The sequence below is a fragment of the Mugil cephalus genome, chromosome 1 (genome assembly GCF_022458985.1).
Source record: "Mugil cephalus isolate CIBA_MC_2020 chromosome 1, CIBA_Mcephalus_1.1, whole genome shotgun sequence".
NCBI lineage: Eukaryota > Metazoa > Chordata > Actinopteri > Mugiliformes > Mugilidae > Mugil > Mugil cephalus.
The window spans coordinates 44547902-44829849 of NC_061770.1; the positions used below are offsets into that span (position 1 = coordinate 44547902).

The window sequence follows — 281948 nt, forward strand, 5'->3', positions numbered from 1 at the left end:
AGCTTTTATTGGATTTTGTTGGGTGTCAAATAAACATGGAACTGAGAAGCGTTGTGCATTTTCTTTTATTTAATTGGGCATACTGTGAACATGGACATCTATGACGTTGTCTATTTCATATTGTCAAATGGAATTGAAAATATATACACTCATACATTATTATGGCATTCTGGTGTCGCCTTTCACACGGTTCTCAATCAAATGGTTGAACATATTAACACAACTAGACTAAACTAGACACAGCTAGGTTGGAGGGTTGGAAACTGACATGCTTGTTAGGTTAGGTTAACTAGTGTTCAGTTTTTAGTTTTCTGTGTTAGTCACATGAAATGAAAGAACTGCCATATTTTCCAAGTTGTGACCAGTACACAGTATTTTTAGTATTTTACATAGTGTTTCTGATTCCTGAAAATCAGCACAGTGGTGGGAGCTTCATTTTGAGGGGAAGCTTCTCAGCAGAAAAGCCTTGATGGCAAAGAGTAAAGTATTTATATTTATTTATTCATTTTATAGACACTGTAGATAGGTAGATCTCAGGATAGAATTAAATCCTCCCGGCCCTGACTGATGATGTCACATTCTATTAGTCCCTCACTGATGATATCACAGTCCATTAGACTCTCACTGATGATGTCACAGTCCTGTGGTACCTGAGCATTCCGGAGGGGTATAAATAGCTCACGGAATTATTTCACATTCAGTTCGTATTCATTACTTTGACAAGACAGTCGTGACTACTAGCGCTTTTTCTGAAAAGACATTTTCAAGACCAAAACCTCGTTTGCGTGATGGCAACAAAGACACCCAACGCCATGGACCAAACAACCAGTCCTCCTCTGACTAGAGTGGACGTGATTCACCACCTGGTGAACTATTACTTCGGGATCATGGAACCGAAGCAGTGGGCCTTTTTGCTCACAGGAAACCCTGACGACAAGACCAGGTACTTCACTTATTTCTATAACTCTTGTAAATATTGTGTATATTGTATGTATGGTGTTGAGTGCTCGTACATTGCTGCTGCAACTGCAAAATTACTTCCCACTATCATCTATATATAACTATCTATCTATCTATCTATCTATCTATCTATCTATCTATCTATATCTATCTATCTATCTATCTATGTAGGTTCATTCTGGGACAGCTGTTAATGGACTTGATGGACATCATGCTCATCACCCAACCAACGCTGACAGAGGAGGAGATGAGTAGAGTTCAGCCTTGGGAGCATCTGTCATCTAGTTTGGGGGAGACACTACCTCAGACTCTTCCTCAAGTCCTGGCTGTTCCAGATAAGGTCTTTCGTCAGATCTTGGATTCTCTGAGGAGAATCATGTACAGAGTAGCGGCAGTCGGGTGCATCAAGTGCATGGTCTTTGCCAGCCGTCACCCGACCCCATATGTCCAGTACCGCACTGAAGTCCTTACCATGGTTAAGGAAATGGTCGACCGCACCATTAAAATGCTGTGCTCAGAGCACAAGAGACTGATGAGCACAAGTCATCGTCTCCATCTGAAACTGGTCATTTCGACTCCAAGACTCCCTGAACAAGACCAAGAAGATGTGGAGTCAAGAAGATCTGGAGTCAACAACAAGTAGGACAAAATGTTTCATTTCCTTTTTGCACATGTATTATTTATCTTATGCTTAAATGTTTTACCTTATTTTATATTATATTTACTTTGTCTCCATATTGGAAATAAACTTCTTCTTCTTCTTCTTCTTCTTCTTCTTCAAAGCGACGACCCAGAGAGTTTCGAGGAGAGACCTCATCCAGACCTGAGCCAGACACCCGACCTGACAGACGTCACCCCTGTAGACGTTTGTGTGTCTCCGGACACAGCTTCCGTGTCCGCCTCTGCATTAGAAGACGAATCTGGACACGAGGACATGAGAGTGAATGAAAAATCCTTTGTGAGCAGTGTGACAGAGGAGCTGGTTTCACGGACCCTTAAAAGGTCCAAGATGACCTCCGCTGCAGATTCCCTGCATGACATCCACCAGCGGCTGTTCACCAGAATCTGGGATGAACTCGAAAGCAAAGGTATGGTGGCCCTGAAGGTCAAAACACAGCAACATAATACTAACGCTGCATGGTATTACATGTAAGTTGTCCTCATGCTGAAAGTGTGACTTGTGCATATGCAGGGCCACCGTACGAAGGTCTTCACGTCAACCTGGACAGGTTGAAGAACGTGGACAAAGCCATTTACAAAGACATCCTGAAAACGTCTCACTGCTCCAAGACGACCCTGTGGATACGTATGGTCTCAGGGGATCCACAGATTGAAGACGCCATCGTGTCTTCACTGAAAAACCAGCTGAAGAGACAGTCCCAGGAACCTGGTGCCATCAAAAAATTCTTCACGGCAATAGGCAGAATTTTCAAGAACCGCCCAGCCAGCCCCACAGTACTGGTGTTTTAAAGTGGAACATCCACATCATCATTGGTAAATAGTTTTTGGACATATTTACTGTTATATATTTTACACATGCAAACATCTATCTGGTGTTTCTATTGTTTTACCTTGTTCTATTTTCTGTAGTTTACACTGCAACACCTTAATTTCCTCACAGGGATAATTAAATCTTATCTTATCTTATCTTATCTTATCTTATCTTATCTTATCTTATCTTATCTTATCTTATCTTATCTTATCTTATCTTATCTTATCTTATCTTATCTTCCTAGACGAATCCACCTCAGAGCTCAGGCAGGAGGTTACCCACTTCTCCTCCCCTTCCCCTCCACTGTTGCTGCTAGTCAGAGAGCAGTGGAGGGGTTGGCTACTTCCATCTGGGGACACCTTCTCCTCCACTAGTTGCTGCAAGTCAGAGAGCAGTGGAGGAGGGGGTCACCTAAATGTGGGGACACTTCCTGTTCCTGCCTGTTTGTGGGTTTAACTCTGCTGGAATCCGCTGGACGGAGACCAGTGGAGCAGGAGGACGCCTGCAAACAGGTCAGGACTGAGCTCATGTCGTCACCTGGATGGACACCAGTACCACCTGACATCTGGAGGGCCAGGGGTCCATTCCCTGCATCATCTGTTCTGCTGCTGCTGCTGAGGACTTCTCTTCATCTGCTACCTGTTAGCAAGATAAAAAAACAACAACAAAAATTTGGTTGCATTTCTCTTTATGTAAAACAAGTTACATAAAACCTGTTACTGAAAAAAGTGGTCAAATTAGAGTAACATTACCAGCATCACTGAAGAGGACATACATATAATGTCATTCTTGATATGATTTCGACCCAGTTAGGACTGAGGAGACGATGCAGCTGCTCCTCAACAAGTGAAGTTAGAAGGGCCATAATATCAGAGCTGCACACACATGGACAAATTATGCAGCTGACATGGCAGCGACTCATAATTCTTTCCACAATGTGGACACGAGCACATGTTGTCTGCTTTCGAAGCGCACATCACCGTGTCTACACTTCCACGTAGCTGATTCACAAAGCCTCATTTCTTGACTGGTAGCGAAACAACCAGTCACATCAACTTGTATTTTAGCACCGGTTCTGTCCAATTAGAAACAAGAAGTGTTGTCCCTACCCAGAAATGTTGTGTTCTGACCTTCAGGGCCACCGTACTTTTCACAGCAAAGACATGTGTGTAAAGCTGCTGTATAGATGCTGCTACATGGTTGAACATTTGTGGCAAACTGGATTTCATCCAGCGTTTGCAACGCAGATTAAATTGCACAGGTGTTCCCAATAAAGCGTTTTAGATTTAACTGCAATTCAGCTTAGGAAAAAGACGAGAGGACAACTTATAACTTACACCAAAGCCGGTTTATCTGTGGGGTTGTGACTGATTTAGACTCAGTTATTACAGGTTTATGGGTATGAACACCCTACACATGGCTAACCTAGCAACAGTAACATAGGAAGTCAGGAGCCCCCTGGTTGGAGGTGAGCAGCATGCTGTGCTGTGTGTGCTGTGTGTACCAACTAGGTCACACGGCTTGGGAGGTATTGAAAAAAAGAGACAATTCCTTATAGGAAATATAAGGAAAGTAGGAAAGTCTTTTCCTTAAAAGAATCATATAAAATAGAGTGTGCATACAATGGGTGTAAAAAAAAAAAGGTGTGTGTGGTTGGTACTACATAGGAGAACTATTCTGCATTGCTTTGGAGTCAATAGGTCACATGGCTTAGGAGGTATTAAAAAAAAAGACACTGTTACTTATTTTGAATATCTGTCGAATATCCGATATCAAACCAACTTCACCTCGATGTAATTTATGTCAATATAGATAGAGATGACCTAATTTAATTGACACATAACTTTGCCTTAGTTACTACTAAATTATTGGCTAGTGCGCTAATTTCATGATGATGACAATGATGATGATACTAAATAGCAGTAAGACTAGTTTAATTTTCACCATTTTGAGACCCTGCAGAGCCTCTATGAGTCTGAGGACCGCTTCAAGATCCCGTATGTAAATGTGAAAAATGTGAATGTCTACCAGTGTAATTATCACACAGAGTTACTGATTTTCATCTTGACATTTTGTCTGATCTGCACAGATTTGTCAACTACCTGCGGAGGAAGGCACCAGCTCCTGGCGCGCAGATGGAGAACGCTGTCCGCTATGTCCAGAGACAGAGACAGAGGCAGAGACAGAGATGGAGCGAGTGCTGCAGCTACCACCACCACAGCTACAGCCAACAGCAGGAGCACCACCACCACCTCCACCTCCACCACCACAAGCAGCAGCAGCACCACCACCACAGCCTCTATCTCTGCTCGGCAGACAAGCAAAAGTGCATTGCAGTATGTATTTCACTTTGCAGTATTAGAAGTATTTAGTGTGCTCTTTGCTTTTAAGGTGCTATTTAAATGACATAAATTTACTTGCTGTGCTGTCACTTTTCAGATTTTCAGCTTTTGTCAGCAGGCGACGTTCTCTTTCTGCAGCGGAAACCACGGCCAAGGTCAGGAAGCTGGCAGCCCTGAAGCCTGTGGTTCCAGGTGAGCTACAGTTCAGCATGTGTGAAGTACAGAACTTTGACTCCTGTGTTCTCCATTGACTTGATGTCTCCTTTCTTGTTTTTAATTACAGCCTCCTTCAGACCAGCTCTTCCGCCCAAAACTAACAGTGAAGCAAATATTGAGGAGATGTTTTGTTTGTACCAGAGAAAAACCTGAATTCATGTTGACTTGTCTTTTCCCTTCTATAAACATTATTAGAGGACATGAGACTGGAGTCTGGACGACATTAAACCCATTTCATCAACATGTGGTACCTTATGACCACTGAGAACCTGGAGTGCCGTCAGTGTAAGGAGAAGGTTGGAGGGTTTTCACAGGGCATCATACGGCAGCTGCCACCCACTTACAGAATTACAAACATGTTACAACTTGATCTTTGATGTGTTTCCGTGCTGATTGGGTTGTGTTTTGTTGTTGCAGGCTGTCCTGTGACCAGAGGGTGATTGTACAGCTGAGGTCTCGCACTCTTGGCAACAGTGCCAACCGGCTGTACAACACCCTGCGGTAGCTGCATTCGGAGGCCTGGATGTGGAGAGTGATCCACTTCCTCGGCGCGTGCGAGGTAGTTTCTGGCTTTTTGCACCATGAAGGGGCAGTTTCCACCAACGCCTCCAATGCCGCCTGTGCCACAGCTGCTCTGGCTGTTTACTCTCTGCAGCTTTGACGTGCTGTCACGGCTGGAGGAGTACAGGCCAGGATCACTTTCACCTTCGGGTCCATCCTGAAGATAGATTCAACCAAAAAGCTGAGAAATGTTTTCCAGTGCCTATTACACTTTATTCATCATGTTCTCACAGCTGCTCTGACGCCACAACTCTGTGTCTTTATGTCCAGGTGACGAAGAAGCTCGCAGGTACCGCTTCAGACATGGCCGCCTGGGTTACCAACGTTGGTGACAAGTACAGGCTGGTCCTCATGAGTGTCCTCAGCTGCTCCGAGGACTCTGTGGCCACCTTAAGCACGTCCTCAATCAGAAGAGCCAAAGGCTGCTTGGCCTTCAGATAGTTAGGCACCGCCCTTTAAATTTGAGGACCCAGACGATCGACCAGTACCGTTCTGGAGAGGTCTGCCGCCGCCGCCACCCCCTCGTCTTGTATGTGACGGCACACTCCCTCCTCTCCCTCCAGCATCCAGCGCCACTGCCCCGTCTGCCTTTGCTGCTCCACTTCCACTTCTTGGACCAGTTCGTGTACCGAGGACAACCACTTACAGGAAGAAGGAAGGCGGGCCAACAGGAGACTGGAGCCGCCGGCAGGCAGCACAATACACCTGCAAGAAGTGTGGGCAGCCGAAAAAGCTTGACACTGGTCACACTCGCATCACATGTGTGTCATACTGTGCTGCTGCCGGTGGAAAGACTGGAGGAGTGGAGGGAGGAAATGAAGAGGAGGCAGCAAGACCAGTGACGTGTCCTGGTTGTATATATAGTTGTGTATGTATTGTAAATAAACCTTCTTTGTTTGCAGCTTTGTCGTTTATGCACTTTATTTGTAATCACATTGATCACTTGAGAAGAACAAATCCAGTAACCTCTGCTCTGACAATACAAAAATACATATTATGTTTGTTGTTGTTATTATTAATGTTATCATTATAATCTAAATTGAACAGCCTCAAAACTCCTAATTTTGCTGAGGAGTTACAGTCTCTTCAGTCTGAAACTGAATAAATGAAAACTATATTACAATAAAAATAACAAGACAAAATTAAATAACAAAACCATAAAACAACATTAATAATAATAACTTACAATAACATAAAACATAACATAAAATTAGAAGCTAATAAATAAATAGACAGATCTCTAACACATCTTTATAAGAAATTCAAAGAGTCCAACAGAATAATAAATAAAGACAAATAGAAGAGCAATTGAATAAGATTGAAAACATTCAGGATTACGCTGTAAACGTGTTCTTTGATCCAACGTTTGGTCACACAGTGGGACAACTCAGAAAGACACAAGCATGTTAATAAAGATATGATATTCCTTTATTCATTGAGAAATTCTCATTGTTAACAGCAGCAGAGACTTTTTTTTTTTTTTTTTGAAAACCTACACCAGTCAGGCATAACATCATGACCACTGTCCTAATATCATGTAGGTCTCCCTTGTGCCCCCATAAGAGTTGTGACTCATCAGAGAATGGATGTGTGTCTTCTGAGGGTGTCTTGTGGTGTCTGGAAACACAATGTTGTTACCTGTAGTCACACATCCACAGCAGAGTTGGTCACCCCTGTGCACTGACACATTTTAGTTTAAATACAGGAAGTGCTAATAAGGCCGTACCAAGAGCCTGTTACAACAGGGGGGGATTAGAGTTATTAAGTTTAAATATTTTGTGTATTCCATCAGGTTTAAATTTGTTATTTGAATATTTTGGGTTTGATTTAATCGTATGTTTATCTAACTGGTAGACAAACTCTCCTGTGTTGTTATTTTGTTGTTAGTTAATGTGTTAGTGTTTTATGTTATTCCCTGTGTGTGTACTTGGCCTGATCAGCCACTATATAAGTCCTCTTTGTTCTCTGCTCGTTCGGTCTGTTGAGTTTTGTTAAATTGCTTTACTATGTAGTCGCCTGAGTTCAGTTTTGTTTATTTGACCTATTTTACGGGCTCAGAACCTGAGGTCTGTATCACGAAGCAGGATTACGGACTTAGCGAGGTAACTTCAGGGTTAACCCCACATGTTTCCGGTATCACGAAGCTGGATTCATTCTTATCGAGGTACGTTACCATGGTAACCCACTCTGAGCGTCTCACCTGCTTCGGGTCAGGGTAACTTTCACGGATTGATCTGAATCCGGTAAAAGGCTCCGCCCACCGGCCCAATCAGCTGTTCGGGACGGGATGGCGTGTCCTTTCATTGAAGACCCGATTGATATTGGAGCCCAAATCATTAGAAGAGCGTTACAGCGTGAACGCATCTTCCAGGATCGGTCGGATCCATTAGACCACAGTGATGACTACCTCTATGAGAGGTACGGGTTCTCACGGCCCAGTCTGACGTACCTCTGTGAGATCCTGGAGCCGTATGTTGGCCGTGCGACCCGCAGGAGTGCAGCCCTCACGGTCCCGCAGACCGTGTGCATCGCTATGCGGTTTTACGCCACCGGCAGCTACATGTACTCCGTCGGAGATGCTGAGCGTCTCAGCAAAAGCACCGTCTGTCGAGCCGTGCATCAAGTGTCCTCCGCCCTGACAAACTTGACTGATGACTTCATCGTCTTTCCGGGACACTTGCCGATACAGCAAATAAAAGAAGGATTTTACGCCATCGCAGGTGAGAGGAGTTCTGTTAAATTTAAGACTGTTAAAAAACATGTTGGCCAAGCTCATGTTTTAATAAACTTTGTCTTATAAATGCATTTTGATCAAAGAACCTGTTTGATTTGATTGATTTTATTGAAGTGTTTATTTCGAATATGAAACAACATAATAAAAAAAGACAATAAGACAAACATGAGATATAATTATCCCCGGAATAGGAAATATTTGTGTCGTCTGCAAACAACACGAAATGCAATACGTTAGAGATCTTACATATGTCATTGATGTACAAAATGAAAAACTTAGGGCCCAACACTGACCCCTGGGGTACCCCACAAACACAGAGAAACACAGTCACCCAATTTCACAAACTGCTGTCTCCCGCTTAGATAAATTTTCACCCAAACAGATAGATATGATACCTGTTTATGACAACGTTGACAAAAAATTATTTAAATATTTAAAATGTATGTATTTTTACCACTCACTCAGGGAAACGCATTTAAAGAGACTTATGGTACTGATATATGTGAATGTAAATGTTTGGCTATTTACAATTAAACCTCATAATCTCATGATGACAGTAATACTGATGAGACACCAAAGGGACTTGGTGACACTGACTCAGAGTCGGGTCTATTCTTTAATCCACAGACCATACTAGACTACGCGTGTGGACTTGTAATGTAGCACAGTGAATGCAGCTCACTCTTACCACAGGTTTCCCCAGGGTGCTCGGGTGCATTGATGGCACCCTCATCCCCATCTCTGCACCTCTGGGTGATGATGAGAGGGATTACATTGACCGACATAATGGCCGCAGCCTCAACGTGCAGGTAAATATGAAGAAGAATATTCTTACCGCTGCATTTTGAGATGCTTAATTGGCAAATATGCATTGTTGCTGCAGTGATCAGTGTTGTGGTGATGCGAGGGGATTTCTGTTGCCAAATGTCTCTGCAGATGACGTGCGATTTTAACAGCATCATCACCAGCCTTGATGCCAAGTGGCCTGGCTCTGTGCATGATTCTCGGATTTTTCACGAGTCCACACTCTTCCAGAGGCTGCAGCAGGGTATTGCAATTGTACATTGCGTGATGTTGTGTTACAATATGTGCTTCAAGCTGTGATGGATCCTGTCAGTGTTCCTTTCATCTACAGGAGACTTCAGTGGAGTGCTGCTTGGAGATCGGGGGTACGCCCTGCACCCCTTCCTGATGACTCCCTACCCAGACCCTGAACCAGGACCTCAGACCCGTTTTAATACAGCCCACAACAAAACCAGGGTTAAAATCGAAAACACCTTTGGCCTCATTAAGGCCCGCTTTGCTTGCCTGCGACGTCTGAGGGTGGTCCCAGACCGCGGTTGTAAAATTATTGCGGCATGTTGCGTGCTCCACAACATCGCCACCATCAGAAAAGAGAGAGAGCCAAAGATAAACCCCCAGCCCCCTGATACTGTGGACCCAGTCACACTAGAATATCCAACTGGCCGGGCAGTGAGGGAGGCCATCACACAACTATTTGAATAAAGAAAGAAGCTGTTTTGTTTTCCCCATGCATTTTATTTAACATATTTTCAGGATAAAACACATTAGTGATGCTTAATGAAGGTGTTTGAATTAAGAATTGAAGAAGGTGTTGATAACCTGAACAATAACGTCTTCCTGTCAAATAGTACTGTTTACATTTATCAACGTATGATACGTACGAACCAGTGAAACATGAAGCATACAGATTAAAGCACAGAACGTGTATAATCTAATAATCTCCTATTGCAGGAGAGGAAATGTCACACTGGCCTCCCCATGCCAGTTGTGGTTGATACATCACCTTTTTTGATTCCCTGTTAAACCTCATCGGTCTGCTCCCTCTGAATGTGGAGGCTTGGGGCTCAGCTTCCTGCTGCAGTGTCAACACAGCAGTGGCAGCAGTGGGTTATTAAATATTGAACACTTTAGTTGTCAACCCCTGTGTGTAGACCACTGCAGTTTAGCTACACCCAAGTCTCCATATTCCCACCATCTGTTGATGTGCACAAGTTGGACTGTACGAAACAAGCTAAGGTGATACCTCCACAGCTCTCTCAGAGGACACAGACAGCGTCTCCTCATGGCCTAGGTCCACCACCTGTAGAGACAGTGTACAGCAGGAGCCACCCATTAGCCATGTGCCAGCAGTCACGGGTCATATGCTGGTGTGTGACAGGAGTGTGATACTCCTCTATTAGAGACACAGTTTCAGATGGTGGCTCTGTCACCACCACTGTCTTTGTATCTCCATCACCTGAGAGGAAAGTCGATAGACCTGTGTTAGTATGGGTGCTATGAGTGTTCTGAACTGTGTGTGGTATAATATGGGACTGTGACACAACACAAATGTACATGTAAACAGATTGACCTCATCTAAATCGCCAAAGATTTGACACGGACACATACTTTCAACATATTTGGAGGAGTTAGCTCCGAAGTCATTTGACACCCCACCTTCCACCCCGTCCACTGTGGGGCGACCCTTGTCATTGGCAAGGGGCCAGCTCTTCTGCAGAGGTGTATACAGGGGCAGGAGCTCTGATGCCTGTCTGCCTCCAAATATTTTTCTTCTTGTTTGCTGTAACCATGTAAATGAGAAGGGGAAATGTTACACTGAAGCTGAGCCTATGGGATGGATGGGTTCAGCTGGATAGGTTGGGAGTAACTCTGGGTAAGCTGAGCTCATTTCGTGATACAAGCCTCTGATTGCTTGTTTTTTTGTAAATTGCTTTTCTCATTTTTTTGGGTAAATAAAAGACTTATTTTTCTACCTGTGACTCCTCATGATTTGCAGCTCGGCCCCTCACAGGCGGCCTTAAGGTCTTATGGGGAGGGGCCTCTGTAGCTCATCCCACAGATCTCTTGATCATATTGGATCGAGTGACTTTGGAAGCCAAGTCAACACCTTGTGCTGTTCTTCATGTTGTTGTTTTTTGTTTTTAGTTGCTCCTAAAGTGTTTGTGTGTGTGTGTCTGTGTCAGGATGCATTACATTGTATTTGATTGTCACAAGATGATCATTGTTATTTATTTCTCCTGTCAGTGGTCTTAATGTTGTGGCTGATCAGTGTAAAATCAATAGTACTAGAAACTCACATCCTCTACAATAAAAACAGACTTGAGTCAACAACTCAGGTGCAAACATTTCCCAGTAGAACACTGTATTGTCACAAGAAAGTCAAAGTTATTTACGTCACTTTTTTCTTTGTTTGTTTTTTGTAGCTCCGCCCTCTGTCTCTGCTTTATGTTGCCCTCAAGTGGAGTGATACTGATATTAACTGAACTATAATAAGCATGCAGGTAATGAGTGTTCAGTTTTTAGTTTCCTGTGTTAGCCCCATGACAGACTGACAGACCGTCCATGGTGTAGCCCTGTAGCCTAATGACAGCTTGGATTGGCTCCAGCCCCCTGCCAGCCTCTAGAGCAGGGGTGCCCAAAAAAAACTTAAGGCCCAAAAAGCCCAAATAGTGTGGGCACCCCTGCTCTAGGGGATTAAAGGTTACGGATAATGAATGAATAAGTGAATTTATTAGTAGGATAACCAAAGGATCAATTAACTACTGAAAAAATAATTAATAGATTTATCACCTAATCAAAAAACATGGTTTTGATAGAATCGATTGATTGTAAAACTTCTCACTTTTATCGTCCCTATGTGGCCCTGGGATGATTATAAACTAGTAGTAATAAACAAAAATCGAGAAGCAGTTTGAAGCCTTGAACCTTACTCAAGATATCATCGTCATCATCATCGTTACTATCAGGGGTGTTTTCACAGACCTTCACTCTCTTGTCTGAGGCAGAGCAGCACTGCCAGTGACAAGTAAGCTGACCCTAGGGAGGACTGAAATGAAAGAACTGCCATATTTTCCAAGTTGTGACCAGTACACAGTATTTTTAGTATTTTACATAGTGTTTCTGATTCCTGAAAATCAGCACAGTGGTGGGAGCTTCTCAGCAGAAAAGCCTTGATGGCAGAGAGTAAAGTATTTATATTTATTTATTCATTTTATAGACACTGTAGATAGGTAGATCTCAGGATAGAATTAAATCCTCCCGGCCCTGACTGATGATGTCACATTCTATTAGTCCCTCACTGATGATGTCACAATCCATTAGAACCTCGCTGATGATGTCACAGTCCTGTGGTACCTGAGCATTCCGGAGGGGTATAAATAGCTCACGGAATTATTTCACATTCAGTTCGTATTCATTACTTTGACAAGACAGTCGTGACTACTAGCGCTTTTTCTGAAAAGACATTTTCAAGACCAAAACCTCGTTTGAGTGATGGCAACAAAGACACCCAACGCCATGGACCAAACAACCAGTCCTCCTCTGAATAGAGTGGACGTGATTCACCACCTGGTGAACTATTACTTCGGGATCATGGAACCGAAGCAGTGGGCATTTTTGCTCACAGGAAACCCTGACGACAAGACCAGGTACTTCACTTATTTCTATAACTCTTGTAAATATTGTGTATATTGTATGTATGGTGTTGAGTGCTCGTACATTGCTGCTGCAACTGCAAAATTTCCCACTTCACGATGAATAAAGCATCTATCTATCTATCTATCTATCTATCTATCTATCTATCTATCTATCTATCTATCTATCTATCTATCTATCTATCTATCTATCTATCTATCTATCTATCTATGTAGGTTCATTCTGGGACAGCTGTTAATGGACTTGATGGACATCATGCTCATCACCCAACCAACGCTGACAGAGGAGGAGATGAGTAGAGTTCAGCCTTGGGAGCATCTGTCATCTAGTTTGGGGGAGAATCTACCTCAGACTCTTCCTCAAGTCCTGGCTGTTCCAGATAAGGTCTTTCGTCAGATCTTGGACTCTCTGAGGAGAATCATGTACAGAGTAGCGGCAGTCGGGTGCATCAAGTGCATGGTCTTTGCCAGCCGTCACCCGACCCCATATGTCCAGTACCGCACTGAGTTCCTTACCATGGTTAAGGAAATGGTCGACCGCACCATTAAAATGCTGTGCTCAGAGCACAAGAGACTGATGAGCACACGTCATCGTCTCCATCTGAAACTGGTCATTTCGACGCCAAGACTCCCTGAACAAGACCAAGAAGATGTGGAGTCAAGAAGATCTGGAGTCAACAACAAGTAGGACAAAATGTTTCATTTCCTTTTTGCACATGTATTATTTATCTTATGCTTAAATGTTTTACCTTATTTTATATTATATTTACGTTGTCTCCATATTGGAAATAAACTTCTTCTTCTTCTTCTTCTTCTTCTTCTTCTTCTTCTTCAAAGCGACGACCCAGAGAGTTTCGAAGAGCGACCTGATCCAGGCCCGAGCCAGATGTCCAACCTGACAGACGTCACCCCTGAGAACGTTTGTGTGTCTCCGGACACAGCTTCCGTGTCCGCCTCTGCATTAGAGGACAAATCTGGACATGAGGACATGAGAGTGAATGAAAAATCCTTTGTGAGCAGTGTGACAGAGGAGCTGGTTTCACGGGCCCTTAAAAGGTCCAAGATGACCTCCGCTGCAGATTCCCTGCATGTCATCCACCAGCGGCTGTTCACCAGAATCTGGGATGAACTCGAAAGCAAAGGTACGGTGGCCATGAAGGTCAAAACACAGCAACACAATACTAACACTGCATGGTATTACATGTAAGTTGTCCTCATGCTGAAAGTGTGACTTGTGCATATGCAGGGCCACCGTACGAAGGTCTTCACGTCAACCTGGACAGGTTGAAGAACGTGGACAAAGCCATTTACAAAGACATCCTGAAAACGTCTCACTGCTCCAAGACGACCCTGTGGATACGTATGGTCTCAGGGGATCCACAGATTGAAGACGCCATCGTGTCTTCACTGAAAAAACAGCTGAAGAGACAGTCCCAGGAACCTGGTGCCATCAAAAAATTCTTCATGGCAATAGGCAGAATTTTCAAGAACCGCCCAGCCAGCCCCACAGTACTGGTGTTTTAAAGTGGAACATCTACATCATCATTGGTAAATAGTTTTTATAGTTATTTACTGTTATATATTTTACACATGCAAACATCTATCTGGTGTTTCTATTGTTTTACCTTGTTCTATTTTCTGTAGTTTACACTGCAACACCTTAATTTCCTCACAGGGATAATTAAATCTAATCTTATCTTATCTTATCTTATCTTATCTTATCTTATCTTATCTTATCTTATCTTATCTTATCTTATCTTTTCAGACGAATCCACCTCAGAGCTCAGGCAGGAGGTTACCCACTTCCCCTCCCCTTCCCCTCCGCTGTTGCTGCTAGTCAGAGAGCAGTGGAGGGGTTGGCTACTTCCATCTGGGGACACCTCCTCCTCCACCAGTTGCTGCTAGTCAGAGAGCATTGGAGGAGGGGGTCACCTAAATGTGGGGACACTTCCTGTTCCTGCCTGTTTGTGGGTTTAACTCTGCTGGAATCCGCTGGACGGAGACCAGTGGAGCAGGAGGACGCCTGCAAACAGGTCAGGACTGAGCTCATGTCGTCATCTGGATGGACACCAGTACCACCTGATATCTGGAGGGCCAGGGGTCCATTCCCTGCATCATCTGTTTTGCTGCTGCTGCTGAGGACTTCTCTTCATCTGCTACCTGTTAGCAAAATTAAAAAAAAACAAAAAAAAAACAAGAAAAATCTGGTTGCATTTCTCTTTATCAACAACAAGTAACATAAAACCTGTTACTGAAAAAAGTGGTCAGATTAGAGTAACGTTACCAGCATCACTGAAGAGGACATACATATAATGTCATTCTTGATATGATTTCAACCCATCGTGACATTAACGTGTCCCTCAGAACCCTGAAAGTTAGGACTGAGGAGACGACGCAGCTACTCCTCAACAAGTGAAGTTAGAAAGGCCATTTTAATGGTGATGGATGAACATGAAGACTGAGGAGAAGGTAAACACAGCTCCACAACTGATCAGGTGATTGGGCTAGAAAGCATTTTTACAGGCTCATTTAAGATATTTAAAGTAAGTAGACGCTGGGATATTTAAGTGAGGCACTTTTACATATTGACAGATGTTGGCAATAGCATTTATAGGCCCGTAAATGGTGAAAATAAGACATTTATTTCAACACAGCACATCTGCCCCATAGGATTTAACTGTAGAATCTTCCCTCTGATGTATCTAACATGGCGCCCATGGTTTGAGTTGGCCAGACTCTCTAATATACGGCTCTGATCTGATCATGCATTTAGCTCCCCCTATTGACCAGAACCAGACGTTGCAGTCTTGGAAGGCCTGACTGTTTTTATGTTTTTGTTTTTTTACACTTTGGGTCCTGCTGCAGATTATCACTTCACTCTGGACGTCTACGTATCCGAGCATCAGAGTAATTTGATGCCTTCACTGACCAGCTGACTAACTGGGACTGATCCTGTTCCTGTGGGAAAGACTGCAATTGAAATTCTCATTCTTCATTTTTTTCCAGGCGTCACGGAAAGGGCGTAGGTAGGTCCGCTGTTGCTGAGTTGCTTCATCAAAATAAATAATCCAAGGATGATCTCTCAGGGCAAAAATTTTGTTTTGTGTTTGAAAGTAAGTCATTTACCAAAGTCCTGATGTTATCCCTATGGTCACGAACAACTGGTTTAAAATAAAGAAAACTAAAGAATAATTCCATTAATGAACAATAAATGTTTTTATTGAGATGTACACTGATTCATATTTCCTTTCCCCATTTTATCTGAGCTCTTAAATAACCCCCGCGTCCGATTTCCAGAGCGCACAACAGTGCAGCATCTCGCCATCAAAATAAAGGTCGGTCCGGGTAATGCCGGGTAAATGGCGCACACACAAGTCGCAGCGCAGACATTTGACGCCGCACAGAGCGACGCTTCAGAAGGAGAAACGAAACGGTCTGGTGTATGAAGCAAAACTTGGCCCCTCGACAGGTTCTTGTTTGTCGTTGACAGGAGATCCCCCGAGCATCTGTCCAAGTACCAAACCAGACAGAACATGCGGTAACACATCCGGTAGGATTTTCAAAGTAAAGGCTTGAGTGTCTGAAGCGTCTCAAATGTTTTGAATGACAGACAGTGACGTACCATGGTGGGTGTTGATGTATTTGGTTGTTAACAGGCCCTGGTCAAGTGAATGTCTGGTGGGCTTCACCCACGGATGAATAAAAATAATAAAAGGCTTTTGTTTCTTTTGAAAACATGCATAACATTAGCCTCTGTGGCTCGTTACACTGACACTTGATCAGTTTGGGATGTAGTGAATTTGGAGGCTAGGTCAACACCTTGTGCTGTTCTTTAGTTGTTCCTGGACTGTTTGTGTGTGTGTCAGACTACATCCTGGGTGGGGATGGCTGCCGTTATGAAGGAGTGTCATTGCTATGGGGTGGGGGTTTCCTGGTGTGGTCTAGGTGGGTGCTGCATGTCTACATTGCACTGCATAGGATTATCACATCATGATCATTGTTATTTACTTTTCCTGTCAGTGGTCTTGATGTCGCGGCTGATCAGTGTAACTTTTGTAACTCCGCCTTCTGTCTCTGTTTTATGTTGCCCTCAAGATTGGTCGGACTGATATAAACTGAACTATAATAAGCATTGAAACCGGTATCTGGCTGCTGCATCATTTCCTGGAGTCAATGAGAACCCACAACATCTTTCACAGTCAGTCACAATCTTCTCCATCACTTCCTCACATCCCTGTATGCGAGTAATTTGAATACAGTGTTGTTCTGCTAGACAGGACAACAAATAAAACTGCTGGAGCCTGTTGATATGTTGTCATTTATACCAATCAACCGCATCGATTTGCAAATAAAGACCTCCAAATCAATCGTTAAACAGACTGCCAAGGGATTCCGGTACCTAATAGAGATTTATAACCTAAATCAAATTTGTAAAGCTGCAAATGTTGTATTATCCACAATGGGCCTGAAACACCTCCATAGCAGACATGCAACACATTCAAAACAACGAAAGGAAGCCCTCTCTTATTCCTGTATCTAATAACTAATAACCGTTAAATAAACACACTTTCACGGATGACAGATTATACATTAACATCTTTCTTTTAAAAACATAGCTGTTAATTTTAAAAGGAAACCTGGATCGGAAAACAAACTTTAACCGCCATCCCTAATCTTATCTGTTTGTTAAGGCAAAGTAATCTGGAAATAGCTGTCTCACTGGACAAACAGAGATTTACTGGAAAATACCTTGACCTACAAACAGCTTCGATCGAGTCACCAGTGGTTACATTGGAAGAGATTTTATTTAAAGAAACAGACTGTCAAAAGGTAAAAACGCGACCGACCACCGCAGCGTTTCGTTGCTTTTATTTTGAAGGCGGCCCGTAGCATTTCCGGTGCGCGCGCTGCTTCTCCCGTCCGGCTTGACGCGCCTCTCCTCCCTGTCGCCTTGCATTGGGGTGAAGCTGCATAAAAGCGATTCCATAATGCGGGCGTGAGGTTCTCCGCGTAGTAAACGGAGGGGGATCCAGCGGGAGGAGGGCAACCGGGCTACACCGACCACAGGCACCGGCCACAATAAAATGTCGAACCGAAAGCACCGGGACAACCAGGAGATCTGCGCCCGCAAGGTCCGGGAGCTGGCCCAGTCTGGAGTAAACAAACACTGCTTCGAGTGCAACCAGCCCGGGGTGACTTACACCGACATCACCGTGGGCAGCTTCGTCTGCACGTCGTGCTCCGGAATGCTGTGAGTAAAAAAAAAAAAAAAAAAAAAAAATACCGCCGCGCCTCCGGTTTTTTTTTTTATTTACTGCTCGTGTAGCATCAGCAACACTGACAGATTAAAAGTAGCAGGCCTAAGATTTCACCACCATGCACCACCCAGATATCCAGAAATCAAATGCATTCTTTTTATATTTTAAACAGGGGATTGTTGGTGCAAATGCGGAGGATGTGCGCACACATTAATTTACGCAGTCTCTCTCTCTCTCTGTCTCTCTCTTTCTGTCACACACTCTCTTTCTGTCTCTCTGTCTTTCTCTCGTGCGTGTCTTCCAACAGCTTCACAAACGACAGACCGCTAGTTGGTCATTTTCCAGCTCTGACTTACGTTTCATTTCGTCATGCTGCAGGTTTGACACTACCCCCTCTCTCCCTCCCTCTCTCTCTCTCTCTCTCTCTTACTCACTCTCTCTCTAGGCTCCAGTGTGTGTGTGTGTGTGTTGTGTGTGTGCGCGCGCGCACGCGCGTGCTTGCGTGTGTGTGTGTGTGTGTGGCGTGGTGTCACATTTTGTTCTGCATGTTCAGTCCCAGCACCCCTCAGGAAGACGACTTTCAGCACTTTAGCGAGGGCTATTGCGCAATAACTTGCACATGTATCAGCGGTGTCCCACTTTGTGTCCCCGGCATGGAGAAAACAGGAGGCTCCCGGTTAAAGAAAACAAATGTCTTGTCACAAGGGGTGTGTGTGTGTGTGTGTGTGTGTGTGTGTGTGTGTGTGCGCGGCACATTTCCCCACAACAAATCTTCCCTTAAATTCACAATCACATGTCAAACACCGCCCCCCCCCCACCTGCTCCGTCCCTCTCTTGTTGCCCCAGAGGTGAGGACTGACAACAGATCTTCACGTCTTTCGCTTTCTTGTTTCACTCAGCTTTCCTCCCTTATGTCCCCCCCCCTGTGTCCCAGGAGAGGCCTCAACCCTCCCCACAGAGTCAAGTCCATCTCCATGACGACATTCTCCCAGCAGGAAGTGGAGTTCCTCCAAAACCACGGCAATGAGGTGAGCGATGTTCCACCTGGGAGCAGCGGCCGGGACGCACGATCCGTTGCACCTGTTTTGCCGCTTGACACGGAAAAATAAACATGCATTTTTTTCAGGGTGCTTTCGCCCTTTTCGTTGTTGTTGACTCGCTCAAGTTATCTGAGGCCGTTGGTCTCTTGTTTTGTTTTCGTCTAAGTTCAGGTTTAGGCGTCTCTTTCTGGGTTTTTATGGAATATGAGACGCCTCCTGGAGGCTGCCAGTCAAGCCAGTCTTTGTGGTCGGGCTTTTCTTCTTGGCAAGAATGCTACTGTCCCACAAAAACCACACTTTATTTCCTCTCTGTCTCTATGTCTGTGTGTGTGTGTGTGTGTCTGTGCACAAAACTGGTTCCCAACCTTATTTGAAACCAGGACGCTCCTTCTAAGAGATTTCAAGCTTAAAATGACTCTAACTCAAATTACCAAAATGTTTGTGCCAGGTGCAGGAAAGCTTCCTTTTAAATTTTAGTTATGGAAAAGTGTTAAAAATGTCACACTGTCCTTATATAATACGGGGTCAAATTGTTTTTTTTTTTTGTCCAGTCCTCACAGTTACTGAATAGTCGCTGTAAATGATTAATCCTATATCAATTATATTTTAGGACTGTCGGAGGTCAGTAGCAGCTTAAAAACATTCAATTCAGGTCATGGAACCAATGTATGGAAGAGGATTAATGCCACTGAAAAAATGAAAAAAATAGTGTTTATTTTTTTTCCAGAGAATTCAGGAGAAAAATCTTGGAAAATGTGAAAAAAGTCGCTCTAAAATCTTTCTTTGACGACAAAACTGAATACAGGAAGAAAAGTCAAATTAATTGTGGCACTAATTGCCCTCCGTACGAATCTTACTGCACATACTCACTAGAATTAATCGTTGATATTTGTTGCTTATTCCTTATGTTTGGGTAATTCTAGATGTAACCTCCTTTTTATGTACTGAAATGTAATCGTGTTTTTACAGTAGAAATAAAAAAGGGGGCGCTCCACTGCACCCTCTTTGGGGACCGCTGGTGTGGGCAGCACTCACTCCTGAGCTCATATCACAGCCTGTTTAATCGCGTCTGGGCCGGTGCCCGCTGTTCCTTATTAGCTTGTCGCTGGCCTGGATGTTTGTCCGTGCGGTGGTGGAGCTGTGCACGGTCCGGGTTTTTCTCCTCTTCATCCTCTGAGAGTGATCCAGCCAGTGGTGATTCACTGCCAGTATCATTCGCTGCACTCCAGAGTCTCTCACTGGAGGTGAATCACTGATGAGAGGCTCTGTTTTTCGAGAGATTCTCAGAGACTCGGCTGTCAAACAAAGGCAGGGATTGTAGTTTGATGGTGTACTCGATAGCAATTAGACACAGACACTTCCCGCTCGCTCTGGCTCAGCCTGTTGTGTTTAAAGTCTTTTTTTTTTTTTTTTTTTCCCGGTGTTTACATGTGTCCAGGTCGGGAGGAGGACGTGGCTCTGTGTGTTTGACCCAAAGGCAGACGGCTGCTCCGACATGAAGGACTCTCAGAAGTTCAAAGAGTTCCTTCAGGATAAATATGAGAAGAAAAAATGGTGAGAATTTGTCTTCAGACACGAGCGAAGATTAAGATGTGAAGAGGGCTGCGGCTGATGATTATTTCGACGACTTGATGATTAGGCTCCCGCTTATATTATCTCTTATTAAACCACCTAATTATTCAGAAACCTTTGAAAAAAAAATACCCATTAAGTTAAGCTGTAGCGGTTACTGCTAATTCAAGACATTGTTTCAAAAATAAAGATTTATATGAATATTACTGTTGGCATGCTGCCGTTAGCATTTAGCTAATGGCACCAATGGGACTGAGAACATGTTTCATTATTTGGGGTTTAGTGAAGCTTTCCGGGGATATTTATGAGGACAGTTAATGCCGCGGAATCACTTTATGGCCCCGTCTTTTGCAGGCACTTTTCCAAAAGTAAGAACCGGAGAGATGTGGAGGGTCCTTGGAGTCCGGGGGTCCAAGCTGTGCCCACTTCCCTCGGCCCCCTAGCGGGCCAGCTGCCTTCCCACAACCTGCCCCCCAACGCCCGATCAGCGAGGCCACTGGTGAGAGGATAAATGTGTCTTAACTGAGCGCGAGGTAGATGGTGATGGAGATAAAGTGACAGTACAATAGCGGCATGGGGTTGAAAAGAGGAAGTGAAAAGAGACAAGTTGCTCAAAGAGAAAATGGAAGGGAAAGAAATGACCTGAATTCACTTGCAGAGGCAGGAACTGATGGGTCGGACGGTCGGAGGGCCAGGTAGCCTGGACATCAAAGCCTCCGCTTATGAATTATTGAGAAAGGATGAAAGAGACTCACTCTTTCTCTTCTGTCTCTCGTCCTCTAGTCTCAGTCGCAGCTGCCGTCGTGGGATCGAGCTCCCACCATCTCACCCGCCGACATGCGGACGGACGTGTTCACCGCTCGGCCGTCGCGCTCCCAAAGCTTCAGGGACCCTCCCCTGAAAGGTCGGCGGAGGTTCATCTTTGTCGGGGGAAGCGACATTCGTGGCAAAGGCCTCGTCGTTAACTTTCCGACTGTCTCCGTTCAATGCAGATCCCGCTCTGTGTGGGATAGAAAGGCAGCGGCCGGGATCTCTGTCGTCGGCGCTGGGAGGTCAAGGCCACGCCCCCTCATTCCCCGCACTTCCTCGGCCCTCAGGTGCGCCCCCCACTGGACACGTTCTTCACAAATTTTAGCCTGGGTTGCTGTTGTGTCAAGTGTGTCAAGTCATATTATTAGTTTTTAAAGAAAATGTTCAAATATGTAACCACCTCAATAAGAGCAGACTGGTAGAGGGCTGGTGTAAACATTTAGTTTAAAAAAAGCTTATTCTGATTATAGTTTTGGGGCATGTAAACACAAACACACTTGAGTTGGACTCTCTAATCAGGGTGATTTCCATCCGGTTGACTGATTATTGTTGATCGCTCTATTCTACGAGCCTCTAGCTGGGACATTTGACACCGTGTTGCGATGTCATCAGCCATGACACTCTCCTCTCATGGCTGTTGCCTCTGAGTGTCACTCGGCAGAACTAAGAGAGAAGGAGCTGGTGTTGGAGACATATTTGTCCGCTACAGTCCGGAAATTGGTTAAAAAAAAAAATTCCTCCATCGTGATTCACATGCTTTTCATCAATAGCGGAAATTCGGCGGACTGCTCAGCCGGCCACAGATGACAGCAGTTCCATGTGACACCAGTGACGTTTTCTCCTCTGTTCTCCTCCCTCGATTCCTCCCATGTCTTCCTTTCTGTCTCTGCCTATCCTATCTGACCTCGTAGCCAGTAGCTCTTTCAAAAACCACTTCACTTTAGGTAAGACACGGCACCAGCTGACGCTTCTGAGTGTGTGCTGAATGGCTGAGATCGATGAGCTCTCCCGCGCTGTGCCATTCGTAGCGGATGGCCGATCTATCGGGGTTTGCCCCGCTGTGCATGTGGCTTTATTTCGGAGGGCTGTGAGGAAGAGACGCGGCCGTATTCGTTTAGCTGCCCGAGTCACGCCTGGCCAGTGTCACATACCGCAATTGGGGTCAATATTTTTCGCCATCAGTCAGGTTTCCCACTTCAAAGCTCGGATCTGAAAGCTGGAAGGGTCAAAGACACAGCACGCACACACACACACACACACACACTGTGTCCTCAGAGGAAAAAGTTTAAAGTAAAGCTATTTTTAGGAGCTGCTGCTGCCGCCGCCCCCGTCAGCAGAGGCCTGCTGATATTTCGCACCACGTTGGCGGTGAAGCACTTAGAAACTATGTAGGGCGCAGCTGTAATCCCACGACACACTTTAACATCCCAAACAAGTATTCTAGGAAGTTCAGGTATGCTCTCAGGGATGGGCGCAGCCGCTATCTCCACAGCCTGACACTGAAAACATGATCGCATCCAACAAGCACGCGGCTTGACTTGTGTATGCTTCATATCAACCTGCATCAAGTCAAGTCTGGTCTGGTCTCTGACTTCAAACAGAGTTGCGTTTCATTTTCGTTCCCATGCTAACGGCCTACGGGCTCATGCCAGCATGCTTTGCTGCTAATGTTTGCTCGCTACATGTTGAACAGTGTAGCTTCCTGCCTTTGTTTTACCATCTAACAATTGTGTCTAAGAACCTTTTGGCCGACTGCCACAACTTTCATTTATTTATTTTTTTAACGCTAATGCTTAAAACGACAACACACGCTGAGCTTATCCTGCCATTTACAAGCCTTGCAGCATGATAACATTAGCGTAGCATGGGTTCGTTTGCCGATGCTTCCCGTCGTCTCGCTCCAAGTTTGTCAGATATATGTGTGTCAGCAGGAGTAACGATATAATTTTTATTATTTTTGTTTGAATAGATAAGAGTGAATTAACAGAATTAGGCTTCACGAAGAATTTCTTTTATTAAATTAATTGGAAAGCCTGGAGCTTTGAGTCGTTTTGCGTGATCCTCCTCAGTGGATGTTATCAATGAATTACTTTTTATTTTCTGAGCACTTAAAAGACTTCTTGTCCACATTGGATAATTATCTCACTGTTTTGTGTGAATAAGCGTTTATTGCTTTGTTGTGGTTCAGGTATACAAATGTTTAACTGCTGGTAATTATTATCAGTAGTGATATGTTTTTGAAACAGGAAACATGCAAAGTTTAAGCAACACTTGAATGCTTCACAGGAAGCCTTTTTTTTTCTCTCTCTCTCTTCGCTCTGAGGTTTTAATCGTGTTTTCTCACTCTCAGGTCGCACAGTTTCGGCCTCAGGGGCCACAGGACCCTTCAGGGCCTTCCCCAAGTCTCTCAGCGTGGACTTCGGAGGTCTGAGCCACCCCCAGCAGCAGACTCTGCCCCAGTCTCTGTCTCAACCACAGCAGCAGCAGCAGCAGCAGCAGCAGCACCAGCCTGCGGGTGTGGGCCAGACGACCCCGCCGGTCGGCAGCTCCAACGCCCAGGACAGGTACGCTGCTGTGTCACACCTGGACAGCGTCTTCTCCGACCCGCCCCCTGCTGCAGGTAGGAGATATTTTGAGGTGACGCTTGTATTGCTCACCTGCCGTAAATTTGTTGGGTCTTCAACAGGGGGTCCGGGACCCATAGGGGGTCCGTGGAAGTGCTGCACATTCCATCAGTTTTTGGGGTCCTTGAAAAACATTGCAGATATCTGCTTTAGGAATAAGAGGGCCTTTTTATTTTGTCAGCTAAAAACCGCTAGCTTAATAACAACAGAAATGAATGAACATTTACGTAGCAGAGCTTTGTTTTCCCCCTTTTTCTGCCTCATTAATCATCTCACAACCTTTCAGATTAATCTTGGGGCTCTCAGAAAACGTTGACCTAAACTTCCAGCTGTATAGTAAAGAGCTAAACTTAGCTTCACTTTGACCAGCTACGTTAGCAAAATGCTACGTGCGCATTACTGCTTTGCCTTTAATGAGGAGTAGTTCAGTGTAACAGATAGCTAGGGAGTCAGGGGGGAGAGTTTGAGCGTGCATGTGATACAGATTGTCACGGGCAGCTCAGCTCGGTTGCATAACATCCTTACTCCAAATGCCAAGGCTTTCAGCAGCTGAATTATATTCATTGTGCTTGCTCCAGATCATGTACACGTCTTAATCAAAGCGCCTCGCTGATTCGTTTTAAAACCGGCCACGTTCGTCCGGCGATCCAAGCCGTCCGGTTTAATGCGCGGGATTCATGTGAGAAGCCCTCGAGCTTCCTGCGAGGAGCGTTCTTGTTTTCCTCCTTCATCACAGCCTCCCCTGCCTGCCCCTGAGTACGGAGGTTATTGATTTTCTGCCGCGGCTCACTTTGATTCATATCAGGCTGAACACGGAGATGATATTTAATTTAGTGCATTTGTAATTCCTTTCTTCTCCGATGACTGGCAACAACAGCTTGGACTCTAGTGAGATTTTCACTCATGTTTCCAAACAACAGCAGCACTTGATGTCTTAAATTAGGCCTCATTTCAGGCTTTACGAAATGCTTGTTTGCAGCTCCGCCTGGTGGCCCCCCGCAGTACAACACGCTCTTTGGCAGCAGGCTCTCGTCCAGCTCCACTCCTGCCAGGTAGAAGACAAAAACTGTCGAATCAGCTTCTGTTTAACCTATCAACTCATTAAACAAACAAAAAAAAAAAATCCTGCGTGTGGAAAAATCTAAAGGCCACATTCTGATTGATCTGCTTTTTATTTATTTTTTTCCAGCTCCCCCGGTGTTGATGCTGTCTCCGGCTCCCAAAGCTTTGCAAGTAGGTACCGATCACAGACTCGCATTGATCCCTCCTGCTAACCTGCACCATAATCACATGCAGTTCCTTCATCTCTGAAGCCTCTAATTAGACTGTGAGACTCAGAGCGGTGTTGGTTTAAAAAGGCAGGAATGTACCCTGTTAACCCCACGCACTGTGAATTATCTCCCTGTCTCTTCCCCCCCCTCTCTCTCCCCGTGTGTCTCAGATTTCCCCAACCCATTCAGCTCCGGCTCTGCTTCCCAGCAGCCTGTTGCCCTCTCCCCCAGTAACCCTTTCAGCAGCACCTCGGGAGGTAAGCCTCGCGTCCACGCTCTCGGACGTGTAACCCCCCATACTCTCTGGTTTTAAAATGTTATAAAGTTTCTGCCTCCAGTAGCTTCATGTTAACCAGTTTACACACATATTTTTTTTAAGATAACACTCTCGCATCACAGTTTGTGAAGGAAGTCTTGTTGTTTTACAAAGCCTTATATCATAGGTCTTCAACAGGTGGTCCGTGACCCCTAGAGGGTCCGCGGAGGAACTGCAGTGGGGTCGCAAAATCTTTGGTTGATAAGATATTTTTCATATATTTTTTTAATTTCCTGCTACAAATTTAAATTTCTTTAAATACACATTAACCTGAATCCAACATATCTTAGTAAAGGGATAAAGGATAGATTAATAATGAATGCAAAATGATAATAATGATAATGTATATTTATAAATAGCACTAGGTTGAGTTTAATATAGAGCACATATAGTAGGTAGGGGGTCCCTACTTAATCTCTCCATCAGTTTGGGGGTCTTTGGCCTGAAAATGAAAGACCCCTGCCTTATTTAAACCCTTACTTTTAATCTTATAGTCCTCATGAAACCTACTTCAGTGGACTCTCCCAAACGAACAAAGCTAACATTATGAACAGGTGAGATTAGCGCTCACGCCATGATGTTTCTCTGTGATGGGGTTATGATAGAGTCATAATCATCATGGAAAGTGATGCCGCCTTTTTTTTTGTTAACTTCCCAGCAACATATTTATCTAGTTAGCAGCTTACCGGGAAGACACAGCTTGACTCTGCGCCACCATCTGCTCAGCTGAGATGTGCGCTAGGCTACATCTGCTGCAGACGGTGCTAATAAGAGTTTTGCAAACGACGAAGTTTCTAACCGTCAACCATCTATTAGGCAAAGAAGTATCAATATCTAAAATATCAGGCAAGACTGGTATCGGCGCATGTGGTCCAGTATCGTCCGATAATATCGGTCTGCAGATATATCAATCAGGCTTCACACACTTAAAATGACACGTTTGTCTAAATATTCAAGACATAACTGCATCATATACATCCATAGCGGACCAACAGCTTAAATTAACAAGATGTACGCTTTGTAATATGATCCAACTGATTTGTGGTTAAGAGACAAATACGTAAAACTAGTTGTAAAAAGTGTCTAAAATAATTTCAACTTCCTCGAAGAACAGGAACAGGACAGGAATCAGTTATGATTTAATAAACTATGATAAAAATTAACATTCCTACTTTTTATATCTGAACCAAAGTTTCATTATTAGATTTCTGAGCTCCTCTATCATCTCCGTTTCAGTTATTCATCCGTTTTATGTATCCGCTGCTCATAGCTGCCTCACGCCTCCTGTGGCCTCTCGGTGTAACGTCGGTTCATTTGATGCCAACTGTTTCCCACATAGACTGACATGATCTCCGTCTGATTTTATTTTTTTTTTCTGCTCTCCAGGTGACTCCAGTGCGTTTGTCACCTCGCCCACCTCCGTTTTTCCCCCGTCTGCCTCCTTCCCAGCGCCCGCTACCCAGAATGCATTTCCTCATGAGTCAGCTACCAATCAGGAAACCAACGGTGAGATTTCTTTTCATCTTGTATTAGTCATAGTCGCATGGATTATGCAGACATTGTATTTTATTGAATTGACGGATCCTCTGGGGATGTCGGACCCCCTGATGAAGCGTTTTTTTTTTTTTTTTGGTCTAAACGCCACAGTCTGACTCCGTTGTAGGTAGATCTTTGATGTCGGTTTGGTGTGTCTGTACCTTGAGATGACAAAGACCCACTGTTGTGATTTATTGTCTCATTTATATCATTTACATACACACTGATGGCAGTCAGTCTGCTACTGTAGCCGTGTGTAGTGCATCTGAACGCAGAGCTCACACAGAGACGCCTCACCTCCTGTAGTTCAATAGCTTGAAGACAATGTGTTTGCAATTTACGTTTGAGTGTTGACAACAAACCATATTTCACTGTAATGCCCCAGCGCTAAACCAAAACAACGCGTCACACTGTGAAAAAGGCGTCCTCGCTAGACTAGATTTGGCTCTCCTTCAGCCACGTCTTGGACGGAATCATAGCCGTGCCTCCCTTCGTGACGTCCACCACTCGCGCGCTCGCTGCTGATGAAATCGCTGAGAAGCCGCGATGCACCGACGCGCGGCAAATGTCTCATTATTTCTACGGTGGCCACCAGCAACAGGCCAGGAATACCAATCAACACGCCCAGAACAGAGCTGCTGCTGGAGGCCCGGAGGCTCCGCGGTTTCTGGTTTCAGCGCCTTCTCCACTGAACACGTTTTTTTTTTTTTTCTTTCCTTCCTTCTCTCGTGTCATGTGTGTTGCAGGTTTTGCCTCCTTCCCCACATCCGAGTCTCAGTCCAAAGTCCCTCGGCCGATGTCGGTGAACCCGTTTACGGTGAGTGCCCGCGCGCTGCCTGGAAAACTAGTGGCATATTTTGGCAGAGCCCTCGTGTTTCTGTGAACTCTTTTAACGAGTCCTCGCTGTTGCTGCCTCTCGCTGTTGTCCTACAGGGGAATGTTTACCCCAGTCGGGGGACGTCGAGAAACCCTTTCATCTGATCCCCGCCCCCCGCCCCCTCCTTCCTTCCTTCACCCAACTATCCGACTCTGGGAACCGAGGGAGAAGTGAACTTGAGGAGTTGCTGCCATTTCAATGCCTCTGGAGTATTCTCAACCCCGTCGGGGAGGTCGCTCCCTCCAGCCCTCCCTCTCCGTCTGTGTTTACGTGTTTGTGGAGGAACAAAATGGTGCGAATGTAATTAAGAAAAGTAGTGTGTGTGCGAGAGTGTTGGCCTGCCGTGTTTGTACCACATGTCAAAAAAAAAAGAACAAAAAAAAAAGATGTCTGTGTGCCAGTAGACCCCCACCTCAGGACTCTGTGGGAGTCACGAGTAAACGACGCCTCTATGATTTCTTTTGCAGAAATTCACTCTTATATTAAACACACACACACATGTCGCTGCTGCTATTTTGCTTTTTATCTCCTGCATAGAAGAGCAAAACAAAAAAAAAGAAAAAAAACTAAAAAACAGCCCACCAGTTAAAAGCGTTGTCTCCTTTCTGCTTTAAAAACTTTTTGAGTCTCTTTAATGGACCACAGTTGAGACTCCGAGCCCTGCATCACGAGTTTCCTACAGATGGTTTTAACAGCCTTAACTGCCTCCTGATGCATGTGAATTAGAAAGATAAGGTGGGCTTGTCTCTATACTGTGTGTGAGTTGTGTGACTGTGTGCGTGTGTGGAACTGGTTTGTTTTTGTTTTTGTTTTTTTGTTTTTTTTGTCAGGAAGGATTATCTACGTTTCCACTCTCAGGCTGCATGCGCTTGGAGGGCGAAGAGGAGATGCTACTGAATGTAAAAGCAATTTCAGAATAACTCATGTATGTAAAGAAAAAAAAAAAAGAAAAGAAAAAAGAAACTCGCTTCATGTACCAGACCAAAACCTTTACTCGCTGTTTTTTTTTTCTTGTCAGTTAATATGTAGATAATTTCATCCTATATTTTGCCAAAAAAAAAGAAGATTCATGTAACAAAGTATTTGTAATGGCAAGTATCCATGTTCATAAAATCAGTTTGTTGCTTCTTAAGCCAGGTTGACTCTTGTTTGTTTTTTATTGCTTTGTAAGAAAATCATAAAACCCAACGACACAATTAGCTGCAATGCATTTCCCAAACAGCAGGGGTCGCGGGGTGTTCAGTTTTCTCTGACCTCGTGCGCAAGGTTACTTTTGGATGCATATTGCATAACAGCATGCATACTGCATAGACACAACGCTAGAAAGCCTTTAGAGCCACTAAAATAGAATCTGTTTGAAACATTTATTGGAAATCTTAATGAATTCACATCTACAACACTCTTATTAATAACCCATAGCTAAGGGGTGGAGGTTTCACTGCGCAGCCGGACTGTCCAGACAGATAACAGAAACACACACAGGCCGAGTGCAATAAATAACCTGGAAATGCCTAATATATCCAATTACAGCATCTTAATCCGGGATCATTCTATAAAAATTACTGGAAGAGATTAGGAGATTATGTGACCCCTTAAATTTTATTAATGTGGTGTGACCTTCAACATCATTTATCAGTGATTTTATTTTGTTAGTAATAGAAATTAATCTGCAGCGATAATGTGTCTGCATTTCCAATAAAATAAATAAATACATTTAAAAAAAAAAAAAAAAGCACGGGGGGATTTTTGTTTAACAATAAATAGAACAGGATGGACTCAGAGAAGCGCCAAGACTGAAATCTAAACCCATACACACAGGCTGGAGGGGCTGCTGCTTTCAGGGGCTGTCGGACATGCGGGGCTTGTTTGTTTATTGAAAGCGGCGTAGTTAAACGGAAAAGAGGAGTGTTAAATGGCAAAACGTAACAAATAAGTAATGCAAATATTAGTGGAACAAAACAGAAGAATACTGTTTTATTTACATGTTGACATGAGGGCTGATAAGAAATGTAATAACGATATATAATTACATATTGGATGTCACGTGTTGTTATTTAGTGAACTAAACCAGTTTAATATCCAGTTTTATTTAATCTCACGTTAATGTTTAGGTCCACCAGAATTAGTGACTATATAAAGTGAAGTTTTTGCATTATTACTAAAGTTAAACTAGTGACAACTTTGAATTTCATTTGTCTACAATTGAAATCATCGCAAACTGTTTCTTTTTTTTTTTAAAAGTTTACCCCACTTAAGCAAAGTGTGAACACGTCGAACAGGTACTGCATTATTATTTGATCCTTTGACCTGGTGTTGTTTGTACCTTTGAGCTGACGTGATATATAGTCCTAAAAACAAAGCCACTGGATCTGAAGTGAAATTGAGTGACGCATAAACAAACAAACAAACAAAAAAAAATGAATAAAAGTGGTTCTATCTTGAGCAGAGAGTTAACAGAAAGTCGTTTGAACACATAAAATATTCAAATTACACAATTTAAGGGTGGATTCATGGCTTGAGTTTTAATGTATTTTAAAAAGAAAACACCATCAATAAGTCACCCAAAGGTAGTAATTGAACACAAATGATGCATTAGTTTTATCATTTTCCAATAATCTTTAATTATACATGCACATTCAACGCTTTAAGCTTAAATATTATATTGTTCTTCAGTCTGTGTGTGTATACAAATTCACGCATTACTGCATGGTGCAGTTATTTCCAATACTGTGTGCAGGTCAAACTCTAATTTTCTAATCTAATCTACTTTCAATCATTTTACTAATATTTCAAGTTTTGATTCAGTTTCTAGTCAGCATTTCAGTGACCTGTGTTGTTTTATCATTCTTTGCTTTTCTCGACGTCGCTGCTTTTATGTTAATGAGATTTGGAGCCACCGTTTATCACTAAACGGGGGTTAAGGGTGGTTCAGACGCAACGGCACACACAACTGTCAACGAGGTGGGAGGCGCGCTGTCGGAGTTTGGGGCCGGTCCTTGAACGCAGCGTGTTCCAGAGTACTAGTAGAGCGCTGAGTGACGGAGTCCTGCTCCACGGACACGAGAGCAGAGCAGAGCCGAGCAGGGCAGGGGTGGGGGGACAGACGGACGAGACGGACGAGACGGACAGCCAGCGTGCAGGAGGATGGACTGCGTCCTCTGCGATGTCCACTAAACGGGATTATAACCGCCCCGACAGCTCCTGAAAGCAGCAGCAGTAATAGTAGTAGTAGTTGTAGTGGGAGAGTGGGGGGGAGCTCCGCCGCATGTGCTCGTCTCTGTGCGCCTGGAAAACTTGGCTCTGCACCGGCCGCAAGAAAAGGAAAAGCGAGTCCCCCTCCTCTCCTTAAAGGAAAAAGGAAAAAAGAAAAGAGGAAAAAAGAAACCACGGGAAGCGACGATAACTGCAGCCGCAAACGGACCCCGGGCTCAGGGTTTGACCTCCGGGACTCTCGGCAGCAACAAACCCGACCGACCTCTGCCTCCCCTCTCACATCTCACATGCCTGCGTTGATGTGGTGGGAGAGAGGGAGGGGAGATGTTTGAGCCACCTCGCTAAAACTCGCAGAGATACCACGGGGGGGACAGAAGCGCGAGGAGAAGTTTTTATTTATTTTCGCCGGTGGAGTGGGTGGGAGGAGGGGGGGGTTTAATCGAAGCAGGAGAGCATCATGGAGAGCCAAGCGGCCGAGCAGCCCTGCTACGAGGACGTGCGGAAGAGCGGCTACCTCCGCAAGCAGAAGTCCATGCACCGGCGCTACTTCGTGCTCCGCGCCGCCTCAGAGCGCGGTCCGGCCCGCCTGGAGTACTATGAGAGCGAGAAGAAATTCCGCGGCAAGGCCCCCGTCCCGAAGAAAGTGGTGGCGCTGGAGACGTGCTTCAACATCAACAAGCGGGCCGACTCCAAGAACAAGCACATGATCGTGCTCTACACCCGCGCCGAGAGTTTCGCCGTCGCCGCGGAGAACGACGCGGACCAGGACGAGTGGTACCAGGCCATGGTGGAGCTGCAGTGCAAAAGTAAGACGGAGACACACATACATTACGCGTGCATGCTCCGGTGGAGGGGGGGACGCGCGCGCGCGCGAGAGAGAGCGTGCACGAACACACACACACACACACACACACACACACACACTCGTGTGTTTGAGGCTGTGCACGAGAGCAGAAAACGTGGCAGTGGCTGCAGAAGCGCAGCTTGCAGCAGCAGCGAGAAGCGCACTGCAGATCAGGACATGTTTCGGGTACAGAGCTCTGGAAGACGCGATTATTTAAAACCCCGCCGCAGCTTGCCAAGTCGAGTTTACATAGTTTGGGTCTGTGGCGTGGGTGCCATCGTTCTGCCCCCCCCTCCCTCCTCTCTCTCCCCTTTTCAAAATGCTTCGGATGCTTGTCTGTCGTTTTTTCTCCCACTTTTAAAGCGGACCGGGGCTGTTTACAAACGGGGCCCCTCTGCGTAAACACGGGGCTTCACGCCGACTCTTATCCTCCCCGCTCCTCCTTATCACACCGGTGTCAGGCTTTTTGTGTTTGTTCCCAGACTCCTCGGGCCTTCTCTTCTGCGTGGGCCTCGGCTGTGTGCGAGCTCTGCCTCCCCGTCCCAAACTGCTCAAACACACCCTGCCCTCTTGTTTACCCCCTGCCCGCTTTTCTGCTGACACTGCAATATTACACCAGGCATCGATCCCAGAAACCCCCCCAACCCCCCTCCCTAAAAAGAAAGCTGCACCAGGTTCAAGCACATAAACACATTGACACCTCTCAGCCGTGACTCATTCATTAAGCTCTAATATTTATCTCCTGATGGAGGAGTGATGAGAGAGTGCTTCAAATGTCCTCCCCACGAAAACCAAACCAAAAAAAAAAAAAGAAATTATCACCCATGTAGACCCCTTCTCCCCAAACGGTGTCCGTCTATCAGCCCGCTGTGTAAACACAGCTGTCTGCGCAATAGTGGTGAGCACAGCAGCTTTGAATCACCTGTTCGGCCCTCCTCCCACCGGCCACCGCCAGAGACCAGACAGGCCACAAGGGACACATGACGCAATCCTGGCAAACTGATAGGAGTTCAAGGTGCTTCTTGCGCCTGACCTGCCGCCCGGTTACATAAAGCAGCTGGTTAGTGACAGGGAGGGAATTAACCCGAGGAAAGAGAGAGAGAGAGAGAGATCGAGGCCAAATATTATGGCAGTTTTGGTTGGTTTGCAACCTCCAGAAAGTTGCCCGTGAAGGGTGCGCCGAGGGATTTGCATTTGGTGACCTCGCGCGACAAAACTGAGCGTGTGCGTCCGCGTCCGCGTAAACCCACTGCTCTCAGTTACCTGAGGTGGGAGAGGGAGTAGACACGTTCTTTTCCACGCAGACCTTCCCTCACGTTCAACCGGAGGCGCTTTAAAGTGCAAATAATTCAACCCCTGTTAATAAGTGGTTGTGTGTGTAAAGGTCAGATGTGTAGAGACTCCTGCGTTCACAGGCTGCAGCTCAACAGGTGAGCGCTCTCCGAGGAAACCAGACGGTCTCGAACTGCCACCGCTGCCGCCGCCGGCCGTGGAGACGGCCCCCGGTGTGCTGGGCCCGCGGCTCCCCGTCCCCTTCCTTTGTCGCCCGGAGCGTCGGGTTTCTCGTGTAAATCACCCCCTCGCCGACAGTGACAAAGGGCTGCGGCCGGCTGCTGTGTAAACTCGCGCGCTGGCAGCCTTTCTCTTGTGGTATGTGCTGCAGCTTCACATAAAACGCAAAGGCCACACATGCATACATGCAGTACGTGATGCAGAGGGAGGAGGAGGAGGAGGAGGAGGAGGAGGCGGCGGCGGCGGCGGCTGAGCTGCAGGTTCACGCCCAATTGCTGCCTAAACCTGCATGTGTGAAAATAGCTTGAACACACTCGCACACATGTTGCACACTACGCCGTTGGGATTCCTTCCTGTAATAACCCTGCTCTGGTATGTGCAGCTCATACACTGTTTCAAGTATCTTGATTGAACCGCTCTCCGCTCCTCCGCCTCCTCCTCCTCCTCCTCCTCCTCCTCCTCCTCCTCCTGCCTCATTTGCTGTCACTCTGCAACAGCGAAAGATCCGTCCTCAGCTCGTCCCCGGCGAGGAAAGGGAAGAATTCACACACGGGTTTAGAAGCTGAGTGGCGCGGCGCCAGGAGATGCTGCACAGTCTCTCCTAGCATAGTTTCCAAAGGAACACTCCCTCAAATCTGATACCTGTGCGGCTGCTCGTGTCGCCTCTTTAAAGCCCGTCTGTTGCTCCAGGGGGTGAATCTCCCAGAAGCAAAAACCTCAGCGGGAGGTTTTAACGGTTCAAGCCTCTGTTTCTCTGAACGCGTGTTCGTAAAGGCCGCGGGCACGCTTGCAGTGGAATCACAATAAACAGCGTCCATGCGGTCGTGTGGGGCTGCTGACTTGGCAGAGTCGCCCAAAACAGAACCAGAAGCCGTCCAGAATCAGCCCCTCTGGAGCCGGCGGTAATTAAACCTGAGCCAGCTGCCGCGCAGGGCAGGATCCCAGTTATTTATTCAGCTGAATCCTCTAAGACCCTTTTAGGCCTGCGAGTACAGTATCGGGCTCGAGGGCAGCTATTTGCACAACTATTAGGAGTCAGTCGAGTGTGTAAAGGTCCAACCTCAACGGCGCGGGCCGCGGCACGCAAGGGAGAGAAGGGAGGCGGCAGCAGGGGGGGAAAAACCCGCTCCGCTCCTGGCGACACCTCGAGAGTCGCTGTTGACCCCAGTAAAAGATTACGGGGCAAACTTTGGAGTCGGTGGCACTCGACGATAGAGAGGCACTATCTGCAAACACACCCACACGCTCGCAAACGTGCCAAAGCAAACAAAGCCAAAAAGGAGATAGAGCCCGACAGCGCGGCCCCTGATTTACGGCGCGAGAGGGGAATTAATCTGCAGACATTTTGATAAACGCTTAATTGCTTTGGCTATTTGGCAAGTAGAAAATAAAGAAACGAGATCTGGTTACGGCATCTCCTGTTCAAAAATTCGCTCCTTCATCATATGTCTCATGTGGCAGCCGTCACTTCACGGCGTAACAAAATGCAGCAGCGACTAGTGGCGCACGGAAGTTTTTTACTGGTTCCAACTTCTGAAATGGGAGGATTTGCTGTTTTTTTTTCCTCTATCACCTATAATGATCAGATAAACATCTTGAACATGGGTGTCGGTTCAACGTTTTGGACGTTATACAAAGATGACCCTTAGTAGTACTTTCTGCCATTTTAGCAACCAAATTACAGATAATCTGCCGGCCCTCCAACTGAGAGCTGCTTCTGTTCGCCTCGACGGTTTTGCTTGCGATCCTCCGAGGTCTGATAACATCGCTGCCGTGCTGTAAATCAATGTGGAATTCAGTTTTCCGCCTTCAAAGAGGTCCTCGTTTTGAACGCTGAGCTGCGACATCTGTTTCCAAACGCGACGCTGTGGTTAGTCAGACCAGCGCTTCCTTCGCTGTAATCCGCCGTTTGATGTGAGAAATATCGCCACGTCGCTTCTGACAGCTTCAAACAAATGCGCCCGGGGTCACGGCGCGTCGAGTGGGGAGAGTGTTTCCGAATCTCACCGCAAGTTTGACGAGAAGTTGTGTTTTTTTTTTTTGTTTTTTTTTGTTTGTTTTTTTTTTTGTGTCACTTGGCTGCTCCTGCCCGTGAGATCTGGAGCTCGCCTTTGGCAGGCTGAGCCGGGCGATTAAATCTTAAGCCGCGCTTAAGCGCTGCTCATCTCCCTAATTAGGCAGCAATTATTGTCTCAAGGGTCAGCCACTGGTGGCACAGTAGTGCCTGTGTGCTGACAAAGTCGGAGGCGGACTGCCGCGCACTGTTTCACTGTTTCGTCTGCTGGAGTGGAGCTCCGGCTGAAGAGCTGCCATGGGGTATTTCCTCTGCATAAATAGCTTCAGCACATTAACACCCTGTAATTGCATTTACAACAAGCCGGTCTTGGGCACGGCCAGCCCCGGCTTGCTGTGATGGTGCAGCTCTTTGCGTTACAGTAAAACATCGTGTAGTCAGGGGGGGAAAGGCCTCGAGCGCCCTGCTACTACTACTACTACTGCTACTACTGCGGGTCGGGCTCGGCTCGACGCTGGAGCAGCGAGTCAATTAAGCGCTCCGGTTTGATCGACGGCGAGGCCGCGGCCCTTTTAGTCAACGAGTGCCAATATGTTGAGCACGACAGAGCCAGCGGGGCTTTGGATGCATAGTAACCTTTAATAGCGGCGCCGTATTGATCGCGGCTGGTTGATACTGGCCCATTACCGCTGTCAGCTGGGGTGGGGTGGGGGTGGGGGGGTCGGGGAGTTCACGAGTTGGTATTTATCAGCCTTCACGGTGAATGCATTAGATGCACCGATTGAAATTAGTGAAAAGTCTTCCTCATTACTTCCCGTGCAGGTCCTCTGGGAGACGTAGAGTAAGCTGTGCTTTTACACCAGTGTGTAGACCGAGAGGAATTCTGCCTTTTTATCTATCTACCTGTCTGTAGTATTAATAGTTTATCTCCACATATAAGCACTGTTCTCGATAAAATATACCACTTTTTCCTCCGGGTCGATATGTCAGATGTTCTCACTTCTTACCATTTTGAGGTTTTCTTGTATTTTAAATTCATTTTACTGATACCGTGTAGCAAAGTTTAATACATGCAGTATCATTTGGCTGTGAATCACTTTAACCTGAGTGTAGGGTTATATTTAACAGAAGACACCCTAACCCAGATCCAGTTTTCTTTTAAAAACCACCTTCAAGTTACTTTCAACCCACGAATCAGACAAAACGCCTGGATGTGTACACAGGTCCATACAGTATGTATGAAGCTGGAAACCTCTCTACTACACCTAATACGAACTTGATAGAGTCCATCTTATTCCTGCGTTTACATTTACAAGTATTACATTTAGAAACAACATTAGCACACTCCCATATGCCCTCCGTCCAGCGTCTGTCTCCACTTCAACATCTCAAAGGTTTCGTCATTTGCCGTACTCGTAAAAGACGTCGTAGCAACATTGCATCATAAACCTTTTATAGTTTATTTTATCAACGTGTGTTATACCAGGTAAACTCCACAGGTCCAGAACGATGGAGGACTGTGACACCAACTGCGAGGCCGTCTGTGTCTCGGCCAAAAAGCTGCACTTGAACACACCTCAGAAGCTACGTAATTCAAAAAGGGAAACCAGAAGAGCTACTTTTAGCTTTTTCTGGCTGGGAAGCCTGGAAGGGATACAAACCGTCTCACACAGTTGGCCTCTCCGGATGCTGATTAGTTGCTGTACGGTCCAGTCACTCGATGATCACGTTGTTGTGACGTATGGGTATTTGAACGTTCAGATCAGATGATGTAAAAACTTTGGTGTTGCTTCTCTGCGATCTGAGCAGCCAATCAAAATTATCTCTGGCTCTGTTGATGCGCGGCTCCGCGTCTGCTGACAAGTTGTCGTCAGTGGTCCGACAAGTGGCAACAGCGCGGGACACACCTCCTAACTAGGGTCAACATGGGTGTGTCACGAGCTGCAGGTCACAAACAAAAGCACGTTTCCAGAACACAAAGGGTTAAAACTACACATTGCAGTAACAAGGTGAGGTGGTTATTACTTTACAGACGGACTCATTTGTCTCTTCAATAATGTCAAGGTAACACTGCACAGTGGTCAGATTAACATCGACTTCCCCTCTCACTGCAGTACTGTGACCTCATTTCTCTGCTCTTACAATGTATTTCATAGTGCTGCTGCCATTGACTGACAAAAGTTCACTTTCCCAAGAACATATTATTTTGTTAAAACGGAATATTGGAAGTGTAGGAGCCTGAAAACCACGATTGTAAAAGAGAGGTAGTGTGTTTTTCACACTGAACTGTCTCCAAATCCTATTACTGAGGCTGAATATTTTCTAATTCTCAGCCAGAGCCACTGCTAACGTCCAAGATGGCTGCCAGTTTGGTGCTGCGTTTTTCTTTTTTTTTTCCTTAGCTTCAGCTGACTTTCACGCAGCTTTTGTTCTTCTCAGAGGACAGCAGCCCTCTCAATGCGTCACCAATAATTTCACGCGCTTACGTGTGTGCGTATGTCTGCCTAACGCAAACCACATGTGAAAATTTACCCTCGGGCGGCCGCTGTTGTTTGGGAAGCATTGTGTCCCTGAGTGTGGGCCCAGATCGGGGGGGGGGGGGGATTTACAGATGTTTGAGGGGGACGACGAGCCCGGGAAGTGGAGGAGTTGAAAAGAGGAAAGTGGGCGCACATGGCGGCCAGAGATTAGGCCGACTGTTTGCTCTGCTGGGTGGCTCACTTGTCGCTCGAGTTCGGATGAAAAGTCCTCCACAGCTGGCTCCTATCTGTGTGAGCTGCTCGCGGGGCGGGGTGGTTTGGGGACACGGTAGCTGATATAAGGGGCACAGAACAGGGTTCAGCTCGCGCGAGTTACTGTGCAGCGGTTTGCGGCGTTATGGCGCAGCACAGCGTGTTGGGGCAATGAGGTCAGAAACTTGAAAAGGAACCCGGCGAGAGCCGTTCGGTTCACTGCCAGGAGTAGTTTTCCCTGATTTACAGGCTGCATTAGCTAACTAAGAAGAAGTCTTGCTATAAATTTGAATCATTTAACTTTCCTATGCTGCGAATCCAAACACTTTTTCATAGGAGCGACGCATTACTTGATTGTGACTTAAAGGTGGCAGAGCACACACAGTGGAGACTCTAGACTTTTGCGTTGCTGTGCAGCTTAAAAATTAGCCATTTGGATTTTAAAAACTCCGTCTCATATCAGCTAGAAGCCTGCGCAGCGGCACAGTTTCTAAGCCCCACGTCCTAGTGTGATAACAATGATAAGGATCATGCTCAGAGAAGAGCTGTCAATACCCAGCAGGAGTAAATCCGACACCTATACACCGCCTATACCCCACGCTCATCTCCTTTAAAGCCCCCACCTTCAGCGCCATTAACTCAGTTGACAGCAGTTACACAGGGTTAGATTATGGCCTGTGTACGTACAGTCTGTGATTTCGAGGGAGGCAGCGCAAGTTTCGAAAATAAATCGCCATGAATAGACGCCAGTGTTGCCCATGTTGGTTGCCACTCTCCGGCCGCACATAAGACGACAAGTCTCATGTGTGGTCGTGGCTAACATGGAGTAAACAACTGCTCCTTGAATAAGCCAGTGTAAGTAGTTTTACAGGTTGCTCGAGAAAAAAAAAAGGGGGAGTGTGACGCCAAGACACCTTGCGTGAACCCCTTCGGCCCGACGTAGACGCCTCCTCAAGGTTGCGTGAAGGTTGGCCCGAGTGTTTTTGCTGCACACACCGCCCTTGCTCAACCAGCGAGGTTTGCGCTGATGCTTCATTACCTCCAGGTGCGTTTCGCTTTCATGCGCTTCCGGCTTCAGCTCCTTAGATTGATATCCGGCTGAGGGCCGTTCCGTGTTTTGCTGAGGGTTCATTATGTTGGATAGGGGAGTGCGCCGCACGGAAGTTGACCGGCTGATAACCTCTTTATGCAAAATGAAAACATAAAAAATGCACTGCTTTCTTAAAAGCCATCTCCGGTGAGTACCACACTGCCATAAAGATACCCCAGGGGGAATCTAGGTGATATCTATAATTCATGCCGCTCAGTGTAGAATCAAGCTCGGCTTTATGTAACCGCAAGCAAAGGTCTGTGATGCCTGATCGGGCCTAATCTGTCTTCATCTCTGTGTGATTCTAGCGAAACCTCCTGAAAGGTTCGCAATGCTTTGGAGAGTTTTCGATAAGTATGCATAGCCGGACTTGCCCTGAGATCAAGGGGGGAGGGGAGGGGGGCGTGTAAGTGCTGTTGAGGGCAAAGCCGATCTTTAAGGCTGCACTGTACTCAAAACAAACAGCGCATTTATGCCCTCGTCAAGACACAGTAAATGGCCTCTTGAAAAGGAAAAGATACTCTTTGCGGAACAAGCTGTACTGCAATCTGAGTCAATCTCAAGAAGCAGTGAGCTAAAAAAAATATTTAAAAATAAAGTAACCCCCTAATTAGATGCATCTGAAGGCCTCTTTTCCCCCCTCTGTAATTGCCCTCCGATATCTCTGCAATCTCCCGCAGTCCCTCATTCTCCTGGTCCCCACTGAAAAGTCCCGAAACCATTTCTTCCTGTTGTAAATCTAAATCGAGGAAACAAACAGGGATTCTTGCACAGAGGCCCTTGCACACAGAAAGAAAAATAGCAGTACATGAAACAAGCATGCATGGCCTTGAGTGAGTCATCTAATGTAGGGGGAGTGCCTCCACACAGCCTCTAAGCCGCAGCTAGCTTTTCACAAAACATCTATTCTGGGTCCTTTTCAAGTTTCGAGCGAGCTGTCCTGAAATTTTCAGGGAAGGAAACTAGAACAAGATGCAGAGTCTTCTCCCTCTTTTGCAATCACGAGTGGGGGAAAAAAATGCGGAGATCTGGGGAAATATTTGTCATAATGGTAACTCAGTTGATATGGCGTCCACGGTGCGAGCTGCGGCTTTTCGTCTGCATATGGTTGTCATTGTTAGAATTGCAGCAGAGGCACAGTGAAGGGAGACCAAACACACGCAGAGATACATGGATATATTTGTAATGCTGTGGGCTGGCTCTGTTATGGTTAGCCTGATTGGGCCAAAGTCATCGGTTAAAGTTTTAAACTATGATGTTTCATGTTTCACTCACGTGTCATAAAACTGCTGGTCTCATCAGTTTGTCAAGGTTCCAGGTGTGGAGGGCCGATGAGGCAGGTGCTGGAGTTCATCATAATGCACAAAGAATACCCTCTCCCATAATGGGGCCGAGTGAGAATATTTCTGTTTGTTTCTTCAGGTTAGACATGTACTTTGATTCTGTGTTGTACATAGTTATCGTGTCCTGGCATATCCAACCTGGCGTTATGACAGAAACTGTGAGTGATGTGGTATACAAACTTTTTAACGTGGTTCCTCAAAGAAGAATAAGAACCACCCTGAACATGAGTCACACAATGTGTTCCCATAATCTGTTTTAGTCAACAGATGTGAGGCCCTTTGTGGTTGGAAGTAAATGAGCTTAGAGGTGATAAATTCGCAGGCAGTGTCACTAGCTGCTGACTGAGATTCACATCAAGATAGCAATATAAGGTACTTTCCCAGGACAATAAGAACATTTCTTCCTCCAAATCTTTGAACAATGCAGCGACTTTAGACGTAGTACCGGTGGATAAATATTAAGTGGTTAAAATGACTTCCCTACCTTTGTTTGGCACCTACTAGGCCTGGATCAGATATCACCTAGGCCTTTCTCTCCTGTGTTTCATCGCTTCTCAAATCCCTACTGTATGAATACAACACTTAACACAAAGGATGAATGGACTGCTTGTAAGGCTGCTAAAAGACTACAGTTTATTAGTTTACAAGACCTAGTATTTTGGTCAGTGGAGCAGCTCCAGGAAATGGCTCTTCAGCTCTTTTTTTTATTTTATTATTATTTATTTTTTTATTGTGATTTAATGCCCTCAGGTTTCTGCCATCAGTTTTCTTTGGAGAAGATTCACCTTTCCACAATTGTTTGTTTTTCTTTCATGACCATCAGTTTTGTGCAGCACTTTACTTGCCAATAGTTTAATTTTTCCACACTGGTGGTGCGTTTGTGTGTGTCGGGGTGTTTGTGCACGCTTGACAAATGAGACTCCAGTTATGGAGCCTGCAGGTACACTGAGCCCGTCTCGCAAGGGGGGTGCATGCTCTGTTTGAACACAGATCTAGTTTAAAAATCAGTGAAAAGCTCCGTATCAGCACAGCTTGCATAATAACGGTACCTTGCCCTCCACTAAAGGGTAAATAGTGGTGGTTTGACCTGGTATTTCCTGCATGAAGGTCATGTCAGTGCTGTGTAGCAGCAGTTGTATTTGGGAATGTTCTTTATAAATACTACTGTACGAGTCACAACCTCATCCTTTTCACACCAGCAACATTCTAATCCCCTTCTGTTTCTGTCTTATCCCTGAAGGTAAGAATCCCACGGAAAATGGAGCCGCGGGGGACTACGGAGTGCCAAATCCTGGACCTGCATTCAAAGAGGTGTGGCAGGTTAAAGTGTGGCCCAAAGGCCTGGGTCAGGCCAAGAACTTGGTTGGCATCTACCGCCTTTGCCTGACTGACAAGACAGTAAACTTTGTGAAACTCAACTCTGATGCCGCCGCTGTGGTGCTGCAGCTGATGAATGTGAGACGCTGCGGCCATTCGGAAAACTTCTTTTTCGTTGAGGTGGGACGCTCCGCTGTGACAGGCCCGGGCGAGTTCTGGATGCAGGTGAGTCTGTAATCTACAGTCCCTGTTATTTAAAACCCCAATCTCACATAAATGTGAAGTACCTATAATCTGTAGAATGAAAGAAACATCAAAGTATGTGATGTTTCGCATATGCGGTTAAATTAATTCCAGAAGGATTTCATATGTATAAAAAAGACAGTCAAAACTTGGTTTCTATGAAAATTTCTATGATTCAATGTTTAAAAATAAACAACTGGAATGGAAAATTCAGATTTGAGATAACTGACTTTTGTGTTATTTCCTAGGTGGATGATTCAGTGGTGGCGCAAAACATGCATGAAACTTTGCTCGAGGCAATGAAAGCACTGAGTGAGGAGTTCCGCCAGCGCAGCAAGTCTCAGTCGAGCTCTGGCCCCGGAGGAGGTGCTACCGCTTCTAACCCTATCAGTGTTCCCTCGCGCCGCCACCACCCGAACCCTCCACCCAGTCAGGTCGGCTTCATCCGCCGGCCTCGAACGGAGCCTCCTGGGGGGGCTAATAATGGAACGGCAGTCAACAGTGCCAGTGCTTCTCCCACACCTCGGCACAGTTTCCCGAGGTCACGCACTGCCAGTGATGGAGGGAAAGGCGAAGATGGGATAACGGGGAACACGCCCCTCCATGGTGTGAACTCCAGCCCATCCACCATTGGCTCCTGCTCCACCACACCAATCCTCAGATCAAAGTCGGCCCGTTCAGCCCCTACCACAGTAGCTAAAACTCCCCTCGGGTTGATGCGCTCTATTTCTACACCAGCACCCTCACCAGCCCCAAGTCTCTCCTCTAGCTCAGGGCATGGCTCCGAGTTTGGAGGTGTAACATCTCCTGCTGGTGCTGGTCCAGGGTCTGGTGCTTACAGTCGCGTCCCCTCTCATCACGCCTCTGTCTCAGGTTCACCGAGCGACTATGGCTCCTCGGACGAGTATGGTTCTAGTCCTGGGGATCACACGCTCCTACCCTCCCCAAGTCTACCTGGAAGCTCCGTTAGTAGTGTTGGCAGCCAGTCTCTTGGTGAGGATGGAGCCAACTACATTCTCATGGGCCAACGTGGTGGCGGAGGAAACAGTAATCAATGTGGGTTGACATCTAACTCATTGCCCGCACCAGGAACGCCAGCCTGTAGTGCACAGCCCCAAAACAAGAGAGTCCTGCGCCGCTCCTCCAGCCGTGAATGTGAAGCTGAACGTAGGCTGCTGAGCAAGCGGGCCTCCTTACCTCCCATGGCCCTGGAAAGGCTGGCTCCTCGTCAGCGCAGAGCTGAGGAGCCAGCGGACGAAGACTCAGCCGATTATGCAATCATGTCAAGGAGCACCAGCCGAGAGTCCTTTACGTCCTCCTGCTCCTCCACACAGCGAGAGTCTTCAATGGGTACTGGGTCAACAGGAGGAGGAGGAGGAGGGTACCTGGATGTGGCAGGAGAGTTCAAAATTGAAGCGGGTGGAGGAGCAGGTGGTGGTGTTGATTTAGGTGTGGACAATGGGTACATGTCCATGCTGCCAGGAGTCACTCAGCCTCCGCTGTCCATACCCCAATCCTTGGCCGTCTCTGTCCCTGACTCAGATTCAAAACCTGCTGATGACTACATGGCCATGACCCCCAACAATAGCGTGTCTCCTCCTCAGCAAATCCGACCACCAACTTCTGACGGCTATATGATAATGTCCCCCAATAGCAGCTGCTCCCCTGACCAGCGTGGAGGTCTCTCCGGAGGGGCTTGGGTCGGCAGTGGCAGTGCAGACAGCAGGGCGGGCAGTGACTACATGAACATGTCTCCAATTAGCGCACGTTCTGTAAATGGTAGTCCTCCACCTCCAGAGCCTGCCTGCCATTTAGAGACAAGTTCACAACAACAAGCCCCCAAGATGGTGTATTCTTACTATTCCCTCCCCCGGTCGTACAAACATAACCCTTCTGCTGGACATTTTGACGACGGTCCTGGACGAGGCAGAAGGCCCAATGGAAGTTGTAGTAGGGGAATGGGTGGAGGTAGAACCATTGGGGGGCGTCAGGAGCAACCACAAGCTGGCAATGCAGCGGCTGGACGTCACCTTTCGCTCTCGTCGTCCTCGTACTCCTCTAGCTCGGCCAGCAGTGAGAGCCTTGGGGAGACTGAGGACCGGACTAGTCAAGTGTTGAGCAACATGACTGGGGGAACTCAGCCCAAAGATGGGACTAAACTCCAGCAGAGGCGAGGCTCTGGTGGTTTGTCCAAGCAGGGTAGCCATACTAGAAGCAGACCAGTGAGCCTGTTTGTCGACGTATCCAAAGCTAACACCCTCCCAAGGGTCCGTGAAAACCCCTTGCCCCCAGAACCTAAGAGCCCTGGGGAGTACGTAAGCATTGAATTCAAAGGGGAGAGGTACTGCCAGAATGGGCTTGGAGGGGGGCGTGGCAGGGGTCTTAGGCATGGCTTATCATTGCCCCACGGCTCAAGCAACCAGCCTTCTCAGCACAGGCCAACTTCTTGTGTGGGGAACTTTTTACCTCTCTCCCGTAGCCCCTCTGCCCCCATCACTCCTCCAACCGCCTCGGAGTATGTCAACATGGACCTAGGTCCTTCCCCATCCCCTTCGCCCCTCTCCCTTACCCCGCTCGTTTTCCCCTCTTTTAACACACCCCCCACGCCTCCAACTCTTGCTCATGCGCCTAAAGCCTGTAATCACGCTACTACTGGCCCTCGTGAAGAGGGGGCTGAAGTAGCCGAGGCCCCACTAAGGAAAAGCAGAGAAAGTGTTCCATCTGTGTCCGAGTCCCCCACATCCTGTGGAGATTACACAGAGATGGCGTTCAGCTTGAATAGCAACACCGTCCCTCGGTCATCATCCAGTGTCTCCCCCAAAGTCCCGTCTCCCACCAGGACTGATCAAGTGCTGTCAAGGGGCTTAGACTTCCCTCTAACGAAATCAGGACCCAATCCAGACCAGGGTGCTAAAGTTATTCGGGCTGATCCCCAAGGACGCAGACGGCACTGCTCGGAAACGTTTCTCGCTTCGCCTTCCCTCCCCACCTCTACCTCTACTTCCTCTTCAACTGCCTCCCTCTTTCCAGAGCACACCCAAGCCGTGGCCCGCCGTCTGGGCTTCGAAAACATGCTCTGGGGGAATGGTGCTGTGACTGATTCCCCTACTCAATTCCCCCTCCCCGGGCAGCAGTCGCTTCCCACGAACACTCAGACTTTGTCCACAGAGCAAGGCCTTAACTACATAGACTTGGACTTGGCCAGCAAAGAGAGTCCTCATCTGGGCCTGGATGGGCCGTCAGGAAGCCAGGGCCCATCTCGCCTCTTTTCTGTACTAAATGCAGGTCCGGGCGTCGGGGGAGTAGGCGCAGCAGTCGGCAGTAGCAACAGCTCAAGCCTCAACACGTATGCCAGCATTGACTTCTACAAATCAGAGGAGTTGCGGACGCATCAAAATGGAAACAAGGAGGGAACAGGTATGAGTTTTCTTTTCCCTTTCAGTTATATTCAGCATCACTGATTTTGTTTTCTCTTCAAACAAGCAGACTTTGATCTCTCTGTCGCCCTTTTCTCCGTCTCACCATCTCATCCCACAGTACATGCGTTCTGTCACATGGTTCAGATGAAAAAGAATATGCTTTCAAGATAATCCAATGCAGCGCGGTCCCCCTTTCTATCTGTGCTTGTAATCAAACTTCACCTGGCGCCGGATTAAAATAGACACCCTTCTGATTTGTTTGACCGTGTGCATGATCCACAGTATAAGATGCAGATCCACTGCTCAGACAATTCAGCGATTGATGTCCTTGTCTGTGGCTTGGCGTATGCACTGTTTTTACCTGATGTGATTAGGTAAGGTGTTAAAGGCCAGACAGCCTATTGGAATATCAATGAATATCGATATTCTGGAAATGACTATTGATTCCCTTGAAGCTTCTTGAATGTTGTGTAAGGACTCTCTATTTCAGCTTTCCCTCTCTGTGTGTGGGTCCAGAATAAAGAGACGTTTTTCCTCGTAGAATAACCGTTTGAATCATTCTGCTACGGTTGAGCCATTGTTTTTTTTTTTTTTTTTGAAGAGGAGGGCTGTCACAGACATCTCACTGCAGTGCTACTCTTAGCAAAGGAAGCCATTCAGACTTGTTATTGAAGCGTTGTTCTCTCAAGTTCAATGAAGTTGAACTTTGACCTCGTTTCCCATTGACCTGTCAACTCCAAATTCTCCACTGTGACGAGACAAAAATCTTCACAGTTCAGGTTTTATCCTACATTATTCTTTAAATTAGTTTCCAGAACCGCATAACTTATGAGGCAAAGTGTGCAAGCACTCAAGTGGGGTTGCCAGGTTTGTAGACAGTGCTGTAAAAAGTTTGCAGTGATTTGTACATTACTTAATCGATGCTGAAAACTCTAGTCTGTTACAGATTTGGAAGATGTTTTATGATCAGCATTTGTTCCCGTGTTGGCATGCTTTTAATGTTGGGTCCCTGCAGCATTTTTTCAGGTCAATAAGGCTGGATGATGAATTTTCATTTCATTCACATTTTTTTTCTATCGCGTGGGGCAATTTTTTAGCCACGGGACATCACCACCACTAAACAATGCCTTAACTAACTCTCTGTGAGACGTTTCCTCATAGAATAACATTCCCTTTGAACCACTGTCTGCACTAAATTGGCCCGTTAAGGAATCGACGCCTGCAGTTTAGGCAGATAGAGCAGCATTTAAATGGAGATGTGGATTTATATGCATCAGTAAAACACTCGGTAGTCTTGCTTAACCTTCCACAGTGGGGCTCTTGTGATGAACGTACCCTGCCAAGCCTTGTTGTTTATGTAGCCCTGCGAGCTTCCACATGATTTGTACTGTAGGTTGTCTTAGACTTAAACCTCTTGGGTTTTTGTGGTGAACGTTTCATAGCTCGGCTCCACAGTTGGATTTAATGAAGAATTTAAAGCATTAGCAAAAATTCACCATGGATCTTGCGGTGACTTCGGCGCGGCTGCGCTCGACAGTTGGTTTCGCATGGATTCCTCAGATGGAAACGAACCATCAGCCTGCATCCATACGTCGCTTTGTTGGTTTTATTGGGAATCTGAGGCCATGTCGGTGCAAGCGCCGGGTGTTTCGGGGTGTGTTTTAAATAGAAATGCTAGCAGGCTACCACGGTGGGACCATATGGGCTCTGGCTGCTGAGAACGTCAGCAGGGCAGCGTGGGGGAGAATGTTACACATTGGCTGTGAATGTTGAGATGGGGCCAGTGTTTCACTCACACAGCTCTCAAATGCCTCTGTACAGTGTTCCCCCTCCTTTCATCCCTCCATTCGGCCTCCCCCTCTTTCCTCGTCCAATAAATGATCCTTTTGTTCAAGTGTTTTTGCCGCGGTGGGCCAGCGGGCCTCTGCAGGGCCAAGCCCCAAGACTACAGGACTACGCTCAAACTTTTTTTTCTTCTCTCATGCAGTCTATTATAATTTGTGTCTTTTCTGTCTTGCCTGCATTATTCTTTTCTTTTTCCCCTTTATTGCTGTCTCTGTGCCTTTGTTTTACTGTTTGACTGCTCGTCCCCGTTCATTCTTTGCCGTGTTTGTCCCAATCTAACATCTAGGCTGTCAGATTTTTGAAATTCCTTCCCTCCCTCCTGTTCACTACACATACTATTGTTCCACATTTCTTTTTTTTTTTTTCATGAAAACCTCTCTTGTCTTTATGTCCTACGTCCTCCTCCCCTTTCACATTGTCTTTCTGTCCGTCGTTTAAATGCAGACACGTTCAAAAATAGATTTTGGTCTCGAGCTGTTTTCCTTTTTGCCTTGGCGATCTGAGAAAAACAAAAAGCGAACGCCGAGCGCGCAGCGCTGGTACGACCGATCTCCCTGCTGCTGCACACAAAAATATAGCTTTGAAACGATTAATTATCTTGTCTGCATGGATCCTGTGTGTGTGTGAGTTTGGATTGGCTGTAATTACAGGGATTTTTCCTCTGACAGGCACCAGCTTGTATAGGAAAAGACTGTGCGTATGTCTCAGGGGTACGTTCTTTTGGCACTGAGGGCCAAAGGCTAAAATTGAACATCAGTAGTGGGACATGTGCCAGGAACAATCCCATTGGGCAGCGGTTATGTAATATGTAGTGTGTAAAAATAGCCTCTCGATTTAGATAACGAGGAAAAGCAGGACGGCTTGTTTCAAACCAGATCTTTCCTAGAAAAAAAAAAATCTATAGCACCAAATGTGAAGTGTGCATTTGCATTTTTTTCCTTTGCAGTTAACATTTTGTACAGAAAATGTGAGCGTGTTTGAGTCTGTGAGTGTTGTGACTTTCGGCGAAACGCAGCGGAACATTAGTTTACGATGTGGAGATGGTTTTTGGGGACAAAATGTTAATTTAAATTAAATCAGCCACCACTCCCACAACCTCCTCCAGGAAAACCATGTGAGAAAATTTTATTATCTGTCCTTCCAGCTATCCCTCACCAGCCAATTCCTGTATTTCTTTACCATCTGGAGGGGGATCTTTATGTCGGTGTCAAAATAAACTGTAGCCGTTGAAATTCCTTCCGTGGGACACGCTACTTTACTCACAAGGATGAAGTTTCTTATGGGAAAATATCCAGGCAAATAAATGTCTATCCTGCCTAGATGCAAGGAGAGGTTGCCTCAGAGTCGCATTTAGATGCTGAAATTCATGCTCGCCATTCATTAAAATAACGAAAATAAATTGTGTTTATCACACAACAACACTCGTGTTGTTGTTGGCGGATCATAGAGGGGGCGGTTTGTCGTTGTTTACTGTTTCCTAATTGTGCAAAACTCATGCATAGCTGACCAATTTGATCAGTATCAGTATGCGAGTATCTAGTATGTGGAGGGAAGCTGATTCTATTATTGTGTGGATTTTTGTCTGTACTTTTCGAAAACCACTTAATTAGACTTTAGTGCAGAGTGTAGTGGATAGTTATAGCCAAACTTTTTATCTTACATTTTATGCAGTACGAGTATTTTACAAAAGTGTAATTATTAACAACTGCATACAAAAAAATAAATAAAGTACGCCTGCCTTCTTCCGTCGGTAATTTCTCGAAACAAGTCCTAAAGAATTAGGTTTAATTTGTACCGCTGGTCCCTTGGCCGAGTCGACTGCTTGTTGGCACGTTCACTTCTCTTAAATGTTGCAGCACATGTTGGCCTCAAAGGAGCGGAGCGAAGCGACAAAGAACACACGGCACAGCGCACGGCCCGATTGCTTTTAGTAACCAAATCCTCTCCAACTTAGACAATAGAAGTGATTTGTAATTGACTCCCATTCATTTCTTGTGTGTAGATAAGCAATTACAAAGACAGGCGCAAAGACAAACGGCAGCTCACATAAATAAACACGCTTATAGCAGGTAAAACTGAAAGTTAAACGTAGTGAGTGTGAGTAGAAGCAGTCAGTTTTAATCTTAGACAGTTTCGGTAATAATTTTACCCTTAACGTAAATATTTTTGTCCCTCTGTAGTTTTATACAAGAGGACTGTGTACGAACTGAAGGAGCGAAGCTTTTCTGTCCTTAACTTAAACTTGCCTACATTAATTATTGATATTAACTACTTTGCACACACTATATTTCAGTATTCACACAATCTGAATTTTTAATGAGGGACAATAACGTTTTTTTTTTTTGTTTTTTTTTTACCAGCCTTTTTATGGATAAGACACCATTAATAAAATAAAACCATGTGTTTTTATGTATATAAAATGTCTGCAGTAGATCTGCTCATTTCCAGCCTTTTCTGGCATCTTACGATGTTGCTTCATTTTGAAATCATCATAATAACCGGAAAATGATGGTCAAAAATAAACCGTACAAATTCATCTTCTCTCCAACAAACAACACGTACAGTAAATTCCTGCTTCTGACAGGTCTGGCTTGGGTGTGTAATCCAAGCCAACGTTAGGTTAAGTTGACAGCGCTAGTAGTATTACGTAAAGCGCATACCACGTGGACAGGACATGACCCCCAAAGAGGGTGAGGCTCAGGGCACATAGTGTATAAATGTGTGTGTGTTCACTTGTTTATCTGCTGAGAGTGTTTTAACCTCATTTGTGCTTTGTGCTGGAGGCGGACCGGGCTCCGGCCTGCTCCGCGGAGTTAGTGTCTGAGCGCGGTGAGACGCGGCCCCGCTCATATTTATGCGGAGCGTAAATGCGCACAGATGTGCGGCTAAAATATCTGCGCTGAACATGTGGATGCTAAATCGGAGGCTGACCTTTTTAAACTCTTGCATTTCTTTGCAGTTAATAAGGGGGGTGGGTGGGGGGGATTCGAACGCTATTATGTTATTTTCAGCAGCCTCTTTAGCGTTTTTTTTTTTTTCTTTTAATTTAGTGTGACCCCTTTGAGATTAAGGGAGACAAATAGCAACGCAATTAGTTACAGCAATTTCATAATATCAGATTTTATCTACTAATTAGCCTCCCAGATTTTCTTCTTTTGTATTCGAGCGTTGTATAATCGACTGTGTAGAGACGAAAAACAGGACCAGGTGGGGGTTTTACCCCTGCATCTTACGATTACATAATCCATATTATGCTGGAAATTAGCTTGAATTTCTCCGCACCGCAAGCTAAACTTTCCTTCATTAGCCTAATTACAGCCTTACACAACTGATCTGGCCCCACGGGATGATGCCAGAAAAAGCTGCGTCTTTACAGGAGGACAGCGCAGTGGCCTGAATCCATTTCCTCTTCAGTTCGGGTAAACAAAAGCCATCTCTCTGTGTTTATTTAATGTTATCCCCGCACATTTATTTGGATTTCTTTGGACGGGTTTCACAGCCCGCGGACGCCAAGGATCTTTTTTTGGCGGGCAGTTTGTTTTTGTAAAAGTCAAGGATGTGTCTTTCTCTGAAGTCCGGTTGACTTTGTTTGGGTGGTCTGTTCAGGGAGTCACCCAACTCACGCCGCACATGACAACATCTCTCCTCTGTTTGGGTTTTGAAGGGAGACTGAAGGTTGCATGTGCTCGTGTGTTCGTCAGACCGCACGTGTGCGCGTCGCTTCAGGACCGAGGCGTTCTTTTTCCCACTGACTCCCAGCTCAGGTCATGGGATGAGGTCATCCGCGAGCGCCATCACCTCATTACGACCCTTCGCCCCTTCATGAGGCGAAGGGTTGTGATGACGATTAAAGGAGCTGGATAATAACACTCACACGCAGCTATGTTTGAGTTTGGTAACTCTCTCAGAACAGCTGCAAACTCTGCAGTGGCCTCACAAAACTCTTCCACATCTGGGGCCATCATGGAGCTCCACCGCAGAGTTCGGCTGCGAGGAAATAATGTGGAACAGGACAAAAACCTTAAAGACAGGTGCTGTAGAGTGTGGACGAGTCACGATGATTATGACGACATTACAAGTCCGTACGTAACCATGTAAAGATAAGATGTTTGGGTGCGGCGCCACAGACGTGCTCAAAAAGTCACCAGGCTCATTCAATAAACACATGTTTGATGTGACCTTTTACGTCTTCTCGTCAGTGTAAACCAAGATGTTTCTGTTTCGGTTCAGGCTGACAAGAGTTCTATAAACTTTGATGAAATATATCTGCTGGCTTTCAAGCTTATCAGTCACTAAATCGTTACACTGCGGTTTCTCCGCATCAGCACGTTGAAGTCATCATTCATCATGATCAGCGGGAAAACATTCAGCAAACAAAGAAATGAGGGGACGTGACAGCAGATTGGCTGCAGCAGGTCGTCAAAAGTAGACGCAGATTCAGCCGTGCCAGCGTACCCTTGAAATCGGCAGCTGTTCACGGTTTAATATCGATTTTTTTCTTTCCATTAGAAACGGCTTTCTGCTCTGGAAGAAATACAGAAGATGCAGGACTTTCAAAATATAACACCTCACAGTCGTGTATCAGATAAACAATTCAATTGTTCTCCTATTGCTTAAGAAAAAATCTCAATTCAGGAAGTCAACACTCATGACGGTTTGAGACAGTTTGAAGCCAGGATAGAACGAATTTGTGACGCAGCGACCTCCTACCGCAGGTACCAAGTTGAACTGATCTCAATTTTGCGGTGACGACCAGCGAGCAGCGGCTGATTGACGTGATGTGACGGAAACCCGAATTCATTGCATGAAAACGCCACTTTAGTCCCTACCACTAATTTTTGGGCTGTGAGTGTCGGGTGAATCTGGATGAAGCGCTGCTGTTGTTGTTGTTGATGGTCTATTCTTTAAACTAAAGAGTTAGCTCCGTCCATTTCCTAGCCGTACTTTTAGATTCTGCTTGTTTCACTTGAGCCCTTTATACATTGCACGAAAAACCCCTGCAATCGACCTGGAATTTTATTGGCTTGCCTCGACTTTGATGGCAACAGGGATGCGTTGACTCGCTAATTTACACAATGACGTTGATGTACCTGCCTGTCACTTGACGTCCTGTCAGACTACGTCATTGTAGAAGCTCCAGGGCTGCGAGCAGTTCAGAAAAAGAGCAAAGTTTGGGTCTGCTCCCATATTTGTTCATTTTTTTTTTTTAATCAAACAGATCAAATGTGACATTACACGATCGTTAATGGAAGCGCATAGGTGAATTAGAACTGCGTCATGTTCGGTAAATGGCACCGGGGAATCTTGACATGAACAGCTGTGTTTGTTTACTGCTTGTATAGCGATGTGGCACACTTTTTTTGTCGATCATTGCAGCGCACTGAGCCGGCAAGACCGTGAGATCCTAGAGGCTGATGTGAAAGCACAACAAGGGCGGGTCCTTTCTGAAAATCCCGTGTATTTTTCGATGTGAAAGGGGTTTAGGAAACTTTTATACACAAGTGGGTTACCTAGGCAACCAGAGCCTGGAACGTCCACTAGTGACCCACTGTCTGCTGCAGGAAGATGTGCAGGGACATGTTGAGTTTATGTGACACCCTAAGACGTGTTTAATTCCTGAATGAAAGTTAGTTAGTGACTTGTTGCCAACGCGCTCCATTGTGTGTGTTGTTGCCTGAGGTCCACTCTGCCAGTGACTCATCTTCCATTGAGTGTGATGCAAGGATGAAGAGGACATGGGTGGATTTGGTTCTGCAGGATGAATAGAGACTAAATCTCTGTTGTGTGTGTTGGATATTATTGATATCGTGCGTGCAGTCTCCCTTGCCCACTTGTTGAACATTCATGCATCTTTCTCCAAGCTAATTATTGTACAGATGGGGTGAAATGCTCTGTAAATATGCGCCGTCTTTGCATGGATTTTTTTTTCTTCTTTTTCTCGGTTTGCCGCTTGCATATGTGCGTGATGCTTACCCCCGCCCCCCCCCTCCTTCATATTTGCTTTCATACCGTTGCTATTTGCCTCGTTTCAACAGACATCAAAAAGCCTTTTCATTAAGCGGCGTTGACGCTCAAACACTGGAGCCCGACGCGCCGACAAGCGAGGAGAATGGATGAGGATGCTTGTCACGGCTTTTTCTAGAGCAAAGAGGGAGAGGGAGGGAGGGGGTGTGAAGAAGAAAGCGAGAGGGAACGAGCGCCGCAGAAAAGAGGAGACAAATGACTGAAGTTGAAGGGAAAGGGAAGAGGTGATAAAACACAAACAGGATTTAAGTCATCAAGATGGTATTAGATGAGAAAATCTGACATTATCCAATAAAAAAAAAAAAGTTGTTGTGTCATGTGTTTGTTGCCTTGGCGATTGGCGGCGCAGGAAAGTCATTCACTTGTTGCTCGTTTCTCTTTTTCCCTCCCTGCCGACACATTATCACCCATCTGGTTTTTGTTTTCAATAACTCCTCTTCTTCCCAAGACCTTGACTAGACCACTCATCGCCCACCACCACATACCTTTTCTTTTTTTTCTTTTTTTTTATTGCTATTATTATTATTATTTTTAAACCACTCATGCGTCTCCGTCTCACTTGGTGTGATCAAAGGATTGCGTCAACGGAATGACGTGTGCGTTCGTAGGCGAGCGTGACTTTCGCAGCACATTCACGGCCGCAGACCTGAGCGGCTTCATTTTTGAGCTCGTCACATGAAGCCGAACGAAGTGGGACAGATCAACTGATAGGACAAAGTCTCTGTGTGTGTGTGTGTGTGTGTGTGTGTGTGTGTGTGTGTGCGTGCGTGTGCACGTGTTGGGTGTAATTCCAGTAATTCCACGCGCCCAGTGGGGGTCATATCTCGTTTCCTCGTCCTCGTCCTGGAACGGACACATTCGCCGCACGCGTCGCAGGTGTCGCTTACATACTCACGTACGCTTAACTACCTTATCAATTAATTCCTCCCCGCGCACGGAGAGTAAACACATGCGGCAGGTGTTCTGATGTAGGTCAATCAACCTGTCGAGCACCGACAAGTTGATTTAATGATAACGACCGACGCAAAGTCAACTAAATATAGTAAATAGAACGTTAGCGAGAAGAAGAGAATGAGCTCATGCACGCCAGTCCGTCTAATATTTAGTCGGTCTCCCTCCAAAACAGTCCTGACTCATCACAGAGTGTCAACACCCTGTGCTGTTCTTTGTGTTTTTTCTTTTTTAGTTGCTCCTAAACCGTTTTTGTGTCACGTCTAAGTTACGTCCACATGAATGAATGCCAGGCCTAAAACTTTCCCAATAGAACGGTTATTTATATGTTACTTGCTGGTTTTAATATTGTGGCTGATCGGTGCGCGTATCTGCCAGCTTGTCAATAACCGGAGGACAAACGTTAACAGTTTAATTGATTCATAGAAGAACGTCTCCTTCATCCGTGAAATGTCTCAGCTGGGGCGACTTGCTCAAGAGCTCCTTGACAGCACCTCAGTTGAGGCCCTTTTTTGTTTTTTGTGTGTGTTACTGGTGAGCTGCCCAGCCGGGCGAATGGTAATTAGGTAGTAAAACCTCGACTAATGGCTCAGTACTCTGGTCATGTTTTGACTGACTAGTGCCTTATTCACATGCATTTAGCACACACACACACACACACACACACACACACACACACGAGAACAGAGAGGCAGGGAAGTGAATTGTATTGGCAGCTTGGTCAGTCAAAGAGGCGCCTCTGGACAGACTGAATGGGTGCGTGTCTGTCTGTGTGTGTGTGTGGTGTGGTGTGTGTGTGGTGTGGTGTGTGTGTGTTCATGCCTTGACGACTGTCTCCATTGAACCTGTCGTCGGTTTTGACATTCGAGCGCCTGATTGTCACACCTGCGCCCGCTTCCTTCTCGCTCCGAAGCCGATTAGTCACATTCTGTTTGCATATTTATGGAAATACACACATAAATTACACACACATACACACACACACACACACACACACACACACACAATCTCTCTCTGTCTCTGAGAACGTCTGCCTCGCTTTTAATAGGGAAATCTCAAAACAGATCAGCCGAGCCAGTCACCTCTCAGGAAGCGGGGGATCAGCCAAAAGCTTCTCAACTAATGGCCAAAGTAACCTTCACTAACCATCTGAGCCTAACACACACACACACACACACACACACACACACACACACACACACACACACACACACACACTTCGTTCCTCTTTTGTCAATAATGTTTTGCTCATTCTGTTTTGAACAAAGCCCCTCCGCCACGCCGTTCCTCCCTCCTCAGCTCTCCAGACCTCTTTCTTCTCCTCCTCTTCCTGCCTTTTCTCTCTCTCCCCCGGCGGACTCTTTGTTTCGCGCTCTTCTTTTATTTTCACACCAGACTCTCTTCTCTTTTCTTTTTCCCCCCGTCGCGTCCCTCCGAGTTTCCCTCCGCCGCGTTTCGCCGTGGCACGCTGCCATTCGTCAGATGTAACGTACAGTACATACAGTACCTTGATTTGCTTAGATCAGAGGAAAGATTCCCTGTAACTTGTAGAGCAGGTCTGAATGGCCTTGAAGGTGATGTGAGGACGGAGTTTTGTGTGGTTAATGTCGCTCATTACAACGGTTTGATGAATGGCTGCCGTGCTCCAATCTGCGCTCGTGTAGATGTGTAACCGTTTATTGATGGTGCTCAAACATCACGGTGATTTACTTCTGACGTTCAGATGAAAAGATATTGTTCTTCAACTTTCTGTTTCTGGGAAAGCCGACGTTATCCCTCATAAAAACCCATCAGTTGTCTTTCCAGTGAAGCTTTCATTGGGTGCTGCTGATGGATATTAAGCCAACTGTCTCCTGGATCAAGCTTTAGAGTTCATAGCCGCAAAAGATTATGACATCTGTCAGTGGTGAGATATGATAGAAAGATACAGTTAAATCTTGACACTATTTTATCAGACGATGTAGTTGTAAAAGTCCCCTTTTTTGCTATAATAAAGTTTCTTTCTCCAAACCCTTTTGTTTCACATCCAAAATTTTTCAAAATCACAAAATCTTTGGTTGATAGACATTTTTTATGTATATATATATATTAAATTTTATATTAAATTTCTTTAAATGCACATTTACATGAATCCAACATATTTTAGTAAAGGGATAAGGGATAGCTTGATACTGAATGTAAAATGATAGCAATAATAATATGTATATAAATAGCACTAGGCCCAGTTTAATATAGAACACATATAATAGGTAGGGGGTCCCTACTTCATCTCTCCATCAGTCCCCTGATTTACCCACTTTCTTCCCAGTATAGCAAACGGTAAAACAGTTTATTTTATTGTTCTAGTGCCAGAAAAAGGCCAAATCATACTCGTAATCCATAGAATAACAGACTGATCGGCCCGTGTGTCGATACGAGGTGGAAATATCACGTTTGTATTGTATCTTTTTTCCCCTCCGCCGAGAGCGAACACGTCAAAGTCGTTCAAATTCATCCAGGAAGGGACGTAAACGTTTGATCCAAGTTTCCTCTCGCCAGTGAAAAGCTGCTGCGAGCGTCTCTGGAGCCGCGCCGATGCCAAACATTCTGTGCTTCTTCGCCCCCCCCCCCCCCCCCCCCCCCGATGTGCAATTACACAAATTTAATATTTTTGGACAAAAACAACGCAATTGAAAAGAAATCTCGCTATGTGTTCCCTCTCTTATATTCTATGGGAAATCGCTGCAGGTTCCTTCTCCGCTTTGGTGTCACCGACGAGGTGATTGATTGGTCCTCGTTTGAGTGTTTCCAGTTGATGTGAACTTCATTACAGTTTGTGTGGGGACTGTATCTTCTGTGTGTGTGTGTGTGCTTCCGTCTGTGTATCTACATGCCTCTGTGTGTGTGTGTGTGTGTGTTTGCTTGGCGGCGTGCCAGCTCCCTGTACGAGCGTGATCCCGGCTACAGAGCGCTGATTGTGCGCTGTGGCATGGGATGTAGCCGCCGCTGGGCTCTGGGAGCGTCGGGCGCTGCCTAGAAGAACGGAGCAGCCACCCACTAACCCACTGGGGTTACTGAGTGCACACGAGGAGGAGGAGGAGGAGGAGGAGGAGGAGGCGGAGGAGGAAGAGTAGGAGGGAGTGTTTCCCTCCTTTCACACATTCTTATTTGTCTCCCGCCCTCCTCATACACTCTCAAAAGAAACCTTCCCCCTTTTTTTTTTTTTGCTCTGTTTGAGTTTCTGTCGGCCTTTCTGCGTTCTTCTCGCTCTCCAGTTTGTTTCCCGGCCTCCTCCTGCCGTGTAAATTTCTTTTCTCCCGGGTCTCAGGTGATTGTCTCGATGTCAGCGCCGCCGCGGCGTTTCTCCCCGTGTCTCCACCATGATCTGTGTGTCTCCCGTCGGATACGGGGTGGAGTGGGGTGGGGGGGAGCCGCGGCATCGCTCAGCCGCTGCCCCTCTAACTGGGTTTGTCTGTAAAGAGCTTAGAGCCTGTGGGTCGGTTGGAGAGCGCTAAGCTGATTACCGGCCACTAACGAGCCACCTCTCACATGCGGTTATGTGCGTACCTCTGTCTGGCGCTAATACTGTTTATTTATGTGGTTGTGTGTGTTTTTAGTACCTATTTGTTTGTGTGGCGCGCGCCGTGACCTGAGCTGCGCTGATGCCGGACGGATCAGAAAGGAGCGGGTTCGTCGGACGAGAGCAGGTCAGAGTTGATCTGCGGGTCAGCTGAAATGCTGACGGTGACGAGAGGGTGGGAATCCAGTTAAGACTCACGCAGAGGGGTCAAGTTATTCTCATGGGAGCCGCCACTTTTTTTTTTTCCCCTCACTCACTTGGGCTTTGCCTCGATCTGACGAGGCTTTTTAAGTTCGGCCCCGTCGAGCCATTGAGTTCACAAATTCACCAAGAGCCATAAACCAATAAGAGTATAAAAGTGGGAGTTGTCCCGACTTTACAGGTGCAACAAAACTGGTAAGGACGTCAGTCAAGCGCGGCCTGGACACGGCCTCTAAGTGGAAACACCTGCGTGGATGGATCCTGACTTCCTGAAACATTGCTCAGTTTTCAAGCATAATTATCACCCAGACGTGGTGTGTAAATATTTTAACCACAGAAAACCTGCTCTCGGGTTCAACTATGAGAGAAGCAATAACAAAACATGCGCACTTTGACGGACTTTAACAGCTTCTTACGTGGTTTAACTTCTGCTTCAGTGTTGGTTCGACCAATTTCTATGTTTTTGTGCTGGACTACTTGCTAAAAGTGTCTGGAAATGTAAGCTTCAAATTAGGGCCTGGTCAGACTTCGTTCTGTTGCAAGTGACCGGTTTGTTGTGAGACAGTTGTGCGTCATTGATTCACAAAATAACACATGAGCAATATTATAAATGACTGCAAATTAAAAGAAAAGGTGCTGATGTGTGGTTTTTCCTCCGTCACCGATGTCTTTAAGATTCAAGATTCAAGATTCACTTTGTCGATCTCCACATGGAAACTGTTTTGTCCAAGAGTCTCAGGATAACAAAGAACATACGTGACCCAGACATAGACATAGGAATAAGAGTCAAAATGAAAATAAAATAAAAATAATCTTAAAAGAACAGAAAAAGAATGAGGTAGTAAGTAAGAATCTACAGTCCTGTTACCTGGAATATACAGTGTTTATGTACAGATATGAGATGTTTAGACATTTTAAAGTGTCTCAGTCCCAAAGTCACTCAGTGCAGATCCAAAGTGTCTTAGTGTGGTGTTATCTAAAGTGTGAAGGGTCTATAAACCGTCAGTGCAATCAGCCAATCTATTAACCATTAGCCTGCTAACAGCTAGAGTTATTTCCCTTTATTATTACAGATTACGGTACGTTCAGGGATGTCCTGATGGGTATCAGGGATAATTCATTTTTAAATGAAACATTCAGCCGAGCCTGATCTTATTTGATACAGGGCTGCCGTAAACAGCAGAAAAACTACAAAGTGACGTACCTGCAGCATCAAAACCTCTTCTTCTTCTGCTGCTTTAATGGCCATTCACTGGTGTCAGAGCTACCGTAAATACCAGAGGAAGGAGGAAACTGTGTTTGTTTAAGATTGAATTGTCGCCATTAAATGATTGGGGACTGTGAACTCATTGTTACTTTAGGGGAAGTCACGTACTTATAATAGTTGGTGTTTGAGAACAGTTAGCAGGTTAATGAATGAGAAAGTTAGGGACCAGAACTGAGTTGGGGAAAAAGAGAAGAAAAGCAACACAAATTCAATGTTTGAGACGTTTGAGACTCTGGTAAAACAAAGTCCCGGACACGTTTGAAATAGTTTCAGAGCTTGAGTTTGACACGTTTTTAGGTCTCAAAAAGAGGACGTGTTCAGGAAAAAGAGGACGTCTGGCCACTTTTTGTAAGCTAATGTAGGAAAATAATGAAATAATGAGGTTGGTGGAAAATGCCAACGTTATCTACAGTTTGTCTTTTAGGATCAGATAAATCAAGATTAGGTTAAGATTTTACCTAATGGCTGCAATAAAACGAACCCTCCTTTGTTATCTTGAATTATATAAGAAGCAGGAGCTTGCAAAACTCTAAAAAAAGAAGAAAAAAAGAAGAAACTAAATTAGAAACAGGGAACTAAGTATCACAAGACCAGTGGGGCCGTCTTTCAACATCTATATGCGTTGCTCAACCGCCTAGAGGGAAGCTATAGGCTAAACACACAAAACCTAATCTTCAGTTACCTAATCCTGACACATCGACCAGGGTGAACGTACTCTGCAGCTCTGCTCGTTAGGAGAAGAGAGACGAACTGCAAATTAAAGCCAAGAATCTGTTTTCAGCCCAACACTTTCCGATCACGTGGACGGAAAGACTCGAATCGATCGCGCTGCAGCCCATTTACATCTGAGCGTAAATAAAATGTGCACCTGAACCCTCAGGGACTCAGTCGTTTAAATTTTCTGTAATGTAGCCGAGAGAGGGAACAAACAGTACCTTGACCTGCCTTATGTAACTCGTCTGTGTGGATCGAACGAAGGAGCAGAGATGTTTGCTCATTGCTGCCATTATTGGCTTGAGAACGGCCATTAACCTTTAGAGTGCTGCCTCACCTCTACATCACCTAGACCTCGGGGCCATAACCGGGGCCTCGGTGGTAGAACTAACAGCTTCCTGAGCTTTACAGCGTTTTCTTTTTTTATTAAATCCCCCAATTACTGCAGCGAACAGGATACGTGGGTGTTTATATAATGTGTGGGTGTGTGTTATACATGGGGTTTCTGACTGGATTTAAGTTTCTTTTATATAGGTTTTCTTTTGCTGCAATGATGACGCAGTTTTTTTTTTTTGTTGTTTTTTTTAATGAGTTGGAGCTAGCTTGGGTATGCTAACGCTAGGAACCAAGTTTGGTTCAGTTCTTCTTCTGTTATTTCATTCAGTTTGGTTGAATGGAACTGAATCCATTTGTGTTGTTTCATTTTATTTTGAAAGGATCACTCTCCCTTTACTTCCTGCCCTTGTCATTGTTTTCTTTGTTTCTCGTCTTCGCAGTTAGCATGTTTGTGTTTTAGTTGCTTCCTCATGCTTTTGCCTTTGGATTTATTTATTAGTCAATTTACGTTTGTTCACATTGATTTAATGTGTTGTAAAGTCTTTATTTTTTTTACGTCTCGTGTCCTATTTCGCTTTCGTTCCTCGTTTTGACGCGATAAAAACTCAACAAGACTTCTGGGACCTGTCACAATTGCTAAATTGTGATTTTGGAAACGGTTTAATCGCAAATCAAAGATCTCGCCACGGTCACGGCCGATTAATCGCAAAGCGTACATGCATGTAGACAACTATTTTGTGCTCCATAGCGAGCCAAGAAGGATGTGATGAATGGTTGCGTGCTCCACCTGGTCTGGAAAATTGCGCAGGCAGCGAGGATTAAGAACGAAACCCGATCCGCTGGTGTTCGATCAGTGACCGGTAACGCAGGTGGGCCCCGTGAAGAAAACTTGTAGGTGTTGGCGATGAAAACCCATTTGAATTCAGCGGCTAAGCCAAGCTCTGGTCATTACGTCTGCCAGGATTTGTTTTCTTTCCACTCAAGCGTCATGTGCCGCGTGCCAATTTTAAATGATGTGGAAACTGCACCCGTCCAACGCAAACCGGCCCTGTGCCGTTCAGACCCCGAAGATTTTTATTTGTAAATGTCTGCACAGTCAAATGAGGGCCATCCACGTGTCCCTGGTTTGTTTGCAAGTCCATATGCGTTCGCCTGCAGCGTGGGCTCGTGTATGTGCTCCCGGGCTGCACGCGCTCCTGAGAACGCAGCGCGTCTTAAATGTTTGTGTCTTTATATCATTCGTGGAAACTTGATGTTCTCCTTGTGTTGTCGAGGCCGAGGCCGTCTTTAGAGCCGTGCGTGTTGACACAATGTTCCTCTCCACTTCAGGCGTCACAGCCTCTAATCAGAGCATTAAAAGCCTCGAACTGGCAGAGGAGAGGAAATGAAATGCGCTCCTGTTTACTCATTAGTTATACCTGGTCAAGAACAAACAAGTAATGGAGGCACACGGATGAGGCGGATGGTCTGGAAAGCGAATGAGGGGGGAGGTTGATTGAGAGGTGGCGCTTCGCTCTTGTACGCGCGTGTGTTTCACGTCCGTGCTCCTGCAGAATTTCATTTCGCCATTAATGAAATTGTTTGTATTCATGACCAGTTGTCGTGCAGCGGAGCCGAAAGAGACGTTTCTTTTGCACGTGCGTCACGTGCTCACACACACCTACTGTTTGTAGGTGTGTGTGTGCACGTGACGCACGTGCAAAAGATGTGTGTGTGTGAGGAAGCACGGTTGTCGTCGGCGCACGTGTCTGTTCGCTTGACCGGCGTGTTCCTTTCCGCCGTGAGCCGATGATGGCTGAGGTTTTGGCTTTTATTAGGGATTTGACTATGAATTATTATGTGCTGTCCGTCGGTCACACATCACAGAGCCGGTAGTCACTTTGTGCGTCACGAAGCAGCTCATTTACATACCACGGGGTTTTCACGTCCACAGGGATCTTACTTGATACATGTGTGTGAGAGGGGGAGTATGGTTACAATGAAGTGTTGCTGTAAATCAAAGCTGTGCCCGACTTTCCTTCGGACTGGATTTGCTAACAGAAAGTTATAGTAGCAGCTTGTTCGCCTGCGTTTTTGCGTCTCTCTTGTCCAGTTAGGCTTCAGCTGGCCACCACAGATGCCCTGCTGCCCAGTCTGACTCCACACACACACACACGCACACGCACACACGGCCTGCGGTCCATTGACTCATGCATTACACACACGACCAGCGTGCCCTGTTATCCTGTCATCTGACACTTGCTTCCATGTCGCCATAAATTGACTTTAGCTGCTGTTAGTTGTTCTGACGCCGCTTCCTTGAGTCAAACCGTCTCCATTCATGTCCGACCCTCCACACGTAACGGAGGACAGAAATGCCAGAAACATGCGGCAGTGGTGTATTTGCGTCAATAAAAAAATTTGAAGGAGCGGCGGCCAGGATTTGGGAATGGCGACCAGCCGCTCCTAAATGAATGTAGAGGAAACACTGCGTGGGCGTTGCGTGACTTTGTTTTCGTTCCGTTTGAGCTGGTTGGTTCCGGCATAATATTGTCTGACGGTATTCAGGAAATGTTACGATCAATTAATTGTGGCGCTTAATACCACGATTAACTGTGAAATTGAGTAATCGTGACATCCCTAGTCACAAGGTCAGTAGTTTACATGCACTCTGTTGATTCTGCCTTTAAACAGCTTAGAACACGCTAGAAAAAACCCAACTGTGAGGCATGGAGGTAGCAGCATCATGTTGTTGGGGTGCTTTGCTATCTGAGACATTTAAAAACTCAAAAGCAATGGTACCAAATGCTAAATGAGTGAATGAAAACTTACTTAAGACGCCATTATTTTGACATTTCATATCGATTAAAATAAAGTTGTGATCCTAACCGACCAAAGACTGGGAATATTTACTGTGATTTTATTTATTGCGATATAATGTCATATCAGTATTTTTCCCCACTCCTAGTTGGCTCCAAACTAATTGACACCATTTAAAAAAAAAAAAAAAAAGGAAAAAAAAGTTGCCAGTGTGGCTGTTTGTTTAAAAAAAAAAGAAAGAAAAAGTCCTTAAAAAAAAAAAATCCATATCAGTCGATCTCTACTTCAGTGTTTCATTATGTACTGTAGAATTAACCATGAAGTTGCCTGCATTTATTTCTTTAGCTTCAACTGTAAAATAAGCGAATAAACACAGAGCCCCAGCAGATTATCACCTCGTACATTTTTGAAGACTAATGTGTTAACAAATTACACATCTAACAAAATTAACATTCACAGAGAGCCGCCATTCTGCCCGTCTAGTGCAATATTCCCTTTTAACTCTCTTTTCATCTCACCCGTCTGTATTAGCAAGCGCAGACGTAGACGACAGCGCGGCGATAAAATGGCACGAAGAGGGCGAAATCAAAATGGAAATGGGAGTAGAAGGAGAGCATTATTTCACTGAATTCTTTCCCCGTGTGGAGACGAGTCGAGGAGCGTCGCTAGCGGAGCCTCCAGAAGGTTCGGAGATAAATATTTGCTGTTCATGTTGGCCAAGTCTGCTGTCTACCCGCAGTCAGACACACACCGACCTACCCACAAACACATGCGCACACTCACCCACACCCACGCTCATAGGTGCGTGCCTGTACAGCCGATCACGTCAGCGTTTCCATACATAACACAGGCGCACTCCACGTTAAGAAGACTTAGCTGCATCGCCTCTAGTAAAGCAACATGTAGTAACTTAAAAAAAACAACGGGAGCTGTTGCAGTACGAAGGGGCAGAGATGTCCCTATTAATAATTACACAATTCATCATCAGACTGGAGCAGAGGCCGGGAGCCGTCACGTGAACACACACAACGAGGCGCTGTGAAACGCAGATTGGCATCGGTTTCTAAACACACGGGACAGTATTTCCAAATGCGATTCAGATTCCACACTGTCAGCTCCTCCTCGGCGTTTGCACGATCCAAAGGTTTGCGAGTCGCTCCTCGCCACTTTTCTGACACTGCGAAATGCTAACAGTGAACTCGCAGTCCGTTCGGTTTGAGCCGGTCACGTGAGTGACGTATTGATTATGTAAAAGTTTTATGAGATGGTTCCAGCATGAGAAGATCTGCATCTGGGCCAAAGATCTAACTGTTACGACACAAATCGCTTATCTCTTGGTTATAAAAACCTGCAAGCTGTAAACACCATCACGTTAGCACATTTAACAAACTTAAACTTAGAGAGGCTTTAATAATCCACGAGGGAAATTATGTCGTCACCGTAGCTTCGTTGCGCCTAAAAGTAAACACTCATAAAAACCACTAAAAAGATAATATAAAATAAGATTAGATTAAAGTGTAACCAAAACATCTACAGAATTAACGTTGTGAACAAATACACAAAAAGTAGTTGGCAAAACAGTCGTGGTGCGGTTGTTTGGCCGGTTGCATAGCAACAGCGGCATGGATGGTGTCGCATGGTGTTTCCTTGACGCTGAGGGAGGGATGTAAAATCAAACCGAGTGTGTCCGCCTGCAGAATCTGAACTTGTTTTGAAACATCCAGAATTATCATTCATTTGAAGTTGTGTTGCTGCTGCGTTTAAGACATTGAATTTTATTTATTTTATTTTTTTTGTCTTTTTTTCCGTCCCTCCTAGTTTACGTCTGTGTCCATCGTCAGCCCATCATCCAGACTAGTCGGGCAAATCTGAGTTAAGGCCCTGACAACAGGGATATTTAAAGCCAATTAGTTGCCCCCCCCCCGCCCACCCCCCCCCCCCCCGTTCGAATTTTGCTGTTTTCGATCACGGTGAAGCAAGAAAAAGAAACAAATGTCTCAACAGCCACTCCGCTGCCTCACTTAAAGATGGCGCAACAGCTTCTTGTGTTTCGTTTCGTTTGTCTCTCCATATCAGAGCCGCGCCGAGCCGGCCTCTGGCTTTCTGGGAAAAAGCCTTACTCAGAAACGAGGACCCCACCTGCTTATGCTATCACTCCATATATCACCTCACTCAAGACACCGCCTCCATATATGTGTGTGTGTGTGTGTGTGTTGTGTGTAGGGCCTACAGCTTTAGCAGAAAGTAGCAAAACTGGTGGAGCGACACGACACAAAGACAGAGAGGAATTGTGCGTCTGAATCAGCAAACAGTGAATACACGTGTGTGTGTGTGTGCGGGAGAGAGGCCGAGAATGAATGAGCTAACATCCCCCAAAACCCTTTAGTCCCATTGGCTTTAGTTCCGCGTGTCCCGTCCAGAGACAGGACGTCCCATGTCAGATTTCAGTTTAGCAGCCAGTCTCTGTTACACAAGGACGCCCACGCTTTATATTTACAACCACCGAAGGAAGTTTCTGCTCAAACCGGGTTCACAGAGTTGTTGTTTTTTTTTTAAAAAAAAAAAGTCCATCTTGAACGTATATCTGCTCTTCTCATTTTTAGAGAAACACTGGAAACATTTGGCTACAAAACGTCCATTTTTAGACATTGAGCTGTTTGGATAAGCACTTAATTTACGATGGTCTTTGGTGATTTAACAGGTAACACTATATACACCCATTAGGTTTTGTTCCAATAAAAGTCTAATTGCACTTAAACTGTCAGTTTATAATTCTTTCTCTACTAAATACATTGATTTAGAGCAGAGGTCTTCAACAGGCGATTCATGGAGATACTGCGGGGGGGGGGGTTACAAAATCTTTGGTTGATTAGACATTTTTTATACATATTTTTAAATTTTCCCCCCCAAAATTAAATTTCGTTAAATACACATTAACATAAATACAACATATTGTAGTAAAGGGATAAAGAATACCTTAGTATTAAATGCAGAACGATAATAATAATGTATATTTATAAATAGCACTAGTTTCATATAGAACACATATAGTAGGTAGGGGGTCCATACTTAATCTCTCCATCAGTTTGGGGGCTGAAAAACGTTGGAGATTTAGGGATTAGGGCCCATGGTCGTTTCTATAATTAATTAACACTGGTTTATATCATAAATTTTTCCATATGCTGAGTCCCAAAGATACTTAGTGTTTAAAAGTCATGAACCCACGAACAACCACACGGTCTGGAGTTTTTATTAGCACGCTGCGTCTATTTCTGTCCGATGTCTCTCTGAGGAAACAGCCCCAAATTAAAGTAAATCCAAAGCACGGTGATTTAAAACCGAGAAAATCCAATCAACAAATCTTTACATATAAGGAGCTCGGGCCACGAACAGTTTGGCCCCGGTCAGCGTTTTCTAGTGCCTGCACACAACGGTCATTGTGCTGATTCTCCAGAAGCAGCTGCTTTTTTTTATTTACATATTTCTGTTGAAAACTGCAACAGTGCCACCGCTGACGACCTGTTGACAGCTCCCTGTGTAACGGCCGACATCTTTCCCTGACGCGATGACGCAGTGGGTTGTTGGGGTATTGTTTCGAGGATGATCTAAAAATACCGGAGCGGTGGACGTGGTTCTCCCGCAAATGTGCTCCCCCCCCCCGACCACATTTTTGCCCAGCTCTCTCTGTCTTTTCCAGTCCCCACACATTCCGGCTCCTCTGTGTACCGTAACACGCCCGCGCCGGCTTTCCCTCGGCCTCTCCGCGTTGTGAAAACCATCCGCAGTGGCATCGAAAAAAAAAAAAAAAAAATGACGGACATAAATCGAAGCGAGCCCCTTAATATGACATTTAATGACATGTGCAGCCTTTCTCCACACTTTGCCCCCCTGTATGGTCTGCACGTGTGTGTGAAAAATCCTCGCCGGCTGTTTTCCGTGTAAACTTTTGCAGCCAGACATCCCTGCACACATCATGGCGCTCACATGCCTACACACCTGGTTAAATAGCTTCTGCAAAGGGGTGATTGACAGCAGCAGAGCTGAAGCGCGAGTGTGAAAGTGTAATAAGCGCACACGCCGCTTGTTTTTCAACGCCACGCAATCTGCTCTCCGCTGGCAGCTGCGCAGCGTAATGTATGGAAATTTACAGCCGAGTATAAAAGGAAAATGTGCTGTGTTCACTGTTCTCGTAAAAGGGGTGTTTGAAACAATAAAGATACTCAGCATCTAAGTGTCTTGTCATGTGGTTAGCGCCTTAATTATCCCTAAAAGCCAATAGTCATAAAGCGATTATTAGAGTATCCCCCTCCGCGGCCCGTGGTGGTGGTGGTGGTGGTGTTACTGCGGCGTCGCCTTCTTTGGATTTTCTGTGGAGACATTTGGACGTTGTGTTGATCGATGATGTCCGTCCAGCTCCTCTTGTGTTTATGCCAAATTACTCTTGGTGTTTCTGCGAACACGAAACGTCTTCCTGTGCTCCGGAAGAGCTGCCTGCTCTGGGCCTGATTAGGAGAGTAGAATCTGTCAGAGGTTTCTTTAACCACCGTGAACACAGGTCGAGTGAACTTTAGTGCAGAGGGAGGAATAATCTGGGTCAAGTTGTAATTCAGTTGATTTAGAATGAGTAAGTGAACTAAACCGGAAACGTCGCCCTCCACCTGGTAACGTTATTACCCTGATCGAATTATAACTAAACATCAAATTGGCACCACATCCAATCGCTTTAACTTAATTATTTTATACGGGCATGACAATAAAAGACTCACAGCTGACAGCGTTACCATATTTCAAAGCCGCAAGCGTTGAACAGTTGAATCGCGTAGTGATGCAGGAAAGTTCGCCTTTTGTTTCTAAATTAACACGTTCTACTGCTTGTTGAGCTGCAAAGTCTAAACTCAACTTTAGGACAAACGCAGCCACACTGGCAACTTTCTTCTTTTTTTTTTTTTTTTTTGAAATATCATCAATTCGGTTGGAGCCAACTAGGAGTGGGAAAAAATATTGATATTGATATGGCATTATATCACAATACTTTAGCGCAATACGATATCAATATCTTATAGTATGGAAATTTTAGGGATGATACCGATTTTTTTTTTTTTTTTTTTTTTTCTTTTTTTTTTTTTTTTTTTGCATTGGCCGATGGCTGATACATGCTGCTCCCGATTTTTCTAGGCTGATATTTGGAGCTGATGCTGTTTTTTCTCCCACCATTTACATGATAAAAATGACACAAAACGATGACAAAGTCTCAATTTAACCAAAAACTTAAACATTTATTGAACTCAAAGAATATTTAATGCTCTTATGCATACAAAATAAAAAAATAAACTGGTAAAATGAGGAAGAGCACAAGCAGGGGCGATTCTAGCGTCAGAAAAATAAAATAAATATTTCAACTCTTATTCTTAGGGATGCTCGACACGTCTGTGAGTACGAGCACGGCCGATACGATACCAGTAAAATCGCAAATATATAGGTCGATCTCTAGTCTTTAATATCGTGAACTCCTCCACGCCAACTTTTTCCGCACAAGTGCAATAAACTGGAAATGGATCATTTGGATTAATGTTGTTTTTTGACTCAATTTGTCCAATGAATTATCACTGTCATCTGATGCACATATATACAACGTGTACTTTAAGCTGCATTTAAAAATTGTCAGTGAACTATGTAGGATATTGCAGCATATGGTAATAATGTATCGTGACTCAAGTATCGTGACTCAAGTATCGTGATACGTATCATATTGTGAAGTCCTTGCCAATACCCAGCCCTAGAGCCAACCCAGAGCTGACACGGCAAATTTGAGATTTAGCAAACTTGGACCAAACAGTCCTTATTTGAGTTGTGTGGGCAAGAACAATGTTATGAATTAATCTTGGTGAACCATGTAAAAGTAACACCAGCAACTGGCCGACCAGTGAGACTTTGGTCACACTCCAGACAGCAGACTTCACTAAGGACGTGTTGTTACCATTGCGCATTAGTAACGTTAGTCTTTTTATTTCCTCAGCAATTGTTTTCAACATTTATTTTTCTAGGACTGTCTTTAGACTATAAAACCATTATTGGAATTCTGTTGACTCATTATTTTCTTTGACCGAGTATCTTAAACACTCAGAGCCAGCGTGAGTACTCCACCCAAAGTTTGGTCACATGTCTCCTGTTGACTCAACAGGTAACCCTGTGCTTTGCTAGAGTGGAGTAGTGGAGCTCAGTAAACTGAGTTGGGCCGAGCAAGTCTTCTTAGCATCTTCTTAATTTTCTACAGAACTGCTCTAAATGGAAAGACTTTCATGTCTGATCCCTCAAAGTTCACGACATATGGATTAGTTTGTGTTAAGCCTATGCTGGTGCTAATTCTTTCCCTGGCTGATACTGGAAGACTAATGACAGGTGGTGTTTAGTGTGGAAATGAACCAACACATTTGCTTAATATCCTTCAAAAGAGAATAGTATATTCAGAGTTTTAGAACAAGAGTGATGAACGTTGCGTAGGGACAACAATGCTTCAGGGGTCATGAATCTGGGTCACCGTTGGAAACCGCTGCAGTCGTTGTGCAACCTATTTGACTGCAGCTGCTACCCTCCGTGAAGAAGCGATTATCAGACGCCTCACTCAACCATCTTTGAAGACGGATTTTTCGGGTGGAGCTCCGCTTCAACCGAATTGTCATCCACGTATGCGCCAGATTCATGACTAACAAACGGGCGCAAGTGAAATCAGACGCGGCGGCGGCGAGAGCGCACACATTATATCTTCATAACTGACAGACTCTCTGGCGTCACTGGGAGAAATTAAATGAGGTGACACGGGAGCTATCCCGCTGCTCAAGTCTGCCAGCTTTCAATCCGTCTTTCTTCTGCAGCTGTCTTGACTCTGGATCCCGGCTCGTGTTGCGCCGTAGCACCTCTTGCACTCTCCGCCTGCTCGCAGTATTGATGATTTAATGGAATCAAGTATAATAACAGAACCGGAGGATTTAAAGGGCTGAAGTCTCGGGCAAGAAAAATGTGCAGCCATTGTGGAAAAATTGGGGAATTGCAGAGATTTTCTTGTCTTAATTCTTTAATTATCTCCAGAAGAAAATCGTTTGGTTCCCACAATCTGTGGGTCAGAGGTCTCAGTTGGCTACTATTAAGAGTTGAAAGGAATTTGGTGTCTTGCAGAAACTCGGCTGCAGTTTTCTTTCCTAATCTTTTTTGTTGTTGTTGTTGCAAAAATTGACATTTCCAATTTTTTACCATGATAAACACTGGATGGATTTGCCACTTTTGGATCCAATGGACGTTGGCGTCCGGTTATTTCCGACATTACAGGTGTTTTTTTTTGTTTTTTTTCCCCCTGTAGTTCTCGTTTCTCGTCCGGCTTCTGTTTCGCTACTGTAAACAAGACTTTCTCGTGCGGTTCTCTTTCCTGTTGAAACAAAAAAAAAAAAAAAAAATGATTGAACGCAAACCCACTGACCGGTGGACTCGCTGACTCACATCACGTTGCCTAGACCAGCCTCGTGTCTTGCGGGAGCCGGGGCGGCACGAAAATGACAGACCGGCACACTCGATTTACGACCAGCGAACAGGGTGGCTTTCAATTTTAGGCAGCCCTCGATTGAGACATCACATAGACCCAGACTCTCCTAATTACACACACACACACACACACACAGCCAGGGAACAGTTATTGGCTAGACACTGACTGCGGAGGCAGATAGCCTTGTCTAACCTCTTGATTTAAACAGTCTGGAGAGAAAGGAGAAGAGAAACGCACATACAGTCACACAAACGCTACCGCGGTCATTATTACACATCGATTTGCCCACAGATACAGGAACGATGCAAGGGAAATGAACGCGATCGATATACAAAACGCCAAGGGAGGGCGGATGGGGTAGCTGGGGGAAAATAAGAAGGCACCATGTGATTAGTGTGTAGCTGCGTACAATGGCGTCTATGTGATTACATACATACATTAGGGTTAAGGCCTATTTTCCTTCTGTGTATAATTTTCTGTGTTGTATGAAGGTTATTATTAAATGAATGTCATCCACATAATTATAGCATCCTCCTCCGTGTTGTGTGCACGATTTCAGGGGAGTTCGTGCGACAATGGCAAAGCACCAGCGCGTGTCCGGCCTGTCTCCTGTGGATCTTTTGCTTGGATGACTCCTTTTTTTATTTCATTTTATTCATTTTTTTTCCTGTTTTCGAGCTGCTCCCCTCTGCTTTGGGCCACTGTGGCTTGGCCGGCTGGCCGGCACCGTCTGTGCCGAGGGGGGCTAAATATAGCTCACTGCACCAGGAAGAAGACAAACTGAGAGGGGGGTGGGGGTAAATATAGACTACCTTCATGCAATTAGAGAGTCGAGCGCTGCTGGGGAAATTTTAGGGAACAGACGGGGGAACTTTCCCTGAGCCTGTTCTCATCACCGGCTTTGTTGTTTTGGCCAACCGCGGCGCTCTCGGCGTGAGTCATCACGTTTATCATGACCCACTTTGAAGGGTGTTTACTCATCTTTATGGTCGTCGTAATCCTGCTTTCAGACCATATGTCCATTTCGCATTTCTTCCGCACTCTTAATAAAAACATTATTTCAATAAACATCTCCGCTGGCCGCACCGTCCTCGGTGCTAATGCACAACAATCGATTTATCCGAGGATCTGGTTCAAAGGTCCGTACGCGTGATAGCCACAATCTTGCAAGTTAATTGCTTGTCAAACTGGGTTAGCGGCGGCTAATAAAATGTGGAACATCTGTGTCAGGTCGTATGAGAACACGCAGTACCTGAGGCCTGTCACATTGCGCGGTGTTGCAGTCAGTCAGTTGTGTTGTGCATTGTTTCATTCAACGCTTTGGTTGTTTGGTTTGAGATTTTTGTTCCCCGGTGTTTTGACACAAGTTCGCTTTGGACTGGACGGCTCTGATGGCAGAGTCGAGTAGTCGAATAAGATGTCACCCTTCTAAACATGTCTTTCACCACACGATCGAGCCGTGCTTGTGTTGTGAAGCCATAAAATATTTACTGCTTTGGTCCCGCAGTAAATCACACTTTAGTGTAAGCATCTCATAATAGTTGTTGTTGGACCTCAGGAACTTTGTCATATTTCCTAAAATTGTTGGATCAGTCGTAGCTCCTGCTCCAGGATGTGTGCTCTGACCACGAGCCCGGACAAAGAGTTACATTTATGCTTTTGCGTCGGATCGACGCAGCTGCTCCCCGGTAGCCTTAACGTAGGGCCGGCGCTGTTGAGAGAATTTACACTTGTGAGATGTGCGTCGTCGTCGCTGCAGAAAACACTGGTCTGTGGCGAGCGTCTTTGTGTACTTCAGACAATGGCGTCTGCAGTTGAGCAGCTCATGTGGAGTTAATAAACGTTGAACAACACTTACCTTTACTGACATCACGGCAAACACAATAAAGACGGAGAATGTCAGGGTAGATGGTGTGACCTCTCCAAGCCTTTCTGACGCATCCTGCACCGATCACAGTTGTGAACTGTCTACGTTGCTGCAGCATGTGGTTACATTTCTGGGGAGGTCTGCGATGCCGCTGGTAAAACATTGCCCGTGCAAACGACATCTCGTGGTGTTGTACGAACAGTGAAGTTTGGGAATTATTGAAGCTTTATGTCCAACAGCCCCAGGCGATAAATAACATGGAAGAGATGCCAGAACTGTGTGGTGCAAAAGTGCCATCTAGTACCGCTATTTTCAATTCACGACCAAAGATTTCACAGAGCTTCTCTCACAGCTGTCTGCTTACTACGCCAAAGAATGAAAGGGGGCTTGATGCCCAAGATATGCTCTTCACATTGCAATCTTTGGAAAGTTGCGAAACCCACTCACGGTGCCCCCTGCCCCTTTTCTCTCAGTTAGCCAACTAGCACCAATCCCGCTAACCCCTTTCGCAAAGACTTCATATAGCTTTCGTTTAGCGGATGTCCCACAGAGAAATGTTCTACCGTTTAAACTTTAGTCACCAACTCTAAAACCCTGTTAATCTGCAGACAATGCCAGGAGAAGACGGCTGAAACTCAACCTCTTGAGTTATAGCGGCGGTGACATTTCCATACATGCCCACGCGCTCGCATGATGCGATATGCTTAAATGCGTGACACGTATCTTTTAGTTTTCCCCTCGTGCTGGCACACGTTCACACAGACTTGTGCCTGTAGCAATAGGTGTCCTCAAACACACACACACACACTACTTCATCTCTTTATTCCGGCCTCCGTCTTCTTTTTCCAGACGGTTTAGCTGTAATGTATATTCCTGTTGTTTGTTTTAGGGTCACCGTGTTCCCGGGCAGATAAGCCGGTACAGATATCTCACATTACATACTGTAATGAATTATCCCAATGTGTCGGTGTCGTAATATCTATTTCTTTTTCCGTGGCTGTTGTATTATCGTTTATCCTGTATCTCACTCATTTCCCCCCCTTTTTTTCTCCGTGTGTGTCTTTTGTCTTCCAGAGTGCTGATGTCAGTGCGTCGTCCTTGGGGAAACAATCTGGTACCACTCAGAGATCTTCAAGGCTCCGCCTGCTCCTCCTGTGACAGCCAATCACGTCGAGGGAGCGGCCGGATCGGATGTGGGCCTGTAGCACTTTGACAGAGACTGATGGAAAACGTTTTTTTTTTTCTTTTTCCTTTCCTTTTTTTTTTTTTCAGTTCGCTTTCATCTACTTGGTTGTGGAAACCAACAGGGATGTGTGCCAAATGACATTCTTAAAAAGACATGAGTTGCTCTCATTCCTTGAGTGAAAGCAAATCAGAGAAAGGTGCAAAAATGGAGAATGGTGAGGTTTATTTTTTGTTTCTAATTGGAAAAAAAAAGAAAAAAATAACTAATCATAAGGAGCTCAAAGGTGTCTGATGGGGGAAGTATATATATATATATATACATAGAATTATATATCTGCTCAAAAAGTGCCTCATTTTCAGATTGTAGCCATTTTACAAACAACTGAAGCTTTGGGTTGTATTTTTGTGCTTGATTTGATGTAGTTAAGTAAAAAAAAAGAAGCAGAAACTAAAAAGTGGGGCCACGTTCATGTCCTATAGGATGAAAGTTTGCGGTGATGCGGGTGACACTTGGAGTTGGTTGTGTGACGGTGGAAATACTGTGTATGGTCAATACAATAGACTAAAGAGTTGTTGCTTTGTTTTCCTTTATTTGTGGCACCTGCGTCTGTCTGGATTATAGACACTAATATATAGAGCCACATAGTCTCACTCGCCAATTCATTAGGTACACCAGTTAAAACGAATACACTCTAATTCAACAGCCTTGCTCTAAATCTTAGCTTCATAAATGTTGTGGTATTCAGCTTTAGTCTGAAATAATGGAAAGCATTTTGGAGGTTGTGGTGCTATTGTATTGTGTTTAATTAAATCCAGGTTAAATGTACCACAATCTACATCCTCCTTACATATAAACTGAACATTTTAACAGTCATGAAGGGTTATTTAGTGCAGGACTGTACCATTAGAATACATTTGTTTTCACTGGTGTACCTAATGATTTGGCAAGCGAGTTGACACTTTCCGATTAAGAATAACGTCATTGAAGCTGAGTTTACAAGTGAAGAACTTGTAATCAATCCTACACGACATGAACGTGGCATATTTGCTAAATTTAATCATGATAACGGTACTAGCAAGCTGCTAGCCTTCGTTTCTACTGTGAGAAATATTAGCATAGCTGCTATTAGCTTTCTGGTCAGTGTTGTTTTCCTCCTTTTCTCTTTCACTTGACTTTGTATCTCTCCACTTAACTTTCGTCATTCAACGAGCCATAAACGAAAGTACTGAACACGTATGCTTGAGACAAAAGGCACTTGTAGCAGGGAATGCAGTAGCGTGTTGGCTAGCTAAAGCCAGGTAGATCAGATTAACGTATTAGCATCGTGCCAGGACGTAAATTCACCGTCCTGCTGACAACAGCTCAGGGTTATTCCCCTGATATAGAGCCAGGCGATCCCATTAGTGCTATTAGCTTCAGACACTTAAGCCCTTTCATCTCAGGATGCTATATAACCCTCCCTACACACAGCTGAGGACCCTATCAATAGCCATGCTAATGCTAGCTTTGTAGCGGTCAGCAGCACACTGCTTTTAGCACCTGGAAGGGGGTCAGTTCTCACTTCAGTTCTGTCAGCAACAAATAAATCAAACCGCTTATTTGTTCTCAGCTATTTTCTACAATACCAAACATTTTAAGAATTTTTTTTTGTTTTCATTTTCTTCTATCTCCTTTCTGTCCTTTGCGCTTACTCTAATCTTCGCTATGCATCAGCACTTAAGTGCCTGTCTGTCTTATTTGTCTCTGCCCCATCTTAGCAGCTAGCACTAATACACTTGTCCTAGCAGAATACATCGAGACTATTTTTGTGTGTATTTTTGTTTTTTCTCTTTTGGCTGTACAGTTCCCGTAAAAAAAGACTTTTTGTCCGTTTGTTCGGCGCGGCAACGATCTCGGGCTTGACTGACGGCAGTGGCCCTAATCTGAGGTGTTATGGAGGACTTAATCGTTGCAGGGCCGCCAGTGCCAAAACAAACAACAACAACAAAAAAAAAAAACTGACTGAGTTGGTTGTTTCTCTCCGACCTCACCTCAAGAAGCAACTTGTCTGGACGCTTTGTTTTGTTTTGAACTCGTAATCTTTTGTGTTCCCCTATTGTTTTCTTTTGCGGCGGGAGCGAAAGGACTGTGACACATCCCGCCTCGCAGGCCACTTTCTCCCGGAGATAAAGGTCATCGTGAAGACTTGGGTATGCTTTAACCTTGAATCTGCCTGTGATTCTTGACCGGAGGATTAAAAACAAATGCATGAAGAGAAAGGACGGGCCACAGTGAAAACCAACACAACCTGATGTCTCAAGGAAAAAAAAAAAAAACAACAAAAAAAAAAAAAAAAACATGTGTATCTGTGTAGCTGCAAATTGCACTCATGTGTTTTTTCTGCCTGCTTTTGGGAAGTTCATGAACTTTCGGGAACCAGATTGGGATCTGCGGTTTCCCCTAATAGTGGTCACTAATTCAGAAAACTATTCGAAAGAGACTCGACACATGAATCAAAGCCTTTCCAGCCGGCTCGCAGGCAAACACATGATGATGCGTTGTTTCTAATGTGTTTTGGAAATGTTCTCGTATTTTAACAGTTTTCAGCCAAATGCTTGAAGGTACTTGTAGTCTAGAAAGGAAGCGCACACACACACACACAAACACACACATTGCTTTCAATCCTGACGAGCAGACGTCATTATCCTGCCATTTAGAGCCTCCCTCTTCGAGCTCTGAGCGTCTCGTGAACTTTTGAATGAACAGTTTTACTTTGTCAAACTGCCTGCAGTCTGGAAACCTCTCCTTCGGCTGCCTGTGGCGAAGTACGGTCTCATATCTCGAATCAAGTTCCCTCGGGGGGGAGCGCTCAGGCAAGCGGGGCTTCAGCAGTTTCAAGTGACTGTGTGGTTTCGTTCATCGCGTTGAATTTGTTCATAAAATGTTGCAGGAAAAATGCTGCTGCTGTTGTGAATTGTCTCTGTCTATCCCTCCCGTTCTCCTGGGGGATGGTACCGAACGGGAATATTGTGAGATTTGCCATTGATGTAGAAAGTTTTACTTCTGTTGCTTGAGAAAAAAAAAGAAAAAAAAAAGTCTGACTAAAAAGAAAGAGGGGGGAAAAAAAAAAAGGTTTGTGGTGTCTTTTGTTTCTCGGGCTGGTTTTGAGTGATGTAATGAGGATAATTGTTAAGTGGCAGGAAAAAAAAAAACAACAAAGCTTCTGAACTTGTGTGTGGGGGGGCGACGTCTGCGTACGCCTTCCCACTCGCCATCTTGCGGCCGCGACCACGGCGCAGATGTCACACTGTAATGTGGAAAAGAAAACAGCCTGATCACTATCTACAAAAGCCTCTCTAGCTGCCTTAGTCACATTCACCACTCCCATTGATAAGATCATTTGCACTCCAGGCTGGCATCCCGCCAGCGGAGTTAATCGCTCGTCTTACCGGGAATTTGACCAACGTGGTGTTTGCTGTGTGAGCTCAAAGAGTTCCCCCTCTGTCTTATTTGATACTACCGTCTCACTCTGTGCTCAGTTTAATTAAATAAGCCCAGTTTCTTATTATAAATCAGTGCTTCTCTCTCTCTCTCTCTCTCTATGTTCCTATTGTTGGCACGTACAGTGCAGCTCACAAAGTATTTGCAATCCTTTGAATTTTCAACATTTCTGCTTAAAAATGACTCAAAACATCAGCGGATTTTCACACAAGCCCCGACAGTAGACAAAGAGAACCGAGTCAAAACAAATGAATTCATTTATTGTGTGAGGTGCAACAGTATGTGAACCCTTGTTTTCAGTATCTGCTGTGACGCCCCCTTTGTGCAGCAATAAGAGCAACTAAATGTTTCTGGTAACTGCTGATCAGTGGTGGACGGTGACCTGAAGGATTTTTAGCTCGTTCACCATCAGGCCTACAGAACCAGTTCAGTACTTGTGAGGGTTTCTTCCTCACATGAACCTGTTGCTTGGGATTAAGGTCTGGACTTTGACCTGGCCATTTCAGGACGTTTAATTTGTTCCTTGTAACTCGTTAAAGCCCGAACACATCGATCGCCGGTGATACGCTAAAGCACAAGGTGTTTGAATTACCGTAACTCACAGTGGTGTGCTCTATCGACATGTTTAAAGTGTGGCTTCGTGACATCTCAAGGGTAAAACTAACTTAATTTTTACTAACAAATCCAACTTCCCAGTGTTCAGCCATAGTTTGAATTTTGTCCATCAGAGAGTTACGGTAATTCAAATACTTCAAGTCTTTTTAAGGGTTAACCATTATTTTGTAGAGCTGTGTTCTTGGGCTCGCTGCATGACCCAGTTTCTCTTAAGATGTCCTGACATTTTCTTTCAGAATGTATCGATCCATCAATGATCGCAGGCCATCCAGGCCCAGATGCTCAAGGTTTTCAGAAACTTCCTTTGTCCGTGGAGACACTGAACAGCGTTTGTAATCATTACAATGATTGGAAACACTTCCCCTTACAGTTTATTTGGCCTTGAAACCACACCTCACATGTATGTAATGGTGGCTCCTTTTTACTGGATACACAAAAACTCGAGTACAATATTTCATTTTCATTCGTGTAATGGGGTTTCTCTTTGTCTACTTTAACGACCTGGCTGAAAATCCGCTGATGTTTTCAATTACGCAGAATTCATTAAAGGGCCATTATGGGATCTTGTATCCTTCAACCTCCTCCTCTTCCACAGAAGGCCAAACGACCAAGCTGGGTGTGACTGTGGGCCGACTGAGCCACTGCAGGAATTAATAGCAATGAGAAAACACACACAGGCCAGCACCTGCATGCACACTCACTTCCCTCATTCACTAAAAATAAGGTTGGCGCGGGCAACAAAAAAGCCGAGCTGCACCTGCGTGACCGAAGAAGCAGCCCCCACGCCCACACCTGAAAGACCTGCTCCGCTTCCTCCCGGTCCCATTACTTCACATCACGGTTCCCGTTTCATCAACTTTTGTTGACGTGCATCTAAAAACCAAAGTCAGTCCCGAGGGGGTTTCAAGCCCTACTTCAAGCAGATCAGACGTTTCCCCATTTCTCGTGATCTCTCGCTTACACAATCAGTGCTCCTGATTCGGCATCTGACTGTAAACATCACCGGCAACAGATCATGATGGCTGCAATGAATGAACAAATGTATCTTCCTCGTGATGCACCCAGAGGCACAAAAAAAAAGAAACTATACAGTTGCCCTCACCCACGTTTTGGTCGCAAATCAGACACATTCTCACACCAAAATGAATGATTTCGTGGACAAATAAAACGAGCCATCAGCTCTCGGATATGACGGGAACGGGCGCAGCTGCCGTGTGGGTTGTCGTGGCGACGGGCACCGACAATGCCCGGCTCCGCCGCGGTGACACCATCTCCGGTCGAGAGGAGAGAGTGAAAGAGCGCGGAGGAGGAGGAGGAGGAGGAGGGGGCTGGACGGAGGCCAAGGGGGGAGAGGACACGGAGTTCATTCTCAGAGAGGTGCTCTGGCCGGAGGCCATCAGGTGGAACTGTTGTGTCTGAGTGGGCATCCTATCATCTCCTCATTGTTCGGGTGTGATACCGTGTCTTTGTGTTCCAGCTCACTTTACAGTTAGACTTACACGCACACACACACACACACACACAAACACACACCCAGACGGCCGTACAAACACGCTGAATAAACCCTCTTGTTTGAACAGGGACGGTTGTAGTGTCTCACGTGAATTAATCAAACACGGGGTTCTGTGAGGACTTTGTCTCCTTGAAGCTCTGGATCATATCACATGATTTTTTTTGTTTGTACATAGCGAGAGTTGTCAGATCGAAGGGCTGCGTGTCAAAAGTTACTTAAATACTCACAGATTGCTATGAGCGAGACGACTGGTTGTGATTGAAACCCAAGAGAAAAGTGGATTGTGAACGTATTTGAACCTCAGTAAATGCTTTTGGTGGGACGTGTTTAAGTTAAAGAGATTATATTTAAGTTATTTAGTAATTTTTCTACTTTTATGCTCTAAATGTAAGAAGAAAGAATACAGGGAGTCACGTGGGTGCAGCATCCAAGATGGCCGCAAGTTAGGGGCGCTCTCGTCCTGCACATGCTAATGTTTTGAGTTAATAGTGTAAAACGCACATTTTCAAGAAGAAAGAATACAAATCCTTCAGTATTATATAACAATTGGTCCAATCTAGCTTTAAAAAGGACCTGCACAATGACTGCAACTAGATCACAGTGTGTTTCCGTACACAGCTGACATTAGACAAAGTGACTGAACCTGCAGCGATTAGCATGAGACAGAGAAACCTCCATTCCACGTGCAAAGATCATTTTGCTCCCAATTCGAGCCTTCGCGCATCTGTTAAGCAAACCGAAAAACACTCTTAAAGCTCCGAGGAGGAGGCATGAATTTAACATCAGATGCATGACTCGGCCTCTTTGATGAGGGCTTAAAGTGCTTCTTTTTTTTTTTTTTATTGCTTTACACCACTGGGTCCGTGGCCCATGCAGGCCCGTGTACATTTTGTGCCGCTGCACGTTGGCAACAATACAGGAAGTCTTCCTGTCTTTATGACTTCCTCCGAGGCGCGGGCCACAGGAAGTTCGCTGGATATAGGACACGGATGTAGCTTTTGTTCCCATGGCAGATGTGGGAATGTTCGTGTCACTATTATTCCATGCCCTTAAATCGCTTCCTTCCCATCATTCACACCGGCTCAAGTATGTATTGGACGTTTGGCCTGAAAATACAGAAAGTGGAGCTAAAGTTACTGAGAGCAGCGCAAGGCCAGAGTTTTGTGTTATTTTTTTCTTTTTTTTTAAAGGATTTTCCCCTTTAAATTAGTCAAACTAAACCACATAAATGAGCCAATAAAGCCCCTGAAGCTCCCGGCCTTCTTTCTTTTTCTCCCCTCAGACCTTCCATGCGGGCTTAAGGGCAAAGTTAAACGGCGTAGACTCAATAAAGTTACTTTACACACACACACACACACACACACACAGTCACGGTCAAACCGAGTGGCTCCGATGGCTGGGTCCGTCCACGGCATGCCATGTGAAGTCATCCAAGCCACAAATGCCACAGCCAACGCAACCGTTTTCTAATGTATTTCCAGCTCCCTCTTCCTCGCCGCCCCCTCTTTCACATAGTCTACTTAGCCAAACAAAAAGCCTTTCTCTGTCTTCCCCTCCCTCTCTCCCTCTCCCCTTCCTCCCCCTCCTCCTCCTCCTCCCCCCTACCAACCAAACTCTCACTCCCTCGCTCTCTCCGGCCTCGTGTGAGAAATGTTTGCCGTGGTCGTGGATCTCGCCCGTGTTTCGGGATGCGCACGCAAAATCAGCCCCGTCGCTCCGCAGCCCGTCGGTTGGTCTCGATTGAAAGGGAGTTTGAAAAAAGACAAAAAAAAAAAAAAAATGTGCCACATGGAGCGACTGACGGAGGGAGAGATGGGGGGGGGGGCGAGATGGAAGGAGGGAGGGAGGCGTATTAGGGGAGCCGTGGTGGCGGTGGGGATTGTGAGGGCCTCTGTGCTTTATTTTCCTTGAAAGCTCCCTGAAAACCGCAGGCACATGGTACAGAATTCCCCTCGCAGTAGGAGAGGGTGGGAGGGCCAGCTTTAGCAAGAGAACACCACACAGCCTGTGATCAACACACACACACACACACTCACACACACATACAGGGGATATAAGTGAGCATGCATGCTTGGAAAAAGAAGGGATTGTGCGATACCGACACACAAAAGGCATGCACAAAAACCAAAAGGGACCTTTGAAGAGGTAGACGGGCCTACGCCTTGACATGCCAGCACAGGGAAACCTCATAACATCATATCACCTTAATTCCTCCCAGCGCTATGGGAAAGTGGACAGCCCTACTTTCCACGGGTATTGGCGGGCTAGTAGTGGTGGTGGTGGTAGTCGGGTGGAATGAGGGGGGAGGGAGGGGGCTAATCCAGTGTACATTGTGTTTAAATTTGACTGGCAGATCCTTTCAGGAAAACAAAAAAAAAAAATTAAGACACAACCTATCGCCTTCTCCTCCTCGAGGCCCCTTCTGGCTGGCAGATCAGGGGGGGTCACGCACAGAGGGTGGTATTTAGGTGGTAGGCCAGGAAAAGGTGAAAGGTCGCGTGGTGTGAGCGGACCCGCGAGGAGCCGCGGTTCAACGTGGACCCGGTGCCCCCGAATTCGATTGGCCGATCGATAAAAAAAAAAAAAAAAAAAAAAAAAAAAAAAAGCACTTAAAACGGCCAAAATCCATAACAGCACTTCAGCAAGTTTGACGTGTTATGCAAATTGCGCTTGGCTTTGTGCAGCGCGTGCGGCAGCAAACTGGACGAGTCCTGACATCTAGTGGAACGCCTGCGCAGATCAGGACTTTGGTGTGAAACCCGGAGCAACATTAGAGGCGAGGCGGACGAGATAATCCAGAGCACAATCTCGTGACTGCAGCTAACAAACACATTCATTACGCCCTGATTTTCCTTCACGGCTCAAGTTAAGGTGGGTGGGGGGCCTGACCGCACGACGACTTCCTCGGTAACCCTTGTGTGTGCCTATCAATGGTTTGGCAGGCTCGGGGGAAGGCTTTGAAAAGCAAGATCAAGTTTTTCCGTTTGGTGTCGACCAGCGTGTTGAAAATCTGCTCGTAAGCCCGAAAGAGGAGATGGAAAATCTGTGTCAGCACGCTGAACAGCCACTGTCTGCATGGGAATGAGGACACAAGGAATGGGAATACAGTCAAATTTATAAAAAGCCTCCAGGATGACCTTGCTCCTTTTTCTTCTTCCTCCTCTTTTCTTTTTTTTTCCCCCTTTCTCGTAGTTGACTTTATGCAAACCTTTTGCCAAATGAAGCAAGTGTTACCCTCACAAAGTCACGTTTGACCTCTATCCGCCGCTTCCCCGGCCGAGATGAGTGAGGCCGGGGCTGGAGGACGTCACTTAGTAGAAGCGCCGCGCAACCAGACGTAATTTACAGCACGTTCCCAGAAACGCAGTCAGCCGCTCGTTGTGCCAGGTGACTGGTGTTTAACGTTGTGAATAAAACAATACCAGAAAGCCGAGCCAATACCGGGAAAGCCCATTTTCAGCCGAGTCATTTGCTTTCTGGAAGAGTGATTATGGAAATAGCTAATGGCCATTATTCATTCATGTCATTAGCAGAAAATATGTTTTATTTCATAAAAAAATAAAAAAATACACTCACTATTTTTTTCCAGCATGTTAACTTTGCAAAAACGTACGTTGTAAAGCTTAAAATGCTTAATATTTTATTAAATTTCTGTGTTTTTGAAGCCGTTTGCTAGGGATTTAAGTTTTTGCATGGATCAGTTTTGTCTGGCTTCAATCCATCACATAATCGAGTGCTTGTTAGACGTGTGGGTCTGGGTGTCCCCAGGTCCCCACTATTATAGAATCAGGTGAATTCAACAGCACCTATAGACTTTAACTACTCATTTACACATTATGCCATTTTTTTTTAAAATTTGCATAAAAGCAGAAGTGTGAAAACTGTTTGCTCATTTCATACCCATACCATTTCATGCTTTTATTCGCTCGAGGCCAGTTGCCAGGCAACCGGTGGACAAGTTAATGGTGCCAACACTTTAAACTATTCCTGTAAAACAATTAGGACCAAAAAACGACGACTTAGCAACAGAAGACTTTGAGACAGATCTGGAGAAAACTCAAACAAACAGGCTTCGCGATTGTTTGCACAAGAACAAAACCACTTTGTACTTTTTTCCAGCTTTTATTGGAACGCTTCAGCTCGTGTCTGTGGTTTCATCCGGATGAGACCGTCTCACTGACTTGAAGGAGACGTTCCCAGCCGATATCCGTAGGTACTCCAGCTCCGACAGGTCTTCTCCGCCGTCCCGACCTCCCGTGACACTCGACGAAGCGTCATTAAAATCTCCGCTTCCTTCGTTGTCTAGGAATAAACCTGACGTTTCAAGTTCATCGCCTGCTTCTTCGCTCGTCCTCTGCTCGTCCTCCTTGACCCCTCCAACATTCTTGCTTGTGTTTTTCACACCCTGTGCGCCATCATCAGGGTTTAAGGTCCAGTTACCGAGGCTTCCGTTTACCTTGTCCGTGGCAGTCCTGTTTGGGAAATAAACCTCATCGGTTGATGTGACCGGCGCCTGGTTTTCAGCTCTGACGCTGCTGAACGAAGCACTTCCCACAATGTCAGAGTATGTGACGGCTTTGACTCCGGCCGGGCGCTGGGGGAGCCTGACAATGGCCGAGTTTCCGGTGTCATAACCTGCGGATCCGTTGAGGTTTTTGCTGCCGGCGTGTTTCGCCTTCACGCGCTTCCCTCTTACCGTTCTGCTCGTGGACGATCTGAGCAGGGTCGCCTTCATCGCAGCGAACTTTCTAGTTGTTCTCGGCTCAGGTGTTGTTTCGGCTTTGGGGCTCGCTGTTGATTTGAGCTGAGCTGAAGACAATACGCCCGGCCTCCTCTGTGAATACTTCCACTGTTTTTTGCTGTGAGCATGTGTAGTTTGGTTGTTGACGGGCAGAAATCCATAAAGGGGGTACTCAGGTGTGAATGTTCTGAGGGACGGAGATCTGCCTGCAGCCTTTAGGGGAGGTTTAAGGTCTTCACTGCTGGCCTCGCTTTCGCTCACTCCTGATAAACTGTCGCTATCTGGCTTTGTTTCACCTGCTCGATCGCTCGGCGTGGGAATTCCTCTCGGTTGCCAGGCCTGCGCCCTGCTGAGTTTGAGGCCTTGGTGGAGTGCAGCGGACACGTCTGGTTCTGAGGTTTTGGCTCCCTCAAGTGGTCGAACGTTAAATCCTTTCAGGCCATAAATTCTTTTGTAGACCCTGTAAGGTTTGTGGTTGAGGCTTGCGTTCATACCTGCGTCATGTTCTGGCAGCTTGAGTCCAGATGTGAGGGGCCGGGGAGTGGAAACGGTTGCGATTTGGATTCCAGGAGAAGGTGAGGGATGAACTTCGGGCGTCCTCTGAAGATCTGGCGGCGCTGCGGTCGTGGGAGGTGCTCCTCTTTGGCCAAAGCTGTACTTTGCCGACAAAGACGGGAACCGGTTTGTAATTTTAAACGCGTAGTCCTTTCCTTTATCAAAGCTGTGTCGCAGAGGGCTCTCTTTAGAACCCGACGGCTCCTTCGCAGCTTTCCTCAGAGGCTTTTTGAACCCTCTGAGGCCGTAGATGCTTTTTGCTGATTGTCCTTGTTTGGAGTCTTGCACAAACCTCCTCGTAGTCGTATCAACTCGACCGCCCGGGGCAGATTTCTCGCTGCTTGAGGTATCCCGGAAATGAGGCGTGTGGACAAATCTTTGCCCATCGTTGCTTTTCACTGTAACAGGAAGCAGAGGCAGTCGAGTGGGAGGTTGCGCTGTGGTGTGCCGAGGAGGGATTAAACTGAGGGTGGGTTTATATTCGGTTTCTGTCCGGCTAACGTGCTGTGGGACACGGGCGTCATGATACAGCACGTCGTTATTTTTCCTGCCAGACTCTAACCTGCTGTAAACTCCAGCAGCAATTTGCTTATGTGGCGTTGCGGCCACATTGCTCTGTCCTCTTGAAGCTTCTCGTCCATCACCCGTCACCGTATTCACCGAAGTCCGGGAGTCCTTGAAGAGATACGACTGGACCCTTTTATGTCCTAACGTCTCCCCGCTGCTCTCCGTGATGGATGACCTCAGTTTTTCTGGCCTTGGGTTTCTTTTAATAGCGGACGCCTCCGAGCCGCCGCTGATTGATGCCTCGCGAGGGGCAGGACGACTCGAGAAGCTGGGATATTTGCTTGATTGAATCCCGCTCGATGTACTCCACGGCCCGACCGCGGGAAGAACATTTGTCTCCTCGCGGGCGCTGTAATGGCCTCTCTGAGCGGGCCGACTCCAGAGTGCGCCGTTCTGAGATGGGAAGAGAGAAGAATGAAAAGACTTCCTAACAGTGGATTCACCTTCAGCGACTACTGGATAGACCACCTGAGGAACTTCATTCTTGGCATATTCGTGATCCCAAATCTGAGAAAAGCTCTGATGAAGCGGGCTTCCACCTTCTCTTGGAGATGATTTTCTAATAATCCCTGAGTTTGAACTATAATAATTCCCAGTCGGGGCTACTTGCTGGTTATTATGTCTAGGCTGCCATGCTCCTTCTTGCTGGGGGCGGCCTGTGAAAACGCTGCTCGTTGGCCTCTCTCCGCCCACACCGTGACCTCTCCGCTCTTTGGTTACTCTCCCTTGATACTCTCTGTTATCTAGGCCTCTTTGGCTGAAGCTGAAGCTTCCTTGTGCGAACAGAAGCGGGTTTGATGGATAGTCAGTGACTGACGGGGTTTCCCTAACACTCCCGCTCGTCTTGGTTTCGCTATTAGTTCCAGTTTCCGTCGATAGTGTGGCAACGGAGGAGGGACGGTGGCGGCTGTGTGGAGCGTACGCTCGTCTCAGGACACTGCCCCCGGCTCCGTTTTGTCCTTTAGCTGCCGTGGAACTGGCTGCGTTTGAAACAGAAAAATAAAGAGGATAATTAAATGTGATTGCCCCGGGCAAAATAACACACACGGGCTACAGTTTGGCTTTAAAAAAACATGGAAAATCTGGCTTTTTTGGGAAAAGTTATGTCTTTTTATTTATGTTGCTTCATTAAAATTGAGAGTGATTGAGTACTTTACTTTGAATTTGTCACCCGTAACCTGCAGTTACTAAAAAAAAACTCTGGGGAAAACAAAATCTTATCTAAAGTGCCCCGGAGAAAACTTTGCCAGAGGCAATGCTGCTTCCAAAACAATCAGCTGCAGCTTTCTTTAAGCAAATATGTCAGTCTCCATCTAAAACAATCAGCCTACGCGCCTCGTGCCATTATTCTGATTCAGCCACTAAGAGAAGCATTAGCTCGCTAATGCCGCACACTCTGCCCTGCTCGTGCTCACCTCTTGCGCCATCTGAATACGTGATAAACGTCATGACAGCTGCACAGATCAGCACGAAGACGCGGAGTCTGCGGAGAGACAGGGGCCTTTAAACAGAAGGGACTCAATGTTTTGGAGCTACGTGCGCTCAAAGCATTTAGCGTTTACCTTGAGCAGGGAGCACAACTGCTGAACATGATAGAGATCTTCCACCCAGGTTTGTGTGACGGGCAGTCCTTGTATTTTACTTGGCTCGTGTAGGGGCCTTGCTGCTCTCCTCCTTTTCCTGCTGCTGCTGTTGCTACTGCTACTGTTGCTTCTTCAGAGTCTAATCGGAGGCAATGCTGATCACCTGGCCTTGGGTTAGCTACTTCCTGGACCTGTGTGTGCAGGCTGTTTCTCCATTTCATGCAGAAGACTTTATGATTTCCCTTTTTCTTTGAATACAGGGACACGTTTGCCTTTGAGTTTGACTAAAAGCTAGTTTTATTCTAACTTTAATTTCCACAAACGCGGGCCAGAGTTAAGAGTACTTTTTTTTTTTTTTATAATGCATGCACTCTGAGTCAGCCAAACTCCCATCCGAAATTCATCAAGCACCCACGCGATGTAACAGAACAAGTCATTTATTTTTCATTAAATATGAGACACATATATAAAAATAAATACATTAGTGCAAAAGAATAAATATAAAAAATATAAACATTTATGCTTCATTATAACAATCGTTTTCCTTTTACAGTGCAACGGATCATTTAGGCAGAATTAAATCCTCGAGTTCACTGCGTGTCCACGAGTCTCGCCAGCAAAGTTTCGTCGTCACATAGTCCGCGTTAAGAAGGTGAACCACTGACTCCGAGTGCCTTGTCACATTATCCAGGGAGTCTGGGGCTGCTCAAAACATGTAGCAGGACATCATGGCCAGGTTCCTCAAGTCGTCGTTGGTCATGCAGTCTGCAGAGAGAGAAGAAGGCACATTAGTCTCATGCCAAGCTGGGTTCTTATTTTGGACACTGAAAGAGTTTGATCTGAGCTGAATAAAGTGCAGCTTGTCAGGAAGTCGAAAAACTGGCAATAAGGGAGACAACTGTACGATTGTACTTTTATATTACAGCCAATTTCACATGTATCCATTCATGTCTTCCAAGCTTACTTGAGAAAACATCTTGAGGATAGATTCTATTTTACTTTGTCTGAGGTGAATCACTTTGAAACATCCTCACCTTACATTTAGTGCCTAAAGCTTATACAGTACTGTACATGTTGGATGGGTTTATGTTGTTCAAGTGTGGTGCTTTAGCCTATTGAAATATCTGTCAACTGTGCAGCCCCACATTTAAGCAGAAACTTTGACACCTGTTCCCTGTCTCGTGTTACTCATAAACACAATGTCAGCCTTGTTAAAGTAGTAATGAATCGGTTCAGTCCACTCACTTCTTCCTCCTTGCCGTGCGCCCTTGCCGCTAATCTTCTTCCAGACTTTTCTCAGAGACTGCCGGAACTTCCCACCTCTGAAGCCCTCGGATGAGTCACTCTCCTCGGCTGGAGTCTCGGGGAGCGTCTCCTCCTCCCCCGCCTCCTCCTCCTCCTCCTCCTCCGCCGCCTCGTCTGGAAGCTGATCGCCCTCCTCCGGGTCCTCCTCTTGCTCGAGGACTCCCGCGGCCAACAGCCGCTCCAGGGCGCACTCATCCACCCTCAGCTCGGCTCTGATCATCCCCTCGCCGGAGACGGATGTGGCGTGTCGGCACAGCGGGCAGGCGATGAGTCTGCCCGCTTCCAGATGCGCCTCGCCGGCTCCGCGGGGCCGGGAGAGAGCCGCGAGGCAGCTCTCGCAGAAGGTGTGTTTGCAGTGAAGCTCCCGGGGACACCTCCGACCCGCGTTGTAGGTCCGGTAGCAGATCCCGCACTCGAGCTCTGAATACATGCCGCTTGTTGCTTGGTCGCTTTGGTCGCTTTGGTCGCTGTGGGCTGTTTGGGGTTTGAATGAAGGGAGCGCTCAGCGGTTGTGGTTTATAAACAGGACAGGACGTGCGATAGGAGGGACTCTACAATATAAACACAGCCAATGAGTCATCCAATATAAATACACGTGATCCAGTGAAACCAAGGGGCTGTGACGTGAGACGTGTAACACACGCACACACCCACTAGTCAATTGTCATAGTGATACATCTGTGTTGACAACAACTCACAGAGAGCGACTCTGATTCTAAAGAAAACGAGAGCTGATTACTGCCTACTACATGTGAGAAAAACAGCTGGAGTGATTGATTGATCACTAACTAATTTCCCTTCGGGGATGAATAAAGTTATCTATCTATCTATCTATCTATCTATCTATCTATCTATCTATCTATCTATCTATCTATCTATCTATCTATCTATCTATCTATATGTAATAAAACAACTGCATTAATTGATCGCTAGATGTAACAAAACAGCTGGATTGATTATCACCAAATAATACAACAGCTGGACTGATTGATCACTAGATGTAATAAAACAAGTGGACCGATTATCACCAAATAATAACACATCTGGGCTGACTGATCACCAGAGTGACTGGGATAAAGACTTTAAAATGCTTTATTCAAAGTCCCGTGAAAACAGCTTCAGGCATGACAATATTTAGACTCCACTTCTTTAATCCAACTCGACTTTGCCTCTTATGACCTTTTCAACCATTACCAAACGCTGTGTGCGTGGGTGACGTAAGCCTTTCCGCCTTCATGGTAATCCCTACACGTCCCTCCTCCTATCAGCAGTCCCAGTCTGAGTTCCTTTCATGGAGATATCCGCTGGAAATTCAGCCAACAATCACAAACTGCCGTTTGTGCTCCCGCCCTACTCCACTTTGCGAGAGTTGCTTGCTCTAGACTTTTGTCAGTAGTTCTTTTTTTTTTTTTTTTTTTTTTTTGTAAGCCTTCCCGCTTTTGCCTCATGCACTGAATTTACTGTAAGACATTTTCAGCCATGCAAAAAACAAAACAAAAACAGGTCTTCCCAAAAGACAACAACTCCCGGAAGAAAACACTTCCCGGCCTCTGTGGAGGTTTGTTTGGACTCTGGTCTCAATTTAATTCATTAACTTTAAAAGTCTGAACTGTTAGCAATCTCAACTAAGACATTGGATATTGTGTTGTGACTTTAAGGCCATCGTTTTAGCACTGTACAGTCCCAGTAGTTGATGAATAATGTGTTACACGTTATTTATTTATTACACTATTTTTGTGACCTTCACTGAGGACTTTATCTGTTGACAATAAGCTTTCCCTTTCCTGGAAGACATTCTGATAAAGGAGGACCAAAACATCCATACAAGGTCTTAAGCAAAACATACATACATAAAGTTTTACATTAATATTAAATCATTGTCTTATTCACGTTTGTAAACAGCTACAAGGACAAAATATATGGAGGTTTAAGTGGTTTCCTGTTGCAACTCATTGCATCAGCATGTGAAGGGGCTGAGGATCGAAGCCACATCTGTCCCCAATCATTTGAAGTAAGATGTGAAAATTGTTTATTCAGGCGTCCAGCAGTGTGAACACATATGTCCAAAACACAAATGTCGGAGCATCTCGGGCACATTCACACCCGTACACAGTCAGACGCTGTTTCTCCTAATGTGACAAGCTACAAAGTCTGCTGGGAACAAAAATAATAATAAAAAAACAAAAATCTAAAAATAACACAATTTAAGAAATTCCACCTTCCAAGTTTTAGGAAATGTATGTAAGTGTGATCAGCAATCCTGTTCGGTCAGCAGGGGCCCTAAAAATAGACTGAATAAACAAATCAGTGTTTTCCCAACCTTTCCTCCTCCCCCCCATCTATCCCCCGATCTCTCACTAACCTTCACTATAGTAATTATTATCACTGTTAATGAATTATTAATTGTTTTGTATATGTCTGTTGGTTTTATTTTATTATCATTATTACTTTCTTTTTTTAATACTTATTAATGGAAGCATAGTTTTACTTCATATGTTTTTTATATATCGTTACTATAATATAAATAACAATGTAATAATTATTAATATTCCTGTATTATTGTATTAACTGGTAAACATACAAATTATGACAGGTCTCACACGCGCACACACACACACACACACACAAATACACATTGGTCATATCTTCTTTGTTGTTCATATCAGTATTGTATGTACTGTATTTGAAAAATAAATTTAAAAAAAAGTGTGATCAGCAAAATGTAATTTTAATTCCTCCTGAACCCTTCGTTCTAATCATGGACAAATTACTGAACTTATCACTTCAAGTGGTTTTGGAAGAAGAAAGGTGTAAAATATTCAGTTACTTCCACATCATCACTGGTAGCACTCCAGGTACTATCAGTGATGATGTCTCCAAGTCCGTCACTACACATACATCTTGGTAATTTTAAGTGCTTTCATAAACATTTATAGACCCCTTCATGGCCTACGTCACTGTGACGTCAAGACTTTAGTTGGAGGCAAAACATAGTGAAGCTCGGTGTGAACACAATCACTGTCAACCGTGAAAATGTCGCCTTGCTGTATTTTTGGGGGGCAAACCCGAAACAAGTTTTATCACATAGCAGCCACTGCCAGTAGTAGAGAACTTTGGTTTGGCTTTGGCTATTAAAAGAAAGGACTGGAGTGACGCAATCAACAACACGCACACACTTCTTATCAGCTGATCAGATAAGAATGTAATGCATCATCAGTTTCAGCCTGGATAACACCAAGGGTTAGAATAAATCGTGACTGAAATTACGTTCAGTTGAGCATTACTTAGGGGGATTCCTGTTACATGTCGATGCTAATGCTAACGGTGAGCTAACGCAAGTCACCGTGCGTGTTTCAGGGGGTGTCCAAGCATGAGCTGCATTTACTACGTTACCCTCCACATTGGTTCCACTTACGTCTTGCAATATATTCATTAGAGAGGCTTCACTTGAAAAAAAAGGCAAGTCGATATAACAACAAACAAAACAACCACCCCCCACCCACACAAACCCCCGCCTAAGCCCCCTCCCACCCATGAAGACCAGTGATCCATAAGCCTCAGACCTCAGACATTAGGTTAAAAATATCAGTCCAAATATCATATGGACTGAAGAGACTTCTTTTTTTTTTTTTGTTCATGTTGTTTTTGTTTTACTTCTAAATCAAACAGGTTATTTTACCTAAGAAGAGATGTTTAAAGAGAAATATTTTAATTTAGATATTTTAATCAGGACAAGAGGGTTCTGAGGAAACGGGGCAACGTTTTCCCTGTTTTACAGGTTTAAACCTGTGGTGGTTTCTCCTGATTTCCCCTGTTTACAGCCACACAGACCACACCCATTCTGTCCATGTAATTTATTTACTTTGTCTTAAATATAGAGTATATGTTTTTTTTAGTTTTTTTTTTAAATCCACACTTGATATTACAAAAATACTGTCTGTGAGAAAGCGTAGTAACTTTATGTGCAAAAAGAGAAGTCTAAAGTCACAATGAAGATACTCCAGTGTGTCAATTTTCTGTCTTATGTGTCCTGGTTACCTTCTCATCACCAGGGGTTTAATTACTGCTGAGCGAACCGCGGAGGTGCCTCTTGGGGGGCTGAGACGGAGAGACGAGGAAGGGCAGAATCAGGTGAGGCGGAGCGGAAAGCAGGGGAGGTTAGCCGGCGAGTCGAGCTCAGACACGCAGCTACAGAGTATCAAGAAGGAAGGAGACTTCCTGGGTGAGATCTGTATCAACATGAGAAGATGAGCGTGAAAGGGTGTGAAGGAAAGTACCTGGGCTGGAGTGGGAGGCTCTGATCAAAGGAGTGTGCTTCAGGTTAAGTGTCTCTCTTATCTGCTTCTGTGTGTGTAATGATGGACCTCTGCCAGATTCTCTATGTGCAATTACTCTCTACAAGAGCCTCATTTACTGGCTTCAACAGGCCCATTGTTTTTACTGTAATACTTATTGCTTATTCTTTCAGCGAACTGCATGCTTGTTTTTGCATGAATGTGTAGCTTACTCACGAAAGAAAAGATTTCTGTATGTCGCCATGGACCAATTCAATGGAGATCCCATCTGCTAAGCAACAGTCCCCCCGTGAGCGAGCGCGGGTTACCTGGTACTTGTCGCATGAGAGAAACAAAAGACTAGTGTCAGTGAAGCAAAAATAAACCTGATGCTTTATCTCATGAATCACAGACCATCAACAGACACAACCGTTGATGTTTATTTTGATTGGAGCTCGTGTTTTGTTTCTATGCAGCAACAAGTTAGCGTAGCCTAAAAACTGGAACAGCAAAACAGCTAGTTGTGCGCTTCATCTGTGGCCCTTTAGCCGTGAGTCCCAGAAAGTACCCAAAACTTTTTGTAACTTCACTCAAAGAAGTAAAACAACTGCTATGGGAAAGGCACACTAGACCAACATCAAAGAACAACCAGCAACAAAGCTCCAACGCTTCACGAAACCCAAGATTTTACACTTGAACAAACCAAACGCAAAGACCACCGGTGTCCTGATCACGTCTGAATAAACGCTTCAGAGCTACTGTTAGCTCAGAAGCAAGGAAGAGCTGGACCACAGTACATTCTTTATAGATGATTGTAGTGAAAGCATTTGTGTCTCTGGATGTACAGCCAATCAGAGAGATCTCCACTTGCTGGACTTGCTAAAAAGTCAGCATCTGGGGTTTGACAAGTGCTAATGGTGAGAGACGCACTAGTAAAGCTAAGAGCAGAGACAAGGCCGGAGCAGGACAACAGCTGGCAGCTGGCTTGTTGTGTCATGGCCCTTATTGTTCTCTGCGGTCTAGAGACCCGGAAAACTAAAATTAATCTGCTGACTCATGAAAAAGTGACATTCTAGTAGAAGACTGTAATTGTGAAATTCCCCAGTTTGGGATGAATAAAGCATCTGTCTATGTACAAATATCACTGCAACAAGAGGAGTTATTGAGGGGTCCAAACATTCCCACAAAACTTAATTTCAACTGGAAACTAATTAATTAGCTATTTTCATGCATATTGAAGAACTGGGTGAGTTGATCAATTAGCAATTATTAGCTTTTGTGCAGATAAGTAGATCTTGTTGCTTTTAAAGACAGCCAGGATTTCAGGGAAAAGAGTGGCCTCTATGTTCTCATTAACTCAACTACCAGTAAGAGATAAAAAAAAAAAATCCCCCAAGTCTTATCTTTTCATTTTAATAGATCTGTTAACACTTGACGTGTGAATCACTGATGTTCATGAAGGAAAAACTTTAGCCAACAAGCTGAACTGTTTGCATTTCTTCAAAGTTCCTTCGAATTAAAGTGGCATCCAGCCATCTACAGTGACACATCCGTAAAAAACCAGAAACTCCTTTTAAAACAGCATGGTGAAAATCAAAGCATTCCCCCTAAAACCAGTGTACTCTTCCTTTCTTAATCTCTTGTATCCTACTGAAACACTGGAAAGCCCAGAAAGCCGCCAAACCGACACCAACGTCACATAATGCTTCCTTAAATCGGTGACGCGACCCATTTAGAAGTCTGAAAGGAGGAAAAACGGACGTGCTCACACGCGCATGAACTCTGTGACTTATTACTTCTTTTCTTGTGTTTTTACTCCCTCACTTCCTGAACTCGGCCAGTGTGTATGTGCACTCCAGCACACACAGCACAGAGCGGAGGGGATTGCGTGTTGGGGGCCGGTTGCAGGGGGGGTAGACGGTGAATATCTGAGTGGTTAAATGGATGAATGCTATGACGCATGAGCTGCGGAATCTGTTCATAAAAGTTAGAGGAGACAAAGCAGCATCCATGGGAGAGCAGATCCTTTGCACTTAGAAGCAATTCAAGCCTCTGTAGTTTTTCTTTTTTTAATCCTGAAGCTTATTTCTCTTTACAGATTAACCAGCCTGTCTTAAAGTTTCCTTCGCAACATGCTGCCTGCTCACAATTCCAGCCGGCCTCCAACAATGATAGGGGATGTTGTCCCGGCTCCCCAGCAGAGGGACCAGGCTGCGGCAACACCCGGCCCTGGGGAGCCCATGGACGTGGAGTGTCCCATCTGCTACCAGGAGTACAACCAGTACAACAAATGCCCCAGGATGCTGCAGTGCCTCCACGTGTTTTGCACTGAGTGCCTCCAGAGGATCCAGCTCTGCCCCCACGACCCCTCAGACCCCCACAGCCCACGCGCCATTCCCTGCCCCCTCTGTCGCCATTTGACCCCGCTGGAAACAGGGGGCGCCCTCTCTTTACCCTGCAACTCCCTCATCCTGGCCAGGCTGCCCCCCATGGCCTTCCGCCTGCCCGTGACCATGGCCGCGCGCCTGGCCACGGTCACCCAGAGAGTGGTGCTCTCCCTGGACGGCAACAGCAGGGACGCCCGCTTCATCATCCTGCCCACCGTCAGCCTGCGGGTGCAGCAGATGCACCCGGACAGGCCGTACGGCGCGGCGCCGGGTCTGGTCGGCGAGGAGGAGGTCATGCAGCAGAGCAAGAAGACGCTGTTTTGCGTGCAGCTGCTGGCCATCATCTTCTGGGTGGTGTTTGTGATCATCTGCATGGTCGGAGTGATGTTTGGACCACATTTCTTGAACAGGAAATTTTAATCTGAATTGATCACATCTTGATATAAGGTCATGGCACATCCTGCAAGGAAAGCACTGTGAAAGTGAAGTAGCAGACAAATAGTTTTCCAATTATATTTTTATGGAGGTTGTGATCACTGTTGTTGTTATTCACCCCGTAGTTAGGTGTGTGCTTTAATGTACTAGAGAGAAAACCAGTCCTTGTTGTACTGCATATTTGCGGCTATTTAATCCGCGATAGATTGATGAAGAGCGCCCTCTAGTGGTTCACATAGAAACTGATGAAATACACACATCTGTAATATTTATTTGTTTTATTTGCAGTTTTTCCTGTGTGACCATTTAATAAATAGAATAAAGCACATTTACATCATGTCAGGTGTCTGTATATTTAGAAAACCACTGAGAAGTTAAAAGTGCACGTGTATCTGAGAGTTTATATGTATTTATTGCACCAGTGTGTATCAATTTCTGTCTTTTCTTTGAAACATACAATGCAACAACTGACTAAACCGAAGACAGAAACCTTTTTGCAGAATTGAATCTATTTCGTCTCGGATCAATTCACCCACCCTTGTCCTGTTACATCTCATCTGTGCCTCTGGATACTTAACACAATTTCCCTGATAAGCAATGTGATTTCCTTATTCTAGATGCTCTTTATTGGATAAGGAAGGCCATTAACTCATCCAAATTAATGGCATCCTATGTGAATAATAGCTTTTTGGAAGGCTGCGATGATGAGTCTGGCATCAGGCCAGGATAAATAATTTACTCGCTATAATGGTGGTGATTAACAGTGTAATGATGATAAGCAATCGTAGGCGTTTCCTTTGTTTGTGTTTTACTTATATGCCATCGGGCTGTGTATTTGTTCTCGTTAATTGTGTTGCATTAATGTATTTATCCACGTTCATGTGTTCAAGTGTTCAGATCAGATACAGAATTAAACTCAAGACAAGTTGACTGATAAATAAACACAAGGGCATGAATTTAAAGTTGATGCACTCATTGACTGTTTGACTTTTCTATGTGATGTTAGAGGAGTCGTGGTCAAAACTATTTTGTGGATCCTTTAAAGGAACTTATTTGTAGCAGCGATGATAAAGGTGATAATGAAGAACCTGCCTTGAGGCTTTAATTCTTTTAAGACTAAAGGTAACGTTCTCTAAACACCATTGACGTAATTGATGTATTTTGCTTGCTAAAGGATCAGGTTTCAGTTTATTCATCCATAAAATTATAGATATTATAATGTTCCCAGCCTAAGCAAAGCAAATGCTAATTAAATAACATTATATAAGAACAATTAAACACATGCATATAAAACTATATACTATACTGTTTGCTTAAGTTTCAGTTTATTCCTCTATAGACAAAATAAATGATAGTGATATTAAATGCTAATTAATAACATAATAGGTAAAACCGCTAGTTCAAAAGAAACATTCAAACAAAATCACAAAACCATATTTAAAGACAAATGGACAAAACTCGCCTCAATACGTCATTGTATTTTAGATCATTTATCCATGAAATCACAGACGTCATAGTGTTAACATAGAAAATACAGTCTTTTTAACAAAAGGATTAGAAATGAATCTGTCTTAAAGCGGTTTAAAAGAAACAAAAGCACCTAAAACCAGGAGGTGTGTCACTGTGAATTTAAAGATGTATGCACAAAACTTTAAGCTTTAAGTCTTTAAGTCTTTCAAAATGTCCCATGACAAATGTATTTAGTTTGTGATATCACTGTGTTGGCGAAAAGTCAAAGTCTCGTGTTATCCATCAATAAACTAGCATATATCGTTAGCTTGATAGCATTGATGCTAGTATTTGACTTACTATTACAATATCAACAAAAATACCAATGTGCTTTTTATTTTATTTATTTATTTATTTTGTGGCTATACTATACTATACTATACTATTTTTTTGTGGCTATATTAAAAAATAAAAAGCGAATTGATAAAAATGAAAAATATAAGCATGTCTTAAGAAGAGAGAGACACTTAATTGGGCAAAAAACTTTTATTTAAAATAAATAAAAATATTTTTTTTAACAGATACAAAAGAATTCAAACATACGAAAGGTTGAGGTGTATAAATGTGTTCGTGTACAACAAATCACATACTTTCCCTGACTTTTATGTATTTATTTATTTATTTCTGTGACATTAAGGATCTTGGGATCCTGCCTGGAGAGAGGAGAGGACGTAACAAAGAAGGGGGGGTACGTCCTTACGTCACACGCCGCGTTGGCTCGCGACAAGTGGTGAAAAAAGTTTCTGCTAGACCCCCTCCCCTGTATGTTTTTGTTGGGGGAAAAGTTGTTGGTAGTTAGGTCGTGTGAATGTAGCGTGTCCCGTCGTTTTTTTTTTCTTTTTTCGCCCCCTCGGAAAACTTGCGGGGGGAATGCGAGTTTTAATCTCCGCCAAGTCCGAGACCGAGCTTCCGAACCGGGGTTTCTGCCGCTTCACGTCCTCCGTCTCGGGCTGAAAAAAAAAAAACCCTCGGTGGCCACCATCACCATCGTAGTTTCACCTCGGCCGTGGTCTCGTTAGCCACCGAGCTAGCTCTGCAGCTAAGCTCACCAGCCCCGACAGACCCAACGCTACCTCGCCTCCTCCTCTCGGTTTCTCTCGGGAACTTCCAGGTTTGGGAACGATTGAAGGGGAAAGAAAAAGAAAAAAAGAAACGCGGAGATGGCGGAAACCAAAATAATTTATCACATCGACGAAGAGGAGACGCCGTATTTGGTGAAGATACCCATTGCTGCCGAGAATATAACTTTGCTGGATTTTAAACAGGTCTTGAACAAGCCAAACTACAAATTCTTCTTCAAGTCTATGGACCAGGACTTCGGGTGAGCTGCACTGATTTTTTCCTTTTCTTCTTCTCCTTTAGCACAGGAGAGTGAACTGCTTGCACGCAGAGTAAGACCATGTAAAAGTTGAGAAAACACTTAAAAAGTAACCTAAACAAGACAAAAGTTGGACAGTTTTTCTTTTTACAGTGTAGGTATTTTCTAATTGGTTGAGCGGTAACTTGGTTAAAGCGTGATTAGCTTCATAAAACGCCAACTTTAATAACCATATTTTGCGTGTAATCCAAGCTTGTGACCGGTCGTGGTGTTTTTTCTTTCTTTCTTTCTCTTTTTTTTTTTTTGCCTCAAGGAAAAGTACAGAGGGATTAAACGTGCACAAAAAACCAGCCGAGCCAGGTCGCCATTCAGGCAGCACATCCTTAATCAGAAGAGTTATAATGATTAGTGCTTCTATAAATACTGAGGGGACATTTCTTAGAAAACATCATCATTACAATGGGAGGCATTCCCTGACCCCGCTGCTTTTCTTTGCCCTAATCCCCATCCATCCCTCCCTCCCTCCTTCCCTCCCTCCTTCAGTCCATCATCTGGTGAAATCCTCGCCTTTTTCTTTCTTTCAGGGCCGGAGCCCCGGGTTTTGTCTCCCCTCTTTAACACTTCGGCCTGCCAGCCATCCTTTCAATCCCCCCCCCCCCCCCGGCTTCCTCCTCCCTTCCTCTCCCCCCTTTTCTCCCGACCCTCCAGAAAGAGCTGTCTCTTCTCCCCTATCAATTAATCTTTTTTTTTTTTCCTGCGTGGCTGCAGTGCATTTTCCTGCAGAGGAATGCATGTTTGTGGTTTATTCACCCGGCGAGACCCTCGGGGCTCCTCTTAAATCGCATTGTAGTCTTGGATGGGAATTGAGGTCGAGCCGTTCGCTCGTTGGATGGCACCGATCGGGAGACGGTGCCGAGGAGGCATCGGTGTCGGGGCCCCGGCGGTGGCACGACACGGCTTTTCGTTGGAGCTGCAGATGATTTGAATATTAATAGCAGAAGGGATGCGTCTTTGAGGAAACGTGCAGTAGGAGGATTTTCAAAAAAAGGCGCAACATCTGGTGTTGGGGAGTTGAAACGATTAGTTGAGTAATCTCAGAATCAGATTTGCTTTTATTGCCAAGTACACTCACTTGCCAGTTACACCAGTGAAAACAAATGCACTCGCAACACAACAGTCCTGCTCTGGATCGCAGCCTCGTGAAGGTTGAGATATTTAGCATTTAACGTAACAAAGTGAGCTGTTAATTCAACTCTAATTTCCCTCTGCAGGCTGCTATTTGTACCATTTAAATGTACTGACACACTTTTTTATTATTATTATTGTTTTGACAAACCCATTTTAGTGCATGTGCAAGGCTAAATATCAAAAACACTTTATTCAATCCAGTTTAACAGCACCACGATGATCATACTGTCAAATCCCCACTTTTCTGATGCCTTCAGGAACATCCGTGAAGATGAGATTTAAAGCAGGACTTTTACGTTGAAGTGCATTTGTTTTCACTGTCGTACCTAATGTTTAGAGAACGATGCACATCAGTGATTTGTCTCGGTGTTTGTTTGGTGCATCTCAACAGCAGTTTAGTAAGAAGATATCGTGTCCGTACATTAACACTGTCATCACATGGATTGTTGTTGGTATTTACCCGGTAATAATACACCGCTACTGCCACGGCCTCTTCAGTGTCCACGGTGTTTGAACTAGACACTAGACTAGACAGTTTCCATTTTAATATCAGATATCACGAGAAACTGTTTCAGATTTCTTTAACAAGTCTTTTATGGCCACAAACTAGATATTACAAACTTGACAACGCTGGGAATAATTGCATTAGTTTTAGCTCCATGTACCTAATAAAGTGCACGTGCACCTAATAACTGTGAAAAGCTATTCTCTGCAGTTGTTATGCACACAGTTAGCTCATTAGAGCCCCCCCCCCCCCTCCTTTTTAACAGCCTAACAGTCTCCATCAATTATTTTAACTCGGCTAGACTTACCCCAACCTCCAGTGTCATTTCCAAACTAGCTGTCAAATTAAGAGCTTGTCCCCGTGTAACCGGACACCGCATGACTACGTTTAGACCTCTTGTGGTTTTAAGCGAGCGCACACAGTGTGTTTTTTTTTTTTTTTTAAGACAGAAAAGCTTCATCTCGAAACGAGCCGCCCGCTCTCACGGAGCGTATTGCAAAGGGAAAAAAAAAAAAAAAAAAACCTAAGTGAAATTTTTTGCCGTCTGGCTTCACACTCTCTCATTTGAATATCTCCAACTGAGTTCAGATGAAAAAATTTCAAACATAGCTCTGAGTCAGCTGTCCAATCAAAGCAGGGACGTTGTGTCCCCCCCCACTCCCTCCAACTCCGACCCAAGAGAGGCCCGTGTGTAATAGTGTGTGTTTTCATTTGCCCTGGTACGAGGCCAGCTGTCGACCAGAGCTCTGTGTGTGGCGGAGGGAGACGGGAGATCCACGGAGGAGAGGCAGGGCCAGGCCAGGGCTGGTGCTGGGAAACTGGGGCTGGACGGAGGCCATTTGCTGGGTGTCTGGGGTGTCTGCTGGGAGAAGAAAGGGGGGGAAAAACAATAGGATGGTGTTCACTCAGGAGTCACTGGATATTCTGCTGCGTACACATGCTCGTAGAGACGTTTTGGGAGCTGTTTCTGCAAGATTAATCGTTAGAAAAGCGATGCCGTGTTGAGTGTGTGGGATTTAAGGGCGACAAGGGACTAGAACAATGGAAGTATAGCGGGTTAGCTTATAGGTTTTAGTAAATCCGACAGGGCTCCGCATATTTCAGGGTCGTTTGTGCATTGTGCGAGGCATCCTCGAGTGTGTGCGTGTGTATTGACTCTTGACTGTGGTCACTTGTTTGTTTGGAGAGCGGAGGAATGAGGACGATTACGGCCGTCGCATCTGTTCACGTGCTGCGCGGACGCACTTCCTCGCGGATAAACAGTCGGATCGGAAGAAGGAAAAGCTTGTTTGCTGACAGCCGGCGGCCGCGTACGGGCCGCTCTCGAAAGCTAAGGCTTCCTGTTATAGATCCCCACCAGTGCCCACAACAATCTGGCCGTGTGCTAACACTCGCCCACAAAACCAGCTCTCAACAGCTGCTTACAAAAGCCCAGCGGAGCCTGACCAAGTCTCACACACATAAGAGGAGGCATGTTGGCAGATGGAGCTGGAAAGAGAAAACTTTTCAAGAAGTTGGAGCAGTCAAGTGTCCGCTATGTAGTGCTTGTGTCTGGCCTCGAAAGCCGGTGTGTTAATGTAGCGACGGGCCGCTGAGAGGGGGGGAAGCCGAGTGTTTACCTTTCTGACAAACATGGGAGACGAGCGAAGAACTGCCAGGGCGGATGCGTCGTCTTTAAAGAGCCCCGGCCATGTGGCTTGCTAATGTGAAGTAGCTGTTGTTATGTATATTGGATTTGCGTGCATGTTTAGTTGACCCGGTTGTGTAATTTGCAAGGAGGCACAAAAGCAATAAGAGTGTGTGTGTTTTAGCTCATTGCTGCGACAGAAAGAATTCCGTAGCGTCTGAGACTCGCCGGGGGGGAAGTGAACTAGTCCTGTTTGTTGTTGCTGCGCTGATTCACGGCTTCGTGTGGCCTGGGTGGTAATTTGGTAACAAGTACAGAAATCCCAGTGAAATCCCGGTGATGTAGGTTGTGAATTTGCTTTTTGATGAAGGCAAACTGAACCTGAAGGATTGAATTGTTCCTTTGTAATCGTCAGGGAAACCTCTTACAACAGAGACTGGGATTGAAGGATAAGATTTTCCTCTTTGACTAATGGCTGTGACGCACCGAGCCGTTGGGGAGTCGGTTAGCATGTGTTAACTTAATTTTGGCACCGTGTCCCCACACCGTCGTCCCTAGCGGAGAACCGCACAACAGGTTTTTAGCCAGTTCTGATCAGAGAGAGACGTCTGTCTTTAAACTTAGCAAAATCAGGACTAGAAGAGAAATGGAAGTGATAAAATAAACCGAGTGGCTTTGGTTTTCTTTTCTTCTCATCTGACCGGTCAAATATACAAATATATCTACAGCAGGATAATCTAAAACATATAAACTGATCTAACTCAAGTTAGGACGGTAGTGATGGGCATCGAGAACCGATTCTTTAAAAGAACTGGTTCCAATTCATCGATATCATTAATTCAATTCAGTTTTATTTGTGTAGCGTCAATAACAATACAAATTATCTCATGACACTTTACAAAGACTGGCCTGAAACCTCCAGAGCAACCCTGAAGGCAACGAAGGCAAGAAAAAACTCCCTTTTACCAGGAAGAAACCTTGAGCAGAACCCAGTTCATTGGAACCCATCTGTCGAATCCTAATCCTAAGGTCAGACGGACAGAAACGAAGAGCAAGAGAAACAAGATAAACAAACTTCTGTCAAAGATACATGGGACTGAAGGAAACAAGTCGAATCTAATAATACAACACATAGCTGATGATCTTATGTGACAGAGAGTGTAAGAGGATTCATGGGCAGGTTGGAGAATTGGTTTGGCGTGAATAACTGAAGACTGGTCCATGAGGTCGGCAACAACAGATGAAGCTTGTAGCTCCACAGGTCAAATATACAGCAGGCCAGGCCAGAGACAAGCAAGATGGAGTCACAGCAGTTAATAATAGAAAATAAGTTATAAGAGATCAGCCTTCATTCTTATCCATTCCTCTGATTATTTTTGTGTCGATTCTTTCCGTCCCAGTCCAGAAGGAGGCTGTAATTCACCTGTAAGTTGTTTGCCAAGCGCCATAAAACGAAAGAAAAAGAAGAATCATCTTTATGTCGAAGACGTCACTCGCATCCCGTGAGGACAGTGAAGACACAATGGCAGAGAGATTGAAACGGTCCAGAGTTTGGCTTCACGTCTCTAAAAGGGACTGTAACAGCGCAACGTGCAATTTATGCAGCACCATCATTTCAAACACGGGTGGCGACACCTCCAACATGATGAAGTGTTTGTCGACGACGCATGGCATTAAATACCGAGAGTGTTTATCCCTGGTCATGAAGCGCAGCTGCCGCTAAGTCTCAGCGGAGCAGCGCTAGTGAGGATCCAGTGACCAATTTCTTATTTGTTGACTCTTATCTTAAACTTTTATCTCTTGTTTAGAAACTTAATACAATTTCACTTGTTTACTCGAACGCTTTACCTAAACCAAATATTCACAGGAGGAATCGTTAATGTCAATATCAATAAAATCCTATCGATGCTCCTGTTGGTGTCTTAGCTAGTGCTAGCTGTTCTGGTTTCCCCTTTTAAATAACTACTATAAACTACTGCCACCTTATTTTCTCTCACACATGCACAGACAGTTATGTGCCAGCTGGCTGGTTGGGTGTAGTCTTGGCGGTGTGTTCAAGTGCAAGAGTTTGGCAACATCGCAGTCGGCCTTCATTGTCGGTTGATGTCTGTTTGGGCCTGAACAGGTGATTAAAAATAGTTTCCTCAGCTTGATTAGGCAATAAGAAGATGACTCTGTTGTTTAATTCACTGGAATAACCAAAACGAACCAAGTGTTTCATCTATTTTTTTAAAGCAATTACAGAAAACAAACACGCTGTTTCTCAGTTGCTTTACTTCAGGTTCACTTCCATTGTTTCGTCTGTACCCACGAGCCTAAATAGGCGACGCGTTACTGAACAACCTTGCCCCCAATGTCAGTTTACTTTCCAGTGAAATCAATTTTAAATCCGTCAGGTATTTGCAGCTGTTGTATTGATGTAATGTTAGCTCATCAGCAGCGTCGAGTGGAGTGACCACCGACCGATCTGCCTGGTAACACATCTAAAAGAAATGTGGCAGCAGAGCAAGAACCTGTCAAAGCATATTTTGGTAATATTTTAGAGTTAAGCCTCCCATTTGATTTATTTCACCCGTGTTGTTGTTACAGCCTCGTATATTGCATATAATGTGCGAGCAATGTAAACTATTTAATTCCCCGGGACGTCTTTCTTTAAAGTCGCGGTGTACGTTTCAGCGCTCATTCCTCCACCGCGCACATGCCACATGCCACCGCTCTGTGATGTTATGAAAGCGGAACAGTTTATACGTCCTGAACCTCACTCCGCCTCTTTGTTTTTCAGCGTGGTGAAAGAAGAGATTTCCGACGAAAGCGCCAAGTTGCCATGTTTCAACGGCCGAGTGGTGTCATGGGTAAGAAATATTAAATCTGCTGCATCTGTCGTAAAAATTGAAGTCGGGGATTTTTCTGCTGACCAATGTTCTGAATCCACAAATGACCTAATTTTAATAATTTCCTCAAAAGTCGGTCGGTATTATCAATCACAGGGTTTGTTTTTTTTAAACCTCTTTTCCTGTGCGCCGCTCCAGACCTACAGCAGACTCATAATCCTCCCTAATGAAGTAATTCGATTTTGGATTTTCACTCCGTTGCACGTTCAATCTGCAAATCTGGTTTAGACTTGTTTCTTCGGCGACTGTTTGGATTAAAATATCTGCGCAGACGAGAGCGGGAAACCTGAACCAGACTGCTCAGCCAGGTTAAACAGCAGATGTGTGAGAAAAATATTCTCGGGGCGTCATCGGCCGGCTGACTCACTGCAGCCAGTAAAACTAAAAGTTCACGTCAGGCTTCTCTAAATGTCACATATCACAGATTTACTTTTTAGAGGAACTGTTTTGTTCTTTCTGTCGTGACATTTAAACGACGTTCTCCGAGAGAACCACATGGACACACGTCTCTGTCTTTCCTCAGATCGAGTCCAGACAGACACATGATGATGTTGATCCATTTCTTCCCCTTTTACTGATTGAGTTCTGAGGAGACCATTGCCAATGATTTCTGTAACATCGATCCAGCTTGGAAACAACTGCTTTTTGCAGGCGACCAATTCTTAAAATAGTAGCGTAAATGGAAAAACAAAAAGCACCACAGTTTATTGGGTACGTCTGTCCAATGCATTTTAACCGTTTCGCCGTAAAATCGATTTTTATGACGTTAATTGAGTCGTGTGTTTGAACACTGAGCTCATAATTTGAAGTTGTATTGGTCTTCAGTGTTGTTCAAAGGCCTTAATAATATTCTGCCCTCACTCGTATATGTACATAAATAGATTGCGACGGTTTACAACATCTCTGATATATTAGCTTCCAGTTTATTAGGGACACTAAAACTAATGTAGTCAAATATAACAGTCCTGCAGTGAAACCCTTCCCTTCATAGCGGTAATAAGTTTTTGCATCTTATGGAAAGTTGTTGGTGTTGAATTAAACTGGTGTGAATGTATTAAACTGGGACCTAAGTGATCTAACCTGAGGCCTTTAGCTGCAACTACAGGTTGATGGTTACACTTGAACAAACCAGTCAGTGATATGAACCAACCTGATGTCACAAATCAAATCATCACACCAATGACTCACAGACGTGAATATGTTTCATGTTTCTTTCAGCTGTTTATTCTTAAACTCTGCGACAACGTAGCTGCTTCCTCCCTTGTTGTGTTAACATCACCAGTTAAAACTAAGCAGTAATAAAATAGCAGCACTGTCCTGTTGAAAGGCAGCGGTTGGTGCTGGCGTACCTAATAAAGTGGCCTTATCTCGCACGTTGCCAGCGTTTGTTACAGGTTATTGCTTTAGGAAGAGGCGAGCGAAGCCGTTTGAGAGTCACTGATTCTGCACTGATGTGATAGAAATCAAAGCTTTCCCTTTCGCTGAGTGAAGCTTGTTAGCGGCTTCAGGACGTTCAGTCAGTAAGTAGACTTTTCCTACTTTCCATTCCTCCAGAGGAAGGTCCGGTTGTTGTGCTCCACCCAGCAGGTTGCGTTTGAATGGAGACAAAACACCAGGACTTGGCCCAGATAAGCAGGTTTGAGAGCGAAGCATCTGTTAAGTGCATAAGAAGGAAAGGAGGCATTAAAGAGCGAGGGAACAAAGCTGGGAGACCGGAGGGACTGATATGTGATCCGCGCGCCAGGACGGATGGAGGGATCCCAGAAGACGAGTGTTTCGCGGGCTCGTAGCCATTAGCGGGGAGTGACTCGGTGAAGAGAGCGAACGTCAGTCTCCACAGGCTCCATTTGGTTGAATCACTCTGACGGAGAAAGCAGAGCTTGTTCATAAGAGCTCGGCGAATGCGTCGATGTGAAAACGTGCGCGTGGACATTCCCCGTTTGACGTTAAGCTGCCTGGATTTTAATCTTTCCACCATTAAAACACATTCGTTCCGTTCTGTTTTTAGTTTTCGTGCCCCACGTAACTGGATGCTCGGTGGCATTCATCCTAATTGTTGATGTGCGTTACCTCTCTCCCTCTGTGTGTGTGTGTGTGTGTGTGGGCACTTTTGTTGCACAATGAAGAGAGACAGGTTAAGTGTGGGATAGCGTTTCAGTTTGCCCTTGAGACGTCCACGTGAAAAGAGCACAGTGTTTGTGTGTCAAAGTAATTGACATCTTACCCGCTTTTTCCTCCCTCTACCCTGCACCTCCCTTCATTCCTCGTCTTTTCTCACCCTCTCTTCTCTCTGCTCCCTTTCAATTTGTGTTACACTTGTTTTGTGCCAGTTTCCCTCAACACATTCTTCCATCTCAGCCTTTAGCCTCTGATCTTGTTTTGTCTCTAAATGCTTTTATCTCCCTTTCATCAGCTGGTATCTTCAGACACTCCAGCAGCAGAGCCTCCAGTGGCAGTGGTCCCCCCTGTGGAAACCCCTCCCCAGCCCTCGCCCCCTCCACCGCCCCTGCCGCCGCCACCCGCGGAGAGGACCGGGGGCATCGGGGACTCCAGGCCGCCCTCCTTCCAGTAAGCACGGCGCACACACACACACGCTCGTTTGAAGCATTCGCTGTGTACGACAACGCTCACATCAACCTGTCATACCTTAAACCTCACCCTGAGTCTTTCATAGCTTCAATGTAGCGTCTGTATAATTTTCAGATTATTTCTCACTCCTGGTATCAAGTTCCTGCAAGAACGGCTACAGCGAGTTCTCTGTAGCTCATTTGAAACCGATACGAGCCGGGGCCGCCCTTCTTACTAACATCACCGGCTCTGGGAAAAGCTCACTGCGCACACATCAGAGTTTAAAACGTCCTTACACTCAGCTGGAATACTTGGTATCAATTTATATATCTTTGTTGCTTTGTTTTATATTAACTGTGTTAAACACCAACTCAATATCTAAGAGTTTGATGTTTTGCCAAATGATTTTAAATATATTTATACCTGAAGTCACTGTAGGTCTATTTTGGCCAGACAGGCTCAGCTCAGCTCAAGATCCTTAATGTTTTATCCGATACCGGTGCCGAACCGATATCGATATTGCAATATATCGCGATTCTTCCGATACAGTATCGATTTTGAAAGTCTTAATATCGATTTTTATTGTGGCACCTCCACCACCACTTTTTCTGTGGTTTGTTTTATGACTCAATTTGTCCAATGAGTTATCACTGTCATCTGATGTGCATTTATACAACTTGTTATTTTAATCTACATTTAAAATTTCTCAGTGAACTATGTAGAATATTGCGATAATGTATCGTATCGTGACTCAAGTATCGTGATACGTGAAGCCCTTTCCAATGCCCACCTCTAGTAAACATACAAACTGTCCAAAAACGGTGCCTTTTCATATTTTAAGGCATTTTGATGAGCTGAAAGAGACATAAAAATAAAAATAAATAACTGAAGTGTCGTCTGAAGACTCTCTGGGTTTGTCTCAAGTAGCAAAATCTATTATTTCCCTCAATAGCGCCCATGTTATTCTATTAAAATGTGAGGAAGCATTACGGTAATTTGAATGTTGCCTGTTGTGTCCAAAATAAACCAAGTGTCTATAATTATACCGGCTTTATTTTAGCGTTGCTCCCAGAAACTCAAGAATGATGTTGTCTGGAGCGGCCTGTGTTTGGTTAAGGGGTCGAATGGAGTTCACACCCATCAGTGCATCCTCCCATTACGGCTGCAGCGCGCTCATTCATTTCATTGCGTCTGGACGTCTTCCTCGGCTTCGGGAGCCTGATGGTTTTCGAATCCAGTTTCAAATTAAACATTTTCTCCTTAACGTCCCTGCATGCGCGTGGTTTTCAGTCGGTAGAGGATTAATCGCGATGGTTATTTCTTTCCAAGGCACCGTATTGCTCATGATGGAAAAGTTAAACTAATTCCTCAAGCTGCAGGGTCTTCTAGGTTGACTGATTGAGGTCATGGTTTGTACCCAGCTGTGGATGTGACTGGGTCTCCAAATAAATTTCACCACATGAGAGAGAAAAATGTGACCACATGACATATTAGCTTGTTAATGGGAGGACGTACAGGCCAAGATGCAACCGGTTCCAGTTTTTATGATGTAGTTTCTTCTCATTATAATTCATTGACTGAACAGTGTTTCTGCAAACGGCTGCAAGTCAACATTGTACGTGACATTGTACGTGCAAGATCTTTTTTTTTTTATTGCAGCATTCGTGTTTTGTAACAAGTAATCCATGAAACACCAGTAAGAGTGTTCACTGTGTGCAGTTTTTTGAACGCGCTAAGCTGGAAGTGCCCAGGCAGGTCCGAGATTGCTTCAGTTTGTGTTTTACACCGTTACAGTTAAGCTCAGGCTACTTATCTTTCCTCCTTGTCTTGATCTTCACTGTAATAATATAAGACTGTGCCAGTGCGACGCTGTATCTGCCAATGGGTCCTTTGTTACCGGATCCTGACGTCGGATGAAGAGTGAAGTGCAGCCGCAAGAGACGAGAGTTTTAGTGTTTCTGGATTCGCTGTAATATGATCACGGCGTCTTCTAATCTGGCGTCAAGGCCTTTATTAAAGTGATGGCTAAGTGGATCATCTAATGGGGCCTTAGTGGTTGGAGAAGACTCAAAGGTTTGGATCTGATGGAGACAAACAGCGTGTGGACGGAGTGAATCAGCAGAGCTTTTCCCTGTGACATCCACGGTCTGACGTGCCTTTGAACACGACACACATCCCCCCCCAAACTGCTCCCTGGTTGATCTTTCTGGTTGTGATTAAATGTAGGGAGCACATTTACGTCGCATTAAGACATAAGGCAAGAAAAACCGGTCAAAACTGAACAACCGCTCTGTGGATAACAGGAGTCGTTCAGATCCAAAGACCGTGAACGTGCCAATATAGGCTGAGCCTGATGGAGATGAGCTTAACAGGCGAATGACTAGGATATGGAAATGCAAACATGTCATTTAGACAAAGAGAAGTTTTCCTTTCATTTGTAAAATCTCAGTAAATCTTCTGCTCACAGTTAGGCTGGTTAGTCCACATCCAGACAAAACCAAAGCAAACAAGAGTCATTTTAAGTCATGTATAGAAGCTATGCATTGACGTCACCGGGGCCACGCCCCCCTGAGCGGCAAAAACATGGTGAAATGTAGCGGTAAATACAGCGAGACCGGGAATAATGTGGATTATCAGATCAAATTAAGGACAACTGGACTCGACGATGATCCACACGAACTACTGAACAACAATTGGTCAACAAACATTGACATGTGGCCAGAAATCCATTCTGATTTCTGATTTTAGCGCCGGCACATACTAAACATACTGTAGTATACTAAAGTAAGACCCTTTGGTACTTTATACAACACTGCTCCAACGACTTTGTACTATCTTACCCCCTTCAGTTATAATAAATGCAGATAAATAAAAGATGCTAAAGCTAAGAGCTTTACTGATTAGCAGCGTTAGCCATATAATACTGTAGCGTGTGACTGGACGTTAAAAGGATGATGAGGAGTGATCACATATATTCCATTTATTGTCTTTGTTATTTATTGTTGGAACTGAAATGGTTATTGTCGGTCATAACCACGCCAAAACAACAACATCCACAAACTAATCTGACAGCCCAGAACGTAACTTAGGAAGTGACTAAAGGTTTGACTCCATCAAAAAAATACAGCATAAATTAATATTACCTGACGCTAAATGTGAACCACAACACTAAGTCTCTGTGCCTGGATTCTAGTTGTTTCTTCTAATGCAGCGATCCATTTACTTCTTTTCACTGATTTCCCCGACTGCTATTCAAATCTGTTGGTGCATCTGTTGGCTCTTCACCCTTTTTTTGTTTTGTTTTACAGTTTAGAGGCTTTTAAAGCCAATGATCCGACTATTGTGTCTAATCTCCATGTTCAACTGTCGCTTTCTGCCGTAAACACAGAGACTTCAGTTACTGTGATGTCATGTACATTTCCTCTATATGCCCTTAAAAGGCTCCTTAATTTATAAACGTCTAAATTATTGCAAAAAAGTCTGTTTAAATTGAATGTTCAACTTCCTTCGTGCTTCAATCTCATCTTTAATTCTGCTCCTTTTTTTGTTTCTTTTTTGTTTTTTTTGCAGTCCCAATGCTACAGGCAGCGTGGAGACATTGGACGACCAGACTGAAACAGAGTCCGTAGTTTCCTTCAGGAGAGAGCGTCCTCGTCACAGAGAGACCATGGAGCAGCACGGTGAGAAACGGCCGACGACGGCGCGAAGGAAAACAGTCTTTCTATCAAGATTTGGCACGAGCTCCCTCCTCACTGAAAACCAGATGATATAATCTGGGAATGCTGAGGAATGTTTGTCGTCTATAGGTTTTAAAAAAAAAAAAAAAAAAAAAAAGTGTAAACAGGAGCAAACATGTTTTAAGGTTTTCTCCCCGCGTGGTGTTTCAGGGCCTCGCGTGAACGGGCAGAGCCGCCTGGAGCGCCACCTGGCAGGTTACGAGAGCTCCAGCACGGTGATGAGCAGCGAGTTAGAAACCACCAGCTTCTGTGACTCCGAGGACGACGACACCATGAGCAGGTGAGAAGTGGGTGAAAGGACGGTTTCTTCATCGAGCCCGATGCACGTTTGTAAACCGTATTCGTCTCTCGCCGCCTTTTGCAGGTTCAGCAGCGCGACGGAGCAGAGCACGGCCTCGAGGCTCCTTAAACGACACCGCAGACGGAGGAAACAACGCCCTCCGCGTCTGGAGAGGGCACGTACCCACTTCTTCTGCCTCATCTCACCCTTTCCCATGGTTGTGTAGTTTCTCATGGTTTAATTGTGTTGTCTTCATCCTCAGGCCTCCTCCTTCAGCAGCGTGACAGATTCCACCATGTCCCTGAACATCATCACCGTCACTCTCAACATGGGTCCGTGCTCACACGACGCGCTTTTTTTCTTCGCCATCCTCAGTGTTTAAAATGACGTTCTCCCGTTTCCTCCCCGCAACAGAGAAGTACAACTTCCTGGGCATCAGCATCGTGGGCCAGAGCAACGAGAGGGGGGATGGAGGCATCTACATCGGCTCCATCATGAAGGGCGGAGCCGTGGCTGCAGATGGGCGCATTGAGCCCGGCGACATGCTGCTGCAGGTGAGGAGGGATGAAGCCTTAATCCCGAGCAAAAGGGTTCGCTCTAGTTAATTGCTATTTGGATGAAAGAATTCCTCTGTGTGGGTTTCACGGCTCTTAAAAAGTGTTTTTTAGTGCGGTTTCAAATGCACGATTATTATTTTTTTACTGTTCTAGAAAAAGCCCGTCATTATGAAATTACCTGCCGTTTTCTGCTCGAAGTGACCGTGAATGAGTTTCTGTTTATCTTTTGATCGACTCTTGTGCGTCGTCGCTCTTGAAGGTGAACGACATTAACTTTGAGAACATGAGCAACGACGACGCGGTGAGGGTGCTGAGAGAGATCGTGCACAAGCCGGGGTGAGTTGCTTGTTTTCTGGTGCTTGTGTTTTGTAGACGAGCGGTAAAACGCACTGACTCCTTTCCGCTCCCGTTGTTTTCCAGACCTATCATCCTCACAGTGGCTAAATGCTGGGACCCCTCTCCTCAAGGCTACTTCACTCTCCCTCGCAGTAAGCCCCGCCCCCCACCCACCGACACAGCTGCTCCTTCATGTGGTTCATCTCGATAACGGTTTCCACATCTGTTCGCTTTAGATGAACCGATCCGACCCATCGACCCGGCGGCGTGGGTCAGCCACTCCGTGGCGATGACGGGGGCTTACCCCCCCTACCCGGGCAGCTCCTCCCTCAGCACCATCACCTCCTCCTCCTCCGTCACCGAGACCGAACGTGAGAGTCTTTGTCATTCGGAATCGTCTCGCTTTCCGCTCGCTGTAATTCACCTCCGCTGCTTTATTCTCAGCTCTTTCATACAGCTTCAGTCTCCTAATGACATCGGCGGAGGGAGGGGGGGGGTCGTCTTTCACATCTGTTTTTCTGCTTTTGTCGCCGCCGCTGCTACATGATGAATGACGTCTGCTGCTCTCTAGCTTTTGATCTCCTCGTCAGAGTTACTGTTTTTGACCCACTTCTCTTTCTCGTGTCACTCTTTCGCCCATTCCTCTTTCTCCCCAGCCTTTCTAAAATGCTCTCCCGCCTCTCCAGGTTTCGACGACTTTAACTTATCGCTGCACTCCGACATGGCGTCGGTCGCCAAGGCCATGGCCTCGCCGGAGTCGGGCCTGGAAGTGAGGGACCGCATGTGGCTGAAAATCACCATCCCCAACGCTTTCCTCGGTGAGACACAATGCGGGGAGAGAGGAAAAAAAAAAAAGTTCATTTTATGAACTTTCTGCGCCGCCCTTGGTCTTTACAGGGCGGCCATTATGTTCGCAGAATTAAAACCGTGTGACTTGTGGGAGGGGGGGGGGGAGAAAACAAAGTACAAACTTGAATGCCTGTTTTGAATGAAAACATGTGTTAAATTGGAGTCACCTGCAACTGAATCACAAGGAATACTTAGGGGAACTACAACGCTTTATTCAATTTCAGATTTCTTATTTTCTGACGCGCTAAAAATACAACTCATGTCATCGTGTGTGTCTGAACTCATCTTGAAGCTCTTAAATATGCTTCGGCTTTGTTATTAAATTCTTGATGAGTCCACTTGGCTTTTAGTGTTAGCTGTGTGCGGTGCATTTGATGAATGTGAGGCTTTTGTTTCCCTCGGCTGCTGTCATGTAATGGTAAAATGCACCCGGTGGTGTTGAGATGCAGTGTTTCTCAACAGCAAAACAACTTTCTCGTGATGTCTGTGAAACGGGAGCCAGGGCTGCGGTTAATAATAGTCTGACTCAACCTTCGAGTGGGTGACGATACATATTCAGAGGCAGAAGAAAGTTAATTCCAGGACAAATAAGACGCCGGTTAAATAATTGCTGACTTGTAACCGCACGTTCAGCGATGGCGCGAGACTCCCAGCATGCAGCAGAGCGTTGCCGTCTAAAGCCCACAACTAACAAATAACTCATCTGTCTTGTAAACACTGAGCTTAGAGTATGTCGGACAAATTCCTCCATGACGTTGTTGACGCAAACGGTGCTGTGTAACGTTTATAATCCAGGGAAAATGTGACGTGGTTGAAACCTACGAGTTAAAACTCAGATTTCTTTTTACACTGGAGACGTTTTGGGAAGTATTAAGACGTCATCAGCAAAACTCCAGGTTGAAGGTCAGTTACATTAGACGTGACTCCTCACAAACAAGCACACAGTGACACCTAGCAGGCCGAGGGCTGACATTACAATGATACAGATTTCAAATGGGATAAACCATAGGTCTTCAACAGGGGGTCCGCGACCCCTAGTGGACAGGCAGAGGTACTGCATGAGGGGGGTCGTAAAATCTTTGATTGATTAGACATTTTTCTTTTAATTTCTAATAATTTCTTTAAAAGCACATTAACATGAATCCAACATATTTCAGTAAAGAGGTAAATGGAGGCAGAAGAAGAGTTTAATATAGAACAAATAGTAGGTAGGGGGTCCCTACTTAATCTCTCCATCAGTTTTTGGTGCCTGAAAACCAGTGAAGACTCCACAGTTTATCATCATGATACAACAGCTCATGCTAATATTTTGTGCTGCAAGTTGCCTCAGGCTTTAACTTAATGTTGAATGAAAAAAAATCATATTTCTACAGGATCTATATGACCTTGCCAGGTCATGCATCTCTATTTTGACTTGTTTTTTGTTTTTTTTTGTTTTTTTATTTTATCATGCGTACTGGGCTGAACATTTCTGCCCTGACTAATCCTCCTTGTCGCCCGTCTCACAGGATCGGACGTGGTGGAGTGGTTGTTCCACCACATCGAAGGGTTCCAGGACCGCCGCGAAGCCAGGAAGTACGCCAGCAACCTGCTGAAGGCCGGCTTCATTCGACACACCGTCAACAAAATCACTTTCTCCGAACAGTGCTACTACGTGTTCGGAGACCTGAGCGACTGTGAGAACTGTGAGTTGCTGGGGGAAGAAAAGGCTGACTTCCATCAGACCGCTGAATATAGTTAATTTCATTTTGCGCACGGGGCCTCGGTGGACAGTCTTGCGGTTGTATGGTCAAACATGTGACAGTGGATTTATAGAAGGGTTCCTTTGATGATCTGCCATCTATAAACTTCTTTAAAATCTTCTAAAAGCGGAAAAAATCGACTCCCTGTCCACAAGCTGCAGCAGCTATTACTGGTTTAGTCAGATTTTCCAGCTTTATAATTCATGCAAAACATTTTATTTAAAAAGTATGATCCATTTAGACGTTGTCCCCTTTTACTTTTTTATGGACTCATGGTAAATATGTTTACTACACATCACCAACAAGAAGTAGTTTTCTCATTCTTCCTCCTGTCTCCTTCCCAGACATGGCCAACCTGTCCCTGAATGACAACGACGGCTCCAGCGGGGCCTCAGACCAGGACACCCTGGCCCCGCTGCCTCTCCCCGGAGCCTCCCCGTGGCCCATGATGCACACCTTCCCCTATCAGCCTTACCCTACGCACCCCTACTCCAGCCAGCCGCCTCCGTACCACGAGCTCACCAGCTACAGCTACGCCCCCGGCAGCACTGGCAGCCAGCACAGCGAAGGTGAGCACAGATCGTGGCTTCCTCATACCACGTTACAAGTCAGCAACCTCAGTGGAGGTTGACCTCCACAGTCACTGTTTTCCATTTCTGTATTAATCTAAGAAAAAAACTGTTAATGAAGTGTTGATGTAGGTTGAGAGGGAGCGATTATTCAGCTGTTTTTTATATGGATCCTGTGGCTGTGGCATCATTATTAATAATAACAGACACTATGCATTGTGGGAATCGTATTGTTGAGTGTGTTAGAGCCTCATTAGAGGTAAAAAGGACAGGAGGTTTTGGTTGCTGAGGTTCTTCCTCTTGTCTAACGGTGAATGCAGACTACTGCCACCTGCTGGTGTGAGGAGTTATGTCCTTGCAGGCAGATGCAGAATGTGCACCATGTCTGCCGACACTTGACCATTACACCATCAGTGGTCTGTAAGGCTTGTGTTGCAAGTACGACTTTCTGGTTCATACACAGACAACTTGATGAGATGTCAGTCGGCCTTTGTTGCCTGTAGTTGTTTGATGTCGGTTTGGTGTGTGTGTAACTTCAAACAAGCAGTAAGCTACTGTGGATCTGGAAAACTATCAGTAGTACTTGATTTCTTTAATTAAAAGGATGTAATGCAGCAACAGTTTTAGAGTAAAGGTTTTTCTATAATAGGATTTTAGCAGAATTAGCAACAGTTTATGACACACATAACTGTAAAGGGAAGTGCAGTGTATTTGAATTGCAGCTACACACTGACGTCAAACTGAGCTGTGGGACTGGTTTGCTTCAGGCCCTTTAACGTCGTTTGACTTTTAAGCTCAGGCGTCCGTGCTTCGTCCGTTGCATCACCTTCTCCTCTTCCCGTCCGCAGGGAGCCGGAGCAGCGGATCGACGAGGAGCGAGGGCGAGCGACGCCGCAGCAGCAAAGGCCCCGGCAGCACCGTGGGCGGGGGGGGGGAGAAGTCCCCCTCCGGCGGAGGCGGAGAAGGCGGCGGAGGCGGCGGCGGCGCCGACTCGCGCTCGGGCAGCGGGAGCGAATCGGAGTACTCCACCCGGAGCAGCCTGAGGCGCGGCCACGGCTCGGCCGCCCCCAGCGAGCACAGCCACGCCTCGTCCCAGCGCTCCCACCACCACCGCATACCCCAGCCCCCCCACATGTCCCCCTACCCGCCGGGCATCCTGCCTTACAACCCCATGATGGTGATGATGGTGCCCCAGCACCCGCACCCGGCCATGGCGACCGCTCACGCCCTCCCCCACGCACAGCAGCTACCGACGGCCCCCATGCACCCGGCGTTACCCCCGCCCCCCTCCTCCACTCCGGGCGGCCCCCCCGGCGCCCCGCCCACCCGCGACCTGGGCTCCGTACCTCCAGAGCTGACGGCCTCTCGCCAGTCGTTCCACCTGGCCATGGGCAACCCCAGCGAGTTCTTCGTGGACGTCATGTAGTTTTACTGTCCCGGCGTCGAGCGACCAGTCATGTGAAGTTAGCGTACGGTTCCCGCTTGTTTTTGACGAGGATCTGGTGGTGGCTTGTTGACCTCACGAGTGCCCTATTGGATTGAGGGCGCTCGTTAGAAAATTTGGTGAAACAGGGTTTAAAAAAAACGACAAAGAACATGAGGCAAAAATTAGCTGACGTGCGATACGATCTGACCAGATGTGTCTAGCTTCTCTTTTTACAAGTCCAACAGTGTATTCAGCTCTTAACCCAGAGAGGCTGGTTCCTTCACGCAGTACATTTAGACTTCCTGTCAGAGCTGCTCAGCACTCTGCTTTTATAAAACAGTATCATAGAAGGGGGACGCACCTTCCCAAATCTGCCACTGATCTCAGAGCTGCCCATCCAGGCGCCACACAGACCACAGTATAAGACTAGAGGGTGCCACCGTGTACTTGAAAAAGGATCCAATCCTGCATAAATGTCTGCCAGATTTATCGGAGTTTATCGAGTGCCTTACTCTTATTTTCTATTTTTTAGAGACGTTTTAACACTCCAGGTACATGAATTTTGTTCCAGCATTGTTTGACAATGAACTTCTCTGTACATATATATCTACTACTCCTATGTAAATGCAACACTACACAACAGCAAGCTCTAATGTGAAAAGCAAATCGGTCCAAAATAAAAAAAAAAAAAGAGAAAATGTCAGGGGAACTTGTGTTTAGTAATCACTGTCTAGGCCTAGTCATCAAATAACTCTTGTTGGTGAGGAGTACCACGGTTGTCAGTACGGGACTGAAAAGGCTCCATGGTACTAAAATATGCTGAGAGCGGTACTTTTTGATTACATGTAGCGTACATCTCAACTGTGATCCGAACGCCCCGGCTCCTCACGCTTATTTTTATGTTACTGACTCGCATTATTCACCCGTTTCATTTTTTTATTTTGTATGAGTGACTATATTAAATCATGTGTAACCCAAATATTAAGGTGCTAAATGAAGAGTCAACATTTTCAGAGAAGAATGACATCGCCAGTGTCACATGTTTGATTTCATATTGCCACCTTTGCTTGTGTATTTGAGAATAAATTTGCTACTTAATTACTGTTAAGACGTCATTATTTTACTTATTAGAGGAGTTTAAAAGGGCGTGAACTTCCTCATGCAACAGAAACATTTGTCCTCGACGCTCTACGGCTCAGAATTGAATAGTGAAGCGGACATATTGCACACTGTCATGATACGCTCAAGATATCTAAACTTATCAAACACATTGAGTTTGAGGTTTTTTTTTAGACTGGTTCATGTAGGATAATGGCCTTTACCTGCTCCGTAACATACACTGTTGGTTGTAACAATAACTTTTAATGTCATGAAACATGATCAGTTAAATTGGCTTAACATCTGCTCCGCCCCAGTCAGTCCAAGTATCAACATTAAGATACCAAAAGTGCTAATAGCAGAATAATATATGTATTATTGGATTATAAGTGTTATTCATTCATCAATGTGACCAGCATTTGATGGATAATCTACAATAAAACAATTGTAACTCACAAAATGTATTGCCATATATACATACAAGGAATCTGTGTAGGTGTTTAGTGCAATAAACATACTAAGAAATAAACTTACAAAGAATATATACCATTTATAACTTGTATTTGAGAAGACATTGCCCAGTGCATATACATTGCTTCGTTATTTTTACCATTTAATTTTGTTTGTTTGTTGAAGAAAGTGCAAACAAAGTAGAATAAAAATATATTTCTGTTGCTTGGAAAAGGCTGAAGTCGCTCAGGCCATTTTATGCACTAAAACTACGAATCCCATGAAGCCTTGCGGCGACACTGATCCGGGTAGCGCAGCTCTTCAAAGAGAGCGCTTCATGTTTTGCTCCATAGGGCCTGATGCATGTTAAAAGAGCAAAGACAGACTCCATGTAATGCGGAGAGATATAAAATAAACAAACGAAACAAGTCTGCCCCCTCTCTCGTGTGAAAAGCGTTTATAAGGTGTGTTTATAACCCATTTCGTCCGCACAGAAGGGGGCGCTAATGTAGCAACAACGATATTTAGCGCTTAGGACATACCGACGAAGAAGAAGACACCAGAAGTCACAGTAGAAGAAGAAACAGAAAAAAAAAAAAACTGACCCGGTTTTTGACGTGGTTATTAGACCATTAGTAGAATCGGGTGGCTGCCTGTCGGACGCACGGAACGAGTTATAATCTTACTCATACAGGTTTGTAACTTAAATCGATATTATTGTTGTCCTATAGAAACAACTAAAAAGCCTCAATGAACTGTACCTTATTGTTTTTATGCAACGCCTCAAAGCGACCGAGTTACAAAACAAACGGCCGTCGTTATATAGCTGCTAACTACCTGCTAACGTCATAGCCGAGGGAACCTCCTGTGTTTTTCTCTGTCTGTCTCTGGTCATTTCCTAATGTGTAATTAAGCTATTTTTCTCTTTTGTGTTAGAATCAAATCATGCTGCTTCGTAAAGTGAGCCAGTCTTCCGCACTGTGCGGCTCCATTCTCAGGATTCCTCCCGTGCTGTCCGGGTGGGTAAAGCTATTATTGGTGGCAAATGTCGCGAATAAGGTGCTTTGTTTCCATTGACCATATACATATATATTATTTTATCTTTATTTTTTCTGGGATTCAGAGGTCAGCGTCAGGCCGGGGCTGTTGTTGCTGTGCAAAATGCTCGTCTCTACGCCAGCCAAGCTGCTCAGGTACGAGGACACAACATATGTATATGATTATATGTATTTTTTTGTGTGTGTGCGTGTGTAGAATGCCGTATTTTATATTTTTAGCCTTTGTTTATTGTCCTTATTTGACCAAACGTGGTATCTCGGTGACATAACGCCGACACCCTCCCGGTGGAAGTGGGGGAAAGTTCACCCGTCACGTGACTCAGTTATTAAAGGTGACACAGTGGATGTGGGTGACTCTGCCTGCACTGATCTAGGCAAGAGTTCACTTGGATATGTTCTCTCAACGGACCAAACGGTGTGGTAGTGTAATAATATAAAGCTCGGTTTATGTTGAGTCAGCATCAGAAAGCTGGTGATTTAACTGGATGTTCATTCTGGACAATGGAGCTTCTGGTGCTTTTATACTGGATTGAATTAGACACCAAAACGTTTCTGTTTTTTAGTTCAGCCTGTGACTAGGTTTTCAGAATAATAGATATAATAATGAGTCAGTTACTGTACAACCCAGTGCAATTCAATAGTAATACAAACGACAGCCTCTAAAATGAAAAACACGTTTGAACCGACAACTCTCTTTGTTGTTTTCAACACATGCTGAATGTCGTGAAGCTGAGATTTAGAGCAGGGCTGTTTTTATTAGGATGGTGTCGTGTCATTTATGTGGTTGGTGCTTTTATGCAGAGAATCTTAAAATAACTTGAGCTCGATGCATGTGGGAGCTGGAGCCTCGAGCGCAGAGATCATCCAGCACCAGGACAAACAACCGTAATAAAGCTGAAATAACTGAGATATAAATGAGGAAACCGCTAACAAGGGTTGCTAAGAGGAAATTGGAAGACAAGTTCAGCTTTGAAATATGTGATACCAGATTCGGGATTTAATGTTGTTGACCCTGAGATAATAATATGAAGGTCAATATAACACAGCTGCTTTTATTTACAAAGGTATTTAATTTGACAGGTCATTATATGTATTAGTCTGTAGATTTACATTTAGATTTAGATGCATTTCATTTTGTAAATTCTTCCCGGCTCCACTCGCTCGTCCATTCGGGTTTATTACAATTCGACCTTCGTGAGTAAACACAGTTACATAACAGGCTCCGTCTGAGATAACGTCTTACAACAACCATGTCATGACACTCATCATTAGGAAAGAAACGGGGCAATTATAAAACAGAAATATGAGACAGAGATTCAAGGAGGTAACTGGGAACGTGAGACGCACACATAAAAACGTTGTTCCGTCTGAACTGTAATCAGCTGGTTGGATGTACCCTTAGCATCACCTCTCACCCATTTGAGACGTGAGATCAGTCCTTTGGGTGTCCAGCCAAGCTGGTGCCCTGGATGGAACTGGAAAACTTGACTCGTGTTGTCCCTGGCGCTTAACTCTGAACCAGCCTGCACGTATTAACCACAATGTCATGTCAAAGTAGGCAGTATTACTGCAAGATTTCATTGGGAATACTCGGAAATTTACTTGTGTACGTGATTTAGGTGATAATTATAGGAATTTCAAGGGGTCCATAGATGTCATCCCCAGTTGATTACTTACATTAAGACACCTTTTTCCCATATTAAATTATTTTTTATATATAAATATGCCAGAAAAAAACTAATTTTCACTTATTTTGTAAAAATAAAATGTAGTAAAATAAACAGTGTGATGTTATCTTTGGACTAGTCTGAATTAGGACGTGTTATTGGAGCAAAAATAGGCCAAAATCTTGAAACTGACCAATAAATGTAATGTAATGTTTTACCTTTAACAATGTGTACAGTATTCTGTAAGTTTTATTTACCCTTACACCTGTTTGTTGCTGTTCTGTTTGTCTCCAGGCGGTGCTGGAGAAGCCTGCAGCCGTCGCCAGTGATGCTGCCGCTAACGTGGAAAAGAAAGTCGTTTCTGCTGTATGTTAATTTACTCCCAGTAATATTCAGTATTTATTTAAACTTCTTTTATTAAACTGTTTATTGTCAGGCACACACACGTGTACAATACACAACCTGAGTTCATTCCTTTGACTCTGCGCCAGTGAAGCCCAGGGGAGAAGACTTAATGCAAAATAGTTTAATAATCTGTAACACATTTGTCACGCCCTGAAGACTCACAACAGAACTAAACGTGGCTCTTGTTTGGTGGATTAATCCCCTGCGGGGCGGCTTTAACTGAACATTTTTGTGCTGCTGCGTTTGTTTTTGGCCAAGCTTTGCTATGTTAATTTTTTACCCACAGGAATCCAAATCATTCGCCGTCAACATTTTCAAGGGGCAGATCACCACAGCTCAAGTGTTTCCCTTTCCTTCAGGTAATTCCTAAACACGGCTTTACTGATGCTTTGTGGAACGTGTCACTGAGCAGCTCTTGAACTGGAACCTTCTTTTTTTTTTTTTTTATCTGTGTCGTAGTTCTCAACGAGGAGCAGGAGCAGTTCCTCCGAGAGCTCGTGGGGCCCGTTTCCAAGTTCTTTGAGGTAATTTAAACCTCCGAACAGAATGGTCCCAAGTTGCCTCTTTATCTGTACTCAACCCCCGGCGTTGTTTTCTCCCCCGTGTGGACAGGAGGTGAACGACCCCGCCAAGAACGACGCCCTGGAGAAGGTGGAGGATCACACCATGGAGGGCCTGAAGGAGATGGGGGCCTTTGGCCTGCAGGTGCCGGCCGACCTGGGCGGCCTCGGCCTCTCCAACACTCAGGTGCATCATCTGGATTGTAGATTATAGATACTGACTTCACAGCTTGCGTGCTTTAAAATATATATCGTTTAGTCTAGTGGCGATAATAGTACTAATCATATACGTTCATCCTGCAGTACGCCCGGCTGGTGGAGATCGTCGGTGGTCATGACATGGGCGTTGGCATCACTCTGGGTGCTCACCAGTCAATCGGCTTCAAGGGAATCCTGCTCTTTGGGAATAAAGCCCAGAAGGAGAAGTACCTGCCAAAGCTGGCCACAGGTAAGAACATGATTTACATGCACGTATTTTATTTACAGTTAATCCATTGATTATACTCAGATTAGTCAAATATTCCAGCTATTAATTTACCCCCTAACATTAATACTATTACATGAAATCTACAAAAGACCCCTTTTGAATCTTTAACTTTTACCTACTGATACTATTCGTCATTAGATTCATGCAGTATAAACCTCATTTTGACAGGTGCTGTTTACTATATTCTACCTCCAAGCAGCGTAGACTGTGTTCTGTGCTGTAACATATGGATTAGACCTCAGTGTCTGATTTTATTTGAGAGCTTTTGTTGAGTTCTTGGCTGAAACACATGCTCGTCACACACTCCTGACGCCAGGCTACTACAAGTGCCATAATTGTACCATAGCTGGAAAGGAACTTAATCGCTGTACCACTGTGCAAATTGACTTAATACATTTACTTAAGCCACGTTAGTAACCATGTATCAAAGCAGCCCTAAGACACTAGCAAATATGCTTGTTGTAATGTAACTGCAGCCAACAGAGTGACACAGTAACACGTTTTCATTATATTGAGAAGGAGTCTAATCAAATGATGGCAATATAAACAGTAGGTTTGCTCATATTTGCGTCATGCATGTGTTTGACGCTCGCGTTTGTGCGTCCCTCCAGGTGAGAATATAGCCGCCTTCTGTCTGACCGAACCAGCCAGCGGTTCTGATGCTGCCTCCATCAAGACCACAGCTGTTCAGTCTCCCTGCGGAAAGTACTTCACCCTCAACGGGAGCAAGATCTGGATCAGGTGAGGACGCAGCTGCTGCTGTTTGGTGCTTTCACCACAAGGAGGCAGCGCCGCATCAAAATGTTCAGTGGAGGAACGACAACAAGCTTTTTAAAAATGGGGTTCTCTTGTCAGCAATGGAGGTTTGGCTGAGATCTTCACAGTGTTCGCCAAGACACCAATGAAGGATCCCAAGACCGGGGAGATGAAGGACAAGATCACGGCTTTCGTTGTGGAGAGGAGCTTCGGAGGAGTGACGCAGTGAGTTCGTCGTTCGACACTAAACGCACTTACACGTTTACCGATAAATTTATTTTTCTTCCTTCCATTCGACATCGTCGCTTCTTCTCGCCCGCAGTGGCCCCCCGGAGAAGAAAATGGGCATCAAGGCGTCCAACACAGCCGAGGTCTACTTTGACAATGTCCGCGTGCCAGCCGAGTGCGTCCTGGGGGAAGTGGGCGGAGGTTTCAAGGTGGCCATGAACATCCTGAACAACGGGCGCTTTGGCATGGCGGCCGCCCTCTCTGGCACCATGAAGAGCGTTATTGCCAAAGCTGTGAGTGAATAACCTCTGTCACAGAGTGAGCAGATGGAAGGGAAGTGGGGTGAAGTGCAAACGGCAGCAGATCTTTTGTTTTGAAGACTCGAGTTATCATTCACAGCCTTGTCTCTGTGAGGTTTCTCATCTGAATTTCTTCTTATCTCAGGGTTCTGTGTCAAGCCAAGGTTGCGTTCTTGTATTTCCTTTCTTATGGGCTAGAAGGAAATTCCCCTTCTTGTATTTCACTGACATTTCAATTTCTTACAGATCCTGAAGATTCAGAAAGGCTTTGGTCATGTCTATTAATTTATAGTTTAACAGAAATGGTCAATTTTGTCTTCAAAGATCAAGTGAGAGTAACACTAAAGGGAACACGGTCATGAGTCACAAAGAAAAGGTCTTTCAGTCTTTTGGTTTTTGTAGTGTAGTTGATGGGGAAGTGATGAGAACTCGAGAAAAGTGAGTGTGTTAAGTCAAAAAGTGCTCGACTGCGAGATGAGTTAAATTACCGTCTTAATGAAACACAACACACGGAGCCATGAAAACCCCTGCTCTTATGTAAACCTTGTTTGAATAACAGTAGTGTTCAGCTTCAACGCTTTCAACGGGATTAAGGCGCTGCAGCGACAGGGGAAGTTTATCGGCGCCGCTTGAAAAGATCGACTGTCTCAGGGCTTCAGCCACTTACTGTAACACAAACGTGAAACTCCTACCTACATTTAAATTAGGTTCTTGGTTCAGTGCAATGATGATGATCTTATTCATCTTGTCTATAAAATGAAGATGTCCTGTACATCAGAGTTTATGATTATTCAGTTTATCTCACATCTGTGAAACCTGGAGATGACAGATATTTGTATATATTTTTTTTCATTATCCAGCTGAGGTAATCATTTCAGCAGCAGATATTTGTACATTTGAAGAACAAGTTAAGAGCGTGTCACGCTCTATTAACACGTACATACAAAGCCAACGGCCTTTTAGTCACGTCTCTACTTTAAGTTCTCAAACAACAAAAAGCCAAAACTAACCCATGTGTGTTGTGGCTGATGATCAGTGTGGCTTCTTAATTTTAGTCACTTTATTTTACAAGTGGAGGCAACAGGGTGAGAGAGAAGGGATAACGTTGAAGTGTAAAGGCTGGGACTTATTGCGCTATATATATGCGATATATAGGATGACCCCAACGTTTTGTTTTGTTTGTGTTACTTTCTTCACGAGGACCACCAGAAACATACATGACCGCACTTCCTGCCTGCAGACAATGTATTCATAGAACCACGGTTACCATTAGTAACCAATTTCTCCTAAACCGCACTGACTTAAAAACTCCGGTATGATGCAAAAGCCTGAGATTTTGGAGGCACTGACGAGCTTAATCTGCATTTGTGTGGACGTTCTTTTATCAACCAAAGCCTTGTATCATAGATTTAAATGAATCAACGTTCACAATTTAATGCTGATAGCAGAACAATGATGTTTAACACTGCATGTTCAATGTTGTCAAAATTGAGCTCACCGGTGCTAAAGCACTGTGTATGTTTCTGGCATTGCTGCGAACTGTGAGCTGAAGGGAATTTCCATTTGGATTGTTCTTCAATGCATTTACATAGAGCAACTTGGAGGGGAAAGCCCTCCCCTGAGTATTTTGGTTGGTAGAGGTACTTATTCATAAGTAGATTCATCAGTGTGCCTGTTCTCACGTGTCTTCAGAGAACCCACACGTGTATAACGGCGCGCTAACACGGCCCTTTGATTTCAACGAGCTGAGCTTTTACACTCTGCACAGTTTCTCCCCAGTTGTTTTAGTGTCAGACATTTTTTTTTTTATCGCTTCACTGCCAGAGGTTTTTGCACCTCACCAAAAGGAAGGAGAAAAAAAATAAATAAAAGATGCGCGATGTAGTGTGGTGGCCGGCCCCAAACTTCCTCTTTCTGCACAAAAAACCCGACAGCGGCAAATGGGCATGTTGCTGAATCGCTTTGGCCGGCGGTCTTGAGATATGAGGAAGCGTAAGCATTCAAGCTTCTCTAATCTGATTTTTTTATTTATTTTTTTTCTATACATATCAGGTGGACCATGCAGCCAACAGGACCCAGTTTGGGAACAAGATCCACAACTACGGAGCCATCCAGGAGAAGATGGCTCGCATGACTATGCTGCAGTATGTCACAGAGGTCAGATGATGTAATGATAATAAACTTGTGCTACACTCAGTTGTCTAATTAAAGCCTCTAGGATCTTAACATCATATGTCGTTTGAGGCTTTAACTCTGAAACAACACGACCCACATTTTTGCGACTGTAATGTTTTGCCAGCTCTTGTACTTGTAAAAGCCTTGCATTACTTTATCCAGATGAAAACATCTGCCGCAGGGATAAACACAACATGTCATCCACCTCCTTTTGTCTCCTCACAGTCGATGGCCTACATGATCAGTGGCAACATGGACAGCGGAGCCACCGAGTTCCAGATAGAAGCTGCCATCAGCAAGATCTTTGCCTCCGTAAGAAATTCACTATCGTGCCAGTCGGGCAGTTTTAATGTTGCAATCGTCTGTTTCTATTGTAATTATTTACTCAGCGCACACACTGAGACTCTGAACACCTCTTTCATAACACTGGTGCTCTTCCTCCTTATGTGGAAAACTGAGCCGCTTGCCAGTGAATAAAGGAAGTAGCGAGGCTAGATTGATGATTATAGATTACATGTTACAGCATATTAAGCAACATCATTTCTGTGTGTGTGTGTGTTTTTTTTTTTTTATGTGGTACAGGAAGCAGCGTGGACTGTAACAGACGAGTGTATTCAGGTTATGGGCGGCATGGGATTCATGAAGGTGAGTGCTCAGTCCACATCCTGTCATGTAGAAACCGCATAACAACAGAGAAGACGCCCAGCGGGATAGTAGATTCTGAGCCTTTTATATTCTAGCGCAGTGAACAAGAGATACAGAGCTACGCAGTTTCAAACGCAGCTACTCAGTAGAACATAAAAAAGGTTTGTTAGATTAGTTTAAGAAAAAGCAACGTCAAGATCACCTCTGGTGTATCAGCCACAGTAAAAGTCATCGTCTAAAAACGTCCCGCTTTAGTAGGTCATTCTTTTTTTTGCTTTTTACCACAACCCAGAATGCTTTAGTATAACTTAACCACCTAACTATGTGTTGACCACTAGAACCAAGAGGTCTGGGCTCCAGCTACACTGCGTGCACAATTATTAGTTGCATTTATGCAGATTATCTTTATTTTTAAACAACTGCAGCACTCTCGCTCAAAATGTTAATAAAGCTCTGACCTGAATATTTAAGAATGTAAAAAGTCAGGTTTTGTCTTTGAGAGAATATCTCGGTGTGCACAATTATTAGGCAACTAAATGTTTTCCCATCTCATTTGTTAATTTCAATTTGTTTAAGTGAAAATAATGACTGAAAATAACTGAAAATCCACAAATAAACATTTTGTTTTTTCCAAAAACATCAATCAGTGACCGGTATAGACACTCTTCTTTTCAATAACTGTCACAAGCCGTCCATCTGTGGAGGGATCAACTTTTTTGTGCAGCAGCAACCACAGCCTGCAGACACTGTGCAGAGAGGCGTCCTGTTTGCCCTCATGGTGAATCTCCCTTTTAAGAAGAGCCCACAAGTTCTCAATAGGGTTTGAGTCGGGAGAGGGAGGGGGCCCTGTCATTTTCCTGTCGTCTTTCATGCGGTGGTGTACTTTGATGCATGTGGTGGAGCATTGTCCTGCATAAACATCATGGCTTTTTTCTGCACCGCTCCTTAAAGAAAGTGTCATCTAAAAACTGGCAGTACCGTATTTTCCGCACTATAAGGCGCACCTTCAATGAATGGCCTATTTTAAAACTTTGTTCATATATAAGGCGCACCGCATTATAAGGCGCACTGTCAGATTTTGAGAAAATTGGAGGTTTTTAGGTGCGCATTATAGTGCGGAAATACGGTAGTTTATCGGTTACGAGAGGAAGGTGTTATTTATCGCGGGAGAAAAAGCTCTTTGGCATCATCGCGGTGAAGAGATGAATGACTGCGGCCATCTCGCTTTGTTCCCTCGGGAACTCTGTTTAGTCTTCTTTACTTGGCGCAGGTCGTCTTGTTGCTTCCTCCACTTCCGCACCATTGATTCGTTAATGTTAAATTCTCTCGCTGCTGCTCTATTCCCGTGTTCTACTGCGTGACTGATCACCTTGAGTTTAAACTCTGCGTCGTAAGCGTGTCTCTTAATAGGAGCCATTTTGGGGTCTTTGCATAAACACACAAATGGAAATGAAACGGCACGCCTCGCGCAGTCATATATCCCAGCATGCACCGCGCGCTTCTTCTTCTACGGGGGAAAATGAAGTCGGTGGCTGTTTACCGTAGTACCGAGACCTGTTGTGGCTCAATATTGGGCCATATATAAGGCGCACCGGATTATAAGATTATAATTTTTGAGAAAATTGGAGGTTTTTAGGTGCGCCTTATAGTGCAAAAAAATACGGCAGTTCTGGGAGTTGATTTTAACCCAAAAAGGTCCAATTATCTCAATCAAAATCTCTTTTTTTTTGGCCCATTTTGCCTGAGGAAAAGGGTCTGCCTAATAATTATGCCCACCTTGATGTGGGGTGTTGATCTCGTTAGGCCACGCCCTCCCTCACTACCACTACACAATAACACATCACCTGATATGCTCAACTCCAAAAGGCTCAACTTTATACAGCTTGGAGTTGGAAAATGTGCGTACGAATGACGATGGGATCAAAATACCCACTTGCCTAACAATTGTGCACGCAGTGTATTTTTTTGCCGAACCTAAATGGTGCTGTGTGCCCATCTCGGCATCTCTAAGTGGTCACATAAAAGCTCATGTACAATATACACACAGTCAACAGTCACCACAGACAGGAACTTTCCCCACAAACCAGGAATTTTAACAAGATGTCATCACTCTGAGCAGGAACCTGTGGTGCACGGTTCCTGTTTAGAGTTGCTGCAGAAAAGTGTGTTTGCAGCATTGATCGTTGTATTGCTGCAACTATTTCAGCAACATTAAACATTTTTAGTTCTCCATTAAATCTGCCTACGATCTGCTCGTTAACTTGTAGTCCAGCTTTTCAGGCCTTTTCCCTGCTGCTCATTTCTTTATTTCCGTAGATCCCGTTGCACCGATCCCCCGTCACTTTATGTGACGTTATGTTTTATTTATTTTTTTAACCGCGTTTTCACTCCCGACTAAGAGCTTTGTTAAATTTATTTATTTATTTTTTTTCTCATTTGGTTTCGTTCTGCTTTCAAACTGCAATTTCTGGAGCGCACCAAACTTTCCGAGTTTCGTCACCTGGTTGAAAGGTCCCTCCCTCCCTCTCGGCCCGGAAAAACAAATGGTCGGCGGACACAGAGTCAACAGTCAGCAGCAGCGCTGAACACAAACACGGAGCAGCTGAAGTTAGCAGCTTTGGGGGTTGTGTGTCTTTTTTCGTTATTTATCAAATGCACATGGCTCGGCGAACCGCGCGCTGCGACCACATGAGGAAGCGAGGCAGAGCGCATTTTTCTCCTGCAATTAACGTTAAACAAATGAAAAACAAAACGGCACCAGAGGGGGGGAAAAAAACACACGGCGTGTCTGTTGTGGTTTCCTGAATTTGGTCCCTTGTTTACACAGTGTTTACAATGAACCGCACCCGAGTTCACCTGCGGGCGAAACCGAGCCCCGCGCTTCCAAGCGTGTTTGGGCCGCGCCAGGGTTCAACTGAGATGTGACACCTGCTCAGACGGAGCGAGAGCTGTCGGAGGAAACTTTTCCTTGGAAATGTTTCCAGTAACATTGCATATATACGTGAGGCCTTGTAAAGAACGAGTTAAAAACAGCACCAATGCTTAACATATGTATGTAGCATTTATGTGACAAAGCAGTGATACAGTTACTGGTGTGTTTTCGGTTCCACTTCTCTAACGTTCCCCCCTCTATTCAAACATGGCAGATGGGAATTTGTGCATGTTGTTGACAGTCTACTGTTCTTGGAGTTTCTCAAACAGGCTCCTTGGAAGCGCAAACAAGAATCCACTGAAGGGACTTTTAAGTTCCTGGTCCTGTTGATTAAAAAAAAAAAAGGAACTTCCCCCTTGGTTTATCCGCGTCGCTCCATGTGACCGTCTTTATGTACATATTTATTGAATGGGTTAACGCCCACACACAATGTTCATCATCTGTAATGACATAACCAGCCGACAGTAAAAGTGCTGTGACCGCCTCGATGTAGGTTAGCGAACGGCTTCTCTTTCCCTTCCCCCTGGTGCGAGTCACGTACTGAGCAAGGGATCGCAGGTACTCGCTCTTTGCGGTGTTGACTCACGTGACGGCCACATGCACGATGCGCGCCCTCAGTAAATACGGAAACCGCACAGTCGACCGAGAAGCTAACAATAATAGATGGATAAAAGCAATGTTGATAAAGTGAAGTTGTGCTTCTTGAAATAATGATACAGTAGACCACATCGACGACTTAGGTGCTACGTCGCGGGGTGCCATGCTACTGGAAAGGGTCCCTTTATGGAACAACACTTTGGTGCAGAGGCGGTAATTTTTGGTGCAGAGCTCTGCAGCGTGGGCGCGCGCACAGTGTCTTGCACATTTATATTTAGTAGCGTCCTCAAAGTGTGACTTGAAACCCTTAATGGCCCGGCAGAGCTCTTGTGCAGTTGGCTCAAAAGGGTTTCGCTTCTTTCTCAAAAAGTCATTTTGCAACCGACGCGTAGAGTCTCAAAAGAGGACGGGAGGGAGGCACTGATGCAAGAGTCTTTCGTTAGTTCTGCTAACGGCGACCGTATTGACTCGGGGTTTCACCACGGAGTCAGAAGTGTGCTTCTGTGCATTTTCATTTCTGCGCCGCTTAAAATACATCAAGTAAACAGAGACTCTCTGTTCCTCTTTGCAGCCTTCCTGTACCTTATTTTACCCCGTGTGAGGAAGCGACTTACAGGGTTGATGATAAACGCATGCGCTGAATATTCCCAGATGTTGTGAAATCTTTTCATTCCTGATGACAAATCCACGGCCGAAACAAGTGGACGTTCATTATCTGTTTGCGTGTTCCCACAGGACTCTGGAGTGGAGAGAGTGATGAGGGATCTGAGAATCTTCAGGATCTTCGAGGGAACCAACGACATCCTGAGGCTCTTTGTGGCTCTTAATGGCTTCCAAGTAATGAGAAAAAAAAAAAAGAAAAAAAAGCAGCTGTCAATTGTACTTTCTTTTTTAATTTTTTTTAAACCGCTGTGGTGAAATGAAATGATGTGTGGAAAAGTACAGAGGAAGTGATTTCTGCTTGCTGTCTGAAACTCCAACCGTGCCTCCTATGTGCTTTTCAAGAAGCTGAAGCAGCTTGATTGAGAAGAAGCTTTCACGCACTTTTCATCTTTTTTTTTGTTTCTTTGTATGTTTGTTTAACCTGTGTTTAATCAGGTTATTCCCATCAAGATCAATAATCTCTTTTACGAGGGAGAATTGGCCAAGACAGTCACACAAATTTGCAGTCTTAGAATAAATGGACATAAAGACGTTAAACTATAAGATCTAACCAGTTAAAACCTGTTAGTGTTAAAGTCTTTCTCTTCCAAACGAGCTCTATAAACTGAATTAATTTAACTGAATTAGGAACTAAAATGTACTCAAAGCCCCAATCTCCACCATTTTCACGCGCCCGCTCTGCTTCCCCCTCCAGAACGCTGGTAACCAGCTGAAGAGCTTACAGAAGGCCCTGAAGAACCCGTTCGGCAACGCCGGCGTGCTCGCGGGGGAGGTCACCAAGAGGGCCAAGAGGTGCCATCCACTTCCACTTCTATTTCTTCTTTTGTGTTTCCGTATTGACTCGGGGTGAAACCGTTTTCACTGGGTGGTCGACGTTTTGGAGGTAGTGCTACGCTGTGGGAGGAATCGGGGAAACGATTCCAAGTGCTCAGCCGCTGACAAACTTTCTCTGCGCCTGCGAGTTTAAGTGGCAGAGATCATGTCGAGATCTTCCCAGGGTTGATATGGTTTTCTGCCGCCATGCGTTTCTCATAAACTGTTTAGATCGTTTCCCACAGTTTCCTGCTCCTTTCACCATAAACCAGATTGAATTACAGCACTTTTTTTAATGCTCTGTACGTGTGTGTGTGTGTTCGTGTGTGGTTAGCGTTCGGAGAAGCCTCATCTCGTAACCCTAATGCGGCTAATTAGTCTTCATGTTTGTTTCCTCCTTCCTCCAACCCAGACATTTAGCACTTAGGTGCTAGAGATGTTGAACTCAGTGGTCAAGTTTGTAGAGTTAAACTTTCGTCTTAACACAACGGATCGCTCACTGTTATGGCTGAGCTACGCAGTGTCATCGAGCCCCCCTGAACATTCAAAGCGTTTCAGTCCACCTTTAAAGGTGGCGACGGTTCGAATCGCCCATGACAGAACCGACGTTATTTATACGCTCGCGTTTGCTCGACGTTTAATCAGCTCGTTGGCGGAGCATGTCTGGTGTGGACATTGACGGAGGAGGACGTACACGCTGCTGTAACTCTGTCTGTTTTTTCTTGTGTTTACAGAAAGGCGGGTTTCAGCACAGGCCTGACGCTGCAGGGGACCGTACATCCCGAGCTGGCCCACAGCGGAGACCTGGTGCGTTTTTCATTTCATTCCCCAGACAGGGGGAATCAGATTCATTTGATTTCGTCACGCGTCCTAAAGCCCTTCTGTCCCGCTCTGCTCTCCAGACGGTGAAAGCCATTGAGCAGTTTGGCGCGGTGATCGAGGAGCTGCTGATCAAACACGGCAAGAAGATCATAGGTAAGTGTGCGCGCGCGCGTGGGAGCGCTGGAAGAAAGCCCGTAGGCGTACGATAAAGATCTGCGGGACAAATCCTCCTCCGTGATCTGTTGGCGCGTTCGCCCGCCTCAGGTGTTAGAATGAGAGTTTCACTCTGGTATGAAAACGCTGACGCGTCGCCCGCCCGTTAAGGCTTCTGCGAGCATGCGACGACTCAACGGCGGCGCTTTCTTTTTCAGACGAGCAGTTCGTTCTGAAGAGGGTTGCAGACTGCGCCATCGACATCTACGCCATGGTGGTGGTCCTGTCAAGGTACGAGAGCAAAACAATAAACACTGTGTGGTTCTTTTTGTTTCCTCACTAAACCAGGCCGCCTCCTTCTGTCCTAGTTTCTCATTCATTCTGCATCTTTCTACACACTCCCACACGTCCCCTCTTTGTTTTTTCTTTTTAAATTCCACATGCAAACTCCTACGCAGCCTAAAGCGACATTTCTTGTGTTCGGTTCCCCCTCTCTGTCTCTCTGCAGGGCTTCTCGCTCTCTGAGTCAGGGCCATCCTTCAGCTCAGCACGAGAAGATGCTGTGTGAGACCTGGTGTATGGAGGTATAACGCTCGTCTTTTATACATGTCTCAATTATGTCTACTTTGAATATTATGTAATAAAGGTGGGGGTAGATCAGCTTCACAGCAGGTTGGCAGGTATTCACCGTTCATTTTATGACCGTAATAGCCCTTAAATCTTAAACATTTAAGCCCATTCGTCCTTCAAAAGTATCTCTAGGTTACAACATGAGAACACCAAGTGTTGCTGTAATATGTGAAACCACTTATTGGGCAAATGTCTGCGTCTGGAAGCCACCGAGGCTAAAGTCCCAGCTTCATAAAACCAGTCCCTCATCGTCCTTTTCTCTGTAGCTGGAAGACGTTGCAGGTTGTGGTTGCCTAGGTAACCTGCTTCAAACTGCCCCACACCCCATCATTTAACATTTCCAATTTTTTTGTTTTTTGTTTTTTTGTCCTCTTGCATCGCCACCATTTATTCAGGGGTAACGGCGGAAAAAAAGTTTTCCCCGGAAATTTGAGAACGTCTTGGAAAAACTTTTAAAGAGAAATTTGCATTGTAATATATTAAATTCACCTCCACCCTTTCTGGAAATGTCAGCGCGCACGTCACTGTTCACACCTGCCCCTTCACCGCTTTGAAAATATTCCAAGAGGGGACCGAGTCGAGACTTTGTTTCCTTTTTCTATCTATTGTTTTATCAGCAGAATTCTGTCTACGTCAGAATTTTTTTCCAGATAATAGTAAATTACTAATTTGTTGGCTCTTTTTTTTTTTTTTAGTTATTAATCCAGCCCGTGTAGGACAGTCCTAGACTAGTTTGTAGCCTGTGTTCGATGGTGCCTGAGTTCTGATGAGGGTCGATCTGTTCCTTCATCCTCAGGCACACGAGAGGGTCATGCGCGACATCAAGACCCTCCGCTCCAATGAGTCCAGGCAGCTCTTCAAGAACATGCGCGCCATCTCTGGAGCCGTGGTGGAGAACGGAGGAGTTGTTTCTCCTCACCCCTTGGGCTTCTAAACACACACACACACTATTTATCCATCATGACGTCCTTTTTTTTCCTTTTTCTTTCCACTCTGACCGGGTTCTTCTCTGTCACATATTCCGAGTCATCCCAGACTTTGTTACGGCTATCGTCGCTCCATCTCACACCTGTGCCCTCTTTATCTGCTTTGTATAATAACGCCTTCATGTAGTTGAGTGACACGCGTTGAACAAAAAAAATCACAACGTGAAACCTGTTGTGATCATCTTTGGTGTCATGAACATGTTTATTTAACCCCGACTTTAACCCAGGCCTTTTTACACCACGTCCTCCACCTGATAGAACAGCTGATGCCTTTTTTTTGTCTACGCGCAGCTTTCAGAGGCACTTCTTTCTTTTGTGTTTCTGCTGCCTTCAACTGTTGAAACATGACATTACGTTAATTGTGTTGATAAATCATTTCGCAACAAACTCAATGCAACTTTGAGGCAGGAAGCCAGTTGACAGGAAGCTGTTTTAACCGACTTAATTTATGCGCAAAGGTACTTAGGAGGCGATTTGAAATTGTGCACCTCTCCAAACCGTGCACAAACATATGGAACGGTGTGGTGTTCATGTGCTTCAATGCCTTTCTGCATGTTAAGCTCACTTGGTGCTCATTACAGAAACTTTGCCTTAGAAGCGTGATTCTCTGAATCACTCATCAACGCTCGTTACGACTGGCAGCCACGTTAACGTCTAAAGTGTTTATGTCCCCAGGTAAACGTAGCTCACTGACTGTACATGTAGACAACACACCATCATCTGCATATCTAGAAACATACTGTTCAGACTTCAGGTTGATACTCATCTGTACATATAATATAGAGGTAAATATTGTTATTGAACAGCGCTGCTGTTAGACGTGATCACGTTGCTTTAAGGTGTTTTTGACTATTAACTTTGAACAAATCCTCTGCATTAATAAAATATATCTACATCTTCCCATCTGTTGATTTATCTGCCTTAGCAAGCACTCGTGAATGCAGATGTCTGTATAATTTATTTGTGCTGCAGTTTTTCATTCATTAAACATACGTTTGCTAGATATTTGCCTGAGTAAATATTGCTTTTATATTATTATTTTTATATTTTCAGCTTGTCAGTGATTATGACCTTTGACATCCTCTCACTGACTTTTTTTCTTCTTTTTTTTTTTAAGTTTGAACTAACTTCCTTAGATCCCATCAAAGCAATATTTTTACCTTTTTTTTTGCCGCCTCACTCACTTCCTGTTTTGTTGTAAGCATAACAAGCACCGACTTTAGTTTCACTTCTTCAGTCGAGCCTTTCCAGGGTAAAGGGTTAAGGCGGGAATGCCAGTAAGCGTTTTGGTAAGAGGTGACGGCAGGCGCACACCGGTTCTACCTTGAAATGCAAACGAGAACCCCTTCCTGCTCTTTTATACACAGTGACTCCACAAGTGTTACTTCTGTGGGTGTGAGACTAACACACCGCCGTGAAACACGACTTCTGCCAGTACTGAACGAAGCCTGTGGTTTATATATTGAGAATTCCCCTTTGCATGTGCAGCTCCATCTGAGTAAAACCCATGCAGCAAGTTGACAAAACCAGCCGTTTTTGTGGATACCCTTCGACTGTTTCCTTTTTTTTTTTTTTTTTTGAGAGGAAGCATTTTATGCGGCTCATGATATTTTTTGATAAGATAGCTGCTGTCAGCTTGATATACCAGAGGCACGTCTTGTACCATCCTGACGACGTTTAAATGCAGAACACGCCTCCAAATGTGTCTGATCGTCACATTTGCTGCGCCACGTCAAACTTTAGGCTATAAAGACACTCAAAACAATCCAGAATTAGCTTGGGTAGCATCGATATGAGCTATCGAAACAGCTTATCCTTAAACTTAACCAACCTCATCAGTGAATTGTGATTGTTTACTCGCTCAGTTATATATTAAAAAAATATATGCGTGCTCTGTAAAGGCGTTTTGTTTGAACATGCTAGGTGTTTCCTGCTTGCTTTCATTAATTAAACGCAATGGAAAACAAAAACCAACTGAAATCCCTGAATACAGGGGGGTCTTCAGTGTTTTTCAGGCCAAGGACCCCAAAGTGATGGAGATTAAGTTGGGACCCCCTACCTACTATATGTGTGCTATATTGAACTATAAATTTTAGAACTTTATAAATATACATTATTATCATTTATTATCAATCATTAAGCTTATCCCTTAACTACAATATGTTGCATTTCTGTTGATGTGTTTTTAAATTAAATCAACCCCCCCCCCCGCCCCCACCGCCCTCCACCCCCACGGACCCCCAGTTGAAGACCTGTGCAGGGTAACGTTAAGATAATTTATTAAGGCTGTTGGTAGAAAACCTCTTGATACTGCAGCATCCAGTCACAAAATAACACTACATATGGGTTTGATCTGACAGACCGTGTACTTATGAACTGTGAGGCTGCGGGGACTTGAGGCCCACAACCATTCTATTTCTGATATGCACAAAGTTACACATTCACCAGACGACATGGTCACTCTGGACACATTAATGACATGGCATTGTCTGAGACCTGAAGACTCGTGGCTTGAGTCTCCAGACCAGCCAGAGAAGTCTGCAAGAAGAGAACTGTTCCCTACGGCCGCTGAGCAGTTCCACAGTTAATCAACATGTGTGCGAGCCAGACAAAAAAAAAAAAAAGGTCAGTTTTAGACCTAAAGATGTTCTGTTGGTGCCCTGAGTCGCTGGCCTACAGGCCAGGGGAAAACATGACGGAGTTAAAGATAGTTCCTTTGGTTCCCTTACGCTCTGTACATCCAGATATTCCTGTTTCAGTTACGAGATCCTGACATGGACCAGAGTTTTCCGATCAGGCACCCTCCCCATCGCCTTGACATGAGTCCGAGTCATGTGAGGAACTCCTGACTGGCATCGGCCGAGCTTCCTCCTCCGCTTCTGGTACTTGTGGCACCTCCAGGGAGATGATGGTCTGTGCTGTCAGTGTTCTCTCCCTGACGAGGGGGGGGGGGGGACAAACAGAGTAAACGAGCCGTGAGTTCATTTTCACCCTTTGTGGTGTCATGGTCATCGAAAATTCCAACAACACTTAAAAGGAAAGCACTGTAATGTCGAGCTGATGCACCCTGAGATAAGTGTCCACTTCAGTTACTCATTCAGTCTCAGTCACACTAAGAGCGAGCCTCAACCAAATCACCAGCTTTCACACGTTTCTTTCAGTTCACTCACTGTGTCAGTATTAGTCACTCCTCTTCAGAGAACTCATTTCAGAATCTTAATTTAGTGCCAAATTTCATTTATCTACACATACACTGACTTCACACTAAAATGTACCGTGAGTTACAGACGGGAAGGTTTATCAGTCAGAGGAATTACTAGTGGCCCTCTGTGCATGGATCAGTGAAAGCTTTGTTGGTGTGAAGAGCGTGTTTAAGGAACATGTAAATCTAGTTACCATTAAAAAGGCAGCCAAACATGTATTGATGTTCAATTTCAGTAACATTTTCTAATATAAACAATTCATCAGCTATTTATTGTCTCATTAACAGCTTCCCTAGATTGTTGCACTCATCTTTTCACCTCTGACCTTTCAGAACCTTTTCAGGACTTGATGAATAATATGGTTTCTTTAGACTTTCAGGTGGATTTCACACTTTCCCTACGTTTGAAAAGCCAGACACCTCCACTATTTGCTGTGTGACTGCGTAATTAATGGCTTAGGTCTAGTACTTTACACATCACATTGAGACTACGTGATCAAATCAATGTCTCGGATTTAATGGGTTCATCTGGGACCTACCTTCCTCTGTGGTGGGTGTGTGGCCAGTTGCCTTGCACCGTCCATCCGAGGACACTCTTCAAGTACCGGGAACAGCATGGGAACCTGTGACTCAGCTGCTCCAAAAGTTCTTCTTTACGCAAACCGTAAATGATCGGCGCAATGCACTGCGCCAGGCTGAAAAAGGCAAAGACGACAACGGCGGACAGCTCCTTGGTCTCTTTCAGTATTAAGTTCTTTTTGGTGAGAATCGACAGCACAAAGCTGACAAAGTTCGGGAGGATGTACACGGCCAGTTGGGTGCCGTGAAGGGCGATAGTCTTGCACCCGGCCCGGTTCCTCCGGTTGAGCACCCCGAGCCGCCTCCCCTCCACCAGTATCCGCACGTAGCTGTAGAGTATAACCAGCGCGCACAGACCTATGAACAGCACCTTCTGCAGCTCGCCTTTCCTCAGCTGGTCCCGGTCACACTCCCCGTAATCGGGGTGGGAGTCCGAACGCGAGAGCAAACCGAGCGGGATGATCAGGGCCACCACCCAGGTGAGCGCGCCCAGCAGCCAGGGCCAGTGCCCCGCGGAGCAGGCGGAGGTGTAGCGCATCGGGTGACACACGGCGCAGTAGCGGTCCAGCGCCATCAGCGTGAGAGTCAAGAGGATGTTCGAGGCGCTGCTGATCAAGATCGTGATCAGGGCCATACACGCGGAGTGGCTCGGGTGTGCTTTCAGGTAGATCTGGTAGTAGAAGAAGCTGCTGGTGCCCATGTGGACCAGGGCGGACACCAGCAGGTGGAAGACCAGCACGAAGCGCGCATGCCGGCGCAGTCTCTCCTCGCGAACGATGGTCCAGTTGATGATGAGGTTGAAGACGAACAGCACCGAGAAGGACACGGTGGACACGTAGAAGCGCACGCAGGTGTAGTCCGTCGTGGAGTTCGTGGTGTTATTCAGTGACATGCTTCCTTACCTGGCCACGCTGGATTTACGAGATAATTTTGGAAACAGCGGTGGAGCTGATGGGAGGAACAGTGTATCCGCCGCATGTTCGTCTGTGTGTGAGGACTGACTCAAACATCCGCTCTGTCCCCGTCTCTCTCTCTCTCTCTCTCTCTCTCCCTCTCTCCCTCTCTCTCTTTCTCTTTCTCTCTCTGTCACTTTGTACTAACACAAGGCCCTGTAGCCTACGTATCAAAATCCCCTGAAGTACTTAAAGCTGATTTCAGCTGTACTAACAGCAGTCCTACCTACAGCTTCTTTAGGACTTCTGCTTCATGTATGTCACAACCACATTTTCAAACAATATTTTACAAAAACAAGAAAAAAAAAACACTTATAATTACATTTCACTTGGCTCACTCCGAACACCCCAAGAAGTTAGCGTTTAAATGATTTGTTTGTTTGCCCACTAACTTCCATTCAGATTGAGCCCTGGCCTACGTGAAGACGGCCCCTGCGCCTCATGTTTGAAGCCCTAAAGCCATATTTTGTATGCTGGGGTTCGTTGACTTCACTGGCTGATGTGTTGGAATCCTTCTCTCCCGCAGCAAAACATGATGCTGCAACCTCCATGTTTCACAGTTGGGGTGGCGTTCTTCAGCTTGCAAGCCACACACATGTATTCCTCCAGATGTAATTATCATTGTGGCCAAACTGTTCAAGTTTTTGTTTCATCAGACCAGAAGGTAATTGCAGCTGCAAACTGCAAATTTTTTGATGTTTTTGTACCCGTTTCTTCCGGTGTCTAATCAAAGTCCTTTGCTGTTGTTCTGGGACTGATTTGTACTTTTCTTACTTAAACAAATTAATCTCTAGGCCTTTGGTCACAACACAGACATGTCCTAATAGGATAATTTATGAATGACTACTAATTATTACTAATTATTACATCTCAAGTATTCATTATATGAATACTATTCAATATTAACAATCTCGTTTTGCCTTGAAACGTCATTCTAATTGACAATGAAATTAACAAATGAATGTGTCATACTTTATAAAAATGTACGTTTAACACATTCCTTCTATTTGAAATGATGCAATATTAATCCACCTCAGTGTCCTAAAGCTGGGAACTGCTGCCACCTGCTGCGTTGACCAGGAACAGTCCATGATGTTGAGCTAGGTTTTTTGTTTTTGTTTTTTTTCTGGGCTGATAGATGATGAGACTTATCGCATGGGAATGTTGTGTCAGTAGTTGGGGGAACTACACAACAGGAGGACGTCCATTCCAGGTCCCTATAGTATCATGAAGGTTAGGATTTTGTCAATTCGGATGCTTGACCAGACAAATGGTAGATCTCAGTCCACTTCTGAATCAACCTCTTCATCCCAAAATTAAGGAAAGGTGCTGAAACTTTAAAATATTCATAACAAAACACACGATTGGGCCAATTTGCACAAAATTATAAAAACTACCTCAGTCAAGACACTTGACAATATCCAAACCCCAGAGACTGAGGCGACGGTGGCAAGGGGGAACTCCCTTTCAACAGGAAGGACCTCTGAGGTGAACCCAAGCCATATGGGGGGTTAGAGGGTCCTATATGAATGTGACTAGCAGGGCAGAAAGACATGAAGAAAGGAAGAGAATGTAGGTAAACCTCAGACCTTTATCAGATATTATTACACAGGCGTGTGACCAAAGATTCAGAACAACAGGAAGTTGTCAAATATGCATTTTATGTGCATTGTAGTGCTCATTGTTTGAACCTTGTGATTGCTGATAGTGTGAAGTCAGTCTCTGAGGCTGATTGCTTTTTCTTACTTCTTCAAAAAACAGGTGTGTTTACACTTTTGACAGACACAAAATGGCATGACATTCCCAGAGAAATGTATGATGGTCAGTTTCTAAACTAGATTTTACTAGCTGTGCCTGTGGGTACACAGCCTATTGTAACTGGCTTTATAGACTTGTAGCAGTGGCAGTAGCAGTAGCAGCACTATTTACTACAAGAAACTGGGCTGGAAAGTCATGGTGATCTGGTAGTAGATGCTTGTGGCTCACTAGCACAAATTGATCTTAGCTTTATTGGATTTTTGGTTACTTTCAAGAAAGCTCTGTGTTCGTCTAAGCAATACAGGAGCAAGGTCTGGTTTGCGGTTGTATGGAAAAAGGTGGAGGAAACAGTTGTAAGGTATGATCCCAGTTTGGTTAGGACTGAGGAAGGCAGCGTAAGATGCATGGGCAGCTATGTGATTACATCCTTATTACATCAACTTGTGGGTGGATATTTGTCAGGGGAAAACTGTAAAGGATGTGCTTTCTACCCGGTGCTCGAATCAATGTCCGGTGAACTCCAAAGATGTTTCTCTAACCCAGCTGCACAATCATGAATTGAATCCAAGAACTTCACCCTCAAAGCATCACCTTTTTACAAGATTCAAATGTTGATTACTTGGACAATGAGCTGTATCAGATCGAGAGAGTTTTGTAGCGAAAAGAAAAAAGTGGGATAACTACCCGTCTAAAATGTGTAGTATTCCTAGAACCATTTAAAGGAAGTGTTTCATGACCTATTTAGGCTGAGAAAAATAGCCATTGTGATACCAGTGATCAGTGGTTCTTATGAGCTCAGATTTCTAGCCCTAGGTTTGGTTAAAAATCATCCACGAACAACAGTGACAGATGAGCATTTGAGTCATCTTGGAGTGCTGAGCGTTTGGAATCCCAACGAGCCAAAGCATCACACGTGAATGAACTTGTGAGATGGTTCGGTTCCCGTCACAGAAACCGAAGGGTAATGCTGTTTGAGAAGAGCAAAATGTGCATTCGTCACCCACAAGGAACTTTGTGTACGTTTGTGCGAGAGAGATGTTTTGAACTGAGAGTGTGAAAAAGATTCTGAAAAATTTATAAAATGCTTCAAACTTCAAACTTTAATCATTTATATAGCACCTTTCATACCAAAAAGCAGCCCAAAGTGCTTCACACAAATAAAAACATAAAACGTTGCAACAAGAAACAAAATCAAGAAACCACATACAGACACATTTAAACACAGTCACACATACAAGCGCACTGCACAGGCACACACACGTCCACACTCACACCAATATACACACGTGGTGTACGTGTGGCAGTCCGGAAACACCGGAGGACTAAAAGACTAAAACAACAAGATGTGGTAAGACAATGAAATAAATAGATAAAAAATAAATAGAAATAAAATAAATAAATGAAATAATAAATAAAAAGTTGAAACACTCTTTAACAATAAAAACAAGTTATAAAAGGAAGTAAATGAACCATATATAAAATAAGGCATATAAACCCCCAAATAAGATAACTAAAAATCAAATGTGATAAAATAGTTTTAATAGGAATTAAAATCATGTAAAAGACTGATTAAAAAGAAGAGTCTTGGGGCTCTTTTTCAAAGTATCAACAGTCTCTGTAGCCCTGAGAGCCCTGAGGTTGGGGGCCATAATAACTAGATGGTGCCTTCCGGTGTGTTTTAGATCTAACTTGTGGTATTGTTAAAAGGCCAGTGCTGGCCTCAGAGTTCGTGAGGGTTGATACGGCAAAAGTAGGTCAGAGAAGTAAGAAGGCCCAAGACTGTTAAGACATTTAAAAACTGCTAAGAGAACCTTAAAATTGATTCTGAAACAGACTGAGACCGTGGTCTTGGCTTCATAGCTCTGTAAGCTGAAGGACTGACTGCTCACACTGTCTCTGTCTCTGCTTCATGTCCTCCAGGCATGGCTGTCCAACATCAGCCCACCCAGGTGGTGACAATGACCACCACCCAACAAGGTCCATCGACATGGAGCTCTGACATGTGCGATTGCTGCTCTGACATGGGCACCTCTAAGTCCTACAAAGAGCCAATGATCTTTATCACCACAGGCTTTTTTTTGTTTGTTTGTTTGTTTGTGATAGATGAAGAAGTGTTAGTGGTAGAAGTGATTGAAACTGTAGGCGCTACCGCAGGAACATTGCTTCAGTTGTTGTTAGAGAAAGTACTTCTGTGAGAACAAAAATAACTGTTAAAGCTTGATTCATGGGGTGTTCTTTTACTATTACATAGCTATTCAAGAGGATGATGACAGTAAAGTACAGAGCGATCCATCAGGGAGTGAGTGCACCGCGACACCAATATGACATCATAAGCTGTCATATCTACACGATAATTAAGTTTACAGTGACTTTAGAGTCATTGGCGGTAATGGAAAACAACTTTACCCGTGTTATGTAAAAACTCTGATACACTCCTGAATAACAACCTGGGGAAGAATTTGCATTGCAAAATTCAAAAAGACGCAACTGGAGCAAGAGAGAAAAAACAGATAGTAGGCTGTTTATCCAGTGTGGTTTAGATCTAACTTGTGGTATGGTTAAAAAGCCGGTGCTGGCCTCAGGGTTTGTGAGGTTTAATACGGCAAAAGTAGGTCAGACAAGTAAGAAGGCCCAAGACCGTTAAGACATTTAAAAACTGCTAAGAAAACCTTAAAATTGATATTGAAACGCATGTGAACCCAATGCAGCGATTTTAAAGCTGGTGTAATGTGTTCTCACCCTCTGGTCCTTGTCAGCACTTGTGCAGCTGAATTTTGTAGTAATTGTAAATTGGAAATGGTCTTTTTGGGAAGACCAGAGAGCAGAGCATTACAATAGTCCAGACAACAGGAGATAAAAGGACGCATTAGCACCTCCGTGTTAGCCTGACAGAGAAACGGGACTCTGGATATATTCTCAAGGTGGTTAAAACCTATCTTTGTAATATTTTTGACATGTGGAATCATGCCCAGATTTTTTACATCATGTAGTTTCGGTAAAAGTTTCTCCCTCTGGTGTTCAGGACCAATGACTAGAACCTTTGTTTTGTCCTCGTTGAGCTGCAGGAAGTTCTCTGCCATCCATGACTTAATATCTAAAATAGAGTTAAAAAGGACATCAACAGGCCCGGTGTCATCAGAAGACATGGCAATGTATAGCTGTGTATCATCAGCATAACTATGGACGCGGATGCCAAGTCTCCTGATGACGTCCCCCAGGGGAAGCATGTAGAGGTTAAAAATAGTTGGGCCAAAAACTGGCCCCTGGGGAACCCCACACTCAATCCCACGGGTTCCTGAGGAACAGCTATCCAGACTTACAATAAGCTTCTATCAGAGAAGTATGAGATGAACCAGTTTAAAATAGACCCAGAGAGGCCGACCAGGTGCCTCAGTCTTTTTATTAAAATGCGATGACTACTGTATTGAAGGTGGCGGTTAGATCCAGCAGAACCAAGACTGTGAGTTTATTGTTATCTAGATTACACCTGATGTCATTTAAGATCTTTAAAAGGGCTGTGTTTGTGCTCTTGCTGCAGCATTTTGATCAGCTGGAGCTTCAGAGAACTAATTGGACAATGTGATAACAGTACGTCCGGCCTAGAGGTGATAAAGTCATGAATACATTGCACAAATAAAAGGACTTATCCTGGTCAACAAAACTTTCAAGGTTCCTCGCTGTGGTACTCTGGGACAGGGTGAGGCCTTCTAGAGTAAAAGTTTGACTATATAGTGTGTTTCTAATGGTTCTAGGACCAAACATAATCATTTCTATTTTGTCTCAGTTTAGAAATATAAAGTTGGAAGACATTCAGGAGATGGTTGACTCTGACGAACTCTGAGTCACTATCAAGTCCGTAGTATATTTCCGCTTCTCCCCTTTATTTTTTTTTCTATAAATTCTTTTTATTCTGTTACTAATATATGCTGTACAGATTTTCTATTTTTTATGCTTTTATTTTTGCTCATATTCAAGTGCTTGTCTTGTACCATTGAGCAAAGTGACAAATTCCTTGTATGGGCACACATATTTGGCCAATAAAACTGATTCTGAATCTGACTATCATGTTTGAGTCAGCTGACTTTATAGGAAGGTGAACCTGGGTGTTGTCTGCATAGAAATAAAGATTTATGTGAAGATTTCCCATAATAACCTTTTATTGCACATTTATTGCATAAGGGACACGTGGACTGTGGAAAAAGTAGTGAATCTAAGGTTAAGTACAGAAGGTGAAATCAAACAAAAACTAAAATGAAATGAATCACTCAGGGTGATGATTAACACTAGTGAATAATCATATAATCAGACTCTACAAATGGGCTTATCCATCTAAATTTTACACACTGTTGAATCAACATCTCTAGGTCATTTTAAACCATTGCTGAATATCATAACCTGTATTTGTCTTCATTACGGTACCCAGTGAACTGATGAGCGAGTTCGTAGTTTCTATGGTTCATCCAAACAATAAAACACACAAATCTTTCAATTCTTTGAAGGCAGACAAGCATGGTGGTAACAGCATCATGCTGCAGTTACAAGCAGGTGAGTCAGATATGAGGTCAAGGATGAAAGGAACAAGACTGGTGAGGGTTCAACTTCAGAGCATGTGTTTTAATGACTTTTTATCCACGTGTAATGATCAGCACAGCCTCACGGGGTCACCAGAGCAGCGTTCATTTCCTTCTCTGCTGTGGTCCCAGCTGCACATTTGTTTAAGTGGTTATGTATATGCAAAAAAGAGATGAAGGTTGTTGTTTGTGTGAATGTTCACCTCATGTGTACGTACACTACAGCATATATCCAATATAGATCTCTCTCACAGTAGTGTTACTTGTGGGTATTTTTTATTTTTATTCTAATTTTTTTATTTTTTTTGCATTTTGTGTTTCCTCGTGCAAATGTGAAATTCAAAGGCACAACGCGCTTTGCATATATTATTATGTGGGTATAACTCACTTACTCACTGAGAGTGAGAGTAGAAAAAGAGGGTGTGGCTTCGGTGTAACGTTAATTTCGAAACTGTGATGAGCAGCCCCTGCATTTGCTGCTTCTAGCAGATCTGACCAGACGCGTTTCTGTCTCCGTCTGAGAAAACGAACTCGGATAGATCAGGTAAGAGGACACATTTTAGCCCTACTTCCCAAAAAAAAGAAAAGAAAACTAGGGAGTTGTGAGCTTTTGTGAGGTGTAATTTCCATTCGAGCCGCATTAACATATTTAATTGGACTCTGTGGGTTAGATGCTGTGAGTTAATCAGCTAACTAATTAAACGTTGTGGGAACAGTAAAATGTATGCGTGCTTATGAGTGCTTTAATAATCAGGTTTAATTACCAGAAGTGATTTACTATGCAATATATGGGACATAATCACTGGAACAGAATACACTGAACATTAGTCCATGGGCCAGACCGGATTTTGGTATCAGTCAAAGGGACGAAGGCTACCTATATTTTTTGGATAGATATATGTCTGTAGATAATTTTTTTGTATGATAGCCTTTCCAGGTGAGTAGCTAAATATTGGTTATCAGCTCATGAAGTTAACCACCCCCTAAGGAAAACTGTGTGTTAGACGCATGTGCATAATCTGTTTTACCCTCATGATTAGGACTTTTCTCAATGTTCAATAATATTGTGTTTGACTGACTGACTGGTGTTCTTGTTTCTGGCAAGATGAGTATTGGCAGCAGTATCAACATGTGTACTTTTGCTTTGTGGTGGCCCCACTAATTGTCCGGCATTGTAAGTTGGCAGCATTGGCAGGGGTGCATCAATTCTTCGTTTCTTTGTTTTGGCAACACTGGCCATGGGTTGGACAGGAACTTGGTTAACTCGCTTTGCTTGCACAGCAATCCCATTGACTCTATGAGATGTTCCCTCACCACTGATGGTTTCTTCCAGACAATCAATATTGTCCCAGGCTAAAGTTGTAAATATTCTTGGATGGATGTTACCTGGTAAGGCCATATCTCTCCCTGATGACGAGAGCTTCTGAAAACACAAGGCAGTGTAAATCTCTGCCATCTGGGAATAGGATACACTGTGCCCAAGTCGGTTGAGGATGTTTATCAACTCCACACTGCTGTTAATGACGTGACACTGAATGGCAGAACAATGTGCTTAGAAGGCTTGATTTTTCCACATGTAACTGCATATACTATGTCTTGGCCAAATGATTGCAGAAGTCGCTTAACTCTCTGGGCTGCATGAACAGGATGATTAGAGCCTGTGAGTAGATAGCACAGGAACACAGCGAGCGATGCTGGAATGGTCGGACACTCTGTTTCTGGTTTGACCTCAGGCGGCCAGGCATTCGGTGGTTATATGCAAGGACAGTCAACACATGAATGCATGTCTTTTGGTTGTAAGACAAAAGAGAATTTATGCGAAAGTGACATGATGTGTGTGAAAGTGACAAGTAGCTTCATATGCTACAGTTGTTAGCTGCAATTGGCTGCACTCTTCCGTGCGGGGGGGCGCACACCAAAGGCGAGCCGTTTTACATTATTGTCAGAACGTTAGATAAACATTAAAATTTATTAAAATCGAACATTAATATTTAGAGCTTGGAGGCTATAAAAATAATAGTCATTAAAGTAACCGGCTGAACTTAATTTTGCAGTGGGCTATATGGCCGTCAGCTGCGCTTGTGGAAAGCCCTGTATCTATCCACCACACCTTAAAAGCTGGTCCGTGAAAATATTGACGGACATTAAACCGGTCCATGGTGCAAAAAAGGTTGGGGATCGCTGGTGTACATTACAAATATATTTAGGATATACTCTGATTCCTGAATGCAAAATTTTGCTGCATCAAACATCATAATTTTCTAGCTAAAATTATGCTAGCAAGGCTAACGTTAGTGTAAGTTTTCAGTTCTTGCTAGATAGCCACTAAAACAGTCTTACACACTCCACAGTACTACATCTGAAGCAAATTATATATACCGTATTTTCCGCACTATAAGGCGCACAGGATTATAAGGCGCACCTTCAATGAATGGCCTATTTTAAAACTTTTTTTCATATATAAGGCGCACCGCATTATAAGTCAGGTTTTTAGGTGCGCCTTATAGTGCGGAAAATACGGTAGTTTATCGGTTACGAGAGGAAGGTGTTATTTATTGCAGGAGAAAAAGCTCTTTGGCATCATCGCGGTGAAGAGATGAATGACTGCGGCCATCTCGCTTTGTTCCCTCGGAAACTCTGTTTATTCTTCTTTACTTGGCTCAGGTCATCTTGTTGTTTCCTCCACTTCCGCACCATTGATTCGTTAATGTTAAATTCTCTCGCTGCTGCTCTATTCCCGTTTTCTACTGCGTGACTGATCGCCTTGAGTTTAAACTCTGCGTCGTAAGCGTGTCTCTTAATAGGAGCCATTTTGGGGTCTTTACATAAACACACAAATGGACATGAAACGGCACACCTCGCGCAGTCATATATCCCAGCATGCACCGCGCGCTTCTTCTTCTACGGGGGAAAATGAAGTCGGTGGCTGCTTACTGTAGTTGCGAGACCTGTTGTGGCTCAATATTGGTCCATATATAAGGCGCACCGGATTATAAGGCGCACTGTCAGCTTTTGAGAAAATTGGAGGTTTTTAGGTGCGCCTTATAGTGCGGAAAACACGGTAATTGAAGTGAATGTATGTGTTGATAGAATAATCATAGAAGTAAAACAAACCTTGCTTTGCTTGTTTTTGATTGTGATCATTGACCTTCAAGTGACCTTGAATTTGACCTTGTATCTCAAAAATAACCCTGGAAATGAACTTCCCGCCCTTGTAAACATACAAAAAGAGGTATTACATGACCATCTGCGTTGTCAAGATCAAAAGTTAAAAAATGGGTAAAGATGGACTCCGACGCCATCTTGAATTCTCACAATGAAATTATATGGGCATGTTATATATTTTCTGAAACCTTATAGTCAGGTGAATGTTGTGGTACTTGTGTTTTGTGTTGCTGATGTTCCTATGTCCTACAGGAATAAAAGAAAGAACATAGTTTAGGCGTAAAATGTGAAAAAATGTATGCTTTTGATGGTTTGATGAGCTGCAGTGACCTCCATATTTATCAGACAGGTTCACAACTGGGTTTAAATGAAAGCTTAGAAGGTCCCCTTTAAAATGATACCAAACACAATATTATTGAACATTGAGAAAAGTCCTAATCATGAGGGTAAAACAGATTATGCACATGCGTCTAACACACAGTTTTCCTTAGGGGGTGGTTAACTTCATGAGCTGATAACCAATATTTAGCTACTCACCTGGAAAGGCTATCATACAAAAAAATTATCTACAGACATATCTATCCAAAAAATATAGGTAGCCTTCGTCCCTTTGACTGATACCGAATAGTGAAATTTTGGGCTCTGGCCCATGGACTACATGTACTGCGTGCAGAAGTGGGAAAACACTGGAAGGCCGAATGATATGATTGTATTGAGAACAACATGTACTTAAAGGTCATTTTCTGAAGATGTCTCGCGGGGGGAGCAGGACGCGCTGGACCACAATCTAACAGAGAAAGTGTGTCAAAGAGGAGAAGTAGAGGAGCCTATCAGGAGTAGACAAACACCCTAGACTGTAGGATAAGAAGGATAAAACTAAGAAACTAGCGGAAGCTAAAGAAAAGGTGCAACAATTGGTTCGGTTTAAAGGGAAAACCTTAGAAGATAAGGGGCCTTTAGGCAAATGGTTGTGGGAAAAGCAAAAAGAATGTGAGGTTAAGGTAGCAGATCTGGTAGAGCAGGGAAAACAGGCAGGTCTGTTGCAGAAGACCAAAATAAAAACCGAAACGGAGGCCCAGGACAAGGAACGACGGGACTGGACGGAGCTCGCGGTCTGGTGGCAGAGTACTACGCACCTACATTCGGCGGACAAGAAAAAGGACAAAGGAGGTCCAAAAGAATTGGTAACCACACAAGACACCCACACTTGTCCTCCTCCATACGCCCCACCTAATACACCCACACCCGGCATTTACCCCACTTTACACGTAACAGAAGGTACACTGCAGATAGACGACGTAGCCACAGGAGAAACTGCGAGCCCAGCACCTGTACCGGCGAGCACGACTAAGACTCCACCTCCTATGACACCGACCAGTCCTGACAAAACACCTCCAAGACCCCAGTCAGTGACTAGCAGAGACACTGAAACAGAGTACATTCCAAATAACCCTTTCCAGGACCGACAACAGCGAGAACATGGTGACATTGACTATAGAGCATACAGGGAAGCGGAGGAAGAGGTTAAGCGAGAGAGGGACAGCACCATACAGCGGTTTAAAGAATTCGAGGACCAGGGCAAGCGGGAGTTGATGCAGGACCAAGTACGAAAATCAGATAGAAACAGACCAACACCCCGCGATAGCACTGATCTCATGTGGGACCTGAGCGAGGGAGAGGAGTGTGAGCCTCCAGTGACAGGAGCAGCAGCGTTTACAGGAAAAGGCAGGTATGAGGGACAGACTAGGGATGTCGGAGTTAAATGGAAACTGAAGGGTAGATGGGAGAACAGGCCACAGGCTGATGAGGAGGAGGAGGAGCAGATTGCAGAACTAGAAAGAGAAGTAGAAAAGGCAACAGAGAGACTGAGGGCCAGCATGGAAAAGACTCAAATCTGGGTGGCTGACGCCAAGGGACGCAGACGATCCGTGAGGGACAGAGGAAAGAGGGATGAGTCCAGGGACCGACAGGACCATCACCATCTGGCTATCCCCCTACTAAGCACGGCCGGACAACCTGACAAATACAAACCGTTTACTTTAGGGGACATCCAGACTATAGTAGACAAACTGCCCCCTGTAGTGGAGGGAGGCAACAGGTGGTTGGACAAACTGGATTCTCTGATCGCGGGACAGAAATTAGCTCTAGGGGACTTTAGAGCCGTTGCAGCAAGATGTATGACTGGGGGTGACCTGCGTGACATAGAGACGGACGCTAACACTAAGGGGTTGCCTGACAATGCACCATTTACGAGACAAAGCACTGCGATCGGACAGGCCATGCGAGACAAATATCCGCTACCACACGCCGCTATAATCCCGAAACTGAGATGGAACCCCGAACAGAGCCCAAGAGAGTTTCTTACGCAGGCTAAAGATCAATGGGTGAGCAACACCGGCTGTCACCCAGGAAATAAATCAGTTCAAAGGGAGTGGTTTAGACAGGCCGTTCTAGAGGGGGTCCCGGAATCCGTCAGAAATACGATGAAAAACAATCTCGTTCAATATGTGGACGACCTCCTACTTGCTGCGCCAACGGCACCTACATGCCTCGAGGCCACACGCTCGCTACTCGCGCATCTAGCTAAGGCCGGCTTTAAAGTAAGCAAACCTAAATTGCAGGTAGCGCGGAAACAGGTCTCATTCTTAGGTCGACAAGTCTCACAAAAAGGCGCTGGCCTATCTCCACAACATAAATCAGCAATCCTACAGCATCCCAAACCACACACTGTCCGTGACATGCTCTCTTTCCTCGGCCTAACAGGTTACAGTAGGAATTACATCCCTGACTACAGCGGCCTCACTAAACCATTACGTGATCTCATCCGTGAACACGGTATGCGTAACCTCTCTGCCCCACTCAAATGGACAACGGATGCTGAAGCGCAGTTTATCGCCCTTAAACAAGCCCTGGCAGCGGCTGCTGACCTCACCATTCCAGACTACTCCCTACCATTCTACCTAGATGTCTCTGGTTCAGAACTATGCACTAATGGCGTTCTGTACCAGAGAAAAGGGGGAGAGAGGGTAATACTGACTTATGTAAGCGTAATGTTGGATGCAATGGAAAAACGACACCCAGCATGCACACAACACGTGGCTGGAGTAGCAAAACTCATTCAAAAGACAGCACACATAGTGATGGAACACCAACTTAACGTGCTAACAACACACAGCGTGGTAGCATACGTGAACTCGCACACATTCACACTAACGGCATTAAGACAACGCAGACTGAGCATAATCTTAGAAGCCCCAAATCTCACGTTCACGCATGAAGGCATAAACATGGCAGAACAAATGAGCAACGGAGAACCACACCAGTGCACCGAAAGAGTGCACCGAGACGAAAAAGTACGACCTGACTTATTAAGTGAACCAATAAAAGGGGGACGTGACTTATACACTGACGGATGTTGCTACAGACATGACAAAGATGGACTGGTCTCAGCTTACGCAGTAGTAGAACAGACAGAGACAGGAACACACACAGTACGAGCAGAGAGGATCCAGGGACAGCAATCAGCACAAAGAGCAGAAGTCCTGGCAGTGATAGCAGCTCTGGAAGAGGGAAAAGACCAGATAGTAAACATATACACTGACTCTGCATATGCAGCCGGGGCAGTACACGTAGAACTCAAACAGTGGCTCAGGGCAGGGTTCCTCACAGCTAACAGTCAGCCATCAGACACGAAACAGAAATGAGACAACTTGCAGAAGCATTACTATTACCTCAGAAAGTAGCAGTGATAAAATGCAAAGGACACGAGAAACATGAATCCGCGACGAAAGCAGGTAATGACGCAGCAGATGCCGCAGCCAAACAAGCAGCAGGATATACACCACACCTCGTCATGATGAACACAGAATATGAGGGACAGGTAAACACAGAAAAGGTGGTAAGCGCACAACAGGAAGCCTCCCCACAGGAAAAGACACTGTGGAAGGCTCGAGGATGTACGGAGACAAAAGGGTTCTGGAGAGGACCTGATGGCAGACCAGTAATACCACCTCAGATAAGGGAAAGAGCAATGGTGGAGGCACATGGAGTAGGACATGTGGGAGTCACACAAATGATGCATAATCTGAGACACTGGTGGCATCCATACCTAAAAGACATGTGTAAAGAACACATACAAAGTTGTGAACAGTGTGTACAGTACAATCCCAGACCAACAGTGAAGCCACACCCCGGGCGTTTCCCACTGGAGACTCGATCAGGTAAAGAAATAATAATCGATTACACTGACATGATCAATCCAGTAAGGGGGTATAGGTATTTCCTCATGTGCGTGGATGCCTATACGAGGTGGCCAGAAGCGTGGCCGACAAAAAGAGAAGACAGTAAAACGGTAATTAAGTTCTTAATAAACCACTATATACCGCAACATGGGTTTCCGGAGAGAATCCGGTCGGACAACGGAACCCACTTTAAAAACCAAGACCTCCAACAGGTGGAACAGATGCTGGGTCTGCAGCACAAGTTCAGTACAGTGTACCACCCACAATCCCAGGGAAAAGTGGAACGAATGAATCAAACAGTAAAAACCAAATTGTCAAAAATCTGTGCACAGACCAAAATGAATTGGCTCGATGCGTTACCACTAGCACTCATGGCCATTAGGAGCTCCATTAACCAAAGCACGGGTTTTACGCCATTCGAACTGCAGACAGGGAGAGCATTTCCAGGACCTCAGTCTCAGTTACCAGCAGGGGCAGTAGAAATGTCTGAGCTAACCCATAAGCTGTATTTCCATGAACTGCAAAGTCTCGTTACAGCGTATGCGAAACAGGTTGGCGACCGGCAGGCGGGAAAACACGACAGCCCCGGACCAGACGTGGACTGGGTGCTGCTAAGAGTCATCAAGAGGAAGTGGACGGAACCTCGGTGGACTGGACCGTATCAGGTGACAGAGAGGACATCACACGCAGTCCGGCTGAAAGGCAAAGGCGATACCTGGTACCACTGGAGTCAGTGTGCGGCTGCACAGGCTCCCACCCGATCGCTGAGGAACACACACAGGGACCTGTGTGCAACGACAAAGGCACCGGCGAGTGCTGAAGCAAAGCCCACCTCAACAAAAGGGGCAGAATAATCCCCAGGTGGCAAAAGGGGGTGAAGGAGTCGAACCTGAACCCTAACGGAGGAACGGTGAAATTAGCGTGTTCCTCCCAACAAGTAGCGTGCCAAGCTACCAACGCAAGCGTCAGATCAAGATCCGGACGACATCAATGAACAACATCCAGTTGATAACGTGTATTGTGTTCTTAATTGTCGTGTTTTTATCCTTTTAGGTGGAGTCATCAGACTCCTCTGCAATAATCTAGTTGATATACAATAATTGTACGCCATTTGCGGAATTGTATGACGAGCCACACACAGGTTTAAAGCACCACTAGAGGTCACAAGCTATCCATAGCCCCTCATTAGTGTCACGTGAGAGCCAGAGGCACACGTCAGAAGGTTTAGCTTGCTTTTCTTATAAGAATCTACTCGAAATGTTGCTATACGGGAATTGGAAGGTGCTCATCCTAGCAGGAGTTGTCGCCGTAGCTGTTGTAATAATTGTGGTCAGCATATATGAATGGGGGCCACATAAGAAACATAATAGAGGAAGGCGATCAGTGAGTGATAAGTCTCCTGACGTCTGCTTAACAGGGTACGGTGGCATGGAATTTAATTATACTGAAGGGACTACGACCACATTCCAATTCGATCTGTGTGATGTGATTCAGTGTGGAACACGGACAGCTCACTGGCGGGGGTATGATGTGTATCTATGTTATCAGTCATCATTAAATAGAGCATGCAGAAAGGGAAAAGGGTATGCCATGCAGTGGTGTAAGGGCCGGAATAAGGTTACGAGCTACACCGGATGGTGGACGCCTGTGTATAATAGTGGCAGGGGACAACCGCCATTAGGACCAATAGCATTATCCAGAGCCCGATGGGTGCCGGGAAAATACGACTCCAATGCAAACAATAATCCCTTACTTTTGACATTCCAAGGTCCGACCCAAGGCTGGACCGGATCTCTTTACTTTATTTTGGGGGTGGACATTTCAGGTAAAGATCCAAAAGCCATTATAAAGGTAAATATTGTCCAACCTAAATCAAGCGGCTCCACGTCTGTGGCAGCTCCCTCCCAAACCAAGGCCACGTCCACGCAGACATCTCATCACTAACTTATGTCCACAGACGATCGAATAAAGGTAATAGACTACACGCAACTAGATTCTAATGACGTGATTAAGATTAAGACGTGATTTGGCAATTTGTATTTGTTAGCCCTATTTGTCTTTCCATGTTACATTCGGTTCCCCTAGGTCGGACGTAACACCACCGATAAAAAACAATACTCTTACAGGACCATTCACGCCGGAAAAAGGTAACGGCACTTATATCTGTTTTAATTTTACTACACCCAGATGCAACATCGATCACACATCCGCACCAACCATAGGGCTTATGGGCAACATCCCCTCTGAATGGTGTAACGAAACCAGGGAGGGAACAGACATTGGTACATGGGCTCGCGCCGGACTATACTACTATTGTGGAGGCGTCAGACTTCACGTACGCATCAATTCACACTCTAGGGGAGTGTGCGCCATGGTAAGACTGCGCACACCATTACTTTTATTAGGAGACCATCTTATCACCTTACATACAACGCATGACAAATCGACTGCCCTTACTCGCCGACGACGCAGACACATATTGAACAGGGCGCGTAGGGAGGTCTCCTCGCAGTCGTTTGACAATTTGCTAAAAACTAGTCCTAACAATCCCACATACATAGATGCCATAGGTGTTCCCCGTGGAGTCCCGAACGAATTTAAATTAGCTGATCAGGTAGCGGCCGGATTTGAGAATGTTCCTATAATAAGTGCCATCTTCCCAGTGACCCCGAATAAAAATGTCGACCGTATTAATTACGTACATTACAATGTATTGAAATTAGCCAACCTCTCCCGTGATGCAGTAGCAGGACTCTCGGAACAACTGGCGCCCACTTCCCTCATGGCTATACAGAACAGAATGGCTCTCGACATGATTCTGGCCGAGAAAGGGGGTGTATGTTCCATGTTTGGAGACATGTGTTGCACATTTATCCCAAACAACACGGCACCAGACGGATCTGTAACCAGAGTCCTGGAAGGCCTGAGAGCGCTCTCGAACATGTTGGGTTTTTAGGGGTTACTAAGGCCTTCAGCCTGTGTATCAACTTGGGAAGAATCAAGTAGAATGTAACTTACGCTATCTCACCATATCAATCGTTGTGTTTAGCTTCGCTACAGCTTGCTCACAGACTAGGACACATTAAACCCAAATATCTCACATGCTGGAGACCAGATAAAGCCAATCGGCTACACATAGAAACTCACTGACACATGAGAGGCAGTACTCCTCCCCATTTTCATACGGGCGGGGTCTAGGTAGAATAAGATCACTGTACGTCCCTGAAGTGGGGCTTTTTGGTTCTTTTTACCCCTAAGGTGAACTGACCGAAGCCTCAGCGCTGAATCAATATGTATTCTCTGTGTACCAAATAAATATCCAAAAACGTGAGAAATTGTCGCGTGATTTGTGCGTAGGTGAACTACCCTTTCCAAACGGTATAAAGATCCTGGGCTGAAGGAGAGGAAAAGATTCCTCCTTCACAAACACAATGCACGAACATTCCGGCCTCGACAACCCCATGGATGAGTGGTTTGCTAGCACGTTTGGTAAGTGGAAGAGTTTGATTTTATCCTTATTAATGTCGATTGCAGTATTTACAGCCATCCTGGTTACATGTGGCTGCTGTTGCGTGCCTTGTATTCGGTCTCTGATGGTCAGGTTTATCACTACTACCATAGAAGGTAAATCTCAGCCACCGCCTTATATGATGCCCCTCCTTCAGGATGAAGTGGAGATGGAGCTGGGAGATATCAGGGATTCGTCTGCAGTTTAAATGTTTGATTTTATACGCTGGGCTAGCTTGTGTTGATCTCTTTATAGAGATCAAAAGGGGGAATAACAATTTTTCATTTAGTTAGTTTAGGTTGATCTCTTTGTAGAGATCAAAAGGGGGAATTGTGGGAACAGTAAAATGTATGCGTGCTTATGAGTGCTTTAATAATCAGGTTTAATTACTAGAAGTGATTCAATATGCAATATATGGGACATAATCAATGGAACAGAATACACTGAACATGTACTGCGTGCAGAAGTGGGAAAACACTGGAAGGCCGAATGATATGATTGTATTGAGAACAACATGTACTTAAAGGTCACAATGTATTTTCTGAAGATGTCTCGCGGGGGGAGCAGGACGCGCCGGACCACAATCTAACAGAGAAAGTGTGTCAAAGAGGAGAAGTAGAGGAGCCTATCAGGAGTAGACAAACACCCTAGACTGTAGGAATAGAAAAGAACTGCTCCCGCGAAGGCAACTCAGATCCAGACTCATATCTTTGTATGTACTGTGGTCTCCACACTCTGCAGACTGTGAATAAATACTCGTACTCGACGTCATTCTCTCGTCTCTTTATTCCTCACATCAACGGACCCGGAGAGGAGAGGAAAGCAGGGCTAAATTCCTCCTCAACAACGTTAATGTATGTAACTTGTGCAGATATCAGAAATTTGGTTGTTGGAAGTTTTAACAGAGAGTCTTGGGGGTGTGTATGAAATAATAATTTAAAAAAAAAGGAACAAGACTGGTGAGGGTTCAACTTCAGAGCATGTGTTTTGATGACTTTTTATCCGCGTGTAATGATCCGCACAGCCTCACGGGGTCACCAGAGCAGCGTTCATTTCCTTCTCTGCTGTGGTCCCAGCTGCACATTTGTTTAAGTGGTTATGTATATGCAAAAAAGAGATGAAGGTTGTTGTTTGTGTGAATGTTCACCTCATGTGTACGTACACTACAGCATATATCCAATATAGATCTCTCTCACAGTAATGTCACTTGTGGGTATTTTTTATTTTTATTCTAATTATTTTTTTTTGCATTTTGTGTTTCCTCGTGCAAATGTGAAATTCAAAGGCACAACGCGCTTTGCATATATTATTATGTGGGTATAACTCACTTACTCACTGAGAGTGAGAGTGAGAGTAGAAAAAGAGGGTGTGGCTTCGGTGTAACGTTAATTTCGAAACTGTGATGAGCAGCCCCTGCATTTGCTGCTTCTAGCAGATCTGACCAGACGCGTTTCTGTCTCCGTCTGAGATAACGAACTCGGATAGATCAGGTAAGAGGACATATTTTAGCCCTACTTCCCAAAAAAAAAAGAAAAGAAAAGAAGGGAGTTGTAAGCTTTGGTGAGGTGTGATTTCCTTTCGAGCTGCATTAACATATTTAATTGGACTCTGTGGGTTAGATGCTGTGAGTTTATCAGCTAACTAATTAAACGTTAATGTATGTAACTTGTGTATATATCAGAAATGTGGTTGTTGGAAGTTTAAACAGAGAGTCGTGGGGATGTGTATGAAATAATAATTAAAAAAAGAGAGAAAACGAACATGTGCCAAAATTACTCACTACTTCAGGTATGGCGCCCTCGTGGATTTTTTTTCTTTTTCAATTTTCACTAGTTAGCTTCCAGCTAGCTAACATGTGGAGCATGGGCTGCTGAATCTATAAACTCTAAAAATGTACTGTAACTCTAAATGATTTTTAAAATTACCTATAACTAAATTAAAATGCAGATAGTGCTTCTAGAAAACCAATGATGAGTCGAGTGTAGTATTGTTTTATGTATTGCTGCTGGTGTCCTGTTAGAGCCAGTGAGACCTGAGATGTGGTTAGACTGAACATCCACACAGGATGTAAGTCAACAGTCACCATGACTAAATGCATTTAATGTTATTTTGCAAAACACAATTTAGGCTTTGTCCATTAGCTGAACAATTGGATGAGGACACCCCCAGGGAACATGAAGAAAATCCTCTGTGAAACTTAATATCAGCGGATAATGTATCATGTGTATGTCCTATATAACACAACTGAAACCTGTGCATCTACAAAACTGTTATTAAGGATCAGAGCAAGTCATGAAGCTCTACTTCTACTCCCTGCAGACCTCCATGGTACAACTCCAGTGAGGCATAGTGCGTGCTGAGGGTGGGTTATTGTTTTCATGTCAGTCCAATACTGACGAAAGGAGGGTATAGCTACTTATAGCTTTGTGAACAACACAAAGTCATTGTGGGCTTTGTAATAGCACGTATGGGAAACCACCCTGATCTGTGTCCTACATTGGCCACACTGTGGACAGCACTGCTCCGAAGCAGACGGACACCGTGGTCTTGGCTTTATAGCTCTGGGCGCTGAAGGACTGACCGCTCACACTGTCTCTGTCTCTGCTTCATGTCCTCCAGCCATGGCCGTCCAACATCAGCCCACCCAGGTGGTGACAATGACCACCACCCAACAAGGTCCATCGACATGGAGCTCCGACATGTGCGATTGCTGCTCCGACATGGGAACCTGTAAGTCCTACAAAGAGTCAATGATCTTTTTATCACCACAGGCTTTTTTTTGTTTGTTTGTTTGTGATAGATGAAGAAGTGTTAGTGGTAGAAGTGATTGAAACTGAAGGCGCTACCGCAGGAACATTGCTTCTGTTGTTGTTAGAGAAAGTACTCCTGTGAGAACAAAAATCTTTTGCTATTACATAGCTATTCAAGAGGATGATGACAGCAAAGTACAGAGCGATCCATCAGGGAGTGGGTGCACCGTGACACCGATATGACATCATAAGCTGTCATATCTACACGATAATTAAGTTTACAGTGACTTTAGAGTCATTGACAGTAATGGAAACCAACTTTAATTGAACTTGTAATGAACTGTTATTACTTTGGAATCCCAAAGCAATCAATTGAATTCGCACTTCCGTCAATTTCTCCACAACTGGCAGACCTCATGGCAAGCAGCATGGGGACAAAGTTGGTCAAGCTTGAATTTATTCTTATGCATTAAGACTTGGCGCACCATGACACTTCCTGGCTTGTGCACTGCACCATGACACCTCTCTAACAGTCGGGTTGCGCACTTTGTCTCCTTTCTGTTTCATTTGCTCCAAATCGTCTTTGGTTCAGTCGTCTATATAATCAGTCACATACTGACTTTCTGTGTTTCTGTGTGACTTACTTACCTGTGTTGTGTAAAGACTCCCGAATAACAACCTGGGGAAGAATTTGCATTGCAAATTTCAAAAAGATGAAACTGGGGCAAGAGAGAAAAAACAAATAGTAGAGCATATATTAGGTCGTATTGAAACTCAAATGGACTGTTCAATAGCTGATCAAAAGTTTAAGACAATAGCCCCCCAAAAAACAAACTAAATAGAATTAGGGTTAGGGTCAAAAAGGATTCCCCAGTGAGTAGCCCCACCTTCCTTTCTTTTCAAAAATGGTTAGAACGTGGCTCCATGGGGAGAAGATACACTACTGCTCTTTCTTTTTTTATTGAAGTGTATGCAGTTAATGTCTTATTTTACTGTGAAATGAAAGCATAGACCAAATGAACGAAGTTAAAAAGAAAATAAACAATGGTGGAATCAATATGTAACCCAAAATATATTCTAAATCTTCGGCTGATTTAACATGTCAACACGTTTGTGACGTTCTTTCTCTTTAAAATGGAAATCAGATATTTTTCTGAGATTTCTTCCCAATTTTGTCGCTAGAACTGTGCGGCACTTGTCAGGTTCCTTTCACTCTTCTGTGTAGTTCGTCACAAACCAGCTCCACGGGGTTAAAGTCAAGAGACTGGGCCGTCCACTTCATGTTTTCAAGCCTTCCATCTTGTTTTTATCCTGAGGTAGTTCTGGTTTTATATCAAAGTTTTATTGATGTTATCAAATGATTCTAGAGGGAATTGCAATTTTACTTACTCAACGTATTTTGTTGGTTCAGTATAATTGGTTAAAAATAATTGAATCAGAAGTCGTTGGAAGTCAAATTGTTGTTTTCAACACTGTACCCACAAACATGGACATCTCAAAATATGTGATAAATATATTCAGTGTTCAGGGTACAGTCATTTGTAGCAACTGTTCCAGACTACTTTACAGTCCACTATAAAGGTGTTAGCCAGAAAAACCACATCATCATGATGCAGCCAACCAGAGGTGGCCTTCTCCATGTCATATCTTGACGAACATCTCGATAATAACATCTCGATGAATAAAGATAAGCCTGATGATCTCTGTTAACTGCGGAAAGAGTAGCAGTCACTGCCAGTAAGGCGACACAAGTAGCCGCAGTGTGTCAGCGGCCTCAATGCAGTTGTCTAGATAAGTTTGGTTTTTGTTTGTTATCTGATGCTATAGAAACAGTACGCTACATAATGGCGCCCAGCCAATCGCTCCATAAAGTGGTGATGTAAGAGTCGTAAAAAGAAATAAATAAATAACTAAGTCAAGCGTATAATCCAACATTTCCTTGTAACTGGTGGAGGTAGAGCGGAGCGAAGTGTTAAACGAAGACACAAGTGAGTCTGGTGTGGTCAGGCCGTCGACATCATGGCTCCAGACCGTGCTGATCAGACTCCTGGGAAAAGAGCGAGGAAGTGCATTGTCCATATTTATATACAGGCTACGGTTGAGACACAGGAGGTGGTGATGGGTGGAGCTCTGGATAGGATGACAAGTGGACTCTGGTGGCCTTGACCTGGGCCCTGGATGGGAAGACTGGAGGGTTGAAGCACTTCAAGTAAAATGATAGCAGCAACAGAGAGATCACATTTAGAGCGCTGACTTGATTGAACAGAAACAGAAACTGCTATTTTTTAGGTCAGCTGATAAGGGAAGCAGGAAGGGAGGGGAGTGAGAGAGAAATACTTGGGAATGGACAAAGATAAATATTGTGTCTCCTGATTGAACTCACTTTGAGTTTCATGCGTGACATGGTTGTATAAGACAAACAGAACCAAGTGTCTTCACTGACTGTTGCGTCACTTCAGTGGTCCTGTTGGTTGTGTGAGTCCAAACAGTAAATAATACCTCAATGGTTCTGGGGGGGGGGGGTTTAGAATCAACAATGAGCCTAATGAGCTCATTGGAGTCGTGTGTTTGGAGGGCGGGAGGAAGCTGAAGTACCCAGAAAGAACCCACGCACTGTGGCAGAGCAAGAAAATCGAATAACTGACAGAAACATGTCCTCGTCCTCCACACTAGGTAGCGATGTGTGTGTTTTCAGCGGGATAATACTGTAGTGATGCGGCCCGTTTTCCAGTTGACCCGTTACGTCACATAATAAACGAGAGTTGTTCGTGCTGCAGACTACGAGAGGCCGTTTAGGATATAATTCATATTTGCTCTCACACTTACTGTCAAACCCTCTGGCACGCTATTATGGATGGAACAGCTTGATAGTGAATGTATGAGAGGATGGCATGCGATGTGTGCGAGTATAGTGGCATGTGTGAAAAACTTTGGTTGAAGTGGAAGACAACTTTTCCAGTTTCTGATTGGCTCATCGCCAGTGTAGGTACCGGATGTGGCTCTCTGAGCGTGTCTCTGAAGTAGGGCTGGGCGATACTAGGCGGAAACCGCCACAGACATAGAAACGTAGACGCCACAGTGAGCGGGTCGATCCGTTGCTGCGATACGTCAACGCGTCCGCCATATTGGATGTGGCAAATCTGCCCCGTGAACTAATAAAAGGCAGTGGACTGAACTTCATAAAGCGCCTTTCTACAAAGTGCTTTAAGTAAATGAATGCCTCTTATTCACCCATTCACACATACTAATATATTTGGGAAACGAAAAGTAATGAAATTATATATACATGTGTATGTATTATTATTAGTTATTATTAAAATAAATTATCTTAATTTCTACTAGTCCTGCATACATATCATTGTATTCGATGGTAGAGAACAGTTTACCACGTAAGGCAAGCTTTTAGAAATAAGTATTGGCCCATTTTACCCACATTTCTTGGATGTTTTTGTCTGTGGTAACCGTATACATGCCGGAGAAAATCGAATTCCAATCGCATTATCTGGGTGTCTTAATCGGATAATGAGAACTTTGATTTTAATCGGAGTAACGTGTTTACATGCACTTAAGTTCTCCTGTTACAGTCCGATTAAGGGACTAATTTGTTTTTTTTCACGTGCATGTAAACGCACCTATTAAGAAGAGAGATCGTGGTAGTCTCAACGGGTCTGGTGAACATGTCTTCAAAGTAAACTCATGTGCTTGGAACTTGGACCTTAATCTAAAATTTCCACATAAGAGGCTGTTAATGGCACCTGGAAACGTGGACTTTTAATTGGGGACGCAGTAAACGTAACTTGCCCAACAGTTCAGGGACACCTTCATGTTCTTGGTCCTTTTTATATGCACGCATAATTACTGTGACCAAAATGATCATGTTATCATTAAGGTAAGATAAGATATATACCTTTATTCATCCTGCAATGGAGAAATTCTCATCGTTTACAGCAGCAGAGACATTTAGAATTATTAATTATTATCACGGGATTGTCAAAATGTTCAAAAAATACTTATACACGCCCTGAAATCAACTAACCAATTTAAAAAACAAATAAAAAAGAGCACAATGGACTTGAGGATGTCACTGGGTTTCCTTGCTGCATGTCCACTCTGTGAATAATGGAAAAGCAAATTTATTATTATTATTACTACTATCATCTGACCAGGACACGCACACATTAATATTACTCATGTAAAAACAAAACAACAACAATATATCCATATTCATATTGGTAGCGGAGCAGAGCTACTGCAGCCAATATGGAGGGAAACAGACCAAACGTTCATAAATAAGTGGCAGCATTCGTACACAACGGAAACACATGTTGCTCTGCTGCTGTACGTGTCATGTCAACAACACATGTCAGCGTTTTTGCAACGTCAGGCAAGATTTTAAACTTCAGTTTCCTTTACTGATAAACTATAAGAAAGTTTGACAGACAAATCGTGACATTCTCCACTATTCCTGAGTCCCCACATCATGCGTTAAGCTACAAGCTAACTTAGCTTAGTCCTCGCTGTAGGCGGTGGTTCTGGTTTTGTACCTCGGTCCACAACACATGCTGTCTCACTCTCTTATCCTGATTGTGATCAGCTCGGTGCATTGTGCACAAACAAACGAGGTCATTAGTGTTCGGAGAATGAACCCGAGAGGTGCAGATTTTAAAACCTTGTGAATGAATTGGATATTAGCCAGTTTTTACTGTACGCGAATGTCCTTCAACCCTTGTCCAGGAAACGGTCGAAGGAAAAAGGGGAGGGAAGTCTGTCGCTGCAGAAAGCTCTGTTAAAATCCTGCTTTCTGTGCATGAAAATGTTACTGTGCTGTGTAAACAGTTAAGCAGGAATGTTGTTTTTGGAATCAGAGCCACGCAAACCGGATGACATTGCAATTTGCCGGGAAATGTTTAAAGAAAACTTCATTCAAATATTTAAAAAAGATTAAACTACACTGTCTTCTCCCGTTTTTAATGTGGCTGTTTGCGAATAGTTTAACTGTATTGTCATTCCTTTAGAGACACATTTCATCATCTGGAGAGGCGCTGCCTCGTTTAGATCCGTCTTCTGTTTCTACTTTCAGCTTTTCGTTTCTTTTTTTTTTTTTAATTATATTTTTGGCTGGAAACAGCTGCACGCTGCAGCTGGAAAGAAGACAAGCAGGGAAATAAACATTTTAGTTTGGACAGTGAAGCAATGGGCTTAAACTGCTTTGGCTGATAATTCCCTCTACAAATGACCCTTTTTCCAAAAGGTTAAACTGATCTCACGCTGTCATTCGACACTGTTACATCTCTGAGTTTGTATTTTCTTCTTTCGCCCTGAAGGTTGCTGTGGAATGTGGTGCTTCCCGTGCATGCAGTGTCAGACCGCCCAGATGAACGGCTGGTGCTGCTGCATGCCGCTGCTGGACTTCTGCTGCGTGGTGTCCTGCCTGCTCCGCTCCTCCATTAGAGAGCGCCACAACATCCCTGTAAGACTGGGTTTAAGAGGGAGGGGTGTATAGCGTAATATAGTAGTATTATAATAGTAGAACAGCACAGATTTCCCCGTCAGTGTTGAACATGTGGGTTAAATATCAACGCTAATGCTGTGATAAGTTGGACTGTTGGGTTTTGTCCTAAATACTTTTGCTACGGTCACTGTCTTTGCAAATTGGGAATTTCACCAGGAACAACAGTTGCACTTCCCTTAAGCCATTCACAGACTGGGGGTGCAGCTCTGGAAAGCAACATTTCCTCGTTTGTTTGATGGATTTATTTGCCTGTCTCATGTAAAACACATAGAGACAGACCCGCATTTATAAAAGGCGCCAGTGCCCACATCAATTCCAGCTTTGTTTCCAAAGCAAACATTCATTTGTATACGTGGTTTCATGACCTCAATGTTTCTGTACCACCCGATGACGACTCCAAATTTAAAGAGTTAGTATTCCCATTATTAGCAGAATGTGATTGCCTATGGCCGGCATTTGGTCTGCATCAAAGGTTATGCAAGAGTCAGTTTTTAAACACGGCTGAACCCTTGTGTTTGTATTCGTTCTGTTTAAAGGCTCTATTATTAGATTTCCAGTGTTGCATTAAAGGGAAATACTGCAAAAGTAAACAAGCAGGTGCCCGTACGATGCTTTGACAAATTCAATGCACCTTTGGCACAAAATACAGCAATACAGGTTTTCATGTGTTTTTATAGATGAAAGTGTAAAACTGCAGGTGATACATGAACGATGATTCAACAGAATAAGTGAACTAACCTCTCTGAGCCACGAGACCAGGCTAGACAGTCACTCTAGAGGATAAGAATCAAGATAATTGTAAACTCTAAGGAGTGGCCCACGGCTGCTCACAACATGCTTCCTCTCTAGTCTTGTCAACAGACCATTGCCGTGGAGCATCTGCACCTGCAACTGCTGCTGAAAGTGTTAAAACCTCAAACCAAAAAACCAGCCGACAGTTTTTTTTTTAGAGTTACAGCTGTAGTATTTCATTTCTGTTTCCACCAACCTTGTTTCCTCTTAAAGTAGGTTTTCTTCTACTTGTGCAGCCCTGCAAACAAAGACATAATATGAACGTGCTCACATTTTAGCTTGGTGTCTTAGCCTGCTAACGTTTGCTAAATCGCTCTAGCTAGACAGTACAGCTGAGGCCAATGGAAATGTTGGATGTGCATTTATTTGTCATCTCTCTCCCACATAGGGCTCGTTCTGTGACGACTGCTGCAAACTACTCTGGTGTTACACGTGCGTCTGGTGCCAGATGAATCGGGAGCTGAAGGTCAGGGGAAGATACGCGAACGCCACCACCTCTGTGGTCACCACTCAGGTTATGAGTGGTTAGCGTGCAACCAGTGTTGATCCCCACTGTTCTTTTCAAAGTCACGTATGGTATAATAACCCACTTCAAAAAACAAACCAAAAAAATGTTGTTGTTGTATTGTTGTAAGATGAAAGACAAGATATTTGGCCACAGAATTTTCTGTACAGGTATTTAGTTGGGCTATTCATGCTAGTTTTCTGACATTTATTTCCAATAAAATCCATTCCATTTCAGTCAAGGAGATGAGTGTGGTCTTGTTCTTCATCTGATGTTGAATCTGCTTTAAAAAAAAAAATCCTCTGATATAGAACTCCTTTAGTTCAATACTGAAAGCGGTATCTTGGATTGTTTAAGTTTTACTGACTATTGCGTCTCAGTAGTGGGTGTACCCCGTACAGCAGTGCTGTTTGTGTTGCTGTAAAGCATTCACTCCAATGTATTTGAAATGATCAAAAAAAGGTTTCTGCACTAAAACTAATGTAATAGATAAAATGTATGTACTTGAAATAATAAACCCAATGCATTTGAATATTTAAAACAATATATATATATATTTTTCCATTTGGCCTGCACCTACAGTAGTATATACAGTAAAAATATAAGACAGTAATACTATAGTATGGTACAGACCAGCATTTCATTTATTGGGCTGAAAACATGTGACAAGTTATGGCACAAGGTCACAATGTAGAACAACTCACATGTACTACCACGCAGTGACACAAAGGCAACAATGGAGGGAGGAGAGAGGTCACTTTTACCAGCAACTACTGCCACTGGAGTAGTGGTTAGACATGCAGCTTCTGAAGGGTCTCAGGTTCGCCTCCCTGAGAGGAAAAGCATACTGAATGTAACTCATAAAGTAACTTGTAATCTAAAATCAAGAAAGGGTTAAAACCATCAGAAACCCGCTTGACCAGAAACTGGTGCCACTAATTGCAGTAATGACTCAGCCATTATGTCTCAGCCATTACGCAAATGAAACCTCAACTTCCCAGCAGCCTCTCAGAACAGAAGAAGCTACTCAGATGTGTGGCGAAACGTCTTAGAAATTCTACAAGTCCAGTTGCCTTTATTCAACACCTTTTGGATTAGACACGGTGTCAGAGTGGGAAGGTTTAAAGGTAGGACCGAAATGCAGGACAAACGGTGAGGCAGGCATGTAATCCAAGAAAAAGGGGGTATTTAATGAAAACAAAGGGCAAAGTAGGTGCTGCAGAGAGCAGGTAAATCCAAAACACACACACAAAAAAAAAAAACAAGGCAAAAATCACAGGATCATGGGGACACAAGGAACACACCGGGAAATAACATCACACACTCAACAGGAAAAAAACATCAACGACACAACAGAACAAAGGCGAAGTCAGGGCTATATACACACAGACATTAGGGCAATCACAGCAGGTGAGCCCAACTAACAATCAAGGGACACCCAACGAAGCACAAGACAGGAAATCCAGAACTTAACAAAATACAACAATAGAAAACACGATACAAGACAAAAACACAAGGAGACATGAGAAACTGTAAACTAAGAAACTTGACAAAATAAAACAGGAAACACAAAACATGGCACCAAATAACAGACAGAACCATGACACACAGAACCAACGCTCATCCACGTGTCAAAAATAACGCCCTCGTTGCATTGTGCAAAAATACACACAAAAATAAACAAAAAACATAAAGCTTAAGTTCAGTGCATAAAATAGTCTGAAAAGCATCGCACATCCAAGGGTGACACATTTCAAAGGTTTTACAACAACATCTGCATACATCTCATTTCCAGGATCGGCAACTTCCACCTGATTGATGTAAATGCCCATTGATGTCCCCAACTCAGCCTCTGTAGATTTTTGGTCCTGCTGAATGAAAAGAGAGAATATGTTATGTCCCACTGCTAGTCACACAGTGATATTCATTTGTTTTTTAAAACATGTGGTCACTGGAATTGTTCTCCACAATTATTTAAATGGATCTGGCCCACCAAAATGGCTTTGAGGGGCAAAGTTAATGTTTTAATAAGTGCGAAACATGTTTTTTTGGGATTCACTGTCATTACTTGTTTTAAGTTCTCTTGTTGTTAACCGGTAGTACTACTATGGTTCCCTACACATGCGCTCCCATATTAACAGTCAGTATTAAGGGGAACTGATATGGGAACAAAGTAGTTCCAGTATTTGGCAAATACGAGGGTTGAAACGGACAACAACACACAATGAATCACAAAGGAACTTGCGTAGGGCATCCTTAAAAATTCATTTTCGCTTTGAGTCCATTCTCGAAACTACTGTTTGTTTTAGATCCACTTCATTCATTTTAGAGAAACACACTCATGATGAAATACTTGCTCTGAAACATTCACATGAAAATGTTAATTTTAATTTGCCAGGAAAATTGAGCCTAACTATACCAGATCTGACATGTTGCGATTCTGATTCTGTTCCATACTTTGCAGTGCCAACGGTTTTATACTTTACCAGGGTCATTTACAATTCAAGTTCAATCATGCTCCACAGTGACAGCTGCATAGGTTAATCTGTCAGTGTAAACTACATACACAGATTGTGATGCCTGACAATTATCACAACTAACGATGTAAATATATTCACAACATATTTATTTAGTAAAGAAAGCATTTTACATACACTTACTTGGTAGTCTTTTGTCCCCATGTCTTCATTCAGTGCGTTTACATGCTTGTGGAAAAACCGAATTATTGCCATAACCGTTTACATGCAGAGCTTAATCGAGCTATGCTCAAAATTCGACTTTCTCACTACAGTCCTTGTCCCAGTTTACAAGCAGCGCAAGAAAATAGAATAACTGTTCTCATCTTCCAGACTAGGTGGCGATACGTGTATTTCCAGCAGGATAATACCAAGTAATACGGTCCGATTTCCGGTTGACCTATTACGTGATATAATAAACAAGAGTCATTCGTGCGGCAGACGGATATTAGTAGATTTTTTAATCTTGTACGTAATGTTCGCGATACTTCTGATGCAGGTAAGATCCGCGCTGTCCCTCAGACGGCTCCGTTTCTCTTCTTCTTCTTCTATGATCGGCTTTCTTGGACGTTTTTGTTCCGGGGTCACACGCCATCGCTGCGGTGGTGGAGCATGCGCACACGCATTATCCGATGAAAACTCCGATTCCAATCGCATTATCTGGGTGTCTCAATCGGATAATGAGAACTCCAATTTCAATCGGAGTAACGTGTTTACATGCACTTAAGTTCTCCTGTCATAGTCCGATTAAGGCAATAATTTATTTTTTTTTTTTTGTTACGTGCATGTTAACGCACTGAATGAGACACCCAAATAAAGAATCGGAGTTTTCAATCGGATGATGCGTGTGCGCATGCTCCACGACCGCTGCACTGGCGTGTGATCCCGGAACAAAAGTGTCCAAGAAAGCCGATCGTAGAAGAAGAAGAACCGTCTGAGGCATAGCGCATATCTTACCTGCACCAGAGGTATCGCGAACATTACGTACAAGATTAAAAATGTACTATTATCCGTCTGGTCTGCCACATGAACGACTCTTGTTCATTATATCACGTAATAGGTCAACCAGAAATCGGGCCGTATTAACGTGGTATTATCCCGCTGAAAAGACACGTATCGCCACATAGTGTGGAAAAGGGAGAACAATTATTTGATTTGATGCTGAGGCTCCTCGGGATACAGTCACTCTTGATATTTATGTCTTCATTCTGAAACAAAAATTTCAACCGGATCACAAAGCAACTTACATTTGCCACTGCACTGATTTACAGTTTATGTGAAAAACCTACCGTATTTGAGTCACTAAAAAAATAAATGGTCAAACTTAAAATGTACAAGGATGGGAACAAGGGAACAAGGAGGAGGAGAGAAGAATTCATTCCAGAAGCAGGTTAATCCTTGACAGCTTTAACAGCCAGCAGCCTTTAGAGAGAGAGCCCTATAACTCAGATATGGACTTCCATGCTTTTTATTCATCTGAACATCAAAATGAGTTTTACAGTATTTATGTTGAATTTTCTGTGTTCTATACATTTGTAGCTTCAGTACTTTGGTAAATGGTCTTGCGCTTATATAGCGCTTTTCTACCTACTCAAAGGTACTCAAAGCGCTTTTACAGACAGAGACACATCCACCCATTCACTCACACATTCACACACCAATGCCAGTTGCACTGGGAGCAACTGGGGGTTCAGTGCCTTGCTCAGGGAGACTTCGGCATATGGCACACTCAGGGGATTGAACCGCTAACCCTTCGGCTCATGGATAACCCGCTCTACCCCCTCTCTGCTTTCAAAAGCAGAGAGGTTGAACCAGCACATGATTGCTGTGATGGGGTGGTTCATAGATTTATGTTCCTGTAACAGACCAGCTGAACAGCTGATCTCCTCACAATGAGTTTCACAATAAACGGCAAATGTTTCTCAACACCAAATACGTGACAAATGAGAAATGAAGACTACTGTATGATTATTAATACTATAGGTCAGGGGTGTCAAACTCATGTTAGTTCAGGGGCCACGTGCAGAACCATTTGATCTCAAGGGGCCAGACCTCCAAATAATGACAACTTCAAATGTTTCCCTTTGTTTTAGCACAATGAAGTACATTATGAAATTGTTTACCTTTAATGAACTGCGCTATTACAAAATCTTTTATGAAACACCGGATGTTTCTTAAGAAAGGGAAGTGCAATTTCTGTATGTTTCAATGTTGTCTTATGTCCACAGCTCTTACTAAAATTGTGGGAAACGTGGGACAAGTAGTTATTTTTATTGGAACATTTGCGGTTAATGTCTTCAATGTAATTTTTGCACTTTGCAAATTGATCCCGTGGGCCATATGTTTGACATCTGTGCTATAGATTATTAATATTAAAATTACCTAAAATGTTTCATTAGTCCCTTAACCCAGGCAAATTGCAGGAAGCAGCATATCACCACATCCCATTAATGGTGCTCAGCTGTGCTTCATGCTTTCTAAGGACCCATGTGCAAAAGCCGGTTTACATGATAATTTTGTCAAACGTCCACAAATGACTACACTTGATGAACTGATGACCTTGACACAGGAGTAGACATATTCCAATTGTGGTAACTGAAAATGCAAAGGTAAAGCAAGCCAATGCACAAAGAGACAAGAAAAGTAGTGGAAGACAATTCAGCCTCATGTTAAACACTGATGCAAAGCCCGTGTGAGCATGCATGGCAGCTACATCACTGGCAGCCTACCTTTCTAAGCTTTGCTGCATCCACTCAGTTTCGCTCTAAAATGCACACAGTATGCAGAGAAAGTGAGGAAGTTAGCAAGCTACAAAACTACAGGAACATTTTTGCAATGGTGTATTTGATAGTCGATATATTTATATTAGTGTGATACTGTTGAAATTCAACCGGGCTAGCGCTAGTAGGTGGAGCAACACATTGTCTAGACATTTAGCGGGTCCAGGTGCAGGGCTAATTAACTGGCCACATGCTTGTGAGGATAGTGCCATTAAGCACAAAAGTCAGCCACTCATTTTGAAAATAACTAATGACTCGTTTAATTACTAAATTTAGTAGTGTTGGCTAAAGGGAAAGAAGCCAACTAGCTTAAGTGTCTGGTAGCTACTAGAAAGTTAGCAAGCTACAAGTTAGCAAGCTACAAAACTACAAGAACATTTTTACAATGGTGTATTTGATAGTCAAAATAGTTATATTAGTGTGATAAAATGCCATGATTAATTTTTGTGATAATGTGGCCTAAGAGCATATACTAGGGGAAAAGGATTGGCCCAAGAATAGATCCCTGGGGGACTCCACAAGGAAGAGGAGGTACTGAGGAAGGCACAGTGTCACTAAGGCTGACAGAGAAGCTCCCGTCAGACTGGCAGGACCTAAACCACTCCAGAGCAGTTCCATTAATACCCGCACAGTGCTTCAATAATGTTAAAAGGATCCTGTGGTCTACACTGGCAGTTATTCCTTTCATCAATGACCCACAGCAACTAAACACCCTCTAACCCTGCCACTAGCATGCACGCTACTTCAGCTTTGCCAATAGACAATGCAGTATGAGAAAATATTTCTATGAGAATATGATATGATATGATCCTTAGTAAAAGTACCAGCGAAATTAGCCATCAACCCGTCCTTACATATACAAAACATACATACACTTTGACAAAATGGAAGTAGACAGGACAGGAAGACAGAGATGGTAAATAGAAATACAGAGTCATGTGAGGAGAGGGGAGGGAAAAAAACAACAACCACCATACTATGCTCCTGTGAGGAGTACAGTGTGGGAACATGAAAAAAACCTCAGCAACATAAGCACATAATAAGTACACTTTATAAACATGAAAAACTCAGGACTTGCATCAGGGAGCGGGGTAGGGGTAGAGGTAAAACCCAGGGGGTAAAAGCACAAAGGCGTTGGATGTGGGTTGGGGGGTGTGATTGCATATCTGTCCATATGTGTGTGTCTGTGTAGGCCTGGAGAGCCGCTTCACCTAAAATCACAATCTAGGTGCCGTCATGTCCAGAGACAACCTTGATCGTGTCCCAAGCAGAGTCAACTATCAGCAGGTGTCTGTGGGAGTGGGGCAGGAATACAAGAGCGTCTCACTGCAATGATCTTCAGGGGAGCTGTTGTTCCAGCAGCGGCCTTGGCCAAGGCCAGTGCTGTGAATATAAGAAAGTGTTCAAAATTTTCTGGACAAGTGTTGAGATCATCAGACAAGGGAACTACATTAACAGCGTTAAAAATGAATGACAAGTTCAGATCCCTTTGCAATGTCTTCTGAAGTGCTCACATGGGTCCACTGCCAAGAGACTGGATCAACATAGAGTAATAGACAGCTGCCTCATGTCCTTTTTTTCCATAACTCCTCAGAATTTGCTCAAGGAGTTTTTGAGGAAGTGATAAACCGGATCCAAAAAAAACTGTTGCAGCTACCGAAAAACAAAAAGGGGATGTAGAAATATTGACTTATTGCACCAAATCCCCAAAAGATTTAAGGAACTGTCACTCCCAATCTGAACGGCCAAAAATGATCTGTCGCAGATACTACTGGCAACAGCAATTAAATTACAGTACGGTGGCTGAAGCCTGAGCCTGCAACAAACAATATGTGGACTAAAAATAAATATAACACACTCCCCGAAGCTATATTGAGTAGAAGGTGGAGCCCTGCCATGGGTATACTGTTATAGTGAGGAACCAATACAATATGAATCCAATCTACATTATCAATCTGATAGTTATCTATTTTTTTATTCTATTTTCTTTTCTTATTTTGTTATATTTTTTCTTTCTCTCGTTATAGTCTCCTTTGCTGTGTCATAATTGATACATGTCCCTATAAGCACCACAGTATGACCCTGTATGTATGATTTTGAATGAAACTGAAATAAGTAAAAATTAAAAACATAAAAATAAAGTTTCATTTTCTTTCTTTTTTTTTATCTGAACAGTATCTCATCTTTTCAGTTTTAGCAGGTGTTTGTATCAGGATGTGTTTCATGAAATGAAACTCAGTTTCCCTTTCAGTCATTCAAAGTATTTCACACGTTACAAGAGACATCAACTGTCTGCATTCACCCATTCAGTTCAGCCAAATCCTAAGCAATATAATAAAGACACCAGAAAAATAATCTAACTGTAGTAAACTTTACACTTAAACTTTAAACTTTATTTATGTATATAACACTTTTCATACTAACAGCAACCCAAAGTGCTTTATATAAATAAAAACCTAAAAAATGAAACATGTATAGAATATGTACACATACAGACACATAAAAAACACACTCACACATATACGCGCACACATGCATACACACACACACGCACGCACACGTCCACGCTCAAACCAACATACACACTAATATACACAGTATTGCAATAAGTCAGAATTTAAATGGTTAACTTTAACATATTAGTACTTTTCATCTCTTCTACAAAGGTAGCACCCACACAAAGTAAAAAGCGATATCAAACAGGTACATGATAAATAAATGAGCAGTAAAACATTTAAACAATAAAACAGAGTGGCAGCTTTTCAAGATAATTGGCATCTCAAGAAAAACCTTCCTCCTTCCCCACATTCTTTATGATACTCTTAAATTCATTAAAGGATTTCTTCTCCCGGATTACACCATTCATATTCTAGAATTTATTACTTTTGTATTGACAGTACGCTTAATTCTTGTGTAAATCTTTCTAACTATTGTAATATCTGACTATTCACTTATAATTAGATGTTCATATAGATTAACATATACCAGTGTTGTTGTTTATGAATGCTTAGTGGCGTCCAATTGACCAGATCATAAAGAAAGCAGTGTTGAGTGAGAGATTTGAAATGAAACGTAATGATGCACTGAGTCGAGTCCCTTTAAGGTGCAAGAGGCTGCTTGCATATACAGTATATCACCATAATCAATCACAGATAGAAAAGTGGCTTCCCCATTTTTTTTCATTGCAGAGAATGTATAGCATGATTTACTCCCGAAGTAAAAGCTGGCAATTTGAGTTTCTTAAGCAGATTAGAAATATGTTCGAAAGCTTTTCCTCAATCCATATTCCCAAATACTTGTAGGAGCATACCGTTTCTTTTGTTTTTTTTGTCTGCATTTGTCTGCATAGTTGAACACCACAGGGTGTCAACGTTATATGAGATTGATGCAGTTATATTCTTTCAGCTGAAAGTTTTATCACTTTAGTGCGTGAGTGTGACTATCACCAGCCCTCCCTGGGAACTATCCTGTTGATTTCTACTGAGTATAGTAACCTTGCGTGGCAGGGAGGGCAGCCCCCAACCGCCGCACCCCGTCCACCTACCGCCACCAACACCCCCACCAAAACCCCAACCCCCGCTTGAGGGGCGGTCACAGACACCTCTCCAGTCGACAGGACCCTCCCGAGAGGGAACCCCCACCCGTCAGGGAGAGACCCCAGCCCCCCACCGAAGGTATAGGGGAAGCACCGAGCCACCACCCGAACCAGTTGATACCGGATCAACCGAATTCCCAAGGGAGCCGCCACAGACCCGTCGCCATGAAGCACCGGGAGACAAAGCCCGGCCAAGAGGACACCAGAGAACCTAGGTAGGTACCCCTACCAACCGCCGTGGGGCCACAGACCACCAGCCCAAGATGCTCCTGCCCGTGCCTGTGCCAAGGGATAATGAAAAGTGACAGTGTCCCTATTAGTGTGCTTCTTCAGTCCCTGATGAGGAAGCACTGTGACCCTGTGACCCTGGATGTGGTGTGGTGCATTAAGACAGGGGGCAAACAGGAGGGTCGGGTGGGTCAGAGGACTGCAGCACACTACTGTCCTGCAGCCCGCCCTGACCCTGACCGATCCTGGGTGGACCCCCAAGGTGAGGTGCATTAAAAACTTGGGTTGAGTGTATGTGGTGTACCTAGCTATGGCTGTAATAAGTGACATAGTTTATGGTGGAGTGTGAGGTGAGTGCAATTTAGGAGGCAGGCAAGCGAGGGCCCAGCCACCGGCGGGAGGGAGGAGGGGCCGAAGGAGGAGCCGGGCGAAGGGAGGAGGGCGCGGCAGAGAGGAGGGAGAGGAAGGGACAGGGAGCCCGCCAGCCCAGACCGCCACGGCCCACCAGGAGATCCAGGAAGAGTCGGCCACCAATACCCCAGGACCCCAGGACAGTGAGCAAGCGCTGAGTCTCCAGCGCCACCCCACATGGGGGAGAGGGAGGCCAGCCGGGTGAGAAGGAGTAGGGCACCTCTAATGCATGCTCAAGGTGTTGTGGTCCGGGGATCCTCCTTAGTGAACCTGGATGAAGAGGGCAATAAAATCTTTTCCATAACGACATTCATCACTGTAAGAGAAATATTATCATAGCATTACAGTAAGTGGAACAGAAATGGCAGAAGCTAGCAGGCAAAGTCAAGATGTAAATTAAGGTTGAGGGAGTCGCAGAATACAGACCATTTTTTGGCAAACAGAGTCAAATGATTTTTTTCGGGTAGCAGATATTTTCTCCAATGATACATAATCGGAAAGAAGGTTCAACCACTGGGAAATGTTTAGTGACTGTTTGTTCCTCCAGTTCATTAGGATTGTTTTCTTGGCGATGGTGAGAGCTACAAGGACAGATTGTGATAGTTGGTGAGGAAGACTGATTGTTTCCAGGTCACCAACGAGGCAAGGGTTAGGGGTTAATGGGATTCTGCAATTCAAAATTAAGGCGAGTTTCTGTGTTACTAGTGACCAGAAGTGCTGTACCGGAGAACAGAGCCAGAGAGCGTGGAAATAAGAATCTGAATTGTTTTGGGTGCATTGTGTACATTTGTCGGATTGGGAGAAGCCCATTCTATACATTTTGTATTGAGTTGTGTGTGATCTGTGGAGTATTTTAAACTGGATCAGCTGTAAATTCGAGTTTTATTTGTCATTTTAAATATATTTTGGCAGATCTGAGTCCAGAAATCAAAGTCTGTTTGCTGATAGTACTATGACCACTTCTAAAGGCAGACTGATACCCACATAAAATGTTACTATCAGACTATAACTGTTCAACTGCAAATTGTGCACCTCAGAAATTTGAGATTGTATAATTTTTATTTTTCTAACACAGGCCATTGTACAGTGATCATTAACATCATCACAAAATATGGCAATTGAGGAGTATTTATGAGATGCATTTGTTATAATTAGGTCAGTCAAGGTAGATTTATTTTCTGACATAAGGTCTGGCCTTGTTGGTGAATTAATAAATTGAACAAGGTTTAAAGAGTCACATAATTCTGTAAAATGATCTGAGGTCCAAGAGAGGCAGCTGCAGTTTAAAACATGGTTGAATTTGGAATCATAAAATCAGTAAAGTGAACCAGAATACAGAAGAGGAACAGGAAGTCAGAAGCAAGAACTTGAAACCACTTGCCTTGTGCATACATATATATATTTACATTATCAATTATTGTGATTCAGTCTCATTTTACCCCAGCGACCACATACAGCCCAATTTGATCTTAAGGGGGTAGGACCACTAACCCAATAGTGCAATAACTTATAAATAATGATAACTCCAAATTGTTGCCTTTGTTTTAGTACATAATGCAAATGTTTAGATAGATTAAAAAAGGAATGGGCATGCATATCTCTGGAAATTTATCCTGTGGGCCAGACCAGACCCTCTGGCAAGTTCGTTTTAGCCCATTGGGTGACGTAGTGACATCATGAATGTCCCAAAAGATGCACATTGGTTGATAACAATGCTAGTACCTAATACAATGACATCGACAACAGAAAAGTGTTGACATTTCACAGCTATAATGTTGACGATGCTAGTATATTAACAGGCTAATATTTGCTAACTCGCCCAAAGCACCAAGTTAAGGTGAGGCGTTACATAACTGAATGACTTTTTGACCTGTCGGAGATATGTTTACTTGCCCCAAAATGCCCTTAGATCAGGGGCGTCAAACTCATTGTAGTTCAGGGGCCACACAGACAAATTTGATCTCAAGGGGGCCGGACCAGTTTCACAACAGCCTATTAACCCATAAATAAGGATAAATGTTCCCCTTTGTTTTAGTGCAAAGAAGTAATGAAGCGCACTTTTACAAAAGATGTGGACATTTCTAAAGTGAAAGTGCATTTTCAATTTAGTTCTAGGTTTCGTTATTATTTTATGTTCACAATTCTGAGTAAAACTGTGAAACCATGAAATAGGAGTGTCAATGTAATTTCGACACCTTCGCCCAGTGTTCACTGTGAATAAACATATATATCAGATTAGTGCTTTTTATAGCTGTGGAACTTTCCTGAGACTCATTATCGACCTCAGGATTAAATTATTAATCATTAGTTGTTAGTAAAGCAAACAGGAAGCGGTAACATTTAATTCTGCATGTTTAATGGGGCCAGTTTGGCTGATATTCTTAGCTTTTAAAAGGCTGACACTTCCTCTTCTGTCCGTCCCTTCCTGTGTTTCTACTTGGCTTAGACCAGGCATGTCAAACTCAGTTTGGCTCTGGGTCCGGATCCAGACTTTCTGTTCTCAGGTGGGCCGGATCAGCAAAAGAATGTCAACTGCAAATATTTAGCTTTGTTTTGCAGTACTATGCTTTATCATTCAGCCTACATTTGTAGCCTACCCTACATATTATAATCACGGATGACAAGGGATCTTTTCTAAGCACAACACATTTATTCAAAAACAATGGGAAAAAAATGATTTTTCATGTTTGGCCGTGAATGTGTTAACAACTGGTTTATTTTAACAGTTGAGTGAATGCAGTTTTACACCTGAACCAACTCACCACACTAAACAAACTCAAGTGGGAGCTATAAAAAAAAATATTTTCGCCTTAATTGTCATACTGCTTTGAAATAAATGAAAAAAGAAATACAAAATAAAATAAAATAAATAAAAAAGTTATAGCAGTGCATGGGCAATAGGATTAAACTACATCAGATCAAACTACTAGGCTGGGCCTACTGAAGTTGAGAATATACTGCACAATATTAATTGTTTTTAATATGACATATTTGTCTTTATGATGAGTGGCGCCGAATATTAAACTCTTTGAACACTGCAACTTGCTGATTGCATACCAAGCACACTGGTTTTGCATTCACTTCTGTGAATAAATACTTCTCGGTCCATTTCTCCTGGAAAACTCTGCACTCCGTGTCCACTCTTCTTTTTTTTGACAGTGCCATTTTGGGAAGGGTGTGTTGACCGATAACTTGTTTAGTAGTGGTGAATGGTGAAGCAAGATTGCCGGTTTATTTTAACTTGGACACTTCACGTTGCGAATGTTTATTTCCTGTGACTAACTCGTGTCAGTGCCGCATGCTTGACGTGAGCGCTTTTACACATTTACTGCCCTCTAGCGGCCGGAGCAATTGGTTTGTATTTATTTTAAAAAATCACAACTTTTAATAGAAATTAGCTAGAGACTCGCTTCTTTTTTTGACATACCCAGAAATTTAGGCCGGATTAAATGACCCAACGGGCCGGGTCCGGCCCGCAGGCCGTATGTTTGACATGCCTGCCTTAGATGATCACACAAGGCAGGCGTTACCCTCCATGTTCATCTGAGATAGTGGGGCACCTCAGGGATATGTAGTGGGCACACTGGCTATAAAACATGCGCATATGCAACAGTGCGTGGGTGACAGCCTTGCAAATTAAACCACATCCTTGTCATCAAAGAGTGAACTTGCCCCACTAACAATAAACGACTCCAGGTTCTGGTACAGAAAAGATTAACAATGCTTATTGAGGGCAATAAACACAATGAGCATCTGGCCGTGTGCTCAGTAATGCAATTATTCCTTTTGAAGACAGGGGCTAAAGTTCAGATATGAACAAACAGTCTGTTTCCTGGCAATGGCTGATTGTGACGTTGCGAAGAATGTCACAGGAAATCGAGGACAGGTTATGAGCTGTATAGAGTTGGCAGCTTAAGCCATGCAAAAATACAGTGATAAGGCTCATAGTGTGAGTTGATTAAACAGAAATGTGAAAATTAGGGCTCACATTCATGTTGGGTACGACTAGAAATATTGATATTCATCCAGCTAGCCTGACTGCAGAGTGTCAGTCTAGTTATCTTCTAACTAGGTATTAAAACTGGTAGGTATTAAAACTGATTCTCTGTTTGTGGCAGTAGATGAGCCCATGTGACGCAAGACTGAACTAAACAAATCATCCGTCGCAGACACGTCTCTAGAATGTAGACAGGATGTCAAATGTGTGATTTTTCTGAAGGAGGGTGTCAACTCTGAAGTGCAGGTGTCACTCAACACCTAGAGACAAAAGACTGTGAACACTGTCAGCAAATAGCACTTCACGCCAAAATGCTTTGTATTAAATTTTGACTTTTACGTTGAAATAATTTGCCTGAGCCGAGCTATGAAACATGTTTAGAACAATGACATCACACAAGTTTATGCTTTACGTAGTGCAGGAACTTGACGTCGTAACCTACACACGTAAGCTACGTCGGTGTGAGCCATTTATACTTGTGCCTCGTCAGTCTGGCTCGCTCTGTACACTAGTGACCACCCAACACTAGTCTGCGCTGTGTCTTTTTTTGCCAGTTTGGTTCATTTTTGTTTCTACTTCCTGCGCCACTTTCAACAATGGAACTGAAACTTTCGCCAAAATTCTTCCAAAAACAAGTATAAATGCTTGCATCTCCGAACCTCCTCAGTTAACCTTTCCTCGCCGTGCTCCATCTTTATTGATCCAAAACAAACAATTTGAAAACTGCAGAGATGGAGAAGCAGTTGTAGGGTGACCAGACGTCCTCTTTTTGAGACCTAAAAATGTGTCCAACTCTGACTTTGAAACGATTTCAAACTTGCCCAGAATTTTGTTTTGCTAGAGCCTCACATGTGTTTACATTGAACTTGCGTTGAGTCTCTCTGTGTGCGTCTCCTGCTGTGTGTCCCTGACTAATCAGCTGGAAATAACAAAGCGCAAACACACTACTACCAAGTGGACCAATCACGGCTCTTGGAGTCTGTATTGCCTTGGAGTGTGGTTACATTTCTGGGGAAGTGCATGTCAGATACAGTTGCAGTTACGGCGCACCTATTAGTGAGTAAATATAAATTATTTTAATAGGTGATCAAATCAGTTCACTTGGAGCTGATCAACGTCAAGAAATAAAATTCTCAAGAAACTGCTAACAGTGTATTTTTCTTCTTCCAATCATTCCTGATAACGTTGAATGAGTGATAACCGCTGACGTTTTGATTCAAAGTGGCATTAATGCATCTTATCTTATTTGATTGCTTTGTCGCAATAATAAAAATAATAATAATAAAAATAATAATAAAGAGGGAGAATGGGGCTAAGATGGCCTTGACGTTGAGAACACTCCCTCCTCCCTTTTTTTCTCCCCACCCTACATTCTGTTAAGTTTCTGTTTCCTTGAAACGAAACGAAAGGATTCTGGGGTTCTGAAGAAATGAGAGCTGAGCATGTGTGCTCGGCTGTTAAGAAGTGTATGTAAACATGAGGCTGCACGCCCACACACGACTATCCAGATTGAATGAAAGATGTTGAAACACTACACCAAGCCCTGTAATCCTGCTCATTTACAAAAGCATTGTCTGGGGTTTCTCACAATGTTCACGTCTCTTTTATTCAATTTTACATGTGAACCAAGCGCAATAACAAGCTTGGGGTGTGACGGAAAGGACAGGGAGATAAGCAAACAGGAAGTCTGCTGCTGCCTTCAAGTGGTTTCAAAAACACAGGGCAAGAGTTTGCCATTTTGTTGGATTTTTGCGTTTTTTGAGATGTTTTTTGTACTATGTTGTATTGTCAGTCATGCATACACGTCTTAATCTGAGTTTAAAAAAAATAGACACTCAGGAAGTGTGCATGCTCGTGGGTAATTTGAAGATACAAATCAGTGATTGTTATGTCGCACACAGTGCTACACAGGGATGTAGCTAATGAGTTACTCCTCAGTTAAGAATTTAAATACAAAACTTCACTTAAGGTCAATGTTTCCATTACAAGACTTATTTTTGTTTGTTTGTTTTTTTTTAGTTGCTTGATCTTCTGTCTTAGTTGGGCCTTTACTGCTGCTCCTGTAGGATGTAAGCACAAGTCATGTTTTGTACACCACCACTGGAAGGTCAGTGTCTGCTTATTTTACAGCTTCAGTGGTATCTATGGCTGCAGGTGTGTCAGAGAGACTTTAAAAGCTCATTAAACCTAGAAGGAAAGTTGAGTCTGGACTCATAAAATCAATTGAGGTTAAAAGATAATATAAAATAAAAACATTACAGATGGGAGCAACAGATTTAACGTTCATATTAATAACTAAGAAATAAGGAAAAAGCTCAGGGTTTAGTGGATTAGTGGCTGATAGGTGCTGTGAAAGACAAGAGATGCACATGTAGCGCCACTTCCTGGCAGGTTCTGGTATATTTTTAGACCTTCTAAAGATTTACCAGAGCCAGGAAACTCTCTGATTGTCTCATGGTTGTATTTACAGTAGCTATGGTGTATACTAGCCTAAACACAACACAGTGAGCTCAAATGAATAGAAGTATTTTATTTTCTTTGAATTTCTGTTGATGATTGGACATATTGGATTAGGTGGCACAAGAAAAATGAGTTTAACCTTATTAATGCTAGCTCTAATAGCTAATAGAGAGGACATCATATTTCAACACACCACGCGTGGCCACTACCAGCCCTGTCGGCACCATACAATGTTACCTGGCAAGAAAGGTACTAATGAGGCGCTCACATGGTTACTGTATATACAGTATATTTTAAGGTTTGGTCAAGTAACAGTAATCAAGACATTAAGCTAGAAATAATAAGCTGTTCCCAAAAGAGTGACCAGTGTTCACCAACGAGCAGGGAGAGTTTACAAGATCCTGTGGGTTCTGTGGACATGAGTGATGGGTTGGAGACCGTACAGACAGGCACAGACTGTACAACACCACTGTTTAAATGCTAAAATACTCACTTGTAAAATAAAATTGTCAACAGTACATAGTTTTACATGATAATAAAGTCTTATACATATTTCCTGTCTTCCTTCTCCTTTTGCACTGTTGATTTTTTTGATTTGTGCATGTTTGTGTACACGCTACTGGACAAACGGACTTTCCCCCAGTGGTTGAATAGAGAGATTCTGTATATCTTCTGTTTATAAAGTCTCCTCGTGCTCGGGGTCATGATACGTTGTGCTGTATGGCAGTTATTGTGTGTCTTGTCAGCACATGTGCATCACAGTGGGACTAGGAGAACCTGTATTTCACACCTTATTCTGAGTTAAAAACACTCACCACTCATCTTCCAAATGTAAATTAAATGATATGACTCAACATGTCCAAGACAGAGAATTCACAGCAACTAAACTTACATCACACCAGCTCTGTCTGTGAAAACTGAACTGAAAACACTTAATTTGATGGAGAAACACCAAATGAAAATTCTTTTTCTGAGGGCCTTACACCAGTAACAGCACCAACACATAGATCTGGAAAATAGGAAAACTGGGACGGTGTCAGTGCTTAGCCCAGTCAGAGGACAAAACATAAAACATAATTATATAATTTCCCGGAGGGAGACGTCCCGAAGGGATTAATAAAGTCTAAGTCTAAAACCACAGACTCAACCCATCCAATAATTAGGAATGCTCACCAGAGGCTGTACTGACCGCAGTCTGACTGTAGAGGGCAGCATTGGCTTATAAGAAGGCGCCCCTCACGTCTGACGCGCTGATGCAGGAATATACAGGAAGATTTGACTTATCGGTTACCATATTACTGATAGTATTTTAAAGGTTGCAAGTTAGTGTCTACTCTTGGTAGTCAGTAGTTTCATTACTTAACACTAAACTCAGCTTATCGGTTATTAATAGTAACGTTGTTCACAAACAGAGTTGTAGGAGATACAGATAATGGTAATATACAACATAAGATAATATAAAAATAATGTTTAGTAAAATATTTTGGTCCTCATCATAAAAAACATTATTATTGTCTAGTCATCTGTCAGTGTAATCGCCTGACTAGCACTAGTGAGGTTTTGAATAGTAACCACTCCACAGCCAGAATGTTGAAATTAAACCATTTACAGGAAGTGATGCGCAACTGCGGGACTGGATAAAACATCAGGTGCCACTTCTCATCGAACTTTTTACCAGGTTTCACGCAGACAGGAAGCTGTATTTTCCCCCTTTGTGTATCCTTCGCAGAAAGAGGAAGTTTTTCAGTCGCCAGCTAAGCGCGCTCACATGTTGTTGAAGTTCTGCCTGTCACTCAGCGCTGCTCTGTGGGGAAAAGACTCGCCTCTGCTATGGACGTCTACCAGGAGGCCGTGAGCTATCTCGGTTCGCAAAACGTGCCAGGTGAGGGAAAATTCATTTTTGTGGTTGTAGTCGTCCCATCAATTTGTTTGTTTGACGTAGGCAGCATAAACTCTCCTAAACTGCGCTGGTATTACTTGTTTGGCGCATGACAAACTGAGCCAAGAAGACAACTCTAAAGTTTGCATGCACCTTCTGTCTGTTGTAGTGGAAGAGGAGGCAGATGTCCTGGAGGAGGACGTTTTCCAAGATGAGGCAGTGTCCTGTTTCCTCTCACCTCTTCACCCTGAGAGCATAGACTTCCCCGACACCCCAGTGAGTGCTGGCTCCGTACTTTCTTATTCTCTCGTGTGAGCGTCTGAATCAAGCTATTGTTGGGCAGGTGTTTAGGTAAACTCAGCCTTAAAGACTCCACTGCCTCTGGAGCATTTTGTAATGTGTTTATCCCAGGAGCTAGTTGACCAAAACTGGAGCTAAAAGGATTTTACTCTTTTCAATGTCACTTTTATCAGTGTTAAGGTTGCGAAATGTATTTTATTCCACAATATGACATAGATCCTCCACATATGTATTTTTTCTGTCTCTAGTGCATATTCAGTCCGTCAGTGTTTTTATTTTGATTGGCTGCCTGCTTTTATTTGGGTGTATTTTGGAAGGGAACCACACGCAGAACGTGTTCAATTCACTGTACTACAGCTCCTCTTTGAGCTTGCGCTTTAAAAAATGATGCTAAACAGTTCTAATAACTTCCACATGCACCATCTTACTTTAGCTTAGTTGCCTGCCAACACTTCCTAATTACCACAGGCCACAGAACACAACTGAGGCTGATGGGAAAGACATGCCAGGTCATAAACTGGGATATCAGACACGTTTAAAAGATTAATCTGATGACGAGACAGAAGGAAAAGTTCACCACTGTAATTAGTGAGAGGTTACGACTTCAGTATTGTTCTTACCACATTTGATAAAAGTAGCAACATACGGACGAAACCATCAAACAGCGTATGCCAATAAGTCCAAAGACGTGCTCAGTATGTTGTTTTTATAGTGTAGTGAATGCATCAACGTGTCAACGTATTGTTTAAATTATATCTGAGATGTTAATCCTCTTACAGAACATGAGGCCTGGCTCCTGTGTCTTGGATTTCTCATTAAAACTGACTGTGGTTACTTGGTTGCTATTGATTGTTTGTGATTCAGACGTTGTTGACCCCGGAGGAAATGTTGGAGAAGAGGCTTGTGGTCCTGAAAGGCGTCCTGGAGAGTGAGGAGGTTTATCTCAGAGAGCTGGACACCCTGCTGATGGTAACAGAAACGCACACAAAGAAACGTTTTTTTTTTGTTTTACCTTAAATGGTAGAGAAGACGCGTGCTTTTATTGATAATGCTTCTGCTTTGCTATGCAGTCGTAACCACGCTCATAAATGAATTTATTCAGACTTTTTATTTCCCTCCAATTACACATTTTGACAGAGGTACATTTTTCTTCCTGTTTTATGTGTGAGAATGTACAGAATCCACATTTCTGTTTAAAAAGCAGAAGCAGTTCTTCTTATTTTCTGGCTGGGTGTACTAGGTGCTGTTGGTTGCCAGTCTGGCTCATGCTAGCTAGTGCTAGCACCATTGTCTCCAGATAAAACAAGTTTTATATAGCATGCGAACACTTTAAAAGTGTTTGTTAACATTTGGACTGAACCAGGTTAGTTGATCTCAGTCTTTATACCAGGCTAAGCTAACGTTGCAGCTTCAACAAACTTGATAGAAGTTGATATCAAGTTTCTCATTTTAGCAAATAAACCTCCAAGATGTTGAACTATTTTTAATAATCTCATAACTTCAATTTCACTTTATATGATCATCCTACAGATAATTCTCTTGTTACTGTTATAGAAGATGAATTCCAGTAATGAATAATGTGTTAATGTCTTCATAGCTTAGCTTCCATCTATAATGTGGTTAATGTCCTCTTCTCCATTACAGATGACATTTCCCCTTTCATTCTAAATATTAATACAATATTGGTTTGCTTAGCTTCACAGACCAAAAGATAACTAAACTAAATAACTAAAATAACTAAAGGAAACAGTTACATTACCTCTAAAGATAACAAAATCCACATTTAAATCATCATATATTGTTAGTTTAAAAGGCAGCCACATTAAAATTGATTTTATATTTATTAATTTTATTGTGTCTTGTTAGCAATAGCATATGCAGCACAATGTGACTTTAATGTTAGCTAGCACTAACCCCTCAATAAAGCCTTTTATTTTTATTTAATATGGAGAACCTTTTAGAGGTGTCTTTTACCTGAACTGATCCACAACAAACCAGGCTGGCTCATACTTTATGCTAAGCTAAGCTAAACTAAGAACTTGCGCATTGTAGCTGCATATTATTTATTTACAATTTAATAGACATCCTTTTATCTTAGTAAATATGCCTCTAGTTCTCAAAAGAACAGTTTGTTAATGTTTCAGATGATAGTAACACCAAAAAAGTGTCCACAGATGATGCTATTGCTAGTAGCTGGTTAGCTTAGCTTGACAGCAAAACTTTTAACAAGAGGAAGAAGTTACCTTGCCTGAAGTTAAAAAAAAAAAAAAATCATCTATAAATCTCTCTCACCAAAATCAAACCTTGTTTGTTTAAAAAGCGGAAGCATGAAAATGACCTTTGTTATTCATTTATGACTGTTTATACTGGTCTCACCTAGTAACCTGTCAACTCGTGCTAGCGAAGAGATGGTTTGGAAGTTTTCTTTTTTACAAAGAAAACAAGCAAGATGATTTAGAGTTGTTTTTTTTTTGTTTTTTTACCCGAACAAGGCTAGCTGTTCTCACTCTATATGCTAAGCTAAGCTTACCGCTTTTTCATTGTAGCTTCACATGCCTGTGTAGTTTGATTTTATTCACTTTATTTCAGCAAACTTATGGTTCAACTAACTAGTTCAGAGAAGATTCTTTTTTTAATTATTATTTCGGCTCTTAATTAATTAACGCAAAATATTAACACAATGTCCACAGTTAAATTAACATAAACCTTCAAATGAGTTTAAACCCTTAGCTTGATTCTCTCCAAGGGTAACACAATCCACATCCATGTTAGAACAGCTTCTCTTATTTGCTTAAAAAGCAGAAGCACAAAAATTATAGTTCTTCTTATTTTATGGCGGTTTATGCTCAGCTCAGTTGGTAAGCCGTCAAACTATTTTGGGTCGAGGTCTGTTAACAGTGGCAATAAAGTCTATTAAAGGCAGGAAGTAATGGTGCAATAACGCCTGCCTGTGTGCTTTCTTAGCCAATTACTTCTTTATTTTTCGTTTCTTTTCTGTTAGCAGCGATGGCAACCCCCCACCCCCCCCCAATTCCTACAAGTTGACACATTAAAGTAAAAAAGAAATACAGGGATGTGTGAAAATGAAAGGAAAGCTAATTCATTGCTTGGGTTGAGTGGCTATATTTGTCTGTGTTGCTGTAGCTTTGCAGTGAGCGTGTATGTTTCTTCTTCATTCAGACATGCTCACATCAGCTGTGGTTTGCAGGCGCCATAGTTTAGCATGTCCACTTATTCATGTCTCTGTCACTTCACCACAGCCCATTTCTCTTTTTTTAATCCTCATCTCCTACATGAGTTGGCTGTTAAATCTGTTTTTTTTTTTTTTTTGTTGTGTTTTTTTAAATCTTCCTCTGTAGCCCATGAAGGCTCTGCGGGCCTCAGCCGGTACCTCCCAGCCGGTTCTTTCCAGTCAAGAGGTCCAGACTGTTTTCTACCAGGTGCCTGAGATCAGAGATGTGCACCAGAGCTTTTACTCAGGCCTCAAGGCTCGTCTGGATGCTCACAGCCAGCAGACTGAGGGTAGCTCTGTTGAAGAAACAGCAACCACCTACAACGACACTCTGATGGTGGGGGACCTGTTTCTGAAAATTGTAAGTTTACTTTAGCTTTTTTGTTTGTATCCTGTGTCTTATTTCAATTTTAGGAATCCAGAGAGAAAACAGTGGAAAATCTTGAAACATACACAAGGCAGTCATAATACCAACCTTTCTAATATAGAGTAGGTTTCCCTTGTTCCTCCCTTGTGGCTAGTCAGAGAATGGACGCGGTGTTTCCCAGCAGAACACTGAATTGTCATTAGATGGTCAATGTTATTCCCTTCCACAGTCAGTAGTTTTAATGATGTGCCTGATCAGTGTATGCACCTTTTAGTGGGGCCTCGTTGATGCACCAGTTAGCTACTTGTGCTAACCGCAGATGCAGATTAACACAATACGCAATTCTAGGGTTGTTGCGAGGCAAGTCTTAATCTTTCTGTGAGTAACTACAATCTGATTTTATGCTAGACATGTTTAAAAAGCACATGTAGCATGACTCTGTGAACCACTGGACATGATAAGGGTGTTGTGTATCTTAGTACCCCTTTCGCATTGAAAATCCCGACTCGGGTCGACCCGGGTCAACTCGCCTTTGGTGCACTTTCACATCGCCAGAAGTCCTGGGTCGGACCTCCCGCTGTGATAGTTGTGTGCTTGTTTTTTCCTCTCCCATACATCATTGCGTCATCATTATGCATTTAAGCACAGAACATTGAAGGCCGTCGAGTGACAAAATCAGAATTAACAGGCAGATATATCACGGTATTCCTGCTCACATTGAAGCCACGTCAAGCTGAGACAATAAAATCCCGGGTCGATTGCCAGTTCCGAAAAGGGGCCTTACAGTGAGGTGTGTCTGTGGCCTGCAGCTCTTCATCTAACATCTCACTTTGGCTGCTCCTCAGTTGTCATGTTTAGTAGTTAAATGTAAACAGGCTAAAATTTGCCACGGTCTGAGCAGCATTTTACATTTTTTACTCAGGAGTTGTTTGAGACTTAAACCCAGCTAAAAACAGAACATTGTGGTGTTACGCCGACACATGAGATCAGTTTTTTAAGTTACTTCATGTACGATTACTCATATAGCACCCCTAGGGAAGTGTTTTTCACGTTTTTCAAGGTTATCACTGCTAATGGAAATTATAACGTCATCTGCAAAAGTGTAATTTTAAGAGGCTATTTTAAAGAAGTGTTAAAAGTCAGATCATGTTAGAAAGGAAACTATTTTTAGAGACTTTCAGACATTCACAATCCCTCCTACATCCACTCTTTTGCTTTTGCAGGTGAACCAGATTGGTCTGTACGGCGGCTTCATTCAAAACTATGAGCAGGCCGTTGAAGTTGTTAGGAAGTGCACCAGCTCCGACCCTCGCTTCCGAACTCTGGCCGAGGTACCAAAAACCTTCAGTTTCCCAAACAACTGCACAAAAGCATGAGTCATCTCATATAACATGTTAGTTTATCTGTTGCCTCTTCAGAGCATGATGTCTAACAACGGAGCGGACAAAGCTCGGACTAAGTACACATTTGAAGGTATCTACTCTACATATATGTTGTTACTGAATGTATTTTTGTCTCTCTGTGTCTAACATCTCTTGTTTTCTTTACAGCTCTTCTATACAAGCCTTTGGACCGAGTAACCAAGACGACATTAGTGCTGCAAGTGAGGATGAACCCTCATTTACGCTTATTTTGATCTTTCAATTCCCGAAAACCTGCAGTTTTACCATTATTCTTTGCTTGATTTTTTTCTCTTGCATCAATAATTTGACGAATAGTTCAAATAGAGCAATGTGCAACAACTTTCACAGGGAAGGATCTTTTTCTCATGCGTTCTCTGCCTCAGCAGCCTCTCTCTGTGATCTTGTAGGACATCCTGAAGACGACACCAGAGGAGCATGCAGATTACGCAGCGTTACAGGAAGCTCTGAGATTGTCTAGGAGCTTCCTTTCTGGTGTCAATGAGAGTTCACAGTGTAAACGAGAGGTCACACTCAGTCACGGCATGGTGAGTTCCTTGTTGTGCAATATATGTCCGAGATGCACTTGCGGCCATGTTAATTAGCACGCGCGCCAACCCCCTAGCCTGAGAGCATTGCCTTTACAACGTGCCGCATAAGACAATGTTGTCTGTGTCTGTGCGTCCTCACAGAGACGTCAACTGATGCGCGATGGCTTTGTGGTGGATGCGAGTGAAGGGGAACGCAGCCTGCGTCACCTCTTCCTTTACACCGACCTACTGCTGTGCACCAGACTCAAACATGCAGCCAGAGGGTGAGTAAAGCGTGATAGCACCATGGCTTGTGGGAAATGTGGTTTGAGAACCTAACAGCTGCTAACCTGCACGCACAATATGCATCTGCTCGTTCGCAACTGTAGTAGTTAAAACTCCGCAATTCTTGTACTGCCATGAAAGACACATGTTTGTGTTCCTCCCAGGAAGCAGGACCAGTACAGGTTCTGCTGGTATGTGCCTCTCGCTGGTCTCAGACTTCGCTGGGTTGCAGAGCAGGAACGGCCGCATGACATGAACGACCGCTTACACACCTTAAGAACCAAGATGTACATCCTACGGCAGCAGCTACAGCAACACACGGTGTGTGACAGAGAGCATGAAGAGTATGGCCGGTCGTGTTAACACATGAGTGAAACATTAACATTTCTTTGCGTAAAGAAGCGGACCAGGGGCCTGGCTTTGGCAGCTCGCAGCAGGAAGAAACTGGAGCAGATGGAGATGCTGCTGCACACACACTCTCCAGCTTACAGACTGGAGCTGCACAGCCCTAGTGGCAAGGTACACACAAACATGGTCAGTGCGGTTTCGGTATTGGCCGATGACAGACTAACGTCATAGAGCAATGTCTTTGTTTCACTTTAGAGCCACACTCTCGTCTTCTCTTCCCTGTATGAACTAGAGGAATGGAGAGAAGCCATCCACAAACTCACCACAGACAGTAAGTTCACTCAAGATGTGCTCTGATGTACTCAAACTGCAAGAGAAAATGTTGGTGTTAAGCATGCTCATCTGCACACGGATGACATCTTCTCATCTGGCATCGTTAGCGTTTCATCTGATAAAGACTAAAAAAAAAAAGTAGTAAACAAATTCAACTCAGCCGCCGTGATGTGTGTGATGATTTCGCTGTTACTCTTCTGTCAAACAGCTGTACAGCAGTACACTCATTTGCCACTTTATTAGGTACACCTGTTGAATTGCTTGTTAACACAAATAGCTAATCAGCCAATCACATGGCTGCAGTTCAGTGCATTTAGGCATGTAGAGGTGATCAAGACAACTTGCTGTAGTTCAAACCGAGCATCAGAATGAGGAAGAAAGGGACTACTGGGTTTTTTTACGCAAAACCATCTCTAGGGTTTACAGAGAACAGTCTGAAAAAGAGGAAACATCCAGTGAGCAGCAGTTGTGTGGATGAAAATGCCTTGTTAATGTGAGAGGTCAGAGGAGAATGGGCAGACTGGTTGGAGATGATAGAAAGGCAACAGTAACTCAAATAACCACTGGTTACAACCAAGGAATGTAGAACATCATCTCTGAATGGAAGATTGGAAGATTGGAAAAACGTTGCCTGGTCTGACGAATCTCGAATTTAGCTGTGACATTCAGATGGCAGGATCAGAATTTGGCATAAACAACATGAAAGCATGGATCCATCCTGCCGGTTCAGGCTGCTGGTGGTGGTGTAATGATGTGGGGGATATTTTCTTGGGCCCCTTAGTACAAACTGAGCATGGTTTAATTGCCACAGTCTACCTGAGTATTGTTGCTGACCATGTCCATCCCTTTATGACCACAGTGGACCCACAGTGTATCCGTTGTGGCAGTTCTGAAGGCAAAAGGGGGTCCAACCTTTTTCTAGCAAGGTGTACATAATAAAGTGGCTGGTGAGTGTATAATAAGTTCCTAACAGCGTGATTACAGACCAACTTACATCCTCAAAACGTTTGTTTATGCAGAGAAATCTGCTCATTCACATCCCATAATCCGTGACAACTACTAGGATGCTGGTTAGAGATTGATGTTTAAAACAGAAGATGTCAATGACTGAATGTAAACTACTGAGGATATTTACATGTTAAGTGACTACCTGGATATTTGATGTTTAGCAACATAGTAATGTTTCCTTCTCTTGCAGCCTGATTAATACGAACTCGAACCACAGTTTGATGCTTTTTTCCATTTAAGCTCTCAAGCATATTTTCTCACCAAAATACAAAAATCCACCACTGCAGAAGTTAGGTATTTTCATGGCCATTCGGCTAAAGTAGAAGTCATCAGTAGTCGAAAATCAGGGTAGGAATGCACAAATACAAAAACAGGAAACGTCAAGTGAAGTCAAACGAATGTGTACATGTCCTCTGTCCCGTAACAGAACAGCACAGAAGTTATTTGCCTCGTTTCAAAAACAGTTGATGCTGACTTCAGACGCTGTACACATGTGCTAAAATAAACACGTAATCATCCGAGGTGTGGAAATCGACCACTTAGTAGGATGTAAGTGCGTGTGACAGAGCCTGCAGCTGTGTGAGAAGCACACAGAGTGTGCTGGTTTAAGAAACGTCATTCTTTTTTTAGAAGATGCTTTCTTGACAGTCAAAAAAACAAAACAAAAAAAAAACTTGCTTCTACAACAGGGGATCAGATAATCAAGATTTCCAATCTCTAGCTAAGCAGCTACTCTGAGACTAAATCCTCACCACAGTTTTAGATTAGACTAAACATTCACGCGTGCATCTGATAATAGTTGTTTCCATGGTTATGCATGTGACAAATAGAAAGTGCTTGAGTAATGAGTATTAGGGTTTTATCTTTGTAGATAGTGTGAACGTGTGAACTGTTAAAATATTCAGTAGTTAATGAGAAAAAAAGTCCAATTTTTTGTGTCTTTGTTTCCAGTGGACCTCCGTCTGTTATGTTGCAGGTTGTTTTTTTTCCATCATCACCGCGCTGTAATCTGATTGGTTCCTATATTTGTCCCATGTTCTTTGTTCAGACATAGAAACTGTTCCTCCTGACCTGCTAACTCTCACCAGTGCATGTGTGAAACTGAGAATGACACAGCAGCCGCCTCTACACAGCATCGACGCTGGTACGGCCCTCACCCTCTCAGTCCATCCTCACCACACTATCACTTCCTGTGCCTCAGACACGACGCTTTGACTGCGCGAGGCTTCACCTTAATTCCGCTCGCCTCGGCCACAGTCACTACAGAAATCTCTTTTTTCCTTTCACTTCTTTCTGTCTGATTAAGACTTTTTTGTTTTTATTCTCCCCGTCTGCCCGCAGTGGAGGACGACAAGTCTTTATGCGGGACTTTGAGCGTTTCCATCCACTCTGCCGTTGGTCTGCAGCAGCCAGCTTGTACGTTTGTTTCTCTTTAATAATTAGCCACTCCAAAAATGAAAGGTTTGCTCATCGTATATCATAAAGGTAGAAAGCTCATTTACCTTTGTCTCTCTGTCTCAGGTGTGTATGTGTGTATAGAGGTGGATGGCTATGAGTTTTACGACACACAGGCCCAGACGCGGTCTTCAGCCCACAGCCTCAACCCACACTGGGAACAGGTCAGACTCCTTTGAAAAATCAGGTTTATTAACTGTATGTGTAAAAAAAAATCAGCCAGAACATTAAAACCACTGACAGTAGACGTGAATGACTTTGACCATCTTGTGACGATTTAATGTTCTTCTGGGAAACCTTCAGACCTGGCATGTTCCTTAGACATGTACCACCCACCTAGACCAGACCGGACACCCCCACCCCATAGCAATGACACTCCTTGATGGCAGCAGACATCCACAGCAGGATGCAGCCTGACACAGACACACAAAAACTCTTTAGGAACAACTCAAAAAACACGAGGAACAGCACAAGGTGTTGACCTGGCCTCCAACTTCACTAGATCCCAAACCGATCAAGTATCCGTTACATCCTGTCACCAGACACCACAGGACACCCCCAGAAGACCCATGTCCATTCTCTGATGAGTTTTGAAGGCACAAGGGAGACCTACACAATATTAGGAAGGTGGTCATAATGTTACGCCTGAACGGTGCACATAAAGGATATAAGTGACACCATATCCAAAATGTCTTATTGGACGTCTTATAGCTTTGACAGATGCAGTGGGTAAAGGAGTCGGGGTGTAAATGACCTCCTGTCTAGACACAACGTCGGGGTTTGTTTCAACTCCGAGGATTAAAGAGGTCTGCGCCGTTCTCTGGGCGAGCCACGCTTTAAACATTATCAGCAGCAGTAAAAACCCACTGTATATCCAACTGGCAGGACTGAAAGGCTTAGAACGAGACACGAGAAGACTGCAGTCTGCCCTCGTTCAGTGTCTGCGCTAATCACCTCTTCCTCACTTCAAACAGGAGCTGTCTTTCCAGGTGGACGGTGCGCGGAAGATGAAGGTGCTCTGTGTGAGTCAGTCGGACGGACAGGACGACGCTGTGCTGGGGAAGACAACTGTAGGGGTACGAGTACACTGAGGAACTGAGCTTCAGCTTCATTATTAAAATACTCCCTTTCAGGAAGGTTTTCACACTGTCAATGAACGTGAAGTTAAAAAACGTACAAAAATCCATCTCGCTACGAAAGCTGCATGCAGTCATTTTAAACAACAGATTATATAACTACACGTGCCTCGTAGTGACGAACCTACAGACATCCGTTACACAACTTTGTTCCTCACAGAAATGCCGTGATTTCTCAGCGCCGTTACCCAATGTGTTCACTCATAAGTAATTCCCGCTGCAACGCAAAGCTGTTTCCAGCAACTTTGTTTTTTTAAAGTGTTGCCGTGTGACGTAACGAAGGCAGACTTCAACTCTTGCGTCCTGCGAGATAACACGTGTCATAGTATTAGCAATAGAAAAATAACAGTGTGTCACAAATAAAATTACATCAGGCTCTGTCCGGGACAATTAGTAATCACAACAAACAAACAAATAATTTTTACATATTTTCTGTGTTTCCAGCTTGAATCTAAAACTCTAACCAAGCGGTGGAAGAGGCAGACTCTACAGCTCGGCCAGGTGGAGGTGACCCTCTCCCTGAAGTACGGTCCCCACCCTCTGCAACCACCCAGCAACTCAGTCCAACAACCGCCCATCTTCTGTGTCCCCATCGAAACTGTGGCGCAGTAAGTCCCAGCGTTTGTAACCTCATCTGCTTCTGTCTGGAAGATGTCAGACTTTACCGAAACTGAAAGCAGCACTTTGGTCCAGTTTTATTTCCTCGTGTGTCGTGTATGAGTGGCTGGAATAAAGGGAAGCAAAAGTGTTGTAAAGTGAAGCTTGTCTTGTCAGGCAGGAGGGAGTGCTGGTTCCCCATGTGGTGCGATGCTGTGTGGAGGAGGTGGAGAGGAGGGGCATGGACGAGGTGGGCATCTACAGGATCTCAGGGACCTCCAGTGACATCACCGCGCTCAAGGCTGCGTTCAACACCAGTAAGGACACACGCGGAAAGGATTGCTACTTTCAACTAGCGTCAGCACGACAGTCTACAGGCATGCTAGCAGCTAGCAGCTAGCTAACGCCCACAGTGATAAAACTCGGACACATTTTGTCACAAGACCCAAGTATTGATGGGACCATGTGAAGGATCAGGAGGAAATGTTAACTTTAGACATGCTCTACAGGAAGTTAACGCCACCGAAAGCAAACATGTTCCTCCAGGTTGGTTTGAAGGAAAGACCAGGGGTTTCATATGTTGTCGGAACCGGTGGGAACCTTGAAGGTTTGCTGTAAATCCCATCATCCCAGTCAATCATTCACCAGTGTTCACCTCCGCGTTGCCATAAAGGAAGTCAGACTTCATTAGAACATTTGGATTCATCCTCTGAGGACCATGACTCCACTAAATCTCCCCATAAATAATATATACAAAATTGCATGGCAGTCAGTCATCCAAACTGACCTCAAGGTTTCTACCAGGGGTCTTCAGTGTGATTACAATTCATCTTCTGGGGACCACGCAAGGCTCTACTAAATCTCATGGCAGTCCAACACCAAAGAAATATTAAGCTCGTGGTTGCTTTGAAGGAAGTCAGGCATCATTAAGTTTAATCATCTGGGGACCATGAATCTATGTCCAATATTCTATTGACATTTGACTTTGACCTCGAGGCAGCGCTGCAAGGAAAGGACCAACATCATTACCCTCCGAGCACCATACACTTCTGTGCTAAATTATATTGTAATTCATCAGCATCTCCCTCTCAAACAAAGATGTTAACCTCCAGGTTTCCTCAAGGAAGGCAAACCTTTATTAGATGATCCCCAAATTGTCAGCCAAATTGATGATCCCCAATATTGTTTGACCTCCAGGTTGCTCTGAAGGAAGTCATTTCATCGTTAGGGTTCAACCTCTGAGGACCATGACTGGCAGTACTAAAAAACATGTAGTCTATCATCACAACATGCTGACTTCAAGGTCGAGCCTACAGGAAATGACCGGGGTCTCCAAAACCTAGAATTCATCTCAGAAAGCACCAACGTTGTCATCTCTGCTAGCTTCCTCGCTAAAAAGGCGACTGTTCGGCTTAATAAACCAGAAGGCTATAAAAAAACGTAACGAAGACCTAAAAACGCGGCACACTTTTCTATAGAGCTCAGTGTTTTTGTGCAGGTCATGTTGGCTGTTCACACCACAAGCTTGGCTGTTTCTATAATGACTGTGAGAAACTTTGACTCATAGTGGGCACACATACATACACTATGCATTTCCCGTATGGTGCGGTGCACCTAAAGAAGGAAGTGTGGGCCATAATAACATGAGTCTGTTCTGTTCTGACCAGATCTGCGTGAAGCGGTGACCAGGCTGAGGTGTGCAGAAGTGAACGCCGTCTCTGGCGTCCTCAAACTCTACTTCAGAGAGCTTCCTCAATCTCTTGTACCAACCGAGCTGTTTCAGAGTCTGTCAAGAACTCTGGGTGAGACCAACACACAACCAACATGCGACGCTGAGGGGCTTTTTCTTTTGAACACAGTTAGGCTGGTTTGTGTTTTCACTCATTTCCTGTGTGTTGTTGGACACCCACACAGGAAAATAGGTTTTGGGTGAAGACGCAATCTCAGAAATCACTTCTCTTTCATGACGGCGTCTTTAGGGTGTCCTCATAGGAGAAGGAAAGTGAATGTTGTGCTTGTTTGCCTTAAAATCTAACATCATAGATCAAGGATGACAAACTAATACATGACAACACCTAATTGAATTGAACTGATTCCCGTGTAGACATCCAGGACATGAGCTCACGTCTGGCCTCAATGTTGTCCCTCCTGCAATCGTGTCCTGAAGCCAACCGGCAGACCTTCCTCTACCTCCTGCATCACCTCCAACGGTAGGAACCATTAATAACTAAAACAAATAGTGTTTTATTATGTAAAATTTACTGCGTTTTAAGGAAGTCACTGATTTATATTGGTACTGATAATCAGAGTCTGTGTTCCTACGTCCAGTCCTCTGCACTTCATATTTATTCATTTTTTTAATTTCTTATTTTCCAGAGTCTCAGAGAGGCAAGACGTTAACAAGATGTCTCTGCTGAACCTGGCTACAGTGTTTGGTCCCAGCCTCTTACGCCCCCCGGTGGCTGGACTGGGGTACAATGGCCCCACTGTGGACATCTCTCAGGAGGTGGAGGTGCAGGTAAGTCTGAGGACGCGGAGAAAAGGATGTTTACTATATTCATTCTCATTTTGAAGAATAAATAATTATTTTGTCAAAAAAAAAAAAAAAACACTGTTATGAAAGAATTAGTTAAAAGACTAAATATGCAACAAGACTAATGTTATTGTTCGGTTTGAAACATTTTGCCTTTTTGTTTTAAATATCAGTTTCAAATCAAGTCACATGAAATTATTCACAAGCTTTCCAGCAAAATGGTTTAAATGCAAACTATCTTAATGAAACCATTTGAAGCACAAAGTCACTGAAGGGTGAGTTAAGGTATCAGAAATATTAAACTCAAAGTTCAAGCTCTATAATCTACAGCAGACGTCTGTAGATTATAGAGCTTGAACTGTGAATGTGTTCTATGTTAAATTTAGCCTAGTGCCATTTATAAATATACATTATTCATATAATTTTTCATTCAGTATTAAGCTATCCCTTATCCTTTTACTAATATATGTTGGTTTCATGTTAATGTGCATTTAAAGAAATTTAAATTTGTAGGGGGAAATTTAAAAAAAATAAAAAAATGTCTAATCAACCAAAGATTTTGCGACCCCCCTGCAGTACCTCCACGGTCCCCCTAGGGGTCGCGGACCCACTGTCGAAGACCTATAACCTTATCCTATGATCCATAAGAATTTATCCGCTGGGCACCGTGAATGTTCATCAGTATTTCATTCTTAAACACTAATGTTTGAATACCAGTACAGTTCCTCCCCTTGCGACCGCAACTGCCTGTACAAAACCTTCTAGCAAATCATGACATCTATTTAATGCGTCCTGTTGCCTGATATATTACACTGACGAGTATTCACCTGTAAAGGTTGCTTAACGCTCTCCTGCTTCCTTCTGTGTGCGCATGTGTCTGTGTGGGTTCAGGTTCAAGTGGTTTTCTGCTACCTGCAGTGCAACAACCTCCCTGAAGCCCAGATCTCTCTGCCACATGACACAGACACAGAAGATGAGACCACCCACAACTGAGACCACCATAGGAGTCGCGGCTGGCAGGGCGGTGAAATAGCAATTGTAGAAACATCCGAACGCGGACTGTAAGACGAGACGGGTATTTATTAATTAAAATGTTTTGGGGGTTTGTTTTTTGTCATTTATTGTGTAACGTTAAAATTTGTAATTTTTTTGTATGCAATATTTGTATTTTAATGTGGACATTTTTGTTTCATATTGAATAACTGTTAAACATAAACCGTTACGGGCATTTGCGTTTTTGTATAATTATTTTGACTTTTTATTTCAGCCATACAGAGAGAATACAGTTTCTACCTGAAGTCCACTAATCTTTTACATGTAAAAGCTCATTTGAAGCAAATAAAAGCGAAATCTACACTTGACTGTGCGTTGCTCACTGTTCTTTAACAAGTTTAATATACAGCTGATAAAAAAAAAAAAGTCTACACTCCTATTAACACTCCACATGGACCTTTTGTGACTTTAGTGTAAAAACGACGGTAACTGACACATCTGGATCAGAGGGACTCTAAACACAGCCGGCCAGCCTTATTATAGAAACTGTAAAGTCAGACAGTTTTATGTGTGTTGCCGGTCCTCGAGGCGGGTCGTAACATAATCTGTTACAACAAGTCTTTCCTTTTTAATTTAATTTAATTTTTTGGGAAATGTGGCACTGTATGGATCGTTAAAATAAAGCCATGAAGGTCCTAATATTATTTATCTGTGATTGATTGATTTATTTTTTCAATCACAAAACGTCATTTTAACCGAGGTTTATATATCCACTGTAAACAGGGATAGAAGTAGCGTTTATATATTTTATTATCCTGGTAAAATCATTTTATTTTATTAATTCGTTTTTATAATTATTTGAGCCGTCGTCATACCAGCTGAAGCGTCTTAAACTGGTCAAACATTAGATGAACTGGGTGGCACCGACAGCACCGTCAAGTTGAAATGTGGCTGAGGAAAAATCAGGGGTACACATGTTGTAAAAAAGTTCAGGGGTCACCTCCCCGAGCCTGAAATCCAATCGGTCACGGTTCAGGTCCAACTAGACGGAGTTCACCACAAAGTGCACGCCCCCATAAAAGCCGCGCACACACACACACACGTAAACAGCACGCTGGAGGCCCGCGCACACACACGGCCCACGCTCGACCCATCCACGCCGCAGATGGGAGTCTCTTTTCAACCGCACCACCTGGGCAGGCCGGGCTAGTGTTACCTCCAACCTTTTACCCCTAAACCCCCCCTCCCTGGCCTTTTGATCGCTAATCCCGAACCCTGAGTCCGGCTCTCACAGCACTAACAGACCAGAGAGTGTGTGCGGACGCCATAACAACATCCAGAACAAGCCCCCCCTCACCCTCTCCAAAAAAAAAAAAAAAAAAGGAAGAAGAAGAAATGAATCGTGGGATCACCCAGTTGCACCCTGCCTCATAAATCACCTGTCCCCTCTAACGCGGTGGCTGCCAAAATAAGGTTCCGCTTGACGACTACAAAGACAGAACGAGGTTCCCATTGCAGACTACAAAGAGAGAGGGAGCGGAGCAGGGGAAGGCCTGAGACGTCCCAGACATTCGCGGCCCGAACGCGGGGACCAGACGACTGCTCGGCACCTGGGACTGGTGGGAACGTTTTACGGGGAGAAGTCAGGCTGTGGCCATGTGTCTCCTTCAAAAAAAACATCACACGGCGACACATGGAAGCTCGGTGCTACGACTTTGAGTCGTTCGTCGTGAACCTGTTTTGACAGGAACTAATACCACGGCACTTTTTTCTTTTTACTTTAATTTAATATTTAAAGCTCATTTTACTCTGTCGATTAGATGCTTGTCTTTATTTCACTTTGTGTTTTGATTGGCTGGAACCGCTGCCGCCTGTTGTTGCTGTAAACTGCAAACTTACTTAAACTTACTTAAATTTGGCTAAAACCAACAAAAAATTATTCAGCAGATGAATTGTAGTCTCATATTTGCTCTCCTTTTACCCCAGTTTTGGTCTCCACCTCTAAATGATTTATTTATTTTTTATTATTTATTTATTTAAATTTGCTCCTCACTGAATAGCTGTTGGCCTTTATATTTTAATCATGGATTGATTCAAGCCACTACATGTAAGCTCATGTTACACTAATAAAGCACTGAGGATATGGTCTGACAGAACAAATACAGAAGTAGTGGTAGGAGAGAGTAAACCCAGACTAGACCAGATTAACACCACACTGTTGGACCCACAAATTTTACACATTTTTTTAAAGGAGAAGTTTTGACAAATATCTGTTGTTTCTCTATAGCTGTGTTTCCATTACCCCTAGAAATGGGCAAAACCCAAATATTGCAATAAAAAAACTGGTAACAGAAACGCCTACATTATGAAACACCTCTCAAGTAACACCAAAACACTTTTACGCTCTCGTGAGGTGGTTTTTCAGACGTAACGATACAAAAGTTTATTGCAAAAGTGCAATGGTAACATTTTTTCCCCATTTCCTCATCACCGGTGTCACCAGAGATGACTCAGGGGGTCATGTGACCAGTTCATTTGAAGCACTGTATATGCTATAGACAAACTGTGATGTCACCTGAAAATGAAGCATGAAGTGGCCCATGTTAGATGAACTTTACACCACCCACACACTGATATTCCAACGGGTGGTGTCGGACGCTGAGACCTGCCCACCCAACTCTCCTTAATTATGCAGAATTTTAAACCTTAATAAAAAAAAAATCACCCCTGTGCAGTTGTCATGAATAGTGAAATAAACTTTTGAGACCAAAATATTTTTTTGTACGGGGCTGTAAACACAATAACGCTGTAAAGTTGGGCTTTGTAACATGGGGATCTATGGGGATTTGCTCCCTTTTAGAGTCACCCTCAAGTGGCCACTTGATGAACTGCAGATTTTGGGGCTTCGTCAATCAGACCCGGGAGTTGCTGCTTGATTCGACGTCCATCTTCTTCAAAGTCTCACGTGACAAGAATTTCAAAGAATAATGGCATATTGCAAGATGAGATCTTACAAGAGTTAGAGCTTCTAAATGTTCCAGTTTCATTTAATCTGCTCGGACCTTTAGCTACAGATCACTGAACTATTCTCTGACTCCTGCTTTCAGTTTTATTTATTACTGGTGCTTTTTCAAAGTTTCTGAAAGTGAAACCTCTTCAAATACAGAAAACCCATAATGTGGCCATAGTGGCATTTAAAGTCCACTTTAGTCCATTTTTTGTTTTTTGAAGGTATTTTTTTTTTTATTACTATCTTGAGAATTTTACATGTGGCTTAATTCTACTTTTATTTATTTTTTTTTTTTGCCTATGAGTTATAATAACTTTAAACCAGGAAATACTGCTGGTGCACACATGTTTGTAAGGCCATGTTGCAGCCATGTGTGTGTGTGTGTGTGTGTGTGTGTGTCTGTGTGTGTGTGTGTGTGTGTGTGTGTGTGCTGTGCGTCATGCCCGGAGCTGTGCCATGCTTGATTAGTCCTAATCTCGCTGGGAGTCGGGTTGCTGTGTCGGCGGCGTGTCTGTATGGAAGGCATGCAGGCTGCGGATCACAGGGATTGACCCTCTGCCTCTCAGGTTAACAGAAGCCCCGTGTGTTTCTGCGTGCGCCCTGAAAATAGTGAACTTGGACTCCGGCTCTTGGGTGTGAGACAGCAATTCGAAGCGTGCGAGGATGAGCTGTAATTGCTCAGAGTTAAATGTGCGGGGTTTGCGCGAGGGGGAAGAGGCGCAGGAGAAAGATGAGCGCGTGTGTTTCTGTGGCGTCTCGTTGAACTTTGGCTCCGGCTGTGGAGCGGGAAGAGTCACCCCTCGTAAAATGCGCCCTCGGCCGGCTGTAAACATAACTCACAAACACACACTTCTTCCACAGAACAAGTAGAAGAAGAAGAAGAAGAAGTTGGTCTCCTCTGTTTTCTATCTGCCACCAAAACAGTAGGCTTGCCCTCAACCACGCTGCATCACAGAAAGTGTGTTGCCACTTTAACATGGGCAAAGCTGCAGACGATGTGCACCCCCCCTCCCCTCCCAGCAGAGCGAGCCGCGGGCTTAAGTTGTCTGTTAGTGTCTGTGTAAGTGTGTGTGTTTGGGGAGTTTCAGGATCAAACCCCCATGTCGACAGAGGCTGCACTCGGGAGACGACCGCTGACAGGTGCTTCCTGCAAGAACGCAGCAGGTGCTTCACAATCACGCTCGCTCACACACACACACACACACACACACACACACACACACACACACACACACACACACACTGCCACCAAGGCATGATTGTGCATGCGCACACACACACACAAACTGACTTTTTCCTCCCTCACCCCCTTTTCCCCTCTGACACATAAGTTGTGTGATAGTCTCCACGCTAAACTTGACACGTCGAGCTACTCTGCTGATTAGATGCTCGTCTTTATTTGACCACATGAATTCATTCAAATCAGTTTTGACTGGCTGGAAATGTTGCCACCAGTCGTTGTAATATTTATATTTTTCGGCAACAAGCTGAAACCGTGAACTGACCTTCAATCGATTGAAGTGAATTTGCTCTAGAAATCTGTGAAAAAATTTCACTCAGCGGATGAATGACTGAAGTCTGATATTTACTCTTCTTTTACCTCAGTTTTGGTCTCCACCGGCTACCAAAGGGAATATCTGGATCAGCAGCCAAAGTTGCGAACTCTTCACACTTTTTCCGCAGACAACAGCTGCCTGCTGTGAGCTGAATGAGAGCAGTGTGAATCAAAAGCTAAACAATACGTTTGCAGGAGTTAAAACTTAAACAATGAGCTGAAAAAAAAAATCACTTTTTAAAAAAATAGAAAAATTTGCTCGCTTTTTTTAAGAAAAAAATAATAATAATTTGCTCCTTACTGAACATCTTTTGGGTTTCAAGTCATTGTGTATAAGAGTGGCTATATACACAGCTAGCAGCAAATTAGCACCCGGACAAATGACAGTAATTTTTCCTTAAAAAATACATAAATAAATAAAATATTATTTCTATCATATTGGATAGCTGACATTTTGCAGTTTTTTTTTTTTGGTTTGTTTTTAGCAAAATATTTGTAATTCATGCTGGAACTTTAGTGTTGAGTTTAACCATAAATTTCTCTTTGATTATGATTCATGAGTGATTTATGTGATCCTTAATTTATTTTTATTATTTTTTTTGGAGATTTATTTAAATCTGAAAATTTCCTTTACATGTAAACCTTCCTCAAATATGGTAGAAAAAAAAGGTTAAATTAGTGAAGAAAATAAATGATTCATGGTTCTGTAATTGACACTAGAAGCCCAGACTGTATGTTTGGGTTATTGCGTAAAGAATTTGACCACTGGACTTTGTGCTCTGTGTGTTTTGGGGCCCTGATAAGCTGCCAGCTGGTTCCTAGGACATTTGGACCTCATAAGAACAGAAAATCCAGCTCAAAAAGACAAAGTCCCACCCTCCTCGGCGCACTGTATGCTCAGCCCCGCTGCAAAGTCATCATTCACCACGTCTATTTTTCTCCTTTTATTTTCAATCACAAGCTTCAACACAGCAGCACAGCCAATCATTGACACGGGCGCTACCAAAACAACACGGCAGCCCAACAAATAGGAGCCCGTCCATCTGTCCCAACGCACCCCTCCCTTCTCAACACACACCACCGCCACCGTTTCCCCAGGGCTATGACGCCATATCTCCCGAATGGAAACAGAAGTCATGACGACAGGTCGGCCCGATGCTTTTTAGATTCGTATCAGGGCTCCTAACGGCCTGTGTGAGGATTCCTTCACGGTTAGAAAATGAGGCTGAAGTTAGTTTGGTCTCCGTGTCAGCTGTTCAGTGGGGGAACAGATCCTAGATAAAGTCATTTTCTCCAAATAATTGTGCAGTGTGAATCACACCTTGAGTGAAGTGGAGCTTTTGTCCCAACTGAAAATGCAAATGCATTCAAAACCACTTGTGGACATAAAAAAACAGACAAAAAACACAATTATAGGCTCAGATTATTACTGGAAGAATAAGAAAAAGTGTCTCTAATAAAAGAATTTAAGAAATTTGAACTAATTCCTAATTCAAAATTTTTTAATCGAATATTTTTTTCACCATAATTTGAGCCAAATACTTAAAATTGTACGTACAATTAAAAAGTTTAATTTCTTATATTTTCAGCGTTCAATATAAATAAAATAATGTAAATAAACACAAATCAATGATACTGAAAAAATATATTTTAACAAAATCAAAAGGTTTTCTACAGCTAATGTGAGTTTCCTTTAAATAATGAATTAAATAAAAAATAAATGATATTTGAGACAAAATCACTGCATGACATTTCAGTTCAGTCAGACTTTAATTCCCAAAAGGTCCTTTAGTAAAAAATACTAAAACTCAGATATCTATAAGTCACATGGCGCCACTTTTGATGGTGGAAATATTTCCTGCGACTTTTACCGTTTTGTGTTGCTGCAGAATTCAGTGCACGACAGTAACGTTGACCTTTACCCTCCAAACACACACACACACACACACACACACACACACACACACACACACACACACACAGTTACAAGAGGAAACAGGTGTGTGTGTGTGTGTGTGTGTGTGTGTGTGTGTGTGTGTTTGAGGCCGCGGGCACAAATAAACTCTTTGTTTCTCAGAAAGGTTTTAAAAAAAGAAAAAGAAAAGACGTTTTCACTCCCTGTAGTTGTTGTGGTTTTGTCCTAAAATGTGCAGTCTCAGTCTTCACTTGTTTTTTTTTTAGACAGGCCCTTGAGTGGAACACACCAGAGCGGGTGTAGAAGAAGAAGAAGAAGAAGAAGAAGAGGGGGTCGACTCGGTGGGTTTAACTCTGCCGTCTGTGTGAGACATTGTGTTTGCTGCTGTTTGAGTCTCCACTTCCACAGAGTGTGTGTCCACACTCCGGGTCTCAGCGTCTTTCTCAGTCAGCAGGTGAGGGGGTACGTACCCAGACTGGGGCTTCGCGCGCTCCCCGTGGTGTCGGCTATTTGCGGATTTCGCGGGGCAGCGTCCTTTCTTGTCCTGCCCCCGGAAGCCTCTCAGCTTGGGGCTCCAGTGTTCCCGCCACTGGAGGGCCAGAGTGGAGCGGTCCGCCACCAGGCGGCTCTCCTCCGGGCCCCAGCCCCGCTCCCCCTCCTCCGCCCCTATCAGGAGGAACGTCCTGCCCACGTGGAGGGTCGGGCAGCCGCAGCTGAGGTCGCGGTCGGGGACCCAGAGGGACTGCTGGCCCCTGCGGACCCGGGAGTTGGAGCCTGTGCGAAAGACGGTTTGCACGGAGATGGAGAACTGCCACCAGGGACCTGAACGCTCCATCCCTCTCACCTGCACCTTCAGCACTGACAGAGACACACAACGCGTGACTATGCATTTATAATGTGTAGTTTTATCACAGGTTTTCATTCGAGTAAATGACATGCAACATTTTTTTTTTGAAAAAATAATAAATAGACTTGAAACTAACCATAGTCCTTGAGACAATAGGTCTCTAAGTTCATCCTGACTTTAGCCTCAGACGGCTGGCAGTATGACACACACTCCTCCGCTACATGAGAGGGGGAGAGAGGTGAGAATGCATCAAACGAGAAGATATCATTTCATAGCAAGCATATCAGCACATGTCTTTTCCCCTAATTACAATATGGCTGCTTCTATTTGTCATCACAGTATCCTTTGACTAACAGATGATCCCAGCTGCAGCAGGTGGGACGTTCGTCGGGGCCGCCGCTAGGAGGGAGTGGTTAGCTGCTCCACGGACCGTTTAGAGCAGGGGGGGTGGTGGTGGTGGTGGTGGTGGGTGGGGGGGACTCCCACAGCAGCAGCAGCAGCAGCAGCAGCAGCTTCAATTCGAGGCCGTACCGGTTAAAAAATGTGGCCCCGTGGCACGCCTTCAGAGAGGATTTGATATACGATTCCACAGAAGAGCTATAAATCTGAACGCGGTTGCACGAGGTGACATCCACGGGGTGAAGAGGAAACGCACGTTTAGAGAGTGAATTAAAAAAAAAAAAAAAAAAAAAAAAAAACTGGAAGAGAGAGAAATCTAAACAGTCCTCCCGGTTTAAACATGTCCCGAATCCAGACGTCTTAATTTATGACGGCAAGACTCTGCAGGCTGAAAAAAACTCATCCACATAATTTATTTATCAAGCAAAAGATTATATCGAATTTTTTAAACACCGTGGCGTCGCATACCAAAACTATTATTTCCTCGAGTTTCACACGTTCATTATTTGATTTAACACAAATGCGAACAATCCAAAAGAGATTAAGAGATTTATTAAATAGTTTGGCACGGAAAAATATGCGCAAATACACGCACGGTCCAGGGATTTCTACTTTTGTTTAATGAATCAGTGTAGTCTGTGGCGCCAGGTTTACAAGCATAACAATCCTGTTATTAATATATAAACTATCCTTAATAGATATATCAGTCATAGTAACACACATGTATATATATATGTATGTACATATATAATTGTGTTATTAAAAGCAGTGGCGTTTTAAACTGCTGAAAGGTGACCACAGTCAAACAGAGGAGTCGGTATTAAATGTATTTATTGTAAATGTACTCACCTATACTGTACTGAGGTTGGTAGACCGGGGTTGGGGCGACCTCCTGAATCCCTGCAAACATAAACAGTGTTGCAGACAGGTGTCAGGAGCTGATGAACCTCAGGCTACCTTCATGAGCTGTCAGTTTGTTGCAGCTGTGTGTTATATGTGTTATGTTTGAATGCCTCTCGCTACGTTAGGCATGCCCGCGCAGAAGATAAGCAAGTGTCAAAACGGCCGAGTGTGTGGTCCTTTTATGGTCTAGAGACACACTCAAACACAGACACCAGCTTTACTTTTGGGCATTTAATAAGGTCAGACCTTCACTTCTTGTATGGTTTCGTCTCAAACATTAAACAGAGTCGAGTCAAATTCACTCAATAACTCCGTGTGTGTGCGCGTCTGCGACGGTTGAAAGTGAACAACCAGACTGGCTGCACGTACATTACCCAGACCTTCTCGTAAAAAGTGTGTGTGTGTGTGTGTTGCGGTGTCACCGGGCTCACACTCCTAAACATGTCCCCCGTCCGTGTCCTGTCTTCTCTGACACAACTGGGCCAGTGACACCCTACACCCCCCAACCAGCTGACGCCCCCCCCAGCGTTTAAAAGTCAGGAAGATGGTGTGTGTGTGTACTTACAGTATGTGAGGGGTCATGAGGAGGCTACCTGTGTGGGCAAAGCTTAGCATACAATAGGCCTACAGCTTTATGTTTGTTTTCATTTAGCAAAACATGTCATATTGTCAATTATTGGCTAACGACAAGCAGATATACCCCAAATCTCCCTAAACAAATGTGTAGAAATCTGTCTAAATTTTATAATATATAAACTTTTTCTAATCATGAGAATTGTTTTTTTTGTTTGTTCTTCAACATGTATAAAACTGATGTGTTCAATTCATTTATTTAACTAACTTAAATGCATCTTAAGTAGAAAGGCTAACGTTAGCTAACGTTAGCCTAAGTAGAGGTTTAGCTAGTTTGCTATAGTTGTTGTTTCAGTCAGTTATGTGACCTAACTATTTACAAAAACAACACAGATTGATTCATTAGCACACAATGACGTAATCAAGTGAATGGGGATATTTGGTTTAGTTTTTTTTTTTTTTTTTTTTGCAAAGACTAGTTGTTTCACCAGCTAGCTTGATGTAGCCAGATGTAAATCAGCATTTGTAGCGGCAGTTAAGAGGCTACACATAAGTAGCCTTTGTAGGGAAGGAGTGAACTTCCTGGTACTTGAAGTAATGGACAGGAAGGTTTCATATGAACTTGAGTTTAGGATGACTGCTGCCTGACTGTCTGTCTGATGAGGGAAGAGAGAGGAGAGGAAGAGACGAGGTGTTGGAGATGGGGGGTGGAGAGGTGCTATACATAGCCTGAGATAGTCTGGCAGTAAAAACAAACACGGTTTTCTTTCACTCACTCCTTTCGCTGGGAGAGTTATGAGTCTGGGCCCTGTGATGGGGGCGTTTTGAGCCGTGCGACAGGTGTGAAGCTCCCTGCTGCTGGCTCCCTATGCCACCTGATTGGGACTCAAACAGCGACAGTGCCTGTGTAGTTGTCGGCACTCGCGCGATTAGCCCGAGATGTGCGCGTGGATTAGCGCTCACGGCTGATGTTTGGTGCTAGCCAGGCGCAGAGATATGAGTGGCAACAATCCTCTTGATCTGAGGCTGATCCCAGATCAGAGGGAGATGAGGTTTCCTCGTAGCAGCCGGCTCATGTTAACGCTGCTGTGGAAACCGTCTCTAGGGATGATGAAAAGGAGACACGCCGGGTAATTGGGCTAAATTAGTCTGGAGAGCCGCGGCCCCTTTTATGCCCAACTAGTATTTGATAAAGGCTTAAAGGATTTAATGAGATGGTTTAATCCATTTAGGCCACGAGCAAATGAGTTTGAAGGAGAAATTAAAGGAGTCACTTTGTCAGGACTGACAGCAAACTATTAAAAGCCAGTTGGTGACACGCATCAAATGCAGAAAGAACATATTCAATTAAGTTTAGGCTCATTATTGTCTTCCAAACTAAACAGAAAAAGAGTGTTATATTTAGAAAGCTGTTGCCTCTGTTAGCCAACCAAAAACAACAAATATTCAGGATTTCATTCCCTCCATAATGTTTGGTTCAGGCAAAGAAGGCTTGTTGGGTCATCAATAAGCCAACATTTCACACACTGTAGTCGTCCATCTGTAACGGGGGCAGACTTACGTATGCAGGGTCTCACAGGAGACCTCCCCTGTTTGTATCCTGGAGCACAGCGGTTACACCTGAGGCCGGTCACTCCGTCTCGACACAGACACTGACCCGAGGTCTGGTTACACCAGCCACCCACTGCTCCCAAAGGATGGCACTGACACGCTGGGGAAGGAAACGACAAGATTAGAGATGTGGAGCGTACGGGTTCGGGCGGCATAATTATTAAACATGCTGATTGGGGGCTTGGAGTGTTGGGTGAAACGAGTTGGAGCGTTGACAACTTTCTGTTCTTACAAGAGTAACATTTTTGTGTTCTGTTCATTTGACGTGGAAACATTCAGGGTTGGAAATAGGCTAGAGGGTACAGAGTGTCCCTTTATATGACGATGGGGCTTTAGTACATTTTAGTACATTTATTAGCTAACCGTTTTCTTTTCATGCATCCAGTAAATATGGTGCAACATACTTATTCATTCAAACTCTTAAAATTGACAAGCTTCAATATATTTTTGGCTCAGTTTTGTTCTCCACCAGCCCCTGAAGAAAATATTTGGACATTTATCAAACAAATGTTGTAGCATGTTCGTAGTTATAGGCTACACAGATGCTAATAAAAGCAGCTACAGAGAGTCAAAGTAAATATGCCGACCATAAAACCAAAACAATGAGCTAATGAGCTGGATTTAAAGCGATCTCTCGCCATCTCCTCCAGATGTGACTCGATTAAATGAAGCTCAAGATAATTCGGGGAGAAAGATCCAAATGGAAGGAAGGCAGACGGGACAAGATTCCACGTATTTTTGTCTCACTTTTGTTTCATCTAGTTCCACCATAAGAAATACCTGCATATTCATCTGTTGTTCATAATTTATTGCTTTCACTGATACCACAGAAAGAGTGAGCCAAAATAAGCAGAGCGGCAAGATCCAAACAATGATCAATGCTCGCTTGTCTTTGAGCAGATCTCTCATCGTCTCGTCAAAATGTGACAAGGTTGAAGCGTGTTCGATATTTTAGGGAAAAAATGTGTAACGCTATGTGTCAAAAACAGACAGGACAAAATGAAGGGATTAAGGAGGCCATCCGTCAGTGACAGGACGAAGGTTTAATCCTGAATGACAGCAGGAATCTGTCCTCAAGGAGCGTCCTTGGGAAAGACAAAGACCTTTTCTAATACCAGGGAGTCTATTTTGCAGCAGTCCTGATGCGTAAACAAAGACAAATTCCTTCACGAGGGTGTTAGCAAAGTGTCACAACACAGCAAAGAATCATCGTCCCTGCTGCTTTTAGAGAGGACGAACGAGCTTCACCCAGACGAACCTGCGTCTTAATTCATTTATTTTCTCTTTTATTTCCTTCTGTAGTGTCGGCAAAGCTGTATAATGATTACTCCCTGGATTTGCCATGGTTTACGCTGCGAAGCTTTTTATTTAGTGCAGCCATCACGGGATAAGACCCACTGAGAGTAGACAGATAGAGAGAGGAAGCCACACTTCAACAGTTCTGTTCACACTCGAATAGTGTTTACACCAATCCTTACATTGAGTCCAAACAACCTGACTGGAGAAAATGAGTAATTACGTCACCAGTGGCCTCCAGATGGGTACTCAGTGAAACATGGCGACAATAAATTTAAACTAAGATACGGTGCAGCTTATGGGGTTTGCTCTTGTTTCATGCATAAAAAGTGATAAAATATGAGGATGTTTGATCCCAGCTCTTTCTCTTTTTCATCCCTCCGAGAGCCCATTAGCTTTGGCTATGTTGGGCCGGTGGTCAAGCTGAGCATACCAGAGTGTCACAGTCATGCAGGACATGTGACCAGTCAAAGGTCAGGGGTCACGGCGGATGCCAGCCGGCGGTAACGACGGAGATGCAGGTGGCGGCTCGGTGGGAGGGTGTTTTTTTTTTTTTTTTGTGCGCGTCGCTAACAGGAATAGCTGCCCGCTCTCACAATGTAACCACCCCATAAACACTTCTGCGCGCTCGCACAGAGACAGAGCGGCCACGCAAACGCACACACAGACATAAACACTGTCGCACACGCCGCCACTTCGCTTTTCATCTTCCAGGAATGTACAGTTAGTCAAAAGGTACCTGTCAGGCACTTCCTGTCTCCCCTCGACCCTGTCCCTCATCACACACACACACACACACACACACACAGACACACACATCCAGTGACTGACGCTGGCAGGCCTTGCGATGGTTGATCGGCTTGCTGTGGTCGCGGGTGTAACCGTTCTGGCAGTACTGGCAGTGGCGCCCAGCCGTGTGGTGGCGACACTTCTGACACACGCCTCCGCTGCGGCGGCCCGACTGTTGAAACACCTCCATGCTGAAGCGGCATTTGTTAGAATGGCCGTTACACTCGCAGGCTGGAGAGAGAGGGGGGAAAAAAACACAATGAACACCAACAAAGAAGATGATGTGATGTTTTGGATAGGTTCAGATTCAAACTAAACATCCCAACACTCATATAGCATATACATGTATTAGCCGACATTATTAAACGGTCAAATTTAAAGGATATTATCACAATGCTTTTATGCATTCTGTCATAAAAATATGAATACCGGCTGACATATTGGTCTGGATTGCCTCAAGAAAACAGTATCGGTCATTTGATATGTGAAAATATTCACGTGAATGATAAAAACAGATGTGAGGCTCGTTCTGTTTCAAAGTCTGGGTCAGAGTGTCTAAATCAATCCGTCAAAATCAGGAATTCAGTGCGATTAACTCTTTAATATAGTTATCGTACATTATAGCTGCAAAGTTTTGTTATTAACTGCTCAATAAAAGATAAAATAAAGACTGTATGTCACATTTACACATTTTCCCTATATCAAATACCTTCAGCCTCCCATATTTATGTTGTATTTTGTAGTGTCTGTATTGTATTGTAGGTCCTTGTTTTTTGTTAAGTGAAGGGGACTGTATCTGCGTGAGTCATTTTTAACACGGTTCCCGGATGCAGGACTCACCGACACACGGGTTCGGCTGAGTGGGTGTCGCTCGATGCCACGGTCTGTCAAAGTAGAAATCCTCACACACGTCGCAGTCAGGCCCCGCCGTGTGGTGCTCGCACACGCACACCGCGCGCCCCGCGTCGTCACGGCGACACTTGGAGGCGTGTCCGTTGCATTTGCACCTGCCCCCGACCTGTACGTCCGACAGAGCTATGGGGGCTCGGGCAGGAGAGAGAAAAGCGGAGGGCTGGGTCATGTGTAGATTCCTGGCGCTTTGTCTCGCGTTGTGATTATTGTTCCTCCTCTTCCTCAGTTCCTGCCCTCTGTTGCTCTTGCCCCGTCCCTCAACTGTCCAAAGGCAACCTCCGCTGGGACAAGGCAGCCACTGATTGCTCTCCTTCTTGCGACCTCGCCCTCTGCCTTTACCGCCTTTCTTGGGAGAAGCAAGCGTCCCCACGTTGAAGCCGTCCCCTCCTTCTTTGCTGGTCACATTGTGGCCGTCTTCGTCTTGACCCGACCCTTTGTACTGACCTTTCCTGCTCTGCTTGTCAACTTTCTCCCCTTTGTTCCTCCCCCTCACCTCCGAGCTCTTTGACTTCCTGTCAAAAAATGCCAGTGTATTTTCTGTGTTTATCTTGTCCACCTGTTCGTTAGCGTGGCCCCTGTGGCCCGGTCTCCACCTCGCGACCCCAGTCCGTCCCGGTCTGACGTCGTGTGCCCCGTCGAGCCATTGTGTTTCTTCCGTCTTGTCCACCTTGATGTCTTTGGACACCTGGTGGAAAACCACACGGATGTCCGTGGCCGTCACCCAGTCCTGGAGGGTGGGGCTGTAGTCAAAGTCAGGAGATGATGGCCTTCCGTCCAGGGTTGAGAAGGCCAGCACCACGCCGCCCCGTTGCTTCTGCAGGGGACGGGGGTCTGAGCACAGGGGCTCCGTCTCCTGGTGTCTTGTTCGCGCCACGGTCTGCGAGGGCAGCCTGAAGTTCCCGAGGCAGTCGCTGGAGTAGTGCTGCATTGGCCTCCAGGTTCGCCCATGGTCCATGGACTTGAGTATGGAGATGGAGATGGGGTCCGACGGCTCGCCTTGGTGGCAAAACTGCAAACTTATGTAGGTGATCTCAAAGCGGCGGCCCAGTGGTAGCGTGAGGACCCAGTCCCCGGCGTCGGCACCGGCGCTGGCCATCCAGCAGGTGAGGTTGTGAGGGTTGTGGAGGTCCGTCAAGGCCGTGATGTTGCCGTCATTGTCGGCCCCTTGTAGCGAGTGGGTAGCATTGACGGGAATCCCGTAGGCAGCGTTGATGAACTCTGACAGGCAGTGCCGCGGACGCCCATCTGGATGGTAGCAGGGGTCGTGAGGTGAAGTCCAGCTCAACGGGGTGTGGGAAAGGGGGGAGGAGATTGGGGAAGAAGGCAGGAGAAAGAGGGGTAGAAGAAAAACAGGAAAGAGAGAAGTGGAGGGGGGAGGGGAGAAGGGTAGGAACATCATGTCATCGAGCCTGCGGAAGAAAAAAAAGTCAATTTTTAAGAGAAAACCATGGGAGCTAGATCATAAAAGAAAAAAAAAACGTAAACTGATTGATTTATATGATGCGCTTATGAAGCCGAGGACGGAAATCCAAGATAGACCACCTGTGCCTTTATTGAAAACACATGATACCAGCTAAATGCATCACTTCTACTGTGCCTTATTGGCTTTTGGTAGAGGCCAGTAAAGATCTCATCCCGTAAAAATGTAATCTCCGATCTTCACAGTAGTGTCAGCCACCGGTTTAAACCCATGACCTTGTCAACCTTTAAGAACATATCCGTCTTAAAACTCCCGTCGTCCCACGAGAAGAGAGCGCGAGTGTGGGTGAGGAAGGCCGCGCACCCAGCGGGTCTGTCTGAAATGACAAAAAACATGCCCGACAGCTGGGGCTAAACCCTGAGCTGGACCACATCCATCACGTTTATTGCACTCTTTTCAAATCATTTTCGCGTTGGTCAGTGCTGCAGGGCGGGCGAGGGGGCCTGAGCATGAGCAGCGCGGAGCGTCGCCACGCGGAACAGGCAGTATGAGAAAAACCGACGGAAAGGAAAGCGGGGAAGGGAAGGAAGAGGAGCTGGAGATTAGCGCTTAGGATGCTAGGAAATGATTTATAGATCGAAATGTGTGTTCGCCTTGAGCCCCTGCTTGGGGTACTTCCGTGTACAGACAAGCACAGACTTGTGCAGGTCGGCGCTGAGAACAAATCCCTTCCCGTCACTTGGAACTGGTGATGAGCGTAATTTATCCCTCTATCAAGATTTGATACAGGAAAGTGTTTTGGCATGTGGACAAAACGAACAATGCATCCACTTTCTCCGGATCCAGTGATTTATTGTTTTTAACTGCTCACACGGAGCCCACAAGCACATTTTCGATGGGGCACTTTCTTGCAAAGGCAGATAAATTCCGCCCCGTTTGAAAATTCCTGCGTCTTTCCTTCATAACTGTCACTTCCTCATCAGTAACTACGCTCCTTGAGCATTTTCAAGCAACGTTCCCCAGGCCCTTGCGTCTCCCCGTCCATCTATCACCTGCCCCCTTCATTCTGTTCTGGGAATATTCTTAACTGCTGTGAGATTGATGATGTCCTAACAAGCGTTTGACACTGACAGCAAAGTCAGCAGGGCTGCATAAACCAAACCCGTAGGAGAGGACGGGGCCGAGAGTCTCCGCGGCCTCGTCATCCCGCTCAATTAGCCAACGACCGAAATATGAGGCTTCCCTCAGGGACCACACAGCTCTGAAGGGGCCTGCCGTGCAGAGGCCATGGGACTCTGTCTAACGCCTCAGACAAACTGCCGCGTTCCTGCCCTGCGAAAGCAAAGACATGCTAGAAAGTGAACCAACGTAGGGGAAAACCGGGCTCAGCAGGAGTCTATGTTTTGCGGCGTTGCCACGGGAAATGCTACGAGCGGCGAGAGCGGTGATGAGTGGTCTGACTGTGACCCCGGTTCCACCGAGCCACATTCCTTGGGCCCTGAATGCCTCGGTTGGCCATTCCTGACGTGTCGAGACATGCCCCGTGGGAACCTGAACGCACTGATAGAAAGGAAGACTTATAAGTTGATCGGGTGATTAATTAGGTCTCCGGTTTCATGTGGTGTCAATATCCTGGTTGCGGTAGAAGGAAGGATGTAAAGGTTATTCAGAGGAGAGTCGAGATTAATTCCAAAGAATTCACCCTGGACGGGGAATTATGAGAGTAGGCGGGCGGGGGCTTCGCAATTGGGGCGGGTGAAAACAGAGCAGAGGAGAAAGGGGGAGGTTGTTTAACATTCCCATGACACGCACTTGCTCTTGTCTTTGTCACATTACATGACTAATTAAACATTGGCCCATTACAAGCACTTTGATAAATGGATGCCCATCTGAGAGAGGCCCCTGAGGTTTTTAATGCGCCCCTCTAGGCCAAACTCGGACTCTCCTCTTCTGAAGCCAGATCATCTGTCTGGCACCACCAATGTAACCCACAGGATACGGTTTCATCGTTTTGTTTTTTTTTCTTTCAATAAATTCACAAACGTAGGAAGAAGACGCCGATGACGAGCCGAACGTCCTATTAATGTGTCGCCTGATGAGAATAACATGCGACATGTTTTATGTTGACTCACGTCGGCTACAGAACAGAAAGAGACCTCGGTTTAACGTCAGACTAAAGTCTGAAACGCAAACAATGACCGGCTACAACGCAAAGTCATATTAAAGACTCTATGTGTAACCGAGAAAGTTTTGAAATAACTTGGCAGCAGTCCGCCTTCCAAAAAGCTTATACAGCCAAATAGTGGTATGATGAGATCAACATCTCCGGCGGGTGATCTTTAGAAGCAGCTATGCTTGGCTGGCAAGGGGCTGGAAAAATACTTGCTGACAACCTGGGGGCATGTTTACAGCATAGTCGTTGCAGGAGAGAGCGAGGAGAGCGGCGATCGTGTTCGTGCTCTGCGTCCCCCGTTCATTTCCCAGCGTGATTCTTCTGGACTTCATTCTGCTGAAGTGGGTGGGTGGGTGGGTGGGGGGGGACTTGGAAAAGCCAACATATCCGGAGCAGAAGGCTGACGTGACGGGAATTTGTGCTTGTTTTACTGGCAGTTATTTGTACAGCGATCACCAGAAATATCTTTTCATAGCAAAATTGTCTAAATTAGCTGCAAAAATAAAATAAGTTGTGTAGGTACTCGAGTCAAGATACAGAAATTTTCTCGTTTCTCTGTGTTTACTTTTTCTGCAAATGCATATTTTGGTGATATGTTCGTTACTTCTTGTATTGCATTTCTGTCGTGTTAATAATGGGACAGGGAAATGTAATCATAGTAGGTGATAGAGGACATAATGGGAAGAATTCTTAGCGTTTTGGCTGATAACTTGAATATTTTCGAGTTTAAATTCCTATCCAAATTAAACTATGACGCTGGTTCTCTTTTTCTACCTGTTAAAGCGCCTTCGAGCTCTGGGCCTGTCTCGAGTCTGGAGCGGCTCTGCCGAGCAGATGAGCTGAATTTGGACTGTCTCACACACTTTAACATTCCTCGTCATGGGCAGCAGCTCCGGGCCAGCCAGACGGACTTAGTTGTGACCAGTTTAAAAAGACCAAATTGCGGTTTGCGGAAAATAAACACTCGCCCGTGAGGTTGAACGAGGAGAAAGGTTTATATCCGGCTGATAGTCTCTGGGAAGATTTCCCAGGCCTCTACAGTGCCGCTCTGCTCCAAGACACGGAGCCTTTAAATAAAGATGATCAATTATATAAGCTCTCTCTTATGGCCTACATGTTTGAAGCTGAACCAAAGCACCTGTTGGTGCATGTTACCGAACTGACACCTTTGTTAATTTGCAATTGTCCTCAGCCGTCAGAAATACAACACTGGACTCGGGGCGAGAAGAGAAAGGCTGTGCATGCGGTCTGTATTCCCAAACTGCATTCCTGCCTGCACAGTTGAAGCCCATGTGTGTGTTATTCCACACGGAGCAGATTCCAGGAGTTCTGTTTTAAGTGTAATAATCTAATTTTAGTGGAGTAGGTCGGGGTGGGCTTGGGAGGGGGGGTTGGAAGCGTCAGACAGCACAAAATGGATTATCACTGCCTGTATCTTTAGCTAAAGGCCTCTGTCCTTCACGTTTGCGCCTCCAACAAACTGCCAATCCGACGAATGTGCGGGGCCCCCCCGGGGGCCAACCGCACCTCCGCTCGGGAAGGTACCTCCACCTCTGCACGGACCCGAGAGCCTTGCTCGGGGTTTTGAATAAAAAAACACATGTTACCCACTTGATGCGTAAAGGCGAGTTTCCTGTCAAATCTCCCCCTTTACAGCCTCACACAAGTTGGCAAGCTCCAGCTTCACATGAAGATATTGAAAAACAGATGGAAATGAAATCATCGTGATGTTGCAGTCAGGCCAAAGACAACTCAGGGCATGATGGAGAAAAAAAACACAAAAAAAACTGTGCAACCCTGCATCAATTAAATCAACACAATGTAATACAGCGCTTAAAAATGGGAAAACACAACAGAAACCCTTCAGGGTTGAGCACCACAACAAATAAAACGCACCCACGAGTTGTGTCAGTTAATTTATTATGAGAAACGGGTTTAGAAAGATTAGAAAAACAAATGCTCAGCTTGGTTTAATTAAGTTTCACAACCGCAGTAGTACATTAAAGGCCAGAGCTTTGGAGAGATTTTAGGAAAACTAATCAACGCGCCTTAAAAGGCAAACATCCCGCAGACACACTCAGGATGCGTTCACAACCCCAGTCCTGTGACTAATGAGTCACTCGCCACGGTTCATTTGAGGTAAATGTTTATCATATTTAGGTCTGATTTCTTTGGCAAGAGCTGAGAGGGAGGCCGCAGACTAATTGCGTCAGTTGCGCACGGTTAATTGCACTTGTTCTGCAGAAATTGGCCGCAGTCAATTAGCTTTATCTCACAGAGAGGAACGACAATATTTACACAAGGAGGGTATCACGGTCTGATCAGGAAACCCTAGTCCGATTTTTGATGCCGATAATTGGTCTCGTATGTGTTTGGCCTTTTAAGATAAATGATACAATCAAAGCTGGGGAGTGGGTCGCGTTCATGTGGTTTTATATTTTATCTTTAATTTGATTCTTGACTGAAAGGCGAAAACAAAAAACTACAAGCTTAGAACTATATAAATATAAATAAAAAAAAAAGAGCGACGTTTTCACCCAAAAGGTAGAAGTTAAAGTGGAAATAAAAAAGCTCTCATCATGTCATTAAATTAATATTTATTTTAAATAAAATGATCAACTTCTTTTTTTATAACGCACAACAAAAGTCAGACAATATATTATTAATTAATTTCCTTCGCATGGTGTCAGTTCATCCACCAGATTCGCGTTAAATTAAAAACATAAAATAAATAAGACTGAAAGTTGCATCTCAGCTGATTTTTTAATGGATTTCAGTAAATATATCCAAACGAATAAAATACGTGACTCGTTATATATACATATATTTAACCAAGTAATTCTAAATATGATTTTTGTGCCATCTTTAAAGAATATATTGTCAATATCTTTTTATAAATTTGTGCCTCATTTCGTCTTCAATTACGGTGACAGCAAATAATCAGGACTCGCTGCTCATTCGCTGCTGCTCCTGAACGCGCCTCCAGCACAGATAAAGTTCACAGACACGGACGAAAAAAAAAAAAAAAAAAAAATCAATCACGGCAGCTCACCATGTGCGTCAAAGTGATTCTCCGTCTCCCGGGTTCTTCTGCACCCCCCGCGGTCGCTCCCGATCATTAAGAGGAGCGCAGCAAGTGTCCGGACATCCAGCTCGTCTGCAGAGGAGCGGAGCAGAAGGCAGAGGCTGCCGAGAGGGGGCAACACGCCGGGTACTGAAGGAGGGAGAAGAGAAGGAGGGGTGCAAATTAACGGGATCAGCTGGGAGGTGTCTCTCCTAATAGAAAGTGAGCTGAGCCAAGAGCTCCCACCTCCAGAGGAATCACATCCTGGTTGACGCACGGCGCGCCTCTGCCAAAATGTACCCATAAAACTCAGGTCCAAACCTTTGGTCGGTCTTAAACGGAGTCTGAGGACGCATAACAGCACACAGTTCCGTTTTTTTTTTTTTTGTTGTTGATTTCAGATTTGGATAAGGGTTTGGAAAGTCTCATGTTGAGAACCGCTGCTTTTGTAATTTAATTAATCTTTGGTTAAAACACGAGCGGTGAATAATACGCATTTCTTGTAAAAGTTCATGTTTGCACCGGTAAATATTGGCATAAATCTGCTATTTAAGAATCAGATAAGTACAGAAAAATAACATTTTACTGCGTTTAGAAATACTAAGTGCAGCTGTTCAAATTACACGACAGAAACTGAAATAAAGCAAAATGTAACTTATGCAAATTGTTGACAGTTACGTTTCATTTCTCTCAATAGGGACTTTTTTTTTAATATAAAATATGTTTGATTTCTGATTAAAACAACAACAACAACAAAAACATTTGTGTGTGGACAGATTTACCTTTTTATGGTAGGAGGTGGAGCTGTGGCCAAAGAGAAACTGTTTTTTGTTCTAAGATGAAGCATAAATCTATTTCACTGACATATTTTGTTACAGTTCCACATGTTGCCCAGTACTGTATGCAACAGGGAGTATCTGAGTTTCATACACAGCTTTGAGCATTTTATTTTTACATTTACTGTAGGTTTTACTCTACAGTGCTACATTTATTTGACTATAATAGTTAATCATTACATTGGAGAGTAAAATTGTACATGCAAAATATGATATTAATTTCCAGATTAAACACATTGACAGGATCTAAAACTAATTAAACTCCACAGCTACAGCATTAAGCATTAATAATTTACAGGTTCAGCACGAGAAGTACTTTTAATAGATACATATTTCTGTAGTTTAGAGTGTTTTTTAAAATGTGGTATTTCAGTGTTTACCTATGTGACTGTATCTTTATCTAACTTTCAAGACAAACTGGTTGATATGCTCAAATGTGGCATCTCCTCTCATACGCATATATATATATATATATATATATATATATATATATATATATATATATATTACATATTACAAGAAACCCATAACTATAACATTTTATTGTTTGTTAAGAGCTTTTTTTAAATACCGTGCAGATCCTCCACTTTCAGCTTTATTACCACTGGCGGGCAAATTGAGGACACAGAGGAAACTGCAGTAGTCTTATCTCATATAGCACGGGGAAAGATCTCACTTTCCAGTTTGCTCCAATTACCCCTCAGCGGAGCAGGAAAAATGGCTGAAGTTAATTGGCTGCAGTGGATCGTTCTCAGATGTGAAGCAAAACTGATACAGATGGAAATATTAGAAAGAGAATCAGGGCGGAGGGAGGGAAGACGCTTGATTGGAGAGGAGGAAAGTTTCCCAGAGAAAGACATAAAACTGATTGATGACTCCCCCGGAGGAATGTTTCCCCAGGTGTGCTCTGTGTGTGTTTGAGTGTGTGTAGTTACAGTGCACTTAAGAAATGCTATCTTTGGATGCGGGACAAGTGCAATAAAGTAAATTGAGGGGTGGAATGGCACGTTTATGCATCAATATTGCGATTTGGCAGCGTAAATACGAAGACACAAGAGAATTCAGTGAGCTGATCTGGAGGTGAAGGTTAAATTGGTGCCTTTTAATGAAAGAAAAACACTAATTGATAACAGAAATCATCCCAGCAATGATATAAGAAAAAAATGTTTAACTACTAAATAAAACTCTTAAGGAGCTCTTTGACAGGTGCTTTGCACTGCCAAACTTCTCAGCCTGCAGCGAGAAATGTGCTAAGATACTCCTGATACAATAAACAAAACACCACAAAGGTATAATTATAAGATTCTACATTAACTCTCCATGACAGAATAGGAGCACATTTCACAATACATGCTCGGACTGATGGATTAGATTTATTACAACACTGCACTATACTTTGGTTTAATGATCTGCTGGGTGTGAAGCTGAAACATATAGGAATTATATTAGCATCGCTGTCTAATGAAATTTTCTCAATTACTCATATGGTCACAGGTATAATTTGGTACAAGTGGGATCCTTTAAAATGATTGTCATACATTTATGCAGTGGCCCAAAAATATAATTATCACTCTAAAGGTAAAAAAAAAATTACTACAACAGACAAGGGAAATATCAACAAAACCTCCTCATCTACTCAGCATCATCGACTCTAAAAAAAAAAAAAAAATATCGATGTAGTGGGAAATACTGAGATTAATACTGAGATTTAAATCAATACACACTTTTAAGATAGATGTGTATAACTAATGAGTTAAAGGTGACACTAAATTAATTTGATCTAAAATAAATATAATATGTACATTTTTAGACTCATAGCAAAGGAACAGTAAAGTTAACACAAATGGCGTACCTCAAGGATCCGTATTGGATCCCCTACAGTTTAGTTTATATGCTGTCTTGCAATTGTGCAATTGCAATTGTATGCTGCTGATGTGTTATATACACATCAGTAAAAAACAGCTGAAAGGGGAAAAAAAAAAAATAAATACATAACTCATTTTGAATACTTGTAACAATTGGTGTATTTTTTTGACTAAGCTAATAATGAAACCAATTATTTTTCTCTTTGGGTGAGAATATTTGTACAACTATCATAAACGTTTAGATAATTGTTGTAATTCTGCACACAAATATTGATTTAAAAGTGATAAAAGATTATGACTTTATATATAATAGATTTGACTTAGAAACTGATTAATTAAGTCTGATATGATGAATTAATTATTTATAAGGGAAAAGCTCCAGTCAGTGAACTCGAGTATTAGTTTTAGTAAATTAAGGTTAAAAAGCTAATTCATTATGATTGCAGGATGTACCAAATGTTCTGCCACTTACAAATTTTACAGACAGTTTTTCACATCTACTGATATTACAGACTAATATATTTGCACTACTGCTCATAATACTGATTACTGTATTTGTATTATTACTCATACTACAAATTCCCTTATTTGCATTACCGCTATTACCACATATCACTCTTACACTTACTAATATTTTCACTTGGTTTTATGCAATACTCTGCATATTATACTGTAATTTAAACAAGGCTAAAACAACAAGTATTTGTAATCTCCATAACCACTTTTACACATAGCTAGTCTATTGCTGTGTATTTTAATTAATTTTGATTGTGCTGTGATGGGTAATGCTATGAAACTTTGTGCTGTGTACATTTGTTATACATATGAATGACAATAAGTCTATGTCTACGTCTATGATTATCTATTTGTTTTTGGTGCGCTATGTTTGTTCTGTGGCTCCCTAACAGCGGCATCATCTGGAAATTAGACTTTATCGGTGAGAATAAACTCATTAATTTCATCAGAATAATTCAGTTTCACTTTGGATGGAGGCGCAGAGGCTGTAAGAAGATCCTCTGGTAACGTGGAGCTGTATCTCACATGTCTCGTCTGTTGCACGGCTCAACCCCCTTCATCTGCGCGGATCTTCAGGGAGATCATGTTCACTCGCCTCTGACCTCCCCTACGACACGTACAGCAGAGTGAAAAGGAAGGAAACCGCGGGGAAACTTTTGACGTGAACCATAACAGAATTCTCAACTCCATCTGAGGACTAGTCTTACGCATAGTGATTTTTAGTTGTTATGAAGCAACAAGAAAAATGGCATCAATAAAATAATTGTCATTAAACTGTTTGGCTTAAAAAAAAAAAAAAAACATAGCTGGCACAAAGAGCAAAATGGAATATTTTCCTTGTTGCCGTGTTTCCAAATGCAATGTTTTTTGTTTTTCCAACCTCTCCCCTCAGTTCGTCTTTGGCACGGCGGCTGACAGGTGCTGGCTCGGTGATGGGGAGCAGATTGTTGTTCTGCGAGGAGGGAAAACTCAACAATAAACCACAAGTCAACCTACTGAGTTCAAGGATCAACAGTCAGGAGGGAAGACTGGAATGGTTTTGCTTCTGCTTGTGATGAAATAACAATGGTTCCTCCTCAAAGGGGAACGGTTCGGTGACGGATAGCTTTCAGAGTGCAAGGCCAGGAGCCCAGACCTTCCTCCAGCATCTATCAGGTCAACTATTCATCACTGTGGGACGTCCTGCAGGGCCTACCGTGCTCTGTGCAGTGGCTGTTGGTGCATGTCAAACATCTGTCTAGCCCTCCTTCGTTTTTAGTCCAATCGTGGACGTGGAGGGCAAACTGCGCCACAAAATACTCAAAAATAAGTTTTGGTTTCACTTAAAAAGGACGTAAGTAAAGAACATCCAAGAATCTTCCTGTTTGTGTGTAAAAAGTTCAGTTTGCGTATATCAAGAATTTACAAAATTTACAAACTATAAGTAAAAACTAGAAATTTATATGTTTTTTAAACTTCTACCTTATTGGAAAAATGTTTCAAATCCATTTTTGTGTTAAAGTTAAATAAGAAACCAAACTGAGAGGATGCGGGAAACACATTATTAAACACTGAATGAACCATGTGTGTAATAGGATGAAAATGCAGCGTATATTTTTATAATGGTGCCTATAGCGGGAGTCGTATCACCAAAAGGAGATTCCTTATAATACATTCAGAAAGAGTGATTTTGACAAATGCAGATATTTAAAACCCTGCTGTGAAAAGGTTGTGAAACAAAACCTCTCTACAGTACACACTGAGCTAATTGGATGGGGGTGACTGTAATATCAACAAGAACAGTTTTCTATGAGTCGAGCAGCTGAAAGAAAACTGTTTTTTTTTAATCACACTATATTTGATATAATAACAAATGGAAACCATTCATATATTAAGTGTTAGGTTTAGAGTTAAAAGTAGTTTTATCGCTAGTGGATTAAATGATAATACTTGATATTTCTAATGCGTCTCCTGAAAGGGTCAAAAACTCCATCAGTTTTTATATTAAGAACTATTAAAATTAGATTTTTAAACCTTTATTATTATTAATAATAATAATATATTCTATTACAGATACTTGTGATTTCCACTGGTTTCAGACTTCCAAGGGAGAAATAAGACTGGACCCAAAGTTTTCTCCCTGTGCAGCTCTGAAAGAAAAGCAACATCACAATTAATGTTCATTTCAACCTGTAGTTGTACTTTACCTTCTGAGTGTCCTGTGGTGTCTGGAAAAAGAATTTTATTAGTGGGGGACTTCGGGCCCTATGGGTTGAGGGGAGGGGCCTCTGTGGATCATCCCACAGATACTTGATCAGTTTGGGATCTAGTGAATTTGGAGGCCAGGTCAACACTTCGTGTTGTTCTTCATGTTTTTGCGTCGTTCCTAAACCGTTTTGTGTGTGTCTGTGTCAGGCTGCATCCTGTTGCCATTAAGGGGTGTCATTACTATGGGGTAGGAGGCTGCCTAGTCTAGTCTTATCACACGATGGTCAATGTTATTCACTTCTCCTTTCAGTGGTCATAATGATATGCCTGATCGGTGTGTACATATAATAATACTAAATGCAGCTCAGGAAGCACCATTTTGTCTGTGCCGACTGTTGCTCCTTGGCACCGTCTTGTGGCCGAACGTGGAGCTGCTGCTGCTGCTGTGAGCTACCTCACAACTCTCACAGACGTTGTCGTCTCCATCCACTGATCTCCACCTGAAAAGAGGAAACACGTTTACATCATGTGTGTTACAGCACATCTGGTCTAACCTAAAACGGAAACACTGACCTTCCATTTATAAAAGAACAGGCCTTTTTCAGTGGGTCCGTCTTTGACACTGGCACAGCCTCCAGGTGACACATGGCGTAGATCTACAGGACACAGGAGGACACGTATTGAGGCCTTTGTCAGTACAGATATTCATAGGTGTGGATCTGGTTGCTGACAGTGTGTCTGTCGTCCTGGTGGAAGAGGAAAGGCTCAAGCTGTATCTGGAGGAAATTGCTCTGGGCTCGAGGCAGGAAACGAGAGCTGGAGCCGCTCAGCTGGGAGTCTGTGAAACATCTGCAACGAACAAATTAATCCTTATCAGACCGGACCTCTTCCTCCAGCTTTTATTAGCGTGTTAAAATAATGGGAAAGATTTATGGCAGCAATGTGTCCAAAGGAAGTCCACTTCATTTGGAGAATTAACAACAGTGGACATTAAAGACACAGGACTCACCCCTGGTGGTCTATGAAGAGATATCTGGGGTTAGAGTTCACACCAGGGCTCAGAGTGGCCACACAGCTGTGGACGTACAGACGAAGAGGAAGGTGACGATGGTTTACAGAGGCTTCGATGTTCACCATTTCACCCAGGAAGTAGACAGAGGACTTTCTCTCGGTGCTCCAGTCACCTGATGAGTGATGCGATGCAGATTTAAATATGTATGTTTTCCTGCCATTATGACATCTCACTGAAATAAACCATACTTGACAGTATTTTATGATGAATAACCTCCCTTCTTAGACTGAGTCTCACTGGAAGGACCCTTGGATTAAGGCTGTTACATACAGAAGTTTATTCTTGCAGCTTTAGTGTGAAGTAGCAGCCTGACAGCTCAATAAAACCATGTGTCTGAAAAACTGAGTTGTAACTGGAGGAAGTCATCTTATGATAATGTAAACAAAATTCTTTCCTCCCGCCAAATAACCTTTCTGTGAGTTAATCTTGCAGCCATCTTCCTCAACTCAGCTGCCACTGACCTCTAGTGGAACTTTGTGTTTATTACATCACCACCGCATCTTGACAACAGTTTAATAGAATAGGTGTCTGTATTTATTTATTATAAGTATAGAACGGGTGTCATACTGTTGGATTATTCATACACAACACACACACACACACACACACACACACACACACACATATATATATATATATATATATATATATATATATATATATATATATATATATATATATATATATATATATATATAAAGTGTGGAGGTGAAAAGATGAGGTCATAATGTAATGGACTGAAACCAACCCACCTGTCATGAGCCTGAGGTGGAAGTCAAGGGTGAGATGAGCTGACGGGACCGAGACTAGGGGGCTCCACGTCGGCCTCAGTGCTCTGCTGCTCACGATGTACCTCCTGCAAGCAGGAAAATGACTTTAGGCCGACAACTGTAACAACCAGTCCCATCAGATGATAAAAATTTATCATATCTTTGCCGTCTCGAAAAGGAAAAACAATGCACGTTTTCTCGATTTTGTTACTTTAACTTTGTGGGGTTGTGCGTGTGCAGCTACTATTTATTCCTATAAATTACTGTGTCCGTGCAAATGCACCTGCTGTATTCACACTGCACAGGAATGGCTGCTGCCTCCACTTGAGACGTGTCCCCGGGAGACGATGGAGGAGGCGAGTACAGCAGCAGGTTACTGAGCAGCACGCTGCTCTCTGTAAACTGAAGGAACCAGCAGGGGGCGGCATTACTCAACTGTGATCCAGCTTTACTTCTGACACACCAGGGTTTATACAGGAATCCTAGTGTTAAATTTACTACCTTTTACTACCTCTATAGTAGTTTTGTTTTTTACTGCCAAACCTTTTTTTAGAGGAGGGCGTGGATGTGCAGTACTGATCCATGCATGATGATTGTCCACCTCTCACCAAAGACCAAAGGTCATCCCGCTTAGTTTAAGGTATGAGTGTGATGCTGACTATGACATCACACCCATCATAAATATTACAAATCTGTTTTCAGAAGAGTGTGTATATGGTGGTGGAATTGTTATGGGAAGGTACATGGGACATGCTGTGCTGACTGTAAAACAATTAACAATTTCCCTGTGAAGCACTAACATCTATCTATGTATCTGACCTGCAAGATAATATTTTATATCAGAACTGAGATCGATACTCCCAGTTCTATCCATCAGTCCATATGATTAACCAATAAAAGCTCAGACCGTGAGCATCACACAACTAAATACTACAATATGTTAATGTAAATTCTCACACAACGCTGTAGTAACGCTGTAGCTGTTAGCAGACAACAGGCTAATCGGTTAGCATACTGTTCATACGGTACCACACACGGCAAATAGAAAACTAAACTAAAATATAAACGAAAACACCACTACAGCTAAACGCCAGCTAACACGGTATTAGCATGTTAAGTTAGCCCTGCGGTTAGCTCCTCTCTCCACCACGTTAACATGCTAGTCCAGTTTTATTCTGCCATCCTGGCTGTAGGTGTGTGTACGTCGGTGCGGAGCTCCATCCATAGTAAAACCGACAGTGGAGGAGAAGGTAAAGCACTTTACATTTCTATCATGATGTGGTGAAAGAAATCTACCACCAAAATGTGTCAAGTCCAGTCAAATTGTGTATGTTACCTTTTACTAAATTTCAATGGCCTTAATTTATAACCTTTACTGTCCTGTGGATACTCTGCACACAAAAGACCTGGGTGAATTTACATGAACAAACTGTATACACACATTTTTTTTTCTTTCTCTCTATATGATAAAGAGGCTCACCAACCGTCACTTTGTTCCCACAACCAGACAGTGGAGCTTTGATGACGTACTCTCCTTTTCCAGACACCTTGGCAGCGCAGTGATCTTGAGCAGCTCTGACGGGGCCAAGCCTCAGTTGCGTGGGCTCTGCAGGCCCAAACAAAAGAGCTTTCATCACAATCTCAATGCCGTCTTCGTGACATTTCAACGCAAAGGTCTTGACTTTGTCTTCTCCGGCTGAAGTCATTATTCCAGCGTGATTCCTAAAGTGGGAGTCGGGTTTGTCGGGCTGGTCCTGCCTGTTAGCTTCAAGGGCGGCCAAGTCAGAGTAAGACAGAAAGAGAGGTTTGCTTTGGTAAGTGTGGCACTCAACTGTCACTAATGCAGACACAATATACTGATAAAACATGACAAAAACATAAATAGGAGACATCGTTTGAGTTCACCACAGCTTCGACTGTCACTGAGCCCAGAGGAGCTCACCTGAGATTAATCAACCCTGATTAGTGAGCAACAGCAACATTTTCTGGAAGAGTAAAACCTGATAATCCAGCAGTGTTACAAAAAATGTATTTTATTAAACATAAATATTCAAGCATATTGCATTCAGAGGAAAAAATATATGTGCTTCTATATTGGCATAGGGAGAGATGTAACAGGTCGCACAAGTTAACACTGAAACTGACGGACGCCGTACAAACATGTAAAAGTGTTGATTTGTATAAAGAGTCATATCCACAACACAGCTTTCAAGGATAAGTGATACTGGCTAAAAAACCTCATGACCAACATATTTATGTCCAGCTTCCATCCATAGATGTTAAGTTTGGCTGAGGTTTAGTGTCTATTCATTTATTGTTTTTAAAGGTTTTCCTTAAAATTCCCCAGCATCATGAGTCTTTGTCACGTCCTCCTCTTCTTTGCCGCTCGTTCCCTCCGCGGCCGCTCCTTTGTTCCCCATGTCTCCTTTCCACACCTCCTGTAGACATTCTGAGGGAAGGAGAGAAAATCAGAAACATGAGCAGAAAGTTTCATCCACGTAGCTTCTCCTTTGCAGAGGCCCGAGACGCCTCCGTTAACGGTTAAGCAGTTGTGTGATTCTCTTGACATGGTGTAATACTCCGGGCTATTTTGAGAGTGATTTCATTATCTTTAATCTAGCTTCATTACTTCATTATTTAGATGTACATTCAAATTTATTTTGGTCGGACGTAAGTAAATGGCATCATGGGAAAGTTGTGTAGTGCAGTCTGCTCCCAAACGTCCAAAATAAATACGTTGGGAGTAATTGATCTGAGAAGAAGGGATTAGTATCCGGACTCAAACATGCTCTTTTATTTATCTTGGCCATCTGGTGTGTTATTCTGTCAATATTCTGTTTTTATCTGGCATTTATTTTCTCATATTAATCAAAGAAAGTTGAAACTATGCACACCATTTTTTTAAATCCTGAGAAATCCTATCATGGTCTGAGAATACAAAATCTGCAAAAGACCCAAAATATACCTCAAAATATTTCATTTACCAAGATATAAAAAAAATCTCTGCAATACGGATGCTGAAAAAGGTTAAAAAAAAAATGCATTTTTGTTTGAGTCAGGATCTTCTCAAACAAGCCAAACATTGACATTTCAGCTCCTGTGCTCTCAACTGAAGATCTATAAACCGGTTTTAACCACGAGTGACTGACAGCAGGACCCTCTCTCTCCTCTATTCGTCTCCTACCGAGCTCCGATGTCTTGAGGATGTGGTTCTCGCAGAGGAAGTTCTCCAGCCTCTGGTCCTGATGATGGAAGTACCAGTCCTCCACCACCTCCTCGTACTGCTCCAGCATCGTCTCGCACTGAACAGACACAGGAACACACACGAGCTGTTAATTAGGCGCTCAAACGCAGACAATATTATGTAGTATAAAAAAAGCTGTATTTCTGTTTGTTGTTTTATTGCAGCTGCGACACAATGTCTGACTTTTTGTAAAACATTTAAAAACCCTTTTAACAGGTTAAGCAAACATTTCAGATGCCTCTAACAAGCAACACACTGGAGTTCTTCTCGAGAGATCCCAAGCTGCATTCAGGCCGGTTGAGATGTAAAATCCCTCGAGTTAATTCTGGCTCTTCCCCAGGTTTCTCTTCCAGCTGATCTCACCAGAGGCCTCTTTAGATGCAAAGAAGCAGCAGCTTCACTCGGAGCTCCTCACATAATCAACCTCTACAGCTGAGACTTGACATCCCAAAAGAGGAGACTCTTTTCAGCTGCTTGTATTCATGCTGCAGTTCTTCTGCCACTAAGATCCAGGTAAGCGGAGACAAAGATACACATATCTCAAATCGTGAAGTTTAAGTGCTTATTGTTTCTTGTCTCCTCTCGTACACAAAATCGCATCAAAGCTTGTTTCCTCCCACCTGTTTCTTCATGTCCGACACCTCCACAGAGGGTTCCTCCCACAGCTCAAACGGCAGGCCCAGGTCCACTTTAACTCCCTTGTGGACCAGGTTCTTCAGGGTCGTCATGGTTTGACTGGTGCCCTGCGGTCACACAATTTACCCAGCTGTCAGTCGCTGCAGAATCACTCACAGGTACATTTGCCTTATTGTGAGTAAACTAATCAGTAAATCTGATTATGTGAAGAGTGACCCCTCTTAGAGAGCAGACAGATTACCTTGGCATATCGGAGGCTGCCGGGCCTCTCTGCATGAACACTGTACTGCAGAATTCGCTCACATATGTTGTCTATCGCCTCAGTCAGTCGAGTTTCACTGAAATCAAACATAAGGTTTAACTGGAGGCTCCACACACTCAGTTTACAGGACGTGAAAAATAGCACTCAGCCTATGAGGTCAATGTCTCTGCATACGTTTTGATTTAACTTCACTTACGACGTGTTGTATTTGATTTTTCTTCTTCTCTTGCCTGTGTCCAGCACATCTCCGACCTCCAGGACTTCTTTGGAGCGACCGGTTTTCTCCAAAGCGTCCTGCAGCTCCACTGTCAGAAACTTACACACTGACAAAATAAGAAGGAAAAAAAAACAAATACCTTAAAAGATTGTTCTTCTATTCACGAAGGTCGACATTCATGAAGGCGAACATTTTTGTAAACAAACGTCACACTCGTGTGCTCCTGTGCTAAAAGAGTAAGAGCATTACAGCCAGCTAATCTCGCTTTCTCGTGCTACCTTCACATCTATTTGGCAGCCTTTCGTCTTCTTCTGCCGTAACAAAGTTACAGGCGTAAAATAAAACCCAAATAAAAACTTTCATCGCAACCGCCAGCTTCAAAACTTTAAATTAGTAAAAGTGTCGTGTTAGGTCCGCCACATCGGCATCTTCTGGCGACGTCTAGCAACTGCGCATGCGTTGGGCAAGGAAACAGACGTGACTAACGGATGTATGATTTTTCGATGTCAGGGTGGATAGTTGATAGAAGACACAAACCACGCCACAAAAATGGAAGCACGTCTTTTGTTATTTTAGTTTTACTAGGGCTTAGTAGGTCCTTAATCACAGTCCACATCATTTGTTATACTTTTAAATGATTAATTAAAAAAAAATGCTTTAAAATAATTGTGCTAATTTCTGCAGCAAAGGCTCATACTTTACGCTGTGAAGCAGAAATATTATTTTTCCACTTTATAGCTCCCCATAGTCTGTATATTTAGTGTACATACCCACACACATGCAAACACACAGCCTGGCCAAAAAAAGTCACCACCTGGATTTAAATAAGCAAATAGGTACAAGTCTCCAATTGGATAATTACTGCATGGGCAATTATCTTTCAGCTGACAAGTTATTTAACCCTAACCAAAAAAAAAAAAAAAATATATAGGTTAGCTTGTTTGATAAGGGTACTTTTAAATGGCCGTCCTATCATTATTAAAGTTATGAATTACATGTATTACATGCATCTAGCCAATATGAATAGAAAAGTCCTACATGCAATTTTATTTATGCAAAATACATCTATTATCAAAGTTAAGTTTCATAGACACTTAGGTAAATTAAAAATGAGACACTTGAATATTCGGATTAAATACTTAATACTTAAGTTAACTAAAGGAGGTATATACACCTATATATATATATATAGCACCTACAAGAAATTCCATGTTTCATCACAGAGAGATGATTTTAAGTTTAAATCGGGCTTGTTAGATGTTTTGCCAACAATAGTAATACACTATGAATACTATGCCTCAGAAGTCCTTCCTTTTATCTTACAAAAGTGTACATCTGCAAGATTTGAGGCATTCATCAATACACAGGATAAGATGTTACAATCCCTTGTGCCATCCAGGCCTGGGAGTCCAGGTGGGAGTAATGGACCACTACAAGTACCTGAGAGTCTACATAAACAACAGTGATGCTGTGTACAAGAAGAGCCCAAGTAGACTCTATGTTCTGAGGAAGCGCAGGTCTTTTAAAGTGTGCAGCAAGTTACGAGAGTCTTCCTGCCAGTGTGTTGTAGTGAGTGCCCTGTACTTTGCTGTGATTTGCAGGGGAGAATAGTACCACTAAAAAATACATTAGTAGGATCAATAAACTCATCCGAAGGGCTGGACATGTGATTGACTGGTGATTTGGAGGCGTTTGTCTCAGTGAAGGACAAGACACTGGATAAACTGCTCTCCATTATGGAAAAATCTATCCCATCCACTTCAGCAAACATTGGAGGAGCAGAGGAGCTCATTCTCCAGCAGAATGATTCAGCTCCACTGCCACAGTGAACACTGCAGAACTTATTTTGTTCCCTATTCTATCCAGCTGTGTAACAGCTCATCTTTTTGTAAAAATTAAGCTACTATGACCAAGAAATTTGCCTTGTGAATCATTAAAGTCTGTCTAAGCCTAAGTCTACTGGGAGCTCCATACAAGGCCTTAATACACTTTAGCAGCATGGGACACTGAGCCATTTTCTGATAGATTAATTAATCATCCTTTCTAGCTTTTCCACCTTCAGCAGAGGAACCTCATACAAACACCATAACCTTAGCCCTGACTGGTCTATGCTTGAAATGCCTTGAATCATTTCCTGCCTCAGACCTTCAAACTCAAACCACAAAATCACTAAGACTTGCATCATACCATCTTGCCACACTTTCACTGGCTCTAGCACAGTGGACACCACCTCATCGTTTATCTACCTCTTATCTACTACCTTTCCTTTAACAACTGAAATACTCCTACATTTACTTGGCTTCACTTTCATCATAGCCCACTGCAGGTTGCTGTTTAACTTATCCAGCAGTCTGCATGTACATGTAGCAGTTGACGTTGCAGTTGTCATGTCGTCCATGTAGGCCTTAATTGGGGGGAGATGAAGCCCTCCCAGCAGCTTTTCTCTACAACCCATTTTGATGCACTTATTATCACCTCTATTGCCATTGTAAAAACTAGTGGAGAGTGTGTACACCCTGCCATGATGCCTACCTCCAACTGCTGCCATGCTGTAGTGTGCTCTGCTGTTGTAAAGTAGAGCTGTATATCTGAAAAATAGGGTCTGACTAAACCTTTTATACTACCTGGGGTTCTAAAGAAGTCAAATGTTTCCCATAGCAGACTGTGAGGTACTGATCCAAAAGCACTGGCCAAGTCTAGAGATACAACATGTAAGTCTCTCTTCTCTTGCTTTACAAACTGAATTTGGTGCCAAATCATGCTGATGTGCTCTAAACATCCAGAAAAGCTACGGATTCCAGCCTTTTGCACAGACATATCAATCAAGCCATTTTCCTCTAAGTAACTGGACAACATCTGTGCCACAACATTAAGCAGACTGATCAGTCTAAACTGATTTATCTCTTAAGAATCCTATCCCTCTCTTTGGGAATAAAAATCCCCCCTGCTCTGCACCATACCTGGGGAATAACCTGTTTCATCCATGCAACCTTCATCAACTTCCAAAGAAATCTCAGTACATCTGGTGCACTCTTATACAGCCAATAAGGGACATCATTAGGTCCCAGGCCTGAAGAGGCTCTTGCATTCCTCACCACTTCCTGAACCTCTTTCCAGCTTGGTGGGCTGTTATTGCACTGACTACCTATCTCCCCAACTGGTGGAATACCAGAGGGGAGTACCAATTTTCTAAACCTTTCCTTATCTTTATGTGCCTCCTCAAAGTACTCCAAACTTCCTGTTTCTTTACCATCATACTGCCATTCTTCTCCTTACCATACCTTATCTTACCAATCTCCTTATCATAAATAATATGAGAGTGAATGGTCCTGTAGATGGTCAGGCTCAATGATTTGAGGAATGTTACAAAATTAGCTCATTATTCGGCAGTGAAGCGGTTAAAATAGAAGGCGCTTGGCTCTCAGTTTCTCAGGTGTCATGAGCAGCACACTCTACAGCAACAGATACTCTGGGAGTCCGCGAGGGAGGAGAGTAAGGAAGAGGAGAAGACACTGAAAAGATAAGGCAGAAAAAGAGGAATCATAGGCAGACTAGACCATGTTACAGCGAAAGGAAAGGAAATGAGACACGAGGAGGGGGAGAGGGAGGAGAAGAAAGAATGCAAACTAAATAGAGGAGCGGAGCAGCCGTAAGTGATATGCACACACACGCTCATTCATATGCACACACTCCCTAAAAAACACATTTGTTGATGTTCTCCAGCAGCAGAGCAGTTCACACACAGGTGTCGGAGGATAAAGTGTTCATCTAAAGTGTCTGAAACTCAAGAGTAACTGCAGTAACCGTAGAGTTTACTGCTGAGAAGCCTTCCACGGCTATAGCTGTGTGTTATGTCACCTGTTGTGGTGACTGTCAGTCTATTGTCTGTTTGCAGGAAGATAAAATTACACGAGCACACACTCATGCATGAGCTCCCGAGACCTGTTACATATACCAGCGCTCAGATGATACACGGTCACCAGAGATGGTGTCATGAAACTGGGGGTTCGCTCACATCAAGCTTCATGTTTTTCGTCTAGGTCCAGTGAAATAATTGAGTTAAGTATGTGGTGGGAAAGAACCGAACACTCCAGACGGATTCAGACGAAAGAAGAAGACTGACCTGTATTGGACGTGGTCAGCCGGTTTCTTACCGCTGACTTTGAGAAGAAGAGGAAAGAGTGAACCCTCGCTCCGTGTATTTCAAGAGACCATGAATGTAGGCATCCAAAAAAGGGGGATTTCCTAAATGACAAGTGGAGGACACAGTTCTGAAAACAGTGGATAAAGTTTCATCGAAAGTACAGAAGAAAGACGTGTGATTGAAAGGTAAAATACCGGACCTGCAGTTTACATTTGCAACACATGCTACACATCAAAGATCTATCATGATCTGATCTCAAATGGTTCAGTGTTCATGTTTTTACTTAAAAAAATTAATAAATATTATATTATATGATGTTTTCCTCCTCTGGAAAGTGAGTTGAGTAAATTGAAAAAAGATGAAAAACAAAATCATTTAAATCTTTAGAATGTTAGCGTAGCACAGAAGGAAAAAAAAAATGTGTGTACGACTAAATTTCTAAATCGGAATTTGAATAGCTGAACAAATTTTCTTGTCTTGCAAAAACCCATGAATCTCTCACCATGGCAGAAGCTTGTTGCAGACATGTCTACATATATTTGTCTACTTTACAAGTTTACATAATATTTTTTATTTTTTTTTTACTAAAATTTGGTGCAGCTGCAAAAGGGTGGTTTTAACACTTACAGATATTTTTGTTTGCATATTCACACATTTGTCAGCACATTTTGTTTGTGGTAGATTTGGCTTCTGATATGGTAGATATAGACAAAGACAGCTTCATGGAACCACACACACATCTAGAAGTGATAGAGACAAACTGATTATCAAATCGAGCAAAATAAGCTGCATACATGCATACAAAGAGTCTAAACCGGCTGCAGCAAGATGCGTTCAATGTGTTTACTTCACACGTTTTCCTTCCGTTCGTGCCTCTCTCTGCATAAATGTGACAAAATCAAAGCCTCGCTGACGATCGATAACACTGACCTGCGCGGCATCTGCAAGCACAAGCAAGTAGTTTTCCCCTCAGTGCAGCGAGCCCCTGACCTGACCCCACCGTGCCACCCGACAAACACCAACACACATGTTGTTGCACCTGGTGTACTCTCGCTGACACCCAATCACGCCACTTCACACACGTCAGTTGATGCTCACATCACACTGCTGACTCAGGCAGCCAAGCAGTTCATATCTCTGATGGCCAAAACAGCACCGTTACCGTACTGCTGCCCTCAACCTGCCCTCCCGACACTCACACACTGACCCTGCAGGACCTCCAGCCACCTCTGCCAGGTATGTGACCCTTCAGATGATCCCCCACTAACAACGTCCTGTTCTTGCCAGACACCACAAGACACCCTCAGAAGGCCCATGTCCATTCTCTGACGACTCAGAACGGTCTTGAAGGCACAAGGGAGACCTACACAATATAAGGAAGGTGGTTATAATGTTATGCCTGACTGGTGTATACAGCATTTTTTTATAGCAGCTAGCTTGGATTGTTTTGTGAAAGAAAGTGAGTCTGGAACTCCGACTTTGGGAACCGATTATGCTTCGGCAGAGACCTGCACAGGACGGGAATGGAATTTGTTCACTACAAACTGGTTGTGATTGGTAGTGCGACGTCACATATTGAAATCCCCATATCAGAAGACTAACTGACAACTGCATAATCATGAGTAGCGTGATCTCTGAGGGTCGAGGCACTGTCCTTTTGTAAAAGACGCCCAACATGTTGGCATTGCAATTTATCTGAGAAGATGAAGTGCATAAAAAAATCATATTGTCCATCAGCCAATACAGTTTATGCCTGTAGCTTTATATCTTTACAGTTTGTCTCTGTAGTTTTCTTGTGAAAGACAAACATCTGTGTTTCAAGCTCTGTTATAAGCTACAGCTTTTAAAAGTGAACACCCTGATAATTCAACATTTAATTAGCAGAAGCCCCTGCAGCATTGATTACTGCAGATATGAAATTAAAGTCCTCTGAACACGCCGTGTGTGTAACTCGACTCTCCTTCACCCGAGCCTGGCTCCAGTTTCTCTACAGCGTTTTACAGCGCTTTGACTCATCCGCTCATTTCCCTTTTCCATGAGAGTCATTCATCGTCTCGTTTCTCTCTCAGGCTCAATCACAATGCCGGGACGGGTGGTTGACTTCCAGGGACAGAGCTTTTACAAGCTGAGGCGGGCCTGCCTGCGTCGAGGTGCGCTCTTCAAGGACCCAGAGTTCCCCGCCACCGAGCAGTCGCTCTTTTACAAGAGGGAGCCCCCGCCGGGACTGACCTGGAAGAGGCCGAGGGTAAGTTTTCTTTTTTTTTCATTACATTATTTTCCAAGAGCAAACAACTGCAAATGGTCTCCTTCATCTAAATCAGGTGTGTGCCTCAACACTTCAACAGATTGGGTTAATTAAAGCACTCTCTTTTAAAGGAGAGGGTGAAACCTTAGACCTCAAGGAGAGAGGTGCTGATGGACCGCTATATTGGTGTGATTGTGTGTGTGTTACAGTCGAGTTTAGAAATAGCCCAGATGTTTTTAGCTCAGTGTTGTGATGGGTGTGGCAGTGTATGTTTGCGTTGGCCACACTGCGCTCAGCGGCTTAAAATAAAAGCAGTGAAATCTGAGATTAAAGTCAAGGTCAAAAATGATTTTCCAGTTTATATGGACGGAAAGGTTGTTTAAAGATACAAGGACATATTAGGAAATGATTTGTCATTTAACAATTGAGTCCACTTGTATTTGAAAATCTTGAGCTTAATTTTCTGTACTTTGGCACCACCTATGGCAATGAATGGTAACTGCAGGTGTGTTAAATCCTGAGACTTTCATACAGTTACACTGTATATCAGTCAGCGCCATTGCCAATATATACTGAGTCGATAGATATTTATTGACACGAGAAGCTTCTAAATTGCTACTTTACTTTTAGGGTATTTTTTTTGGTTAGTATTCTGTGTTTGGAAGATTATATGAAACAATTTATAAAATTAGACATGCCAGGTTACAACTGTGTTAATCTTCTGTAGACTCAAGACTCTCTGGGGATTTCCCGTCCGTTCAGCGCTATTAATGTGAAACCCTGCTGGCGATCAATTTTCTGATTCAGAGCTGATTAGACAGGGCTAATGGTATTGTGTTCCTAATGCCTCACTCAAGTGTTTTAAGTGTGTATCAACAGGGAGTCAGGTAGGTGACACCTGTCGCCTCACTCACACACTGACACACACACATATTAAAACTCACTCCAGCTTCCCATTTACTATCCTAACTGTCCATTTCACAACCTCGGTAGCCTCGTGTGCACTTGTTATGAACATAATATCGTAGAGAAGGTTGATTTGCTGTCTAGAGTTACAGCTGAGGAGGTTATGACCAATGAGCGGGTATCTCTCAGCATGTGTGTGTATGTTCGCCAGCACTTCTACAGTTACCTGGCCCTGGCCAAACTGAGATCAGCGAGTCCACACGGACAGGATCTGTCTCCTCTGACACTGAATCAGCTCGCAGGCTTCATAAAACGTTGATGATACTAACTGCTGCCGTCGTTAATGGCAGAGTTGGTTCCACAGTACTCCGAGTGTATTTATCACCCTCAGATGTCATCTGTGTTTGAGCATCTTGCATCTTCTCGTCGTTTTGGCACCAGGTACTACATGTAGAGATAAAAACAGATGAATCTTCCATGACAAACCCATAGTTTTCCTGAAGAGTGGTTTTGAAGCTCATCGTGGGTGGCATTGGTTGTCCATGTTTAACAGTGCCTGACTTCTACCTCCCATAAATTTAAAAATGGGGAAAGAGTTGGAAAGAGGAACGAGGGAAAGGGATCATAATTTTAAGCACTGATATACTTTAAATAGTTACACATAAAGTTCAGTTTTGCAACACTGATGTCTATGGGGATCTATCACTTTTTGAGGAAACCTGTTGTGGTCATTTTTTAAGACCCAAACATTGATGCTTGTGATAAACTCAACATTCACTACTCTAGTGAATATCACCACTTTCATATTTCCCTCCAAATGAATGTATGCGTTGTTCAGTGTCTGTTTGATTCATTAAAAAAGGCGGTGAAAAGATTCTGATATCACTCCAGGAGATATGTAAAGATCCTCGAATGTTTGTCGACGGCATCAGCACTCGTGACCTGCACCAAGGCAGTCTGGGTAACTGCTGGATGGTGGCGGCCATTTCCTGCCTCGCGTCTGAGCCGTCACTGTGGAAGAAGGTTGTGTATCTAGTTCTCACCGTCTCTTTTTTTTATCACTTTATTTCTGTACCTCCATCCTTCATGGCCTTATCTTCTCCTCAGGTCATCCCTGACCATGTGGATCAGGAGTGGAACCCAAAGCGACCAGATCTGTATGCGGGAATCTTCCATTTCCGTTTCTGGCGCCTCGGCCGATGGATGGATGTTGTTGTTGACGACCGTCTGCCGGTCAGCGGGGACGGAGCGTTGCTTTTCTGCCGCTCGGCCACGCCAAGAGAGTTTTGGAGCGCGCTGCTGGAGAAGGCCTACGCCAAGTGAGTGGAAGTAGGAAATACTGGTTCACATCCATGGTGGCAGGAAGAGCATGTCAATATATCTTGAAAGATATAACATCAGGTAGGAGAAGGAGGTTTGTTAATCCCAACAATTGCCACTCTTACTGCTACTTATGGCAATACTATTGAGGCCTCCCATACTCTTTCTAGTCCTAATTAAAGGCTCCAAAACGATATCTTATTCAAGAGCCCCTGGCATCCCTCCATCGCCATTGTTAGCCCCGTTTGAGAGCACCAGGACCTTCTTGCCTCCTAAAGATCGAGTTTACTCTTAGTCACCCTTTTGTAATCTAGCACTCTAACATATGAATGTACGCCTCAGGACTTAGGGTCTTGTCAGACAGTCAGAATGGAAGGCTTTGAAGTGTCTCGACAATACTACAACTGACTTTTGCCAGCCTTTTAATTGACACATTTAAACATAATCTAAAGACAATATTTTATATCCTAAAGTTGGTTAATTTGCCAAAACCACAATCCGTCACTTCCCAACACTTTAGATGGAAAGCAAATATGTTAGGAACACAGCATAAGCTTCCAAAACCCGGTCGGGATTCTTTGAGACACAGACACAGCTCTCCCCAGTGTTTGCCATTTAATACAGTGACAGCCAGGGAACGTACCATAGCAACTGATTAGCCATGAGGCCCCCCAACAACCATCAATATGACCTCATTGGTTGTTAGGAAAGCAGCTAATTACTGCTCAGCATTCTCTTCCACCCACTCAGAATCTATCAGCCACCTCATATCTGCCTGGCAACGAAGGAACAAGCAGAAAAACCTGCTATCAGTCATTTACAAGATGTCAATAATCAACCACCTCTACAGGACATGGAAACATGGAAGACCACAAATTGGTCCTTCACTCAATTAGTCCCACTCTTACGTTTTAGGCTGAATGGTTGCTACGAGGCCTTGGAGGGAGGAAACACTGCGGAGGCTCTGATCGACTTCACAGGCGGCGTTTCTGAGCCTCTGAATCTAGATCATGAGGCCCTCAGCGTACACAGTGACCAGAGGAGGGCCTTCTTCCAGAGATTAGCTAAGGTCCACGAATGCAAATCCCTCATTACCTGCTCTATACGAGTAAGCTATTCATCTCAAAACTCAGTCTTTTATATGTTAACTATAAAGTGAAAATGATCTCAGTGTATTTCACGTATTTCTCAGCCAGCTGAGGGGGAGACAGTGGAGTCTGTATTGGACTGTGGACTTGTCCGGGGACACGCCTACGGGATCACAGCGGTGAGGAAGGTGAGGCTGTTGGAGAAGCTGCTGAAGCCGGATGGGGCGTCCCGACTCTTTATGGTGCGCATGAGGAACCCATGGGGGACCACGGATTGGACGGGCGCCTGGAGTCAGAGGTGAACCCCTTGCGTCGACTCCTGCCACATATCTGACTGCTGAGTACATTTTGCAGGAGCTCTGGGGATAAAGCCTCTGCTGACATTTAACAGTGTGGTTTACAACATTTTACGATGCCACTGCAACTTTTCCGGACAATTTGTGACATTTTACAATAGTTTTAAAAGTTGCTTTACAAGAGGACATCTGCACTTTACATTATGAAATTCTGAGAATCTCTGAAAATGGCCAAAATGGACCAATAAATGTTCCAGAAGTTGAAATACTTCAGTCCTTTCTAAAGTCAATCCCAAGCGTTGAACCTTAAAGGTCTTCTTTTTGTCGTTGTGCACTCCCTGCAGGTCAGAGCAGTGGCAACAACTGAGTCGAACAGAGAGGGAGAAGATGGGACTCATTGTTCGTGACGTTGGAGAGTTCTGGTACATCCGTTATTTATTGTCTGAATTTTTCACCATGTATATCTCTCATACAAAAACCAGGTAAATATAGGCTGAATTCTTCTCCCTTAGGATGGACTTCGAGGATTTCTGCCACTACTTCACAGATGTGGTAGTGTGCCGCCTGGTGGAGAGGACTCTGCTCTGGCCGAGCTCTCACTGGAGAGAAGTGCATTGTTACGGAGAATGGGCTCCAGCTCCTTCTACATCTGGACCACCTCCACCCACGGTGCTTCAGAATAACTGCGGACTCACCCCGGGTAAGAACAACACCAAATCTGGAGGGCTCAAACAACGGGGGAACCGAAAAGAGGCTCAACTACGGGAGAGTCGTCAGGAGGGAGGAAAAAGACGAAGGCGTGATGCAGATAAGACTAGAAATAATGTCACAAAGGAGTCCGATGGTGGTGGAGAGGTGACTGGAGCTTGGGAGGAACACATGGACAAAAGGAGTCGATGCGGAGGATGCATCAACCACAGGGACACTTTTCTGCACAATCCACAGGTAAACCTAAACTGTAAATTAAATAAGCTCTAGATTATTGAAAGCTAACATGCCCTTTCTTTCTTAGTTCATCTTTGAGGTGCAAGGCAAAGAGGAGGAGGTGCTGATTTGTCTGCAGCAGGAGGACAGGAGGATGTGGAAGAAAAATGGAGGAGGAGAAAATCTGCCCATTGGCTTTGAGGTGCTGAAGGTGAGCACGGAGAAGAAATGTGACCATCTCTTGAGCTTTCACAAAAGTTCAAAGATCATTTTGTTTCCAGGTGGAAGTGAACCGCTGCTCAAGGGTGCAGTGTGTGGTGGAGCAGGCGGCCAGCTCCGTCTACATGGACTCCCGCAGTGTGACACTAAGAGGAACCCTGGCTCCAGGTCGGTACGTGGTGCTGCCAACCACCTTCCTGCCAGGCGCCACCGGACGCTTCTTGCTACGTCTCTTCTCCCATTCTCCTGTCAGACTCAGGTGGGTTAAAGGTGTTGATGTGCAGCTGACACATTATCTGTAAAATGTGTTTTGGTGGTATAGATTCAGGGTTTGATGGAAAGTCCTGAGCGGCAACGTGTAAAGTCAACAAAACTTTAGTTCTGTGATGTTTTTTTTTTTTAATTTCTTCTCCACCCCTTCATGGCCTATGTCAGTGTGATGTTACGACGTTAGCTGGAGGCAAAATAGTGGGAAGCTTGAGGCAAACACTGAAAACGTCGTCTTACTGTATTTTTTGGTGTCAAAACCGAAAAATCAAAAACGCTAACTTGTAGTTTTATCACATACCAGCCAGTGCCAGTTATAGATAGTTTGGTTTGACTTTGGTGATTAAAAGAAAGAACTGGAGAGACAACAACGGGAACATTTCATATTAGATAAGATTAATATGTTATGCACCGTCAGTTTCAGCCTGGAAAATGTTATGGTTTAAGTTAATCCTTATTTGGGGGATTCTTGTTACATTTTAATGCTGATGCTAATGCTAACCGCTAGGTAACACAACATCAGTTGCGTGTTTCAGGGGTGTCCAAGCAGAAGTTGCATTTGCTATGTCTCTACAGTGGTTCCACTTACTTCTTGTAAGTTTGTCGGAGAGCCTTCACTTGATAAAGACGGACCAGACTTTGTCCTCCTTTGGTCAAATCGTCCATCCAGTGAGTGAGAGTGTAGGGGTCAGTGAATATAGCCCCATCAGTCAACTTTTTATATTCTCTAGAATGTTAATTTTCCTCATCTATTCTTGTCAAAACCGTCCATTGAAATATGCTAACTGCCACTTACAGACTATAGTGTTTGAGATGTTTTGCCTCCAGCTAAGCCCCGCCCCTCAACATACATCACACTATTTACAAACTGTGAAGGGCTCTATAGTCAGTAATTTATTCCAAACGTAATAACTTATAAACTGTGTGAAATAAAAACAATAAACATGTAAGATAAGAGAAGCAGTTTTGAAGCTCAGTCTTGTGTCTCTGGGTGCCGCCATCTTGCTGGGTGCCTAACTCCACCAACTCACCAGCTACTTCAAAACTAGCCAAAGAAGTGGAGCATGATTGCAGCTGATGTCAGTGGGTGACAACAATTCAAGCATCCATCAAACAAAATTAGGCACAACCTTAAACTACAAGACTGTGCATTATATACACTTCTTAAAAATATACCAAAATATACATTCTTCAATGTAATGTTCTCTGGGTTTAGTCTCTTTCTTTCTTTCTTTCTTTCTTTCCATGAAGGGAGCTGAAGGAGGACTTGCCATCTCCTTCTGTGCTCCAGTGTTTTCTACCTCAGCCCACAGTGGTGACCACAGTCCATCTCCGCCGGGCGTCAGGACTCAGTCCTCCCAAGCAGACAGGTGGCCCAACACAACTTCAGTTTTTTAGCAGCTTCCCTACTAATTAGGACGCACTACATTTTGTTAAACCTTTTCAATGTTTCACGGCACCTTTGTGCTTACATCTACTTCCTCTCTTCCTCTTTCTCTTTACTCCATGTTGGATGTTGATCCACAGCTCCAGATGTTTATGCTGTGGTGCGATGTGAGAACGACACCATCAGGACGCGAGTGTTTAAGGAGGAGGGAAGCCCCGAATTCAACCTCAGGACCATCTTCTACAGGAGATACCCCGACACGCACATCTCTGTCGAGGTCAGACACGTACAGCGCACACACCCAGACAGACGAAACACAAACACGCCCTAATGCGACCCCTGTGTATGTGCAGTTATGGAGCAGAGGTTTGCTGTGGGACTCGCTGCTCGGCGAGGCTCGGCTCCAGACGGGGGCGCCCGAGAGGAGCCGGAGCCACGTGGTGGATCTGCGAGGGGGACAGTCGCAGTCGAAATTCAGAGGCTGCGTCTACGTGGAGACGTCGTCCAGCGACTGCCTCACGGACTTGTGACAGCGTCCCTCTGGTTGCCATGGTAACCAGGGAAGATGCTGGATGTGCAGAGAACAGCTAACGTTAGCAAGTCAAAAACTTTAAGGACAGTAACACTGTGTTAAGCTAAAGATATTAAACACAATAAAGGTGCTTTGATGCATTTATCACCTACATGTGTTCTGTGTATTTAAAATAGAAATAAATCCAGTTTCTGTTTAAAATTTAAAAGATGTTTTGAGATGATCTGCTGGTCAGACATAAAGATTGGCATCCTTGACTTCAGCAGTTCAGCAACCAACAAAAAGTTGCTGCCAAAATTTTCTGTGTGTGTGTGTTTTATTTTATTATAATTTAATAAAATGTATTATACTGATCGTCATTTCTTTTGCTGATGAAATCCCATTTGCATTTTCGTATGATTAAATGATGAACATCGTGTGCATGTCTTCCTTTTTATTGTCAGGAAGTATCGCTTGGTTTAATTTAAAGAGTTCAAACCAACTCAAAGAACAAATCTTAGCAATCTTCAGAGGACGGTACATTTCACTGTAACAGTTCCTCTTGTTTATTTCTTCCGCCTTGAGGCGGCTGCATATCTGAGGAGAACGAGTTCCTGATACAGTATTTTTACATTTGCATTTCCACATGGTTTAACTGACGGCTGACACCATCAGTAAAAATGACCTGAGCTCCTGAATGCAAAACTACAAACTGCAGATAAAACGCTAGAGCTCATTAAATGATTATCTGTTCTCATTTGGCAGCATTTGTTTATCAGGACGCTGTTATGTGTGTGAGTGCTGGCTTTTAAACATGATGGACCTAACCTGCAATTGAACGTGGAAAACACATGTTCCACATTTTTAATTGCTAGATGGATGTTTATAAGGCATACTCTGGAAACCATGATATGCCATAAGCTCTTTCTCACTTTCTATCTGCAGTCTTTTGCATTTAATAGCCACTATCTTCCTACATTTCTCTCGTTTTTACTCGCTCTACATAAAGAAATGATGTGGTATATTTGCTGGAAACATTTCCGCACAAGCATTTTCTGTCATTTTGACATAATATCACGAACCTTTGGTGATTAAATCCTATCCAGACCACATTATAATACTACAAAAGTGAGTAAACACGGTTGACATGCTTTTACCTCGGTGGATTTTAGCTTTCAGCTTCTTGTACTTGTAGTCAGATTCAATTTTAAGACGGAACAGGTAAAAGAGACGATTGCGTCCGAGGAAGCAGGTGACTGCGTAAAAGCGCCTCCTCTTGTGATTCCGTGCGTCCCCAGAGGTGGAGTCTGGTATCGGAACGACAAGGCGCGGCTGTCAGAGAGGCGCAGCAGCAGTGAACAGGACGGAGGTAAGTGTCTGAGATTTTCAAAATATCGGCGTCTGCAGCGAAGATCGACTCAGATCACTGATCGGAGACTTCGTTGAGCGCTGTCTTTCGAGCCTGAGCCCATCGTCGGACAGCGGCTGTAACAGCGGCTGCGTTAATGGGGCGTGCGCAACAACTTTCTCAAACTTCTAAGTATATTAGGGCGAGTCCACGGTTTAACGTTGTCGGTTCTGGTTGGACTTCATTTATCCTGCAGGTTTAAGCACGTTGTGTTTGCGAAAGTGAAGGGGTTGAGGTTTCCTGCGTGAGAGTCGTCGCATTTAAGTCCCATTTAAAATGTGAGAGAAAAAAAAAAAAAAACGCCTCAGGTTCACATGTTTGTTGCTGCCATTCCAGGGAATTCGGGCAAACTGGCTTCATGCGGAGAATACAGTCAAACGTCAAGGCTGTAATTCAGACGAGCCCGGATTCTATTCACTATTGTGTATGCCTTTTACTTAGTGTCTATGAAGTAGCAGAAATGGCATGAAATAACTCCACTGAATACGCTTTCAAAAGTCACATGACATTGTGTCTTACTCCATAGTGGCAAATTACCTAATTACTTACAGGGAAAATCAGCTGACCTTCTGAAATTGTGCTTGACCATGCTTGACAAAGGCTTTTATGTTGTAAAAGCACGTCATTGCGGTTGTTTCAGTTTTTATTTTGCTTCGACAAAAAGGGAAAACCAGAACAAAACCTGTGTTACAGGTTGCTGTTGAAGAAGATTCATGAGGCTTACGGTGTCCAGTGAGAACCAAGTCCTCCATCCAATTTGCAGTATGGGAAATGTAGGATCCAGAGGTTTCTGGAGCTCGGCTCGTACCGGCGACCAGAATTCAGGATTTCTGAAACTCTTCTTCTTAGATTTCCACTGTTCTTGCTTTTGTCCGTCTCTTGTGAGTCTCGCAAGCTTCATGGAAGCGACATGCTATATTTGTGGACTGACCTTTAAAAAGTGTAAGTGTAACATGTTCTACACGTGTTCTACGCATCAAAACATCTGCACACAACGTGCAGAAATGAGCGAACCCAACATACCTAATTAATTGTGAGAATTTGTTCTTTTGCATCAGTGATGATTAGTAATTTTAGGTTTCGGGACTCGTGGTTGCACAAAATTAGCAAATTGAACGTGTTAGTTTGGGTGTATTTATTATTGTTTGGGACATTTACAGATTCAAGGTTTAGCTGTTAATCAATAAAAAAGTTGTTAGGTTGTTGTGGTGACAGTTTGGAGAAGTGTAGAGCCACTATTTAAGGTTTGTTTAGATATATGACTGTAAGGAATTTTTTAAGGTCTGAAAAACGTGTCAAAAAACCCTGAAGATAGAGTTTACTATCAAATAAAACAAAGGAGGCAAATGTTTAGCATTCAAATATTGATTCATTGTTATCGTATGAGAAATTGAATTCTTCTTGTTCTCTTGCTGATAAAAAACACTTTGCACACTTTCTTTGTGCTGTTTTCAAATAAGGTAAACCCGATTATCCTGAGCTTCAGTCACATGTGTGATCATGGCAAACGCTGGCCTTCTTCAGAACATCCGCGAGACTCCTCCACCCTCAGCACCGGCACTAGGTGAGATCTATCCAGCCAGTGGTTTGATGTCGCACATCCTATGAAAAAAGAAAAGAGTTTCTATAATCATATCTCTTGCAGGATGTTCAAAGCTGCTTGTCTGCATCCTGCCGTCTGCTCAGATAGCTCTTGGTGAGTCACAGATAACGCTCGCCTTAATGAATGTTCACGCGTGTTTCCTCCAGGTGGTTTCACTTGTCTGTCTGTGTCTGCGTCCACCAGGGGTGATACATCTACACGACTGTCCTCGGCAGCGCTTAATCCCCATCTACCTGATAGTGGTGGGAGTCTTTAGTCTGGTGCTGACGCTGCTCTCCTGCCTGCCCTGCGCCCAGGAGAAAAAAGATGGCCCGCCCAACCGTCTGAGCACCATCTGCACCATCTGGAACTCGCTGACATCTTTCTTCCTCTTCTGCTGGTTCATTGCTGGTGAGATGATAGAGCACTGGGCGGGCGAATGATGGCAGAGAAAAGGAGACAATTGTGGAAACAAAACCTAGTTTACACCAATCAAGCATAACATTATGACCAAACAGTTCTGAGTCATGAGAGGATGAACATGGTCATTGTTGGTGGGGGGCTTTGGGTCCAGTGGTGGAGAGGAGGGGCATCTGTGGACCAGACTTGTTCCAGAGCATCCCACATATTCAAAAGGTGTTTAAAAAGGCAACTGGACTCGTAGAGTTTTTGAAAACATTTCGCCGCTCATCTGAGTAGCTTCTTCAGTTCTAAGGGACTGGTGGGAAGTTTAGGTTTAAATAGGAAACTGATTGGAAACTTGCTTCACTTGTTTTATGTAAGAACCGGAAACTGGTGCCACTAACTGCCACTGACAGCTGGATGCTTACTGTATCATTAAGGAGTAAACCACTTTACCTAAAGGGGCTGTCTGGTCTAGGTGGGAGCGACATGTCTCCCCAGTAACATCCATATGAATGAACACCAGGTCCAAAGGTTTCCCAGCAGTGTTATTCACGTCTCCTGTCAGTGGTCATAATGTTATGCCTGATGGGTGTATATTAAACCATATCCAGTGGGAAAGACGTATCTGGTGACATCAGTTACATTCTATTCGTTTATTCATTCGCTGCAATAGCTTGAGACGAATAAACTGGCGACCGAGTACGTTGAGGCGGCAACAAAAGTCCAACTTCACTTCATGTGATGTTGCTATCCCGAAAATAACCGACTTCCCAGAGGACATGCTGCCCTCCCTGCACATTGTCCATTATATTTATTGCAGCAGATAGTAACTCTTATAAAACAGGCTCCCATTTGGAGCTTCTCCAAGTTGTTACTTGTCTGACTGCACCCATTAGCTTAAAGAGGAGTTTTGGAGCTGTAATGAGCTGCTTTTCCAGTTCCACGCGTGAATACGGTCCACATGGTACGGGGAAATATGCTGCAGAAGGCTGGCAAAGACGCTTCGGATGACTTTAAGCTCGTCGACATAGACGTTAACCCTGCTGGATTTAAAATACTTTAAATATGGTGTCAAGAACTACTGACACATTCATTTTTTTAAGGCCATCTTCTCACAAGCAACCATCATTTGTATCGCCATCAGAGCTTATTATGAGCTTGTATTATTGTAGCTAAGTTAAGTTATATAACCCATTTCAACTCATTTGTCAGCAAAAATCTGACAACCCACAACCCCATACATCCGTGCAACAGGGAACTAATGAGCTAGCTAGCTCAGCTGTTGTCAAAACATCAGGCCACTTAAAAAAATAAAAAAAGTATGTATGAAGCAATCACCACAAACCTCTTTGGTTTAATTACAAAAATTGTCAAGAAACAGAAACAAGGTAGCAGCCATGTGTGTAATAGAGGAGACCCATTGTACTAGGATTGTAGGGAAGACCATGTCTGTTTATTAAAAGCACGGTCGTAAATGGCTTTTTGTTGTGTGTGTGTTTTAGGTAACGTTTGGATCTATTCTATTTATAAGCCCAACTTCAACAGGAACACAACAGATGTGAACCCGTACTGTGACAAGACGCTGTACCTGTTCGCCTTCTGGACCACCACCTTGGTCTACATAATCCCGTGTGTGTGCCTGTTTATTGGCTGCTGCGTCCTCCTCCTGTGCAGGCGTTCCAACCCGGAAGACCAAGTCTAGAGCCTGTCTGGAAACAAAAAGGGCCGAGGAGCGAGGACGCCACTAATTGGGCTGCACGCGGCACGAGTTGTTTTGGTTGCATTTGTAAAGCAACCACTTTTCTTTCGTGCTTGAACGATGAGAAATATGATTCTAATGATATATATGATACTAAAGATAGTTTTGCAGCCTTGGTAGATACATGCTCTGCTCTTTGCAAACAGGATGCTGTCAATTTTACACTGATTATATATAATGTATGCAAGTGTTTTCTCATTAATGAGCATTTTCTACCTCTTCACAAGCTGCAAAAAGCTGTATTCTGTTTGTTGAACTCTAGCTACCATTCATTTTTACTAGATATATTGTTTACATGCTGAGACACTAATTGGACTCAGTGGACGAAATGTTTTTAATTTAATATTCGTTGACAATCACTGGAAAACAAAGACTCTAATATATTTAGTCCACATCTTCCATGTAATAACTTTCATCAGACACTGGTCTTTTAGACATCATAAAACTATAAAACTGTCTCCACTGTGCAACATTTAATCACTAAACTGCATCAGAATGAGTTTTACTGCTGTAAAATGTGCACAGATCACTTCCTCCGTACCATGATTAATTTTTATAGCAGGACCTTGTCACTGTAACCTCCCAAACTATAGCCTACATTGGTGTGAGATGTTTATACTTGTGCTCTCGTCAGTTTGACTCACTCTGTAAAAAAACGCCTCCCAAACGCTAGTTGGTGCTGTGTCTTTTTTGCCGGTCGGGTTAATTTTTGTTTCTTTTTCCTGCTTCACTGTCGACTATGGCGACTGAAACTTTCGCACACGAGTCGTAGAAATGTTTGAGTCTTTGAGCCTCCTCAGTTAACCTTTGTTCGATGTGGTCCGTCTTTATTGATTCAAAACTTAATGAAATAGATTAGAAATTTGAGATGTGGAAGCAGCCAGAAATAATAGAGCGGAAACACGCCAGTGTCTGCACTGTTGCCGTGGCTACGGCGTAAAATTGACCACCTATTATGCAATTCAGTATTTTATGAAAACCCTACGCACAATGCATTTTTATCAAGATATCTAAATCAGAATATGATATTATCACAATTCTTTGGTCACGAAACTATGTTACCACGATACTTACGCGATGCATCTCAATAACTAGTCAGGATATGATATCAACTAACAGTAGTGTAATAGTATAATACTGCCATGCTATCTAAGTCACTATATGCTATTATCACAATATTACTGCAATACTTAAGTCACAATAAATTATTTTTACTGTTCTTAAGTTACTATACAATTTTATCATAATAGTTACGATACAACACAACAAGGGCAATTTTACACATTTTGTCCTGTGTGATAACACTTTTAATTTATTACCTTTTTTTCAGCTGTAAATTATGTACACAAAGTGCAATGAAGTCAAAATCTTTATCTAATATGTCCCTTAATTTTTATTGTTGCCGAGTGGGATTGTTGAGCACACAGCCCGACCAACATGCACGCCATAAAACATAAACGTCATGTCATGTGCCTGATAAACTTCAGTTTGCATTGCAGTCCAGTCCGGCTTCACTGGATGCAAATGTGTGGGAAATACTGCACTGTTCCTATTATCTACCATGACCCGGACCCACCTACCATTCACCTAGCCTTCTTTCACAGCTCTGACCCAGTAAACTCAGTATGTTAGTCTCTTTTCCTTCAGTCTTTACCACACTGTGTTTTGTGTAGTTGCAGTCCAAAACCAGTTCTTGTTCCCAGCTCTGTTAGAGTGATGTATGTCAGTATAAGCAATGAAAAATCTGATAGAAAATTTAAGTATAAAGCAAAGACAAATATATATATATCTAAAAAGAAAATCAAACTCATACTGCTGTCACAAGATTAAATTTTAATCAGATTAATCACAGGGTTGCTGTGGATTCATTTCGATTAATCTCGATTAAATGTCATGCCATTTTTAATCTATATTAATCGCGTTTCATTTTGCATGAGCAAACAGACTCAAGGAAGAAGGGCACATGAGCACTCAACGTGTTCATTACTCATCTTCAAAAGTTTCAGCAAAACAACTTAAAACAACTTTTTTCTGAGTGTGTGTTTTTTTTAAACATTGTCCACGTTAAGGTGGCCCTGTTCCTTCTCTTTCAGCAGCTGACAAGACAAACTAACTTGTTGACATTGTCAAGACGAAAGCCGATCACTTCTTATTTACGATGTTGACAGTTAACAGTCTCTCGCAGGAACAGTGGTGACAGGAGTGGCCAGATATTTTCAAACCAGCATTGTCAGCTTGTCTTTATCTTGGTTTGCCTCAAGCTGGGTGACGCATTAGCTCAAGTGTTGGCAGAATCCCTGACTAACGTGTGCTTGGTGTTAATGTGATCTTTTAACATGGAAGTGCTTCGGTGAAAAGAAAGGGTTTTTTTGTTTTTTTTGTACTCAAATTTCCCATGGAGAGGGCCAACGTGCTGTCAAGTGTCTTCCATCTTCATTGGTTGGTTCTGCTAGTCGTCTAGCCATCAAATTTTGGTACTTGTCAGTGTCGCTCAAATTCATTAACGTGTCCATTTTCCTGCTTCTAACACATGAACTAGGAATGTGAGGCAATCTGTGTTATTCACTTCACCTGTGAGCCCTCATGTTACGTGTCATGGCCGAACAGTGCGTTATCTCCATATCTGAAAACTTACAAGAAGGCCCACATTTTAAATGCAAGCCGCATGACTCAACTTTTTTGGTATGAAGCGTTTCCTTGCAAGTGAGTTATAAAAAAAGACTTTCTTTGAGCAGATCAACTTGTTGGGCTCTGGGCACACACAGAAAGGACAAAATGTGCATGTATTATGATGATTAAGCACGAGAATCTGTTGACTTCCTATTTGCAGTAGTTACATCACATTCTAAAAGTCAGCTGATGATGCACTCATAATGTGACACATGATCCAGATCCGCTGTGGTCCCCTGAGAGCTGTCAGTTCTACGGCAGGATCTGGAGCCAATAACCTGCTGTTGCTTTACAAACCACTAGATGTCCTACTAATGCCTCTACATGAAGCACCCCTTTACAAGGTAAGGGAGCTGCAATCCTTTGTCTTGAAATCATTTAAGACCGCAAATCATCCTCTAGTAAGCCTATGTCACGGCTTATTGTCAATAAATCAACGCTGACATTGCCAGCAAACCAGAAGCTGGTTTATTTGAGTTATATTTAGAGGCCTGCAGAAAAATTCCAGCAGTTCTCAAGCAAACAGTAAAGATTAGTTTCAGAAAGAAATGAGCCATTGTTCCAGATACAGATTTTCATAAAGGCATCTTTATTTTGAATCAGCCAATTAAAAGGTGCCCTTGGCATCTTTTTGCCACCCAGCTACAAAACAACAGCATCAGGTTTCCTCTGGCGCCACCATGAGGTTGTTATGTTAGGTTTTGTGCTGTGTGACCTTCACTTTGCAGAACAGGAGGAGTCATCTGAAATAATGTGCTTCACCTGGGCAGGTTGGGTCTATGTAATCAGGCTTAGCCATCAAGACACCACGTACAGGCAACAGATGGCTTTGAATATCAATTCAATTCTATTTGATTAATATTATAAATAGGATTTAAAAAAAAAATAATTTATTGAAAAGTCATCAAGTGCAATCATCTGCTCAAAAATGTCGTCCTCCTCAGTTGTCTTTTTACAGCTAGATGGTGAATAAGCATTTAACTCAAAGCTCTGCGGTGCTGGAATATCACCACAAAGACATAAGTTTCCCATGTCATTCATTTATTATTTATTTATGGACTACGGCTGAAACGATAATGTTTAAAGTTATGAATATTTCCTAATTTTTTGGATTTGGATCGGTATCACGGTGGACATATCAGTATGTCCACCGATAGCCCTCACTGTCTTCCATCCGACAACTTCCACCCCTCACCTACATGTGCACCTGACCCTAATTAATAATAAATGAGCCTCTTTCCCTTCACCTTGTGTTTAATTTTCTTTAACCAACCACTTTGAAAATCAGCGAAATCAGTTTTTAAATTGACTTAGAAATGTCAGGGTGACTGACCCGGTGTTGAATTATACTTTTACCCATGATTACCTGTTATTAGCCTGTGCCAATCCCGTCCATCAGACTTTTTGACCAGAAATCTGTGTGTAGCTCAACTAGTAAAATACCATAAATCCAAACTAACACATTAGCTCAACTAGTAAAATACCATAAATCCAAACTAACACATTTTATAGAAACAACAATCTATAACTATCAAATCCAAATGATTCAATTATAAATTTTGGAAAATATTAATCAATGTGTGTTTGATGTATATATATTATTAAAATCATTACTGGCTCAGTGCTGCAGCTTTGTGCAGCAGGAACAGAAATGCGTAGCACTTGAGACTCACAGCTCTGCTGCCATTTTCAGCCAGTGATCTCAGTGAAACTGCAAAAACAAAGAGGCCAAGTAAACCAGGGAATAAAACGTAGCATTTACACATGTAGCAGTGCAACAAAAATATATAGGACGGGGTGGCCAGTTATTGTTATTGTATGTTTGTGCATGCACAAAAATGTGCATATTTCATATAAAGTTTGCATTGTTTTGCATTTTCACTATGAGAAAAGGTAAAGGTGCCTCATCTGTCTCATGCAAACTGAATTACAGTATATATAATAACATGTGGTGTATGTATTGCAATTCAGAAATACTCCATTTGTAATTAAGTCTTGTTGTGTGTAACTGTTACATTTTATTTATTTATTTTAAAAAAAGAGTGTCCCCAATGGAGACTCCAGTTGAGGCAGATCTGTCCACAGCGGATTATTCTTCAACAATCTTTTTTTTTTCAGTCAGTCCTCTGCTTTTATCCCAACAAGAAAGAAATAATCAGATCAACTATTTACATGATTATTAGGTACTAACAAATTCCATTTGCAAAGATTATAAAATGTTTACACCACTGCTGAAATAAAGTCAGTATCTTCTTAATGATGTATAGTACTAATGTTCACGAAAACACAAATGACTCACAGAAACATCTATGAGTCACTTTGGAAGTGAAGAATGAATTCCTCTTGTTTTCATTGTTTTAAGTTGTAAAAAGCAAAGAATTGTTAATATTGATGCCTGTGCAACATGTAAATGGCAGCAAATGCTTGTTGGTATTGCATTTTTGCCCTTTTTACCCGGTTTTAGATACTAGATAGAAGATACTAATATATACCCCAACAAACCTGTTTATTATGCATCTTATAACACAGAAATATTATTTAATAATATAATTTACATACAAAACAAAAAAATGGAATAGTTAATGTTGCGTTTCTGCTTTTCGCAACCATACCATAATATGTAAAACAAAATGTGCTTGATATTGTTTGAGGTTTTTACCCTTTATGTAAAGGTAATTATTGTGATTGGAGGATTAGGTTCATATATCAGCATGATTTGCGAGCAAGGGTGGCCAGTGTTTTGCTGTGAACGGGCTGGTAGAGGAGAGTGAAGCTGGAGGGGCTCAGGTGGCCGTTGCCCTGTGCGTCGACTTTTCCCATCAGCACGTAGTTCCGGCCTGGACAGACGGAGAAAAAAAGTACACCAGAATACATCAAATATAAGGTCATTTTCATTTGTTGGATAATTTGAAAAGCCAAGTATCATCTGAAAATCCAGATACCGTCTTTTATTTTTGGACCATTTAAGTAATATTTATCTACTATGATTACAAAAAAAAATAAATAAAAAATGACAAAGGAACTATAACTTGCATAACAATATGTTCAGTTAATAGATTTGTAGTCAGACGCTTTGCTCTTGTGTTTTCTTACCCACCGTTCTGCTGGGATACATTAGTTAAATATAGACTCACATCATCTGCATACACAGACACTTTGTCAGACACACAAGTCAGACACACAAATTGAATATAAAAGGCCAAAAGATCCTTATAGAGTTTTGTTTCCATTATGCTCTTGTGCACATTTACAAGAGTTCATGAGTTAAACCCTATGAATACTGTAAAACAGATTCAGCTTCTTTACTTTTATGAACTATTTTTTTTGAACCAGACTTGCAACAGTACATTCTGTAAATGTTAAATAGGCAGTCGAAGGACCTGGCCTCAGTGAAATACATATTCATGATCTGACAAAGGTTCTGACAAAGCTTTCACTGACAACTGCATCGTACCTTTGATTAAGCCGGGACATCTCTTGCAGGTGGAGCTCAGAGTGACTGACATTGCTGGTCCGGATCTGGTGATGTTGAGGCTGCCTGTCTTATAGGCCTTTATTAAAGACACCTCGACTGTTGCTGAGCCTCCTGGACCAGCTGTGAGGAATGTAACTTTACCTGTAATCACTGAAAGAGAGACCAAAGTGTAAGAGGGAAAAATCTGACACGTTTGGGCACTTGGGCGACTTGCGTAACAAGATGTAAATAACTTGTTCAAAGACAAGAAAAGCACATTTCAGAGAAACAAATTTTGGTGAAGCAAGTGGCATTTTGTAAAGCTCAAGGTGTGAAAATAGATGAGCAGTTTTGCCCTTGTTGTGACTCACCAAAGTCATGAGGGCAGAAGTTGGATTGGAGAGTTCCTGTCCTCTTGCAGGGTTGTGTACATAGCGGGTTAAATGGCAAAGCTACAGGAAACACAAGCAAATGATAAGCACCCAAACTTGCCTCCTAATACAGGTATAAAGGAATACATACAGGAAGACAAAGAGGAAACTGTACTTTAACATATTTTACTTCCACTTACGTTTCTTGCTCACCGCAGGCTTCTTCGTCACTGTTTTGATTACTCCTGGTTTTGGTGATGGTTTAGGCTTCGTTGTTGGTTTGGTTGTTGGTTTGGTTGTTGGTTTGATTGTTGGTTTAATTCCACTCTTAGGAGTCGGCTTTACTGGCTTGACTCTAGGTTTCATTGTAGGCTTCACCACAGTTTTACGTGTGGGTTTAGTCCTGACGCTCGGCTTGAGGGTTGGCTTAATGACCTTAGTTTTGATTGTAGGTCTGGTTCCAGGTTTCGGTGTGGGCCTTTTCACAGGTCGCTTAGGTGTGGGTCTAGGTGGTCTGGGTTTAGGTGTGGGTCTGACTGAAGGCCTGCCTGTGGGTTTGCGCAGTGGAGGTTTCTTTACCAGTGGTGGTCTTTTGACAGGTCTTTGGGTGGGTTTAGGCTTGAGGGTAGGTCTAGGTTTGGGAGTTGGTTTGACAGCTAGTTTGGGAGTTGGTTTGACAGCTAGTTTGGGAGTTGGTTTGACGGCTGGTTTGAGAGTTGGTTTGACGGCTGGTTTGGGAGTTGGTTTAAGAGTCGGTTTTGGAGTTGGTTTTGGGGTTGCTCTGGTGGGTTTGCTTGGTCTCGCTGTTGGTTTTTGTGGTATGGAGGTGGTTTGAGGACCGTAGATGAAGTCACCTCCGGCGGTGGGTCTGCGGGATCCTCGGGGCACGCTGGAGTAGTGCGCCATGAATCCATCGGACGTCACGCTGAGATCTGACACGAACTGGACAAGGAGCTCGTTCCCATTCGTCACTATAATGCTGTGATGAAATTAGAGAAAAAAGAGTAGACAGGAAAGAGAACTGCAACGTGGAAACAAGGCTGTGAGAATGAAGGGAAACTTCAAAAAACTCAGTTGTAAAACATATCTGAGTTAGGCAACTTTATTTCTTAATAATAATCTCACCCTGGGGGTCTATCCCCGCAAAATTTCCCAATCCTCCTTGAGTCGTCAGTCTCTCCTCCGTTAAACAACGCCACATAATCATAACGACAGTAGCTGTCAGCTTCCAAATCCAGCTTCACAAACTTCACCTCAATCACCTGAAAAACACAACACAAACTATTTTATTTATTTTATGACAGGGAATGAAGCTTGTGCGGGTTTGTTCCTCGCTAATTTTCGTGAACCGAGTACAGTGCAGTCATGTGGAGGCAGTGGTGGAGTTCAGCAATACAGAAGGGCATTTACTCCCTCTCTTGGTCTTGCTTCCTTCCGTCTTTCCTTAAGTTGAATCTCTTGGCACACATGAGCACGCCTGCAGCCACTCAATGAAGTCTTTCACTCGAAATTCGTCACAAGGCCACCGCTACACGCTCAGACACACACACTATATTAAGGACATGAGGTAAAATATTTACCTATGATGGGCCTGTTCACTGTAACTACCATTCCTTTCTCTTTCCAGCACAAGATATTTAACACACTCAGTTTCAAATTTAGCTCAGCTTCAATTCAAATTCTGAACTGCACTTTGCTCCATGATACGGTTAATGGTTCATGTTTTTTTAAGGATTGCTTCAGTCATTTTGAAATATAAACACGTCTACTAATATCAACATTCTGGTGTGACCTTCTGAATTTGAGGGGGGATGTTTTAGCTGTGAGAGTAGTATGAAGTAAAGTATGATCAGCTTACATTGCTTGGTTCTACGGAGATGTGCCAGGAGCAGCTGATACCTGCTGGGTAATTAGAGTTGGGCCAGTTGGGCGTCTTGACGGACCCCTGGGATTTGGTCAGCCGTCCTCCACAGAACTGGTTCTCTGCAAAAGAGAGAACAAAATCAGAAAGACAAACCATTTACAGCTAAATAGTTCAATAGCTAAGCTCAGATGATTGTTTCTCAACTATAAGCTGACAGGTTTTTAGCTTGATAGATGTGATTTTGGAAAAAAAATAAAAATAAAAAATTAGTTGCCTCCCAGCTGGTATAGCCCTTGTTATGAAAAAGCAATCAGAAAATAAAACCTCACCTTCCATGTGTGGCTTTCCTGCATTGAAGGAAGCCAGAAAGCCTCTTCCTCCGGTGCTTTCATCCGACACCATCTCCAGCATCATGGTGTTGGAGGTGGAGATGAGGGCGCCAGGCCTGAACGTCCCACAGAAACGGCCCAGCTTCTGCACCAAGCGGGTGTGACCATTGTAGACGTCCAGGTAGTCATAGCGACAAGTGGGGTCTGGCTCCATGTCGAAGAGGCGGAAAGAGAGCATGACCACATGACCCTCTGGGACCTGGTGGGGACAAGTTAAAGGAGCACAATTTCTTCACTATCACCTACAAACAGGAACCACCCAAAAAATAATTTTGTTCTGTTGTGTTGTTGCAACAAACACTTCTAATGTTGTATTTACACTACAAAAGCAACTATGTAATCAGCATTGGCTGTGACACTGTTGTGCATCCCGTCAGCTAGTTATAGCTCCGTCTTCCCTTGAAAGTTCTCATTGTTCTCTCGCCTCTAGCATAAACATAGGATTAGGGTTATGGTTGAATAGATGGTCAAGTATTTGCCAGTCGCACCAAAACGTTTTTGTTTTGTCCAAAACTAGTTCAAATCCAAAGATTGTGGTACAGAACTTTTGTCTTAACACAGGACATAGAAGTCTTTCTGACATGCAGTATACTTAGTCTACAGTCCCTAGGTCCTTTATCTTCTTTAACCACTATCTAACTAGGAAATGTCACAACAATACAAATCTATGTTTGTCCTCACAGAGGAATGCTTTGCTCTTTAGACAGTTTTTTTTTTTTTTGGATACTTCCTTCACTTCCTTCAGTCTGAAACCATAGAACCCAGGTTACATGCATAACACTTGTTTCTCCTTCACAGGCAATTCAATCATAAGATCTGCAGTTGTTCAATCGGTCATTGCCAATTCAACGAATTGCTTTGTTGCATCGGTGCAATAAAACCTCTTTGGGAAACTCTTTGGTAATACTTGATGTTCACAGAAATGTAAAAATCCTGCATTATGATATAAATTATTTTAAAAAGGCACCAAATATGTGAGCCAGAATTTGAGAGTGATGTGAATAAAATGATGCGCATGAGTTCATCAGTACAACAGAATTACTAATTTGATTGGACAATAAAGAGTCTGTCTTGGTTTAGAAAGTTACATGTTATCATAATTATTCAAAGCATTTTAACTTATTATAGTAAGAAAACACAGGTGTTACTCAATCCACAGATATGTCAGTAAACCAGTACAGATGGTATCTACAGCATGAAGCAGGTTTCTTATTATTTAAAATTGCACTTTTTATCAACCTTTATCAATGTTTCTTTTTAACAATGTATTTATTTATTTTGTTTGTATGCGTATTAAGTCAAACACCTCACTTCAATATTTCTGTTCATATGTTCATTTATACACAGGGCTACAAAGATAACAGAGCACAGTCAGTCATTTTATTGTATTGTTAACATTGGTTTTAAGTGTGAAGCTGCAGCAGCTCATATAGGTAATTAGTGACAGTGAATACTGGTGTGCATCATTAGATGTCAGCTAGTGGACGCTGTCAAACTATGGAAAGAAAAGGTAAAACTCACCTGCAGAAAATACATTTGGGTGAATGTATGTGAGGCCATAGATAAAAGAAAATGCAATTATCAGCATTGCTAAAGGAATTGTAAGTTTTATTTTGGTAGTTAAGTGTACTTTGTACTGTGTGGTAGTTTTGTGGCAATCTTGATCACTCTGTAGTTACCTGAAGAGATGGTACGTTCCAGTTGGCTGAGAGGTTATAAAGCTGGATTATAGTAGTAAGGTTGTCAGGCCTCTCTATTGCTGCTTTTCTTTGTGTTCTGTTGTCTTTGGTTAATTTCTTTTTTATTTAAATATAATTTTCTTTAGTTTCAGAGTATTTGCTTTAAAATAAACAGAAGTGATGCGCCACTGTTAAGCTTAAATTTGTTGACAAGAGCTGCTCACATCAGATATACATGGGATACAGTCAAAACGTATTAACATTAAATGTTTCTGATGCCTTCTTTGTTTGCTTTGAAACCCTGAAAAATAAAAAATACATTCAGTCCTTAAAACTTGTACTAGCTATAAAATGGGGAGGAAAAAGATGTATTAAAGCAACACTCAAGCAAATGAAACTTCCATAAAGGAGGTTTGTGATGAATACGCATTTAAGCTAATCACACTATGTCTTCTGTAGCTACAGACTTACTTGGTTTGGTATGACCATTGGTGAATGGTTGCTAATGCTTGCAGACATATGACATTGAAAATTTGCTGAGTACATTTTCATTTTTACTTTTGCTTGTAATAACCACTCGTCACAATGGCAACGCTCTTTAGGAAACAACAAAATAACACATGAAAAAGTCTCATGAGACCCTCCGTCCTCATCTGGGGACAATGATTTTAGGTGTGTGGCAGCTTATTCTGCTTCTTTGAAGTTTTTTATCCTCATAACTAGATACTAGTCTGTGTGAAAACAGGATAGCGGGCATTTTCTACAGGTGATCACATAACAAAAGTGAATGTGGTACAAAACATCATCAGATTTTACAGTTGAAACCCGTTTGTTTATTTATTTTTACTAACCTTGTTTAATATGACCTGCAAATTCTACCAATAGTAGCAAGCTATAACTTGGATTGAGGACATTGGGACTTCATTATTTGCTAGTCTGCTTTTGCGCAATAATGTTCTCACATGAAAATTAGTTTTACATTTTGTTTCGTATTGGTGTCTTAATAATAATATTGAGTGAAATAATACCAGTGTCCCCATATGAGGACATAACCTTTTCCAAAAGCTACTTCCTGTTCAAAGTGGTGCTTGGTTTTTATCGTTCTTAATTCCTGCGAATCCCAAACAAAGACAAATGGTGAAATTAAAAATGCATACCAAATGAAAGCTCATGCCTCAGGATGTTAAAGGAGAAGTAAGACAACAACCACATACTGTTTGTTCACATCTACACTGTCATTTAAAAACTGTGTTGGTCGCCATGTGGGGAGCAGGGCAAGAAAGTCTAGTTTTGATGATACCAGCAGAGATATTTTAGCACTCCCAAAGTGAAAGATCTCAACTGACTGATATAACTTACAGTGATGTACCAGGTACATTTACTGTTGTGTTTGTAGTACGTAGGGAAACCTTCGCTGGCAACAATGCCTGAGTCCGTGACCAAGTGGCCTCCACAGAGGAAGATGGGCCTGAAACAGAAAAAGAGGCAAAGTCTGTAGTTATGTGCTGCATTTCTTAGAAAATACAGCCTGCCAATGCAACTATACTGAAGAGTATTGAGGCAAAATCCTGTGTGCGTACACACGTTTACATACACGCAAAAAAACCACAGCGGCACAGTCTGCCTCTGTTCTCCGGGGCCGGGGAGGCTCCCAGTGAAGCCTGCTGCTGTGCTGCTGAGCCAGGGAGGCCGCCGATATACAGTATGTGCGCTGTGAGCGCTCTCCACACCTCGGCCGCACCACAAGAAAGTTGTCACTCTTTACTTTAGCTCGCACATGGTGCCACACGCCCACTCCTTCACTCTCAGATAAACACACTTCAAAGCGGCTCGGTTAATTGGTAGACTGGCTAATTCAGACGTGTGCCGCTCCGACATCTGGTTCTCAGTTTGAAATCGGTGGCTGGTTTTCACATTTAAACGCGACACCATGGAGAGAAATTCATCATGTCTTCTGCCATCGCCTGCCCATTATAGGCTTTTGTTTTTGTGCGTTTCTTGCATTGTGTGCTTACTGCGGCGCTGCAGGGCCACATTTGGTCAAAACATCCCATCAGTGGCGTCCCTCCCTTCTGACCCTCAGTGGCCCCACCACAGGCATTTGTTTGTCTCTTGCATTCAATTTACACTTGTGTGTGTGTGTGTGTGTGTGTGTGTGTGTGTGTGTGTGTGTGTGTGTGTGTGTGGAAATCCTTACGTACAAAGTTTCTGTGTGGACTTCAAAAAAAAAATATGTCAGCTTCTCAGCTCCAAAGCATTTTTTGGACAAAAACACAAGGATGAGCTACCGTGCATTTGCCCAGTTTAATCACTGCATCAATTACCGCATGCTGCCATTTAGTGTCTGCCTGCGTGTCTCTGTGTTTATGGGATGCCAACCACATCTTCCTGACATCGCAACCCTCTATTTCAACCTTCAGTAATCCCAGTACTGCAACCAGGAAAGGGAACACACACACACACACAGTAGTTAATCCACACTGATGTGGGCATGAAAATGACTCGCCACATGTGCACAAGGAAAACGATTTTTGAGAAGGGGCACAGACAGACCGTCCATGTCAAGTAACCCCCCCACACACACCTTACCTTGTGTCGGTGCTGTTGGTCTGACTCTGAGCATCCGTCCATCCCAGTGTCAAAAGGACCAGAAGGCGCACAGTCCACACCCTGTCCTCCATCCTGCTGTCCTCCCAGATCAGGAAAGGCAGGGAGAAGAAGAAGAAGAAGAAGTGAGAGTAAGGAGGGAGAAACGATGCAGAGGCGTGGAGAGATGCAAAGTTTGAAAAGGGGAGGGCAGAGAGGACGAGGAGGGGAGTGATGGTGAAGGTGGTGTGTGTTAAAGGCTAAATGAGAGGTACATATGTTGGTCCTTGTGCTGAAAGCCGAAGTAACACATTTGGTAAAGTCAAATATTAAAAAGCTGCTAAAATCAAAGGTAGAAGAAGTTTATTTTTTGTCATTTCCACCTGGCTACATACTAGGGAGTCACAGTTTTGAAGCGACGTAATCGAATACGTCACAGAGTTGGTTGGATCCCTCGGAAAAGTTAATGGAAATGGACGGATGAAATCGAAAGATATCGTATAAATCCGGTTGGATATGCCTTTGAACCGATACAACGTGGAAACTGAGCAGTAGTGTCGCTAAGAGTGGAAGAAATGGTGAAACCGGGAAAAGTGTGTTGGCAACGCTACGTAGTGTCAGTGTGGTGATTCTTCACCCGTGCCGCTGTTTCAGAGTCCATCATTTCCCTGTGAAAAGAGTGAAGTAGAAGAAAGGAAAGGTGAATGGATGGAAGGCAGAGGCGTATTTGACACAGGTGAAAAGGGGAAAACGAGTTTAATTACGTTGACTCTGGGCCAGATATAATGTACGTACGGTTCGGAGCACAGTGAATCTATACAGCGTGGTTGTTATGTGCCACCCCTCTGTGTTGCTGATTAACAGGTAATGGAATATGTGGAAAATGGATGTTTCGACACGTGTGTGAGAGACAGAGCGCCTGTGTTTCATGTGTGTACAGTGACCACTTCACTGCACAGCCAGCGCACATTCGTCAGCTGTATTAGTGGCATCTGTGTTTAGTTGAGAATAACTGGGTTTAAACGCCCAGAGGATGAAACTTAACAGCTCTCATAATCTTGAGTTTAATGTAACCAACAGGTTCACATTTTTGTGAGGAAATTTTTTGTTTTTTGAACTGAAAGAAGAGAAAATAAATAAGTGAATATGCACAGTGATGAATTTACCGAATATAACCGGGTCAGAAATGTTTTTATGCTCAGATACGACAACAACAAGAAGTCACACATGATAATGATAAGATTGTTACAAATGCAACAAGTACAACTTCTGCTCTGTGCAAACTGAAGACTCGTCCAGGTGCAAATGTTTCAACCATGGACTGTATGTAAAGATGGATGCACGGTCCATGACAGGATTTATGAGGAACAGATTAGTAGCTGCAGCTGTCGCCATTTAGGCCACTCAACTCCTGGTTAATTAAAAAATGGTCAGAGGAGTAGAGGTGCAGTATAGTCTCAAAGCAGCATGGATTAAACATGTATTGTGCATAAATTTAAACGAGTGTCTTATATAAAGATTCACCCTCTCTATAGATGTTATCAGTCTGTAAACCTTTAGACCAAAGAAGTTCATTCTGTAAACATTTTTATTTCTGCTGTTTATGATGGAGGCCTCAAGTGGCCATTTGCAGAACTGCAGTGTTTGCCACTACCTTTTTTAGCACTGGGTTGGCCAGTTGGTTTTATCAAAAAGTTGTTTGTAGTCTGAGGTTTTATGAGTTTGTTTCAAACACATAGTTAGGCGACAAAGAAAGAACAGGAAATGATAGCGAGGTTTCTAGAATTCCATTCATCTGGTCCATCTTACGGTTGCACATTTGCTGTTATTGGTGGGGGGAAAAAACGCAGATATGCTGATGACATGACAAAATTTACTTCACTTTCTGCCTCTGAACACATCTTGTCTCCTGTGATATTTTTCCTATAGCAGTGCCGTGAGGTTGACGTTTGAGTGAAGTATTGCTAAATATTTCTGTCCTGGCGCATGGCTTTAGCTTTAGCGCCAACACTAGCAAATGGCTTGCGGTGACCTTAAGGTTTCATGTGTCTGCGTCATAATCATACATAGGCAAAATGTCAAAAGAGAAACTGGCGATGGAATAACAGATGTGCTGTTTCTAAAAAGCTGTTGCTGGCTAGCCCACAGCCAGATTACAGTTGTTGTTAGTGGTAAAAAACAAAACAAAAAAAAAAAAAACAGTGATATGCTAATGGCATGACTATATTGATTTAAATGATAAATGTTTTAAATGATTTTGTGTTTGTGCATTTGGCAGCTCTACAGCAGCTGCTCTTGGTGACTTTAAAATGGATGTCAATTACATCAAATGTATTTTTTATTTTTTTTATTTTACCCGTTACTTAATTGCCAAACTGCACGCACATTCAATTCACATCCTTGGCATTAGCTGTTGCTAGTCAACATTTTAGCATGCCGAGATTAGCATTTAGCTAAATTTAGTTCACCCTCACAAAGCTCCGAGTACAGCCGTGCACTTTTGTTCTTTAAACCTGACCCTGTGGGTGCACCGGCACAATTTAAGAGACGCCTAATTACAAAGATTAAATTCCTCAGCGCAGAATTCCCAGCAGTAGAAAGTGCTCAGTGAAATGACTGGGCTAAAGTGCGGGAAAGAGTGAAAAATGTAGTAACCAAAATAGAAATAAGACAGGACTCCTTCAAGTAATTATGGAAGTCTTGAAATATGCTGAACTATGCAGCAAAATATTCTACTGGCATGTAAAGGTTCATCCTTATTGTGATAAAATATGGTTTTGTTTCATGCAGTGGGGCTTTAAATAAACTTCCTGGTTAGTTCTCTGACAAATTGAGCCGCATGCATTACAACCATCACGGTTATTGTTTTAATGTGCGACGGAATCAACGCTGTCGCTGTGTTTGTCCAAACGAGGACATGCCTTTGTCTTTTTTTAAGCTGTGGTGACCATTCTGGGTGGAAACCGCAGCTGAATAGAAGGAGACTGCGGTCGGGCTGGAGAGCAGCTGCCTTGATCCCGCTCCCTGCCTCCAGTCCATTCTGGACACTTCTCTCCAAGCCAACTATTTCACAACACCCACCAACAAAAATAGACTGCGAAGAGATGCAATCAGAAAAACGAACCGTGCAGGAGGAGGAGAAAAAAAAAAAGAAAACATGTCAGGCTTTATGTTCAACGGCTTTTCCAAGTCATTTTATTTGTCTTTTTTTGTACAAAGAATTTTTCACAAAAAATATTAAGAAACGGTCGCAGACCTCACTGACGCCATAAAGCACAGGATATCACATGACCACAACTGTGCCACAGAGAGGAAGAGAAAGGGACAGAGAGGGAAGGAGAAGGTGCTGAACACTCTCCCTCTGGACTATTTAAAGAGTCGTGCCCACCTCTTTGACGATTCCACCACATGAGCAAGCACTAGCAACACTAAAGCTCTCTCCGTCGACCTGACGACAATTCGGGAAGTAGTGTCTTGCGATATTTAATGGAGAATTGTTTCCCAGAACGACGCTGTGTCTGGAACACGACAAACTAATGTCAGGTCAAAGATAAAACCCCGACGAGACACGGCTCGTCTCTGTACATAAAGTAAAAGCAGCTGTGGTTTCACAAACTGTTGTCCCACAAATTCATAACAAGATTTAACATTTAAATACTCATTTGGGTGTTTCTACTTTTTTTTTTTTTTTTTCGCAGTGGCTGAAAGTATAAAAATATACACAATGTTTACAAAATAACCCGTTTCTCACTGTACATTTTATCTACTGGGTATTTTTTTTTCTCTCTTCATTTTTGTGGCAGGATTTTTTTTAAAAAAAAAAAAACACAACGTAAACACAAACATCAGTGTTTGAGGAAGGAGGTGGGACCAGGATCCCAGAAAACATTCAGTGAGGGGAAAAGTCACAGGTAGATCGACTCCTTTCTTTCCCCGTGAGCTGAACCTCCCGACGGGAGGGAGGAAATGTCGAGGAGGACACTGTGGTGAAGCACATCCATCTGTATGTAAAGGCGCCATCTAATGTTATTTTTTATTTTTCTGTAACACATTCACCTTAGTCCTCTCTTACAGCTTTAAATAAATATGTCATGGACTACAAGAGCAGCGGAGGTAAACTCTTATCCACTCTCTAAAACTGAGTGTGTCCGTGCCCGGTGCGCCGTCACCAGAGGTGGAGGAGAATGTGGCCGAGAGTCCCGTGTGACCTGTCGAACCACAAGTGTCTGCACCTTAATGTCCCAGCGGAGCTCATTTTTCTTACACCCTGTGCAATAATGAGAACAGAAACTCCTGGAAGGTGCATATCTTCAGAATATCAGCTTCTCTGACCGCCTCTTAAGTCTGAGCTTTTTCTTGCATGGCTTCGGGTGCCGCCCTCGGATCCTCCGCTGCCATGTCCTGGTTGTTCTCTTGTGTTTTGGTTCCTTTCTCCTCTTCCTCCTCGTCTTCGTCTCCCGGCTGAGTCTCGTCCATGGCCGTCTCTGTGAGAGCTTCCTTGGTCACGGTGGCGTTCTCCTCCTGAGGCTTCAGCATGCTGCACAGCTCCATTTCGTGTATCTCCACGTCAAATGGAGTAGCGGCCGGCGCAGAGAAGGGAGACTTGCAGCCTGTGCAGCCCTGAAACAAGAGAAACAACATTCCCTCTTATTTACTTGTAAAAGTGTATGCGCTTCTTTTACGAACGATTATTCACGTGCTGAGCCTTCTTTGGGTGAGGGGCAGTACTCACAGAGATGTTGATGGCTCGCGGCAGGCGTCCTGTGCGGATCCAGGGATGAACTTGACTCAGTTCCCCCTTCTGCTCCTCTGTGAAGCGTGGCTGGTGCTTCTGCATGGTCCTCAAGGCTTCACGGTCCTCGCGTAACACCGTCTCCATGTCCCTGTTATTCAGACACAGGAAAGGCAGGTAAGGCTACGGCCTTTCTGGACCATTACATAGTTTGTTAGCTGTAACTCCTTATCTTCTCTTACATATCGCTCATATACATATATGTAATCTTATCTCATAAACGGGCTGGTAGAAGTCTGAGCGCCCCCTAAATAAATGACCATGAGTTCACATTCAGTCTGCGGTGCTGCTTGGTGTCGTACCTGATAGGCAGCTGATAGGTCATCATGACCTTATCGTCTGTGTTGGCCATCAGCAGCCAGATGGGGTCCTGCAGGACACACTTGATGAACTGCTCCTCGCCTCCAGTGCTGCTGCTGCCCCCTGCTGGCTGCTTGCGGGAGTGGTCGTTCTCCGAGGAGTCGATGCTACCGAAGTACTTGCTGGTGTGGCTGCCCTGGCTGCTGCCTGAAAAGACCAGGGAGTTCAAGGTGACATTTAATTGTGAACTTGGGAGTGGGAATTAATCGGTCTCGAATTTAAGCTACACAGTTGCATCACAGACATTACGTATCAACTGAATCTAATTGCTCTTTCTCCACTTTTTTAAGTTTATCTTTTACCTCCTGGGTACAGAATGTGCAAAATGTGATGTAACACATTTCAAAGACAATTTCTTTCAAAGTTCTCTCTCAATTTCTGTCTATTATCCTAGAAGGACACACTGTGAAATAGACGTTATGACTATTAAATAAACTGTCAGGGTGACCCAGGCCTCTTCATTCTCAAGGTGGGAGTCATTGAAACATGTTACATAACACTAGAGTGTGTGTGCTCTACACAAGCAATAACAGATCTACTGACTCATGCCGCTGGTGCCGGAGGAGCTGCACCCGTTGGAGCCGGACCCTGAACCCGAGGACCTCGTGCCAGAGGACCCAGAACCGGAGGCGGCTGAGCCGGTGCCTGAGCGGGAGTCTTCCTGCAGCAGCATGTCCAGCAGATCGCTGGAGGTGGACATGGCGTCGTTGTTGGACTCATTGGCTTCGCCCTATTGGAGAGAGAAAAATAAACGGCACAAAAACATTTTAAAAATGTCCCATAAGATAAAGGCACATTTAAAATAAGGCATGGTTATGTATCCGCGTCCTCACATTCTCGTTCTCCTTGGAGGCATCGTCAGAGCTCCTCTCGTTGGCTGAGCTCTGTCCTCCGGCCGCGACCCCCTGCACGGACGGCGCGGCCTGCTGCGACGCCGCCAGCGCCGTGGCGACTTCTAACCGGTTGCTCGGCGACTCCTCCAGCTGCAGCAGGTTGAGGGGGGAGGAGCATCGGGACTGGAAGAGGGGCGACTCCGCACCTTCGCGGTCGGCCGGCATGTGGCCGTAGGACTGCGGGGTGCTGCAGCGGGACGGCTCGCAGGCGGCGGCGGGGGTGGGCATGGGGTTGGGCACCGCGGCGGGGACAGCGGCGGGGGCCATGGGGTAACTGAAGTTGGGATTGTAGAAGTGTCCGGGGGCGGCGGCCGGCTGGGACATGGGCGCTCCCATCTGGGGGAACATGTAGTTGGGCAGGACGAGCGCCATCATGGGAGGCACCATCTGCGTGGGGGGGAAACGCGACGGATCGTGGACTTGCAGGTTCTGCCCCAGAGGCGGGTAGATGGGGTAGATCGGAAGCATGCCGGGGGCGAAGGGGGCGGAGGGAATGCTGGCCTGGGAGCCTACGGACGGCCAGGAGGAGGAGTTGGTGGGAGGTCCCAGGGGCATGTTGAGGGGCATGTTGAGGGGCATGGGGGCTGCGTTGGTCCTGGGGCCGCGGCGGCTCCCGCTCAGACCCATGGAGCTGTGTTGGTCGGACGACTCCTGGTGCCTGAGCCTCTTGCCCCCTCGGCCGCGCCTGTGGCTGCTGCTGCCGGCCGCGGGGTAATCTCGAGAACAACGAACTCCTGACAAACCAAAAGACACAGTACTTTCAGTTTGGCTTCATTAACATGAGAGGTTTGATGGCGTTTGATACGTTTTTACATGTTAAATAAGCAATGTGAAGCGCAAATGACTGATTATACACACACACAACACAGCGTTTTAGTAGTAAATAATGCACTTAGATGAATATAAATAGAGCACAGTGTGTGTGTGTGTGTGTGTGTGTGGTGGGCCGGTGTACCCCTACCTCGTGACAGAGGGTTGGCAGCTGGAGTGTGGCAGCGCACGTTCGAAGACGTCGTCTGATCGAAAACGCGCAGCTTGCTGAGGTCCTTGAAGCGGTCGAGGAACGCCTGCTCCTCCTGCTGGGTGTGGGCGGACAGCACCTCTTTGGTGAGGCCCAGACGGCCGCCGCCCCCTCCTCCTCCCGCGCCTCCTCCGACGCTTCCGCTTCTCCGACTGTCCCTCTCCGGCTGACTGGCCGTCACGGGAGGCGGCGGAGGCGGAGGAGGAGGCGGGGGAGCGATGGCGGCGCTAGCGGACGGCGCCGAGCTGCTCCAGGGAGGTGTCGGGGCGGTGGCGGGAGGAGTCGGCGTCATGTAAGGAGGAGCCAGTGTGGGAGTGATGGGAGCCTCCTCCATGACAATGTCTGCAAATAAGAGGACGGATGCAGGTGTTAAAGAACAGGAACGCAGTTTAAAGAACATTAAAGTGAGGCTATGTAACTTTTTAATGAAATGCTAAATTCATCAAAAATACACATGTCAGTTATAATGCTACAAACTTATGTGACCTAATGGAGGTTGGTGTTAGTAAACTGAAAATATATGAAAATATAGATAATGTTAGTAATTAAAGCAAAAAAAACAAACAAAAAAAATCTCCAACTGTTATTCAGAATTTAACATTGCATATTGCAAATGTTACATAGTCTGGCTTTAAAAGGGAATAAGGAAAGAAGAAAGCAGAAGATGTTTGGATAGAGAAAGACTGAAACCCCTCAACTGAAGACAGCCAGGAAAAAGATAATGTGAGTCTCATAAGTTGTGAGTAGGTTTTCTTAAATATCAATTAAAGACGATAACTACAGCATCAGATCAACATAGAAAAAACTGCTCTTCAACTCCAACCCCAAATGAAGTTCTGTAAAATTAAAGGCGTGAAAGGACCCCCATAGTTTTCCGTTTCCAGAGAGTGTTGCCCACCTGACTCCGGAGGTTTCTTGTCTCCTACATGGACGATGGTGCTGCTGAAGCTACACTGAGACGTTACTGAGGCTACACTCTCTGCCTTTGTGGCCATGGTCAGAGGAGGCAGAGGAGGTGGTTCACCTACAAGGTTAACTGAACCACCTGTAGAGAGAACAGCGGCACAGTTTCAGTTGAACAGACACATGAACACCCAGGGTTGTTAAAAAAATAAAGGCTTTCGGAATAAACAATGGACTAAATAAGGTGGGAGCTCACATTGTGTAAATAACAGGCATGTCTTCTCTTTATTTACCTTTAAAAACATATAAATCTCAAAGTATAAGTACCTTTGTTGCCGTTGCTTGCTTCCTGCTGTTTGTCGTCGTCAGACGTCGAGGAGGCAGTGCATGAGGAGGAGCCGCACTTCCTTTTAACAGTGTTAGGAATGTTACAGCTCTCCAAGTACCTGTGGACGACATCACGATATGAGTGGACTGATGAAAAGAAGAGGGAAAGGTGGGAGTGCGGGCTGCAGGTTCGGAGGCAAACCTAATGATGCTGTCCAGACAGTTGATCTGCTGGTAAGAGTAGCCAGCGGGAGGGTCCTTGGGTGCGAGCGGCGCTGGGACCACAGCTCTGGGTGGTTTTGTCATGTCTGCGATCAGGCCTCTGATTGGGTCGCTGTTGATCGCTCTGATGCCTGTAGTGCCTGGTCAGAAGAGCAAGGGGATTCAATTTAAGCCAGTTCCATCTTCAGAAGCTCCTGCTGTTTGTAGCTCATGCACATGACTTAACATATAACCAGGAAGTTGGTTTACCTGCGTTGGGGTTTTTTCTTGGCGGTGGACGGTTGCGCGACTCGATGAAAACCTGCTGCCCGTTAGTCTTGACCATGTGGACGTCTTTGCAGATCTGCTGGAACGTCATCTGGACAAATCACAGCGGCGGATTCGGTTAATTAAACGTACGATAGCGCAACAGTGAATCCTCTGCTGCCGTTTCTCTTTGTGGCTCAGACTCACGGGTTTGTTCAAAGCGACCGCGGCGGCTGCCTCCTCCATGGCGGGGCCGTTGCTGTCGCAGGACGAGGTGGCCGAGGCGCTGAGGTGCTGCTGGTGGGAGCGGCGGGAGCCCCGGGAGCCGCTGGACCCCAGCGAGCTGTAGCCCTGGGAGCCTCCGCTGTGCACCGGCTGCACCAGGAGACGGTGGATCTTCTCGCTCAGCTGCACGATGTCGGGCGTGGTGACACGACTCTCGTAGCCCTGCGGCATGGTGAACACGTCCTCGTTCAGCGGGCTCCTGGAGATTAGAGAAAGAAACTGAGCTTCTAGCATTTCGATCATAATATACATTATGTGGTGCATGTGTGGCCCTGTGTACATGTGTGCTGATGTCAGCTGATGACTAACACGCGAGCGTCCTTACTCATTATTTGTGTAACTGCTCCACTACACATAATAAATACATGAAAAACAACTAAATGTGAAATCTGTTATGCTAATGTTGTGTGCTCATGCGTCTGAGCGAGTGTTACAAATCAGCGCCGGGAGAAAAACAAGCTTACGTTCTGACTTTGTGGCGGCCAACGACAAACGCCACCTTTCTGCTCCAGGGGTTGACGAAGGAGGACCAGCTGGTATCGATGGTCAGATATTCTCCGCTGCGGGCGCACATCCTCAGGGGCGAGTAGTCAAACGGTTGCCCTGCAAACTGAAAGACTGAAACGGAGCAGACATGGGATGAGAATCACATAGAATAGAAAAAAAGAGCATGTTTCCGCTTTAAGGCATGTGAGGCTGCAGCACGTTAAATAGACTCACTCTTCTCGTGTATAGCCACCATCACGGGCCTGTCCTCAGGGTGGATGTAGAGTAAGATGGGTGTTCCCACCAAGTCCTGGGGCAGGTAGCCCAACAGTGGCACTGCCCTGAAAACACAACAACATACTTATTTATTAGACAGGCATGATGCTTACGTTACGTTCAGCTTCAACTCAAGAAATCAGAATATAATTTCTATACATTTTCTCTTTACATTTATTACTTTATTGATGAACATTGGCACCAATCATTCATTTCTTGTAGATATTGTTTTAAACGGCTAAAGAAATCAGCCCCTATTGTGACCGTTTCGTCGGTTTAAAAGTGGTCGGCCAGAAGGCGACTCAGCGGTAAGCGTCGTTTCAGAAAGAGAAGCACTGACCTCTCGTCCACCTCCTGGAAGAGGCAGCTGGGACTGTGGCTGGTGGTGAAGATCCTCTTGTCTGGAGGGATACGAGGAGCTGCGGAGGGCACAGAGACGACAGATTTAAAGACTGTTTTGAAGGAAGCTGAGGATTTAGATGAAACAAACTATGTGAACACGATGATAACACATTAATTCTAAAACAGCCGCTCTCTCTCAAGTGTTTACGGAGACTTGTCCACCTGTTGGAGCCCAAACACTAGATCCTTTGCCTCGGCTTCTCCTGCAGATTCATACTGAAACATTGCTTCCATGTCTCGGCGCCATTGTATCCTGTTTTACACCCACCCACGCTCTCACACAAAAACAAACACATACTTCAACGTGAAACTAACAATCTGTAAAATGGCAAACCTCAAGTGAAGTAAACAGTGGTGAGCCTAAATGTGTTCTTACATAAACATTTAACCGGCAGCCAAACGCTGGATCTCTGCTCTTTATATGGTGTATGTATATGATTGTGTTGTATGGAGACGTCTTAAATACCCTCGTATCCAGAGTGGACCCTCTCTGCGATGAGCAGGCAGCACGGCTGAGGCTCGGCAGCGTCCGAGTCCCTGATGGTGAGCTGGTACGGCGTGAGGCGGAAGGGGTAATAGCGCATCTCGCCGCCCTGCGTCCGGTCGGCGCTGATCCGACAGAACATGGACTTCTCCTGAGTGCAGTCCACCGGAGGAGAGGCTGGGGGAGACAGAGTCGGTCAGAGCAGGACACGCTTTGAAGACGCTGGACAAACATCCCTGATGCTGAGCTTCGCCTACCGGATCCGATGCAGGACGCCCAGGTCGGCAGGCGGCAGGGTGCGGTGCCGCTGTAGAAGGTGCTGACGTCCTGCGGGGCCAGAAGCTCGGAGAACACTGTCCCCTGGAGACACTCGGGCTTGCAGCGCAGCAGGGACGAGCCCTGGGACGACACGTACACCACCTTCCCTGACAAGAAGGACACGGCCATGGAGAACGTGTCCTGGAGAAAACAGAAGACGGTCACTGTTAGTTTCAGTCTCCGAATGAAGAAAGTGTGATTAAAAAACAGGCAGATAAGAAGGACTTAAACTCTATTTTTCCATATAAAAGAGTCTCATTTAAAGCCTAATGGATGGAAGATGAACATATCTCGGCAACAAGTGGTGTAAGTGTATGTAAGCCTGACCCTGACCTTGATTAAGTGGAAGCATTGATGCACAAGAGCTCAATCTGAAAGGCTTTTATGAGCTGAAACACGCTGATATAATATCCTTGGTTCTGAAATGAACCTGTAGTTTCCTCATAGAAAATAACTCTATGTACAAACTTACAGTGTTTTTGATGGTGTATTCTGATGTGATGTTGTCCAACTCCTCGATCGTGAAGGTGGACAAGTCCAGACTGCAGTCATGACATTCCTCCACGCTCCACTGGTGGTAGTACTCCTTGTTAGCTGGAAGCAGAAAGGAAAACGTGGCGTTAGATATTTAACTGCACTGAGAGGGGCTTTAAATTCAAAATGGGAAATGATCAGGTTCTGCTTGACACATTTTAATTAGAAGACATAAGAAAGAAAATGAGAGGCTCACCTTTGACTTGTCTGACGCACTGAAGTGCATATTTGAGTGCGTTTAGAGTGCTGGTGTGGCCCTTGGTCTTGCGCTCAGCTGGTAGACGGAGCTTCAGCTCCTTGATGGCCTTCATTAGCTCCTTCTGCGTCTGGACCCTCGCCGACTGGTTGCTGCTGCACCCGGAGGTGGAGGGGGGGTCGTGCTCCGAGCTGGTCGACAGAAGGCTGTAGGCCAGGGAGCCGCTGGGAGGCGAGAGGCTCTGAGAGTTGGAGCTGGTCAAGGAGGAAAAAAATGGGGGAAACTTAGCAGAGCCAACAAAAAGAGCTGGTTCGGACCAGTATAATTCAGATCCTTCTCTTACCTCTTGTGGCTCTCCGTGCTCTCCAGCATCATGCCAGAGTCCTTGCCGTTGGATGAGCTGTGGCTGTGGGAGCTTCGTGCGGACTGGTGCCCACGAGACCGGTTCTCCCTCTCCATGCCCCCCTCGCTTTCCCTTTCCCCAGAGTCGTTCCCGCTGGAGAGCCCGTCCATGTCGTCTGAAGTAGGCCCCCTCGGGTCTCCGGATCCAGACCCCTCGCTGGGGGATGAGCCCCCTCCTCCTCCTCCGCTCCCCTCCTCCTGAGCGGCGTCATTGGGCTGAACGCTGCTGCCTTTCTGCACGTTTAACCCCTGCGACTGCACGTCCGGGTCCGTCTCCTCGGCCCCGGTCACTCGCCCCCGAGTGCTGCTGCTGGGCGTTGATTTAGAGCTGTCATAACTCATACTAGTTTAGGATGAGGCTGGTACAGCTTGATTCGTCAGCCAAGGTGAAATAGAACGAGCAACTATAGATTAAGTGGGACTACTGCGTAACCACATGTGAATCATGTTTGCTGTTTGTTGGTTAGAATTTAAGATGAGAAATTCATTGCTTCTTCTGCGAAAAAAATACTGATCGAGTTTGGGGACGTAAACCCCTGAGATATTTCAAAAAGTTCACTCAACTAGCATCTTTTACAATTAACGATAAGTGTCACTCAAAGTACTGCAGACAACGCACGAGTTTGTGGTTATGAAACAGCCTTGGCGTGAGGGCTCCGACAGATGGCAAGAGAGATTGAAAGGGAGAGTGAGAAAAACAGCTCTTGGTGAGAGCAAAAAAACATTCACTTCGCTCCGTATCTGGTCTTCTCGCCTCCTCAGAGATGTGTTGCTCTAGGTGCTAAAGGCCACCTGAAACGAGAAAAAAAAAAAAAAAAAAAAAAAAAAAAGCAGCATTATTATATTATAAAACACCTCCTTTAGAATACAGCTTTAAAAAGAACCAAAATAAAGATGAGCGCTTATTGTGAGTTTATAATGTTTGCCTCCGGGGCAGAATCACACGCGGCCATGAGAAGTTGTCCTCGCTGCACGTTTAATAACAGAAGGTGCGGTTGCCACAGTTGTCTCTCTTTTATCCCCATTATGTAATCAAGCACAAAATGACTTGAGAAGAATCTACTTGCATTTGCAAGTGTGTGTGCACCTGAATATAGACCAGGGGAACATGCCAAAATTACAAAGGATAACTAGAAAACTAGCGCAGGTGGATATATGCGGCCGCCGCCTACGCAAGTAAAAGTCTCGAGCTATTTATTACTCGGGCAACGAAGACACCGCATAATCCTTTAATACCTTTCAACGCAACCGGAAGTCCCCAGTTGCCAATCCACTCTATTTTGTCCAGCTTCGCTGGCAAGCAACCCCCGTCTACCTGTCGGCAACAGGTGCACGGCGATGGATTTGTTTCAAACGTCCTTGTGCCGACAGCTCAGACGCAACTTAGCTCCCCGTTCTGACGCACTCGCACAATGAGGCCGACCGGACCGGCTAATGCACTTATCACTCATGAATGACTCGGAACGTAACAGGCCGCGAATAGACAGACAGAAGCGATCCACTGCAGGTATGAGTTCGGGAAATTCATGCCGCGCCGCCTCCTCGCCCGCCGTAATATGCTAATGAGCATTATGTGCGGTCAGATGGATGATGCACACTCGCACATGGTGAGCTGTGTGTGTGCGCTGTGGCCGGGCCGGGGCGGGGGATGGAGCGACTGCGATCTGGAAATATGCGAGCGGGGCGAGAGTGGGCGTTCGGGCGGACTGGCATTCATGCACACTTCCAAGGCTGGTGGTGGAGACACATCGAAGCGGCGGCGGCGGCGGCGGTGGTGCCTCCTACACGCCTGCTAAGTCAACTGTAGTGGACGCATCCTTAAATTCAGCGCATGCAAACTCCCACAGTAAAACATCTGACTCAGCTGGGTCGGGTCCGGACCCATGACTGTGAGGTGACGATGATCGATGAGGCGCCAACGCCACCGACCGTCTCCGATTATTCGCTGGAAAAGCACACCGGTTTGATTATGCAAGGCGGCGGTTACAGCGCGTCGCCGTGGGAACACGCATGCGACGCTCTCTAAGATATAAGACGCTCACTTCTGTTTGGCGCTTTTTGACGAGGCTTCGTGAATTTAAACTGCTCTCGGTTGTCTCAGATTACATGGGAATAACATCGGAGGAGAATATGTAGTTTGCAAAGAGGCGAATAACGCCTAGTGCTTAGGTCACAAACATGGTTAAGGATGGGGTACGATTAATAATGCTACAATAACACCCCTGTAAACCGTTTACAGATTGCTCTGCGTAATGCATGAGCCCAAGTCATGCAGTATTCAGCCCTGCCAGCAGCGGTTGTTGGTGGCAACAAGCACGGCGGCGTACGCGGAGAAGGCTTGAGAGCTGGCAGTGACTCAGACAGAAACAAAAAAGCAGGCTCTAAATAAAAGCATCAGCGCGCTGGTAAACAACACAGAGGAGACGTCAGCGAACTGAACAAAGGCTGAACAAAGACTTTATCCGGGCTCTCCTCCAACAGTTTGCCTCAAATCTGCTCACGGTGACGGTGAGGAAAAAGTGTTCATCGGTTACAAGTGCATCTGCAAAGCCACACACAGATGTTTCTCCAGTTGTTACTGAAGCCAGTTTATGGCACAAACGCCGTGAAAAAGCAACAATCAGCAGAATAAGAAATGAACGGCTCAATTATTGCTCCTGCTCAAGTGTGAATGTTTGGGTTTTCTTAGGCTTCTGTCGTGACTAAGTTCATATTTGGAGTTTTTGGTTGATCAGTTCACAAATATCTTACAAATTCCGTCAAATATTTTTTCATTTTTATGAAATTTACACAAATCATTTTGTTTAGTAAATAATTAATAGTCATCATTACAGTGCATATGAAAGATATATGAAATAAATAAAATTTAATCCTTATTATATACAACATCAGTCCTAGTCTGGAATATAAAGTCAAGAACAGCTACAACATACACTCACTTGCCTGTTGATTAGAAACACGAGTGAAACTTAACAGTCCTGCACCAAATCCCCCTTCATGACAACTACAATAAATGAGTGCATGTAATTGGACCATAGAGCAATTTTTACACAGGCACACAATCACAATAAAGAGAGAAGAAAGGCTCTGCCCGGATCAAACCTTCAGTTAACTCAGTGTTACATGAGACACTTCCTCGCTGCATGAACAGCTGGAGTCTGCAGGAAGGTGTGGCGTAGCTCCGTGTCTGAACATGTGCACTTCTCCGACGGCTAAAGCGAGCGGCTCCATTTTTATCACAAACTAATAATCAAGTGGTGCATTAAAAGGCGCTACTTTCGTTTCATTTCCCCTCCTGTCACCGTCCAGCCTCTGAATTTCGCTTTCGCTGCGCATCTAGACGGCTTGTTCTCTGTGTACATGCGGCACGTGTCCGCGGCTGTGTTTTCTGCAAGCCTTGCCGGCTGCTGATTGGTCCGGTGAGCCGACCAATGACAGAGCGCGCCCAGCGGAGGCTGGCCCTCACAGGAGTTAGCTCACAGGCAGCACAGGCAAACCCTGGTCTCCGCTGCGCCTGGAGTACAGGGCTCAAACATGCGGCCCGCGGGCCAGGAGAAGTCCGCCAGAGGGTCTGATATGGCCGCAGCGTGAATTTGCAACGTGCGAAAGTTACAAAGAACATCGCAGTTTAACAATTAAAATAACTGCTATCCATAATAATTTTTCCACTGAGACGCAGGATTAAACAGTGGACTGCAATTTAATGTTTATTAAATGTATATATTATCCTAATTTACTTGTTTTTTTTTTCATTTACACTAAAACAACGTCAGATCAAACTGGGCTGTACGTCCCTGAACGCCCCTCGAGGCCCGAGATGTTTACCTTGTGAATATGTAACAGTGAGCGGATTCACAGTCAGTTTACACTGACATGTAATGTACAGAACATAATGTACATGTATGTGACAGAGACGTGCACTTTGCACGAGTTGGGTTTAAAAAAAAAAAAAGTTCACCTCTTCATGACATTGACACTTTGCAAATTTCAGTAGCAGAAGTAAACTGACTATACAAATATTTCCACACTGTAGAAAGAGTATTTATATTTATATTGGCGCACTTCTTGAAAATGAAAGACTCTTTCAGTACAAAGTACAAAGATTGTCTCTCCAGTGGCTGACAGTGCAACGTTAACAACGGTTCAATGTTTCATTAATTAACTTAAATTAATTAAATTTAATTAGTTTAATTAAACGTAATCATTTTTTTTCTTTTATTAGTGTCGGTAAAATCTTGCAGACTAAACGGAATATAGGATTGATTACGGTGTCAGCGTAAATTGCAGAGCTTATGATAGAGCTCATAATCCAAGTTGTGGAAACTTACGTTCCAATAACCCAGTTGGAAGATTATGAATGGAGCACGATGAAGTGACTCTGCAACAGTGGAGCAAAGAGACACTGTGAGACTGGCCGACTCTACGGATTGATATTAATTTCCTGCATTTTCTGGGACGGTTACTTTCATTTCCATGTTGGCATCACAACCTCAACATCTGGCATCTTAATCTTTATCACCAGATTGTTTAGTCAGAAATTCTCTAAGATGCTGTTATTCTAAGTCAGTGGATAACAGATAGTTCATCTAAAGTAAAACGGGCACTGATTTGGCTGTAACTAAACAAACAAGAAAAAAAAGAGCTTTCTCAACACAACAACTTATTATGATCTCAGCCTGGTCAATAGGACGAACCACATTTCTTATGAAGTGCACCAGAGTAAACCAGTTCGAGTTTTTATTAACTTTTTGTACCACTAGGTACAAAGTTGGCAACAGTTGCCTTTACTGTTCCACCAGTGCGCAAAAAAACGTTGCATCTAGCTGATAAGACAGACCCGCTGTGTAATCACTTCAGCCTAAACCATATCCGTTCACCACAGTGACTCATTGTTTCCTCACCAATCACCGCGTCGTATACTGATCAATCGAATCATTTTGGTACTGAAACAAGAAAAGGACCTTAATAAACAAACTTGATGATGGAAACATCGGGCCAGTTCTAAGTAACTCCTGTTTGTTTTGATGTCCTGTTTTTATAGTAAATATATCAGGTTACGGAGTCAAAAGGCTAAAAGGTGCCGTGGTGTAATAGAATCACTGGTCCACATTCAATAATAGGATTGTGGTATAAATTACATGAAGATTAGGACGTCGACTGTTCCACCCTGTGTGACAATCTGAGGATGTTTAATAAAGTCAAAGAATCCACTGAATCTCCACGTAGCTCTTTATCAGTTTATATGTTCTGCTACGACAAATGATTTGTCCCAAACCAACAAACACTCAAAGTGATAACAAGAATCAGCACTATAAACTCACATCTTACTTGAACAAACCCTGAAACAGGCACAGCAGTGACTATTAAGGCCAGAAAGTGAGAGTACAGCACATTTAAGTTTAAAACTTGTTTTAGAAAATTAACAAAAGACAAATTCTGCATCCTAAAGCATCTTAAGAGACACCGGTGAGCCATCTCCTGGCAGACAGCGTTAAGTTTGGATCGGCTTTGCCCTTTTCACTATTTTAAGGAGCTTTAATTGAAGCAATGGAGAAGCACACAGAGAAGCGGTCGGATGAAGATACTGAACAGCAAGTGTTATGTTCTGACAGTAAAAACAAAGCTGGTGCAGTCAAGAAACCAGACCACTGTGAATCATCCAGCTGAGGGGAACTTCAGCTCGTCTTCTTGTATCTCCTGCGTTGAGTCACTTCCCCGCACACGATCAAACAGTTTAAATGTGGAGCACACCACTTTGACCGCTGCGTGCAGTCTCACCTCCTCATTCACCAAAAGAAAATCAACCAACGTTACAGTTCGATGTGCTCAGGCACAAACGAGCGCGTCGTCATTATCCCGCACACCCACGGCCTTTGCCAACTCATTTCCACCTTTCATTTAGAGTTTCCCCTCAGAAGCTTTTCTTGGAGATTCGTGCGCGGCTGCTTTGCAGCGTCAGCCGCTCGGCAGGGTGAGATATCTTCAAGAATCTGCAGGGTTGCATCTGCGCAGTTTCATATTTATCTCTCAAGCCGCCACAGTCCATCACCCGTGATTTTGTTTGCTATACTGTTCCACTCAGAGAGTTTCTAAACATGCAACGTTTATCCTCATGAACATCAGCAGATTTCATACATGGCAGAAGAGGGTGGCACAGACACCAGCTCATCTCTTCAATGTAGATAGGTGTGAAAACACACAAATGCACATTGGACGGTTGAAAACACACAAGAAAAGGCCCTTGATCAATTCCAGGTACATACTGTAGGGGAGGTTTTCTGTGGTTTCGATGGTTTTTAAGGTTGTGCCATGTTCTTTTGTGTAGCAAAAGAACATAGGTGCAGCCTATTACTCACTGGCATGTCTAGACCTCAGGATCTGCCAATCACGGGGCATCACTTGACTGACCAAAGCACACAATTTGCCCAACAAATGCAACTCTGCGTCCACTTTTATCCACAATACACAACATGCAAACAATACGGGGGTTTTCTTGTGGCTGACTTTCAGAAAATCTGCGATCAACAAGTACATTGTAGATCAGGAGCCTCTAGTTGATCCGTGCCAAAAGTCAATTTAAGTCCATTTGAGTTAAAATACACAATATTAGCTGCAGCTTTAAACCAAATCCGCAACGCAGTATTACATTGATCAGTATGTGATTTGTTAGGAGTGAAACAGGCCGTCAATCACTGCAGATCATTAGTAAAACAATGTGAGCTTGTTCAGTGGGCATCTGTCCCTGTGGGGCATTTTTATGGCCCTGTCAGTACATTGTGCAACCTCCACATGCACGTACACACACAGAAACTAAGGCAGATAGATTAATTAAGGTCATAAAACATGGACCCTGGGTAGATCGCGGCATTTTATTCGATTTAGACTCAGACTCGACTTCATCGATCCCTTTACGACGACTCCTTTGGGGAAATTTTTATTCGTATTCGTTTTACAAAGAGAGAGGCACTCGCCTCTCCCGTCAACTCTTCGTAAATGTAAAAATGTAACTTAAACGTGTGGTTTAACGTTACTCGGAGCACGAAAGGGTAAAATAGACCACGCGTTTTTCATTACAGCTGATATTTAACCACATTTAGCGACTGTAACAGGAGGCAGTTGGATCAACTCCCGCTGTTAGCTCGCCAGCTAGCAGGCTAGCAGGAATGCAAACGATATATATATAAATATATGACTAAAAAACAAAGCAGAGCAGCTTACCTCGACAACTTTTCCAAAAACAAGACAACCTGAGTTGATATTCCACGACGGTGTACTCAAAAGTCTGTAAGGAAACGGCTTACATCCACACAACAACGCCTGTGTATAGAGAGTGATGTTCTAGACAATTTTGCTCACCCCCACCAGTAGTTTACACGCAGGGACACACGTGCCTTCGTGGTCTAATTGGGTACACGGTTCTGATTGGACGGGAGGAAGAAAGAGACTCCGCCCAGGCTCCACCCGGGGGTGATTTGATTGGCTGGGAGGGCGTGGCTAGCCGCACGGGGCTCGATAGTCACGTTGCGGAGTGTCTGGTCTGAGTTCATTTCCAAACATACTGGAACATTAGTGGGCGTGGGCCTCTGCCTACACTGGAAGCGGTTTGTCGTAATACAAGGAGTAACGTCGCAGGGACATTTGATGCACGCTGGTGCTTTCTAGTAGAAGTTTGAACAAGTGATGTATTTTCAGCGGTTTTACATTAAAACTCTTATCTTGTCAAAACTCTGATGACTAAGGAGTTTTTTTCTGTATTGTCATTGCAATATATACAATTATTGACCTGGTAAATAGTTTTAATAACCTGTGATTAAGTTATTCTCAATAGAAAGGTTAAGGCCAGGAAATTCTGGTGAGAAGATCCTATGTTAAGTTTTATTTATGATGATGATTATTATTATTATTATTATTATTATTATTATTATCATTATTATTATTGTCCTATTTGAATAAGTATTATTATTGTCCTATTTGAATAAGTATTATTTTTTTTATTTTACTATTATATTATTTATATTTTTCCAGGCTTTAATAATCAATGGAAAGATAATAATGTGTTTATTTTTTTATTACTTTTTTTTATCATTAATCAATTTACACATCAATTTAAAGTTAAGTGCACCACAGCAATATTCCTGGGATGATTTATTTAAAAATGTTACAATGACAGAAAGCCATTAGTTTCAACATGGAAGCATGTGTGGCTGAGTAGCAAAGGAGTTTTACCTTGTTTACTAACATTTTAAGTAATTTCTTTCGGTACCTGGATTAATACTGGG

General features: G+C 43.9%; 22 protein-coding genes and 1 long non-coding RNA gene across 30 annotated transcripts; 15 read left to right on the forward strand and 8 right to left on the reverse strand.

Moving 5' to 3' along the window:
• The first annotated feature begins 720 nt into the window (after positions 1 to 720).
• LOC125003892 lies at positions 721 to 3109 on the forward strand. Its single transcript, XM_047578138.1, has 5 exons — positions 721 to 943; positions 1132 to 1599; positions 1744 to 2048; positions 2153 to 2454; positions 2697 to 3109. The coding sequence occupies exons 1-4, from the start codon at positions 789 to 791 to the stop codon at positions 2428 to 2430; spliced, it is 1206 nt and encodes a 401-aa protein (XP_047434094.1). The 5' UTR covers positions 721 to 788; the 3' UTR covers positions 2431 to 2454; positions 2697 to 3109.
• Positions 3110 to 7530: 4421 nt separating this feature from the next.
• On the forward strand, positions 7531 to 11081 carry LOC125003905 (putative nuclease HARBI1). The gene is made up of 4 exons (XM_047578164.1): positions 7531 to 8291; positions 8999 to 9114; positions 9242 to 9353; positions 9441 to 11081. Exons 1-4 carry the CDS (start codon positions 7859 to 7861, stop codon positions 9809 to 9811), a joined length of 1032 nt encoding a protein of 343 aa, XP_047434120.1. The 5' UTR covers positions 7531 to 7858; the 3' UTR covers positions 9812 to 11081.
• Positions 11082 to 12508: 1427 nt separating this feature from the next.
• Positions 12509 to 14935, forward strand: LOC125003898. Its single transcript, XM_047578150.1, has 5 exons — positions 12509 to 12756; positions 12979 to 13446; positions 13600 to 13904; positions 14009 to 14310; positions 14528 to 14935. Exons 1-4 carry the CDS (start codon positions 12602 to 12604, stop codon positions 14284 to 14286), a joined length of 1206 nt encoding a protein of 401 aa, XP_047434106.1. The 5' UTR covers positions 12509 to 12601; the 3' UTR covers positions 14287 to 14310; positions 14528 to 14935.
• A 2601-nt stretch (positions 14936 to 17536) lies between these two features.
• On the forward strand, positions 17537 to 29198 carry agfg2 (ArfGAP with FG repeats 2). Of its 2 annotated transcripts, XM_047594631.1 has the most exons (14): positions 17538 to 18013; positions 18955 to 19048; positions 20499 to 20614; positions 20987 to 21131; positions 21416 to 21536; positions 21625 to 21729; positions 22354 to 22386; positions 23793 to 24062; positions 25046 to 25118; positions 25256 to 25299; positions 25508 to 25594; positions 27040 to 27159; positions 27936 to 28006; positions 28123 to 29198. In XM_047594631.1, the coding sequence occupies exons 1-14, from the start codon at positions 17847 to 17849 to the stop codon at positions 28168 to 28170; spliced, it is 1494 nt and encodes a 497-aa protein (XP_047450587.1). In that variant the 5' UTR covers positions 17538 to 17846; the 3' UTR covers positions 28171 to 29198. The 2 variants fall into 2 exon arrangements, with proteins under 2 accessions (XP_047450596.1, XP_047450587.1); XM_047594640.1 differs by lacking the exon at positions 22354 to 22386 and having other exon boundaries at positions 17537 to 18013.
• Positions 29199 to 30355: 1157 nt separating this feature from the next.
• si:ch73-335l21.1 (insulin receptor substrate 1-B) lies at positions 30356 to 76439 on the forward strand. Its single transcript, XM_047594606.1, has 4 exons — positions 30356 to 32085; positions 42055 to 42356; positions 42623 to 45791; positions 73965 to 76439. The coding sequence occupies exons 1-4, from the start codon at positions 31737 to 31739 to the stop codon at positions 73970 to 73972; spliced, it is 3828 nt and encodes a 1275-aa protein (XP_047450562.1). The 5' UTR covers positions 30356 to 31736; the 3' UTR covers positions 73973 to 76439.
• Positions 76440 to 83790: 7351 nt separating this feature from the next.
• LOC125013725 lies at positions 83791 to 87401 on the reverse strand. The gene is made up of 3 exons (XM_047594618.1): positions 87110 to 87401; positions 86963 to 87030; positions 83791 to 86527 (listed from the first exon to the last, which is right to left on the reverse strand). Exons 1-3 carry the CDS (start codon positions 87349 to 87351, stop codon positions 83820 to 83822), a joined length of 3018 nt encoding a protein of 1005 aa, XP_047450574.1. The 5' UTR covers positions 87352 to 87401; the 3' UTR covers positions 83791 to 83819.
• Positions 87402 to 87551: 150 nt separating this feature from the next.
• On the reverse strand, positions 87552 to 88941 carry si:ch73-335l21.4 (E3 ubiquitin-protein ligase-like). Its single transcript, XM_047594647.1, has 2 exons — positions 88376 to 88941; positions 87552 to 87895 (listed from the first exon to the last, which is right to left on the reverse strand). The coding sequence occupies exons 1-2, from the start codon at positions 88863 to 88865 to the stop codon at positions 87837 to 87839; spliced, it is 549 nt and encodes a 182-aa protein (XP_047450603.1). The 5' UTR covers positions 88866 to 88941; the 3' UTR covers positions 87552 to 87836.
• A 3642-nt stretch (positions 88942 to 92583) lies between these two features.
• On the forward strand, positions 92584 to 96493 carry si:ch73-335l21.2 (RING finger domain-containing protein). The gene is made up of 2 exons (XM_047604662.1): positions 92584 to 92755; positions 94808 to 96493. The coding sequence occupies exon 2, from the start codon at positions 94842 to 94844 to the stop codon at positions 95514 to 95516; it is 675 nt and encodes a 224-aa protein (XP_047460618.1). The 5' UTR covers positions 92584 to 92755; positions 94808 to 94841; the 3' UTR covers positions 95517 to 96493.
• A 1260-nt stretch (positions 96494 to 97753) lies between these two features.
• Positions 97754 to 117736, forward strand: dvl2 (dishevelled segment polarity protein 2). Of its 2 annotated transcripts, none has more exons than XM_047571822.1 (15): positions 97754 to 98361; positions 104461 to 104530; positions 106983 to 107137; positions 110708 to 110817; positions 111025 to 111154; positions 111239 to 111329; positions 111417 to 111486; positions 111569 to 111708; positions 111971 to 112047; positions 112132 to 112199; positions 112284 to 112418; positions 112704 to 112865; positions 114405 to 114581; positions 114983 to 115207; positions 116056 to 117736. In XM_047571822.1, exons 1-15 carry the CDS (start codon positions 98201 to 98203, stop codon positions 116631 to 116633), a joined length of 2349 nt encoding a protein of 782 aa, XP_047427778.1. In that variant the 5' UTR covers positions 97754 to 98200; the 3' UTR covers positions 116634 to 117736. The 2 variants fall into 2 exon arrangements, with proteins under 2 accessions (XP_047427778.1, XP_047427786.1); XM_047571830.1 differs by having other exon boundaries at positions 97755 to 98361; positions 112734 to 112865.
• A 973-nt stretch (positions 117737 to 118709) lies between these two features.
• acadvl (acyl-CoA dehydrogenase very long chain) lies at positions 118710 to 135060 on the forward strand. The gene is made up of 21 exons (XM_047571842.1): positions 118710 to 118875; positions 119118 to 119200; positions 119305 to 119374; positions 121201 to 121272; positions 121598 to 121670; positions 121771 to 121835; positions 121924 to 122058; positions 122175 to 122319; positions 122970 to 123099; positions 123214 to 123339; positions 123437 to 123635; positions 125694 to 125798; positions 126042 to 126128; positions 126399 to 126461; positions 130726 to 130827; positions 131348 to 131445; positions 132201 to 132273; positions 132369 to 132441; positions 132660 to 132732; positions 132950 to 133025; positions 133868 to 135060. The coding sequence occupies exons 2-21, from the start codon at positions 119127 to 119129 to the stop codon at positions 134003 to 134005; spliced, it is 1977 nt and encodes a 658-aa protein (XP_047427798.1). The 5' UTR covers positions 118710 to 118875; positions 119118 to 119126; the 3' UTR covers positions 134006 to 135060.
• A 1259-nt stretch (positions 135061 to 136319) lies between these two features.
• On the reverse strand, positions 136320 to 138853 carry zgc:194312 (uncharacterized protein LOC794943 homolog). The gene is made up of 2 exons (XM_047599771.1): positions 137799 to 138853; positions 136320 to 136992 (listed from the first exon to the last, which is right to left on the reverse strand). Exons 1-2 carry the CDS (start codon positions 138728 to 138730, stop codon positions 136851 to 136853), a joined length of 1074 nt encoding a protein of 357 aa, XP_047455727.1. The 5' UTR covers positions 138731 to 138853; the 3' UTR covers positions 136320 to 136850.
• Positions 138854 to 148941: 10088 nt separating this feature from the next.
• Positions 148942 to 156800, forward strand: LOC125020238. The gene is made up of 2 exons (XR_007114189.1): positions 148942 to 149020; positions 156561 to 156800. It is a non-coding gene; the product is annotated as an uncharacterized LOC125020238 (long non-coding RNA).
• On the forward strand, positions 149030 to 152137 carry LOC125020039. Its single transcript, XM_047605293.1, has one exon. It carries the CDS (start codon positions 149650 to 149652, stop codon positions 151987 to 151989), a length of 2340 nt encoding a protein of 779 aa, XP_047461249.1. The 5' UTR covers positions 149030 to 149649; the 3' UTR covers positions 151990 to 152137.
• On the forward strand, positions 153939 to 156800 carry LOC125020099. 2 transcript variants are annotated; one of them, XM_047605493.1, is made up of 3 exons: positions 153939 to 155467; positions 155955 to 156273; positions 156333 to 156800. In XM_047605493.1, the coding sequence occupies exons 1-2, from the start codon at positions 154754 to 154756 to the stop codon at positions 156240 to 156242; spliced, it is 1002 nt and encodes a 333-aa protein (XP_047461449.1). In that variant the 5' UTR covers positions 153939 to 154753; the 3' UTR covers positions 156243 to 156273; positions 156333 to 156800. The 2 variants fall into 2 exon arrangements, with proteins under 2 accessions (XP_047461449.1, XP_047461371.1); XM_047605415.1 differs by having other exon boundaries at positions 155955 to 156800.
• Positions 156801 to 157391: 591 nt separating this feature from the next.
• Positions 157392 to 165834, forward strand: ponzr1 (plac8 onzin related protein 1). The gene is made up of 4 exons (XM_047607624.1): positions 157392 to 157524; positions 158654 to 158764; positions 164109 to 164254; positions 165477 to 165834. The coding sequence occupies exons 2-4, from the start codon at positions 158656 to 158658 to the stop codon at positions 165615 to 165617; spliced, it is 396 nt and encodes a 131-aa protein (XP_047463580.1). The 5' UTR covers positions 157392 to 157524; positions 158654 to 158655; the 3' UTR covers positions 165618 to 165834.
• Positions 165835 to 183221: 17387 nt separating this feature from the next.
• On the forward strand, positions 183222 to 198344 carry si:dkey-33c9.6 (breakpoint cluster region protein). Of its 2 annotated transcripts, XM_047583673.1 has the most exons (22): positions 183222 to 183462; positions 183629 to 183735; positions 184624 to 184728; positions 187119 to 187352; positions 188582 to 188689; positions 188777 to 188831; positions 188909 to 188961; positions 189169 to 189306; positions 189451 to 189572; positions 189738 to 189894; positions 189973 to 190092; positions 190177 to 190252; positions 192311 to 192406; positions 192604 to 192678; positions 192784 to 192881; positions 193692 to 193793; positions 194298 to 194461; positions 194628 to 194767; positions 196118 to 196252; positions 196555 to 196660; positions 196827 to 196968; positions 197875 to 198344. In XM_047583673.1, exons 1-22 carry the CDS (start codon positions 183411 to 183413, stop codon positions 197974 to 197976), a joined length of 2487 nt encoding a protein of 828 aa, XP_047439629.1. In that variant the 5' UTR covers positions 183222 to 183410; the 3' UTR covers positions 197977 to 198344. The 2 variants fall into 2 exon arrangements, with proteins under 2 accessions (XP_047439629.1, XP_047439708.1); XM_047583752.1 differs by lacking the exon at positions 183222 to 183462 and having other exon boundaries at positions 184539 to 184728.
• A 5128-nt stretch (positions 198345 to 203472) lies between these two features.
• On the reverse strand, positions 203473 to 218718 carry ntn5 (netrin 5). Its single transcript, XM_047578853.1, has 7 exons — positions 218432 to 218718; positions 211715 to 213195; positions 210917 to 211105; positions 208740 to 208889; positions 206552 to 206602; positions 205440 to 205520; positions 203473 to 205314 (listed from the first exon to the last, which is right to left on the reverse strand). The coding sequence occupies exons 2-7, from the start codon at positions 213183 to 213185 to the stop codon at positions 204719 to 204721; spliced, it is 2538 nt and encodes an 845-aa protein (XP_047434809.1). The 5' UTR covers positions 213186 to 213195; positions 218432 to 218718; the 3' UTR covers positions 203473 to 204718.
• Positions 218719 to 223462: 4744 nt separating this feature from the next.
• LOC124997148 (zona pellucida sperm-binding protein 3-like) lies at positions 223463 to 227581 on the reverse strand. The gene is made up of 8 exons (XM_047570761.1): positions 227174 to 227581; positions 225973 to 226091; positions 225672 to 225775; positions 224857 to 225031; positions 224579 to 224696; positions 224421 to 224503; positions 224223 to 224347; positions 223463 to 223789 (listed from the first exon to the last, which is right to left on the reverse strand). The coding sequence occupies exons 1-8, from the start codon at positions 227579 to 227581 to the stop codon at positions 223707 to 223709; spliced, it is 1215 nt and encodes a 404-aa protein (XP_047426717.1). The 3' UTR covers positions 223463 to 223706.
• Positions 227582 to 228006: 425 nt separating this feature from the next.
• cnpy4 (canopy FGF signaling regulator 4) lies at positions 228007 to 235249 on the reverse strand. 2 transcript variants are annotated; one of them, XM_047570772.1, is made up of 7 exons: positions 235123 to 235249; positions 234172 to 234293; positions 230028 to 230154; positions 229811 to 229907; positions 229554 to 229676; positions 228874 to 228991; positions 228007 to 228138 (listed from the first exon to the last, which is right to left on the reverse strand). In XM_047570772.1, the coding sequence occupies exons 1-7, from the start codon at positions 235131 to 235133 to the stop codon at positions 228023 to 228025; spliced, it is 714 nt and encodes a 237-aa protein (XP_047426728.1). In that variant the 5' UTR covers positions 235134 to 235249; the 3' UTR covers positions 228007 to 228022. The 2 variants fall into 2 exon arrangements, with proteins under 2 accessions (XP_047426728.1, XP_047426735.1); XM_047570779.1 differs by lacking the exons at positions 234172 to 234293; positions 235123 to 235249 and adding an exon at positions 230327 to 230522.
• Positions 234245 to 243794, forward strand: LOC124997135 (calpain-5-like). 2 transcript variants are annotated; one of them, XM_047570739.1, is made up of 13 exons: positions 234245 to 234377; positions 236262 to 236437; positions 238235 to 238366; positions 238451 to 238662; positions 239579 to 239771; positions 239856 to 240049; positions 240392 to 240469; positions 240560 to 240992; positions 241060 to 241182; positions 241253 to 241449; positions 242709 to 242827; positions 242985 to 243121; positions 243198 to 243794. In XM_047570739.1, exons 2-13 carry the CDS (start codon positions 236273 to 236275, stop codon positions 243372 to 243374), a joined length of 2160 nt encoding a protein of 719 aa, XP_047426695.1. In that variant the 5' UTR covers positions 234245 to 234377; positions 236262 to 236272; the 3' UTR covers positions 243375 to 243794. The 2 variants fall into 2 exon arrangements, with proteins under 2 accessions (XP_047426695.1, XP_047426705.1); XM_047570749.1 differs by lacking the exon at positions 234245 to 234377 and adding an exon at positions 235344 to 235428.
• Positions 243795 to 244643: 849 nt separating this feature from the next.
• On the forward strand, positions 244644 to 249181 carry LOC124997265 (transmembrane protein 272-like). The gene is made up of 5 exons (XM_047571247.1): positions 244644 to 244724; positions 246224 to 246327; positions 246409 to 246459; positions 246550 to 246756; positions 248253 to 249181. Exons 2-5 carry the CDS (start codon positions 246264 to 246266, stop codon positions 248450 to 248452), a joined length of 522 nt encoding a protein of 173 aa, XP_047427203.1. The 5' UTR covers positions 244644 to 244724; positions 246224 to 246263; the 3' UTR covers positions 248453 to 249181.
• A 3991-nt stretch (positions 249182 to 253172) lies between these two features.
• On the reverse strand, positions 253173 to 261694 carry pcolceb (procollagen C-endopeptidase enhancer b). Its single transcript, XM_047577417.1, has 9 exons — positions 261526 to 261694; positions 260296 to 260404; positions 257198 to 257456; positions 256863 to 256987; positions 256130 to 256266; positions 255205 to 255983; positions 255005 to 255085; positions 254634 to 254804; positions 253173 to 254016 (listed from the first exon to the last, which is right to left on the reverse strand). The coding sequence occupies exons 1-9, from the start codon at positions 261615 to 261617 to the stop codon at positions 253886 to 253888; spliced, it is 1884 nt and encodes a 627-aa protein (XP_047433373.1). The 5' UTR covers positions 261618 to 261694; the 3' UTR covers positions 253173 to 253885.
• Positions 261695 to 264688: 2994 nt separating this feature from the next.
• On the reverse strand, positions 264689 to 281021 carry per1b (period circadian clock 1b). Of its 2 annotated transcripts, XM_047583596.1 has the most exons (20): positions 280888 to 281021; positions 273611 to 274461; positions 273268 to 273521; positions 273010 to 273131; positions 272477 to 272678; positions 272202 to 272396; positions 271674 to 271752; positions 271292 to 271398; positions 271036 to 271189; positions 270494 to 270770; positions 270290 to 270398; positions 270021 to 270180; positions 269819 to 269937; positions 269487 to 269633; positions 268529 to 268930; positions 267508 to 268301; positions 267218 to 267404; positions 266617 to 266821; positions 266255 to 266405; positions 264689 to 266142 (listed from the first exon to the last, which is right to left on the reverse strand). In XM_047583596.1, exons 2-20 carry the CDS (start codon positions 274009 to 274011, stop codon positions 265861 to 265863), a joined length of 4347 nt encoding a protein of 1448 aa, XP_047439552.1. In that variant the 5' UTR covers positions 274012 to 274461; positions 280888 to 281021; the 3' UTR covers positions 264689 to 265860. The 2 variants fall into 2 exon arrangements, with proteins under 2 accessions (XP_047439552.1, XP_047439560.1); XM_047583604.1 differs by lacking the exon at positions 269487 to 269633.
• Positions 281022 to 281948: the final 927 nt, after the last annotated feature.

Coding starts and splice junctions, on each gene's coding strand:
- LOC124997148 (XM_047570761.1), bottom strand. CDS start 227,581: ATGTCTCCTATTTATGTTTTTGTCATGTTTTATCAGTATATTGTGTCT. Junction 226,092..227,173: donor GTTGTGGGAACAAAGTGACG/GTTGGTGAGCCT, acceptor TGGTTCCTTCAG/TTTACAGAGAGCAGCGTGCT. Junction 223,790..224,222: donor CAGTCGGCACAGACAAAATG/GTGCTTCCTGAG, acceptor CTTTTCTTTCAG/AGCTGCACAGGGAGAAAACT.
- dvl2 (XM_047571822.1), top strand. CDS start 98,201: ATGGCGGAAACCAAAATAATTTATCACATCGACGAAGAGGAGACGCCG. Junction 111,155..111,238: donor GACGACGACACCATGAGCAG/GTGAGAAGTGGG, acceptor CGCCTTTTGCAG/GTTCAGCAGCGCGACGGAGC. Junction 112,866..114,404: donor CATCCCCAACGCTTTCCTCG/GTGAGACACAAT, acceptor CCCGTCTCACAG/GATCGGACGTGGTGGAGTGG.
- LOC125003898 (XM_047578150.1), top strand. CDS start 12,602: ATGGCAACAAAGACACCCAACGCCATGGACCAAACAACCAGTCCTCCT. Junction 12,757..12,978: donor AACCCTGACGACAAGACCAG/GTACTTCACTTA, acceptor CTATCTATGTAG/GTTCATTCTGGGACAGCTGT. Junction 13,905..14,008: donor GGATGAACTCGAAAGCAAAG/GTACGGTGGCCA, acceptor GTGCATATGCAG/GGCCACCGTACGAAGGTCTT.
- LOC125020039 (XM_047605293.1), top strand. CDS start 149,650: ATGACACCGACCAGTCCTGACAAAACACCTCCAAGACCCCAGTCAGTG.
- ntn5 (XM_047578853.1), bottom strand. CDS start 213,185: ATGATGTTCCTACCCTTCTCCCCTCCCCCCTCCACTTCTCTCTTTCCT. Junction 208,890..210,916: donor CCATCGCAAGGCCTGCCAGC/GTCAGTCACTGG, acceptor TTCCTTCCCCAG/CGTGTCAGTGCCATCCTTTG. Junction 205,315..205,439: donor CTATTGTCTCAAGGACTATG/GTTAGTTTCAAG, acceptor TGTCTCTGTCAG/TGCTGAAGGTGCAGGTGAGA.
- LOC125003905 (XM_047578164.1), top strand. CDS start 7,859: ATGGCGTGTCCTTTCATTGAAGACCCGATTGATATTGGAGCCCAAATC. Junction 9,115..9,241: donor GCCGCAGCCTCAACGTGCAG/GTAAATATGAAG, acceptor ATGTCTCTGCAG/ATGACGTGCGATTTTAACAG. Junction 9,354..9,440: donor CTTCCAGAGGCTGCAGCAGG/GTATTGCAATTG, acceptor TTTCATCTACAG/GAGACTTCAGTGGAGTGCTG.
- per1b (XM_047583596.1), bottom strand. CDS start 274,011: ATGAGTTATGACAGCTCTAAATCAACGCCCAGCAGCAGCACTCGGGGG. Junction 269,634..269,818: donor AGCAAGCAACGGCAACAAAG/GTACTTATACTT, acceptor TTCTCTCTACAG/GTGGTTCAGTTAACCTTGTA. Junction 266,406..266,616: donor ACCTATCAGCTGCCTATCAG/GTACGACACCAA, acceptor TCTGAATAACAG/GGACATGGAGACGGTGTTAC.
- pcolceb (XM_047577417.1), bottom strand. CDS start 261,617: ATGGAGGACAGGGTGTGGACTGTGCGCCTTCTGGTCCTTTTGACACTG. Junction 257,457..260,295: donor AATGTACCTGGTACATCACT/GTAAGTTATATC, acceptor TGTCCCCACCAG/GTCCCAGAGGGTCATGTGGT. Junction 254,805..255,004: donor CTTCTGCCCTCATGACTTTG/GTGAGTCACAAC, acceptor TCTCTCTTTCAG/TGATTACAGGTAAAGTTACA.
- si:dkey-33c9.6 (XM_047583673.1), top strand. CDS start 183,411: ATGGACGTCTACCAGGAGGCCGTGAGCTATCTCGGTTCGCAAAACGTG. Junction 183,463..183,628: donor CGGTTCGCAAAACGTGCCAG/GTGAGGGAAAAT, acceptor TGTCTGTTGTAG/TGGAAGAGGAGGCAGATGTC. Junction 196,661..196,826: donor CTCCTGCATCACCTCCAACG/GTAGGAACCATT, acceptor CTTATTTTCCAG/AGTCTCAGAGAGGCAAGACG.
- zgc:194312 (XM_047599771.1), bottom strand. CDS start 138,730: ATGTCACTGAATAACACCACGAACTCCACGACGGACTACACCTGCGTG. Junction 136,993..137,798: donor CACACCCACCACAGAGGAAG/GTAGGTCCCAGA, acceptor CCCCCTCGTCAG/GGAGAGAACACTGACAGCAC.
- si:ch73-335l21.1 (XM_047594606.1), top strand. CDS start 31,737: ATGGAGAGCCAAGCGGCCGAGCAGCCCTGCTACGAGGACGTGCGGAAG. Junction 32,086..42,054: donor GGTGGAGCTGCAGTGCAAAA/GTAAGACGGAGA, acceptor TTATCCCTGAAG/GTAAGAATCCCACGGAAAAT. Junction 42,357..42,622: donor CGGGCGAGTTCTGGATGCAG/GTGAGTCTGTAA, acceptor GTTATTTCCTAG/GTGGATGATTCAGTGGTGGC.
- ponzr1 (XM_047607624.1), top strand. CDS start 158,656: ATGGCCGTCCAACATCAGCCCACCCAGGTGGTGACAATGACCACCACC. Junction 158,765..164,108: donor CTGCTCCGACATGGGAACCT/GTAAGTCCTACA, acceptor TTCGCCCTGAAG/GTTGCTGTGGAATGTGGTGC. Junction 164,255..165,476: donor GAGAGCGCCACAACATCCCT/GTAAGACTGGGT, acceptor TCTCCCACATAG/GGCTCGTTCTGTGACGACTG.
- si:ch73-335l21.4 (XM_047594647.1), bottom strand. CDS start 88,865: ATGTATTCAGAGCTCGAGTGCGGGATCTGCTACCGGACCTACAACGCG. Junction 87,896..88,375: donor CGCACGGCAAGGAGGAAGAA/GTGAGTGGACTG, acceptor CTCTCTCTGCAG/ACTGCATGACCAACGACGAC.
- agfg2 (XM_047594631.1), top strand. CDS start 17,847: ATGTCGAACCGAAAGCACCGGGACAACCAGGAGATCTGCGCCCGCAAG. Junction 18,014..18,954: donor ACGTCGTGCTCCGGAATGCT/GTGAGTAAAAAA, acceptor CCTGTGTCCCAG/GAGAGGCCTCAACCCTCCCC. Junction 27,160..27,935: donor TACCAATCAGGAAACCAACG/GTGAGATTTCTT, acceptor TGTGTGTTGCAG/GTTTTGCCTCCTTCCCCACA.
- LOC124997135 (XM_047570739.1), top strand. CDS start 236,273: ATGCCGGGACGGGTGGTTGACTTCCAGGGACAGAGCTTTTACAAGCTG. Junction 239,772..239,855: donor TCATTACCTGCTCTATACGA/GTAAGCTATTCA, acceptor CGTATTTCTCAG/CCAGCTGAGGGGGAGACAGT. Junction 242,828..242,984: donor CAGTCCTCCCAAGCAGACAG/GTGGCCCAACAC, acceptor GTTGATCCACAG/CTCCAGATGTTTATGCTGTG.
- cnpy4 (XM_047570772.1), bottom strand. Junction 230,155..234,171: donor GCTGACCACGTCCAATACAG/GTCAGTCTTCTT, acceptor TTATTTTGTCAG/TGTGTAAGTTTCTGACAGTG. Junction 228,139..228,873: donor CCTCAAGACATCGGAGCTCG/GTAGGAGACGAA, acceptor TCCTTCCCTCAG/AATGTCTACAGGAGGTGTGG.
- acadvl (XM_047571842.1), top strand. CDS start 119,127: ATGCTGCTTCGTAAAGTGAGCCAGTCTTCCGCACTGTGCGGCTCCATT. Junction 122,059..122,174: donor TCGGCCTCTCCAACACTCAG/GTGCATCATCTG, acceptor TTCATCCTGCAG/TACGCCCGGCTGGTGGAGAT. Junction 126,129..126,398: donor TCAGCAAGATCTTTGCCTCC/GTAAGAAATTCA, acceptor TATGTGGTACAG/GAAGCAGCGTGGACTGTAAC.
- LOC125013725 (XM_047594618.1), bottom strand. CDS start 87,351: ATGAAATGGAGAAACAGCCTGCACACACAGGTCCAGGAAGTAGCTAAC. Junction 87,031..87,109: donor AGTTGTGCTCCCTGCTCAAG/GTAAACGCTAAA, acceptor GTCTCTCCGCAG/ACTCCGCGTCTTCGTGCTGA. Junction 86,528..86,962: donor GTATTCAGATGGCGCAAGAG/GTGAGCACGAGC, acceptor TTTCAAACGCAG/CCAGTTCCACGGCAGCTAAA.
- LOC125003892 (XM_047578138.1), top strand. CDS start 789: ATGGCAACAAAGACACCCAACGCCATGGACCAAACAACCAGTCCTCCT. Junction 944..1,131: donor AACCCTGACGACAAGACCAG/GTACTTCACTTA, acceptor CTATCTATGTAG/GTTCATTCTGGGACAGCTGT. Junction 2,049..2,152: donor GGATGAACTCGAAAGCAAAG/GTATGGTGGCCC, acceptor GTGCATATGCAG/GGCCACCGTACGAAGGTCTT.
- LOC125020099 (XM_047605415.1), top strand. CDS start 154,754: ATGGGCAACATCCCCTCTGAATGGTGTAACGAAACCAGGGAGGGAACA. Junction 155,468..155,954: donor GCCTGAGAGCGCTCTCGAAC/ATGTTGGGTTTT, acceptor TCCTTCACAAAC/ACAATGCACGAACATTCCGG.
- si:ch73-335l21.2 (XM_047604662.1), top strand. CDS start 94,842: ATGCTGCCTGCTCACAATTCCAGCCGGCCTCCAACAATGATAGGGGAT.
- LOC124997265 (XM_047571247.1), top strand. CDS start 246,264: ATGGCAAACGCTGGCCTTCTTCAGAACATCCGCGAGACTCCTCCACCC. Junction 246,328..246,408: donor ACCCTCAGCACCGGCACTAG/GTGAGATCTATC, acceptor TATCTCTTGCAG/GATGTTCAAAGCTGCTTGTC. Junction 246,757..248,252: donor CTTCTGCTGGTTCATTGCTG/GTGAGATGATAG, acceptor TGTGTGTTTTAG/GTAACGTTTGGATCTATTCT.